Below are 250,675 nucleotides of genomic sequence, written 5' to 3' on the forward strand. Positions count from 1 at the left end.
GGATCCCATGTGCCTTTACCTTATGAACCAGCCTATCTTCTAAGTCCTTGTCCAATACATTACTGAAGTACTTCAAGGCATAATTGATTACTTTCCCTTCATTAACTTTCTTAATTACCTTCTCAAAACACTCAATCAAATTTATGAGACAGTATATTCTCCACGCAAAGCCTCACAGACCATCTCGGATCAGTCCAATCGTACATTAATCCTATCCCTTCAGGTATTGTCAAATAATTTCCCTACCATTGACACAAGTGTCTTACTGGCTTGTAGTTACCTGTACATCCCTCCTGTGCTTCTTAAATAAAGGAACATTAGCTACCCTCCATCTTTCTGTACATCAGCTGTGGCTAATGAAGATACAAAAATCTGATTCAGCTCCCTAGCGATCTCCTCCCCCATTTGGCCCTATGTGTCTCATACATCTAACACTTCCTCCTCCTTAATTCTGACCTGTTCCAAATTAGTTATGTACCCCCTTCTTGAATTCACATGTCTCTTGTCCCTCTTGCTGGTGAATACAGACGAAAAGTATTTCCTTTGGAGGTCACCCGCATCACCTGGCTCTGTACACAGAGGAACCAAAGGGTTAATGGGGCCCCAATCTTTCCCTGGCTGCACACTGGGTCCTGAGATTCTCCTTCTTATTTGCCAAGGATGTTCCATGGCCCTGTTTTACCCTATTAACTGTTTTAAGTTCTTTTCTACACATTATATTCCTCAAGAGACTCTCTCAATCACCTTTTTTTTTATTTAACCTGTAATTTTCTTCAGCATCCAAAGTGGACTATACTTGCCATCTTTTCCTTTCACACTTTTCTGATTACACTGGCCATGAACTTTTATCAACTCACTTTTGAAAAATTTGTCAAGCTGCTGCTTCATCTGTAAGCATCTGTTCCCAGGTCCTCCCATTAGTCTTCCTCGCAGTTCAAGAACTTAACTTTTCATAATTACCTTGAAACTAATAACTATGGCAGCTCTTCCCAAAATATTTGCCCAGTTTACCACCTGCCCAGTTTCAATGACAAATATAAGGACCGGTACTATGCTTTCTCTAGTAGGACAATTTACATTTTGTCTCAAGATGGACTGATCAAATTCCACCTCATCGAAGCCCCTTGACCTATGGCAATCCAGGTCAATAATGTTAAAGTTAAAACCCCCTATCATTAAAACACTGTTGTTTCTTTCAGTGATTTGGTTTTATATCTGTTCCTCTAATTCACACTTTCTATAGGGAAACTGATAGTATAACCCCAATAAGTTGTTTGCTTCTCTCTTATTCCTAAACTCTACCCATATAATCTCATTGGATCATCCCTGAATATATCTCCTCCCAGTACTGCCACGCTGTTCTCCCTAATCCGTAACTCAACTCCCACCTCTTCTGCATTTTCCCTTGTCACATTGGAAACTTCTAAAGTCCTGAATGTTAAGCTGCAGCTCCTGCCCTTCCCGCAATCATATTTCTGTGATTACACTAATATAATTCCACATGCCAATCCACACTCTCAGCTTATCCTATTTGCCAACGAGGTTCCTTAGGTTAAAGTAAATGCAGTTGAGCCAACCTGCCTTTCTCTGCCCTGCCCACTGGTCAATTTAACCTCGACATTGTTCTTCCTTGATGCTGCACTGGGATTGTGCTTCCCAATCCCTCTGCCAAATTACCCTCCTGAGTAATCTGGGCAAACCTCCTTGCAAGGATTTTAATCTCTCTCCAGTGAGGGTAAAACATGCCCTTCATGTACAGACCCCATCTAAACCAGAAGGTTCAATAGGCTTAACAGGTACATTTAATGTCAGAGAAATGTACACAATTTACATCCTGAGATTCTCTTTCTTCGCAAACATCCATGAAAAACAGAGGAGTGCCCCAAAGAATGAATGACAGTTAAACGTTAGAACCCCAAAGCACCAGCCCCCAGCTCCCCGCTCCACCAGCGAGAAAGCATCGACAGCCTCTGCCAAGCACTCAGGCGTGCAGCAAAGCATTAACAAAGACACAGACTTGCAGTATGCCAAAGACTACTCGTAATCCGACATACCACAGGCTCTCTCTCTCTCCCTAATATGGGGAAAAGAGGTGGCCCCATTTCACAGTGAGAGGGGAGACATAACAAATAACTCACTGATTTATGATGTTAAAAATCTATTGTGTTGCTTTTTCTGAGCTCTGTGCGCAGAGAGCTTAGGTCTCTGGACATACAGACAGCTGCTCCCAATGTTCTGTATTCTCCTGCAATGCCTCAGTCGGGGCACCGGCCTTGAATCAGCCCATCTCCAGAGCCATGAAGATCTGGCACCCTGAAGGCGGGCTCGTCTTCCAGTCCACATCCTTGGGATACAAGGATGCCCAAAGATCCAAGTACCTCAAGTCCTTTCTCCTGCACTAATCACAATTCACCTCTCCTATTTCTATCCTCAACCATCATGTGGTACAGGGAGTAATTCTAAGATCATGGCTCTACAGTGCAAATATTTTCCTCTTACATCTCATCATTATACTGGCCCTTATATTTCAGTTATTGACAACTTATTTAATATTTATGTATCTGTGCTATCAGCACTGGAAATGAATCCAGTGGTACCATGGAGGAAAATATTCCCCGTTGTCTGATTCTATTGCTCACCGGCTTCCGCAGCTTTTTCCTGAAGTAATCATACTTCTGTTTGTAATCTCTCGAGTAAGGCACAGCCTATAATTCAAAACGAGATAAAGATCACCATTTGTATCAATAACATCTTCATATACTATTTCATCACAGTCCTCAAAACACTGTAACATGGTTCTTCCAAGGCTAAATACAAAGACAGAAATGAAAATTCATCTTCCGATTGCAGATATTTACTCACAGGTCCAGTAATGGCTACATTCTGGAAACGAGGGTCCTCCCACTGGGTAGCTTTGGTATCTGTCCAAAAACAATTGACACGTTTCCTATATTTATGGCTATGAAACCCAATGTAGGGAACAGTAACAGGTAATGTTTATAATTGAGGAGATTCTAATAAAATTGTTCCTGGCTGTATAAAATGTGATACTCACTGTGGTCTATGTAGAAAACTCGACCGTCGGAGTGGACACGTTCCTCCCAACCAGGCTGTAATAAAAAGGTAATTTTTTAAAAGCAGCTTTGAGACAAAACTTCTAAATTTTTCTCTCATTTATTTATTTCTCACAACCTGGGCATATATTTCCCATTCCTGGTTCTTCAATGGTTGCACACCTATCGGTGAAAGTACTCCCACAGGAGGAAGTCCCAGGATTTGGACAAAGAGGGATCAGAGGAATTTCTGAAGGAGGTTGGTGTGTAACTTGGAGAGAAAAACAGTTGCTAGTATTTTTGGCACTTCCTGCTCGTCTTTCTTGGTGGTGGAGGCTGCAGGTTTTGGAGGCACTATCAGAGTAGCCTAGGTGAGTAACTCCAGTGCAGGTTGTAGGAGGTACTGGTGCTGGTGGGCATGAATGATTAGGATGGTGGATGGGTATCAGTGAGTGCCTTCAAACTGGGGCTGTGCTCAGCCAGCTGGAAGCTAGTCCATTATATTCCTGACCTTGTCTCTTTCAGATGGCTGAAAGGCTTTGGACTGTGAGGAGGTGAATCACTTGCTGCAGGGTACCCAGCTTCTGGCCTCTTGCAGTCATAGCTTTCATGTAACTTGTTGGGTTTCTGGTCAAGAGTGCCCCCACACTATTGATTTTGGGGGATTAGTTGGTTGTATTGAATGTCAAGAACAGGAGCTTCTATTCTTATTGGAGATCATCATTGCCTGTATATTTTATAGCACAAGTCCATGCCTAAGTCACATCTTTTTATGCAAGCATTTTGCTCCATTTTTCTAAGTGGCAGTTAGTGCTCTCAGCTCTGAACATGGAAGGAAAACAATCAATGATGCAATTGAAGATGGTAGGGATAAGGACATGGCCCTAAGGAATTCTTTCAGTGTTCTCTAGTGCTGAGGTGATTAACTCCCAACTATTAAAACCTACTTCCTTTCTGTGAGGTATGATGGCAATCATTGTACAAAGTCTTCCCTTTGATACCTACTGAACTCCCAGACCACACTGAATGACATTAAGGGTAGCCTAGTCACTCAGGCTACACCCCTTTGGTCTGTGGTTGGCCCAAAATCACCTTGCTGAGTTCTCCCAGCAAAACCCAGACTCAGCATCAGTGAGCAAGTTATTGGCAAATAAGCACTAATTGATAGCACTGTTGATAGACAATAGACAATAGGTGCAGAAGTAGACCATTCGGCCCTTTGAGCCTGCACCGCCATTTTGAGATCATGGCTGATCAATTCCTATCAATACCCGGTTCCTGCCTTGTCCCCATATCCCTTGATTCCCCTATCCATAAGATACCTATCTAGCTCCTACATGAAAGCATCCAGAGAATTGGCCTCCACTGCCTTCGAGGCAGTGCATTCCAGACCCCCACAACTCTCTGGGAGAAGAAGTTTTTTCTTAACTCTGTCCTAAATGACCTACCCCTTATTCTCAAACCATGCCCTCTGGTACTGGACTCTCCCAGCATCTGGAACATATTTCCTGCCTCTATCTTGTCCAATCCCTTAATAATCTTATATGTTTCAATCAGATCCCCTCTCAATCTCTTTAATTCCAGCATGTACAAGCCCAGTCTCTCTAACCTCTCTGTGTAAGACAGTCCAGACATCCCAGGAATTAACCTCGTGAATCTACGCTGCACTTCCTCTACAGCCAGGATGTCCTTCCTTAACCCTGGAGACCAAAACTGTACACAATACTCCAGGTGTGGTCTCACCAGGGCTCTGTACAAATGCAAGAGGATTTCCTTGCTCTTGTACTCAATTCCATTTGTAATAAAGGCCAACATTCCATTAGCCTTCTTCACTGCCTGCTGCACTTGCTCATTCACCTTCAGTGACTGATGAACAAGGACTCCTAGATCTCTTTGTATTACTCCCTTACCCAACTCTATACCGTTCAGATAATAATCTGCCTTCCTGTTCTTACTCCCAAAGTGGATAACCTCACACTTATTCACATTAAACGCCATCTGCCAAGTATCTGCCCACTCACCCAGCCTATCCAAGTCACCCTGAATTCTCCTAACATCCTCATCACATGTCACACTGCCACCCAGCTTAGTATCATCAGCAAATTTGCTGATGTTATTTTCTATGCCTTCATCCAAATCGTTAACGTAAATGGTAAACAACTGTGGTCCCAATACCGAGCCCTGTGGCACCCCACTAGTCACCACCTGCCATTCCGAGAAACACCCATTCACCGCTACCCTTTGCTTTCTATCTGCCAACCAGTTTTCTATCCATGTCAATGCCTTCCCCCCGATGCCCTGAGCTTTGATTTTACCCACCAATCTTCTATGTGGGACCTTATGAAAACCTCTATCATTTTGCTGGTGGTTGGTCCATAATCAGCTGGATTGCAATTTTGAGATCTGTTTATGTGCACTATGCATCGATCAAAACATCTTTCAGAAAACCTCAGAAGAAAAATTGTAGAGATGCATGAAGCTGGAAAAGGCTACAAAAGCATTCCTAAAGACTTGAATGTTTATTAGACCACAGTAAGAGAAATTGTCTACAAATGGATGGAATTCAGTACCACTGCTGCTCTCCCTAGGAGTGGGCATCTTGCAAAGATCACACCAAGAGCACAATGTGCAATGCGAAAGGAAGTGACAGAGAACCCAAGGGTAACAGCAAAAGACCTGCAGGAATCTCTTTGTTGCTGCTCAGTCATTAAGTTGAGTCCGACTCTTCGTTACCTCAAGCCTTCTTATTGGAAACTGCCTCTCTAAGATCCCCCAAGGTCACACACATTGTCTGAGTAATATTATCTACCCATCGTAGCCTCTGTCACCCTCTCCTTCTTTTACCTTCTGTGTTACCTAACATGAGATTCTGCCCAAGGAATCCTGACTTCTCATGATGTGGCCAAAATATTTGAGCTTTTGTCTCATAATCAAGCCTCCTAGTGAGCAGCCTGATTGTATTTCTTCAAGTATTGACTTGTTGAAACTTCTTGCTGTCCAATGAACACTTCCTTCAGCATCCAAGTTCAAAGGCTTCGATTCTTTTGTATTCTGCCTTATTAGTAGTCCAGCGCTCACAGCCGTACATCACAACTAGAAATACCATAGACTTGACTATAAGGATCTACATAGACAATATTATCTCTCTGTTCTTCAGTATTTTATCTATATTTGCCATTGCTGCCCTCCCCAGAAGTAAGCGCCGTTTAATTTCATGGCTGCAGTTACCATCTACAGAAATCTTTGAACCGAGGAAGACAAAGTCCATCACTGCTTCCACTTCCTTTCCATTTATTACCATGGAGTCAATAGGGCTGGTCAACATAATCTTGCTTTTTTAAATATTGAGCAACAAGCCAGCTTTTGCACTTTCTTTCACTTTGATTAGGAGCTTCCTCAGACGCTCCTCACTTTCCACCACTAGAGTAGTATCATCTGCATAGCTGTGGTTGTTAATATTTCGTCCAGCAATTTTGATTCCAACATTTGAGTCATCTAGACCAGCATTCCTCATGATGTGTTCAGCATATAGATTAAATAAGTAGGGTGACAGTATGCAGCCTTGTCGTACCTCTTTCCCAATCTTGAACCAGTTTGTTGTTCCGTGTTCAGTTCTAACTGTTGTGTCCTGATCTTCGTACAAGTTTCTCATAAGGCAGATCAGATGTCCAAGTATCCCCATTTCTTTAAGGATTTGCCATAGTGTATTATCGTCCAACTGTCGAAGGCTTTAGAGCAGTCAACAAAACATAGATAAACACTTTTCAGCAATTCCCTCGATTTCTGCATTATCCAGCATTGGTCAGCAATTTGGCCTCTGGTGCCTCTGCCTCTTCTAAAACCAGCTTGTACATCTAGCAGTTCTCGTTCCATATATTGCTGGAGCCTTGCTTGCATGATCTTTAACATTACTTTGCTAGCAGGTGAAATTAGTGAAATTGTTTGGTAATTTGAATATTCCTTTAGATTTCCCTTCTTGGGAATTGGGATATAAACTGATCTTTTCCAGTCTAAAGGCCATTATTGGGTTTTCCAGATCTGCTGGCAAATTGCATGCAACATTTTTACAGCATCACCTTTTTAAGTTTTAAACAATTCAACTGTAATCCTGTCACATCCTGCAGCCTTATTAATGGCAATGTTGTCTATTGCCTATTCGACTTCACTTTCCAGAATGTCCGGCTCTAGATCGATGAGGGAGTCACTGCAGGTGCCTTTGCTGTTGGGTCTTTCCTATACAATTCTTCTATGCCATCTCTTTTTGATGTCGTCTGCTTCTGTAAGGTCCTTCCCTTCTTTGCCTTTTACTATACTCATTTTTGAATGAAATGTTCCTTTGATTTTTCTAATCTTCTTGAATAGATCTCTTGTTTTTCCAATTCTGTAAGCTTCTTCAGCTTCTTTGCATTGCTTTTTAAGTAAGTTTCCTTGTCTTTCCTTGCTATCTTCTTGAACTTTGCGTTCAGTTGGAGGAATTTGCTAAAGTCTCTGTTCATGTGTCCATTATAAGAAAAACACTGAACAAGAATGGTGTTCATGGAAGGACATCATGGAGGAAACCACTGATCTCCCGAAAAAAATCATTGCTGCACACCTTAAGTTTGCAAAAGACCACCTGGATGTTCCACAATGCTCTTGGGACCAGGTTCTATGGATAGATGAGACAAAAGTTGAACTTTTTGGCAGAAATGTACGCCACTATGTTTGGAGGAAAAAGGGCATTGCACACCATTATCAAAACTTCATCCCAACTGTGAAGTATGGTGGAAGGAGCACAATGTTTTGGGGCTGCTTTGCTACCTCAGGGCCTGGACAGCTTGCAATCACTGATGGAACAACAAATATAAAATTGTATGACATTTTACAGGAGAATGTCAAGATAGGAGTCCATCACCTGAAACTTAATAGAAGTTGGATGATACAACAAGACAATGATCTAAAACACAAGAGTAAATCAACAATAGAAATGGTTTAAAAAGAAGAAAATCCGTGTTTTGGAGTGACCAAGTCACAGTATCCCAGTTGAGATGCTGTGGCATGACCTGAAGAGGGCTGTTCGTGCAGGGAACTCAGGAAACACTGATGAACTGAAACAGTTTTGTACGGAGGATTGGTCTAGGATTCCTCCTTGCCATTGTGCAAGTCTGATCAGCAACTATAGGAAATGTTCGATGGAGGTTATTGCTGCAAAAGGAAGTTCTACCAGTCATTAAATACAAGGGTTCACACACTTTTTCCAACCTGGAATGGGAATGACTAAACAATGTGTTCAATAAAAACACGAAAAGTACAATTATTTGTGTGTTAGTTTAGGCAGATTGTGTTTGTCTATTATTGTGACTTAGATGAACATCAGATCACATTTTATGTGATTAATGTGAAGAAAGAACATTGCTTCCAAAAGAACAAGGAGTGGCTACTTCTATAGTGGAAGAGTACATCTGTTACAGATAAAATGATGAGGATGAGGTCACGTAGATTTAGCCTTACTATGGGTTCACTCACTATCTCATGCATATAGGTCTGGCAGCTGTGTCCTTCAGCACGTGGCCAGCTTGGTCAGTGGTCATGCTTTCAAGTCACTCTGAGCAAGGGTCATTGGAATCCCCACCAGTGGCCATCCTGAGCCTTTCCTGCTTTCACTACTATTCGACATGGTGTAGGACAGATTCATCAGCTGAGCGAGCACAGTACATAATAATTAGGAGGAGTTTCTTTAAATATACCAAGGGAAAACAGGAGTTATTTACCCCCTAAGACATTGAACTGCCAAAGAATGAGGAGGTTAACTTACGGGAAGTGGACCAAGATCTGAAGGATCTAATGGTGGTCGTTGCCTCATATGAACGGGAATCTTCAATCTTGGGTCTTCCTGGTTATAAAATTAAAGGACAGAATCGCTAAACAACACTCTACTAAATTAGAAGTTGTAAGAAATAGTTCCTTCACAAGTCTCACTTAAATCACATTTCTAACTTTAGTGCTTTTATTATACTTATTTGAGGAATTAATACATGCCTGATCTGGAGCATTTAAAAGGAACATATTTTTTTAAAGAGGACCTACCCTCAAGTTCAAGATCATCCTTCAAGTCATCCTCTTTGACTAAGCTGTTAGTAATCCCTCAGCTCCTCCGGTTCCCTAATTCAGTTCTCCCTATCACAGCTCATTAGGAAAGCCCATGTTGCTTTGATCAGATTTTGTCATTTATTTCTTCACTTTACATACTAATTTGGTAAAGCAGCCCATTTCCTTGTCAGAAGTGTGTTTAAATTGGAGCAACAAATGGAATGCTGGAGGAATTCAGTGAGCCAGGCAACAAAGACAAGTCTTCTCATTCTATGGTCAGTAGAAGCTGGTTTACATGCAAAGATTTGAACCAGTGTAGATGTTAAGAACTGAGATTCAAATATCCTGTTGTAAGATGGCCATTAAAGCATACACAAATCCTAAAGTCTGGAACTATGGGGATGAGAAACTGTAGGGTCTTTGTATCCTGAAGCAGCTCCAGTATATCACATTCCTGCTATATTCAGATACAGATTTAATGCACATCTGTAAGGGAAGTTGTGGTGACACTGCTTACAGTCAACTTGTATATGAAGGTCTTTCAATATATGGATTATTAAACACACATTATCCTCGACCCCAACAAGAGCCATAACTTACTCTTGACACACAAAAAAAGTTTCCTTACCCACGTTGTAGTTTTAGTGTTATGATCAATGAAGAATGGTCTACCATTGGCACCAGATCGGATTTCCCATCCAGGAGGCAGAAAGCCCACCTCATTTTTTCGCTGATGGCCTGGAGAATTTTCTGGAGAATCCTGAGGGGATGCTGAGTGAGGAACGTAAACAGTGGGGTTTCGACTGGGCTTTGGCTGCACTGCCTCTCTGGTGGTCTGCACAGAAAGCACACAAAGATACTTACTGCAGTTAAATGGGGAGACGAGGCAAATTATTTCATCAGAAACCCATGAAAAAGTAAAAGGGAAGAAATGCAGTTTCTTCAGTTTTTAGGCTTTCGCCTATTTTTGTAGAAAACACAAAATTGTGAGGTTTATAGGTATAAAAGAAAAGTTCTATCATCTGTATCAAATATAGCTCTCTGAATCAATTCAAGTCTGATTCAAACCTTCAATCTACATCTAAATATTACACAAAAACTGGATGATATTGTCTTGGCCGATATGTACAAAAAGTTAGTAAAAAAGTGAGTAGTGGCAAAACAATTTTATTTGCTTATACACTGAGCACTCGGGTATGATAAACTAATATAAGTGAAGGAAGGTTGAAGCAATTCATTATGTCAGGCACTATTTAATTATATACCAGATTGAACAATGACACTCTGGAAAAAAATCTAGAAGCTATGGCACTCACCTTTTGATGAAACAAACAAGCAATCTCATCATGTGTTTTCTGCCATTTGGAATACAAGCGACAAAATTAGATAAAATGTCTGTTGGAACTGGACTGTTGAGCTAGTAACTCTAGTCTCTTGCTCCACATATTTGTTTATAGTAGTTTCTGCAAACAGAAAACCCTAAAGGCACCTGTTCAAGCTTCACCCTGCATGTAGAGAGTCCGAATTCAATGAACCCGGTAATCTGTGAGCTAGCATTGGAAAACAAAATGAAGAAAGCAGCCAGATTGCTTTTAGAATTAATGTTTTAACTAATGATATTCAAGGAATGGAATCTGCCAACTTTCTACCTTTGATTGGCATGTAATTCAGATCCATAAAACAGGCCATTCTCAGATGGTCCTTGCAAGTGCTCAAATCATCCATAAAGGTACAGACCAGGAGTTCCCAACCTGGGGTCCCTGCTTAATGGTGTATGTCCTAGCATAAAAAAGGTAGGAAACCCCTGTACAGGAAATTAGGGAAATGATCTTGCCAACATCACTCAAATCCTGGAAGAGGATTTCTTAACTGAGGTTCCGCAGAACCCTAGGGTTCTGTGAGAGGTCGCTAGGGGTTCCACAAGAGATCACGATAAAAAAAATTGTCTTTGAACTTTGCGCTAGCACTCGCAGTAGTCAACAGTGACTGAGCAGCCCTGTTAGCAATCTCATCAGAGGTCTCTCTGCCCAATATAGCAGTGCGCAGTAGGACCATGTTCATTTGGTTGAGCCCATTCTCAGTTTTTGATGCGAGATAAGGGAGGCTGTTGATAATTGGTGAGCACTGTACTGCACGGAGGGGACGATGGTAGGCTGATGAGGAGTGTTAATTGCATTTTCCAAGCATTGAATGGACTCGCCTAACTTGGGCCGTGACGTCAGCCTCACCACCCCCACCAAAGTTTTTGTATTTTTTGCTGTTTTCTCAATTAGTCATTTATTATGCCATTCATTTTATATTTATTGACTCCTGTGTTTTACAGACGTGTCTGATGGGCCAAATGTGGTGATTTTTGAAGAGGAGGTGTGAGATGGAAGAGGATTCCAGACCTAGGCCAATTCTGATAAGGTTACTGAATAAGAATTACAATCTTCAAAAGTCATTTCACTGCACTAGTGCAAGAACGGACACAAAAATGTCTGTCTTTAAAATGAAAGTTACTTATCAATGGGTTTTATAAGGACTGGTGATCCAAGTTGTCCTATTCCGTTGTGTCTAATCTGTGGCAAACAAATTACAGATGTAGCAATGGCTCCAGCAAAATTGAAAAGGTACCTAACTAAAAATCACAGCTATATGACACATAAAAGTGCTGATTATTTTAAATGGCTATTGGAATCTCAAAGCAGAGTAAAGCTTTTGTTAATAAAGTCACAGTCAGTAAAAGAATCAGGAAACAAGTTGTTTAGTAGCAGAATTTGTTACCGAGAAAAGGAAACGTTACACAATTGGTGACAACCTAATAATACCAGCATGTTAAATTATAGTGGATAAAATACTAGGACAAGATGCACTATGATAAATTGAAAAGGTTTCACTCTCAAACAGTATGATAAGTCAAAGTATTGATGTCATGTCACATGATGCTGAAGAGTTTTTCTGTAATAAACTAAAAAACTAATGGCTTCTTGACCCAGGTTGTTGAGTCAACAGATTTCACCAATGAATACCACTGTTGTTGCATTTGTAAGATTTGTAAATGATGGTGAAATTCAAGTAGACTTTTTCTGTTACAAAGAGCTGCCCAAAACAAGCAAAGGACAAGAGTTATTTAAGAACATGAGAAATAGGAGCAGGAGTCGGCCATCTGGCCCATCGAGCCTGCTCCACCTTTCAATAAGATCATAGCTGATCTGATCATCACCACCTACCTGCCTTTTCGCCATAACCCTCAATTCCCCTACTGTGCAAAAATCTATCCAACCTTGTCTTAAATTTATTTACCGAGGTAGCCTCCACTGCTTCATTGGGCAGAGAATTCCAGAGATTCTCCACTCTTTGAGAAAAGTATTTCCTTCTCATCTCCGTCCTAAATCTACTCCCCCGAATCTTCAGGCTATGTTCCTTAGTTCTAGACTCAACTAGCTGTGGAAACAACTTTCCTGCCGCTATCTTATCTATCCCTTTCATAGTTTCATATATTTCTATAAGATCTCCTCTCATTCTTCTGAATTCCAGTGAGTACAGTCCCAGGTGATTCAATCTCTCCTCATAGCCTAATGCCCTCACTTCTGGAATCAACCTGGTGAACCTCCTCTGCACCACCTCAAAATCCAGTACATACTTCCTCAAGTAAGGAGACCAGAACTGTGTGCACTACTCCAGGTGTGGCCTTACCAGTACCCTCTAAAGTTGCAGCATAACCTCCCTGTTCTTAAATTCAATCCCTCTAGCAATGAAGGACATCATTCCATCTGCATTCTTGATAGCCTGCTGCACTTACAAACCAACCTTTTGTCATTTATGCACAAGCACTCCCAAGTCCCCCTGCACAGCAGCATGGTGCAATTTTTTACCACTTAAATAATTGTCATCTCTTCCACTTTTCCTTCCAAAGTGGATGACCTCGCATTTGCTAACATTGTACTCTATCTGCCAGAACCTTGCCCATTCATTTAACCTATCTATATCTCTCTGCAGTCTCTCCGTATCTTCCAATCATTAGCAAACTTAGATACACTACACTCGGTCCCCTCTTCCAGATCGTTAATGTATATCGTGAACAGTTGTGGGCCCAGCAATGACCCTGCAGCACACCACTCACCACTAATTAACAACCAGAGTAACACCATATACCCCAACTCTCTGCTTTCTATTAGCTAACCAAACCTCTATCCATGTTAATACATCACCCCCAACTCTATGCATCCTTATCTTATGGATAAGTGTTTTATGCGACACCTTATCTCAAATTCCAAGTAAACAATGCCCATCTGTTCCCCTTTATCCACTGTGCTCATTAAATCCTCAAAGAACTCCAGTAAGTTTGTCAAACAGGACCTGCCTTTGCTGAATCCATGCTGCATCTGCCTGATGGATCCATTTCTTTCCAGGTGCCTCACTATGTTTAATGTTTTGTCTTCGTATCTGGAAACAAAAGGTCTGTCTTGGATGAACAGTGTTGCCATCGGTACTGATGGTGCCCTATCGATGGTTGGCTCCATGAGAGGTTTTGTCACAACACCCTGTTTACTTCAGTGAGGTGCTAATGTCAAAAACGCTTGGAGGTGAAATGAAAAAAGTTCTGGATGATGTTAAAAAAAGGGTTAACTTTATAAAAAAAACAAGTTCACTCAAGAATGTTTAAAAAACTATGTGACCTAGAATTTTAAAACCATAATCTAAATCTAATTCTAGAATTTTAGATAATGTGATTAAGATGCTTAATATTTTTGCTTATTCTGTTGAAAAATTACAATGCTAAATCATTTAAGAACTCTTTGTCAGACTTCCTTCTGAGGCTGTGATTAACCTCAATGCACAGCCCAGGTTCAAATAACAATTGTTTTTACTGCAGCTCTCAAAAATGATTAAGTAACTAAATCTTTTAGTTTGCATGAGTGTGCTGTATTTAATTATAAATACAACTTACTTGCATAACAGGTCTTGTCCAACTGGTGGTTCTGTTATTGTGGTTGACGTAGTAAGTTCTACCTTTGTCATCTTTCTTTTCTTCCCAGCCTGGTGGTAACCCAACTGAAGTAGGTAAAATCTACCGGATGCAGCAGATCAAACACAATGGGTTAATGAAGACTACCAGAAAGGAAGTCATCAATAGAGATAAAAAGTTCTGTTAAACTTAGTCACATAACAAAAATCTTGATGCCTTGATTTGAACACATGCTTTAAAATATCAGTGTCTGAAAACAATCTTGTTTAAAAAAGTTTGACAGGACTACTTAACTGCTATGATACAATTGTACAAAGAATGAGCAGAATGGAGAATGGAGCCTAACTACCTGACTAGGCCTCCAGCACAGGTTACAACTTTGGGCTTGAAGACATTGTAAGCCCCTCACAGTTGGGTTGGGCCAGCTCTGCATCTTAATGCAGGTAATTGTGGTGATAGTGAACATATGCTGTGCACCCAGGGTCATCCCCTGGACAATAACATTTAGGGTGATTGTCAGAACAGCTCAGGTATTGAGAGAATTACATATGATCGGGCTTGAGTAAGTTTTGGATTGGCTTCGGTTCATTAAGAGAAGTTTCTGTAGAGTGGTGGTTCCGAAAGTGGGCAATATGCCCCCCCCCCCGGGGCAGTGGTTTTCTAAGTGAGCGGTAAAGATAAAAGGGGTGGTGGGGGGCGCTTGGTAGCAACGGGGTAGCTGAGAGAGATTACACACTTAATTCAGGAAATGAATTACTTATCGTAAGTATTTGATCCTCAGTGCCTCATAATTAATTACAATGATTACATAATCACCTTGTCTCTTGCTAATCCACCATTCTCTTAGACTTTGTTCAAAGTGCATTACAGTTGTACAAAAGGAATGTGATATACTTTTGTATTTGGCAGATCTAGACTGAAGCAACACACACAAAATGCTGGAAGAACTCAGCAGGCCAGGCAGCATCTATGGAAAAGAGCAAACAGTTGACGTTTTGGGCCGAGACCCTTCATCAGGACTGGGAAAAAGATGAGACGTCAGAGTAAGAAGGTGCGGGGAGGGGACGAAGAAATACAGGGTATTAGGTGATAGGTGAAATGGGGAGGGGGTGAGGGGTGAAGTAAAGGGCTGGGAAGTCGATTGGTGAAAGAGATAAAGAGCCATTGAAGGGGGAATCTGATAGGAGAGGACAGAAGACCATGGAAGAAAGGGAAGGGAAAGAAGCACCAGGGAAAAGGGTAGGGAGATCAGCTGAGAGGGAAATGGGAATGGGGAATGGCGAAGGGAAAGGCATTAGCAGAAGCTGAGAAACTGATGTTCATGCCAGCAGGTTGGAGGCTACCCAGACAGAATACAAGTCGTTGCTCCTCCAACCAGATTGTGGCTCATCATGGCACGAGAGGAGGCCATGAAGTGACATGTGTTTCATTCAATAGACTGAAGAAATGGTGCTTTTTTTTCTGGGCCCAGTCTGTGCATATTGCCGTTCACTACTGTAGTACAGTGATAGTACTATTCCCATGCTCTAATCACACAGTCATATAGTTTCTGAGAATTAGGGTATGGTATTCAATAGGGTAAAGTTCAGAATTTGCCCTTTCTAATGATCTTGACTGTATTTCTCCAGCCCATGGCCCAACTGATTTATTGCTGCCCCACTTTATGTACCTTCAGGTTTTTGCCTGAGCTATTATGACATCATACTTTTTCCTTTATTGATTGTAACACTTGAGTTTGGATTTAAACAATTGACTATTGTAATTATTTGTCACTGTTTTGAATTTGCAGTTCCTATTTTCTTTTGCTGTGCATTGTAAATCAAAATACTTTATAGTTTTTATGTAATGGCTGGAAAGGGAGAGTGGAGTGCTGGAGATGACATCCCACCCTTTCTGTTGCTTTTCATTCACTGCAAGCAGAAACTCAATTCAAAGATCTCACCTCTCCAACCCTGTCCTATTCACCCATCACCCTTGAGCACACGCAACCTATACTGGATCCCACTCCAGCCCGACCCCAACCTGCTGTTCAAAGTCCTTTTGTGTCCTCACCCTTCCCGTATGTAATCTCCTCCTGCTTAGAATTTTTTGAACTTTTCAAGAACTGACCTCCTATGCAGCTTTAACTTCCACACACATTCAACCAAGTTCTAAATTCTAGAAGTCTTCCCTAAATCTAGTCAGAGTTGTACAGCACAAAAACAGACCCTACAGCCCAACACATCTGCTGCTTGTTTTACCTATCTACACTAATCCCATTTGCCCGTGGCCTCCTGTGCCTCTGCGTCTCAAGCATTTGTCTAAAGGTTTAGAAGCTGCTTAGTAGCTTATTGCTTTAAGGCTGCGTTGAATACTTACAACAGGCAGCACGGGCTGTTCTTCTAGAGCAGTCTGTGAACTCCCACGTCTACTGGAATGACTCTTAAGAAAGAAGAGCAAACATGTTACATTTCTAATGAGTTTAGAACTTTAGCAAGGGCATTACTTAGCACAACAGAATCTCAGACGGTCCAAAACAGAAGTGAAGATGAGAGTGAACAAATGTCTTTTCGAAGAGATCAATTCAAACCCTACCAATATGGCACTAAATGAGTGTGGCTAAATTAATGCCTAATCATGCTGATTTTGTCTCAGCCATGGAACATCTAGCAGTCAAATGTCCCCCATTTTGTCTGCCACCATCCTGGTAGCAGTGTACGTTCCACCTCGGGCCACCAGAGGAGCTGAGCACCATGATCAGCAATCACAAAACAACGCCCTTGATCCCTTTTCACTCACTGCAGGGGATTTCAACCAGGCCAACTGAATAGTTTTAACAACTATCCCCAAGGTGCCAACACACTTGACCGCTGTTATACGAGCATCAAGAATGCCTACCATGCCAACCTGTGCCGAAGTTTGGAAAATTCGACCATCTGACTGTACTTCCACTGGCAGAGACTGAAGACCGCACGACAAGTGGTGAGGACCAAGAAGAGGTCAAGAAAGGTGGAAGAGTGCTTACAGGACTGCTTTTAGTTGAACGACTGGACAATATTCACGGATTCATCTTCAAGTCTGAATCAGTACTCCATAGTTGGCGCCGGCTACATCAAGACCTGTGTGGATGAGTGTGTGCCTTCAAGAGTATACAGGACATACCCAAACCAGAAGCTGTGGGTATGATGAACCAGGATATTCATAGCCTGCTGAGGGCTAGATCAAGCTCAAGTTCAATTGTCATTCAACCATACACAAATATAACCGAGCAAAACAGTGTTACTCCGAGGCTGAGGTGTAAAACACAGTACCAAGAGTCATTCATAGCACAAGGCACACAGCACATACAAGACAGCAGTAAAATACTTAAAAATATAAATTTTTGAGTCCATGAATGTTGCAGCAGTCTGCAAACACCATGCGGCTTGTCTTCTGCAAAGCGAACACTGGAAGGCAGTACCGAACCCATCATGGATGCTGCACCACACCTCATCCGGTGTAGTGCACCGGCTCCTATGCCTCTCCTCTGGGCAGCTGTGAACTGGTAGCAGCGTGGTCTGAGGCCTAGTCCTTGGTACGACCGAGGCCACGCGGCTCCACTGTCGTCCGCCAATAGAACAGTGAATCAGACTTGCAGCATTCCACATTACCAACAGGATCTTGTGAACAAAGAAAAGCGACCAAGACAATCACTTTCTGTTAGGCCGCACACTGCCTTTGCACACCAACACCATCTGATACAGACAGCAGCACAATCTGCATCCTTTTTTGGCACCAAGGCATTTGTGGCATTCAAGATCGGTGACACAGAAGTCCAAGAAGTCCAGAAGTACAGGTATGACTTACAGAGGCTATTTTAAGAGTGAAAAAACAATTCCAATTGAAGTTAAAGGTGGAATCGGATGCACGTCAGCTCTGGCAGCGTTTACAGGCTGTTACTTCCTACTAGGCAAAATCTAACATCCTGAATGGCTATGATGCTTCACTCCCAGATGAGCTGAATGTATTTTATGCACGCTTTGAAAGGGAGAATAAAACTACACCTGTGCAAATCCCTGCTGCATCTAGTGACCCTGTGATCTTTGTCTCGAACCATTTTCAAGAGGGTGAACCCTCACAAGGCGTCATGCCTTGATGGTGTACCTGGTAGGACACTGGAAACCTGTGTCAACAAACTGGCGGGAGTGCTCAAACACATCTTCAATCTCTCACTGTTGCTGTCAGAGGTTCCCACCAGCTTCAACAGAGCTCCAATCATACCAGTGCCCAAGAAGTGCAGAGTGAGCTGCCTCCCAGTTGCACTCACATCTACTCTGATGAAGTGCTGTGAGAGGTCGGTCATGGCCAAAACCATTGCCTTCCTAAGCAAGGACCTGGACAGCTGCATTGCCTATTGCCACACTAGGTCAACAGAAGATGCAATCTCACTGGTCTCCACTCAGCCGTGGATCACCTGGATAATACCAATAACTACGTCAGACTGCTGTTATTTGACAAACAGGAAATATTCATTTAATTCAGCTAAGACAACCCTATTATACAGGAAAACATCAAGGATTCCAAGCACTTGAAATTTCTACAAAGCTGAAACAAAACATTAAATCACAATGATATTTTTTAAAAAATCACTACTCTTCTCACCGAGCTGGTACTGCGATGGTCCACAGCTGTACACCCAGACGCCTGAAATCGCTGATTAAGTTCTTCTGCAAGTTGACTTTGCAGGTCAAAGGTTGAATTTTGTCCAATAGGTGTATGAGGTGGTGGGGGTGAATTGGGATTGCAGCTGTTAAATGCAGTTTCGTCTTCAGTAATCAATTCCCAGCCCTGCAAAAAAAATATTTAAACAAAACACTAACCAAATATTACTTTAGTGCAGGGATCGTTAAGAGCACCAAATTTCTTAGTGTTCACCTGGCAGAGGATCTCACCTGGTCCCTCAACACCAGCTCCATAGCCAAGAAAGCGAAGCAGCGTCTCTACTTTCTGCAAAGGCTGAGGAAAGTCCATCTCCCACCCCCCCCCATCCTCATCACATTCTACAGGGGTTGTATTGAGAGCATCCTGAGCAGCTGCATCACTGCCTGGTTCGGAAATTGCACCATCTCGGATCACAAGACCCTGCAGCAGATAGTGAGGTCAGCTGAGAAGATCATCGAGGTCTCTCTTCCCGCCATTACAGATATTTATACCACATGCTGCATCCACAAAGCAAATAGCATTATGAAGGACCCCACATACCCCTCATACAAACTCTTCTCCCTCCTGCCATCTGGGAAGAAGCATTCGGGCTCTCACAACCAGACTATGTAACAGTTTCTTCCCCCAAGCTATCAGACTCCTCAATACCCAGAGCCTGGACTGACACCAACTTACTGCCCTATTGTCTTGTTTATTATTTATTGTAATGCCTGCACTGTTTTGAGCACTTTATGCAATCCTCAGTAGGTCTGTCTCATTTTTACTGTGTACTGTACCAGCAGTTGTAGTCAAAATGACAGTAAAAAGTGACTTGACTTGGTAACATTGCAATGTTAAAATCACTTTGCTTGAGATCTTTGAGAGGCATAGAATACTACAGCGCAGAAACAAGCCCTTTGGCCCATCAAGTCTGTGCTGAGCCATTAATCTGCATATCCCATCAACCTGCAATCAGACCATACCCCTCCATTTCAAGTACCTATCCAAATTTCTCTTATATGTTGTAATTAACCCTGCATCCATCACATGGACTGGGAGCTTATCCCATTCTTGCCAAACTCTGAGTGAAGAAGATCCCCCTCATGTTCCTCTTAAACATTTCAATTATACAGTTATAATCGCATCCATGTCCCTAAAATATCATACAGCATGGCAAGTTCTTTATAAATAGACTTTACCTTTTATAAAGGTTAAAGTATTAAACTTACATCTGGAGAATCTCTATTTTCAGGAGTGTCTGTTTCTTCTGAAATCTGTCTACGTGTACTATATATACGCTGTGCCTCCAGCTGAATGTTAGTTCGACAATGATTCGTGTCGGATGCATAATCCCTGTTGAGGAATAATGATTAGTAGTTCTGTCAGGCAACTGATGTACTTTCTTCCTACGTACATTAGCCTTTTTAATTCTAAAACTTTCAGGAACTTACCTTTTAATACCTTGTCTGTGTGTAAAAGATGAAATATAACTTTAAAAATTAAGAGTGCTAAAGATTCTTCTATCATTGGAAAACATCCTCTCCTTTAATTTGAAAGTCAGACCAAATGCCATTTAACTTTCTGTCTGCTAATGTCAGTGAGTGGCAGATATCTCTATGCAAACAATGCTTGTATCAGCTGGCCGCAAAATGCACTGTCCTTTTGCAGGTTTGATCTTGTCATCTGATCTCTCATCCTCCCCTGCCAAATCTCAATGCAATATTTAGATTTATCAAGTAATACAACATGGCCCAAGCACTCCATGCTGAAGAGCTACAGAGATCATTTATCAAGTTACCTCGAAGATTTTCTTTATTCCATCCTTTGTAGTTACTTCATGTAAGATGCACAATAAGATCTAGACTTACTGGGAAGTTGGTCGAATCCATTGTGTTGTTCTTGTTTCATGATTGACATAGTAAGTTCTCCCCAGATTATCCTGCTTCTCTTCCCAGCCACTAGGCAATGCAGGTGGTGGTTGATTATGGACAGTCATGTCCTGTTGGTCCAGAATTTCCCAGCCAGGCTAAAGGAGAAGCAACATTTAACCATTAGAAAGACTTTCTTCACAGACCAGATTCCTATGTTGTTTCTTTTTCAAGATTCTGAATATGTGCACTAATTAATTGCAGGATTTAGGATTGTGATAAATCTGATCTTTTTGGATATGTTGTACATTTTAAAATAGTAATAAATTGCATAATTTTAAGTGTTTACAATTAGTAAACCTCTCGTTGCTAGGTCCTAAAAGCACACAAAGAACTTGCCATCTCATTTGCACAAAGTATTCAGAAGACAAAGTGCATAACGTCAAGTCATTCTAATGCAATCTGTATCCTGTGCTGGTTCATTTTGCTTACTTTCATTTGAGACTGTTTGACAGAGTGGCAAGATTTCTCTACACAGTAGGGTTGTCTGTTGTATATTTAATATTTAAGTAATATTGGAGTAATCTTGTATATATATAGGTTGATTAAGCATTCTTGTTCATTTAAATAATTCTTTGAGTTATATCTATAAATACTTTAATTGAATACATCATCACACTGCCATATGATACGTGTATGCCTCACTTAAAGTAAACAAGTTATGCCACATTTGCGGATTCCCATGTCTTTCTTCGAGTTAATTTAATGTTCTGAAGTTACAAAACGTAACAATGGTGACAAGGTATTTTTAAAACTTACTGGAGGTCCTTAAAACTAAACTGGAGGTCCATTATTAAGGACCTCCAGCACCCAGGGCATGCCCTTTTCTCACTGTTACATTAGGTAGGAGGTACAGAAGCCTGAAGGCACACACTCAGCGATTCAGGAACAGCTTCTTCCCCTCCACCGTCCGATTCCTAAATGGAAATTGAAGCCTTGGACACTACCTCACTTTTTTTTTTAAATACAGAGTATTTCTGTCTTTGCACTTTTAAAAAATCTATTCAATACATGTAATTGATTTACTTGTTTATTTATTATTATGTCTTATTTTATTTATTATTTTTTTCTCTCTCTGCTAGATTATGTATTGCATTGAACTGCTGCTGCTAAGTTAACAAATTTCACGTCACATGCCGGTGATAATAAACCTGATTCCAATTCTGAGACAGTGGCTGGCCTGTTCAAGTGCACAAGTGCAGCAAGGAATGCCAAAACAGAGCAGCACATGTTCTTCATAAGGGAGGACATGATCAAGTTATTTAAAAAAGGCAGAAATCAGGAGAATTCACAGGTTCATAAAGAATAAGTAGCACAGGGTGAAAATAATCACAGAAAAGCAGAAATGGCTAGCTATATAGGAAAGATAGACAAAAGATAGCTAGAATATGTATACTGAGCTAACTTAACGATATTTTGAAGCAAATGAAATAGACAATGAGAAATAAGTATCAATTTTGCTGAGTGCATTCGGCTTAAAGGCATAAGGTTTGCTTTGAAGTTTAACTGCTTCAGCCAAGCCAACAGAAATTAGCTTTCCTGATATTGATAATGCAGGAATACTTAACAACCAAAATTATTGTTGATTGCAGAATGTGTTAGGTTTCATAAGCGGAATCAAAATGAGGGGGAGTCCATTTCAGTGTATATGGCTGAATTGAAGAGATTGTCTAGGCATTGTCAGTTCAGTAATGGGATTTATAATGCACTGAAAGGTTATTTAGTTTGTGGAATCTTACAAGAAAGCATTCAAAAACTGCTCCTAACTGAAGCACAACTTACATTTAAAAGAACAGTTGAAATCACTGTTTCAATGGAAACTGCAGACAGAGATGAAACTGAGTGTGAACAAAATTGTGAAGTCTAAACAAAAACTGGCCAGGCCAAACAAATTGTGTTACTGTTGTGACAGGGACTCACATTCACCAAATAAATGTGGGGTTATAGGCAAAACATGCAGACAAGGTGACAAAGAAAGACACTTACAAAGAGAATGCTGGGTAGATAAAAAATAAATTAACTGCTCTGGTAAGAGAAAAAGCTAAAATATCAAGTTGCCGCTTCAAAAAGAGCACTAATCTACAGCGTTGATGAAAAATCTGGTAATGATGAGTGAGACACAGGATTGTGTAGCCTTGAGATTTACAGTGTGAAAATTAACAATAGAGAAGCAATATTGCATTACACCAGAAGGGAATGACAAATTAGTTAAAATGGAATTAGACACTGGCTCAGCTCTTTCAGTCATTCCACAAAATGAGTTTGAGGGCATTTCAAAGATACTAAACTGAAGCCCGAAGATATCCAACTAAGAACTTGTACTAAATAACTCCTGTGGAAATGAAATGTGTAACAGTAAAATACAACAATCAAATCACATTGAGTTTGTATGTGGTAAAAACAGGAGGACCAGCATTGTGGGAGCATGATTTGCTGAGACTACAACCTGATTGGAGATCTTTCCGCCATTTGCACATCGCATCCCCTGCAATGAAGCCAATATGAAAGCAATTTAAGAAAAATACTGCATGATGCCACACTCACAAAGGGTTTTCAAGGATGGCATTGGAAAACTCAAACATATCAAGGGTAACATAGTGTTAAATGAAAATGCCATGCCCAAAGCCCATCTGGCTCCTTATGCCATCCATGATAAGGTAGCCAGTAGGCTCGAATGCATGGAGGCTGAAGGAATTCTTTCCAACACCAGTGGACCCAGGAGCCAAGAAGAATGGGTCAAGGAAAGTAGATCAACACCCTCTGCCCAGGACAGAGGATATCTCTGCAAACCTTTCTGGAGGAAAACACTTTAGCAAAGTGGATTTACCTGAGGGCTACTTGCAGATGGAAGTGGAAGAAGGGTCCAAAGTGTTCCTCACCACTAACACTCACAAAGGGCTTTATTGCTATAATAGGCTTATTTTTGGAGTAGCATCTGCACCTGCTCTCCGACAGAAAGCTATGGCCCAGGTGCTGCAAGGATGCCCAGGCTCTCAGTGTTACCTGATGACATCATTGTTATCAGTGAGGATGACAAGGGACATCTCCAAAATCTCAAGACAATGTTAAAAGGATTAGAAAGTTATGGGTTCAGAGCATGATGCTACAAGTGTGAATTCTTTAAACTAAGCATCACTTACTGTGGTCACACGATTGATGCACAAGCATTACACAAGTGTGCTGAGAAAATTCAAGGAGTGATGGATGTCCCAAGGCCAAGGGACATGTCACAGTTGTTATCTAATATTACAGACTCCTGCCAAACCTGGCTACTGTGCCCTATCCTTTGAACTCATTACTTCCGATCAGGAAGAAATGACAATGGACAAAGCAGTGTGAGGTGGCTTTCCAAAAGGCAAAGGAAATGGTGATATCAGACACTGTACTCACACATTGTGATCCACATCATCCAGTGAAGTTTGCCTGTGATGCCTTGCCTCATGGCAAAAGTGCAGTCATATCACAAGTGATGGAAGTGAATGCCCCATAGCTTTTACATCACAGTCTCTTAACACTGAAGAAAAAAACTATGCAGAGATTGACAGAGAGGCTTTGAGTCTGGTTTGCAGCATAAAATGTTTCAACCAGTACTTGTACGGGTGAGTTTACCATCATTACTGATCAACAACCACTGGTGTCCATTTTCAATCCACAGAAGGGTGTTCCACTAACAGCAAAAGCACAAATTCAGAGATGGCTCTGTTTCTTGGAGGACACAATTATAAGATTGAAATACAAAGGACAATTAGTTATGGAAATGATGATGGATTGTCCCACTTACCCTTGGAAAAGGAAGTCTGCGAAAATTTACACAAAACTATTTTCCTCTTGACATATTCTCCCTAACGCAAATCAAAAGTCAAAGATGATCCAAAGGGAAAGCAGAAAAGACCCCACAATGTCTCAGGTCTAAATGGCCATCCAAAATGGCAGGAATAAGCAGCAGAAACTCCAGCTCCCCCATTATTACCGGCACCAAGATAAAATTGCTCTTGACGTAGGTTGCCATTATGGGGATTGAGAGTTGTTGTACCATCCAAGCTGAGAGCTGAAGTGTTGGAGGAGCTGCATGCTGGTTATGTAGGAATGATTAAAATGAAAGCATTGGCTCAAAGCTTGGTCTGGTGGCCTGGGATAGATCAGCAGGTCAAGCAGTTTGCTATGCAGTTACAAAGTGGCCAGAAGTGTTTCCAATAGCCTCCCCTATGGCTTCGCACATTGTTGATATATCGAGAAGCCTCCTCACAAGGACTGGTGTCCCAGAACTCTTAGTCGGTGCCAATGGACCACAGTTTGTGGGGAACAGTTTCAGTCATCCCAAAAAATGAATGGAATAAGACACATTACATCTGCACCGTACCACCCAGCTACAAATGGCTTGGCAGAAATGTTTGTCCAGAGTCTAAAGAATGCACTGCAAGCAATGTCAGCAGAATAGTTTACACTAACACTGAACCACAAGCTCACCAATTTCCACCTTGCTTATCTCAATGCAGCACGCTCAACAACTCACACGCTGTGCTGTTCCTGGGTCAACCCTTGTGCTCACACTTGGATCTCCTCAAACCCACTCTCAGAAGGAATATTATGCAAGACAAACAACTGAGACAAATTGAGGGCTCCTCAAACAAGGACGTTTGGTGTTTCATTCCTGGACAAGCAGTCCTGGCAAGGGACTATAGAGGTGATCAAAAGTGGGTACTCAGAACTGGGCCATTCTCTGCACATCTGCAGATGACAACATCAATCAGTTGATGAAAGCAGAGTTAATTGTTAAAGAAGGAATTTGGCAAGTGCTATCAGAACCACTTCCTGCAATAGAGCTCTTAAAGATAGCAGAGTCAACGGATATGGGGAGAAGGCAGGAACGGGGTACTGATTGTGGACGATCAGCCATGATCACATTGAATGGCGGTGCTGGCTCGAAGGGCCAAATGGCCTACTCCTGCACCTGTTGTCTATTATTGTCTATTGTCAATCTCAGAGTTAACTCCTACAACCACCATGGAGGAGGCCCCAAAACCTGAGATTGTCTCACAGCCACAAGTTTCACCTGCCAAAGACAGTGACCCCTTTGTCAGGCAAGATATTTTCCCACAGTGATTAAATCTTCAGGCCTGAATGGGACATTTTAAAATTTAATGTGCTGTGGATGTCTGTATATCGTTGCTGCTGAGGCCTACCTCAGTCAGACTTGACAGTGTCCTGGCTGTCTAAATACACAAGCCTGGTCACTACGATATGGAGAGCAACGGGTTACCCATGCAACAAGCTCCCCTTCTTCACGCATCTGATGAATCCAGAGAAACCGCAGATCGACCAATACCGTTTGGTACCAGTAGCTCACAGGAGTTGCCAGTTAACATTGAACTCCATGTAGGGCTGCCCTAGTGAATCCAGCTCCAGATTCTTCCCACAGGGTTTACACCTGAAGCCTTCCCCGTGAGTGGGTATAGCCACAAGGCAGTGGGGGGGGGGGGGGGCCTTTGAAATCAGTTTTCCTTCTCCTATCTGAACTGCCAACCACGGTTGACAAGCCTCATCTGTCTGCGCATCTGGACACTGAAATTTTTCCCCATTTTTCTTTACAGAACTGCTCAAGAAATGTCAGATTGCATCGGGGTTGTGAGTGAACAGCACTTTTCAAACCCAGCCACAAATTCTCAATTGGATTGAGGTCTGGACTCTGACTTAGCCACTCCAGGACATTAACCTTGATTTTTTTAAGCCATTCCTGTGTAGCTTTGGCTTTATGCTTGGGGCCATTGTCTTGCTGGAAAACAGATCTTCTCCCAAGTCGGAGTCCTCTTGAAGACTGAATCAGGGTTTCCTCCAGGATTTCCCTGTATTTTGCTGCATTCATATTACGCTCTACCTTCACAAGCCTTCCAGGGCCTGCTGCAGTGAAACATCCCCACAGCATGATGCAGCCACCACCATGCATGTGCAGAGTTTGGCCTTCACAAAACATAGCAATAGTCTGATGGCCAAAATGTTCAATTTTGCTTTCATCAGAACATAAAACCTTCTTTCAGCTGACTTCAGAGACTCCCATATGCTTTCTGGCAAACACAATGTGAGATTTCATGAGAGTTTTTTTCAACAATGGCTTTCTCTTAGCCACTCTCCCATAAAGCTGCGACTGGTGAAGCACCAGAACAATAGTTGTCATATGTGCAGTCTCTCCCAACTTAGCCACCAAAACTTGTAACTCCTCCAGAGCTGTCATAGGTCTCTTGGTGGCCTCCCTCACTAGTCCCCTTCTTGCACGGTCACTCGGTTTTTGAGGACGGCCTGTTCTAGGCAGATTTACAGCTGTGCCATATTCTTTCCATTTCTTGATGATTGACTTTACAGTACTCCAAGGAATATTCAGCGACTTTGTGAACTTTCTTGTATTCATCTTCTGACTTGTGTTTTTCAATAACTTTTTTTGCGTAGTTGCTTGGAGTGTTCTTTTGTCTTCATGGTGTAGTTTTTGCCAGGATACTGACTCACCAGCAGTTGGACCTTCCAAATACAGGTGTATCAAGCACCTTGACTGCACACAGATCTCCAGAAACAGATCTCCATTTAACTAATTATGTGACTTCTAAAGCCAAATGGTTGCACTAGTGATGGTTTGGTGTGTCATATTAAGGGGGAGTGGGTGAATACTTATGCAATCAATTATTTTGTTATATTTGTTACATTATATTTATATTATATTATATTTGTAATTAATTTAGATCACTTTGTGGAGATCTTTTATTCACTTTTCTGTTGCAAAGTATCTTTTTCTGTTGATCAGTGTCAAAAAAGCCAAATTAAATCCTCTATGATTCAACGTCGTAAAATAACAAAACATGAAAACCTCTGGGGGGAGTGGGTGAATACTTTTTTTTAAATCAGCACTGTAATATACTGTGTATATAATTGAGATGCATTCTCGATTGAGTTGGAGTTCACAGCTAAGCAGGGACGAGTGTAATGTGTTTAATATCAAAGGTTCATTTATTATCTAAGTATACAACTCTGAAATTCTTCTTTGGGTAGGCATGAAACCAAAAACAAAAGGCAGCATGTTCAACAGAATGCTGGTGGAACGCAGCAGGCCAGGCAGCATCTATAGGGAGAAGCGCTGTCGACGTTTCGAGCCGAGACCCTTCGTCAGGACTAACTAATTATGTGACTTCTAAAACCAAATGGTTGCAGCAGTGATGGTTTGGTGTGTCATATTAAGGGGGAGGGGGCAAAAGGCAACATGTTCAACAAACCCCAAATCCCACCTCCCACACACTTAAGTAATATTTGAGTAATCTTGTGTGCATATATAGAGGTTGATTAAACCTTCTGATTCATTTAAATAATTCCTTGCAGGTTATATGCATAAATAAACAAATTGCATATGTCAACACACTACCACATGATACGTGTGCCTCGCTTAAGGTAAACCCAAAGCTAGACCCGCATTCCTGGACTCCCGTGTCTTCCACTGAATTGGTTTAATGTTTTGAAGTTACAAAGGGTAACACAGTAACTCCAACAAAGGGAAGAGATTCGAGTGATACAGCTTCCAAACAAGTTCTTTGAACCACCAAGTCCGAGCTAACTATCAAACACTAATTCAGAAATATCTTTTATATTCCCATCTACTTTCCCTCCAAAACCCGACTGTTTACTCAGATCAACTTACAGTTCTCAAATAATTTATTAATTTACACATCTTAGGGACACATAAGGATTTACCAGTATGCTGTCTAGATTAGAGAGCATGTCTTAAAGGTTAATGGTTAAGTGAGCTAGGGCTCACTTTGAAGCAAAGGATGAGAGGTGACTTGATAGAAGTGTGCAAGATGATAAGAGGTAGAGATAGAGTGGACAGCCAGAAACTTTCTCCCAGGTCATAAATGACTAATACAGGGGGACACAATTTTAAGGTGATTGGAGGGAAGTATTGCAGGAAGGGGGTATGTCAGAGGTAGTTTTTATTTTACACAGGCAGTGGTGTATGTGTGTATCCACCAGGGAGGAAGATACATAATGGATATTTAAGAAATTCTTAGGTAGGCACATGGCTGAAAGAAAGATGGAGGACTATGTAGGAGGAAAGGGTTAGATTGATCTAAGTGTAGGTTGAAAGTTTGGCACAACACTGTGGGCTGAAGGGTCTGTACTGTGCGGCAGTTAGGTTTTACGAAACCAGAGCACCCACAGAAACCCACCGTCACCGGGAGAACATGCAAAGTTCACCAGAGCTCAGGACTGAACCTGGTTTCTGGAGTTAAAGAGGCGGCAGCTCTACTAGCTGTGCCACTGTGCTGGTCCAAACACAAGATGTGTCAAAATGGGCCTCAATAGAAGAAGTTTGCAGATGTCTCGCATTTTGAGGGACAAAATAGAATGCATAAAAATGTAGAAGTGGGGATAATGCAAAGACCAGTTCATTCCAAGCTTTGGCACTGCTCAAGCATATGCTGTTCAGCTCTAGGCTTTTATTCTCAAACATGAATGAAAAAAAGGACTATGTCTTAAATAGCTTTCAGTGATAAAACATAAGCACTCCTTTATATCTATGCACAAATTTAATGTTCTATTTTCAAAAAGAAAATTGTCAAAAATAATCCATACTGCAACCAAAAACTTACTTATTACTTATAATAAACAATGTATTATCCTTACCTCCATTTCATCAGTTTGCTCTGTAACATCATCCTCGGAGGTATTACTTTTAGGCAGATAAGTCATCTTTAATCGAAGATGACCTTTAACCCTGGATTTATGGCTGGGGAAAACACAGTGATTAAAAGTAATGCAAGATACTAAGATCTGCTATATTTTCACCCCTCTTTTTTACAATTAATTAAATAAATCAAAATAGAAGTATACGTGGTAACAAATTTTAGTGACTAGAGTTACAATAGTGATTACAAACCATTGTAGGCAAGCACTGGTGCAAAAGATGGGAAGGAAGAAAAACAAACTAGAAGTTAACTGTAAGCTGACATCAATGTGATCATTTCTGCAAAGGAACCAAGCCACTCTAGCTCAATGCCACATACAACCAGAAGAATGAAAGTTATTTTGTAGTGTAAGACCTTTTCACAAAGGCCACAGATATCCAATGGAACAGCCTGCATGGAGTCAGATTATCACACAGGAGGCGGTGCATGAAGCTGTCATTGGGTTGAGAGAACAAGCCTGGTTCCCACTTACACTGTTACACAGCAACTTCTACTGAATGAGGGATACAAACATAATGCAAGCTAAAGTTCAGCTGCAATTTCACTCAAAGGAAATATAATCGCAGGATCCAATCAATAACATTCATGAGTTTGCACTATTCAATTTAGTAACTAACCTTTACCCCCTCAATATGGGTTTTTATACTAAAACCCCTGAATATTTTGATTAGCATTATTACCCTTATAATTTAAACATTAAAAACTTACTTAACATCAGCTAGAATTTAAGGAAGAGTTTCAAACTTCCAAAAATCTCTGTTATATATGGATTTCCAAACTTCACTCATGAAAGACTTACATCAACATTTTCAAACCCACAGAAATGGTGTTTTTCCATTCTATTAGTCATAAAATGGTTTCAATAACTAACATTGAATGACACATACACTTTTAAATTTGAGGCAACACTTGTTTAGTCTGAGTAATTTCTTCCAAGGTTGCATAACCGGAATACCTCAGAGTGCTCCAGTTGTGATCTAACCAGGACTGAGCATGACCGAGGCATAACTTCCATTTTCTTATACCCTTAATATTTAAATAGTAATATTTCATTGGATTGGGGATTTCAATGATCTCAGCCCATGTTATTCGGCATTTCAACAATCTCAGTCCATGGTATTGGGGATTTCAACAGTCTCAGTCCATGGTATTGGAGATCTCAATGATCTCAGTACATGGTATTGGGGATTTCAATGATCTCAGTCAATGGTTTTGGGGATTTCAATGATTTCAATCCATGGTATTGGGGATTTCAATGATCTCAGCCCATGGTATTGGGGATTTCAATGATCTCAGCCCATGGTATTGGGGATATCAATGATCTCAGTCCATGGTATTGGGGATTTCAATGATTTCAATCCATGGTATTGGGGATTTCAATGATCTCAGCCCATGATATTGGGGATTTCAATGATCTCAGCCCATGGTATTGGGGATTTCAATGATTTCAGTCCATGGTATTGGGGATTTCAATGATCTCAGTCCATGTTATTCGGCATTTCAACGATCTCAGTCCATGGAATTGAGGATTTCAACAGTCTCAGTCCATGGTATTGGAGATCTCAATAATCTCAGTCCATGGTATTGGGGATTTCAATGATCTCAGTCAATGGTTTTGGGGATTTCAACAATCTCAGTGCATGGTATTGGGGATTTCAATGATCTCAGTCCATGGTATTGGGGATTTCAATCATCTCAGTCCATGGTATTGGGGATTTCAATGATCTCAGTCCATGGTATTGGGGATTTCAATGATCTCAGTCCATGGTTTTGGGGATTTCAATGATTTCAGTCCATGGTTTTGGGGATTTTAATGATTTCAGTCCATGGTATTGGGGATTTCAATGATCTCAGTCCATGTTATTCGGCATTTCAATGATCTCAGTCCATGGTATTGAGGATTTCAATGATCTCAGTCCATGGTATTGGGGATTTCAATGATCTTAGTCCATGGTATTGGGGATTTCAATGATTTCAATCCATGGTTTTGGGGATTTCAATGATATCAGTCCATGGTTTTGGGAATTTCAACAATCTCAGTCCATTACTTTGGGGATTTCAATAATTTCAATCCATGGTTTTGGGGATTTCAATGATTTCAATCCATGGTTTTGGGGATTTCAAATATCTCAATCCATGATACGGGGATTTCAATTATCTCAGTCCATAGTATTGGGGAATTTCAACGATCTCAGTCCATGGTTTTCGGGATTTCAATGATTTCAGTCCATGGTTTTGGGGATTTCAATGATCTCAGTGAATGGTATTGGGAATTTCAACAATCTCAATCCATTGCTTTGGGGATTTCAATGATTTCAATGCATGGTTTTGGGGATTTCAATGATTTCAATCCATGGTATTGGGGATTTCAATGATTTCAGTCCATGGTATTGGGGATTTCAATGATTTCAATCCATGGTTTTGGGGATTGCAATGATCTCAGTTGATGGTATTGGGAATTTCAACAATCTCAATCCACGGGCTCCCCATCCCCAATGGCAGCCTCCACTAGTTCCAACTTACTAAGAATTAGAAACTCTTTTGGTCTATCTGTACTAAATCAGAACGACCTAACATTTTGATTCACTAAAGTCCATTTGCCATCCTTTTGTCATTTCACTTAATCTATTAGATTTTCTTCATAACTTAGTCTTTCCTGCTTCATTGCTCCATACTTCCCAACACTTATAATGCCACTTATCTTAGTGTTAAACTTGGATGTGTGCCCTCCTACCCCATCATCCATCATTAAAAAATTATACTAATATTTCACTCTACTAGTTAGAGAACTATCCATTATTCCTAATCTCCAACTCCTGTTGGTCATCAATTTTCCAACCAAGTCAAAAATATACCTTGGATTTCATGATCTTTAATTTCAACTAACACTGGTTTTTGGCCCTTTGGGAAATTCCACAGACTGCATTTTGAAAACCCATACAAAAAAAAACATCCATAGGTATTTGATACAGCTGACCAGCTTGCTGTTACCACAGTAACCCACTTCATGAAAAATAACCGGTTAAGTGAAGTATAAGTGGGTGTCTGGTATCTCAAGGGGCACACGTCTGAAATAAGATCATCTTTCAGGTTGAGAGCAGAGGAAGTGCCAGATTTCAAGTTTCTCATTGAAAGCCATTTAATTCAAGTTATCCAACATTTCATACTTCTGGCCATTAAAAGATCTCCATGTTTAATGTTGAACTGGTCATTAGGTCACTCAAATGTTTCAGAGCAAAAAGAGGAATTGAAATTAATTTTTTTAGCATTACACAGTTTAAAACTCTGAAATACATTTTCCAGTTGACTATGAAGAGGGATCATATTTTCTGTTCTACTGATGAAAAGCTGTTTAATGGTTAAGCATCAAGTATTCTTTAACCTCTCTGGCTAGACTATATACTTGTGAAATTCAAATTGATTTGATTCAGCACTGAACACTGCGAACCCAATGATCCAAATCAATTGAATTTCTATAGATCAGCCTTTCATAATAGACTTCAATACATTTGATGATGAGGGGCAAAACAGAAGAAATTAAAAATATACAAACAGGGATAATGGAAACAGCAGTTCATTCCCAACAACACTACTTGAGACACTTTTTAATGCTGTGGTATAACAAACTTTACAGAGAACCCAGTGAGTTTCAGAGAAGCCACATGCTGAAACATTGTTATTTACCAAAGTTTTACTGTATCTAGATAAATTGCTAGGCCCATGTGAAATTTATTTTAGAAATGAAGTGAGGAGGATATGCATTTAAGGTTAGAGGGGTTAATTTTGAAGTTGATATGAGGGGCACTATTTTTACACAGAGCCTGGTGGGTACCTGCAATGTGCTCTCTGGGATGGTTGGAAGGGCAGATACATTAGAGACTTTTAAACTTTACATAAGAGAGGTACATGGAAGGATTGGGACATTGTCTTGGCAGAAGAGATTAATTTAGTTGGCCATTTGATTACTAATTTAAGTGGTTTGGCACAACAGCGTGGGCCACGGGACCTGTTCTTGTGCTGTACTGTTCTATGCCCTATGAATGGTGAAGAGTCTGATGACCATTTTTCAATCCTTCGTGAGTACGGACATGGTGCCAGAGGAACACATGATCACTAATTTTTACCAAAGTTTCAAAGGGGAGAAGGAAAAGAATCTAATAATTATCTATCAGTCAATTGTAAGAAAATTCCTCTGAAGAATTGAGATGCAGTATAAATCCTCATTTAGAAAGGCACTCGTTGGAAGGAGAGTATTCACGTATAAAATAATCGATGCAAAAATAATTTTTGAGGAGGTAATAAAGTGGGTACCTATTTGATACATAGACTTTAAGAATGAGTTTGCCTAAGTCCCACATAGCAGATTAATCCAAAAATTTCAGCCCTCATGGGAAATGTGCAAGTGTCCAAAATTGTCTTAATGGCATGTAGCGAAGGGCAGTGGTGATTTGTGATTGGATGGCTGTTACAGTGGGGTTTCATAAGGCTTAGTACTCGATTCCTTGCTCTTGAGATTTAAATATTAATGGGCATTAGCAGATGACAAAAAAGCTTGCAGTTGATAGCAAGGAAACTAAACAGGTCAGGCAGGCAGAAAAAATGCAAATTGTCAGAAGTGTAATGAAACACGAGTGAATGTGCAGATGCTGGAAATAAATAAAAACACAAAAAGCTGGCAGAACTCAGCAGGCCAGACAGCATCAATGGGAGGAGGTAGTGACGAGGTTTTGGGCCGAAACCCTTCATCAGGAGTCAATGAAACACCTTTTGGGAGGGAAACTATGGAGGGGAAGCCATATCAAATGGTTGGATACTGCGATGTACATCCACACTTTCTTAAAAGGCACCAGGAGAGGGGGATAAGGCAGCACAAGGAATATTGATACAAAAAAGAATGAGAGAAGAGATAATACTCAACTACATGCAAGACTATTTACGCTACAGATAGAGTACTGTGTGCAGTTCTGGCCTCTGCATGACAAGATGGATGTGATTGCTAAAGGGAACAGTTTCAGAACACGGGAATCTTAGGAAGACTGGCTAGGCTGAGGCTATTTTCCTTGGAACAGTGAGGAATGATTTTTTTTTCACCCAAGAGTTTGAAACTGCTTTCCTGAAATGGAGAAGTTGCAAAAACAGTCAGTGAAATGAAACAGTATTTAGATGAACACTCATGTGCCAAAACTTACAAAACAACAGACCAAGTGAACTTAGTTTGGATAGTACTTTGTCGGTCAGCATGAAGATGATGATCCAAACAGCCTCCTTCCTGTGCTGTACAGTTCTTTAATCCATTTGACCATATTTTCATAAACTTCCTATTCTTACTGAGTAGATAAATATACACACAGATAGACGCTTTTCAATATCTTCCTTAATGTTGTTGCACATGCACTAATTGTTTCCAACAACTTAGAACGAAAGCACTGAAATGAAGAATAGCACAGCGGGTTTGATCCGGTACAAAAAGATAAATTGTGAGGCACTATTGTTATTGCCCCAGGAACCTGGTGGAAAAAAAATCCAAATAGAAGATAGGCATTCACATCAACTCCAGAGGAGAATCATAAACACAGGAGATGAAGGAAATCTGGAGAAACACACACAAAATGCTGAAGGAACTAATGGAGGAGGTCCGATGAAGGGCTTCAGAACAAAAAGTTGACTCTTTACTCCCCTCCATAGATGCTGTCTGATTTACACAAGTTCCTCCAGAATTTTGTGCATGTAACTCCAGAAGAGAAAATGGCTACAACCCTCTGTACTTGTTCACCTGGATAGTTTCAATTACCTTCTAGGATGGAGAATAAAATCCTTGAATGTATAAGGTCTGTCTAAGTTTGGATTTTCCGTCTGCAATTAAAAAAATAGCCATTAATTCCAATATATTTACTTATATGTCAATTACATTATTTTACTATAGGCTTTAATTATTTTTCCACCAGTTATCTATTTACACACACATTTTTTTCCAGTCAAGAAAGACTTGCTTGCTTCCACACAATATAGGCCAATGTGTTTACAACTATGAGTTATTTTCTTTGTAAATTACTGCTTTATTTGTACCTCAGCTGAGAACAATTAAACAGAGTTAACATCAGCTTATGTGGAATTATGTTGCAAAACATCTTCATTCAGTCCAAAAGGATGTCCTTCATTCAGTCGAAAAGGATGTCTCCACCCTTGTCACATTGGTTCTCAGCCCACTCTAATCTCTACTCCCGGGTTCAATAAGATCCCCTCATTTTCTAAACCAGCTTATTGCAGACTTCCAGACACAACATCAACTCCAATGATTTCAGGAAATCAGTTATCCCATTCTTAAAATATTCCATCATTCAGGTTCTCTTTCCTCTTCTTATGGCATTTCAGATTTTATTCATCTCTTCCAATGTACACCTCAAAGCAGAATCAATGTTAATTACAGACCAGCCTTTATCACCCCACTTTCAACAGTCACCATGTGTCAATAATTATCTCCAACCATTCCCTGCAACAGAGACTGCTACATTTTAAATTTTGCTTAATAAAAGGTCACTGATCTGAAAGAGTCTCTCTCTCTCTCTCCCCACAGATGCAACATGACATGCTGCGTATTTGACAGCATTTTACCTCAGACATTTTGCTTGTCTGAACAGTGACAAATCACCTTAAGCAGCTGCAAGGATTTTCCCTGTGGAATAAATGGGTGCATGGTAAAGGAGAAAGGTAAGCCTCTCTCACTAAATTCAAAATGTTTTGTGTTTATTTCAGATAAAAGTTAGAACACAGAGTGATTGGTTTACATTTCACCAATCCTCCAGTTATGAAACTGAAAAAAGATTTTGTACTTCATCAGTTTCCAAGCTTGCAACTGCAGACCAGCTCTCAGACCCGAGAACTTCTCTCCATCACATATCAAATGTGGTTGGAAGCAGCTCAATTTTGAGAGTAAAGAACTAAGAATTGGAAAGTTGTCATCACAGGTCTTGTTGACGTGTTCCTTTCACACAATCCAGACAGAATCTGCTGTACTCAGAAAAGCACTTCATGTGACAGCACTGGGTTTTCTGCTAAATTAACAAGAAAATTTCTTTGAAATAATGATCTGAGCAACTTCTGTGAAGAAGCAGTGCTCTATCGAGTCTCCCAGTCGCCCATTCTTGTCGAACATGTTCAGATGATTCCCCAGGTTTCATTATGTCTCTCCTAATCCTAAACATAACCCAACCAAGGGTTTCCTACCGGAGTCAGAGTCAACTGTTCCATTTCCTGTGTTTCTGGCAAAACTAAACCTTTCCTCCTACAGACCTAATTGTAGACTCAAATCCACATTCCCTTCAGTAACCTTGTTTCAGAAACATTCCATCTACATCAGTATTAAGATTATAAAAATATATTTTTTCATACACTCTACCAATGTATCAAAAATTCTCACCCTCAGGGTACAAAATATCACATCATTTGTCTTAATTTAGCATGTTACCCCCCTCCCCCACTGTGAAACAGACCTACTTCTAAGTATTCTAACAGATAGAAACATTCTTTCCACATCTGCCATTGGGATCTTATTTGTTTCAATTAAGTTATCTCTTGCCCTTCTAGACACCAGAAGATACAAGCATGGCTTGTCCAACTTTCCCTGATAGAACAACCTACCCATTTCAAATATTCACTCTAGAAAATCCTCTCTGTACCACTTCCAATGCACCCTTCCATAAATAAAATCAATGCAGTACTGTGTACTCACCAATGCCAATTATAATTGAAACATAACCTCCCTAGTTTTATATTCAATTGCCTTCATAATAAAGGGCAACAACCGAATAATTTTCCTTGTTACTTGCTTTACCTGCATACTAGCAGTTAGCATATCATTTATTAGGGCACCCAGATAGATCTGCATTTCAGAGCTGTGAAATCTCTCATTGTAAATACACTCCGTTTATTCAGTAAATATACTTCAATGTTTTGATTTTTCTGTCAAAACAGACAAATTTCCCACTATTTTGCCCACTCACTTAACCTACTGATATCCCTTTGCAGCATCTTTAAAGGCTTTTTCACAACTTGCTTTCCTACCCGTGTAATATCAACAAAATGTCAATGTCACATCCATGGTGCATCCATCCAAGTATTCCATATAAATTATGAAATTGTTTGGGCCCCAGCACTGATCCCTGTGTTCCCTTGTTAACCCCTGCCTTTTCCAATGCTTCTAGACTCACTTATACTTTTCTCCCAATGTGCTGAAGCAACTTTATTTCACAAGAAGAAGAACTTCTCACAAGTGGCAGAGAACAGTGAACAGTCATATCCACAGCAGAAATACTGGAGTCAGGGTGACAAAATATTGAGCTATCAGAAGGATGTTAATAGAAGTAGTAACATGAACACCACCAATATAACCCTAAATAAATGTGCAATGGTCTCTCGGGTGCAATTACAACTTACCGGGATATGATGAAGAGGAATATCCACCAGGCCCAGAAAATCATCCCTGGTCTAAGAAAAGCAGAGAGAAAGGAGAGTGAAGAGGATGGGTGGGAATTGGGGATGTCAGGGAAAGGAACAAAAACAAAGAAATTAGTCATTTGGTTTAAAGTAGGATCATACACAACTTTATTATTAATATAACTCTGTTTATTTTTAAGTTCTTTGAGAAGTGGGCATTACTAGTAAAGCAGGTACTTGTTGCCCAATTCTTGATTGCTCTCAAGGACACGTCAACAAACATAATGAACTTCTGCCATCCTCGTGATAAAAGTTTTCCCAGTGTGATCACGCAGCATTCACTACATTGACCTGGCAACTATAAAGGGTTGATGGCAAAAAGGCTTGGGGAATCAGGAGGCAAATCATGAAGTTTGAGACGCAGAGCGCCTGACCGTTCATAGGCGTACACAATTGCTCGAGTTTAGATTCTGGACAAGGATTACCTGAAGATTTAGCACTGTGGATTTGTCAATAATAAAGCCTTTGAAACAGACTATGCCCTCTCTTTTAGAGATTGCAATTGTATGGCATTTGTGTAGTACAATTACTTGCCTATACCTGTCCTTTGGCCAAATATTGCTGCATGCAGGCAGGGAACTCTTTGAGGAGTTAGGAGTAGTATTCTGTGGAAGATTCACAATCATTAGCAGATGCTTTCTGACAGGCTAGTCATCGGTGGGGCACTACAGTACGGTTCTTAGTGCATGGAGACAATCCTGATGCATCATCCTGAGGCAGAGATGAACTGCCATCATTGAATGAACCCATCATGGGGAACTTTGTCAAACCCTTTACTAAAATCCATATATACCACATCTATTACTCTACCTTCATAATGTTTCACATGAATCAGAATCAGAATCAGATTTAATATCACTGGCAAGTTGTGAAATACGTTGTTTTTCAGTAGCAGTACATTGCAATACAAAATAATTTTTAAAAACTGCAACTTACCATTGAAATAAATATAATTAAGTAGTGCAAAAAGAGAGCAAAAAAATAGGGAGATAGTGTACAATACTTCGTTGTCCATTCAGAAATCTGATAGTGGATGGGAAGCAGCTGTTCCTGAAATGTTGAGTGTATGTCTTCAGGTTCTCGTACTTCCTGCTTGATGGCAGCAATGAGAAGAAACATCACCATTTGAAGGTGTCCTGGATGCTGGGAAGGATGGTGCCCATGATGGAGCTGACTGAGTTTACAACTTTCTGCAGTTTTTTTGGACCCTGTACAATGGCCCCTCCATAGAGTGCGCTCCACGGTACATCTGTAGAAACTTGTAACAATCTTCGATGACATACCAATTCTCGTCAAATTCCTAATGAAATCGAACTGCTGCTGTGCCGTCTTTATAATTGTATCAATATGTTGAGCCCAGTATAGATCCCCAGAGATGCTGACACCCAGGAACTTGAAAATGCTCACCCTTTCCACTTCTGATCCCTCGATGAGGACTGGTATGTGTTCCTTTGACTTCCTCCTTCCTGAAGTCCACAATCAACTCCGTGGTCTTACTGACATTGAGTGTAAGGCTGTTGTTGCAATAGCACTCAACTAGCTGATCTACCTCACTCCTGTACACCTCCTCATCACCATTTCAAATTCTGCTAACAGTGTCATGAGCAAATTTATAGATGGCATTTGAGCTGTGCCTAGCCACACAGTCATGGGTGTAGAGAGAGTAAAGCAGTGGTCTAAGCACTCAACCTTGACATGCACCAGCATTGATTGCCAGCGAGGAGACATTATTTCTGATCTACACTGAACGTGGTCTCACGATAAAAAAGTCAAGGATCCAGTTGCAGCCGGAGATGCAGAGGCTCAGGTTCTCTAAACATCAATGACAGTCATCTCCTCTCTGGAATTCAGCTCTGATGTTATTGGTTAGACCACAGTTGTTCTAGAGCCAACAGACAAACCTCAAACTGAACATCAGTAAATTGGTGATTTAAAAGTGTCACATGCATTGACCAGAAAGAACTCAAATCTTACAAATCAACAAATAAAAATGAGGCAAGGTCAGTGGAAACAGACAAATCTAAAGATTTTGTTCTGGACATGTGGTTGCAGAAAAGGAGCTGCCATTTGGAGAGACTGTTCTTGTAGCCGCCATTTTGTGAAAAGCTTGTGAGTTGGTTCTTGTTCAGGGATATCTTAATTAGAGCAACTGAACATGGACACAATGAGTTTTCTGTTGATGATCTGTTAAATCTGAGACCATTTTCAGATGACAAGCCATTTATTATGCAAAATGGCAGTTTGGAAAAAGACATTACCTCGGGCACAAGGCTGGGGGAATGAGTCATGAAGCAATATTGCTCGGAGCCTTGGGCTACATCCAATGAGAAGCTGACACAGGTCAGTCAGATGAGGTTGAGCCGATGAAATTGAAACTTAAACACAAGAGATTCTGCAGATGCTGGAAATCCAGAGTAATACACACACAAAATGCTGGAGAAAAGCATCAGGTCAGGCAGCATCTAGGGAGAGGAGAAAACAGTTGACATTTCAGGCCAAGACCCTTCATCAGGACTGAAAATGAAGGGGAAAGATACCAGAATAAGAAGGTGTGGGGAGGGGGATGAAGTAAAAAGCTGGGAGGTGGTAGGTGGAAAAGGAGATAGGAAAAGAGAGTGGATCATGGGAGAAAGGGAAAGAGTAGGGGCTCCAATTGAAGGTGAAAGGCAAGTGAGAAGAAGAGGAAAGAAAGAGGTAAATGTTGGCAACTGAAATAGAGGGAAAACGGAGGTGGAAAAATTACTGGAATTGGAGAAATCGATGTTCATGCCATCAGGTTGCAGACTTCCTAGATGGAATATGAGCTATTGTTCCTAAGAGTTTCCTCACCACGGCAGAAGAGGAGATCATGGACCAACAGGACAGAAGAGGAGATCATGGACCAACAAGACAGAAGAGGAGATCATGGACCAACAAGACAGAAGAGGAGATCATGGACCAACAAGACTGAAGAGGAGATCATGGACCAACAGGACGTAAGAGGAGATCATGGACCAACAAGTCAGAAGAGGAGATCATGGACCAACAAGACAGAAGAGGAGATCATGGACCAACAAGACTGAAGAGGAGATCATGGACCAACAGGACAGAAGAGGAGATCATGGACCAACAAGTCAGAAGAGGAGATCATGGACCAACAGGACAGAAGAGGAGATCATGGACCAACAGGACAGAAGAGGAGATCATGGACCAACAAGACTGAAGAGGAGATCATGGACCAACAGGACATAAGAGGAGATCATGGACCAACAAGTCAGAAGAGGAGATCATGGACCAACAAGACAGAAGAGGAGATCATGGACCAACAAGACAGAAGAGGAGATCATGGACCAACAAGACTGAAGAGGAGATCATGGACCAACAGGACAGAAGAGGAGATCATGGACCAACAGGACAGAAGAGGAGATCATGGACCAACAAGACTGAAGAGGAGATCATGGACCAACAGGACATAAGAGGAGATCATGGACCAACAAGTCAGAAGAGGAGATCATGGACCAACAAGACAGAAGAGGAGATCATGGACCAACAAGACAGAAGAGGAGATCATGGACCAACAAGTCAGAAGAGGAGATCATGGACCAACAAGACAGAAGAGGAGATCACGGACCAACAAGACAGAAGAGGAGATCACGGACCAACAAGACTGAAGAGGAGATCATGGACCAACAAGTCAGAAGAGGAGATCATGGACCAACAGGACAGAAGAGGAGATCATGGACCAACAGGACAGAAGAGGAGATCATGGACCAACAAGTAAGAAAAGGAATGGGGATACAGTAGATGACCCCAACAGATTTTCAGGTGAAGTGTTGCCTCAGCTGGAAGGACTGTTTGGGGCCAGGAGGGAGATTAGTGGACAGGGATGAATGGACAAGGGAATTACAAAGGGAGCAATCCCTGCATAAAGTGGAGAGTGGGGAGTGGAGCGCAGGTAAAGATGTGTTTGGTGGTAAGGTCTGGTTGAAGATGGCAGAAGTTGTGGAGAATGATGCGTTGGATGTGGAGGCTCATATGGTGGTAGGTGAAGAGGAACTCTGTCTCTGTTAAGGTAGCAGGAAGATGGGGAAAGTGCAGATGTCCGGGAAATGAAGAAGATGTGGGTGAGGGCAGCATCAATGGTGGAGGAGGGGAAACTCTGTTTTTGAAGGAGGACATCCCTGATGCCCTGGAAAGGAAAGGCCCATCTTGAGAGTCAATCTGGCAGAGACAAAGAAATGAGAAAAGGGAATGGCATTTTAACAGGAGAAAGGATGGGAAGAGGTGTAGACAAGGTAGCCCTAGGAATAGGTAGGTTTATAAAAGATATCGGTAGAGAGTTTGCCTCCAGAGCTGGAAACAAAGCAATCGAGAAAGGGGAGGGATGTGTCAGAAATGGACCAAGTGAATTTAATCATTGTGTGGAAGTTGGAGACAAAGCTGATGAAACTGACAAGCTCAGCATGGGTGCATGAAGCAGCACCAATGCATTTGTTAATGTGGTGCAGAAATAATGGGCTTACATGGACAGGTTTGTGGATCTTGGGTAGGAGGTAGAAACGAGCAGTGTGGGGAAATGGAACTATCACATATTGATTTGATAAGGAAAAAGATAAGAATGGAGGATTTCAGGTGTACAGGCAGTGACAACTCTGGTGAAGACCAACCATCGCATAAGTGTATGACCCCACGTCAAAAGTGTGGAGATTACATCAGGATCAAGAGGAATACCTGGCTAGTGTAGACTCCTTTTCCAGGGTACTACTTGTTCAATTCTTTGACTGTACATGGAAGTCAGGGAAACCAGAGTGTTCATCCAGATATTTAGTTATGTAAATTCACATATTTGTTAACTGAGGTACTTGTCAGCAAATACGTAATCTCACTGTTCCTAACAGATAATTACTGTGGAGGGTTAAAACTTGTAGCAGAATTGGCATCCCTTTTGGGGCTCAAGGATAAATCTCTCTGTAGAGTCAGCGGGTGACTGGAGTCAGACCATGTTGGTAAAGTACAGAGAGATCTGCCGCTGGGTAGTTAGCTGTTGCTAATCCAGGATGAAGAATTCAGGGAACTCTGCAAGTCTGGAGGACTTGAGCTGTTTTGATTGGCAGGGACTCCTCTAGAAATTCATAATGGGGAAATGGCCAAAATACAGAGAGTATACTGATCACACTGGCAGTGAAGAGAAAACCGCTGGGGCAACTCTTTGGTAGATAACTCAAGGGAAATTGTCAGACAAGGGATTTAAACTATTACTGAAGCCAGTAGCTTTTGGCTGTCTAATTGAGAATTGGATAGAATGTTAGCAGGAGCTAAAATAGAGAGGGACAGATGAGAAGAAGAAAACATAGACTATTGGCAGAGAACTGAAGTAGAGCGGGACAGAATAGAACAGGAAATCGAAAGGCTGCACAACGAGGTAGAATACCTTAAAGAGAAGTTTACTGACTTACAGGAGCAGAGGAATGTAGATATGATGCATATATACCAGTTTCAGTTTGTGCGAATAACTGGTTAAAGAAAAGAGTAAATAGGAAGAAGCAGCGAAGAATGCATGGAGGGATTGAGGAAGCAATGCCGTGATTTAAAGGCGGCTTTGAATGTGATACAGAAATCAACTTAATATAAAGGAACCCTTAGGAGGCAGAGATCACAATACGATTGAATTCATACAGCAATTTGAGAGTGAGAAGCATAACTGACATGTAACTGTATCACAATGGAATAAAGGGAATTACAGAGGTATGAGAGAGGAGCTTGCCCAGGTGGATTGTTGGAGGATACAGGCGGGGATGACAGCAGAGAGAGATGGCTAAAGTTTCTGGGAATAGTTCACATGGTGCAGGATAGAAGAAGTAGTTCTCAAATGACAGGGGTAGGCAACTGTGGTTGACAAAGGAAGTTAAGGACTGCTTAAAGCCAAGGGTATATAAGGTAGCAAAAGTGAGTGGGAAGTTGGATGATTGCAAAGCTTTTAAAATCCAGCAAAAGGCAACTAAAAAAAACTATAAGAAGAGTAAAGATGAACTATGAGGGCAAACTAGCCAATGCAGGATACTAAAAGCTATATAAAGAGTAAAAGGGAGGTGAGAGTTGATATTGGACCACTGGAAAATTATGCTAGTGAGGTAGTAAAGGGGAAACAAAGAAATAGCAGATGAACGTAATGAGTACTTTGCATCTGTCTTCACTGCGGAAGACACTAGCAGTGTGCCAGAGGTCCGTGAGAGTCAGGGAGCAGGAGTGAGTGCCACTGCTATTACCAAGGAAAAGGCGCTAGGCAAACTCAAAGGTCTTAAGATGAATAAGTCACATGGACCAGATGGACTACATCCCAGAGTCCTGAGAGAGGGTGCTTAAGAATAATGGATGCATTGGTCATGATCTTTCAAGCATCACTTGATTCTGGTATGATCCCAGAGCAGTGGAAGATTGCAAATGTCACTCCACTCTTTAACAAGGGAGGAAGGCAAAAGAAAGGAAATTATAGGCCAGTTAGCCTAACTTCAGTGGTTGGGAAAGTGTTGAAGTCTATTATTGAGGATGAGGTTTCAGGGTACTTGGAGACTAATGATAAAATAAGTCAAAGTCAGCATGGCTTCTGTAAAGGGAAATCTTGCCTGACAGATCTGTTAGAGTTCTTTGAGGAGGTAGCAAGCAGGGTAGAGACAAAGGAGAGGCAGTGGAAGTCATTTACTTGGATTTTCAGGAGGCATTTGATAAGGTGCCACATGTGAGATGCTTAACAAGATAAAATCCTATGGCGTTCCAGGAAAGATACTAGCATTAATAGAGGAATGGCTGACAGGCAGGAGGCAGTGAGTGGGAATAAAGGGGTCTTTTCTGGTTGGCTGCCAGTGTCTAGTGGTGTTCCTTAGGGGTCAGTATTGGGACCACTATTTTTCACATTTCTTGTTAATGATTTGGATAATGGAATTGATGGCTTTGTGGCAAAGTTTGCAGATGATATGAAGATAAGTGGAGGGTAGGTAGTACTGAGGAAGCAATGTGATTGCAGCAGGACTTAGAAAAATTGGAAAAATGGGCAAAAAAAGTGGCAGATTGGAATACAGTGTTGGGAAATGTATGATAATGCATTTTGATAAAAGGAACTATAATGCGAACTATTATTTAAATAGAGAGAAGGTTCAAACATCAGAGGTGTAGAGGGACTTAGGAGTCCTCGTGCAAGACTCCTAGAAGGTTAATTTACAGTGAGTCTGTGGTAAAGAAGACAAATGCAATGTTGGCATTTATTTCAAGGGGAATCGAATATAAAAGCAAGGAGATAATGCTGAGCCTTTATAAGACACTGGTCAGGCCGTACTTGGAGTATTGTCAACAGTTTTGGGTCCCACATCTCTGAAAGGATGTGTTGTCATTGGAGAGATTCCAGAGGAGGCTCACGAGGGTGATTCCAGGAATGAAGGGGTTAACATTTGAGGAGCGTTTGGCAGCTTTGGCCCTGTACTCACTGGAATTTAGAAGTATGAGGGGGGAGAGATCTCATTGAAACCTAGCAAATGTTGAAAGGTGGATGTGGAGAGGATGTTTCCTATGCTGGGAGTATTCAGAACTAAAGGCCACAGCCTCAAAACTGAGGGCCGACCCCTTAGAACAGAGGTAAGAAGGAATTTTTTTAGCCAGAAAGCAGTGAATCGGTGGAATGCTCTTTCACAGACTGCAGTGGAGGCCAAGTCCGTGGGTATATTTAATGCGGAAGTTGATCATTTCCTGATCGGTCAGGCATCAAAGGATATGGTGAGAAGGCAGGTGTATGGGGGTGAGTGAGATCTGGGATTGGTCATGATGCAATGGTGGAGCAGACTCCATGGGCAGAATGGCCTAATTCTGCTCCTATCTCTTATGGTCTCATACATGGAATAGAGAAGCAACACTGGAGATCATACAAACTGTTTTAAATCAGATACAAAAGCTACAGTGCCAGCTTGCTGCTCTGAAAGGAATAATGTGTGCTTTTGAATCTGAAAGAGGGGAGGAAAGTGAATAAGCAGAGACAGATTGGAGTGTTTTCGCAGATAAGGTGACCAGATATGTTTACGATGAGCAGCCCCCACAAACGTACATCCAAAAGGAGCAGGTGCTACATCAGCACAACAGGATCCCCAGCTACTATCAGAGAGGGGGAAGCCGGATACCCTGTTCGGGGTAGAGCAGCTGAGGAATAATGTTAAGGTTATAGAACATACCTGCCATAGGAAGCTGTTCAGGTAATTAGTCACCAGACAGTAATACACAGTCTAGATTATGCCAAGGAAAGGAGAGTAGTTATAATGTACCTGCATCTGAATATACCCTGCGATTTGCCAGAAGCACAGCAACATGCTGGGGGAACAAATGAGGGGTTAAAGATGCGATACTGATTGTTATGAATGGTAACAGAGGGGACCCAGTAGATGAGCTAAGCAAATATTACCGGAGGAAAGAAGAAACCCGAATGCATTTGTGATCTGTCTATTGATGGTGATTCAAGGGTATATGGATTAACCTTAGATCAAGATAAGTTAGAACCAGAATCTACAACTAGATGGTTAAGAACATTAGTGTCTCATAGCACTGACAAACCTAGAAAGATGTTGGAACTGTTCAACCAATGACTTTACACACCCTGAGGCACGATACTTAGGAAAATGTTTAGAGCATGGGCGAAGAAGTGCAGGAGTTAGATTTTAACTTTAGGAATACAATGGATTCCAGTTAATTGGGACACATTGAGACTAGTACATTTTGGCTCAGTTATGTGGCTGCCCCAATTAACCAAAGTTTCATGGAAATAATTACAAAGGTATAAAAAGGGCAAACTGAGTAGCAAATTACGTATTTAAAAGATATTATACAGAACAAATTATAACCCTACCAATACGACTACAGTACTATAAAACTGAAATAATTCCCAATACTTATCAACACCATCCGCATCGTGTTCTTTTGACGGTAATTGAACAAAATCAGCACAGTGCAGATAAATGGACTGTCTTTATACAATGCTTTTGACAATCGCATCCTCCAAATCCTCATTTTCATTGTAACATTCAAGATGATTGTTGACACCTTCAAATTCTTTGTAGTTCTTAATTAGTTGAAGTAGTGAAATTGTTTCATTTTCACTCCTGGCTGTGTCTGGCATCTTTAAGGCTCAACGCTTGAAATTGTAATAAGCAAAACAGTACTGAATTGTCTTACTGTTTATTTCTTGTCAACTATTAGTATCAAAAATCAGTACTATTTGAAGACAAACACACGCAGCCGATGCTATTTAAAACCTGTTCACTCAAAGCAAAGTGTAGCGTCTAAAAGTCATGCATCTGACGCAAGTTAGAACCTGCTCGGTAACAGTCTTTTGCCCCAATTAAGCAGCACAGTGGCCCAAATAAACAAAGGAAATCCTGACTATTTTCCCAAATTGCAAACACGAGGAAATCTGCAGATGCTGGAAATTCAAACAACAACACACACAAAATGCTGGTGGAACACAGCAGGCCAGGCAGCATCTATAGGGAGAAGCACTGTTGACATTTCGGGCCCTGATGAAGGGTCTCAGCCCGAAACGTTGACAGCGCTTCTCCCTATAGATGCTGTCTGGCCTGCTGTGTTCCACCAGCATTTTGTGTGTGTTGTTGTTTTTATTTTCCCAAATTGTTCTCTTTCCTTTAAGATTTGTCCCAAATAAGCAGCTGCCTCAACTAACTGATGGACCAATTAACTGGAATCTACTGCACTTCAGAAGCAGCTAAAACACTTTACTTTGAAGAAAATACTCAGGGCATCATACAGAGAAATGCAGGACAGGGTAGAAACCGACAGAGATTGTAAAAGCAAAGCAACACAGTGCTGGAGTGCACCTTCACCCAGTCAGGGAAGCTGGGTAAACATCCCAGCTGTGCTCAGATTTGCTGTTTCATCTGTGCTAATGTGGGTCATTATGCCCGGAACTGTATAGCAAAAGGCGAATTCTAATGATGATCAGAGACTGGAGTCACAGGAAGGTGAGAAGATGTCGAAATTTTGGTTGATGTGGGGACATCATGCTTTAAACTAGTTGAGTGTTTACTTGTGCCTGATGAGTAACTTCCAATTTGTTAAAATGTCTTAAAATAACACATATTTCCCCATTTTTGTCTGATTGTAACTTAGTATTTTGTTAATGGTTTAAGCCTTAAGAGCAAGTCAATTTCTGAGGTGGTTTTAAGTGTGAATGGTTTGTATTTTTCAAATGTTCCGTGAGGTGGGGCAAAATGTGCATTAGAGAGATAGAGATAGACAGAGAGAGAGGCAGAGAAAGAGAGAAACAAATAGAGATACAGAGAGGGGAAGAGAGACAGAAAGAGAAACAGAGAGAGAGAGAGAGAGAGAGAGAGAGATGCTGTAGAGAGGAAGACAAACAGAGACAGAGACAGCATCAGAGACATCGAGAGATGGAGAGATACGGAGTGAGGAGGAGAGAGACAGAGATAATACCTTTCCTGTTCTTTGTCATTCATGGAGGGTCAGGGATACCTACTGGCTATACACAGGTATCTTTGAAAATATTTAGGTAAATTGATGCATTTGTAAACTGAGCCAATAAAGGTACATGTCAGTAAATATAGATTCTCTCTGTGCCTAACTGATCATTATTGTTGAGGGTTAAAACACATGGATTAGTAATTTGATTTGTGCTGCTTTCTACCAACAGAGAGAACCTCGGCTGTATTCCACACTCTGAACCAGTGATCCAGAGCCAGTTAATTTGCCCTGAGTGAGACGCTTCTGGACACACTTACAAAGCTCCCTTCCCCCTTAGACAGGGTTACCTCAGCCCCCAGATGCTGCTGTGCACAGTGGTGATTTAAAGAGTTGCATTGCAATAGGTGGAGTTCACAAAGTGATTAACGTTCTTCTTGATAGTGAATTATCTTGTCATCTACCCACTAACACCAAGGATGCAATCTGGCCCCCATCCTGTGCAGCAAATGGTGAATTGCTGGAAAAGCAGAACATTGGACTACCAATGCTTGGCAGCACACATTAGAGGAACACGTTATCAGGTCCATTTGTATCGTTTCTAATGTAAACAAATATTCAACTTTAAAGAAAGTGAAGAGCTTTGAAAATAACTAGTTGTTTGTTTGCTGTCCACTCTCTGTACTGACCCTAGTCAAAAAAAATGGCTTTCTTTTCTGCATTCATTTGTTAACCAGAAAGTCTTGTGATGCCTCTCAATGGATTCCCAGTCATTGCATGGCTATGTTCCAGTATGTATAGAATAGAAGGCTAAAGAGTTTCTCAAAGAAATCTCGAGCAGCAACTAACTGCTGCATCCTTGCAATCCTGGTCACAATTCCAACAACATATCACACCTAGTCAGAATACTGACTGGTTCCGGGGTCTTTAGTGAAACTTTTGGGGAGTCCTCGTACTTTCTACAGATTAAAAGTGATTCTAACACTGAACCACCCCTGAAAGGATACAGACTGCTCCTCTATTCCAGTAGCTTGCTGTATACATTAGATAGTATGCTAAAAACACAAGAGGCAATGTTTACTTGCAATCCTGTCACTAACCAACAGATGGTGCTAGTGCACTTCAAAAATTAATATTGGAAAATAATGACAAAAATAAATAATTGTGCCAGTAAAATACTGGATAAACAACAATTCCAATATTTTATAGATCTAACCTAATCAAGAACAAAATAACTGAGATTGTGGGAATGATTCCTGGATTGTGATAGGCAATTGCCATGCCGTGCCAAAGTATCAGTGTGATAAGCCTTGGCTTAGAACATATTCACAATTCATTCTAGCATAAAAGTCACATCTTAGCCAACATTTCCTTGCTTTATGCATTCTTACATTTTTGGAAGGTGAACAAAAGAAATGCCTGTCATCAACTCAGGAATATTTCTGAGCTGTGTGAGTGTAGGCCAGTGCCTTCACTCTGCGGGCACAGGGTTACATAGAGTACACAGCAGAGAAACAAGCCATGCCCACTCAGTCCTGCTCTACCTGGACTCTTGTGCATGATGCTGGGTTCTCACCTAAACTTTGACAATTCCTCCCCCACCCACAAATGCCTCTTGACCCTCAAATTCCTCCAGCAAATTGTTTCTCACTCCAATATCCAACATCTGCAGACCCTGGTCTGATTATCAATACAGTGCCCATTCACGTCTTGCTCCTTCAGATGCTCATGTGCCTTCTTCTTACATACATCAATGCATTTGTCGTAATTGTAAATTGTGATATCATGCCCTACACTCTCATTACCCTCAGTTTGTTCATACTAACCTCAGAATAAAGAAGCACTTTAGAATTCATTGGGTTCATTTATTAGTGAATTTCTTATTTTGACTGCCTCTAGTTTTAGTCTCCGTTAAAAATGAAAACTCCTGGTAAGTCTAAAAAGAACCATCGATAAATATTGAAACCTTGAATTTGTCATCTCAGTCTTCTCTTTACAAGAGATAAAAGACCCAGCTGTTTATAACATAAGTAATTCTTGTAAAGATTCTTCTACCCTCTTCAGAAACTCAATCATTTTTATCTCCAATGTGACAACTAGAACTGCACCTGCTTCTATTTAATACCTATTGTGATCTGATTCGCTCTCCAAAACTCCATCTGCTTTCTCAGCTGGATGCAAAAGATCCAATGGAATTATTTTCAAAGAAAACCAGAAGGTTTATCCGCAGTGTCTTGTCTAAGCTCGTCAGGTCAACATTAAACCAGAGTTTACCATACCTAATCCTGTATTTTACAATTCCACTCATTATGGTCTTATTTTAATAATTTGCTTTTTTTGGTGAAATTTCAGATTGCTTTGCTTGATCCCAATTTAGTTTCCCATTTTCCAAGCTGCTTTATTGTCATCAACAATCATGCCGTGCCAGGGTTTTTAGTCACACTTAAGAAACTGTGCATTGGATGGTACAGGGAAGCACTTATTGTGATGTATCTTATACAATAATCTTTTCATATATTAATACATTCCTGGTACATCGCACTGCTGACATATGGAAGCAAGTTATTTTAAAAAATGAGCAAACAATTTGCTCCTTGGTTGCCAACAAAAATACATTAAACTTATCAGAATAAAATGGCCCTTTCTTGGTGCATTTTACTTGTTTCAAATTTTGTGTGGAATTCCCACTAGTATAGGATTTGGCAAGCACCCTACACAAACTTAGTGCTGAATTAACATGGTCACTATCCCCAATTTATGAAATATTTTCAAATGATTTTCTTTTGTAACTTGCCAGTTTCAACTTGACAAAACTGACAAAGAGCACCAGTAAAGTCCCCCCAAAAAGCTAATAATATCTTGAAAGAAAATTAAAGATGTATGATCAAAGACAGTGCTCTAACATGGCTAAATTAAGTTGTTGTTTACCAGATTTCAAGATGGGTATTAACATTTTAAAGATCAAACTCTAAAATCAAACCAGAGGTTCGTTCAATGGATGTCCCACAGGACATGAATGTTACTTTTTAAAATCCTGTTTGGTGCATCGAAGGGAACATGTAACTTCAAATTGCAATTTCAGAGTTTTAAAAACATCAACGAGCACTGAGGCTCTCAACCATCTTTGTAGCAAAATCATGCCCCTAACTTCTCCTGGGGAAGAGTTTGATTTTTTTAAAATATAATGGTACATTACAAAAGTATGCATAAACTCTTCTCAGGTTTCCAGCTGAGCCTAGGTGTCAATTTTAACCAACATTTCAATGACAAAGTCCACAGTCTTCATCAGGGATGGTGCCTAGGCATGGTATAGTCTTTGAATTACTGTGCCACGCGTCAATGGCTTTTGGGACCGCCTAGTGAAGGAAACTACTGAAATAAGACTAGAGAATAAGAATTTCAAAGATGAAGGTATTGCTCTAAGTAAGAACTAGAATATGATTTTAAAAAAGGTAGGACAGCAGAAACCTGATTGGTTGAGGATTAACCAATCAGGAGGGATGGATGACAAGAGCTGAGTATATACACCACCAGACTGACATGCATCATCTCTGATAAGGATGCCAGAGATTGTCATCGAAACGACAGTTAAAATCAACACCTGGACCCAACTGGTAACTGAATGTACTTTTAATTACACGAGTTATTCAAACAGAAATAACAATACCAAGTCATAGACATGAGAAGGTATGCAGATACTGGAAATCCAAAACAACACACACAGAATGCTAGAGGAACTCAGCAGGTCTGGCAGCATCTATGGAAATGAATAGATAGTCAATATTTTGGGCTGAGAAGGGGGAAGATGCCAGAATAAAAATGTGGGGGGAGGGGAAGGAGGTTAGCTGGAAGATGATAGGTGAAGCCGGTTGGGTGGGAAAGCTCGAGGGCTGGAGAAGAAGGGCTGGTAAGTAGTTTTTGTGTAGATATGTACTCAACGGTTGACTTGAACGTAGCAGGCTAAAGAGTTATGCGAGTTTCTCTGTTACCACTAAAAGCTTTCATGCAAAATTCCAATAGTCTTAAGAAAGGTGACTCAGAGGATGTAAGTTGAGCAGAAAAACAGTATCAATTAATTGAAATCAGGAGTAGTAAATAATGCTTCTGTAAACATTCCCCTTTGCACTTGATCACTGAAGTCCTTTAATAACCATCCCACACCCCCAACCCACCTCCGGCTCAGTGTTTGCTCCAAGTATCCACACATTATACAAAAGCTTCTTAACCAATTCTTGTTTAATTTTGCCATTTTCTCCTCATCAGTTTAAGGGGGACTGTCCTCCTTTTCGAATCTCTTCTTTTCTGTCTGATACAAACTGGTCTTCTCTCCCTCACTCACTCTCAAGTACTAGTAGGCTGGAGTTTTACCCTTCATCCCCACATGTGTGCATTCTTTCCTTCATCATAAAAGATTAATAACCTTTTCAGCTTTCTCTTTAACCACCTTACCTTCACTCCCCAACCCACCAAGCCCTTCTGACAAACACACCATCTTATTTCAACAGCCAAGTTACTACTTGCTCAAGTGGATTTGCAGGGCGCACAGTAGAGCAACGCTATTACAACACCAGAGACCCGGATTCAATATCCGTAATTGTCTGTAAGGAGTTTGTACGTTCTCCCCGTGACCACATAGGTTTTCTCCAGTGCTCCTGTTTCCCAAAGAGCGTGAGCTTATTGGGCTGGAAGGGCCTGTTACGATGCTTTAAAGAACACAGGAGACTATTAATTATACTACGACCAAGATTACCTTGTTATTCTCAGGTTGTGGGATGTCGCCATGAACAGATGGATTACTGCATTTCCTGCTTTACAACTGTGTAAAACGTATCATTAACTGTAAAATATCTTGGGAACATCCTGAGAATTAAATTGAATATCTGTGAATTGAAGAACTACTGTAAATGAAAATCTTCCTTCTAAATACTTCCTTCATTCTTTTGTCACACTGTGCTGTATATCAGAATTCTACTGTGAAGCAATCCATAGGCATGCTGTGTGGAGTTATTCTTACACGAATTGCTTTGCACGCAGCAGGAAGCAGAATTATTTTCATTTGCAACAGGGAGGGGTCGCACTGAGAAGTGAGATTTGGCTCCTGCTAGGCATAAATCTGTTAAAGCTTAAGTGGAATAAAACTATCTAAAGATTAAAGTCTGATAACTGGTTATACAAACAGACAGACTTGAATTAACACAGAACGTTATCGCACCCCAGAATGATGTGAATGCACAGATGAGGTATTGGGAAGAGAACAATCAATTCAATATTATAGGCAAACGAGAACACCCAGAGTACAAAGAAAAGGTTATTTAATAAGTGAACTGATTTTGGGTTGCCTTAGTAGCTGTAATATTGGATTCAGCATAAATCAGGAAATTAGGAGACCTGATGGATAAAAGCAATAAACAGGGCAATTTAACTTGCACATGGATGTGACATAGGAATTACCAGTAATAACGTGGGAGGACAAACTCAGAAGATAGACTCAAGGTTGATATATTGAAGAACCAAATAGGGAAAAAGTGATTTTAAATCTCAATTTGTGCCATGGGAAAGGGACCTTTAGGGATATGATAGAATTTTATACTGAGTTTGAAAATGATCAGTTCAATTAGAAACTAGGATATTAAATCAAAACTGAACAGAAAGTGTTGGTTACAGTCAAAACAGGTTGAAAGATATGATGCAGGAAAAAGAATCTCAGGGTTATATGTGGTGACATATGTGTACTCCGTTCATAAATTTTACTTTGACTTTGGCAGATAAACAATGGCTATCATTTAAAGAAATATGGCCCAATTTACAGAAAAGTGCATTCTTTTAAGGCACACAAGTCCAACAAGAGAAATGCACCATTCTTGGGTGACTGGAGAAATTAAAGAAAATGTGAAATCAATGGATGACGCATGTAACGCTGTCAGAAATAACTGTAGGTCTGAACATCGAGACCTTTTAGAACTCAATAGAGGAAGACTAGGAAATTGACAAAGAAAGGCAGAATAAAGTGAGTGTAAATGGAAAGAAGCATGAAGAAGGATTGTAGGAGCTTTTAGATGGATGTAAAAAAAAAATCTTGCATTAAGAGTTGGAGGAATTTAAAATAAGGAATGAAAAAATGACAGAAGAATTGAATAACTTAATGATGTACTTTGTGTTTGTACAGAAGCTGAAGGGACCAAAAGCCAATAAATGCCAAATGGTATGATAAGCTACATCCCTGAGTGGGCCACAGAGAGAGTGAACACACTGGTGATCACCTTCTAAAGTTCATTAGATTCTGGGATGGTTCTTGAGGATTGGAAAATAAAAGTTGAGTCCTCACTCTTTGAGAAAGGATGGAGAGAAGAAACAGCAATTATGAGCCGGACATCAGCAGTTGATGAAAAACCTACAATCTGTAACAAAGGACATTTTACCAGTTCTCTAAAAAATTAATATGATTGAACAGATTCAACTTGAATTCATGGAAGGAAAATTATATTCATCTATTCTACTGAAACTCATTGAGGATGAAACTAGTAAATAGATCAAGATGTCTGGAGACTTTCAAGGCAATTAATTGACCAATAGGTTAGAGTTCAAAGTAAAGAAGGTTTATAAATGGGTCTTTCTTGGGCTGGGAAGCTGTACTTGGTAGGTATCAGAGGGATGTGTCCCAACTACTCATGTCTATATCAACAATTTGGTTGGTAGTACCAACTGGTGTATTTCCAATTTCCAAATTTGTTAATGACAATAAAGCAGGTGGAACTGTAAGCAGAGTGAGGATGTACAAAGGGACATAGAAATGCTGAGGGAGGGTAAGCTTGAAGCTTATACAACTTAATGTGAAAAACATTTGAAGCAGTTGGATAACGTTACTGAATGCCTTGGTATCCTTATGCACATCACTGAACAACAACTGCAGCAAGCAATTAGAAAGACAAATGACCTGTTGGACCTATTTATGAGAGGATTTGAGTGCAGCAGAAAGGATGTTTTATGCCAATTATATTTGGCCAGTTGAGGTCACCACTGGAGTACTGTGTTAAGTTTTGGTTCTCATTCTTAAAAAAAACAGTCCATACTTACAGGGGACAAAGTGTAGTAAAGGCTGACTAGACTGTTACCAAGGATAATATATTTGCTGTTTGTTGAAAGATTGAATACACCAAGAATCTAAACTTGAGATCAGAAGAACGAGAGAAGATCCCTTACATGTAACAAACAAGGAAAAAGCTGCAGGTGCTGGAGATTGAAATAAAAACAGAAAATTCTGGAAACGCCAGTTGGTCAGACAGCACACATGGAAAGAGAGACAGCTACAGTTTTAGATTGAAAACTGTTCATCAGAACTGAGGTGTTAATTGTTTCTGCAGATGCTATCCCACTTGCCAAAGGTTTGCAAATTCTTACAGAGTTTGAAAGACTGAAATCAGGAAGTATGTAACCTTGGCTAAGGGTGTCTACAGAAAGAAACATAGAAAACCTACAGCACAACTCAGGCCCTTCGGCCCACAAAGCTGTGCTATTTTACTAAGATCCATGTACCTATCTTAAAAGACCCTATCGCATCCGCCTCCACCACTGTTGCCGGCAACCCATTCCATGCACTCACCACTCTCTGAGTAAAAACTTACCCGATATCTCCTCTGTACTTACTCCCCAGCACCTTAAACCTGTGTCCTCTTTTGGCAACCATTTCAGCCCTGGGAAAAAGACTCTGACTATCCACACAATCAATGCCTCTCATCATCTTGTACACCTCTATCAGGTCACCTCTCATCCTCCGTCACTCCAAGGAGAAAAGACCGAGTTCACTCAACCTATTCTCATAAGGCATGCTCCCCAATCCAGGCAACGTCCTTGTAAATCTCCTCTGCACCCTTTCTATGGCTTCCACATCCTTCCTGTAGCGAGGCGACCAGAACTGAGCACAGTACTCCAAGTGGGGTCTGACCAGGGTCCTAAATAGCTGCAACATTACCTCTCAATTCCACAACTGATGAAGGCCAATACACCGTACACCTTCTTAACCACAGAGTCAACCTGTGCAGCTGCTTTGAGTGTCCTATGGACTCAGACCCCAAGATCCCTCTGATCCTCCACACTGCCAAGAGTCTTACCATTAATACTATATTCTGTCATCATATTTGACCTACCAAAATGAACCACCTCACACTCACCTGGGTTGAACTCCATCTGCCACTTTTCAGCCCAGTTTTTCATCCTATCAATGTCCCACTGTAACCTCTGACAGCCCTCCGCATTATCCACAACACCTCCAACCTTTGTGTCATTAGCAAACTTACTAACCCATCCCTCCACTTCCTCATCAAGGTCATTTATAAAAATCACAAACAGTAAGGGTCCCAGAATAGATCCCTGAGGCACTCCACTGGTCACCGACCTCCATGCAGAATATGACCAGTCTACAACCACTCTTTGCCTTCTGTGGGCAAGCCAGTTCTGGATCCACAAAGCAATGTCCCCTTGGGTCCCATGCCTCCTTACTTTCTCAATAAGCCTTGCAGGGAATATCTTATCAAATGCCTTGCTGAAATCCATATACACTACATCTACTGCTCTTCCTTCATTTATGTGTTTAGTCACATCCTCAAAAAATTCAATCAAGCTCATAAGGCACAACCTGCCCTTCACAAAGCTGTGCTGACTACTCCTAATCATATTATGCCTCTCCAAATGTTCATAAATCCTGCCTCTCAGGATCTTCTCCATCAACTTACCAACCACTGAGGTAAGAGTCATTGGTCTATAAAATCCTGGCCTATCTCTTCTCCCTTTCTTGAATAAAGGAACACATTCGCATCTCTCCAATCCTCCAGAACCTCTCCCATCCTCATTGATGATGCAAAGATCATCGCCAGAGGCTCAGCAATCTCCTCCCTCGCCTCCCGCAGTAGCCTGGGGTACATCTCATCTGGTCTCAGTGACTTATCCAACTTGAAGCTTTCCAAAAGCTCCAGCACATCCTCTTTCTTAATATTTACATGCTCAAGCTTTTCAATCTGCTGCAAGTCATCACTACAATCACCAAGATCCTTTTCCATAGTGAATACTGAAGCAAAGTATTCATTAAGTACCTCTGCTATCTCCTCCGGTTCCATACACACTTTCCCACTGTCACACTTGATTGGTCCTATTCTTTCACATCTTATTCTCCTGCCCTTCACATACTTGTTGAATGCCTTTGGATTTTCCTTAATCCTGCCCACCAAGGCCTTCTCATGGCCCCTTCTGGCTCTCCTAATTTCCTTCTTAAGCTCCTTCCTATTAGCCTTATAATCTTCTAGATCTCTAATATTGCCTAGCTCTCTGAACCTTTTGTAAGTTTTTTCTTTTCTTCTGGACTAGATTTCAACAGCCTTTGTACACCACGGTTTCTGTACCCTACCATAACTTCCCTGTCTCATCGGAATGTATCTACGCAGAACGCTATGCAAATATCCCCTGCATATTTGCCACATTTCTGCCGTACATTTCCCTGAGAACATCTATTCTAAATTTATGCTTCCAAGTTCCTGCTTGATGGCTTCATAATTCCCCTTACTCCAATTAAATGCTTTTCTAACTTGTCTGTTCCTATCTCTCTCCAATGTCATTGTAAAGGATACAGAATTATGATCAGTATCTCCAAAATGCTCTCCCACTGAGAGATCTAACACCTGACCAGGTTCATTTCCCAATACCAAATCAGGAACAGCCTCTCCTCTTGTAGGCTTATCTACATATTGTGTCAAGAAACTTTCCTGAACACACCTAACAAACTCCACCCCATCTAAACCCCTTGCTCTAGGGAGATGCCAATTGATATTTGGGAAATTAAAATCTCCCATCACAACAACTCTGTTAATATTACACCTTTCCAGGATCTGTTTCCCTATCTGCTCCTCGATATCCCTGTTACTATTGGGCGGCCTATAAAAAACATCCAGTAAAGTTATTGACTCCTTCCTGTTCCTAACCTCCACCCACAGAGATTCCGAAGACAATCTGTCCATGGCGTCCACCTTTTCTGCAGCCGTGACACTATCTCTGATCAACAGTGCCACGCCCCCACCTCTTTTGCCTCCCTCCCTGTCCTTTCTGAAACATCTAAAACCCGGCACTTGAAGTAACCATTCTTGTCCCTGAGCCATCCAAGTCTCTGTAATGGCCACCACATCATATCTCCAAGTACTGATCCATGCTCTAAGCTCATCCGCTTTATTCACAACACTCCTTGCATTAAAATAGACACATCTCAAACCTTCGGTCTGAGTGCGTCCCTTCTCTATCACCTGCCTATCCTCCCTCTTACACTGTTTACAAGCTTTCTCTATTTCCAAGCCAACCTCCTCTTCCCCAGTCTCTTCAGTTTGGTTCCCACCCCCCAACAATTCTAGTTTAAACTCTCCCCAGTAGCCTTAGCAAACCTGCCCGCCAGGATATTGGTCCCCCTGGGATTCAAGTGCAACCTGTCCTTTTTGTACAGGTCACATCTGCCCCAAAAGAGGTCCCAATGATCCAGAAATCCGAATCCCTACCTTTTGTTCCAATCCCTCAGCCACGCATTTATCCTCCACCTCATCCTATTCCTATTCTCACTGTCACATGGCACAGGCAGTAATCCCGAGGTTAGAAAGGGAGGCACAATGTCAGAATAATGGGTGGGTTTTCGAGGCCAGAGATGAGGATGGTTCTTCCAGCAGTGAAAGCAAACCTTTGCCATTCCCTACCCCATAGGCTCAGTCATCGTTCAGTCAAAACAGATAGTGCCAGACTTCTAAATCTATGGGGATATGGGGATAATCAGAGGGATGTCAAGGCATTATAAATTATTACAAATTACTATGATTGCACATTGCACGTTTAGACAGAGACATAATGTAAAGATTTTTACTCCTCATGTACGTGAAGGATGTAAGAAATAAAGTCAATTCAATTCAATTCATTGAAGTCAATCAGTCACAATCCTGTAGAATTGCAAAGCATGCCCAAAGAACAATGATCTACCACTACTCTTCATTGTCTTAGCCCTTACATTGACAAGAGATGTCATCTTGTGTCAGCACATCAGAAGAAGCAGAGTTCAAAGTTCAAAGTAAAATTTATTATCAGAGTACATACATGTCACCACATACAACCCTGAGATTCCTTTGCTGTGGGCATACTTAGCAAATCTATTGAACAGTAACTGTAAACATCAGGAACCGTTAACGGTAAACAAACAATGCAAAAGCATATATAAATAAAAAAACAATAAATAACAAGCCTGGAATAACAATATAACAGAGCCCTGAAATAAGTGTAGCTATCCCCTTTTGTTCAAGAGCCTGATGGTTGAGGAGTAGTAACTGTTCTTGAACCTGGTGGTGCGAGTCCTGAGGCACCCGTACCTTCTACCTGATGGCGACAGCGAGAAAAGAGCACGGGCTGGGTGGTGAGGATCTTTGCTGATGGATGCTGCTTTTTTATGGCAACATTTCATGTCGATGTGCTCAATAGTTGGGAAGGTTTTACCCGTGGCCAAATCCACTACCTTTTGTAGGATTATCCACTCAAAGGCATTGGTGTTCCCATACCAGGCCATAATGCAGCCAGTCAGCACACTTCCCACCACACATCTATAGAGGTTTTCCAAGGTTTTCGATAACATGCCGAATCTCTGCAGACTCCTGAGGAAGCAGAGGCACTGTTGTACTTTCTTCACAATAACATTTATATGATAAGTCCAGGACAGTCCTCTGAGGTAGTGACACTCAGGAATTTAAAGTTACTGACCCTCTCCACCTTTGATTCTCTGATGATTACTGCCTCATGGACTTCTGTTTTCCCTCTCCTGAAGTTTACAATCAGTTCCTTGGTCTTATCGACATTCAGAGGTTGTTACTACGCCAAGTTTTCAATTTCCCTCCTGTATGCTGATTCATCATCCCCTTTGACACAGGCCACAATAGTGATGTCGTCAGCAAACTTGTCTATGATGTAGGAGCTGTACTTAGCCACATCCCAGCGGTGCTCTTGTGCTGATGGAGATTGTGGAGGAGATGTTTTTGCCAATATGAACTGACTGGGTTTACAAGTGAGGAAATCCAGGATCCAATTGCAGAAAGGGGTATTGAGGCCCAGGTCTGGAGTTCACTGATTAGTTTTGAGGGGATGATGGTGTTAAATGTTGAGCTGTAATCAATAAAGATCACCCTGATATATGCATCTTTCCTGTCCAGATGTTCCAGGGTTGTGTGAAGAGCCAATGAGATGGCAACCATTGTAGGCATGTTGTTTTCAGTAAGCAAATTGGAGAGGATCCAAGTCACCATTCAGACAGGAGCTGATATATTTCAACACCAGCCTTTCGAAACACCTCATTACCGTGGATGTAAGTGCCACTGGGCGATAGTCATTTAGACAGGTTACCATGCTCTTCTTGGGCACTGGTACGATTGAAGCCTGCTTGAAACAGGTGGGTGACACACACTGCTGGAGCAAGAGGGTGAAGATATCCATGAATACACCAGCCAGTTGGTCAGCACAGGCCTTCAGTACTTGCCCAGGTACTCCATCCAGACCAGATGCTTTCCTTGGATTCACTCTCCTGAAGGCAGCCCACACATCATCTTCAGATACTGAGACCAAAGGATCACTGGGAGACATGGGGGTGCAGAATGGTTCCTCTCTGTTCTAGTGGTCAAAGCAGGCATAGAAGGCACTGAGCTCATCCAGAAGTGAAGCTCTGCTGTCCCCTATGTCGCAAGATTTAGCTTTATAGGAGGTGATGGCATTCAAACTCTGCCACAGCTGTCGAGCATCTCTCTTTCTTCTCTGCTTATATTTCTCAGTGCCTCAGTGAACCAGCCTGCACAGTCAAAGATCCCACCCACACCAACATTCCAACAGGCTCGATAAACTGATTAGAAAAGCTAGTTCTGTTATAGGACTCAAACTGGACACACTGGAGGCTGTGGTAGAACAAAGGACCCGAGGGAAAATCCTGGCAATTCTGAACAATGTTTCTCACCCTCTGCATGCCACCTTGGCTGAACAGAGGAGCACTTTTAGGAACAGACTAAGACAACTACACTGCTGCAAAGAGTGCTATATGAGGTCATTCTTACCCTCGGCCATTAGAATCTATAATGAGTCAACCTATAACTGGGGAAGTGATAAACCCCTCCTGTTAAACTGTTGGTGGTAACTTATTTTTTTATTCCTTTTACCTCTCTTCTAATATTTCTATCTGTACAGTTGCAATGCCACGGTGGCACTGTAATTTCCTCTAGGAACAATAAAGTATCTTTCTATCTTCTCCCCTCTCTCATCAGGCAGAAATTACAAAAGCCTGAAAAAGCACATACTACCAGGAGCAAGGGCAGCTTTTGTTCTATGTTACCAGTCTCTTGACCAGATCTCTTGTCCGATAAGATGAACTCTTAGCCTCAGAATCTACCTTGTTATGATCTTGCACTTGCTCGTTCACCTGCACTGCATTCTTTCAGTAGATTTTACACTTTATTCTGCATTGTTATTGTTTTACCTTATTCTAGCTCAATGCACTGGGTAATGAATTGATCTGTATGAACAGTGTGCTAGACAAAGTTTTCACTCTATCTTGGTACATGTGATAATAATAATAATAATAAACAAATAAAAAATCAAAACTAAAAGCAATCTTCTTCTTAGGCTGCCCTTCTTCAACAGCAGTTTTGTGGGTTCTGAAATTAGTAACGTGACCAAGACAGGAACACAGACTGTTTCACAGACAGGCGTGTGGTGGACGTTTGCTACTTCCACTAGGTTTCTGTGAGCTCTCAGTCACACAGAGCGAGATTCTCAACACTTTCCTGAGTGCTGCTTCTTCAGTCTGAGCAGCAAAGGGCCGGCAGGTTGAAGGATCAGTGAAAATGCTGCTTCTGAAGCTACTCTGAGCCCATCACAGTCCCCCTGGCAATCTCCAAACAGAGCATGTTTCAGGAATCTGGTGCCGGGCTTGCCTCCCTGATGGATTGGACGCCACTTGTACCTCAGTGCTGGGAATACCGTCCCGGGAAGAGGCCGTGGTGCTGGTTCACTCAGTAGATTTAGGGGGGTTTGGTAGTGACAGCTTGGAGGCACTTTTTCCAGAGTGTTGAGATACCTGCTATAGGTATGGTTACGTAGGGTGAGGGTTTTTGCACCTCATCAAGGCACTGCCTAGCAGACTGTGTCATGTGTACAATCTTAATCTTCAAGCACTACTGTCCTCAGTTGCTGTGCTGGCTCTTACTGTATACAGCAAGAAGGGAAAGCAGGTGATATCAGTTATGGGATGTGTGCATCACTAGCAAGGCAAGAATTCATTACCCATTCTCAGTTGCCATCTAAAAAAGTGCAGTGAGCCAAAACTGGTACAGTTTGTGTTGATATCCATCCCCGTGCTTGTTGGTAAGTAACTGCAGAGTATTGACCCAACAAAGCTGAAGGAGCAGTAAGAGGATAGCATACAAAGTGCAGGCGCTGGTATACCACACCCCAAATGTCCTCATCCTCCTGATGGTAGAGGTTATAGCTGTTATGTATGCACGGAGCAAGGACTACGGGAACAGTGTATCTAAACATTTTTTTGCCGGGTCATGTTTGTAATAGTACATCCTGGGCAACTTAGAATGTGGAAGCCTGTAGATGTTACAGTGAGCAGTTATGGCACTCAATGGTTTAGGCAGTGGAATGGCTACCAACAAAGTGGGCCTTCTTGTATTGAACTGAAGCATCACTGAAGCCTCACTCAGCCAAGCAAACAAAGAACATATCCTCAACCTCCTGACTTGTCCTGTTGGCTTTCTATTGCACCTTTGTGCCACTCAGTGTGTCCAAACTTCTCACACCTCCACATGAATAGACAATCCTAGAATGCTGTGCATCACAACAAGATCAAGTAGATTACAGACGTTTATAGCTTGCTCAAGAGACCTTTAATAAAGCCAGCAATCACTATCAAAACTTCCTTACCAGATCTATGCACTCAGTATCACAGAATACTACAGTTAGTGAAATCATCATCAAGGACGTTGATTGTGAGGAAATAACATCAGCCTGAGGGTTCTCTGAGTTTAAATTAGCTGGCTGAGTCGATCATTTAGTGATCACAAGACACAAGAGTGGGATAGTACTCAGCTCCAGACAGGATGCAAGTCACAGTCTCATTTCTGCCAGCAGGGAGATTCCAAGAAAAGTACAAAGAACTTCTCATACACAAGGACCAAATAAGTGATCTTGGCTGCACGCCATGCAATGCTGTACTTGTACGTGCTGCTCACGGGTCCACTAACAATACAATTCAGATTGAACACAGAACAGTTCAGCACAGGAACAGGCCATTCAACCCACAATGTTGTGCTGAACTCCAGTCAGGCTGCATCTGCAGGACCGCATTCAATTCTGGTCATCTCATCATAAGAAGGAAGGATGTGGAGGAGAAGGTGCAGAAGAGGTTTACCAGGATGCTGTCTGGATTAGATGGCATGAGTTATAATAAATTAGTAATTAAATGGCCAACTAAACTAATCCCTTATGCCTACACTATGTCCATATTCTTCCAGTGTCCTCATTTTCATATGCCTACCTAAATACCTCTTAAAAGTCCCTAATATTTCTGCTTCTACACTCCAGGCACCTACCAGCCTCTGTGTAAAAAAACTTGCCCGTCACATTTATTCTGAAATTACTTCCTCTCACCTTAAGTGCATGCTTTCTGGTATTAGACATTTTAACCCTGGAAAATAAGATACCATCTGTCTATTCCATCAATGCTCTTATAATCTTATAAACCTCTGTCAGATCTCCCCTCAGTCTCCACTGCCCCAGAGGAAACAACCTCTCATTATACCTCATTCCCACTAATCTACAAATTCTGCCACATCTAAATCTTTTGCACTAAGGAAGTCCCAGTCTGCATTAGGGAAGTTAAATGTGCTGAAAGAATAAGTAAATTTAGGAAGGACAACAAAATTCAAGGGGCATATAGCCCGATGGGAGTTCGGGAAGCTGGGTTAAGCACAATAGGCAGCAATTTAAACAGAGAGAGGAGAAATGGGCTAAAAATTCTATATCTGAATGCACGAAGTGTCAGAAATAAGGCGGATGAGCTTGAAGCCCAGGTGCAAATGGGTAACTATGATGTTGTTGGGATAACGGAGACATGGCTGCAGGGAGATCAGACCTGGGAAATGAATGTACAAGGGTATACGTGCTATCGTAGGGACAGAAATGTGGGCAGAGGGGGTGGGGTGGCCCTGTTGGTGAGGAATGAGATTCAGTCCTTTGCAAGGGGGGACATAGGATCAGAAGAAGTAGAGTCTGTGTGGATAGAACTGAGGAACAGTAAGGGCAAAAAGACCCTAATGGGTGTTGTCTACAGGCCTCCAAACAGTAGCATGGATATTGGGTGCAAGTTGAATAGGGAGTTAACATTGGCATGTGGCAAAGGTAATGTCGCAGTAGTTATGGGGGATTTCAACACGCAGGTGAACTGGGAGAATCAGATTGGTGCTGGACCCCAGGATAGGGAGTTTGTAGAGTGCCTACGGGATGCATTCTTGGAACAGCTTGTACGAGAGCCGACCAGGGACAAGGCTATTCTGGATTTAGTTTTGTGTAATGAACAGGATTTGATAAGCGATCTTGCAGTAAAGGAGCCATTAGGAGGTAGTGACCATAATATGATAAGTTTTTATCTGCAATTTGAGAAGGATAAGGGCAGATCGGAGGTGTCAGTGTTGCAGCTGAACAAAGGAGACTATGGAGCCATGAGGGAGGAGCTGGCCAAAGTTAACTGGACGGATATCCTAGCAGAAAAGACAGTGGAACAGCAATGGCAGGTATTCTTGGGAATAATGCACAAGGTGCAAAATCAGTTCATCCCCCGGAGAAGGAAGGATTCAAAGGGGGGAAAGGGGCCACAGTGGTTGACAAAGGAAGTCAGTCATTGCATAGCATTAAAAAAAAAGGAAATATGACAGAGCTAAGGTGAGTGGAAGGACAGATGATTGGGAAATTTTTAAGGAACAACAGAACTTAACTAAAAAGGCAATATGGGGAGAAAAAATGAAGTACAAACGCATGCTAGCCAGGAATATAAAGGAGGATAGCAAAAGCTTTTTTAGGTATGTGAAGAGAAAGAAGATAGTTAAGAACAATGTTGGGCCCTTGAAGAATGAATTGGGTGAAATTGTTATGGGAAACAGAGAAATGGCAAAGAATTTAATAAGTACTTTAGATCTGTTTTCACTAGGGAAGACACAAGCAATCTCCCAGATGTATGGATGAGCCAAGGACATAGGGTAACAGAGGAAATGAAACAGATTGACATTAGGAAGGAAACGGTGATGAGTAGACTGATGGGACTGAAGGCTAACAAATCCCTAGGTCCAGATGGTCTGCATCCTAGGGTACTAAAGGAGGTGGCTCTGGAAATTACGGATGCATTGGTAATCATTTTCCAATGTTCCTTAGATTCAGGATCAGTTCCTGAGGATTGGAGAATGGCTAATGTTATCCCACTTTTTAAGAAAGGAGGGAGGGAGAAAACAGAGAACTATCGTCCTGTCAGCCTAACATCAGTAGTGGAGAAGATGCTAGAGTCCATTATTAAAGATGAAATAGTGGCATATCTAGATAGCAGTGATAGGATTGGGCTGAGCCAGCATGGATTTACCAAGGGCAAATCATGCTTGACTAATCTATTGGAGTTTTTCGAGGATGTAACCAGGAAGTTAGACAAGGGAGATCTAGTGGATGTAGTGTACCTCGATTTTCAGACGGCATTTGATAAGGTCCCATATAGGAGATTGGTGGGTAAAATCAGAGCTCATGGCATTGGGGGGAAGATATTGACATGGATAGAAAACTGGTTGGCAGATAGAAAGCAAAGGGTAGCGGTGAATGGGTGTTTCTCGGAATAGCAGGTGGTGACTAGTGGGGTGCCACAGGGCTCGGTATTGGGACCACAGCTGTTTACGATTTACATCAACGATTTAGATGAAGGCATTGAGAATAACATCAGCAAGTTTGCTGATGATACTAAGCTGGGTGGCAATGTGACATGTGATGAGGATGTTAGGAGAATTCAGGGTGACTTGGATAGGCTGGGTGAATGGGCAGATACTTGTCAGATGACGTTTAATGTGAATATGTGTGAGGTTATCCACTTTTGGAGTAAGAACAGGTAGGCAGATTATTATCTGAACGGTGTAGAGTTAGGTAAGGGAGAAATACAAAGAGATCTAGGAGTCCTTGTTCATCAGTCACTGAAGGTGAATGAGCAAGTGCAGCAGGCAGTGAAGAAGGCTAATGGAATGTTGGCCTTTATTACAAAGGTAATTGAGTACAAGAGCAAGGAAATCCTTTTGTATTTGTACAGGGCCCTAGTGAGACCACACCTGGAGTATTGTGTACAGTTTTGGTCTCCAGGGTTAAGGAAGGACATCCTGGCTGTAGAGGAAGTGCAGTGTAGATTCACGAGGTTAATTCCTGGGATGTCCGGACTGTCTTACGCAGAGAGGTTAGAGAGACTGGGCTTGTACACGCTGGAATTAAGGAGATTGAAAGGGGATCTGATTGCAACACATAAGATTATTAAGGGATTGGACAAGATAGAGGCAGGAAATATGTTCCAGATGCTGGGAGAGTCCAGTACAAGAGGGCATGTTTTAAGAATAAGGGGTAGGTCATTTAGGACAGAGTTAAGGAAAAACTTCTTCTCCCAGAGAGTTGTGGGGGTGTGGAATGCACTGCGTCAGAAGGCAGTGGAGGCCAATTCTCTGGATGCTTTCAAGAAGGAGCTAGATAGGTATCTTATGGATAAGGGAATCAAGGGATATGGGGTCAAGGCAGGAACCGGGTATTGATAGTAGATAATCAGCCATGATCTCAGAATGGCGGTGCAGGCTCGAAGGGCCGAATGGTCTACTTCTGCACCTATTGTCTATTGTCTATTAAAGTCCCCACATGACAATAACCCTATTGCTTTTGCACCTTTCCTTAATCTGCCTGCATATCTGTCCCTCAATATTCCAGTGGCTTTTGGAGGGTCTGTAGTACGATCCCGTCAGGGTGATTGTACGCTTCATTCCTGAGTTTATTGATTGATTGAGATACAGGGCAGAATAGGTCCTTCAAGCCACACCGTCTTGCAATCCCCGAATTTAATCTGAGCCTAATCATGGGACAATTAACCTACCAATCAGTACGCCTTTAGACTGTGGGAGGAAACCAGAGCACCCGGAGGAAACCCACACAGTCGCAGGGAGAACATACAAACTCCTTACAAGCAGCAGCGAGAATTGAACCCGGTTCATCTGTACTGTAAAGCGTTGTACTAACCACTACACTACCATGCCGCCCAGCAATCCCCATTCTACCCAGATAGACTCAGTGGATGAGCCCTTCAATACGTCCACTCTGAGTACATCTGAAACCTTCCTGGCTGTTCAAGGGACAGACTGTATGTACATTACAACGAAGCTCTAGAAAGCTGCGTGTCATTCTATCAGTACAAGGCTGGCAAATAAGCAAAGGAAAAGTTTAAAATGGTAAAAATTGGGAGAAAAATCGTCTATCAACATCAAGGTGCTAAGTACACCAGTGAATGCTCTCCTCCCTCCCCCTGCTTCCCATTTCACCTCTTACTAAATTCGCAATCACGTACAAGATGCTGGTAAACTACACTAAGAGAACATCTTGGTGACCTGGAGATGTGTTCTACTGTTCCTTTAGATCACAGACTTCAGACTTAACTGCTGGAATGATAGACCAGCTCTTTAACAAAACAGAAAAATTCCAAGTGCCAACGTCCAAAGTAGAAAGGTACAATATTTTAAAAACTCACATTCTTCAGCTGAACTGAGGCAGCCAACTCTTGTGCATAATTTCTATTCAGCATAAAGGGCGTATTGTCTTCCCGACAGAGTTTGGCACACGTCTCATCACAAAGTGTTGACAGTTTTGTAACTCATTATATCCTGAGAAACTTTACTGTGGAAAATGTGGTGTACTGGTCCTCTCTGACACTGAGTCAAGTGACTTACAAGTTTAAAGTATTTTAGAGCTGACTATTTGCATTTGAGGTGCAACTGACAAAATTTTCACCGTGACAATGGCCAGGCCATCTGTGCAGCAACATTTGTGAGGGAGCAAGCATCCCCTGCTCTCCTTGGAGTGTGTGGTGGTGTGTGTTCACGTAGCTCCAGCTGAAGGGAGCAGCAGTTTTTGGGTTTGATGCCTTCACTACAATTCACTCAAAATCCTAGACTGAGTGGACGTGGAGAGGACAGTTTCATTAGTACAAGAGTCTGGGATTGGAGGGCATAGCCTCAGAATAGAAGGATGGCCATTTGGAACAGAGATGAAGAGTTCTTTCTTTAGCCAGAGGTTAGTGAATGTGTGGGATTTATTGCCATGGACGGCCATGGAGGCCAAGTTATTTAGTATATTTCAAGCAGTGGTTGATAGTTTTTTTATTAGTGAGAGCATATAAAGGTACGGGGAAAAGGCAGGAGAATGGGATTGAGAGGGAAAAGGCAGGAGATTGGGATTGAGAGGGAAAAGCAGGAGAATGGGATTGAGAGGGAAAAAGCAGGAGATTGGGATTGAGAGGGAAAAGGCAGGAGATTGGGATTGAGAGGGAAAAAGCAGGAGATTGGGATTGAGAGGGAAAAGGCGGGAGATTGGAATTGAGAGGAAAAAGCAGGAGATTGGGATTGAGAGGGAAAAGGCAGGAGATTGGGATTGAGAGGGAAAAAGCAGGAGATTGGGATTGAGAGGGAAAAGCAGGAGAATGGGATTGAGAGGGAAAAACAGGAGATTGGGATTGAGAGGGAAAAGGCGGGAGAATGGGATTGAGAGGGAAAGGCAGGAGATTGGGATTGAGAGGGAAAAGCAGGAGAATGGGATTGAGAGGGAAAAGCAGGAGATTGGGATTGAGAGGGAAAAGGCAGGAGAATGGGATTGAGAGGGAAAAGCAGGAGATTGGGATTGAGAGGGAAAAGCAGGAGAATGGGATTGAGAGGGAAAAGCAGGAGATTGGGATTGAGAGGGAAAAGCAGGAGAATGGGATTGAGAGGGAAAAGGCAGGAGATTGGGATTGAGAGGGAAAAGGCAGGAGATTGGGATTGAGAGGGAAAAGCAGGAGAATGGGATTGAGAGGGAAAAGCAGGAGAATGGGATTGAGAGGGAAAAAGCAGGAGATTGGGATTGAGAGGGAAAAGGCAGGAGATTGGGATTGAGAGGAAAAGGCAGGAAATTGGAATTGAGAGGGAAAAGCAGGAGAATGGGATTGAGAGGGAAAAGGCAGGAGATTGGGATTGAGAGGGAAAAGGCAGGAGAATGGGATTGAGAGGGAAAAGCAGGAGATTGGGATTGAGAGGGAAAAGGCAGGAGATTGGGATTGAGAGGGAAAAGCAGGAGAATGGGATTGAGAGGGAAAAGCAGGAGATTGGGATTGAGAGGGAAAAGGCAGGAGAATGGGATTGAGAGGGAAAAGCAGGAGATTGGGATTGAGAGGGAAAAGCAGGAGAATGGGATTGAGAGGGAAAAGCAGGAGATTGGGATTGAGAGGGAAAAGCAGGAGAATGGGATTGAGAGGGAAAAGGCAGGAGATTGGGATTGAGAGGGAAAAGGCAGGAGATTGGGATTGAGAGGGAAAAGCAGGAGAATGGGATTGAGAGGGAAAAGCAGGAGAATGGGATTGAGAGGGAAAAAGCAGGAGATTGGGATTGAGAGGGAAAAGGCAGGAGATTGGGATTGAGAGGAAAAGGCAGGAAATTGGAATTGAGAGGGAAAAGCAGGAGAATGGGATTGAGAGGGAAAAGGCAGGAGATTGGGATTGAGAGGGAAAAGGCAGGAGAATGGGATTGAGAGGGAAAAGCAGGAGATTGGGATTGAGAGGGAAAAGGTGGGAGATTGGGATTGAGAGGGAAAATAAATGGGCCATAATCAAATGAAAGAGCAGACTCTATGATCTGAATTGCCTAATTCTGTTGCTGTGTCTTATTGTCTTAATATCCAAGTGTAGGTATGAATAACTATCCAATTAATTGGCTTTGATAAATCAAACTCCATAACAAATGAACTGTGGAGGAACTTCTGATGTTCTGGTATCCATCTAGTTGTCCAAGGCATGTTCTTTCAAAGTAGCAATATGGAAAACCTCCTTTCTCGCTTGTATTTGTCCGAAGCCACAATTTACCCAACACAAAATCCCAAGTGTCCTTGTCTAGAGCACAGAAAGCGCACTGTCATCTTAAGAGTCCGGCAGGAGAACCTGACTTAGAAATGTAGTCTAGTGCCAACTGGTAGAGCCAGACAGCCCAGCACACTGGACCTGAAGTCGACAATTTAGTCCCATGTGCCTATTCATGAGACCGTGGCCTATTCGTGACCTACGGTAATTTCCTACCTCCGCATTTGCCTAATAAGCATAAAAAGTCTGCTTAAAAATTAACATCTACTACTTAATATCAACAATTGACCTTGTAGGATCTGCCATTTGTGGAAGGTTTCCAAATCTCTATCACCCTCTGGAAGTGTTTCCTAATTCCCAAGATGCTTGATATTAATTCTAGGCCAGATGCCCTACTCCTAGAATTTTCAAAAATGAAATACTTTAACTCTATCTATCCTGTCAGTTACTGCTGATGCATCGAAAGCTTCAAAACAAGACATCTCTTAATCTTCTAACTTCTTAGGGATTGCATCCCTATTCTCAACTCATTATTTAAATACTGGACAACTTGATCATATTGTCATACCCCCGCCAAGATTGATATCTCCTATTTAAGATGGGGTATAGAGAACTGGTTCCTTAAGGTTGTCATAGCTGGGGGTGGTAATGGGAACAAACCCCACTACCTATTAAATGCTCCCAATGATGTGCACCCGAAATAGCCTCTGACAAACAAGTCTACCTCCTGGTCTTCACCCTTGGCTGACCAGTAAGCCTGATGGAACCGCTTCTACTGACAGGAGGAGGGGCAAAAGCGGGTTGCAGACACCTTAAAATCAATTGCTTCAGGCAAATGGGGCTCATCAGCCATAGTTGGCATCTGACCTAGGAGAAGGAGAACTCCGATCTGAAACCTCCACTGCCTTGTGGCTGTACCCACCTCATGGGGAAGGATTCAGGAGTAAACCAGAGAGAGAAATCTAGAGCTGGAGTCCTATGGCAGTCCTACATAGAATTCAACACTGACTGGCCACACTTGTGATGCTGCTGGTGCCAAACTGTAGCAGTTGCTGCCGTTTCTTTGGGTTCATTAGATGCATGGAGAGGGGGAGCTTGCTACATGGGCAACAGCCTGCTCTCCACATTGGCTTTGCATAGACAGCTAGGACGCAACATCCATTGCTGATCCTGACTGATGAAGGCCTCAGAGAGATATAGAACTGCTACCTCTTTTTGAACTGTAGTCTAAATGCAACTTTGTACAGTAATAACCAAGCTTCTACAATTTGGGATTCTTTCTCTTCCTCATCTGTTCCACTTCTTTCTTCAACTAAACTTAGGAGCTGAATTCTCCATTTGAAAGATAAATCCAACGTCACAGTTTGCTAGCAATAACCTGACTCAAATTTCATCCTGCTCCTAAATGGAGAGGACTGACACTGCAGGGCACCAAGTGATGCAGTATTGGCAAGTGGACAGATAAGATTAAGTCCTGCCACAAAATAGCTGTAAAATCCCTGACCACTGATTGCCACACAAATAGTTTAGCACTGAACGACTTTGAACTTCAGCAAAACAATCACAAGTAAATGAATCAGCTAAATGTTGAAGAAATAAATTCTTTACACCACCTTTGAACAATTAAAATGTTGAAATGAACATCATTAAATAAATACAAAGGACTGATAAGCTTTCTCTCTTGCTGCTGATCCTCTCCACTGGGATAAATTAATTCACAGCTCCTCTTCCAGCAACTTTGCATTCCACCACTGAACTTCACAAATTGTGCAACTTCAGAGCACAGACAAGTCATCACAAGCAAAAGGAGGCTTCTAGTTTACTTTTAAATCATATTTAAATTAACTGTATCTGGATGTCAAAATACCTGCAAAAGAAAAACATTCCCTTTTCACTCTCTATGCCTGGTAACACAAATGCTGCTCAGCTCTTCCATCATAGTGGACAGACACGTCACTACATCAAATATCACCCCTTCTCTTCCTAGACAGAAATTTCTCAGCCTTTATCTTCCAGCCCTCTAGCTTGTGCTCAACAGATCATCTTTCAGAATTTGCACCAGTTCCAGCAAGATTTCACCACCAGATACAGATTCCATTTGCTCTCCTTTCATTACTTCAGCGATTGCTCCCCTTGCAGCCCCCAGGTCCTCTTTTGCACCCCCAACTACCACTCACCATCTGTTCACTTTTCCCGTTCCCACCATCCAGGAACTGCAGAGTCTTTACTGGTCAATACACTAATCTTTCTATATAGCGTATGCATTTAGTTTTCACTATGTGGCCTCCTATACACTGGAGATACCAAAAGCAAATTAGTTGATCACTTTGTACTTAATCCCAGCTGAGTTGACAGAAGCAACTGAGCTTTTGATACCTGATACCCCAATTTACTATCCCATCCCCATTCTGATCTTCTGCACTATTGCAAGGCTTAGGGGTCAAAGCCTCATCCTCTCTCTGGGCACGTTGCAGTCTGAACAACCTGGTACTAAACTCTCCAGCTTCACACAACTCACTCTGCCCTTCTCTTTCAATAAGATTGGCCATTTTTGTCTACCATAACTTTGGCTCTGCTTTTCCTGTTTTTGTGATCTGTATTCTGTTCTACTGCACGTGTCCCATAGCCTTACTATTAACAACACACAAACACACACCAAAGCTTAATCTAATTTTAACTGCCATATTAAGTCATTCAGTCTCAGCCTATCAGTGAATTTCTCCTTTGCACCACCCCTATCCCTATGCTCTAAAGCAGGGGTGTCAAACTCAAATGCAGCTTCATGCGGGCCGGATCAGTCGGACGCGTGCGAACGCAGCTTTGACACATGCTCTAAAGAGATCGTTTCTGAGAGCGTGTTCCCAAATTCCCACAACCTATGGCAGGGGTGTCAAACTCATTTTAGGTCACGGGCCGGAGTTTGACATATATGCTCTAAAGAGAGGGGTGGCGATCGTTTCTGAGAGCGTGTTCCCAAATTCATGATAATCTTCTAAAAAAATACTCTTGTGTGCCATGGTTATTTTGAGCCGAGATTATCACTGATAATGAATTATAGATTTCTTAAAGGAAAAATGATGAGTTCTGTTGCTTAATTTTGTTTCATTAATCATTGTTTTACTATTAATAAAAGTGCATCACAGTTTGAAATAAAGGAAGCATTTTAGAAAGCACGCTCAGAAATATAATAGTAACCTTTTAAAAAGACAATTTAAAAATAACACAACAGTATTGTTATTGTAACTGTTTACAATCCAAATACTGATGTGTACACAAAGTCTATGAGAATTTTAAAATGTATCATCCAACATCACATGCTCTCTCCTCTACGGCCACAATGAAACAAAACTCAGGTTGGAGGAGCAAAACCTTATTTTCTGTCTGGGTAGCCTCCAATCTGATGGCATCAACATCGATTTCTCGAAGTTCCAGTAATTCCCCCTTCCCCCATCCCATTCACATTTCCCTTTTTCCACCCTATCTCCTTACCTGCCCATCACATCCCTCTGGTGCTCCTCCCCCTTCCCTTTCTTCCATGGTCTTCTACCTACTATCAGATTCCCCCTTCTCCAGCCCGTTATCTCTTTCAACAATCAACTTCCCAGCTCTTTACTTCACCCCCTTCCCCTCTCCCAGTTTCATCCATCACCTTGTACTTCTTCCCCCCACCCCCCCCCCCCCCACCTTCGTACTCCAACTTCTCATTTTCTTTTCCAGTCCTGATGAAGGGTCTCGGCCCGAAATGTCAACTATACTCTTCTCCGTAGGTGCTGCCTGGCCTGCAGAGTTCCTCCAGCATCTTGTGTGTGTTCCTTGGATTTCCAGCACCTGCAGATTTTACTGTCCCGTGTTCTCACAGTTGTCTAGCAGGAGTTAAGCTGGCATGAGGCATTTCCTGTGAAAACATTTCATTGCTCTTGGGCTGTAAATAGTCATTTGCTGCTTCATTAGGGAGCAAAGGTAATTATTATGCATCTTTCTATTACAGGTGGGGTTTAAAGAATCAAGGAGTGGCGCTGTATGATGCGTGCCAACAGAACTTTTTGCGTACCATCTTGGGCACCTATGCTGTAGGTTTGCCATCCCTAATTTGCCTAGACTAAATTGCTTCACTCTTTCCCAGTTCTGACGAAGGGTCCCAGAGCCAATAGATCACATGCTTTCTTTTCCATAGATGCGGCCTGACCCTGGGTGTTTCCAGCATTTTCTGTTTTGATTTCAGATTTCCAATATCTGCAGTGCTATGGTTGTCATGTGTCACCCCTTCTGTCCCTGAAGACAGGGAATCACACTGTGCTGTATCTCTAGGGGCATCGACAATCTCCCATTGTCTCATTATTCATGCAAGTCCAAACACCAAGTACTAGCAGAAATTCAATCCTCGACCGCTCCATATCCCAAGTCTCTTTCTATGCTTGCCTACAGTGGTTTACTTTCTTTATAGATCCATCGAAATTCATGAAAAATGTCAGCTACCCAAAGGAAACAATTGCTACTGTTGCAGAGAAGATCTTAATCAATGAAAATGAGATCTTCTGCAATTTATAAAACTACAGTAGTATCTAAAAATATGGACTCTCTGCTCTCCATTCAAGAATAGATCAGAGAACAGATTGAACATAATGTCCTGTAGCATTCATGACCTGGTGATCAGAAGTGGGAACCTTTACAGTTTAAGGTCGCCTCCCTCCCGTTGTGCTTCCCGGACATTATCCAGTTAACTCTGCAGAGTATGTGGACCAGAACCTCCAGATCTGTACAACTCTTACCAGGCCAGGTGATATATTCACTAACTCAGGTCCTAAAGAATAGGTGGAGAAAGAGTGCTTTGTTTATAGGAATAACAATTTACAAGGATTTATTGCCTGTGCCAGCTTTTCGTCACTATACCACTAGCTTAATTTTCAAAAACATACACAGTACTCTATGTAATTTTCAATATTGACACCATTACCCAATTTGTCTCAAATGAAACCTATTAAAACACTAAGCCCCCTTTCAGTTTATCCACATATTATTCAGGTTTTTTGGCATTAATGAAAAGAACCTTCATGCTGCGAGAAACATTTTTAAAATATTTCTTTAAATTCTCAGAAATACGCATTAGTAACATCCAGGTGGCACAAGAGTTAGCTAACATAATTGAAAAATGCAACATTTAATTATTCCATCACGTGCTCAATCTACAAAACTTTGCATGGTACAGTGGATACCAGTTAATTGGGACACACTGGGACCAGTACATTTTGGCCCAATTAAGCAGCTGACCCAATTAGCCACGGTTTTATGGAAATAATTAAAAAAGGTTTAAAAAAGACAAACTGATGAACAAATTATGTACTTAAATAAAATACAGAGCAAATGGGAACACTACCAACACTACTACAGTATAATAAAACTTTGTATTTAAACCTTGTATAATAAAACTTGTCTTAATAGTTATCAACGGATGCATTCATCTGTGACAGTCAAACATTCATTTGTTTGACTGTAAATAAACAAAATCAGTATAGACACCTAGAGCAGATGATGGACTACCTTCATACAATGCTTTGATGATTGCATCCTCCAAATCTTCATTTTCATTGTAACATTCATTGATGGCTGATACTTTCAAATTCTTTGAAGTTCTTAACTTGTTGAAGTAGTGAAATCATTTCATATTTCCTCTGGCATCTCCAAGCCTGAATGCTTGAAGGCAAAATAGTTGCCTTACTGCTTATTTTTCTCAACTATTAGTGACAGAGATCACTGCTTTTTGAAGACAAACACTCGCAACTGAAGCTATTTAAAATCTTCACTCAAAGCACCATGTCGTGTCTAATGGCTACGCAAGTGCACATGACTGATTCTAATTAGAAACTGTTCGGCAACAGTCTCCTGACCTAATTAAGTTGCATTGTATTCCAAACAAAGGCAACCCCAGCTATTTGCTTGATTATTTTTTGTTCTTTAAGAGTTGTTCCAATTAACTGATGGCCTAATTAACCGGAATTCACTGTATTCAGTGCACACAGTAAAAATTTTAAAATAATGAAGTAGTTGAGCACATTAAAGTCAAGCTTTTTTTTCCTATGGTCTCAATGAGAAAGAGGGTAGAAAGACCAAATCAGACTGAAAAATGAAATTCCTTCAGAAAGTGAAGCCTGTTTGCTTCATTACAACAAACAACTTTAAAAAATACAACATTTTTGCTCTGAAACCAAAACCAAACTGAGGATTTTGTTATGGGTCTGACGTGGCAAAACACAGCAGAGAAACAATCTGTACTTTCTGCTCTCTTTTTCTTCCCACTATTCCCTTCATCCACAAGGGTGCGCTGTTTGAGGCGACCATTTGTATTCCTCCTGTCACTCCCATGCTATAATTAGAAACCAGGAGATACAGAGGCAATGTCAACATTCTTCCAAGCCCTCCTAAAAGTGAGTAAACACTACATATGGAAAGACATACTGTTGACAGGTTTGCAGGACAAACATCTCTGGCATTCCAACCTGCAACTCTTGGGTAGAGTTAGCTCTCTGATTGAACTGCAAGGCAGCAGCCTCTCTCACCTTTGCATTACGCAAATACTATCTGCTGCCAATTCCAAAAAACTACTCCAAGATTATCACTCATTTTCCTCTGGCAAAATTCATAGTTTATCCATGTTTTTTCAAAATATTGTCTAGACTATGTGTTTTGTTTACTAAAGTTACAGAATGTAAGCTTATTTACAGCTTGTTAAAGTATTTTAGAAAGTTGTCAAATTCATTATTAAAGATGATGAGAAAATCTCTAATCACTGGAATTAAACACAGTATGTGACAATGCTAAGTTGGAACCAACAGTGACACTTGGTGACCAGCAGAGTCAAGAGTACTTCAAAGAAGGAATTAATCTAAATGGCTAAAAGTCTTCCATTATTTTCAAAATTTCAATTATTTATATCAAATATTCCTGCACAGTATAAAGTTACCCTTTCAAAACATTAATATGCTACTACCATATAATTTTTTTCCAAATATTAAAATTTAGGCTAAGAGCAGCTTTCAAACATTTGGCCATATCAATCACTGTATCACGAACTCTATGACAGCATTCCCACTAGAAATGTTTAGCATGAATAAAGACCATTTCACAGCAAAGCAAATCAATTGTACAGCAGATGCAAGGTCTCACCATCGAAAAGGTTTGCATCCACACTGCAACCTGCTCTTACACTTGCAATAATGCATCAAACTTTGACAAACCATTCTTTCATAACTGACCACCTGTAGCCTTAAGAAAAATAAATCTGTACTCATATTGCATTCCAATTCAACCACTTAAAGGAAGCCAGTAATATAAAAAACAAACAGTACTTTTCTTCAGTGGTACAATGGACTACTTTGTGGTTTCCACAAGTATGGGTAGAAATTTTACAAGCATGCTTGGCAGACGTTGTTACTTATTCCTCAACACCTCATTGTTGGTTTTGAGGGAACTGAAGAACAGTCACTGAAATGTCAAGTATGGTCTTGACATTCCACTGATCTTTGACAGAAAAGCATGGTGTGTGCTACATGATTGAAAGAAAACACATTATCCATTCAACACTGGACCCTCAATGCATGAGCTGTATCACACTTGACAAACTAGAGCCCTGAGGTAATCTCCCATCTTACTGCATTCTTCTGGGTTACACTGTTATTTTAGTTGATGTGTACCCTATCATTTCTCCAAACCGTGAACAAGCTTTCAATGAAAAAGATGCAAAAGCATGGGAGAACACAGTAAAAATATCCAAACTTAACGGTTGGTTTCTGTGCTATACCCAACTTTTAAGACATAGATGAACTCAATATTTCTTCGATGGTCTTCAGTTCTCTCCTATCGAATTCTCCCTTCTCCAGCCCTTTATCTATTTCACAAATCAACCTCCCAGCTCTTTATTTCACCTGCTCCCCTTCTCCTGGTCTCACCTGCCACCTTGTACTTCTTCCTCCCTTCTCCCCACCTTCTTACGCTGACTTCTCCCTTTCCTTTCCAGTCCTGAAGAAGGGTCTCAGCCCGAAACGTCAACTGTTTATTCTTTTCCATGGATGCTGCCTGACTTGCTGAATTCCTCCAGCATTTTGTGTGTGTGTGTGTGTGTGTGTGTGTGTGTGTGTGTGTGTGTGTGTGTGTGTGTGTGTGTGTGTGTGTGTGTGTGTGTCTGTGCGTGTTGCTTTGAATTTTTCATCCAAGCTGGATTCAGAGATGCTATTCAGAATCTGAAAAACAATTCTCAGCCCAAGTAAAATCTGTGCAAAACGGGATTCTCCTCTGTAGTTGCCCATCCCTTTTTCATTCAACCTGTACAAGAAACATCTTAGTAAAGTTGAACAAGCTTCCCCTACATAAGCTATATTACAATACATTATCATTACTGAAACCCATGAGCAAAATCTTGGTCAACATCCTGATAATAATCACCATAAATGGCCATTTTACAACTCCATTTCTTAAACGAGCTCAGGTTTGCTCATTAATGTTATCTACTCTTGGTATGGTAGAGTTTGGAAGAATCATTGAGATTATTTTCTGCTCTAATTAGTTGCTAACGGTACAAACAAAATCAAAAGATGGAGACACAATATTAAGTTCAAGCAGTGACAAGAATTTGGGAGAAAACATAAGTGTGTACTATCCTAAAATACTGTATTAAGATAGATTATTTGTTGAAACTTTTCTATCATTCTGCTTCACTGCATATCTTAATTTGATCGTTTGATTTCTGCAAGTATTCCCCTGTTTAACCAAGGATGATGAGGTGGTGTTATGGAGAGAGCAACTTTATGTTTCTAAAATATTTTAACAGCTGTTGGTTCTTGTAAGGTGCTAAGTTTCAGGCCACCATCATTACTAAAGATCCTACGTTAGAATGATAGAGTCCTACAGCACAGGAACCGGCCCTTCAGACGTCGGATGTCAGGACAATCAGAAACACAGGTGCCAGAAACCTTCACAATCCTAACAAGAATGCTGAGCTGTTTGATCTACTTCACTTTGCAAAAGAATGTTACTGAACTGAATTGACTTCATTTCTTGCAACACACGCAAAATGCTGGTGCAACGCAGCAGGCCAGGCAGCATCTATAGGAAGAAGCACTGTTGACGTTTCGGGCCGAGACCCTTCATCAGGACTAACTGAAAGGAAAGATAGTACGAGATTTGAAAGTAGGAGGGGGAGGGGGAAATCCAAAATGATAGGAGAAGACAAGAGGGGGTGGGATGAAGCTAAGAGCTGGAAAGGTGATTGGTAAAAGGGATACAGAGCTGGAGAAGGGAAAGAATCATGGGACAGGAGGCTTAGGGAGAAAGAACAGGGGAGGGGAGCACCAGAGGGAGATGGAGAACAGGCAAATAGTGATGGGCAGAGAGAGAAAAACAAAAGGGGGGGGAAATAAATAAATCAGGGATGGGGTAAGAAGGGGAGGGGGGCATTAACAGAAGCTAGAGAAGTCAATGTTCATGCCATCAGGTTGGAGGCTACCCAAACGGTATATAAGGTGTTGTTCCTCCAACCTGACTGTGGCTTCATCTTGACAGTAGAGGAGGCCATGGATAGACATTTTAGAATGGGAATGGGACGTGGAATTAAAATGTGTGGCCACTAGGAGATCCTGCTTTCTCTGGCGGACAGAGCATAGGTGTTCAGCGAAACGGTCTCCCTGTCTGCATCAGGTCTCACCAATATATAAAAGGCCACACCGGGAGCACCGGACGCAGTACACCACACCAGCCGACTCACAGGTGAAGTGTCGCCTCACCTGGAAGGACTGTCTGGGGCGGGGCCTTGAATGGTGGTGAGGGAGGAAGTGTAAGGGCAGGTGTAGCACTTATTCCGCTTACAAGGATAGGTGCCAGGAGGGAGATCGATGGGAAGGGATGGGGAGGACAAGTGGACAAGGGAGTCGCGTAGGGAGCGATCCCTGCAGAAAGCAGAAAGGTGGGGGGAGGGAAAGATGTGCTAGGTAGTGGGATCCTGTTGGAGGTGGCGGAAGTTACAGAGAATTATACATTGTACCCAGAGGCTGGTGGGGTGGTAGGTGAGGACAAGGGGAACCCTATCCCGAGTGGAGTGGTGGGCAGATGGGGTGAGGGCAGATGTACGCGAAATGGGGGAGATGGGTTAGAGAGCAGAGAGATGACAATGTTGAAGTAACTCAGACAACCATAAGACATACAAGCAGAATTGGGCTCTTCCGCCCACAGAGTCTGCTCTGCCATTCCATCACGGTTAATTTATTTTTCCTCTCAACACAATTCTATTGCTTTTGTCCCATTACCTTTGACACCCTTCCTAATCAAGAACATGTAAACCTCCACTTTAAACATACCCAGTGATTTGCTCCATTTTGTACTAAGATCCAAAATATTCAGCAGTTGGTTTGAAATGTTTGCATCCTCAGTAGAATGCGAGATCTACAGTATGTTGTATTTTGAAGCTTTGGCCCATGGTTTACATTTCACCTGAACAACAATAATTACATGGATACAAATGAAACTTCTGAACTCATTATTTCATCAGTTAATGATTCAAAGTAAATTCTTATGAGCAGGTTTAGTATTTTATTCTCTTTTAAGTAGCACAGGTATTGGCCAAAAGGAAACTTCAGATAACCAACTCCAAGGCTTGGTTTGATGTTTGATTTTTGATTTTTAATAAGAGCACACGTTTATTTTTACTTTGATGAAGCCATTAGATCTAAAGGGAGCTCTGTACTCTGTGTATTTGGTTTCAAACACCAAAGGCTGCTTGGAATGCTTCACTTTTCCAAGTTGGCAAACCACCTTTGTGCTTTGCACAACAATTGCCAATTCTTGCATCGTGTACGCAACAACAAATGCAGCAATCCAGAGAGTGCCATCGATGGTGATACTACAGGAAACCTGCAACTTCCTGTCACATAATACATTACATGAAAAGTATGTCTAATGAAGCTGGCATTAGGACAAATTCTGTTGTTATGTACATGCAAATCACTGATAGCATTCCACCTTAGTTACAGTGTGAAATATCTGGAGAGGGGGTTACATATTAATAGTTCTTGTGTGCAGTTCAAGAGCTTGACTTGCACTCACTGACCACAAATAACCTTTAGCACACCTTTTATGTCAACTCTACTCTCAATGTTTACAAGTCATCTACGAGCCTGTACCTCCCACTTGCTTCGAGCATTTATTTGTTATAGTTCCAGTCAAGTACCGTTCTCTAACTAACTCCAGCAAAGTAACGCAACTTCCAGTAACCTGGTCCACCTTACAAGCTGCACACTGAAAGATTGTATTCCTTGAAACAGACCTGATTATAATAATTTTTATATCTTGGGAAATTTTAAAGCTAATTGCCAAATCAAACATTTATCTACATTCTTGCCTTAATGGAGCATGAGTTTGGAGAGAAAATAATGTGGAAATTTTAATCAGTTTTCACTGCTTGGGATCAGAAAACACAAGAATGTTAGGGTAGGCAAAAGAACAGCCCTACATTCCTAGTCCTAAAGGCCCTACGCTCCTCTCCTCCTCCTCTGAACAGCCCTATACTCCTCCTAAAGGCCCTACGCTCCTCTCCTCCTCCACTGAACAGCCCTATACTCCTCCTCCTAAAGGCCCTACGCTCCTCTCCTCCTCAGAATGGCCCTACATTCCTCCTCTGAACAGCCCTATACTCATCCTCCTAAAGGCCCTACGCTCCCCTCCTCCTCCTCTGAACAGCCCTATACTCCTCCTCCTAAAGGCCCTACGCTCCCCTCCTCCTCCTCTGAACAGCCCTATACTCCTCCTCCTAAAGGCCCTACGCTCCTCTCCTCCTCCTCTGAACAGCCCTATACTCCTCCTCCTAAAGGCCCTACCACTCTCCTCCTCAGAATGGCCCTACATTCCTCCTCTGAACAGCCCTATACTCATCCTCCTAAAGGCCCTACGCTCCTCTCCTCCTCCTCTGAACAGCCCTATACTCCTCCTCCTAAAGGCCCTACGCTCCCCTCCTCCTCCTCTGAACAGCCCTATACTCCTCCTCCTAAAGGCCCTACGCTCCCCTCCTCCTCCTCTGAACAGCCCTATACTCCTCCTCCTAAAGGCCCTACACTCCCCTCCTCCTCCTCTGAACAGCCCTATAACTCCTCCTCCTAAAGGCCCTACGCTCCCCTCCTCCTCCTCTGAACAGCCCTATACTCCTCCTCCTAAAGGCCCTACGCTCCCCTCCTCCTCCTCTGAACAGCCCTATAACTCCTCCTCCTAAAGGCCCTACGCTCCCCTCCTCCTCCTCTGAACAGCCCTATACTCCTCCTCCTAAAGGCCCTACCACTCTCCTCCTCAGAATGGCCCTACATTCCTCCTCCTAAAGGCCCTACGCTCCCCTCCTCCTCCTCTGAACAGCCCTACACTCCTCCTCCTAAAGGCCCTACGCTCCCCTCCTCCTCCTCTGAACAGCCCTATACTCCTCCTCCTAAAGGCCCTACACTCCTACTTACAGCCCTACACTCCTCCTCCTACTTACAGCCCTACACTCCTCCTCCTCCTAAAGGCCCTAAACTCCTCCTCCTCCTAATGGCCCTAAACTCCTCCTCCTCCTAAAGGCCCTAAACTCCTCCTCCTCCTAATGGCCCTAAACTCCTCCTCCTCCTAATGGCCCTAAACTCCTCCTCCTCCTAATGGCCCTACACTCCGCCTCCTACTACTAACAGCACATGCTCCTGACTAGATGAACAGTGACGAAGTCAAGAGTTCCTAGGAGTGAATCTCACCGATAGCCTGTCCTACTCCAGCCACGTGGATGCATGGCAAAGAAAGCTCAGCAACATCTCCACTCTCTCAGGATGCTGAAGTATTTAGCATGTCGCCTTTGACCTTCACCAGTTTCTCCTGATGGCCCAGAGAAAGCTGGGTCTGGATGCATCAATGCTTGGTGTGGCTACTGCTCTGCCTGTGACTTCGGGGAACTGCAGAGTACTGTGGACACAGGTCAGCATATCATGGAAACCAGCTCTCCTCTGTCTACACTTCCTGTGGCTGTAGTAGTCTTTTAACGGGAATATTTGATGATTCCCATCAGAGCCGCAAGCAAAGCAATGCCACTATTGGCACCATCTTGATCAGTTGCCTATAATTATAATAAAATCAACATGATCACAGTCATTGTGTCCTACCACATACATACACACACACACACACTTTAACACATCCATGCCAACCATCATACACCTAAATACATTAATCCCATCTTTCCTCTCACACCCACATGAACTCACTCCCTTTCCCCATTCTGATGCCACCAGAATCGTGGGAAGCAGTGGCCTTCAAACCCTGCCAGAGCTGGTGTGCATCCAATTCTGTCTCTAACCTCAATTGGGCTCTTAAAATACCCTTCCATAAGCTGTATTTCTTTGTATAGAAGTACACCGAGGCTGTGTACGAGAAGGGCCAGAGTCACCTCTACTTCCTGAGGAGACTGAGGTCCTTTGGAGTATGCAGGCCTCTCCTTCACATGTTCTACCAGTCTGTTGTCACCAGTACAATCTTCTATGCAGTGGTGTGCTGGGCCAATGGCATCAACACGGGTGATGCCAACAGGCTCAATGAACTGATTAGAAAGGCTGGCTCTGTTAGAAGAGTCAAACTGGCTGGAGGCAGTGGTAGAACAAAGGACCCAACAGAAAATCCTGACAATGGTGGACAATGTTTCTCACCCTTTGCATGCCGCCTTGGCTGAACAGAGGGGCACTTTCAGTAATAGACTGAGACAACTGCGCTGCTCCAAAGAGCACTCTATGAGGTCATTCTTACCCTCGGCCATTAGGATCTATAATGAGTCAACCTATAGCCAAGGAAGTGATGACCCCCCTCCTGTTAGACTGTTTGAGGTAACTTATTTTTTGTTCTTTCTTACATCTCTTCTAATATTGGTATATTTGAAAATCTGTGCATTTGTAATGCTACTGTGACACTGTAACTTCCTTTGTGATCAATAAAATATCTTTCTATAGTTCTGCATCACTGATTTTGAATGCCATAGATCTAACAGATTACAAATCCTCCGGTTCATCCATGGGTTGCATATGCCTGGTTTGTTCTCGCAGGCATCCACACTTCACATCATGTCGCTCTTCGCGGAAGTACCGAGCCCGTGCAGCTGCTCTCTTCGTATACTGGCAGAAGGATGTTTTCAAAATCCTGAGATTTATGTGATTGTTGGACTGCTCTTTATATTGGCTACCTTCAGGTTTTTGGCATTTTCTTTCTTGTGGCCAATCGGTGGGTGGGTGATCGGTTAGTTTATTGTGTGTGGGGGTTTTGATGCTACTGTTGCTGTTCTTATTTGCGAGGGGGTCGAGGATTGTTATTGTCACTGTCTTATTTCTGTGGGGGAGAGGTTGGGGATCTGTTGCTATTGTCACTTTTTTATCCTGTGGGGGAGGGGTGGGGCATTTTGGAGTTTGCAAGTTTTGTTTGTTTTTCTTTTGGGGTTCGGGGAGTTGATGCCTTCTCTTTCATCAGCTCCTATGGTCTTCCTGTATTTCATGGCTACCTGGAGATGACAAATACCAGAACTGTATTGTACATACATATTTCAACAATAAAATGAACCTTTGAACGCAGGTCTTAATGAAGTCAGTGACAACTCAGAAACACTCATTCAGATTCAAAGATCCTGAAGAAGGGTCTTGGCCCGAAATGTCAGCTGTTTATTCTTTTCCATAGATGCTGCCTGGCCTGATGAGATCCTCCAGTGTGTGTGTGTGTGTGTGTTGCTTTGAATTCCTGAATATTGTCCAGTCCAGTGACTCAAAGCAGTCCTGTAAATGCTCTTAGGGCATCCCTTGACCACATGCTTTGGTGCTCAGCACTGGTGCTGAGGTCCTCAGTCTCTGCCTATACACAGAGAGTAGAGGTATTGCCAGGTGATCAGACATTCTAAGTGATGGTGGTGCAACAGTGATCGGGTGCATTGGCTCCTCTGGTTCCACAGGCGATACGTTGATGGTAGTTGGTCGGAGGTTTCTTCACCTGGCTTGGTTAGTGACTGGGAAGGCATCAGTAGTGGCTGTTTTGTGACTGCCGATTACAGTGCTCAGCTCCTCCAGTGTCTGCCTGACCTCGGCCAGGGGTGGAACATACACTTGAGTATTACATGTTCCAGGTCATGTGAGCAGGACTGAGAGAGAACCGCCACGTCTGTACACCATGGTGAGTTCATCATGAACCACACTCTGCCTCTCTACCTTTAAAAGACTAGCTGTGTTGTCTTTGTGATGGATGATGAAGACCTTGGGCTGCAGCACTGGGTTTGAAATGGTGGGGGTGAGCCACGTTTCTATGAAGCTTGGTGCAGAGCAGTTTCTGATGTCCCTCTGGTACAGCAATCTTGCTCTGAGGTCTTCAATTTCATTTTCCAGACACTGTATATTCAGCAGCAGGATAACAGGGAGTGGGGGTGGAGGGGGGGGTCAAAGAGTTCTGCATTTCAATCTTATCTGCAGCCCAGCACACATTCCTCACTTCCCTTTCCTTAAAGGGGAACTGCACTCGTGACCGGAATCTGCAATTTTCATGGTTGATAGATTTTTTTAAACATCTTAAAGCAATGCTGTTTACTGAAGCCATGCAATCATGGAAATATAGAGAATTAGGGGGCTGAGGGTGCAGTCTTGTGGGTCACTAGTGTGGAGAATAATTGTGGCAAAGGAGCAGATAGATGTGTTATGACTAATCTTATAAGAACGTGAGAAATAGGAGCAGGAGTTGTCCTGTCAAGCCTGCTCTGCCATAACATATGTTCATGGCTGTTCTGACCATGGACTAAGCTCCATCTACCTACCTTTTCCACGTAACCCTTACTCCTCCTTCTATGAAAGGTAGGTGTCTTAAATATATTTAATGAGGTAGCCTCTACTGCTTCCCTGGGATTCACTACTCTCTGGGACAAAGCAGTTTCTCCTCATCTCCATCCTACACCTGTTCCCCCAAAATCTTGAGACTATATCCCCTAGTTCTAGTCCCTAGCTCTGTGATTTTAATATGTGAGCAGTGAACACTGAGACAAGAGTTTCCCACCTGCCGAACTAAGCACTAGGAGAACTCAAAATCCCCCCAAGGAGCAGTAACAAAAAATCCAAATCAGCTCCTTCAGTGGCAGACAAGCTTGAAGAAGTAGCACATTACTGCAATGATTTAAAGTAATTAGGTTAATATTTCACTGGACAATACAAAACACCACTGATAACAGACCTACATGCAGTGCTACCGACTACCTGGATTTGAATGCAGAGAAATTTAGTTTCTCATACTTTGAGGAATACAGTATACAGAATACAGACTCAAATACAGTAGCAAGAGGCACAAAAAGCTGGAACTCCACGCTACTAAAATTTTGAAAATTTGATTTGAAGTCTTTACCTGACCAAGAGAGTACATACTGAGTCACATTTCCCTTTTAAAGCAACTTGCTACGATAGCACACCTTGAATTTGTGTTAGTGTAGACTTGGAGATACAATGGCCTACGTCACACCACAGTACTTTACCACATTGACGCTGCACCAATAGCTGAAAAAGGGAAGTTATAACTGTTTAAGCCCCTTCTTTGTATCTTACAGTTAAATCTGAAACTCTATTTATAAAAATACTTTCTCAGGCAAATTATATTTTGTGTCCATGGTTTATTTTCTTGATCTGTTAGAGAAATGAGTTAATCCCACAAGAAGCCCAAATGCTCTCTTGAGAAAGGATTACATGACAAGGAATGCAGTATAAATCCACCTTCAAATCCACTGTTTTTATTTTAAAATATAAAACATATGTATACTGTCATTATTTGTATTACATAATATAAATGGCAACCTAAAGCAATTTGCAGTATGGAGACTAGAGTTACTACAACACCATGGTGGAGAATGGACTGGAAAGCTGACAAGCTAAGATGGTTGTGGACAGTGGACATTTTGGTCTAACTGCAACCAGCAAATGGAGAGAAATTTTTTTGACATATTTCAGATCAAGTACTGATTATTCCCTGTTCATTCAGGGGATCTAAGCATCATCGTCAGTTTAGTATTTCTGTCTGAAGGGTCCACTCAGCCTACTCAAAAGGAACTGAAGAATCAGCACCATTCTTTTGAAAAAGAGCGAGAGATGGGCCAGAGCAGGGGGAAAGAAAACATACTGGCTTTTTACTGATTTTTAAATCCAGATTTATTTAATTAGCTGAATTTAAAATTCCCAGCGGCTACAATGATTTAACTCATCATTCTGGGCCTCTGGATTACCAGACCAATCACATACATGTTATGCTACCTTACTTGAGAATACCTACAAACATATCAATGGGACAAATTAATACATATCTGCTACCATGATCAATGTGTTGGACTAATTAGAATGTGTATTACAGCCATATATTCCAAAAACAGATTATAACCCACTGTTTATCAATGGTACATAGAAGCTCAGATATAGCACAACAGCAGATTTTTACCCCAGCCCTTAAACAGAAAACAAATGGTTAAAACTTTGTCATCAAACTGATGAAATATGAAGGAAAAAAGATGTGCTGGCATAACTGGGGTATTTAGAAAAAGAATGAATTAAGTTTAAATCATTGCAAATAAAAAACAGCAGTTAATTTGAATGAAAATAATCTATTCTTTTATATTATACAGATGTTCAAATTTCTCAGTTCATTTATGATCTTTCCATACAGGACAGTGAACCAAAATTTAAAGGTATTGGATTCTGACAAGGATTAGATCGCCCCAAATAGCCTTAAATGTAATAAAACAGACAAAGATACTTGACATAAACATTCAGATATTATGTGTGCTGGGTTCAGGAACAGGTGACCAAGAGCTTGATTGAAGAGGTAGGTTTAAAGATGAGAAAGGTAGAGACCGGAAGAAGATTATAGAGCTTGGTCATCTGTTGTAGAATGGTGAAAAATTGCAGTGAACAAGCCTCCAAGAAAAAAGACACATTAAGAGCAGCAAGGACTTGAAAGGACTCGAATGTGATGATGAACTTAATTCTAAAGATCGAGTCTTCTCCAATGCAAGCAAACAAGCCCAAGTAAGAAGTTTCTGGGACCAAGTTTGAGATAAGCTACAGGCAGCAGAGTTTACAAATGAAGGGAGAACAGGTGGGAGAGCACTGGAGGAAGGCAATATGCAGGAGTTAACAAAAGCCTGCTTAGATGCTTCTGTAAAATATGATTAATTGTTCACTCCTACAATTTTTGATTACACTTCATGTTTTCAATAAGTAAAATAGAGCACCCAGAGTACCAAAAATAACAACATGATGCAATGATAACCTACAAAGAACAGTGTTTCCAGTTCAAGAATTAAATACTATTGCCAATTTTAAGTGGATAAAAAAATACAATTTATGAACGTGCAACTTTCATACAAGCATGTACTTGAGATTACTTTTGCAAATTCAGAACCTTTTTCTCATCACAGATGTTTATGATGCGTACCACTGTAAACATAATAAATGTTCAAAGAAGCCTAAATTGTTAATGATTCCATAACTATTTTCAAAATCATGGGCTTCACTGCAATGTCATAATATCTCAGATATCTCAATAGCTCCGTTTTTGAGGGGGGCCTAGAAACCCTACAAGTTAGACAGTTAATTATGGATTAAGATAATATTCTCTCAGCCAGTAGTGTATTATAATTGACAATCAATTAGTATTGGGAAACATAGGAACAGCAGTCACTTCCACTGATGGGGCAGGTTGCAACAAGCCATTTCTTGTGTTTATAATGGGAGACCTGGGTGGGTAGCATGGCAAGTGAGCTTGACTTCGAAGCTCTGAATATGCTCCCTTTCACCCTAAGCCACCACTGTCTGGAGACACCCAAGATTCAGTGAGTGTGTTGCATTTTAAGTGTGCTTTGAATATTTTCCTCTATCCAGCTGGTAATTCTCATCTTTAAAGTTAGGAACAGAACAGTCTGATATTTGGGCAACCAGGGCCTCAGTACTGGAGACACTCGCCTCAGGGAAAGGACTAATGTTCACTTATCCCTCCAGGATTTAATTGCCACCTTCCACACAGCATCAACTACAGAATTCAACACCAAAACACTACCAAGCTGTCTTTTATGTTTCCAAGTCTTCAACTAAGCCAGAATTTAAACTCTAGAGTCAGTGGCAAGTAATACCACACAAATCATTGCACATGCAGGAAGGGAGCCTAAACAGTTTTATTTTTGCATGACAAGTTCATGTTATTTACTGATGTAATTTACATACCTGGCTGATATCCATACCTTCAAATCTCCTTAAATTTTACTGGTTATTCCAACCTCTGACTCAATTTTCAGGTTCTATATAACTGCTGAAGACAGAATCACAGCAACTTACAGAACTGGAGAAGGCCATTTTCTCCATCATGCCGATGCTGGCTAAGTACGTTGCAGCATTCCATTTACTTCTAAGATTAACTCTGCCTCATCCCACTTTTCACCTGGCTGCTAGCACTTCTTTTAAAATGGAAATTACCTGTCTGACCTGTCTACTTATTGATGAGAGAGCCCTGTACATTCTATATCATGGAAGTTACACTCTGGAATTATGTGGAAAACTCTTCAGAACACAAAGTACAGATTCGATGTGATTAACTCTCCTTTACAGTTCCGCAGATCAGAGACAAGAAGTTAAGAGAATGAATGTTAATGGCCGAATCTGAAAGCAATGACTTGAAAATGGTGAATTGAACAGGTAAGTTAGGTGTGGTTTGGTCAGAGGAGATTCCAACTACAGCTTTATAGGACACATGACTTTTCTTGGGGAAAAATAAACTTTTAAAAGACTGAACAAATAAGACCAACGAGAATGAATATGAAAACAGAAAATGCTCGAAGTACTCAGCAGGTCAGGTCCATGTATGAAAAGAGAAAGAGAATTAACGTTTCAGGTCAAAGACACTTTCCATTAGAGAAATACCTCAGAGACGCATGCTTAGCCCACGGCTCTACTCTCTCTACACCCATGACTGTGTGGCCAGGCGCAGCTCAAAAGCCATCTATCAATTTGCCAATGACACAACTATTGTAGGCAGAATTTCAGATGGTGACAAGAAAGAGCAGGAGAGATATACCAGCTGATTGAGTGGGGTCGCAATAACAACCTTGCACTCAACGTCAGTAAGACCAAGGAATTGATTGTAGACTTCAAGAAAGCGAAGTTGAGGGAAGACACACCAGTCTTCATCAAGGGATCAGCAGTGAAAAGGGTGAGCAGTTTCAAGTTCCTGAATAACAACATCTCTGAAGATCTATCCTGGGTTCAATATATTGATGCAGTTATAAAGAAGGCACGCCAGTGGCTCTACTTCTAATATAGAGAATTCTCTCCATAATAATTACCATCCAGGATTGGAAAAAGCTGCAGAATGCTGTAAACTTAGCCAGCTCCATCATGGGCACTAGCCTCACCAGCATCGAGAACACCTTCAAAAGGTGATGCCTCAAAAAGGAAGCATCCATCATTAAGGACTCCCATCACCCAAGACGTGCCCTCTTCTCATTGCTACCATCAAGGAGATGGTACAGGAGCTTCCTCCCTTCCACCATTAGATTTCTGAAAGGACAATAAACCTATGTACACTATGTCAGTATTTCCCCCTTCTTGCACTACTTATTTAATTCCATTTCATGTTGTACTTCATAGTTTTCTATTATGTATCACAATGTACTGTTGCAGCAAAGCACCAAATTTCATGACACATGCTTGTGTTATTAATCTGGATTTGGATTCTCATTCAGGTCTTCACAAAAGCCAGGCTTCAGTCGTTTTCAAGTCACAGAAGATCTTTGCATGGCCAAACTGCATTAAAAAGTATCAGGTTTCTTATCCCTGAGGTGGCAAAGATAATGTTATAATGTTAAACAATTTCTTAGTTAAGACTTTGCTGCTAATTTTATACTTAGTAATATAAAACCAACAGCAGAATGTTTTCCTACTTACACACATTGTCAAGCTTGAGAAAAAATAAAAACCATAAGACATCAGAGCAGAATTAGGCCATTTGGCCCATTAAGCCTGCTCCACCATTTCATCATGGCCGATTCATTTTTTCTCTCAATCTCATTCCCCTGCCTTCTCTCCGAAACCTTTGACATCATTACTATCCAGAAATATATGTCCAGTAGGTGTGTTTTCTTTATTTATAGAGGTTCACAGTAAAAAGAGCAAACAATTACAGACCAGTGAAAGGAAAAATGCCAGAGTTGATTAAGGAGGTGGAAACAAGGTATTTGAAAGTGATCAATAGGATTGGGCAGAGAGAATATGGATAAATGAAAGGAAAATGATATATGACATACCTGTAAGAGGTTCTTTCCAGGTTGAAAAAGGTAAAAGGGAACAAGCACACTATCATTGACTCTTTGTACTGAGATACAGTGGAAACCATTCTGCCTACATACGAAAGCACATCATGGCATATACTGAGGGAGTAAAACAAAGCAGGTGCTGAATGTAGTGGGCAGCTATAGAGAGAGCAGTGCAGCTAAATGAATAAAGTGCACAGGCCACAGCAAGGTAGAATGGGAGAGCAATGAATTCATCTTTAGCATATGAGAGCTTTGTCAAGCAGAAGTGAAACTGTCCGAGTCTGACGGTATACGTATTCATGCTTTTCTATCCTCTGCCGAACACAGGAGAGGCTAGAAGTGGCACATTCGAACTCTGAGGGCCTTTGATCTAGAGATCCACAACTGACTGAGATACAGCTCAGAAACACAGGGAATGTGTTGACCATCAAGCTCCTACTCAGAGGTCAAAGTATATTTATCATGAAATTTATTCAATAATAACCTACATTAACCCAAATGTCTCCTTCTCCCCAGACTCTGCATTCACCCCCACAGCTTGTTAAACTGAAGCACATGAAATTAGGGGAAATACACGGAACTGTGGATTAGAAAACAGATGAGGAACAAGCAAGCCCATTTTCAAGTTGAGAGGGTATCACCAGCGTTCACAGTTTAAACTGGGGACCAAGTTTAAAGGGGACCAAGTGTAATATATTCAAGATTGCTGAGTGAGAAAATACAGAGTCCGCTAGAGAAAATAGTGAATGGACAAAAACGTGGTTTAAAAAATAGCAAAAGCAGAATATCAGAATCAGAATCAGGTTTAGGTGGTTCATAGGGCCCATATGACCAAGGATAAGTTGTCTCGTTTTTATTTAGATATATCTCTGTATTGTGGTAAATGTAATAATGGAGAAGCTTCATTCATTCATATGTTTTGGACATGTCCGAGTCTTGGAAAATATTGGAAAGAAGTATTTCAAACTTTCTAGATACTTTTCAAAGTAAACTTTAAGCCTAATCCTTTGACCGCTTTATTTGGTATTGTTGGAGGAAAGGATATTATTTTGGAGTCATCTGACCTGCACATTTGGCTTTTATTTCTCTTACGGCCAGAAGGATGTTTTTGCTTAAATGGAAAGATGCAGCCCCTCCTACTCACGCCCAATGGTTACGTGATGTGATGTCACGTTTAAAATTTAGAGAAGATTCAATGTTCAATCCCTGAATCTGGTCAAGACTTTCAAACATTGTGGGGACCTTTTCTGAATTATTTTCAAAACCTTTGATTTGCTGTTAAAGCACAGAAGATGTTTAATTTTTTTTCCTTTTTTTTAAACTAATCAGCTTCGGTCTTGGTAGTGGGTTAGATTTTTTTATATAATAAAATTACTGTATTTCAATGTTATGAATTAATCAATCTGTATGAATATAGGGTAATGAGTCTTTATATGCGATTTAGTATAATGTACTGATATATTTTTTTTCTTGTACTCTGTATTCTTATATGTAAATTAATAAAATATTAGAAAAGAAAAGAAACAGGTTTAATATCACCAATATATGTTGTTTAATTTGTTGTCTTTGCGGCACCAGTACAATACCTAATAATAGAGAAAAACGTGAATTAAATAAGTAGTGCAAAAATAGAAATTTTTAAAAACAGTGAGGTGGAGTTCGATGTCCATTCAGGAATCTCCACTGGGATACCACCAACAAACACATCTTTCCTTCCCCCCACTTTCTGCATTTCACAGGGATCTTCCCCACGTGGCTCACTTGTCCATTCGTCCTCCAGACACTTATCCTTGCAAGTGGTACAGGTGCCACACCTGCCCCTACACCTCCTCCCTCACTACCATTCAGGGCCCCAAACAGTCCTTCCAGGTGAGGCAACACTTCACCTCTGAGCCTGCTGGGGTCATCTACTGTGTCCAGTGCTCCCGGTATGGCCTCCTGTATATTTGCCAAACACCTACGCTCTATCCACCAGAAGATGCGGGATCTCCCAGTGCCATTCATTTTAATTCCAGTTCCCATTCCTATATATCAATCCATGACCTCCTGTTGTGATGAGGCCACACTCAGGTTGGAGGAACACCACCTTGTATATTCCACCTTCATCCTGATGGCATGAACATCAATTTCTCAGACTTCTGGTAATTGCCCCCCCACCTCTCCATCACCATTCCCTCTCTCACCTGATCTCCTTGCCTGCCCAAACAAGAGAAAATCTGCAGATGCTGGAAATCCAAGCAACACACACAAAATATGGGAGGAACTCAGCTGGCCAGGCAGCATCTATGGAAAAGACTACAGTCAACATTTTTCCATCACCTCCCCCCTTTTCTTTCTCCCATAGCCTTCTGTCCTCTCCTGTCAGGCTCCCCCTTCTCCAGCCCTGTATCTCTTTCACCAATCAACTTCCCATCTCTTCGCTTCATCCCTCCCCCTTCAGGTTTCACCTATCACCTTCTGTTTCTCTCTCCCCTCCCCCCCACCTTTTAAATATACTCATCTTTTTTTCCTCCAGTCCTGCTGAAGGGTCTGAGTCCAAAACATCAACTGTTCTTTTTTCCATAGATGCTGCGTGTGTGTGTGTGTGTGTGTGTGTGTGTGTGTGTGTGTGTGTGTGTGTGTGTGTGTGTGTGTGTGTGTGTGTGTGTGTGTGTGTGTGTGTGTGTGTGTGTGTGTGTGTGTGTGTGTGTGTTGCTCGGATTTCCAGCATCTGCAGATTTCCTCATGTTTCTGATTCCAGTTCCCATTGGTAGGGGGGAAGAACCTGTTCCTGAATCATTCAGTGTATGTCTTCAGTCTTCTGTACCTCTTTCCTAATGGTAGCAATGAGAACAGGGCATAATCTGGGTGATGAGGGTCCTCAATGATAGATGCCACCTCTTTGAGGCGTCATGCCTTGAAAATGTCCTGGGCACTGTGGAGGCAAGTGCCCACGATGGAGCTGACTAAGTTTACAACCCCCTGCAGCTTACTTCTATCCTTTTTCAGTAGCTATCCCACCCCCCACCCATGATACAGTGATGCAGTTCATCAGAATGGTTCCACAGCACATCGGTAGGAATTTGAGAGTCCTTGGTGACACACTAAATCTCCTCAAACTCCTAATGAAATATAGCCACTATCATGTCTTTTTTGTAGCTGCCTCGATTTGTTGGACCCAGAATAGATCCTCAGAAGTATTGACACCCAAGAACTTGAAATTGCTCGCTCTTTCCACTTCTGATCCCTCTATGATGATTGGTGTGTGTTCCCTCATCTTACTCTTCCTGAAGTCCACAATCAGTTCTTTGATCTTACTGACGTTGAGTGCAAGGTTGCTGCTGCAACACCACTCAACCAGCTGACATACCTCACTCCTGTGCACCCTCTCGTCACCATCTGAAATTCTGCCAACGATACAGCAGTTGTAAACACAAAGTACACTGCAGATGCTGTGGTCAAATCAAATACAGTTGTTGTATCGTCAGCAAATTTATAGATGGCATTTGAGCTGTGTATCTAGCCACATAGTCTAGAGGTGCAGTGGGCTAAGCAGGCACCCCTGTGGTTCACCAGTGTTGATTATCAGCAAGGTGGCAATGTTACTTCCCATCCACACAGATTGTGTTCTTCCAGTTAGGAGGTCGAGGATCTGGTTGCAGAGGGAGGTACAGAGGTCCAGGTTCTGGAGCTTTTTGATCAGAACTGTAGGAATTATTGTGTTAAACGCTGAGCTGTGGTCAATAAAGAGCATCCTGACATGGGTACTATTGTTGTCCAGGTGATCCAAGGCTGCATGAAGAGCCAATGGGATCACATCTGCAGCAGACCTACTGTGGTGATAAGCAAATTGAGTGGGTCCAGGTCCTTGCTGAGACAGCAGTTAGTTCTAGCCATAAACTGCCTCTCAAAGCATTTAATCACCATTTGTTTTTAAACAAGCGATTGACAAATACTGGTGCTGAGAAGCAGCTGGATATCCCTGAATATGAGTCACTGAGAGTTGGTATAGCAAGGCATTAGGATGGTAAATAATCCAACAGCTTCTTTTGCAAGAAAGTTTGAGTACATTTGTCATACTACAATTATACAGAGCATTGGGGAAATCAGACCTACACTAATTCTGGACTGACCTGGGCTCTCTACCAAAGAAAGAACATGAATGCAGTCACACTGCCACAAATGTTCTACAAATCGATACCTGGGGCAACGTGGGAGAGATTAAGCCTATGTACTCTAGTATGCAGAAGGGTGAAAAGTAACCTAATAAAACGTAACAATTATTGTGGTGCTTCTCAGGGGAGTTGTTTTCACCTGCCCGGAGTTATCATTTCATACTATGGGTTGCCCAGTTAGGGTGGAAATGAAGAGATTTCTTCACCAGAGTGTGGTAAATCTTTGTAATTCTCCTCCTTCCCCCTCTCCCAAGAGGGCTTAGTCATTGAGTGCTTTCAGCGCAAGGATCAGTAGATTTTTGGATACCAAGAGAATCAAAGGATGCGTGTTGATACTGGCAAACGCTGCTGAGGAAATAATCAGCCATGATCTTATTGAATGTGCAGCAACTGCAAGGGGCCAAAGGAGCAAACAAAGCTTGTGTCTTTGATGTTCTTGTAACTTTGTTCAAGTTGCTGATAAGTAATCAAGGACTGCAGCCTTTCTTCATTCAACAGTGGTTACCTTTTATTTATTAAATCTGATTATACTCAAAACAGCAGTGAAGAAGGCAGCATTCAAAAGCATTCCTTATCCACTGGAAACAAATGATTCACACATCATTATCAAAAAGAAAAAAGTTATTTTGTCCATGAATCTGTTTTGCTTTTAGCAGAGCCTGAAATGTTTCTAATATTCCCAGATCTCTCTAATCATTTCATTGCTCACTTGGGGTTTGATTTGCTAAATATCAGTTTAGAAGAGCTAATTGATGCTCTTTAGATACTAACTAGATCTTCTGTAATGAGCAATAGCTTAACTTTTTAAGAAAGAAAATTTTAAACAGATGTTGTTTGTATTTTTTTAGAATTGCTGCTACTGTATTGGTTTTGTATATTTTGTTTTACTCATTTTCATACTGCAAAGCTGACAGGGTGTGGACCGAAATTAGGCTGAGATTGTAACAGCAGGAACTGTATTTTTTAAAAATTCATTTTGTCAGTTTTGATACCCTCTTTCTGCATTAAAATATCTAAAACAGATAAAAGAATTAAAGACCAAAAAAAGTATTTGTTGTCCTGCGTGTGTATTTTTCCCCAAGCTACAAAATAATAATTTACAAGAATGATGCTTTTAGTTGTTTATTAATGTTGCTTACAGTGAAAACTACAGAAGGAAAATCATATCCTGAGCAAAAACTGGAACAACATCACATCATGTACTGGTGCTGAAAGTGCAGAAAAACTGTTGCTATTGGAGATTACAAGCACGGTACATACAATTTATATTCTGCACCAATGGTGATCTAAAAGTACACCATTTTTTCAAAAGCCATTTATTAACTCTATTACCAGGACCTTAAATCTAATCTAGTAAAATCCTCTATCCTACCTGCAGACAAAGTAATGAGTGTAATAAGTAACACTCATCGCCAAAGGACTGAAGCACCAGAAGGTGCACACACATTTAAAGTGCGAGGCTTACCATGTCAAAGTGAAGCTCATTGAGATCCAAAAGGTTTAAAGAAAATAATAATTCACACTGGAAAAAACCTGAACAAACAGCCATCTTATCACACTATTTCTGACAGGTTGAATACAACTGAAGCAATCTGTAATGTACATGATGGGCTGCAAACTTAGGTGCCCCATAACACACAGACTCAAAAGGATGTTCTGCAATCTATTCTTTGCTCCTCCTTTGAGATGGAATGCCAGAACTCTGTAGTAATAATAACCCAAAGACAATGCCAGGTATTGCCCTTTCTCATCTCTGTCACCCTTCACACGACTTTTCATCTGGCCTATTTATACAAAGCCTACACAAGAGTATTGTAGATCAGTTGCAGGCATATCTTATAAACAGAAATCTAATGTCAGCCAACAACCAATGAAGAGAGGAAACACCTAATGGAGAAATTGCAGAAAGCTACTAAACATAGTTTGCACAATGCAACATGACAACTCCACCTTCATTACATGGACCCTCAAACAAAAGGAAATTCCTGTGATCAACATCTTAGGTAAACACTCAAATTTTAACAAAAGTGAAAATATTTTGCTGATACTGGATAAATTTCCCAAAGATCCATGATAAGATCCAAGAGCATTGTAGCAGAAGATGACAAAGGAACCACATTTTTTTTGCCTTGGGTGAAGGCCACTTGTCACGGAGGCTTTCCTGCATATTGATGACAATATAGACTTATCTGCAGAGTTTGAAGGGTTAAAGTTACACTGTCAACCTTCAAAAAGTTTTATCTTTGAAATTTAAAAAATTAACCGTGCTGCAAATCTCTTCAGAATTTCATCATTTTTGTTACTGTTTTAGAAGTGCTTTTGGATATCCATAATAATTAACAGTGTCTCAATGTAATAACCTGTCACAGAACAGTAGTCAAACCTTTCTGCCTAGATTTGAAAAATAGCCTTTAACAAGCTGTTAATTATAGACAGCAGGTCATCTGATAGTTTGTTGCTGAAATCTATTGCCCAAGTGATAGAGCAGTGTGTGGACATTTTACGTCTGTAAGCACAACAGAACTCTACCATGGTGCTGATCCAATTTCATGGCTGCCCTGTACAGATGGCTGACAGTGACCACCGCTACTCCAATATCAAGTTGTTATATTTGAACTCAGACCTTCCATATAAGTGTGCTAGGCCAGACTATCTGGAGTCTGAGAAATATTCTGGCAGCAATATTTTTAAATCAGGTCTATGCTCGGCTATATTTAGCAAATCTAATATTGATTCAGTTTATAAAACAAAGGGATAACCTAACTGTCTATTTATTTTAGAAACCCTAATAATCTCTTCAATGCAAAGCCGACACATACAGATTTGATTCAGGAGGATAAATTTATGCTGAACTTAATAAGTGAAATAGAAAAGGTGAAATATATACTGGGTTTTAAAAGAGATACATTCTAGAAATAAAGGTCTGTTTATCCAAATAGGCACAAGTCCACAGCTAATTAAAGATTGTATGTTAGGAGGAGGGAACCAAGTTGCTCAATGGGAAATCATTAATATATGGTACTAAGATTAACTAAACTACAAGTAGAAATATTTTAAATAATAGGAAGTGGATTTTCATATCCAAATTTAACTTGCAAGACTCATCTTTACTACCTAAAACTTGAATTGCACACTTACTTACTCAAAGCAAAAAAGGTATTTAAAATTTGTGAAAGAGCAGATTGTTCAGAGAACATCAATGGTGCAAATTCAAAGACTGCAATATGATGTTCTTTGTCAAGCATAATGAGATGTTTACAATACTGGATTAAGACAGCAGCATTAGTTGCTAGTTCATGATAAGCTGTTCTGTCAAAGGGCTTTCATGTATGCTGTTCTGCGAGTGCCAAAGCCAGAATACCGTATTTTTAATTTGCTTGTGCTTTTCTGGATAAGTAACAACTTCTTCTTCTAGGATGAAGCTTATCGGCAGAAAGCAGAATTCTGACTGATTGTAGACATTTAGTAGCAATTTATTTTGTGGATAATTAATAGTGCAGAACATTAACTTAGAGTTCACTTCACACATTTAATTTAAATTAATTTCCTAACAGGGAGATCCATTAAAAACTTTCCTCGAGAACTCAAATAATTGATTAATTATCAGTGTAACAACTGGCCTAAAGACTATTTTAAATGAGAATATCTACACAATGAACAATGTGCTTTGACAATTCTTTTAACATCCATACAGTCTACATCAACAAATATAACCGGAATACTGACACCATTACAACAAATCAATACAAGACCTGAGTCTATCATCATTATGATAAATGTTAATATTATTGAACTAAAGAGTTTGATGATTTTAATATCAGAATCACCTATATTTGCCATTCTCCACAAACGGCTTAAAACAATACAAATTAACACCACCCACATTATGATATGAATAGTAAGAAAATACTTTTCTTCTAATTTAAAATTTGTCTCTGAGGCACATTTACATACTCTAGCATAACCTGCATTTTAGTAAGCCTGACATTATAATTTCTTTGACCAACTTATTTAATTAGCTTACCTTATACTCTTGTCCCCAAACATTTGCACTGGGTTCTTTTTTGTAGCTTCCAGTTATTTTCTCCTCTGAAACAAAGATTTTGTGTTCCGATCTTGGGGCTACATGAATTTGTAGTTGAGGGTTCACAACTCTTGAACAGTAATGTCTCAGCCTCAAGTGATTACTAGAGACCATCTGGCAGGGAACCTCAAGTGAGTGGCTTCTTTGAAAGATGGGGCGTCTGCTTTGACCATGTACATTTTCCCTCTCGATAACTCCATTATCATTTATTTGGCACTCAGAGTGTTTAAATGAAGGCAAACATACTGACGTGCTCCTTATTAATTTGATATCTTGATATCGTGTACACCCAGTATTTAAAGAGCTCTGCTTAAATTCCTTTACAAATGATTCATGGTATATTTGTCCTTCCTTGGTCTCTGTTCCCAATACAAGAGATTTTTGGCAATTCAAATGCAGAATGTGATTCAAAGGTCTGTGCAGCTTCTTCATTTTACCCTGGCACTCAGAATCTTCTTCACCACAATCTAGTGCTCGACTTTTACCAGACTGGTGCCCGTTGCAGTAAAGTGGTTTAATATCTCTAACTTCGCTAGAAGAATAGGTTGGATTTGACAATCGCAGCCCATTAACTGCTGTTGCAACACAACAGGTACTTGTTTCTTTGGATTTTGAAACAATCCGATCTTCACTTTGAACTGGTTCCTGGGAGCAAGGAAGGAATCTACCTAGTGTGGAGCTGCCACTTGGACCTGTGAAAGGATCTGGGCTGGTCAGCGTGGCTGGAGGAGTGCTGCAAGGACTCTGCGGAAATATCACCAGTGATGAACAGCGCCTCAGCGGCACCTTCGATTTCCTCAACTTCGCTGATGATTTGGCAGGCAGCCCCGTATGATCTAAGAGTTCTTGGTGAAAAGGTATATTGGTGTTAAACAAAGCACGTTCACAGCTGCCCCTGTTACCAGACTCACAGTGCCTACTCGACTGTTTGGACTGTAGTGATATCTGCAAAGTGGAACTCTTTTTGCGGAGTTGATCATTGTTACTAACCTGCGGTATGAACAATGAAGAGCTGCGTTGCAGGATGCGTTCACTCTGTGATACTGTTGGCATCAGTACAGACTCAGGCGTAGTCAATTGATTAACATTCTTTCTTGACAGAGTCTCAACCGTCATACAAATGTTACTCTCCAAGCTCTCCCCTGAAACTTCAGACAGTGGGTCCGTGTTGCTCCTCCTGGTCGCAAAATGCAATCGCAAGTGGCGGGCCATTTTTTAAAAAAATGTAAAACAAATGTGGTCCTAGTTTGGAATGGATCCGAGCTGGTTAAAATCTCCTACTTTGCAGGAAAAGCTGAAGGCAAACATAGCAAGCAGCACAACTTGGGATACAGTCACCATCAGTAGCTGTAGATAGGCAGAAATAGCTGATGTGACAAGCAGCATTCCAATCATTATTGAACCATAACTAGTAAGCCCAGGAAGTTAGAAATATAAAACAACAAAATCCTTGATCGTAGGAATACCTCCAAGAAGTCTGAAAATCCATGAATGTCTGCAAAGTGCAAGGACAGTCCCTTCCACAGCGCTGAAAACTCAGCAACCTTTACAAGGAGCCCAGCTGCTGCAGAGCTTGAATTCCAGCCAACCTTGCTTCAATTAACTTGCATGAATGACTGAATCTGACCCAAAATAAACAATCTTCTTGCATGTCTGTCTCACATATTATATCTCATCCTCACCAAGCAGGGCAAGAATGTGGCACCACTCTAGACACTGTAGCTTTTACTGTTTCCCTTGCACTGAACCAACATCATATTTTTACCCCATAGTATTGCATTACAGGAAATTTCAGAGCGACATCCAGCACACTTCAGTACTGAAGGGGTTTCTGAGCACTACCACAATATTAAACTGCAGGGATATGGTAAATACGCTGGAAACCTCTACTAACAACTGCGAGAGACTCCATAGCTATGCACTAATAGTTGAACACAGTTTGCTTCTGTCAGTTCTTCAGTGCAAGAATTGGCTCGTGATAGATAATAATATTAGACTCACATTTTCAGTTCTGTTAAAGGAGGACACACTGAAACCCAACCATCAAGAATAGACACGATTTTAAGTAAATCTTGTCAGGAAAAAAAAAACAAAAACAGAACTATTATTAGAATCCCTCTGGAGTGAAATGCTGCTGATAGTGGACTGCGAGTACTTTTCAAGCCTGTTCGGTGCAGCTAACTATGAAAAACCTTTCTCTTCACACACAGAAATGCCACATCCTGACATTTGAAACTCATGGCTGTGCCAAAAGAACTACATTCTTTTCTTCCTGTAGCTTTCTGATCAGCTGCAGAGATTCGAAAGCACTGAATAAGTAATTTATTTTTATGTAGAAGCATTTTTCAAATGCTCTACCCTACATGTAATAATCATGAAAAATAAGAACAATTGTAACCCCAGAAATTATTCCTTTGGCACATATTCTTTATATGAACACTTCAGGCGAAGACCACAAATAGTTTGCAATAGGAATCTACAGCACAATTCTAAGATCAAAGTTTTACAAGAAAAAATAAATATTGAATGAGAAAGTTATCTTGGGTTTAATGCGTGCAATTAGAATATAAATTTAGACAGTTTCCACGTTCTTAACTTAATACCTTATTAACAGTATACCAAAGCCTGTAAGTTGCTATACAAAAATAATAGTTTATTCAGCAAAGTTGTTGAAATAAAATGTCAAACTTTTTTCAAAAAACAAACAAAGTGTTTGGTAATTCTATAATGACTATCCGAATGTCCTTTGGGGATAAAAGTGGCTACAGAAAGGAAAATGTGCTGCTTATAATCAAGCTGTAACAACTGCACCATTTTAAACAGATGCCGTTTTATAAAAATATTCTACTACTACACTGAAGTAGAACAGCCTGAATTGCACATAAAAGTTAAAGTGGTCCTGTGAGCTTTTTATTTTGTGCTCAGTCAGAAGGCAACCAATACTGCCAGCCTGACTAAATACAGCATCTGCTGCAGACAGAGGTTATTTCTTTGAAGGAAGGAATACATGCTTAAATACTATTTTTTAATAGAAATATTCTGGCTGCAAAAAATATAGATGTTTGGAAAGAGCAAAACCTTCCCTAGAAAAGGATCTACAAATCCAGAATAATCTCAGGTTTATTTTCCTGGAATTCTAGCCAGCCAAGCAGACTCAAATTTCTACGACAGACTAGCACAATTGTCTGATCATCAGACTGACAAAAAATATGAACTGCTTTTCTGTATTGCTTAACGTTGCACTGTCCGCAGCAAAACATGCCTTTTTAAAAATGCCAACATGATTATTCATTAATATCCTTATTTAAGTACCAATTGCTAAAATTAAAAGTGATTCAAATGGAACAGCACTCCTATGATTATTGCCACCATTTTGAGAACTGACAGCCGAACAACTGTTTTTGAAAGCAACAGAAATCCTAGAAACAGGCAATTTTCAATTTCTAACAAGCTCACAGACACTGATAAGCACAAAACTCACATAAAATTCAACATTGATAGTTGAATAATCGACGAGAATGTCTCAATTGTGATGTACTTCCAAACCGAGGAAGGGAAAATAGATCTAATATTTCATTTATTTAAAAAAAACTGGAGTTCAAGCCACCCAGTCCAATCGGCATCTCACTCAGCAAGCATAGGTGAAGATCTTCAGAAACACTTTCTACCTGCGCAGGTAACCAGCACAGGAACACTGACTGAAACTTAAACTATACAATGGGTTAGCATTGACTGTATCACTAACCAAAGGTATTTAACTATAAAAATAGAAAGTGCTGGAAACACTTAGTAGAGCGGGGACATCTCTGGAAGAGAAATGAAATGAATATTTCATTAGATCTGAGCTAAGGAGTGTTTCCAGCATTTTTAGTTCATGTTCAGCAACAACAGAGAACTGGAGAAACCATCTTCTCTGCAGCAAACCTACCACTATGAGACAAAGCAGGACTGACAATGTTCCATTCCATTTTAAAGCAAACTACCATTATGGCTTATACTCATAGTAATAGACACCATAGCAAACTTTCGTATTTGACTCAAGCCTGAAAAGAGATCTTTTATTGCTTCTTTTTCCAAACATTTCATGCAAAAAATGAAACAAGATTTTCTTCAGACATGAACTGCATTGGAATTGGTGTATTATTTTCACATGTACCAAGATACAGTGAAAAGCTTGTCTTGCAAAATACTTATACAGATGAAATCATTACACGGTGATTGAGCTAGAATAAGGTAAAACAATAACAATGCAGAATGAAGTATAAAAACCACCAAAACAGAGCAGCATAGTAAACAATGAAGTACAAGATCATAACAAGGTAGAGACCAAGAATCCATCTTATCGTACAAGAGATCCACTCAAGGCAACATTGAAAATGAAAGCAGGTTTTATCTACGTTACATATGGCAACATTTATGTTACTGTGGAGTGATTATTCTTGGTCGATACAGATTATACGAACTCACCAAGCGGTTTTCATCAAACACTTCAAAGAGAATCCGATGCTGCCTTGGCTGAACCTAGCAAAAGGTACAAGTATAAAAAATACACTCATTAAAAAGTACAGGAGTTTTTTTAAATATCATTGACAGTTTAACAGCATAAAATAAACACAATGGGTTCTCGGGTTTTAACCTTGCTACCCAAAACAGCGTTCATGAGCTTTCTCTATTATTCAAAAAGTATATACAGCAAAAAGAGTGCTCTACCTCCCCCAATAACCACCAACGCAGCCCGCCAGGCACCCCTGTCCCATATGTGGGGGGGAGAGGGAAGTCTGAAGATCTGACATTGGCCTGGTCAGACACCTCAAAACTTACAGCGTTGAGCAGTCATCTCAATCCTGAGGGGATATGAAGAAGCAGAAGGTGACAACAACGACCTTCTCAATTTCTGCCTCATGCCAAACTAATGCAATATCATGAGAACATTGCTAAAAATACTTCATCTATTCCTCAGAAAGTAGAAGGGCTCAATAAATTAAATTATTACAAGGCATTTTCAGTAACCAATTGATCTGAAGCAAAGCAACAGTAACACCAATAAGAAAACAAATATCTTCAACCACATCAGACATAATGTGCTCTTGACATCATTCTCAGAAAGGTTGGAGATGACAACAGATTCATAAGATCATCCAAAAGTATCAAACACTTAAGCAATTAAATACGAAAGGAACAGCAATTGTACTTGACTATTGGTAGTCTTAACAAACTCTTCTCAAATTGTCAGTCATAACTTTTAATTGGAAATCTGTTCTTCAAGCTTCCATGTACTCTTCCCCGAAATACAGACTTCCTCATAATAAACTTCGCAGTTATGTTGGTACCAAAAATGGGTGGCAACACTTATGGGCTTTTATTTTTAATGTTGCCTCGAATGGACCCCAGCACATCTTCAAATTGTGTTGGTTGTTAACACAAACGACACATTTTACGGTATGTTTCATTCCACATCTGTAGTAAGTGTCCATCTTACCTATTCATAGAAAGCCGCTCCCCTGTGCTAACTAGGGATTGCAGACTCCCGCTGGCTGCTGTTTGATGCTTGCACCAGCAGATGCCATTGTGGCACAGGTAGAGTATAAATCTTAACACAAAGTACACTGCAGACACTGTGGTCAAATCAACACGTACAAACAAGCTGGATGAACTCAGCAGGTTGGGCAGCATCCGTTGAAACAAGTTGAGTTTCCTGTTGACCTGTTGAAACAAGTCAACGGATGCTGCCTGACCTGTTGAGTTCATCCAGCTTGTTTGTACGTGTAGAGTATAAAAATAGTGCGCTGAAAACACCTGGTCTCTTTTATTGTGGACCAGGTCAGGGATGGTGCCATGGAAACAGCAGAAGTGTGCTACAGTAAGAGGGAGCCTGAGCACACACTTCAGTAAGTGTTTGCAACTGAGTGCAAGCTGAATGGTTTACTTAACGTTTAGTGTTTGTCTTGTTCTATAAATAAATGGGTAACTTACTTGTAGTGAGTGTCTTCTATCCCCACCCACTGAACCCCCGAACCTGACTTCACACAATTGGTGTTACGAGCAAGGTTCAGTGATTGAACAGAAGATTAACATGTGTAAAAGGAAAAATAAGAGCGGGAACCCCTAAGTGAGAAGTTTCGGGGTGGACCGACAACAGTGTAGGATTTAGGAGTCTTACCAATCTACTGGCGGGCCATGGGATGCTGGTAGACTGGTCAGACAAGCTAGGCTCCCATGGGACAGCATACTGAGTCTATACTTAATGAAGTAGGGTTTCCCGAGAGAAAGGGAAGCCAGGGGGATGCTTTCTGGTTGCCTGGCAGCCACAGCAAAGCAGAAGTACAAGACAATCTCACAGAAGAATAAAGAGATATACAAATTGAGAAACCAAGTGGAACTGCGATACCAACATTGTGTGATCATGGGGGAGGCTGCCCAGTCAGCTTAGACTCAGGCTACAGAGATGGCCTGTTGGCTAGTAAAGGTGCAGAAGTTAGCGGGTGCCCACAGGGATAAATGGCGACCGGAACCTGTTAAGGACCAAGCCCGGACGTTGAGCGGAGGTGACCCCAGCGTTGATGGGGGGATGGAGACAATTGGTGAGATAGTAAGGATGGGGAAGAGAGGTTAGAAGAAGGCCAGGGGCTTCCCCCTCCAACTGAGTGCCTTTCCGCCTGTGCAGCCATGCCAGTACCTTTGGTCACACAGTCCCAGAGCTGACAAACCCCTCCAGCCTCCGTGGAACAGGAGGCTGGGGGAGAGGAGCCACATGAGGGAGTGGGACCTGGGGAGGATTACGCAATGTATCTCACTGAAACAACCATCATCAGACTGTTCCCTGCTAAGGAAGAAGGGGAACCTCTGCCCATGTGGTTGCTGAGGATCTGGTATATAGGGAGGGGGTGCTAGAGTGAGTTTATCCAGCTGGGAGGTGGGTGTTCATGGGGAAAGGGTGTTCGATTAGCAATGCCCTGATGACGCTGCCCACTTCCCTCAGTGGTGATGAATCGCTGAAGGTATGAACGATAGCCTTGTGAGGAATGGAGCTCAAGGGAGGAAGGGACCAGTCCTTTGCCACTGGACTCTAATCACAGGGATCTATCACAACCCACCGGATAGTCAGAGGTTAACTTTGACCATGGTTAAAGCAGCAGTTCCCCGCTTAAAGGGAATGGTGCTGCCCTTATTGGGACCAGCGACGGGGGGTCCCAAGGACACCACCATCAAACTATTGGGAGGGATTAGAGTACATGGGGGAAGGTTCCCATAAATAGATGCACAAATTAGACAAGCAGGCTGTGGTTGGAGGGCCACGCGTGACCCGTAAGGAAAAGATTTTGGCATTGTTCACAGCCGGAGTCCCGAGCGGGTAGGTAAATGGGGTTCCTGCTCCTCTACGCCACATGAAGGGGACACTACCGGGGTAGAGACACAAGGAAGCCATTAAGGAAGAAGGGTCATTCTCCAAGACCTCCTCAATAAGGGCTCCTTCTGTCCTTCAGAGGATTCCTCACATTCCATTCGGGGTTCCCTATATCCCTCACTGGAAACTCCACAAAACCTACTGGCAGATCTTCAAGAGCAGCAGTGCTTGGGAAGTGGGTGATGCCTTCCACTCCACCCTGTAGGGAGGGGATCATTCACTCTCCACTCCCTATAATAAACTGTGAATGGTTTGAGTTAAAAAGAACGTTACATGAGGTGTGGCCACATATGAATCATTTTGAGTGAGAGTGTATGTGCATGCACTGTATAATGAGCAAGCACAAAGTCTGCCATGTGTTTGTTATGTCTGTAGTGGAAGGGTGCTTGAATTAATCTAAGAGGAAGATTTCCTTACTTGATGTAAAATAAATTTACAGCATGTTGTAGCTTAAGAAGAAGTCTAAGAAATTGTGTAAATGTACCTGTGTGGGGAGCCCCATCCACCCGCCTTTCCTTCCCTTCTTTTCTGTGGAACAAATTTATTGCGTATTAAATATTTGTTCCAAGTATTTTTCAGTTTATTTGTGAAGTATCAGAAGGAAGAAGGGAGCAAGCATAGATTATTGTTTTGTCTTATCTGTGTTTTCAGTTTGTGTATTCTTATTTCTTTGCTTTGGAATGGGTATTGGAGAGAGAGAAACCCAGATTCCACACTAGCCACGTGGAATCCAGGTTAACATGATGGAAATATGAATGTCTCTACTCCAGATATAAGATTCCCAAAGAAATTGGCATTTTGGGAAATTGTGATTTGTTTATACTCAAATTAAGCATTTGAAATATATATTTTTGGAGGGAGATTGGAACACTTGGGGAGTGAACTGAAACATTTCTTTTCTTAAGAATAATGTTCCATAGGATAAAATATATATTGGGTATTGTCAATGCACTGATTAAGTTTTAGTTTCTGGGAGCAATTTGAAGGGTGCAGTATTGGTTCATCCCAATGAAGAAGCATTGAAAAAGCAAAAGAGAGGGCATACAATATAGCAAACGTTAGTGGGGACTAGTGAATTGGGAAGCTTTTAAAAACCATAGAAGTAAACTAAAAAAGCAATGAGGAGGGTAAGATGAAATATGAAGGTAAGTTAGCCAATAATACAAAAGAAGGCACCAAAATTTTTTCCAGATAGAGAAAGAGAGGCAAGAGTGTATATCTGACAATTGGAAAATGGCACTGGAGGGGTAGGAATGGGAGACAAAGAAACGAAAGACAAACTCAATAAGCATTTTGTGTCAACCTTCATTGTGGAAGACACCAGCAGTATGCCAGAAATTCGAGAGTATCAGGGGACAGAAGTTAGTTCAGTCACTATTACTAGGGAGAAAGTATTTGGAAATCTGAAAGGTCAGAAGGTAGAAAATTCACTTGGACCAGCTGGACTACACAGCAGGGATCTGAAAGAGATATTAGTAGTGAACTTTCAAGAAGCAGTAGATTCCAGAGGAATGGAAAATCACAAATGATACTCGACACTTTATGAAGGGAGGGAGGCAGAAGAAAGGAAATTATAGGCCAGTTAGCCTGACTTCAGTGGTTGTGAAGATGTTGGAGTCCATTATTAAGGATGAGGTTTTGTGATACATTGATAAAGTAGGTTGAAATCAGCATGGTTTCCTTAAAGGGGATATCTTGCCTGACAAATCTGTTGGAATTCTTTGAGGAAACAACAGGCATGATAGACAAAGGACAGGCAGTGGAGATTGTTACTTAGATTTTCAGAAGGCTTATAATAAAGTGCCACTCATGATGCAGCTAAACATAACAAAATTGCAGGATAGATACTAGCACAGACAAAAGATTGGCTGACTGGTAGGAGGCAAAGTGTGGGAAAAAAGGATGTCGCTTCTGGTTGACTGTCAGTGACCAGTGGTTCTAACTTATGAGTGTTTGAGGGCTCTAGGCTTGTACTCACTGGAGTTTAGAAGAATAAAGGGGGATCTCATTGAAACCTATCAAATAGTGAAAGCCTAGATAGAGTGAATGTGGAAAGGATGTTTCCAATAGTGGGAGAATCTGAGACCAGAGGGCACAGCCTCAAAGTACAAGACATCGATTTAGAACAGAGATGAGGTGGAATTTCTTTAGCCAGAGGGTGGTAAATATGTGAAATTCACTGCTACAGGCATCTGTGGAGACTAAGTTACTAAATATATTTAAAGCAGAAGTTGATAAGATTACTAATAGGTAAGGGTGTCAAAGATTAGAGGAGAAGGCAGAAGAATGGGGTTGGGAGAGGAAATAAGTCAACCATGATCAAATGGCTGAGCAGACTCAATGACATCATTCTGCCCCTGTGTCACATGGTCCATCTCCTCTGATTCCAGGCATATGAAGTGAGATGTAAGAAGAGTGGCCATTGTGAGAGAAGTGGGTAACCCTGGTTAGAGTGGTCCAGCATTGGCTCCACATGCGTAGGTGAGAATAGGCTTGAGCAAGCACAGGCGGAGGTTCTAAATCAGTTTCTAGTAATTTTACTTTCCTGTTAGTACAGAGTTAGTATGCTGAAAATGTGTCCGGAGGTAGTGGTATGTTCTTTGTGTAAGATGTGGGAACTTTGGGAGACCTCCAGTCTCCCTCAAAACTATATTGGCATGAAGTGCATCAAGCTGAAGCTCTTTAGAGATCATATTAAGGAACTGGAGCTGCAGCTTGGGTAATCATTAGCTCGTACAGGAAACTGAGGAGATGAAAGACAGGAGCTGCAGGGACTTAGTCACCTCTAAGTTGTAGGAGGCAAGTATCTGGGTGAGAGGGAAAGGGAATAGGCTGCATGTGCAGAGCATTACTGTGGCATACTGCTGGGTGGATAACCTACCAGGAGGAAGCCACAGTGTCCAGGTCTCTGGCACTGAGTCTGGCTCTGTGGCTCAGAAGGGAAGGGGGGAGGAGTGCAAAGGTGATAGGGCAGCAGAAAGAAGATTCTGTGGATGTGAACGAGAAACCCAGATGGCATGTTGTCTCCCAGGTGCCAGGGTCAGGGATGTCTTGAATTGGGTCAATACATTCTAGAGGGGGGAGGGTGAACAGCCAGAAGCATGGTACATATTGGTACCGATGATATAGGGAGATCTTTTCGGGAGAAGATCGTGAGGGAGTTAGGCAGAAAGCTGAAAAGTAGGATCTACAGGGTAGTAATCTCTGGATTGCTACCTGTGCCACATGTCAAAGAGGACAAGATTAGGACGATTTGGCAAATGGATGTGTGGCTGAAGAAATGGTGCAGGATGCAGGGTTTCAGATTTCGGGATCTCTTCTGCAGAACGTATGACCTGCACAAAAAGGACAGGTTTCAGCTGAACCTGAAGGAAACCAATATCCTTGCAGGCAGGTTTGATAGAGTTGTTGGGGAGTGTTTAATCTAATTTGACAGGGGATGGGAACCACTGTGATAGGGCTGAGGATAGGGCAGTTGGTTTACAAATAGGTGCAGTGTTTAGTGAGCCTGGGGGAAGGGACAGGCAGATAGGCAGAGGGGTTGGTGTGGCTCAGTTGGTAAAAAATGAAATCAAGTCCTTAGAAAGAAATGACATAGGATCAGAAGATGTAGAATCATTTTGGGTGGAGTTAAGAAATTGCAAAGCTGCAAAAAAACCCTGTTGGGAGTTAATGCAGGCCTCTAAACAGTAGGCAAGATGTGGACTACAAATTACAACAGGAGATAAAAAAGGCATGTCAAAGGGCAATGCTGTGATAATCATGGGGGACTTCGATATGCAGGTAGATTGAGAAAATCAGCCAGTGTCCACATTTCCTCTGTGCATATTCCCTGAGGGGATCCAATCCATGCATCATTAAAAGGAAGACACCAACTGCAGATAGTGAAACCTGAAGCAAAAATGAGCTGCTGGAGGAACTTAGTGGTTCAGGTTGCATTGGTGGAGGAAATCTGACCAGTCAACTACTCAGGTCGAAACCCTTCAAATGGACTGAAAGAACAGATGCGAGATCGCCAATATAACGATATGAGAGCGCAGACTGGGGCAAGAAATTTTAAGTAATAGGTGGATTCAGGTGAGGAGGGATTGTCTGGCACAAGTCAGGCAGAAATAGTGATAGGTGATGGATGGAGTCAATGAGCTATAAATGATGGAATCTGACAGAAAAGGAAGGTGGAACATGGAACCAGACAAGTGAGTTAGATAAATATCTGACAGGACAGAGGTGTGTACTAACTAAGTCGTATAAAACTTGAGTTGTTAAGAATTCAAAAGCTAAATAACCTCTTTGTCAGCTGAAACCATTCTGCAAAAAGGTAGTCAGTCATAACCTCCAAAAATACTTTCCACTTTGCATACATCACAACATTTCTCTGTCAAATACCCTCCCTGGGCCCTAGCAACAACCTTTTCTCTAGGAAGCATTTCTTATCATGTCAGAATCCCCTGACATCTTTGGAGCTTGACAGTGTATCCAACATCCATTACCAGTCAGCATCACTGTTCTACTTAGACAATCCTGCCCACTATTTCACTCCTCAGATAGCAACATCCCAAACTTGATGCTTATTTAGTATTTGTGAGTTATTTAGTGAAGTCACTTTTACTGAAAGCAGCAACTAAACTGAAGTTTCTCTTCACCAATGTGTCAAAGTCATACTTCATGGTGCATACTCCATAAAGGTTCCTTCTCACTGATCTAATTGTTCTATGAGCTAACTAGCTTATGAAAGGTTAAAAAAACGAGGTAATTATTTGAATCTAGAAGATTATAAGGCTAGCAGGAAGAAGCTTAAGAATGAAATTAGGAGAGCCAGAAGGGGCCATGAAAAGCCCTTGGCGGACAGGATTATGGAAAACCCCAAGGCATTCTACAATATGTGAAGAGTAAGAGGATAAAATGTGAGAGCATAGGACCAATCAAGTGTGACAGTGGAAGTGTATGGAACCGGAGGAAATATCAGAGGTACTTAATGAGTACTTTGCTTCAGTATTCACTACGGAAAAGGATCTTGGCAATTGTAGGGAAGACTAGCAGTGGACTGAAAAGCTTGAGAATGTAGATATTAAGAAAGAGGATGTGCTGAAGATTTTGGAAAGCTTCAAGTTGGATAGGTCACTGGGACCGAATGGGAGGTACTCCAGGCTACTGTGGGAGGCAAGGGAGGAGATTGCTGAGCCTCTGATGGTGATCTTTGCATCATCAATGAGGATGAGAGAGGTTCCGGAAGACTGGAGGGTTGCAGATGTTGTTCCTTTATTCAAGAAAGGGAGTAGGGATAGCCCAGGAAATTATAGACCAGTGAGTCTTACTTCAGTGGTTGGTAAGTTGATGGAGAAGATCCTGAGAGGCAGGATTTATGAAAATTTGGAGAAGCATAATATGATTAGGAATAGTCAGCATGGCTTTGTCAAAGGCAGGTCGTGCCTTACGAGCCTGATTGAATTTTTTGAGGATGTGACTAAGCACATTGATGAAGGTAGAGCAGTAGATGTAGTGTGTATGGATTTTAGCAAGGCATTTGATAAGGTACACCATGCAAGGCTTATTGAGAAAGTAAGGAGGCATGGGATCCAAGGGGACATTGCTTTGTGGATCCAGAAATGGCTTGGCCACAGAAGGCAAAGAGTGGTTGTATCAAAACGTACAAAAAAGCTGGGTGAACTCAGCAGGTCGGGCAGCATCCGTTGAAAGAAACAGTCAACGGATGCTGCCCGACCTGCTGAGTTCATCCAGCATTTTTGTACGTCTTGATTTGACCACAGCATCTGCAGTGCACTTTGTGTTTGTTAAAGAGTGGTTGTAGATGGGTCATATTCTGCATGGAGGCCGATGACCAGTGGTGTGCCTCACGGATCTGCTCTGGGTCCCTTACTCTTTGTGATTTTTATAAATGACCTGAATGAGGAAGTGGAGGGATGGGTTAGTAAATTTGTTGATGACACAAAGGTTGGGGGTGTTGTGGATAGTGTGGAGGGCTGTCAGAAGTTACAACGGAACATTGATAGGATGCAAAACTGGGCTGAGAAGTGGCAGATGGAGTTCAACCCAGATAAGTGTGAGGTGGTCCATTTTGGTAGGTTGAATATGATGGCAGAATATAGTATTAATGGTAAGACTCTTGGCAGTGTGGATTGAGATTAAGAGCCAAGAGGTAATGTAACAGCTATATAGGATTCTGGTCAGACACTATTTGGAGTACTCTACTCAGTTCTGGTCACCTCACTACAGCAAGGATGTGGAAACCATAGAAAGGGTGCACAGGAGATTTACAAGGATGTTGCCTGGATTGGGGAGCATGCCTTATGAGAATAGGTTGAGTGAACTTGGCCTTTTCTCCTTGGAGCGACGGAGGATGAGAGGTGACCTGATAGAGGTGTACAAGATGATGAGAGGCATTGATCATGTGGATAGTCAGAGGATTTTCCCAAGGGCTGAAATGGCTAGCACAAGAGGGCATAGTTTTAAGGTGCTTGGAAGTAGGTACAGAGGTGGGCTGCTGGCAACGGTGGTGGAGGTGGAAACGATAGGGTCTTTTAAGAGGCTCCTGGATGGCCACATGTAGCTTAGAAAAATAGAGGGCTATGGGTAAAGCCTAGGTTGTTCTAAGGTAGGGACATGTTCAGCACAGCTTTGTGGGCCGAAGGGCTTGTATTGTGCTGTAGGTTTTCTATGTTTTCATGTTTCTGTGGTAGTCAACAAAATTCTCACTGCATTTGTCTTACCAAGAGCCCTCAGAATCTTAATTGCTTCATTGCAATCAGACTTCATTCTTACAAAACCCTGTACTATCTTTCTCCCTGCATCCAAGCAACTTTCATTGCATCGTTTGGGTTTTCTTCCTAAAATATAGACCACCACCTCCCAAATGTAATCACACCAAAATTTCCTCCAGTTCTCCCTCCACATTGCAGAAAAGGAAACATTCCACCACTCCTGCTATTTACATGATGGACCCCCGTGCTCCCACTGCTGCCCGTAAGGAGTTTGTGCTTTCTGCCCATGACCGCGTGGGTTTTCTCCGGGTGCTCCGGTTTCCACCCACAGCCCAAAGCTGTACCAGTTGGTAGGTTAATTGGTCATTGTACGTTGTCCTGTGATTAGTCTAGCACTAAATTGGGAGCTTGCTGGGCAGCGTAGCTCGAAGGCTAGAAGACCTACTCTGCGTTGTAGCTCAATGAATTAAATAAATAAATAAATAAATAGTTCTTCAACTGCAATACATATATAAGATTTTGGTTTTCTATTCTTCTTACTAAAGTGGATACCTTCCCATTCTCCTTGTTACATCCCAATCACCATCTTTTTTGTACATTCACAAGCAGTTGAATCTCCTTGAAGGACTGTGTACAGACTACTTTCACACTCACCGTTGCCTTTAAACTGTCTATCATTGATCTTTTCCAATTGTCATGCTTAACTTTTAAGTGTTCTGCTGGAATTACTTTCATATACTTCTAGCAAGTCAGTGTGGTTATATTATCACAACACAGAAAACACAAATCTCTATGGCTTTTGCTCTGCAGTCAGAAGATCCAGATAGCCATTAAACGGCATTCCTTGTAATATCTTTGCTAGGTCCCTACAATCTCATTCGCCAGAACTGGCACAAATATTCCAAGTATGATCGTTCTGAATTGAACTTCCCACAATCTACAATCTGACCAAATAACTCAGTGGACTTAAACTTAACATTTCTCTTTGAAAGTGATGTGTAAATATTATGCACATATTTTTCAATAATAGATATTGAAGTAGCTGAAAATTGCAACCCTAACATCTTTGATATTCCTCTGCCGTTCTCCTTATATCAACTTTCAGTTCATTAGCCTGAAACTGCCAATGTCTCACTATCTTCTCACAGTTGATAGAGAGGTATTGAGGATAACTCTGTACTTATACTTCCCCCATCTGGCAATGCCTGTAACTTCTATTTTGGACACATAACCTGCTGCTGCTAGAGCAAAGGAACCCAGCAGATCAGGAGACATCTGTAGAGGGAAATGGACAGCTAATGTTTTGGAATAGAAAACAGAGCGGAGGAGGTCAGTATAAAGAGGTGATGGGAAGATGGTGCTGGTGAACCACAGTGATGTTCTGCAGGCTATGTACAATATTTCTAAATATACCTCTTTTAAATTACTCCCCCTGCAATCTGCAGCATACTATGTCCCTTTAGCAATGTACTTTTAAATCGACTTAATGCGCTACAAATATCACACTCTTCTGAAGGGCTTTGCGGACCAAGCAAGTAAAGCACCTTTAAGTGGATGAAAGTTCATTGCCATGGCTGGAAGCATGGCAGGAGTGGGGAGGAACTCCAAACCAGGATGAAACACAGAGGGATGAGGCCCTCTCCACACAGCATCTTGTTAGCAGATGTGCAGTCGCTGGAGAACAAAACCAATGACCTGAGGGCAAGATTGCTACATCAGAGGGAAATGAGAGATTGTTGTGTTCTACGGCTGAGCGAGATGTGGCTTTCTACAGCATACCAGATACAGCAATCAGACCCAAAGGGCTCTTAAGTTACAGAATGGACTGAACTGCTGAATTGGAAAAGGCAAAAGATGGCAGAGTGTGATCCATGTAAAACTCTCAGTGGTGCTCCGATGTGGTGGCTTTGTCAAACTTGTGTTCCCCTGACCTTGAACACCTAACGATCAAACTCCTTTACCTAGGGAGTTCTCCTCACTGCAGTTTATATACCTCCAAAAGCCAACTATAATCAAGCACTTCGAATACTTCAAGATGCTGTCTTCAAACAAGAAATATTCCATCCTGACGCATTTCAAATCATAGTCGGTGACTTCAACTAAGCATTTTTGAAGAAAGCCCTGCCCAATTACCATCAGCATATAACCTGTAGCACCAGAGGTCGCAGCATACTAGACCACAGTTACACTAAGATAAGGAGTGCCATGCAGGCTTCAATTATAACGGTGCTGAGGAAGAACGTGGTAACCTGCCTCAATGACTATCATCCAGTAGCACTTACATCCACAGTGATGAAATGTTTTTAGGGGCTGGCAATGAGGCGCATCAACTCCTGCCTGAGAAACGACTTGGACCCACTTCAATTTGCCTAGTGGAGCAACAGGTCCACAGCAGATGCCATTTCATTGGCTCCTCATTCAACCCTGGAACATCTGGACAACAAAGATGCATACATCAGGATGCTCTTTATCAACTACAGCTCACATTCAATACCATCATCCCATCAAAAGTAACCAGTAAGTTTCAAGACATTGGCCTCAGTACCTCTTGTGCAACTGGATCCTTGATTTCCTCACTTGCAAACCCCAGTCAGTTTGGATTGGCAGCAACATCTCCTCCACAATCACCATCAGAACAGATGCACCACAAGGCTGTGTGCTTAGCCCCCTGTTCTACTTGCACACCACTGTCATAGGTCGAATCAAAGGTGGTGATGAATCAGCATATAGGAGGGAGATTGAAAATCTGGTTGAGTGATGGCACAACAACCTCTTACTCAATGTCAGCAAGACCACAGAGATGATTATTGACTTTAGGAGAAGGAAACTCATGGTCATGAGTCATTCCTCATCAGAGGATTGGAGGTGGAGAGGGTCAGCAACTTTAAGTTCCTCATATTATCTTGGGGGACCTGTCCAGAGCCCAGCATGTAAGTGGAATCATGAAGAAAGCATTGCAGTGCCCCTACTTCCTGAGGAGTTTCTGCAGATTTGGCATGACATCTACAACTTTGATAAACTTCTATAGATGTGTAGTGAAGAGTTTATTGACTAGCTGCATCACAGCCTGGTGAGGAAACACTAATGCCCTTGAATGGAAAATTCTACAAAAAATAGTGGATACGTCCCAGCCCATCACGGGTATAAACTATCCCCACCATTGAGCACTTCTACACAAAATATCGCAAAAAAGCAGCATCTATCATCAGGAATCCCCACCACCCAGGACATGCTCTCTTCTCGCTGCTGCCACTAGGAAGGAGGTATAGGAGCTTCAGAACTCACACCACCTGGCTCAGGAATAGTTATTATCCCTCAATCATTAGGATCTTGATTTAAATGGGGTAACTTTACTCAACTTCACTTGCCCCATCATTGAACCATTCCCACAACTTATGAACTCACATTTAAAGGACTCTTCACCTCATGTGCTCCATATGTATTTCTTATTTATTTATTATTTCTTCCTTTTTGTATTTTGCAGTTTGTTGTCTTTGCACACCGGCTGAATCCCAGGTTGGTGCGTTCTTTCATTGAATCTATTATGGTTATTTTTCTATTAAGGATTCATTGAGTATGCCCATAACAAAATGAATCCCAGGGCTGTATATGGTGATATATATGTACTTTGATAACAATTTTAGTTTGGAAGGCGCAGAACAAGAGCTGCTGGCGGCAGGTGAGCCCAGGTGATGATGAAGTGGGAAGCAATTTTGGACAATGGTGGACTGGAATCTGATGAGGGGAAGGTGAAGCAGGGAACCAAGTAAGGGAGGTGAGGTAGGCAGGTAGGGATAATAGTGGGACTCGGTTTGATCTTTGTGTATGATTCTAAGCTAAAATTATGTTTCTCACAAATAACCTTCCATAATTAGTGCTACATTTTGCAATGATTTTACAGAAATCACTGACTTTTATTCGGTTCAGTCAGTTCTATAAAAGTATTCATAAATCTGAACTTAGTTATTTAAATAATTCTCCTCCTGATCATTGTTTTGATGCATTTACAACAAGGGGAACATCAACAAGTTTAAAGCTGCTTTTGTATCTGGTTAAATGTCATCAGCTACCAACAAGTGGGATTCAAATCAGATAGCCACAAGCTGACAGAAATTGAGCCCAAATTGCCCAATCAGCCAGTCAGAGGTACGCCTACCTTTCAAACAAGCCCCCTTTGGCAGTTTGCCAAATCTGATATATTCCTTAAGATTACTGCCACCTGGGAAAAGCGAACAGAACTAGGCTTATCTATAATACTTTCCTGCACTCAAATAATTGACTGATGCTTACTTCAGAGTTCACATAAGAACAACATTTCATGAAACCATATTCCATGAGTACTGATTGCCATCTACAGAAGAGATAAAAATTTACACAGGAGCACACAGAGAAAAATGGAGGCTCTCCAAGAGAAACTCGAAGAGGCACCCTCTTCAATTTCAAAGTTCTGCATTAATTGATCATAAAATAATGCCTGATCTTCACCTAAGTCACAATAATAGACAAACACAATCTGCCTGAACTAATAACACTTAAGCAATTGTACTTTTCATGTCTTTATTGAACATATTGCTGATCATACACAGTCCAGGCTGGAAAATGCATATGAACCCTTGTATTTAATATCTGGTAGAACCTCCTTTAGCAGCAATAACCTCTACCAAATGTTTCCTGTAGCTGCTGCTCAGATTCCACAATAGTGAGGAATTTTAGACCATTCCTCCATGCAAAACTGTTTCAGTTCATCAATATTTCTGGGGTACCTTACACGAACAGCCTTTTTCAGGTCATGCCACAGCATTTCAATTGGCTCTGGACTCTGACTCAGCCATTCCAAAACACAATCTTTTTTCCTTTTAAACCATTCTGTTGTTGATTTACTCTTGTGTTTCAAGCCATTGTCTTGATGCATCTTCTATTAAGCTTCAGGTGACTGACCACAACCTTGGAATTCTCCTGTAAAGTGGCTTGATAGTATTTTGAATTCATTGATCCCTGCAAGCTGACCAGGCCCTGAGGCAAAGCAGCAGGCCCAAACCATGTTGTTCCTTCTACCATGCTTCACAGTTGGCATGAGGTTTTGGTGTTGGTGTGCAGTGCCCTTTTTCCTCCAAAAATCTTTTCCAAGATGGTGGAGCAACACAGCTTGCAGCAGCCACTCCAGAGCTGATTATCTGTTATTTGTGAAGTGGGGTGCCATGCGCAATCATAATCAATTGAAAACGGATGTGGGAGCACGGAGGAACATCGGGAAATCTCCAGGAAGACCTTCTTCGTTGCTGCTGCTGCTGTGAGGTCCAGGACTCTGCTGGGAACAACAGGCCCCCAGTTCTCGGGGTCGCGTTGCTGATGGCCGTCTTAATACACTCAGCAGAGGATGGTGCTCGGAGAAGCTGTGCCGGAGGGGATGGTCGTCGGCTCGGAGGTTCGACGGACTCGGAGTCCGCTGCAGTCAGGTCGCTTTTGGTGTGTTGCTGCGTCTGCGAGGCTGGTTTCGACGGAGCTTTTGTTGTGTGCTGTGTCTGTGAGGCTGAGTCAGGAGGCGCCGTGGAAATCCATAGCGGGAGTATTGCTTTCTGCCGCCGGCGTGGGATGGCGAGTCTGTCGGGACCCTGGGGACTTGTGGAAACTGTGTGGTAATTTCTTTTGAACTTATAGCCCTTTAACATCCTTGGACTATTTTTGCTGTGCCCATAGTCGTTTTTTTTTTATCAATTATGCTACTGTTTGCACTGTTGTAACTATATGTTGTAACTATGTGGTTTTGTGTAGGTCTTGTAGCTTTAGTTTTTGGTCTTGTTTGTCTGGTGGATTTGGAGCTCCTTTCCGGGGAACATGCTAAGACGGTAGCGCGATATTAATACGCAGCAGCATCTCCGGACTCTGGATTGGGGATTACCAAATGTTATGTGGATTTTCTGGAGTAGTCTGTTTTGTCATATGCTTTTGTGATATCATTCTGGAGGAACGTTGTCTCATTTTTTAACTGCATTGCATTTGTGGTTTCTAAATGACAATAAACTGAATCTAAATCTGAACATAGCAGTGCGTATTTCTACCAAAAGATACATTTCATCTGTCCACAGAACATTGTCCCAGAAGCATTCTGGAACATCCAGGTGGTCTTTTGCAAACTTAAGATGTTCAACAATAATTTTTTGGTGAGCAGCGGTTTCCTCCATGGTGTTCTTCCATGAACACCATCCATTTTCAGTGTTTTTCTTATGGTGGACACATGAACAAAGACTTTGGCAAGTTCTAGAGATTTCTGCAGGGTTTTTGCTGTTACCCTTGGGTCCTTTTTCACTTCCTTCGGCATTGCACATTGTGCTGTTGATGTGATCTTTGCAGAATGCCCATACCTAAGGAGAGTAGCAACAGTACTGAGTTTCCTCCATTTGTAGACAATTGTTTCTCTTACTACAGTTTCTCACTGTGGACTGATGAACATTCAGGTCTTTAAAATGCTTTTGTAGTCTTTTCCAGCTTCGTGCATACCTACAATTCTTCCTCTAACATCCTCTGAAAGTTGATTTGATTGAGGAATGGTGCACATAAAGAGATCTTTCTCGAGAAGAGCAGGCTCTCTCAGTGACCTGACTGTGTGTCTTTTTTATAGGGCAGGACACCTCTACAACCCACACATCCAATCTCATTTCATTGATTGGAACACCTGACTCCAAATAGCTTTTGCAGAAGGAATTACCCCAGAGGTTCACATACTTTTTTGAACCTAGACTGTGACTGTTTACATGGTGTACTCAATATTGATGTGAGGAAGAACAAATGTTTGTGTTTTATTATTTTAGGCAGATTGTATTTGTCTATTATTGTGACTTAGATGAAGATCAGACCACATTTTATGAATAATTAATACAGAAAACCAGGTAATTGCAAAGGGTTCACAAACTTTTTCTTGCACCTGTTGCAAAAGGCTTCATTCACAAAGGAAAACCATTCTTTAATTCACGTCTACGCTCAGAATTGGGTTCAACATTTTATCAGAAGGGAGTAAGCTCTAATGTATAAATTGTCCAATGAATGAAAATGCAGGTACCAAAATACAAAAAGACTTGACCCTATTATCACTTTAGCAGTAATAAAATTCACGTTGGTCTTCAATTTCAGAATTCTCCCAGCCCCAAAGCTCCCAGAAGATTCAAAATTAGCTTTCCCAATGAAGCATGTTTCTCAACATGAATATTCATTAATCTTAACTCACTGAATCCTTTTGGAGGCCTAGGAGTCAAAAGATGGAACACTGACAAATACCAAAATGGCCTTAGTCATCAGGATCTTTGTGATCTGACCTATCACTGACTGTATTGACTGGGGGACTGCCTTCTTTTCCTTTAGTGTGAAACATTTCCCAACAACGAGCACCCCTCACGAAACACCATGCAAATGGAAGGATTCATTCTACAGAGACAAGTTTATTTGGATAGATGGTGGAACCCCAATATTTGTGTTGTGCCACTTGAAAAGACTTTAATTCTTGTTGACACTTTACACAAGAATAAACACAAGAAAAAGGAGCTTTCCAGTTTTCTTCACATACAGTGGCATGCAGAAGTTTGGGCACTGCACTCCTGGTCAAAATTTCTGTTACTGTGAATAGCTGAGTGAGTAAGAGATGACCTGATTTCCAAAAGGCATAAAGTTAAACGATGCATTTCTTTAATATTTTAAGCAAGGTTACTTTTTTATTTCCATCTTTTACAGTTCCAAAATAACAAAAAAGGAAAAGGGCCCGAAGCAAAAGTTTAGGCACCCTGCATGGTCGGTACTTCGTAACACCCCCTTTGGCAAGTATCACAGCTTGTAAACACTTTCTGTAGCCAGCTAAGAGTCTTTCAATTCTTGGTTGGGGGATTTTCACCCATTCTTCCTTTCCAAAGGCTTCTAGTTCTGGGCCGTCTTGCACGCACTGCTCTTTTGTAGTCTATCCACAGATTTTCGATAATGTTTAGCTCAGCGGACTGTGAGGGCCATGGCAAAACATTCAGCTTGCACCTCTTGAGGTAGTCCATTGTGGATTTGGAGGTGTGTTTAGGATCATTATCCTGTTGTAGAAGCCATCCTCTTTTCATCTTCAGCTTTTTTTTTTACAGACGGTGTGATGCTTGCTTCCAGAATTTGCTGGTATTTAATTGAATTCATTCTTCCCTCTACAAGTGAAATGTTCCCTGTGCCACTGGCTGCAACACAAGCACAAAACATGGTTGATCCACTCCCGTGCTTAACAGTTGAAGAGGTGTTCTTTTCATGAAATTCTTCACCCATTTTTCTCCAAACATACCTTTGCTCATTGTGGCCAAAAAGTTCTATTTTAACTTCATCAGTCCACAGGACTTGTTTCCAAATTGCATCAGGCTTGTTTAAATGTTCCTTTGAAAACTTCTGACACTGAGTTTTGTGGTGAGGATGCAGGAAAGGTTTTCTTCTGATGACTCTTCCATGAAGGTCATATTTGTGCAGGTGTCACTGCACAGTAGAACAGTGCACTACCACTCTAGAGTCTGCTAAATCTTCCTGAAGGTCTTTTGCAGTCAAATGGGGGTTTTGATTTGCTTTTCTAGCAATCCTACGAACAGTTCTCTCAGAAAGTTTCCTTGGTCTTCCAGACCTCAACTTGACCTCCACCATTCCTGTTAACTGTCATTTCTTAATTACATTATGAACTGAGGAAACAGCTACCTGAAAATGCTTTGCTATCTTCTTATAGCCTTCTCCTGCTTTGGGGGTATCATTTATTTTAATTTTCAGAGTGCTTGGCAGCTGCTTAGAGGAGCCCATGGCTGCTGATTGTTGGGACAAGGTTTGAGGAGTCAGGGTATTTATAAAGCTTTGAAATTTGCATCACCTGGCCTTTCCTAATGATGACTGTGAACAAGCCATGGCCCTAACAAGCTAATTAAGGTCTGAGACCTTGGTAAAAGTTATCTGAGAGCTCAAATCTCTTCGGGTGCCCAAACTTTTGCATGCTGCTCCTTTCCTTTTTTTCACTCTAAAATTGTACAAACAAAAATAATACACTAATCTTGCTTAAAATGTTGAAAAGAATGTTTCATCTTTAACTTTATGACTTTTGGAGATCAGTTCATCTTCTACTCACTTACTATTCACAGTAACAGAAATTTTGACCAGGGGTGCCCAAACTTTTGCATGCCACTGGACCTCTTAATTCCTGTTAAACGTCTATCAATTGTTACAATTGCTAATTTGATGGGTTTCACTGTATATTCAATGCCTCCACTGCTTCCTGGGGTCAGAAGATATACAATATGAAAATGTCCCTCTCTGTTTAGATATCACCTGATCCATGCAAACATATTACCCACATCCTATCGTGCCATACCTTTCTGCGGGTATCTCAGCAAAGGCTACCAGGAAACACAAATGTCTAATATCTCAGACTCCAGTAAATTTGTCAAATACTATTTCCTTTTCATAAAGATCACATCAACTCTGCTTCATTGATTTTTTAAATGGCCTGCTATTAGCTCCTTAATAATGGATTCCAGCATAATCCCAATGATAGATGTAATGTATAGTATTCACCAGTTATTAAATTGGAAGTAGATTAAATGCAACCTTTCTCCCCAGGATGAGGAATCAAGAACCAGAGGGCAAAGGTTTAAGATGAGAAAGGAAAGCTCTAATGGGAACTTAAGGGGCAACTTTGTCTCACAGAGAGTGGCATATATATGGAATAAGCTGCCAGAGGAAGTGGCTGAGACAGGTACATTAACAACATTTAAAAGGCAGTTGGAGCGGTATGTACATAGGAAAGGATCAGGATCAGGTTTAATATCACTAGCATATATTGTGAAATATGTTGTTATGCTGCAGCAGTACATGCAATACATAATAATAAAAACTGAGAATTATAGTAAGTATACATCTAATTTTGTAATTAAATCAGTAGTGAGGTAGTCTTCATGGGTTCAACGTCCATTCAGAAATCTAATGGCAAAGGGGAAGAAGCTGCTCCTGAATCGTTCAGTGTGTGCCTTCAGGCTCCTGTACCTCCTTCGTGATGGTAGCAATGAAAAGAGGGCACGTCCTGGGTGATAGGGGTTTTTAATGATTGATGTTGCCTTTTTGAGGCATCACTCATTGAAGGTGCCCTGGATGCTGGGGAGGCTGGTGCCCACGATGGAGCTGACTGAGCTTATTTCAATCTTGTGCAGTACCCCCCCCCCCACTTACCACACAGTGATACAGCCAGTTATAATGCTCTCCATGGCAGATCTGTAAAAATCAGTGAGTATCTGTGGTGACATACAAAATCTCAAACTCCTAATGAAATATAGCTGCTGTTGTGCCTTCTTTGTAACTGCATCAATATGATGGGTCCAGGTTTGATCCTCAGAGACGCTGACACCCAGAAACTTGAAATTGCTCACTCTTACACAGCAGCCTCTCCGGACTCTGGATTGAGGATTGCTAAACGTTATGTGGATTTTCTGGTGTAGTGTTTTGTCATATGCTTTTGTGATATCATTCTGGAGGAACGTTGTCTCATTTTTTTAACTGCATTGCATTTGTGGTTTCTAAATGACAATAAACTGAATCTGAATCTTTCCACTTCTGACCCTCTATGAAGACTGGTATGTGTTCTCTCATCTTACCCTTTTTTCAGTCTACAATCAACTCTGGGATCTTACTGACGTTAAGTGTAAGGTTGTTGCTGCAACACCACTCCACTAGCTGACGTAGCTCGCTCTTGTACACCCTCTCGTCACCATCTGAAATTCTGCCAACAATAGTTGCTTCACTCATGGATAGTCAACATGGCTTTGTGAAGGGAAGATCATGCCTCACGAGCCTGATTGAGTTTTTTGAAGAGGTAACAAAAGAAATTGATGAGGGTAGGGCAGTGGATGTGGTCTACACGGACTTTAGCAAAGCATTTGACAAGGTCTCTCATGAGAGACTCATCCAGAAAGTCATGAGGCATGGGATATGTGGAACCTTGGCTGTTTGGATAAAAAATTGGCTTAAAGGAAGAAAGCAGAGGGTAGTTGTGGAAGGAAAGTACTCTGCCTGGAGGTCGGTGACTAGTGGAGTGCTGCAGGGATCTGTCCTGGGACCCCTGCTATTTGTGATTTTTATAGATGACCTGGATGTAGAGGCAGAAGGATGGGTGAGTAAGTGTGCGGATGACACGAAGATAGGAAGAGTTGTGGATGGAGCTGTAGGTTGTCGAAGGTTACAAGAGGATATAGACAGGCTGCAGAGTTGGGCAGAAAAATGGCAGATGGGAGTTCAATCCGGACAAGTGTGAGGTGATGCATTTTGGAAGGACAAACCAGAAGACTGAGTACAGGATTAATGGTCAGTTACTTAAGAGTGTGGATGAACAAAGGGACCTTGGGGTTCAAATCCATACATCCCTCAAGGTCGCTGCACAGGTTGATAGGGTAGTTAAGAAGGCCTATGGGATGCTAGGCTTCATTAACAGGGGGATTGAGTTCAAGAGTAGAGAGGTCATGTTGCAACTCTACAAATCTCTGGTGAGACTGCACTTAGAGTATTGTGTTCAATTCTGGTCACCTCATTATAGGAAGGATGTGGAAGCTATGGAGAGGGTGCAGAGGAGATTTACCAGGATGTTGCCTGGTTTGGAAAACAAGTCTTATGAGGCAAGGTTAGCAGAACTGGGACTTTTGTCTTTGGAGCATAGAAGGATGAGAGGGGACTTGATAGAGGTCTGCAAGATTATGAGAGGCATAGATAGGGTGTATAGCCAGTACCTGTTTCCCAGGGCAAGAATAGCAAACACCAGAGGGCATATGTACGATGTTAAGGGAGGGAAGTTTAGGAGAGACATCAGGGGTAAGATTTTTACACAGAGGGTTGTGCATGCCTGGAATGACTTGCCAGGGATGGTGGTGGAGGCTAAAACTCTAGGGATATTTAAGAGCCTCTTGGACAGGCACATGGATGAAAGAAAAATGGAGGGTTTATGGGGTAGTGTGGGTTTAGTTTTTTTTTAAGGATTATATGGGTCAGCACAACATGGAGGGCTGAAGGGCCTGTATTGTGCTGTAGTATTCTATGGTTCTATGGTCACCAGATAGAGGCTGAGCATGGACAAATGGAACTAGCTTTGATAGGCATTTTGGTTGATGTGAACCAGTTGGGCAAATGGCCTGTTTCTGTGCTGTACAGCTCTCTGACTGTACAGAACAGACCAGTTAACATTGGTTGAATTAAAATTAGCGCAAACAATTAGCATTGGGAATAATTCATTCACAAGATGAAACTCCTGTTACAATATGCAGTATGTCCTGGTTCTGCGGAAGCTGGATTCTGGAGATAAAACTGAATACAACATGGCCAAAATTAAAATCTTGCATTAAGTTATCAAAATAGCAACCTTAACACACAAAAGAAAATGAAAGCAACACACACAAAATGCTGGAGGAACTCAGAAGGCTAGGCCGCATTGATGGAAATGAGTAAAGAGTTGAAGTTTCAGTCCAAAGCTTTCATGAGGACTGGAAATAAAGATTAGAAGTTAAGAGTAAGAAGGTGGGGGAAGGAGAGGAGGAAGAAGTACTAGGCCATCAGAGATGGGTGAAACTGGGAGAGGAGGAGGGGTGGAGTAAAGAGCTGGGACACCGATTGGTGAAACAGATAAAGGGCTGGAGAAGGGGTGTTCTGACAGGACAGGACAGAAGGTCATGGAAGAAATGGAAGGGGGGGACACCAAAGGGAAGTGATGGGTAGGTAAGGAGATAACATGAGAGAGGGAAATGGGAATGGGAAATTAGGGGGTGGGGGGAGCAATACCATAAGTTCAAGAAATCAGGTTAGAGGCTACCCAGACAGAATACAGGGTGTTGCTCCTCCAACCTGAGCATGGCCTCATCATGGCAGTAGAGGAGGCCATGGGTCGACATGTTGTAATGGGAATGGGAAGAATTGAAATGGGTGGCCACTGGGAGATCCCACTTTTTCCAGCAGATGGAACGTATGTGCTCAGCGATGCTATCTCCCAATCTACGTCAGGTCTCACAGGAGGCCAAACTGGGAGTGTCAGATAGAGTAGATGACCCCAACAGACTCACAGGTGAAGTGTTGCCTCACCTGGAAGGACTGTTTGGGGCCCTGAATGGTGGTGAGGGATGAGGTGTGGCACTTGTTCCACATGCAAGGATAAGTACCAGGAGCGAGATCAGTGGGGAGGGTCAAATGGACAAGAGAGTCGCATAGGGAGAGGTCCCTGCAGAAAGTGTGGGGTGGGGGGTGGGGGGATCCTGCTGGGGATGGCAGAAGTTATGGAGAATTACATGCTGGACACACAGGCGGATGGGTGATTTGTGAGGAATGCCCAGTTGGTATTTTGTTTCCACAAAAACTCTGGTAAACAATAGCTTTGGATGTATTCAAAGTGAAAAGTTTTGGGATCTTATTAACAATGACAAGCTTTCCTGAATTTCTCATGGTACCAACTGTACAAAATAGTCTCATTGTTTTAGGTTACAGTATTTTTTCATAAGGTTTTCCATGAGACAGTTAATTTATTCCCCAGTCTATAACAAACCACTTACTACTTTTTATTTGTATGCCGCAATTCTCTTTCAGGGACTTTGTTGTGGAAATGTTTCCTCTTTTCACAAAAACCCTTCAACAAAATTAAGAAGAAGGGACCTGTATGTACTAACTACAGCCCTTTATGGACAATCATACCAGAGGGCATTTTTGGAACATGCTTGGTCAGAGAATTCCTTCCTCGCAGTGCTGCAGGACTGCCTTGGCAAAGGATTAATTTTAAATGGTGAAGCAGAATCTTTTAACACTATATAGAATACACCATTAATTTGTACTTTAGTACAATCCAGCCTCAGAATGTACTGTTGTTCACGTATGACTACTTAAATTTCATTAACTTTGTTTACTGCACTTTCACTGAACAACAATATAGCCATATTATGGGGTTTTATATGAACCTTGGTCTATTAAGCACACACAACTAATTTCCCTCATCTCATTATTTTTTGCTAATTAATTTTAAATAAAATGCAAGCAGTCAACTAAGTCACTGATTTGGAAACACACACACAAAATTCAATATCCATCTGCTTTGAGCCGCTATGCAAGTTATTTACTATACATCAGGCCAACCCATCTCATTCCAATATGGTGCATTATTTTCTAGCTCAGTTTACACAAGTTCAAATTTATACAGTGGAAAGTCTACTGACAGTCTTCAGAAAAATAGAAGGCCAGATAGTTAGAAGATCCACTTAAGGAAAAGCTTGCCAACTCAGTGAAATACGAGTCTGAATCCCCACTAACTAGAGCTAAAAACAACACATCACCACCCAAAAGCAAAATATTGCAGATGCTGAAATCTAAAATTAAAATAAAATACTAGGAATACTCTACAGGCATGGAGAGAGGCAGAGCCAGTTTGGAGAGAAGGAGAGTTAGTTCTTCGATGAAGAGACACTGATATGAAACTCAAATATCTTTGAGGCAAAAATTACTGATGGTCAGAAGCAGGGGTGAGAAGGGAAGTCAAGAATTCATAAAAATCTGACATTTATTTCAAACACTCCTGATGAAGGGTTTTGGCCTGAAATGTCATCACTACCTCCTCCCATAGATGCTGTGTGGCCTGCTGAGTTCTGCCAGCTTTTTGTGTTTTTATTTATTTCAAATGTTCTGTTCAAAGACAAGGGATGAGGATCCTTTTGGGCAACAGCCAAATAATGTCACTCAAATTAACCTCAGGAAGCACTTCTTTTGTATTAGAGCAAAACATTATTTGTTAAATTACATTTAATCTCATTTACATTCCTCTCTTCCAACCCTCAAAAAAAATCAATTAGATTCTTTTATAACTTTTGTTATTTTCAATGAACATTTGCATTAATGCTACTAAAGGGATAATACTCAATACCTTCAAAATAATTGAATGAAATCTCTCTACACAAATCAATTATCTAATGTTTAGTAAAAGAATCTTTTATCTATTTGTCTGTCAATGGAGAACCAGCTGCAGCCAATTGTTGAGGCATCTTGAAATAAGCACAAGAACGAAGCATACTCTACAGAATTGCAAGGATATCTCAAACAGAGATATTTTATATAAACACTTTTCATTCATTTTCTAAGCCAAGAAAGGCTTTTAAACCTAATTATTTCAGCTACTTACTTACAGCAAAATGGATTCATTTTTAAATATGAAATTACAGACATTCAGCTATCCATTAACTTGACCTCAGTTAATTAGACCATCAAATTTTAAAACCCTTTACACATTTTAGAATTTCTGTGTTTTAACTTAAGGATTTTATTTTTATGATTTATTTAAAACAGATTTTCAATGTTGCTAATGATCATAGACATCAGAGAAAAAGAACAACAGTGGATTTTACATATATATATATAAAATGAGTCCAAGGATGGAAGATTGGTTTGTGTGATGTGCTGGGCTAGGTTCACGATCTTCTGCAGCTTCTTCCGGTCTTGGACAGGACAACTTCCATACCAGGTTGTGATGCACCCTAGAAGAATGCTTTCTATGGTGCACCTATAAAAATTAGTGAGGGTTTTAGGGGACAGGCCATATATATATATATATATATATATATATATATACCTCGACCCCATCTACATCGGTGGTGCGCAGGTGGAACAGGTCAAAAGCTTTAAGTTCCTCGGGGTGAATATCACAAATGACCTGACTTGGTCTAACCAAACAGAGTCCACTGACAAGAAGGCCCACCAGCACCTTTACTTCTTGAGAAAGCTGAAGAAATTTGGCCTGTCCCCTAAAACCCTCACTAATTTTTATAGGTGCACCGTAGAAAGCATTCTTCTAGGGTGCATCACAACCTGGTATGGAAGTTGTCCTGTCCAAGACCGGAAGAAGCTGCAGAAGATCGTGAACCTAGCCCAGCACATCACACAAACCAATCTTCCATCCTTGGACTCACTTTACACCACACGCTGTCGGAGCAGTGCTGCCAGGATAATCAAGGATAAGTCCCACCCAGCCAACACACTTTTTGTCCCACTTCGCTCCGGGAGAAGGTTCAGGAGCATGAAGATATATATGGCCAGATTTGGGAACAGCTTCTTTCCAACTGTGATAAGACTGCTGAACAGATCCTGACCCGGATCTGGGCTGTACCTTCCAAATATCTGGACCTGACTTGCACTACCGTACTTTCCGTTTTCTATTTTCTAATTATGATTTATAATTTAAATTTTTATTATATTTACTTTGATTTGTACTTCAGGGAGCGCGAAGCGCAGAAACAAATATCACTGTGATGATTGTACGCTCTAGTATCAATTGTTTGGTAACAATAAAGTACTCGTATTCGTATAAAGTAACTTCAGATGCTGGGATCTAGACCGAAACTCGACCTACTAGAGAAACTCGGCAGATCAAGCAGTAGCTGTGAAGGGAAATGGACAGTTCAGATGAAGGGTCTCAACCTGAAACATTGACCATCCATCTCAGGAATGAGAAATAACCCATGCTTTTTCATAACTAGTTCTAACAGTCAGCTGAGTAGGGCAAACATAGTTCAACCAATGATAATTGTCTTACAGCATTTCTAGAATGCTGTAAAAGAGAGGTGAGAGTGGATATTGGCCCACTGGAAAACGATGCTGGAGAGGTAGTAACTGAGGACACGGAAATGGCAGATGAACTGAATAAGTATTTTGCATCAGTGTTCACTGTGGAAGACACTAGCAGTATGGTGGAAGTTCCAGGTGTCAGGGGTCATGAAGTGTATGAAGTTAACATTAACTAACATGTGATAGAAAAGTATAGTGATTATACTCAGATTCATACAGATGGTGCTAAGGAATCTGAAACAGGAATGACAGGGCTTGGGGTGGCTATACCAGCAAAAGAAATTGGAATCAGCAGAAGAACATCTAATAATTTAGGGGTGTGTACAGTGGAGATGTTGGTTGCGTTGCAATGGGTGGATAAAACTAGACAAGTCAAAGTGTCAGTATGCTCAGATTCATCCCCATTCTAGCAAATTTAAGGTCTTTTCACTCAAACAGCTGGCAAGATGTACTTTCTGAAGTCCTTCAGTCAGTCACAAGAGCTGCAAATCAGGGAGGTCAGGTAAAATCTCTATGGGTTCCAGTTCATGTAGGAGTGAAGGGGAATGAGGGTGGATGAGTTGACAAAGAGGGCATTCAAGAAAGAAAATATAGAAATGCACATTAGTGTCATTAAAGCAGAGGCTAAGTGTGTAATCTGGGAAAAAATCATCCAAATTGGCAAGAAAGATGGGACAGAGAGGGGAAAGGGAGGCATTTATATCAAATACAAAAGAGTGTTACAGGTACTAGGGTAGACAGCGGTACAGAAGAGAGGAAACTGTGTGGACTAGGTTAAGGCTGGGGCACCGTGCACTAAACAAAACATTGAAAATGATAAGGAAACACCAGACAGGTTTGTATGAGGAATGTCAGGAAGAGGAGTCAGTAGAACATGTAATTCTGAGTTGCAGGAAGTATGGGATACAGAGAGACATGATGAGAATTAATCTAAGGGAATTGGGGGTGCAGGAATTCACATTAAAAGGGTTACTGGGCATGGGCGAGAGAGCACAGAGGTCAGGGTGCTTTTATCTTTCTTAAGGGATACAGGGTTTTTTTAAAAATAGGATATGGTGGATAAGCAGGAATAGGGTACTAGGATGGCCAAAGAAGGATAAAATATAGATTAGGGAGGAGAGGGAGAGGGGGGAGAGAGCAGGAGGTAGAGGGAGAAGGAGAGGGGGGAGGGAGAGGATGAGAATGGGTGAAGGGATTTAGAATGTAAGTCTATCATCTGATCCACACTCTGGAGCAGAAGGTGGCGGTAATGCACCATTAAGCTGGGTGCCAACTGCCGTAAAATAAGAAGAAGATTACTAGGGAGAAGGTTCTTGAGAAACTGAAAGGTCTGAAGGTAGACAGTGTGGAGGCATTAGAAATGATCTTTCAAGAATCACTAGATTCTGGAATGGTTCTAGAAGACTGGAAAACTAAAACATGTCACTGCATTCTTCAAAAAGGGAAAGAGGCAGAAGACAGGAAACTATAGGCCAGTTAGTCTGAAGAGTCTTACTGGTCGGGAAGAGGTTGGTGTCAATTGTTAAGGATGAGGCCTCAGGATTCTTGAAGGCTCATGATAAAAATAGGCCAAAGTTAGTGCGGTTTTCCTAAGGGAAAATCTTGCCTGACAAATCTGTTGGAATTCTTTAAAGAAATAACAAGTAGGATAGAAAAAGGAAAATTGGTTGACGTGTGTACTTGGATTTTCTGAAGGCCTTTGACAAGGTGCCACACATAAGGCTGCTTAACAAGTTAACAGCCTGTGGTAGAGTCTGTGTTGGGTCTGATTTTTTTTACGTTATATGTTAATTACTTGGATTATGGAATTGATGGCTTTGTTGCAATGTTGAGACAATATGAAAATAAGCTAAGGGGCAGGTTGTTTTGAGGAAATAGAGAGGCTACAGAAGGACTTAGAAAGATTAAAAGAATGGGCAAAGAAGTGGCAGATGGAATGCAGTGTCAGGAAGTGTATGGTCATGCACTTTGGTAAAAAAAAATTAAAGGGTTGACTATTTTCTAAATGGAGAGAAAATACAAAAAAAAACTGAGGTATAAGAGGACTTGGGAATGCTTGCACAGGATTCCCTAAAGGTTAATTTGCAGGTCGAGTCTGCGGTGAGGAAAGCAAATGCAATGTTTGCATTCATTTCAAGAGGGCTAGGATATAAAAACAAGGATGTAACTTTGAGACTTTATAAAGCACTGGTGAGGCATCACTTGGAGTATTATGAGCAGGTCTGGACCCCTTATCTTAGAAAGGATGTGCTGACACTGGAAAGGGTTCAAAGGATGTTCACGAAAATGATTCCAGGTGTGAATGGCTTGTCACATGAAGAGCTTTTGATGGCTCAGGGCCTGAATTAACTGGAATTCAGAAGAATGAGGGGGTAACCTCATTGAAATGTATCAAATGGTGAAAGGCCTTGATAGAGTGGTTGTGGAGAGAAAGTTTCCTATGGTGAGGGAGTCTAGGACCAAAGGACTTAGAGGAGTGTCCTTTTTAGAATGGAGATGAAGAGGAATTTCTTTAGCCAGGCAGTGGTGAATCTATGGAATTTGTTGCCATTTTTTGTGGAGGCAGAGGTTGATAGATTCTTGATTGGTCAGGGCATGAAGGGCAGGAGAGAAGGTAGGAGATTGGGGCTGTGAAGAAAAACAGATCAGCAATGATAAAATGGCAGAGCAGACCGATGGGCCAAATGGCCTAATTCTACTCCTACATCTTATGCTCTTATTTCTGTAGACGGGTGTACACTGGTCTGTCAGATCATAGAACTTGCAACCTGGAAGGTCCTCTGTTAACCAGGACTCCAGTCATGATAATCAAGATATCGTCAGCAAAGAAATTCTTGGTAGAGTAAGGTAAACATGGATTTAGCAATTATATGTGTGGTGAGCAGTTTAACATTCCCTCCCAATGCCAACTAATTCTGAGATTTTAAAGTTTTTGACAAGGATCTGCATTATTAATATATATCCACAAAATACTGAGAAATACCCAGGATGGAGACTGATCATGGATCAGAATACATATAATCCAAACCTGCTATATCAGCATTTTTTACCTTTGTCTCAAGAACTTTGTCTTAATCCTAAGGACTTTCTACAGGGGCACAATTGAGAGCATCCTGACTGGCTGCATCATTGCTTGGTTTGGGAACTGTACCTCCCTTAATCACAGGACTTTGCAGAGAGTGGTGCAGACAGCCCAGTGCATCTGTAGTTGTGAACTTCCCATGATTCAGGACATTTACAAAGACAGGTGTGTAGAAAGGGGATGAAGGATCATTAGAGACCTGAGCTGCCCCAACCACAATCTATTCCAGCTGCTACCATCCGGGAAATGGTACCACAGCATAAAAGCCAGGACCCACAGGCTCTGGAACAGCTTCTTCCACCAGACCACTAGACTGATGAACTCCCGCTGATTTGAGTGTACTTCTATGTTACATTATCTGTTCTATTTATTATGAATGATTATAAATTACTATGATGGCACATTGCATACTTAGACAGAGACATACATAAAGATTTTTACTCCTCATGTATGTGAAGGATACAAGAAATAAAGTCAATTCAATTCAATACAATACAATATATTTAACTGCTTCAAAAGGGCAGCAAGTTATAACAGTGCCCAAGAAGAGCAGAATGAGCTGCCCTGTTGACCATCATCCAGTAGCACTCACAACTATGGTGACAAAGTACTTTTTGAGGTTGGGTATAGCTTGAATTAACTCCAGTCTCAGCAAAGACCTGGACCCACTGCAATTTGCTACAATAAGTCTAAGGCGATCGCAATTTCATTGGCCTTGGTTTACCTGGACAACGCAAATACCCACGTCAGGATGCTGTTTATTGACTATAGCTCAGCATTTAACACTATCTATACAGTTCTGATCAAAAAGCTCCACAACCTGGGCCTCTAACTGGTAGAGCAGAATCTGTGCGGATCAGAAACAACATCACCACCTCGCTGACCATCAACATTAGCACATCTCAGCCCATGCGCGTAATCAGCCCACGGCTCTACTCTCTCTACACCCATGACTGTGTGGCTAGGCACAGCTCAAATGCCATCTATAAATTTACTGATGATACAACCATTGTTGGCAGAATTTCAGATGGTAAGGAATGAGATATATCAGCTAGTTGAGTGGTGTTGCAGCAACAATCTTGCATTCAACATCTGTAAAACCAAAGGACTGATTGTGGACTTCAGAAAGGGTAAGACAAAGGAAGTCTGGGTTCTGATGAAGGGTCTTGGCCCGAAACATCAACTGTTTACTCTTTTCCATAGATGCTGCCTGGCCTGCTGAGTTCCTCCAGCATTTTGTGTGTGTTACTTTGATTTCCAGCATCTGCAGATTTTCATTTGTTTGAAATACTTGATGCTATTAACTTAGAAGTTACGAATCTCAACTGGATTTTCACATCCAAGATAAAGCATTAATAATTTACAGAGCCTGTATGGTACACTCCTTTCATTCAACTTGGCAAACTTAATAACATGCCAAACTGTAAAGATCGGGTGGGGTGGGGGGGGTTCAGGGCCAGAGGCGAGGGGGACAGGCCAGTTCAGCTCGCTGCTCAGCGATCTGTGACCTGCAACAATAGACTCCTGAACTGGCTGCAGTGATCCCTCGCTTCGTGTCTGCAACTCACTTTCACGGATTTCAGTTCTGAATACTATTTGCTTACTTTTATTGTTAGTGCGATTTGTTCTTTTTCTGCACATTGGGTGTTTTAACAGTCTTCTCTTTTAATGGTTTCTATTGGGTTTCTTTGTTTTGTGGCTGTCTGTAAGGAGGCAAATCTCAAGGTTGTATAAAGTACACAAACTTTGATAATAAATGTACTTTGAACTTTGATGAAATTCAAGACAGCACCAGTTAAAGAAATTACATTAAATTAATTTTATTTTTCAAAACATTTAATCCAGTCATATTTTAAAGGTATTAAAAACTCACCAGAACAAAATGGTGTTTTTAATTGATGGAAACTCCAGGAAATATATATTGCTTGCTGCTCATATACCAAAATGCTCAAAGGTTACACCACTTAAGATTTTCCCAAGATAATATCAATGTATTAACACTAGATGAAAAAGTAGACCAGAGAATTGTTATATTGTATAGAACGGGAAGGTAGAAATTGCCCACAATGCTCTTGCATTCTAACTGAAAAATGCATTCTTTTAGTTGAACTCACTATGTATTTTGTTTCCTAATGCTCCAACAGAACCACATTGTTTAAGTAATTAAAAAAAACCACAGGTTGTGAAGAGCTTTGCTATTTCCTGAGGTTACCGAAAGAACAATTTTCCCTCCCTTTTCAGCCCACCCTTTGTTTCTTCGTACAAGTTTCTCATGGATGGATTTGACAGGAACAGCTCTATGTTCAGAGTGAAATCACAGTGTCTTGTGTTAGAGGTTAATATAGAATCACTGTTGACCCAAAGTGAGTATATGGACCATCACAGACTGAAGTGGCATTACATGTTATGACATAGAATTGATTCAATGGCATTGAACTAGATTCTCCTTTAAATTGTTCTTACAGTTGTAGTTCATCAGCTTGGTCAGGCTTTTGCTCCCACTGTAAAAGCAGCACGAAAACTAAAACACAGTTCAAAGTTCTGCTCTTTGCACTCAAAATCTGAATGCATTTTCAAAAATTATGTTTCACAACTTGCAGCAATTCGTCATACCACCATCAGTTATGTGTTTTATAAAACAGACCCCAAACTGGTGAAAGTGTGCATTGCCAAGGACAAAACCTAATTGTAATCATTGGTACCAGGCACGCATCACTTTGAGAAGCGTTCTGAAGATTACTTCCCTGATATCAAATACAGTCCTATTAGTTATTAGTTCACCAAATACCTTTCAATAAATCAGTAACTAAGCGCTTTACATTTGCTAGCAAATAACAGCTCATTTCCAGTATGCTATTCTTGGCCCTTATTCAAGTTTATGACCTTAGTCTGTTCAACTTTGCAATATTCCCTTTGAGCATCAGTGCCAAGATTTGTAACATCTTTAAAACTTTAGAAAAACCAGACTGATATCCCCTTTATCAGGGAGTTAATGAATAACATTAAGGGTGGCACAGTAGCGTAGTGGTTAGCACAACACTTTACTGTTCAGGTGACCTGGGTTCAATTCCCGCCCCTGCCTGTAGGGGAATTTATACGTTCTCCCTGTGACCGCAAGCATTTCCTCTGGGTGCTCCACATTCTAAAGACATACCAGTTGGTAGGTTCATTGGTCATTGTAAATTGTCCCATGATTAGGTCAGAATTAAAAATAGGGGAAATTGCTGGGCAGCAAGAGCCTAGTCTGCACTGTATCCCAAAACCTCCATTCTTAATAATGAACTCCAACATCTTCCCAACCACTGAAGTTAGGCTAAAATTTCTATTCTCCTGCTTCCCTCCCTTCTTATTGAATAGAATGACATTTGCAAATTTTCATTCTTCCTGAACCATTCCAGAATCTAGTGTTTCTTAAAAAAGATATTTCTCATGCCTCTACATTTCCTTCAGCCACTTCTTTTAGAACCCTGGGGTGTAGTCCATCAGGTCCAGGTGACCTATCTACCTTCAGACCTTCCAGCTTCCCCAGCACCTTCTCCTTAGTAAAAGCACTACACTCACTTTTTGAAACTCTTAAAATCCTGGCATTTGCTGGTGCCTTCTACAATGATGCAAAATACTGATTAAGTTTGTCTGCCATTTCTCTGTCCCCTTACTACCTCTCCAGCATCATTTTCCAGTGGTCCAATATCCACTCTCACCTCTCTTTTACCCTTTATTTATCTGATAAAACTATTTGTATCCTTTTTTATATAGTTTACCTTCACATTTCATCTTTTCTCTCCTAAAGGCTTTTTAGTTGCCTTCTGTTGGCTTTTAAAAGCTTCCCAAGTCCTCTAACTTCCCACTAATTTTTGCTCTATTATACGTCGCCTGCTATTACACTGCCTTTGACTTCACTTGCCATTCTGCCTGAAGCACTGTGCAGTCCTGGTCACCACACACAACAGGAATGATGTGACTGTGCTGTCGATGGTACAAAGGAGATTCACCAGGATGCTTCCTGGACAAATACAAAACTGCATAGGCTGGATTTGTTTTTCTTGGAGTGGAGGAGCTGGAGGGATCACCTGATAGATGAATATAAAATTACCTGAGGGATTCATAGGGGAGACAATAAAAATATTTCCCCCGATGGAGGTGCCCAAAACAAGAGGGGACGGTTTTAAGCTGAAAGGTAGAGACACCAAAGGGAACATTTCCCACACAAGAGGGTAGTTTTAGTCTGAAGTATGTTATCTGAAGGCGGTCGAGGCAGCAAGTCACAGATTTATTAAGTACCTAGCCAAATACTCAAAGGCTAAGGGCCTAGTACAGCAAAGTTCCCTTTAATTTGTAAAGACCAGTGTGCAAAAATCTGTGCTGTGCAATTTTTTTGCCTAGTGACAAGAAGATGTGTGCACTGAATAATTTCTTCAATAAAAATGGTATAAATAAGGCAGTCCTAAAATCTGCAGGCAAATCTTTGCAAAAGTCCATGGTGCCAACACCATCCACATCAGAAACTGGAAAAGGAAACATGACTGTGTATAATCATGAACTATAATTAACGTGCCGATGAGGTAAAGGGTGACAACCTTTAGTGCACAGCTTAAATTCCTTTGTGTGCGAGTAACAAAAGATGTGTGCATCCACACATGTACACACCTTAGAGGGAACATTGTGATGCAGGTAAATAGGATTAGTGCAGGTAGGTAGCATAGAAATCAACATGGCTTCCATTGCTATATTTCCAAATCTGATTATTCATCTGAAAAAGTATACGCATCTAAAAACAAGCTCTATTCAGCAACGTACTCAGTCTTTCCACTGATGAAAGCTCACCTACAAATGCCTTTTCAAAAAAAGTTTTATAATTAATAGACATATAAAAGGACAGTGGGAGAACAATGAAAATTCACCCATAATTCTAAAAGATTCTGCTGTCCAAATATCAAAATGCTACTGGTGAGGTCAGAGACCTTTCCACTGCCAATGAAACAAAAGGTCACCCACTCCTCAAAATCCCAAATCCAAAACAAATGGCAGCCCCAAAAATTAATCACACCAGAGGGAAGTCTTGCAAGGACAATCACGATGCGAGTGAAGAGCAAAATGTCACTCACATTACTTTCAGGACTTAACCTGGCATTGCTTTATTACACAGAGTCTACAGGTCTTTCATAACCACCAGTTTAAATCTACAGTACTGTGCAAAAGTCTTGGGCTCATATATATCGCTCGGGCGCCTAAGACTTTTGCACAGTACTGTAGTAATTTTATGTATTGCTCTGTACTACCGCCACAAAATAAAATAATTTCGTGACATATGTGGGTGATGATAAACCTGATTCTGATACGAGTCTCTATTGTGGACTGAGAGTGGAAAGGGGAAGGGAGAGGGGAGAGAGCAGGAAGCACCAGAGAGACATTCTATAATGATCATTAACCAATTGTTTGGAATCTAATGACCTTGCCTGGTGTCTCAGGGCTGGGTGTGTCAGCAGCCAGGCCACTTCCAGCCCCGGCACTCCTCTGATACCTGTCCTACAACTCTCCTCCGCCCTCACCACGCCAAACATCCTTTGCTCATGCCAGATTTACAAACTTGCTCTCTGCTCTACGTTGACAAATACAGTATCATGCAAACGTCGTAGGCATTCTAGCTATATATACCTACCTAGGACATATGCACAGTCTGCACGCTTTTAAGCCTGGAGTGAATTATTTGTTTCTTGATGGGCTCATTGCCTCCAGTGTCAAAAAACCAGATGCATTTCTATTTCTAGACTACCTTCAATATTAATGTTTCCATTACAAGTTTCTCCATTGATGAACCTGTGAATAGCATCGCAAGTTAACAAGCGATTGGGATTAACTGTCCTCTCTTTGATTGTAATCAGTCAGGAATCATTCAAAACAGTATGTTTAATAATCATTAATTTAATCCTAACTTAATTCAGTTTATAATGAGGGGCCAATGGGAGGCCAAATAGAATGAAAACATGAAATGCTTTGCTTCTGGAAATCTATAATTAAATACTGCTAGACAGAAGCAGACGGCACTCAGTATTGGAGTAATGTATAGTGCAGAAATTACAATGTAACATCAAACAACCGGTTTATGAAAACATTCCTGTTCAGCTGCAGAGTCAAAAATAATCCAATGTTGTGATTGGGGAACTGATGTTTTTTATTTCTGGCTACAAGCGTGTATGGCTCTGCAGAAATAAACAGGTTATTTTATGGTGAAACTGCAAGAACTCCCAGTGGACATGTAATCAATTGCAAGTGTAACCCCTTCACATTTAATGGAGCAGCAACCCAATAATCTTAAGTAAATAACTTTAACCTTCCTACATACAAGCATCTTCCTTTTGCTCTCTCCACTGCAAAGAGAATGTGTGCTCTTTGATGTCTTAAATTTCTAATCCACAAAAGTGAAACAAATAAATATACTCACTCTGAAATAAAATTCTTCATTCCACTTGGGATCTAAAGTCTGAAAGAAGAAAGCATTTGGTATGTGAGTATGATGATTTTCTATTCCCCCCCCCCAAAAAAAGCACAGCATTTCCCAAACAATACAAAAATAGTGTGGTTTCCAAAAGTCAGAGAAGCAGAAAATATCAAAAGCATTCAGGCAGGTCAAGCAGCATCCCTGGACAGAGGAAACATTTCAGATTAAAGAACTTGATGGTGCTTTATTACAGTGGTTCTCATTGTGGGCCATATGACCCTCCCCCGACGGGCCAAGAAACTTGGGGCCATAGGAGCTTCTGAATAGGCCTGATAAGTTTCCTGTTTTAAGGAAATATTACTAAATTATACAAAATGAGATAGAAATAACATGTGTAATTTAATTAGAACCCTAAATGAAATGAATTGAAAAATAAGCTAAATGAGGCAGCAAAACAGCTTAGCGTGTGTGTGTGTATGTCAGGCCGGGGGTGCGGGGGGCACATCTGTCGTCATCTCTGCTCCTGCTATCTGAACCCCGCAGCACACCTACCCCCAAATCACTTATTGTACAGTGAGCAGGTGGGCGTGACCCAGCAGGATACACTGCAATATGCAATAAGCACGCATACAAAATGCTGGAGGAACTTAACAGACCAGGCAGAATCTATGGAAAAAATTACAGTCGGCAGGACCAAAGGGTCTCTGCCCAACAAATCAACTGTTTACTCTTTTCCACAGATGTTGCCTGGCCTGCTGACTCCTCCAGCATTTTGTGTGTGTTGCTTTGGATTTCCAGCAACTGAAGATTTTCTCTTGCTTGCCACCAGCTGTAACTCACTTTGTTATAATTACTTGTTAATCAGGAACGATCCGCATCTAATTCCAACTCAAAGACTGTCAGAAGTTACCTCATTTTCCAAATCAAAACCCTTATCAGAAGTGGGTTAACATGAGGAGCCTGTGTTCTAGTAATCTAATTAAACTGGTTAGGAGTATCCCAAACAAACTGGAGATTGGGCAGGAAGGTCAATCAGCAAGCAGGAAGCTGGTTCTGTATTCAAGCCATCCCCTGAGCAACTCATCAGTATCAATTAATAATGATAAATTTCTGATGACTCAGAATCAGGTTTAATATTGTGAAATTTGTTAACTTTGCAGCAGCAGTACAATGGAATACACGATAGAGAGAAAAAGAGAGCTGAATTACATTCAGTATATACATATATTAAATAGTTAAACAACTAGTGCAAAAAATAGGAAATTAAAAAATTAGTGAGGTAGTTTTCATGGATTCAATATCCATTCAGAAGTTGATGGCAGAGAGGAGGAAGCTGTTCCTAAATCGTTGAATGTGTGTCTTCAGGTTTCTGTACCTCCTTCCTCATAGTTGCAATGAGAACAGGGCATGTCCTGGGTGGTGAAGGTCCTTGATGATAGAAGCCACCTCTCTGAGGTGCTGCTCCTCAGTGATGACCTGGAAACTACAGAGGCTAGTACCCATGATGGAGCTGGCTAATTTTACATCTCTCAGCAGTTTACTTCAACGCTGTGCAGTAGCCCACCAACCTCTCCCACCCCACCCCATACCAGATGGTGATGCAGCCAATAAGAATGCTCTCCATGGTATATCTGTAGAAATTTGCAAGTGTTTTTGGAGACATACTAAATCTCAAACTCCCAATGAAATATAGCCACTATCATGCCTTCTTCATTCATAGCTTAATCGATATGTTGGGTCCAGGTTACGTCCTCAGAGATATTGATACGCGAGATCTTGAAATTGCTCACTTGTGATCCCTCTATAAGGACTGTTCTCTATAAGGGTGTCTGTTCTTTCATCTTACCCTTTCTGAAGTCCACAATTAATTCTTTGATCTTACTGACATTGAGTGCAAGGTTGCTGCTGCAACACCACTCAACCAGCTGATATACCTCACTCCTGTGCACCCTCTCGTCACCATCTGAAATTCTGCTAACTACAGTTGCATCATCAGCAAATTTACAGATGTCAATTGAGCTGTGCCTAGGCACATAGTTGTGGATATAGAGGTAGAGCAACAGGCTAAGCACACATCCCTGAGGTGCGTCAATGTTGATAGTCAGCGAGATGGAGAAGTTATTTCCAATCTGCACTGGTTGTGGTCTTCCAGTTAGGAAGCTGAGGGTCCACTTGCAGAGGGTGGTACAGAGGCCCAGTGTTTGGAACTTTTTGATCAGAATTGGAGGAGTGATGCTGTTAAGTGCTCAGCTGTAGTCAATGAACAGCTTCCTAACATGGGCATGTGGAAAATCAATGAGTTGCACAACTGCATGTTAAGAAGTTTGCTCTGTAAATCGATGAAAGCACATTATGAAATTGAAACCCTTCTGATGACATACAATTGCAAGAAAAATTTTGTGAACCCTTTGCAATTACCTGGTTTTCTGCACTAATTACTCATAAAATGTGGTCTAATCTTCATCTTAGTCACAATAATAGACAAACACAATCTGCCTGAACTAATAAAACACAAACGATTTTTTTTAATGTCTTTATTATTAAAAAAATTTTAATTGAATTTTCAAATGGTTACAGAGGGAAAAAGAAATTATCAACCCTTCCCCCCTCCCCTTAACCCCTCCCCCCTAACATATCCCTGTAGAAAGAGAGAAAAAAAGAAAGAATGCCTGGATATCGGAAGATCCCCACATGCTCCATGGAGTTCATAATAGCTTTAGTATATATATTTATTTCTTTCCCCAAATAACCAATAATTTTATCTTCGGAGCACCTATATATTTAATCCTATCTTTTGTAAATAAGGGCACCAAATTTTCAGAAATATTTTGTATTTATCTCTTAAATTATAAGTAATTTTTTTCAAATGGAATGCAGCTAAAAGCTATATCTATTTTCATTTTCTTAATGTATGTTAAAATTCTTTTTCTTTTCACCGGTCCATTAAGCCCATTAACATTAAAACTTTAAAAATTCAGTAAATTAGTCATTATTTTTAACAGGGTTACTCCAGTCTATAGTAATACCTAACTTTTCAACTTTGATAGTACCTTGGGGAATCTTTTTAAAATTCTCCGTGTTGCTATGTGTCTCCCCCCCCCCCCCCCCCCGATTGTCCAGGCAAAGAAAGAAAGATTAAAGAAAAATAGATTATAAAGAAAAAAATAACAAAATACCCCCCTACTAATGTTGTGAATTAAAAAAGCACAACATTAACCCCCTCCATTGTATGGGTCATGGCAATCGCCATGATTACACACATGAATCCCGTAGCAATCGATCCGAAGTTCCCCCAGCTCCCCCGTAACATAAAAATGTATATATAAGAGAAGAAAAAATAATATCACTACTCTCGATTAATATTTCTCAAATTTTTATCTTTCTCCCCCTGTATCATATAATTAAGAATATATTTAAATATTCTTCTGTCCTTAAACATCCATTAACTCCATTCACTGTCCCTGTCTTCATCTTTAATCTGTTTCACTTTTAAATCTTTGGCTGTGGTTAGCGAATATTTGGGAGTTCTTGTGTAAATTCTTCTGCATCCCGATAATCAGTAAAAGATCTTCTTTTTCCGTCATCCAAAAAAATTATCAGGGTTGCCGGGTGGCGCAATATAAATTTATAACCCTTTTCCCATAAAACTTTTTTCGCTGGGTTAAATTCCTTCTTTCTCTTCAAAAGGTCATAACTTATATCAGGGTAGAAAAGAACTGTTTTCCCTTCTATCATCAATGGCCCATTTCTCTTTCTGGCACGTTGGGCAGCCGGCTTCAGGATCTTTTCTTTATCTTGATATCTTAAGCATTTTATCAAGATTGATCGTGGGTTTTGATCAACTTGAAGTCTTGATCTTAAGGCTCTGTGAGCCCTTTCAATTTCAATTAACTGGGTTCCTTCTATTTCCAAAATTTCCGGAATCCATTTTTGAAAAAAATTTATTGGATCCTCTCCCTCTATACCTTCTTTAAGTCCAACAATCTTAATATTATTTTGTCTGTTAAAATTTTCAAGTACATCCACTTTTTCCAACAACTGTTTTATTTCTGATGTCCAGGCAGGAATATTATCTTCCATTTTATTCACTCTATCAATGGTGTCTCTCGTTATTTCTTCCAAGTTTTTAATTTTCTTGTCCATTTTGTCCTGTCTTTTCATCATTTTATCAAACATAATCTTCATATTTTAATATCTTTTTTATTACTTTTAATGCTTTTGATTCATGCATTATTTGCACCAAAGATTTTTTATGTCTCCAATATCACCTCCAACTTCTTCCTGTTGCTCTTCTTTATTTGTCTCTTCATCTTCGTCTGATTTATCCAGAGAATCTGATTCCACCTCATATTCACTTTCATTTTCAGTTCCGATCATAGCTGGGATTTGTAGTTTGGGTTGCTCGTGTTTGCGCATGCCCCTTCCTTCACGCATGCGCAATTCCTGTTGCTCTTTTTTTTTGGAAACGGTTGACGTTGCCGCAGTTTCCTGTTCTGTATCGCCGGAGGTAAAATGCACTTGAGCCTGAGGCTCTTTCATGGCTGCCAGCCTTGGTTCTTTTCCAACTTGTGTTGTCTTCAAAGTAATAGTTTTCTTCTGCTTCTGTTTAGGAGACATATCTTAAGACAATCCCAAGTAGTTTATAAGTAATTTTTTAAAAGTATTTACTAACTTTTCTTCACTTAAACATTATTTTACTGGTTTTTTACGGGAGAGCTGGATTTCCACATCTCAATCCTAAGTCATCACGTGACGTCTCCCTTTTTATGTCTTTATTAAACACATTGTTTAATCATTCACAGTCCAGGCTGGGAAAAGTACGTGAACCCTTGTATTTAACCACCAGGTAGAATCTCCTTTTGAGGTAGTGATCTCTTTAATCTCACCCGGCAGCGGGCAAAGGTAAACCATTGCTGTAACTTGCCACAAACATGACTTCCCAATATGTCAGAGCGGTGTGGAGGGAAATAGTCCGCCAACTAGAAATTCCAGATGCGCCCTAACGACAAAGATGACGAGAACCTCCTTTAGCCTCCACAAAACGTTTCCTGTAGCTGTTGATCAGACTTGCACAACACTGAGGAGGAATTGTAGACCATTCCTCCATGCAAAACTGCTTCAGTTCATCAATATTTCTGGGATACCCTGCATGAACAATCTTCTGCAGGTCATGCCACAACATCTAAATTGGGTTAATGTCAGGACTCTGACTTGGCCATTCCAAAACACAGATTTTATTCTTTTTAAACCATTCTGTGCTAGTTTACTCTTGTGTTTCAGATCATTGTCTTGTTGCATCATCCAACATCTACTAAACTTCAGGTGATGGTCCGCTTCCCTGACATTCTCCTGTAAAATATCTTGATACAGTTTTGAATTCATTGTTCCCTCAATGATTGCAAGCTGTCCAGACCCTGAGGCAGCAAAGCAGCCCCAGACCATGATGCTCTTTCCACCATGCTTCTCAATTTGGGTTGAGGTTTTGGTATGCTGTATCACTTTTCCTCCAAACATAGTAGTGTGCATTTCCGCCAAAAAGTTCAATTTTTGCCTCATCTGTCCACAGAACATTGTCGTGGAAGTGTTGTGGAACATCCAGCTGGTCTTTTGCAAACTTGAGACGTGCCGCATTTTTGTTTTTTGGGAAGCAGCGATTTCTTCCATGGTATCCTTCCATGAACACTATTCTTGTTCAGAGTTTTTCATATAGTGGATACATGAACAAAGACTTTGGCAAGCTGAAAGATTTCTTCAGGTCTTTTGCTGTTACCCTTGGGTTCTTTTTCACCTCCTTCAGCATTGCACAAAGTGCTCTTGGTGTGATCTTTGCAGGACGCCCACTCCAAGGGAGAGTAGCAACAGTACGGAGTTTCCACCATTTGTAGATAATTTCTCTTTCTGTGGACTGATGAACACTCAAGTCTTCAGAAATGCTTTTGTAGCTTTTTCCAGCTTCGTGCATCTCCACAATTCTTCTTCTAAGGTCCTCTGAAAGTTGTTTTGATTGAGGCATGCTGCACATAAACAGACCTTTCTTGAAAAGAGCAGGCTCTGAAAGTAACCTGACTTTGTGTGTCTTTTTTGTAGGGCAGAGCCCTTCTACAACCCACACCTCCAATCTCACCCCATTGATTGGAACACCTGACTCTAAATTGCTTTTGTAGAAGGAATTACCCCAGAGGTTCACATACTTTTTTTGAACATAGACTGTGATTGTTTAAGTGTAGTTCTCCGTACTGATGAGAAGAAGTACAATTGTTTTTGTGTTAATAGTTTAGGCAGATTGTGTTATTATTGTGACTTAGATGAAGATCAGACATTATATGAATAATTAATTCAGAAAAACAGGTAGCATTCACAAACTTCTTCTTGCAACTGCATGTTAGGTTTTTGAATGATGAACAGGCCAGAGAGGAAATGCTTTTTGCCCAAAAGCTTAGGACAAATAAGAAATGTGAAACTATTTTTTGAAGAAATCAAGTCCCATTTCTTGGACAACAATATTCCAGTGGAAAATATAATGGCTTGTGCAAACGATGGTGCTGCTTTGATGGTAGGAAGATAGGGGATTCATTGCTCGTTTAAATAATCATGCGCCTGGTATTCTTTGCACTCAACGTGTCATCCACCATCAACATTTGGTTGCAAAAAATTTGGGAGGATATTTGCATGACACCTTCCTGCTGTAATAATGGCTGTCAACTTTATCAAATTAAAAGCACTTCAAGATAGTCTTTTTCAATAACTTTGTGCGGAAAACAAAGAAGATGACACAGAGGTCTGATGGTTATCAAAGATAATTGTTTCATCGCTTTGCTGCACTTTGGGATAGCATTTTTAAATGATAAGCAGCTTGGAGAGCAAATTGCCACTGCTAAGTCTGATATATTTTACCTGTCAGATATATTTGAGAAACTCAATTTATTAAACAACCTGTTACAAGGAAAAAGCCTGCAATCTCACATCATGCAAAAAGAGCTATTTCCACTTCCCTTAGAAAAGTCAAACTTTTCAGCAGCAATATTGGCCATTGTGAGTTTATGCAGTTACCTCCAGAATCAGAATTGGATTTATGTTTCTGCAAATTACTTCAATTTAGTGCAGGAGACCCCCATACCAGATGGTGATGCAGGCAGTCAGAATGCTCTCCACGGTACATTTGCTGAAGTTTTTGAATGTTTTAATTGAAAAATCGAGTCTTCTCAATCTCCAATTGAAATGTTGCCACTGCCTTCCCTTCTTTACAGCTGCGTCGATATGTTGTGTCCAGGTTAGGCCCTCAGAGATACTGACACCTGCTCGCTCTCTCCACTTCTGATCCCTCTAGGAGGATTGGTTTGTGTTCCCTCGTCTTACCCTTCCTGAAGTCCACAATCAGCTCTTTCGTCTTACTGACGTTGAGTGGAAAGTTGCTGTTGTAACACCATAGAACATTACAGCACAGAAACAGGCCTTTTGGCCCTTCTTAGCTGTGCCGAACCATTTTTCTGCCTAGTCCCACTGACCTGCACCTGGCCCATATCCCTCCATACACCTCTCATCCACGTACCTGTCCAAGTTTTTCTTAAATGTTAAAAGTGAGCCCATATTTACCACTTCATCTGGCAGCTTATTCCACACTCCCACCATTCTCTGTGTGAAGAAGTTCCCCCTAATGTTCCCTTTAAACTTTTCCCCCTTCACCCTTAACCCACGTCCTCTGGCTTTTTTCTTCCCTGGCCTCAGTGGAAAAAGCCTGCTTGCATTCACTCTATCTATATCCATCATAATTTTATATAACTTTATCAAATCTCCCCTCATTCTTCTACACTCCAGGAAATAAAGTCCTAACCTATTCAACCTTTCTCAGTAACTCAGTTTCTCAAGTCCCGACAACATCCTTGTAAACCTTCTCTGCACTCTTTCAACCTTATTAATATCCTTCCTGTAATTCGGTGACCAAAACTGCACACAATACTCCAAATTCAGCCTTAACAATGCCTTATACAACCTCACCATAACATTCCAACTCTTATACTTAATACTTTGATTTATAAAGGCCAATGTACCAAAAGCTCTCTTTACTACCCTATCTACCTGTGACACCACTTTTAGGGAATTTTGTATCTGTATTCCTAGATCCCTCTGTTCCACTGCACTCCTCAGTGCCCTACCATTTACCTTGTATGTTCTACTTTGGTTTTTCCTTCCAAAGTGCAATACCTCACACTTGTCTGTATTAAACTCCATCTGCCATTTTTCAGCCCATTTTTCCAGCTGGTCCAGATCCCTCTGCAAGCTTTGAAAACCTTCCTCACTGTCCACTACACCTCCAATCTTTGTATCATCAGCAAATTTGCTGATCCAATTTACCACATTATCATCCAGATCATTGATATAGATGACAAAGAACAATGTACAATATCTTATTGAGCGGCAGAATGATATAACAGGCTCAAGCAAAATTGAAACAGAGCAGGCAAAATTTCTTGATAAATAGTGATATTCAAAATAAGTTTCTCCATCTCAAAGAAATTGAATTGTTTTCAATTGCATTTCCCACCTCTTAAATAATTGAATGTGGTTTTAGTCAAGCTCGTCACCTCCTATCAAAAGTTTGTAACCATCTTGATCTGTGAAAAAAGCTGATCTTTGATTATCTTTAACCAAGTTGCAACCAGATACTCAAAAACTTACTAGTTTTCATCAGTCACAAGGATTTCGCTAAATACCCAAATTAAAATACATTAAGTGCTTTTTTGTTTCTGGTTGGAAGAATATTAGATATATTGTAAATAAAATATCCAATTCAGAGCTTAGAAATAGTTTTTATATTCACCTGTAACATTATAACTTAACATATAATATCTATAACCCATTAAATGCATAAATATTGACTGTATATTAGAATGATTAGTACAGTTGACCGAAATAAACCTTGACAACAAACAGATCCTATAGAGGGTGGGGACCAGAGGTAAATAAAAGTCAGAAGTGAGATATGAGCAGAGAAAGGTTGAGAACCACTGTTTTATTACAACCAGGAAATCATCATTTTCTCTTTTAATTTCAGGTAATCATCATACCCAAAGTCAGAGCTTGGTCTAGTGAACAGAACATAATTTTCCAAATTTTTCAAGAAATTGAATCTTATCTTCATCTTATCTCATCTTCATGTTCAATAGTAAAGTCCCATAGTCAATTGGAATGCAGATTAGTTGTTTGGAGTTCCTCTATCCAAGCTGGGAGGTGTTAAAATTAGGTTTTTTCATGGAAAGATAAATTATACCATGGTTTGTGTATAGTTTGTGTAGACTGTTACCATTGTAATGTGCTCACAGGAAAATTTAGGGGAAAATGAAAAAGGCAAGTATACACAAATATAAAATAAATACGTATAAAACAATCATTAATTTCCAATAATCAAAAATTTTTAGTCAAATACCTTCCCTTATGTTCACAAAGTATACTTGACCACAAAGCCATCAATTCCATCATCTAAATCATTGGCATATAATGTGAAAAGAACGAGTTCCAACACTGACCCCTGCAGACCACCACCAGTCAACAGCATCCAACCTTTATTCCCACTCTCTGCCTCCTACCTGTCAGCTAAACTTTTATCCATGCTAGTACCTCTCCTGTAATACTAAGGGCCTCTTAACTTGTTAAGCAGGTCAAGTGTGGCACCTCGTCAAAGATCTTCTGAAATTCCAAGTAAACAACATCCACTGACTCTTCTTAGTCTTGCCTGCTTGTTACTTTCTCAAAGAATTCCAAAAGATTTGTCAGGCAAAATTTCCTCTTAAGGAAACCATGCTGACTTCAGCCTATTTTACCATGTGCCTCCAAATACCTCAAAACCTCATCCTTAATGGACTGCAACATCTTCCCAACCACTAAGGTCCTTTCCTTCCCCCCACTGATGCTATTCAGTGTGCTCAGCTCCTCAGACAGATTGTTGATCCACAAACATCTAAAGTAACAGATCAAAAGAATTGGGATGCTGGTCAGGAATGAGGAAGCTGACAAACCTCCCCCATCTTGAGTGAGGAACGTTAGAACCTCAACACATCTTAAACAGTCAGATCACTTTTGGGAAATCGAAGTCCAGGGAAGATTATGGATCACCCTCACTTCAACAGGAACTTTAAGCATGTTAGATCTTTATTTTGCACATGCGTAAAGACATTCTGCACATACAGTACACACCAGGAACAGAGCACAACTGTCCTTAAGTGTTTGATCCACTAGGCAACGTTATCAGATGCATACTTAGCTAATTTTACTCGCACTATCTTTTTTTGGTAGCTATTTTAAACATTACATTTTGCACCCACTCACCTTCTTTATGGTTTTGGTTTGGAGACTGTTGAGTTCTCCTTTTATTGGATCATACAGAGTCACTTTAGCATAAGGATCACTGCAAGAAAGTGAAAAAGGTGAATATTTCTCATGCACTAGCAACAGATTACATAGTTCTTTGTGCTGCAGATAATCAATTTCTGCTCTATACTAAAGTACCAGCTCTAGGGTGATCTTAGCCAAAGCATGCTGAATGTTTTGTACAGATAATTACAGTGACATGGAGAATTCAATACACAGAGTGCAATAAACATTCATTCTTCCATGCTGTAAATGGTGGACATGCTGTAAATAATACTGTTCTCCATCACACTATAAACACATCAATTACTTAACTGTATCATATAATTAAACTCTTATGTGTCCTAATTATACAAGAAAAACATACAGGATTAAACCATTTGGCCAGTTAGGCCTGCTCTAATACTCAGTGAGATCATGACTGATCTGACCATGAACTCAGCTCCATTTACTAGCCTTTTCCTCGTCACCCTTCATGGACCTATTATGTGACAATTGTGTCATGGAGTCCTAGAGCACTACAGCATACAAACAGGCTCTTTGGCCTTTCTAGTCTGTGCCAAAATGTTTGTCTGTTTAGTCCCATTGACGTGCACCAGGAAAATAGCCCTGCACACCCTTCCCATCCTTGAACTTACCCAAACAACTCGTAAGCATTTAAATCAAACCCACTTCCACCATTTCTGCTGGCTACTTATCACGTACTTGCACCACCCTCTGAGTAAAGAGATATCTCCTCAGGTTCTCCTTAAATATTCCAGCTTTTACCCTTAACCTATAACCTCTAATTCTACTCTCACCCAACTTCAGTGGAAAAGTCTGCTGCCTTCGTGACCTTCATAATTTTGTACACTTCTGTTAAATCTCCCCTCATTCTCCTACACTCCAGGGAATAAATTACTAACCTATTCAATCTTAGTGAGGAAGCTTCTACTGCTTCCTGGCAGAGAACTCCACAGAAATATAAATGTTTCTACAAGATCCGCTCTCATTCTTTTAAATTTCAGTGAGTATAATCCAAGGCAACTCAATCTCTCCTCACAGGCTAATATCCTCTTGCCTGAAAATGACCTGGTAAACCTCCCCTACACCACCTCTAAAATTAGTATGACTTATCTTAAGTAAGAACCTTCTAGAACTGCACTCACTACTTCAGGTGCAGCCTCACCAGTACTGTCTACATTTGAAGTATATCCTCCCTGCTCTTAAATTTAATTGCTCTAGCAGTTAAGACCAGTATCGATAAGATGCAAAACTGGGCTGAGAAGTGGCAGATGCAGTTCAACCCAGATGAACTGGTTCATTTTGGTAGGTCAAATATGATGACAGAATATAGTATTAATGGTAAGACTCTTGGCAGTGTGGAGGATCAGAGGGATCTTGGGGTCCGAGTCCATAGGACACTCAAAGCTGCTGCGCAGGTTGACTCTATGGTTAAGAAAGCATACAATGCATTGGCCTTCATCAATCATGGGATTGAATTTAGGAGCCGAGAGGTAATGTTGCAGCTATATCGGACCCTGGTCTGACCCCACTTGGAGTACTGTGCTCAGTTCTGGTTGCCTCACTACAGGAAGGATGTGGGAACCATAGGAAGGGTGCAGAGGAGATTTACAAGGATGTTGCTTGGATTGGGGAGCATGCCTTATGAGAATAGGTTGAGTGAACTTGGCCTTTTTCCTTGGAGCGACGGAGGATGAGAGGTAACCTGATAGAGGTGTATAAGATGATGAGAGACACTGATCATGTGGATAGTCAGAGGTTTTTTTCCCAGGGCTGAAATGGCTAGCACAAGCGGGCACAGGTTTAAGGTGCTTGGGAGCAGGTACAGAGATGTCAGGGGTACGTTTTTTTTAACATGGAGAGTGTGAGTGTGTGGAATGGGCTGCTGGCGGCGGTGGTGAAGGTGAATATGATAGGGTCTTTTAAGAGACTCCTGGACAGGGACATGGAGCTTAGAAAAGTAGAGGGCTATGGGTAACCCTAGGTAATTTCTAAGGTAAGGACATGTTCGGCACAGTTTTGTGGGCTGAAAGGCCTGTATTGTGCTGTAGGTTTTCTGTTCCTATTCCACTTGCCTCCTTGATAACCGGTTGCTCCTCTAAACCAACCCCTTGCAATTCACACACTAACACAAGTCCCTCTGCACAAAAGCATGCTGCATCATTTAAATAATTTGGTGCTCTACTTTTCCTTCCTAAGTGGATGATCTTGCATATATTGTGATATATCGTAAGTATATTGTGAACACTTTTGGAGCTCTCCTCTCTGTCTGCCAACTACAGAAAGAAATTTATTCCAACTCTCTGCCTTCTATTGGTTAACTAATCTTCTATCCATGCCAATACATACCCCCAAATCAATGCATCCTTACTTCATGGATAAGCCTTCTATGCACCATAGTATCGAACACCTTCTGGAAATCCAAGTATAAAACATGACCTGTTCCACTTATTATATTCTCAAAGAACTCCAATATCTTTGTGAAACAGGACCTGCCCTTCCTGAATCCCTGATTTCCTGACAGCATAAACATCAATTCTCAAACTTCCATTAATTGCTCCCCTCCCCCACCATTCCCATTTCTCTCTCTTACCTCATCACCTGCCATCACCTCTCTCTGGTGCTCCTCCCCTTTCCCTTTCTCCCGTGGTCTTTTACCCTCTCCTATCAGATTCACCCATCTCCAGCCTTTTACCTCTTTCAGCTCTTTACTTCACCCCTCCCCCCTCCCAGTTTCACCTACCACCTTGCTTGGATTTCCAGCATCTCCCTGCTGTGTCTGCCTGATTCAATCATTTCCATCCAGATATCTCACTATTTCTTCATTAATGATTTAAGAATATTCCTAACTACAGACATTAAGCTAACTGGTCTTAGTTACCTATCTCCAACTTACATCAATTTTTTTTAAAGTGGTGCAACATTTGCAGTCTTCTAATCGGCTGGGATCTGCCCAGAGTCTGGAGAATTTTGGGAAATTATCTCAAAATGTCTTATTATTAGCTTCCTACATGGCAAAATGCCTCATCGCCAGACCTCACCAACAGGCACCAAGACCTCGCCTGGCTGGCGGTGAGAACGGCCCTCCCAGTCCGATCCCTCCTGTACGCCCGGAACGTCGTCTCCACACCCCTCTGCCCACGGGAGGACTGCAGAGAGGAGGAGTCGGTGACCCACCTCTTTGCACACTGTGGGTTCGTGGAGAAGGCGTGGAGGAGGATGGAAGGGGCTATGTCGAGGTTCATCCCCAGCAGCTGCGTAACAGAGGACTCTCTGATCTACGGGCTGTTCCCGGGGACACACACCGAGACCAACATCCGGTGCTGCTGGCAGGTCATCAACTCGGTCAAAGACGCTCTTTGGTCAGCCCGAAACTTGATGGTCTACCAGCACACGGAGATGTCCATGGGGGAATGCTGCCGACTGGCACATTCTCGGCTGCAAGAGTACGTGCTGAGGGATGCACTCAAACTCGGTGCAGCCACCGCAAGGGCCCGGTGGGGAAGGACCACAGTCTAGGGTTCTTCTCCTGCGGGAGTTGAGGTGTGAGGGGTTGGGGGTATAACCCCTGAATGTAAATATGAAAGAATAAAGTGCCACGTGGGTGGCAAAACATTAGAACTTTGAAAATGTAAAGACAGTAATGGTACCAACTGTAAAGAATTGAAAGTCTTTGAATGGTTATTGTATATACCGTAGATTCCGGACTACAGAGCGCAGCTGATTAAAAGCCGCTGGCTCTAATTTTAGAAATAAAATCAATTTTTTAATTGTAAAGGCCGCACCGGATTTTAGGCCGCACCGGATTTTCGGCCGCAGGTGTCCCACGTTGTAATATGAGATATTTACACAGAAAGATATTACACGTGAGGATTTTTTAACTTTTAATTAAATCCATATGGTAACAAACAAATATATATTGCAAATGCTTTTTTTCGAACCGTGCCTGTAATACGGCTACTTTTAAATATACATACGTATTGGTAACACAAATTACGTTGCATATACTTTTTTACTGAACAGCACGAACAACATTCCAATATCTCCTAGCGACTGGTAAAAATATATATACTGCAGCCTACCAGGAAAAGTTATTGATCGCCTTTAACTTAAAAGCAGCGTTTTCGCTCGGGTCTGATGAGCTCGCGTAACGTGATCAGGTCTAATCGGGTCTGATGTGCTCGGGTCTGATGCGCTCGGGTCTGATGCGCTCGGGTCTGATGCGTTCGGGTCTGATGCGCTCGGGTCTGATGCACTCGGGTCTGATGTGCTCGCGTAATGCCCCCACCTTCCCGTATATCGCAAACCGGTATCCCACAAGACGCGGCGAAACCGGGTGTGACGTCATAGCATCCCGGGATGTAGTACAGAAAACAAATATAGTTAAAACACTTCTAACTTTAACTAACAAATGAATTACTAAGCGAAAATATTATAAACTAAATAACTGCCATAAAGGCAGCACAATGCTTTTCTTCGAGTGTTTTCCATGTTGATGAGGGTGAGTACAAATGACTGATTTACAATAATTTAATTGTGAAAGTGCGCTTGATTTATCGTACAATTTCATTGGACCTCTGTGAACTACTCATCAATTTTATTGGTCTACTGTTACGAGGCAAAATGTTTACGAGGCGGCATGAAAAAAAACCATGTATTAGCCGCTCTGGATTAAAGGCCGCAGAGTTCAAAGCTGTTCAAAATGTGGGAAAAAAGTAGCGGCTTATAATCCGGAATCTACGGTAATTTTATTTTGGAATAAAGTATATTTTGTTTAATAAAAAAAAAATTAGCTTCCTACATGGCATTCAAAACCTTGGAATGCATTCCATCAGGAGCAGGGGACTTATCTACCTCTAGTTTGGTCATCACTGCATCCTTAGTGACAGCGATTGTATCAAGGTCCTCACCTGTGCCACCCCCTCCCACCACATCCAAAACATTTCTCTTTGGCGTGTTAGATGTGTCTCCACCATGAAAAACAACACAAAATGTTATGATAGTCTTGGAAGATTTCAACATGCAGGATGATTAGGAAAATCAGGCTAATAACGGATCTCAACAGGGTGAATCAGCTGAACGCCTGAAAGATGCCTTTTTAGAGCAGGTTGTCATTGAGCCTACCAGGGGATCAACTATACTGGATTGGGTGTCGTGTAATGAACCGGAGGTGATTAAGGAGCTTAAGGTAAAAGAACCCTTAGGAGACAGTGACTACAAAATGATTAAGTTTAACTTGAAATTTGATAAGGAGAAGGTAAAGTCTGATCCAGCAGTTTTTCAATGGAGTAAAGGAAATCACAATGATATAAGAGAGAAACACACATGAAATGCAGGAGGAACTTGGCAGGCTAGGCAGCATCAATGGAAAGAAGTACAATCGACACTTCGGGCCAAGATCCTTCAGCAGGACCTGCCCAAGGACCTCGACCCAAAACATCGACTGTATTTTTTTCCACAGATGCTGCCTGGCCTGCTGAGTACCTCCAGCATTTTGTGTGTCTTGCTGTGATTTCCAGCATCTGTGGATTTTCTCTTGTTTGTTGTATGAGAGAGGAGCTGGCCAAAGTAAACTGGAAGGAGATGTTGGCAGGGATGACAGGACAGTAGCAATGGAGTGAGTTACTGGGAAAAATGAGGAAGGTGCAGGATAGATGTATCCCAAAAACACAGAAATATTCAAATGGCAAAACAGTACAACCATGGCTGACAAGGGAAGTCAAACTAATGTAAAAGCAAAAGGGAGAGCATACAACAAAGCAAAAATTAGTGGGAAGATAGAGGATTGGGAAGCTTTTAAAAACATATAGACAGCAGCTAAAAGAATCATTAGGAGCAAAAAGATGAAATATGAAAGCAAGCTAGTGAACAATATCAAAGTGGTTATTAAAAGCTTTTTCAAGTATGTAAAAAATAACAAGAGATGAGAGTGGATATAAGACCGCTGGAAAAATGAGGCTGGAGAAATAACAACGGGTGCCAAGGAGATGGCAAATGAACTAAGTGATTATTTTGCATCAGCCTTTACTGTGGAAGACACTAGCAGTATGCCAGATGTTGAAGGGCGTGGGGGGGAAGAGAAGTGAGTGCAGTTAATATTACAAGGGAGAAGGTGCTCAAAAAGCTGAGACACCCAAGGGTCAGGTGAACAGGGTTCTGAAAGAGGTAGCAGTCGAGTTTGTGGAGGCATCTGTAAACGTCTTTCAAAAATCGTTGGACTCTGGCATAGTGCCAGAGGACTGGAAAATTGCAAATGTCACTCCACTCGTTAAGAAAGGAGGAAAGCAGCAGAAAGAAAATCAATAGACCAATTAGTCGGACATCAGAAGATGTTGGAGTCCATTGTTAAGGATGACGTTAAGGTATACTTGGTGACACAGGACAAGACAGGACAAAGTCAGCATGGTTTCCTTCGGGGAAAAACCTGCCTGACAAACCTGTCTGAGGAGATTACAAGTAGGATGGATAAAGGGGATGCAGTGGACGTTGTATATTTGGACTTCCAGAAGGCCTTTGACAAGATGTAACTGATGAGGCTGCTTACCAAGGTAAGAGCCCATGGTATTACAGGAAAGTTACTAATGTGGTTAGAGCATTGGCTGAATGGTAAGAGGCAGCAAGTGGGAATAAAAGGATCCTTTTCTGGGTGGCTGCCAGTGACTAGTGGTGTTCCACAGGGGATGGTGTTGGGGCCATCTCTTTTTATGCCGTATATCAATGATTTGGGTGATGGGATAGATGGCTTTGTTGCCAAGTTTGCAGATGATACAAAGATTGGTGGACCGGCAGGTAGTGTTGAGGAAACAGATTGGCTGCAGAAGGATTTAGACAGATTAGGAGAATGGGCAAGAAAGTGGCAAATGAAATACAATGTTGGAAAATGCATGGTAGTAAAAATCATTGGACTATTTTCTAAATGGGGAGAAACCCCAAAACTCTGAGATGCAAAGGGATTTGGGAGTTCTTGTGCAGAACAGCCTGAAGGTTAACTTGCAGGTTGAGTTGGTGGTGAGGTAGGCAAATGCAGTTTAGCATTCACTTCAAGAGATTTAGAATATAAGAGCAGGGCTTTATAAGGCACTGATGAGGCCTCACCTTGAGTATTGTGAACAGTTTTGGGCTCCTCATCTGAGAAAAGATGTGCTGGCGCTGGAGGGTTCAGAGGAGGTTCACAAGGAGGAGTCCAAGAATGTAGGGATTATCATAGAAGGAACGTTTGATGGCTCTGGATCTGTACTCACTGAGATTTAGATGGATAAGTAGGGATCTCATTGAAACCTTTCGAATGTTGAAAGGCCTGGACAGAGTAGATGTGGAAAGGATGTTTCCCATGGTGGGGGAGTCTAGGACAAGAGGGCACAGCCTCAGGATAGGGGGGACATCCATTTAAAACAAAAATGCAGAGAAATTATTTTAGCCAGAGGGTGGTGAATTAGTGAAATATGTTGCCATAGGCAGCTCTGGAGGCCAGGTCGTAGGGTGTGTTTGAGGCAGAGATTGATTGGTTCCTGACTGGACATGGCATCAAAGGTTATGGGGAGAAGGCAGGGAAGTGAGGCTGTGGAAGGAAAAGAAGGATCAGTCATGATAGAATGGTGGAACAGACCCAATGGACCAAATGGGCTAATTCTGCTCCTAGCTTTTATGGTCTTATTATGGTCTAAAATAGTCCATCAAAGCCTTGGCTATTTCTGTATTTCCCAATATCAATACCCATTTGTCATCTTCCATGGGAACTAATATTTACTTTAACCATATTTTTCTGCTTTATATAAAAACCTTTACCATGGGTTTACTCTCAATCTACCTCCCCAGTTTTTACTTCTTGCTTAGTGTTTTCCCTTCTGCTTTTCCAGTTTTCCCAAGCTTCCAGTTTCCTGGTATTTGGGTGAGTTTTTTTGCATGTACTTTTAGTTTGATGCTTCCTTTGTTATCGAAGGCTGGATCTCCCCACTTATACTGTCCATGCTTTTAACGTTTGTTGAGCACTGTGAAAAATCTCTTTGGAAGTCTTCTATCGCTCCTTAACTGTCCCACCATGGAACCCGTGATCCCAGTCTATGCTAGCCAGCTCCTCCTTCATCCCGTTGTAGTCTCCCTTGTTTATGCATAATAGTCTTAGATTGAACTGTTGTACCATCCATTTGTTTGAGAAATTCAATCATCCTCTAACCACTCTTTCCAAGAGGATCTCTAACTACCAGATGGTTAATTTTACTTGTCCCTTTGCACAAGATCGGATCTAAGATAGCATACTCCCTCATAGACTCAGTAACGTGCTATCTAAGAAAACTATCATGGATACATTCTCTGAAGTCCCCTTTGAGAGGGCCTTGACCATTTTAATTTGGCCAATCTATGTGCAAGTTAAAGTCCTCCATGACAGCTGCCATTCCATCCTTATATGCATCAGATATTTCTTGGTTTAATGCCTGTGCTATAACATTTAGTAACCTATGGACAACTTACATTACTGATTTATTTTCCTTTGACTATTCCTATATTCTTCCCAGATGGAATCAACACTCTGCTCTTTAGATATTATACCATCCCTTTCTTCCGCCTTGCTCTCATCCTTAGCTAGTACTAGTCCCTCTCCCTTACCTTCCAACCTATCCTTCCTTATCCTCTGATCATACAAATAATTATTCACAATCACCTGCACCCTGCACCCACGTTTCTGTAACAGCCACTAAATCATACCCACCTGTACTGACCTGTGCCACAGGTTCACTGACCTTGTTTTGAGCACTACAGGCACTGAGATAGAGTGCCCTTAAATTCATTGTTCCTTTAGAATCTAGTAATCTTTGTATCCTTTGCATTTGACTAACTCCACACTTACTTCTTTCTAACTTTTGCTTGGGTGTCCACATTGCTTCCCCCGGTCTTTCTTCATGGACTCCCAAACCAGTGCCATAAGCAATTCACTGACTGCATTGAAGTACAATGCACAGTTTTGGCCACCCTGTTACAGAAAGGATGTGGTTAAACTACAGAGAGCAGAAAGGATTTGTGAGGATGTGGCCAGAATTCCAGAGTACGAGTTATAGGGCAAGATTGGCAAAGCTAGGTCTTACTTCCTTGGAACATAAGAGAATGTGGGACAACCTTAGAGAAAGGTTTATTAGAGGCATAGATAAAGTGGATGGAAACAATCTTTTCTCCAGGGTAGAGGACACCAAAACGAGGGCACAAAGGGAAAGATTTAAAAGGAATCTGAGGGACAAGTTTTTCCATGCAGAGGGTGGTGAGTATATGAAGCAAGCTGCCAGAGGAAGTGGCTGAAGAAGGTGCAGAAGTATCATTTAAGAAGCACTTGGTTATGTACAGGGAGGGGAGGGATAAGAACTGAATGTAAGAAATGGACAATCAGTGGGCAACGTGGTCAGTAGGGAATAACTGGGCCGAAGAGCCTGTAACCATGCTGCATTGCTCCCTTACTCTATAGTATAAGCAAGGGAACAGATTATCATTCAGCAGTTCCATAGGAAACTGCCAGTGAACACCTGTCAGTGCCAGCTACAGGACTGGCACATTGCATTTATTTTGGACTTGTGCGCTCTCGACTGAACACAGATATCCAAAGCAACTCGAAGAGTAGATACCAGCTCATCAAACAGCAGTTCTGTCGAAGATCTCAACATTGTGGCAGCTGTGAAGCACTAGTACACAAAGAGAATATACCATGTGCAATAGGCAGATGGTACTTAACCTTACTGCAGGTCTGGCTAAGGGAAAAAGCTAAGTGTGTGTTTTTTAATTAAAAGTTAATTTAGAAACCACTCAGAAGCCTCTGACACCAATGAGCTTTCACAGAACAGAACCTCAACAGTACATCAGCTGGAATCTACATGCCTCTCAGAACAACACCCCCCACAATTCAATTCAATGCAAGTTTAATTGTCAACCATACATGAATACCCACAAGTACAACCAAATGAGACAGTGTTACTCCAGGGCCAAGGTACAAAACATGGTGCCAACAGTCACACACAGCACAAAGCATACACAACACATACAAGATAGCAAACACATGCAAGGTATCAGTAAAATACAGCCTTTAAAAAAAAGTCCAGACTCTGAGTCAATAAATGCCACAGAAATCTGCAGCAGTTGACCACAATCCACAATGTGTGAACACAGGGGCAACACAGACGCCTGCCTGGACTCCGCACCACATCGCCCCCTGGTGGAGCGCACCAGCTTCAACACCTCTCTCCTAATGGCTACATAGGGACACTGCACCTTGAGGCCTAGTCGTCACCACGCCCGAGACCTCGCAGCTCCCCCACCGTCTGCCCCTGCTGTCTATCAATAAATCAGTCAATTGGACTTACAGCATTCCACATTAACAATGTCCAAAAAGGGTCTTGTGATCACAAGAAAAGTGACCGAGACAGTCACTCGGTATAGACTGCATGCCTCCTTCGCGCACCTTCTCCTCCGGAGCCTCTCTGACGCAGGCAGCAGCACGATCTTCACCAAGTCCAGCTCCTTCAGTTTCCTCGCCAATGAGCAGCTCACTGACGGGGTGGTCCTGCAGTACTTTAAGTTCTTAATGTCCAGCAGCATCTTGCGATCATAAAAATTACAAATACAGGTTGTGTGCTCAATTGACCTCCTGCATTCACAAAATGCAAGTGCTAGCAGGCAGACAGCCTGAGTGGTCAGACCAATGTGATCTAACCCCATGCATCGGGAAAGCTTCCCATTTTTGGGAAACAGGATACATTAACGAAGGGTCTCGGCCCGAAACGTCGACAGCGCTTCTCCCTATAGATGCTGCCTGGCCTGCTGCATTCCACCAGCATTTTGTGTGTGTTGCTTGAATTTCCAGCATCTGCAGATTTCCTCGTGTTTACATTAAGGCCCTCTTCATTACCGCAGGTGACTTCAACCAGGCCAACTTCAAGAGTGTGTTACCAAAATACCACCAGCAGGTCTCGTGTTCCATCAGGGCTCAAACACTCTTGACTATGGCTATACAGCCAACGATGCCTTCTGAGCCATCCTCACATTCACAATTCAGTAAATCAGATACCTGGGCTGTGCTCCTTCTCCCCTGCATAGAAACAGAAACTGAAACGAAAGATCAAGTACAGAAAGTCGCACAGGGCTGGTCTGAGGAAATAGGTGAGCAACTGTTCCAGATTCAAACACTCTGTACAGCTATTAGAGATGCCAAGAGACAATACCAGTCCAAAATAGAGTCCCAGAATAGCTGTCTGCCATGGCACGGCTTACAAAGTACATTTATTATCGAAGTATGTATACAATATGCAATGTCCATAAAAAGTATTCACCCACCTTGGAAGTTTTCATGTTTTATTGTTTTACCACATTGAATCACAGTGGATTTAAATTGGCTTTTTTTTTAAACACTAATCAACAGAAAAAGACTCTTCTATGTCAAAGTGAAAACAGATTTCTACAAAGTGATCTAAATTAATTACAAAATAATTGATTGCGTAAGTACTTACAACCCCCCCCCCCATTTAATATGATACAAAGCATCATATTTTGGACACACAAAAAAACTGGTGCAGCCAATTGGTTTTACAAGTCACATAATCAGTTAAATGGAGATCTCCTTTTTGAGACCTGTGTGCAGTCCAGATGCTTCAATTGATTGTAGTAAATACACCTGTATCTGGAAGGTCCGACTGCTGGTGAGTCAGTATCCTGGCAAAAACTACACCATGAAGACAAAAGAACATTCCAAGTAACTCCATGAAAAAGGTTATTGAAAAGCACAAGTCAGGAGATGGATACCAGAAAATTTCCAAGTCACTGAATATCCCTCGGAGGAAGTTAATCATCAAGAAATGGAAAGAATATAGCACAGCTGTAAATCTGCCTAGAGCAGGCCATCCTCAAACACTGAGTGACTGTGCAAGAAGGGGACAAGTGAGGGAGGCCGCCAAAAGACCTACTACAATTCTGGAGGAGTTACAAGCTTCAGTGGCAGAGATGGCAGAGATGAGCATACAACAACTGTTGCCCGAAAACTTCACCAGTTGCAACTTTATGAGGAAGTGGTAAAGAGAAAACCACTGTTGAAACAAACTCTCATGAAATTTTGGCTAGAGTTTGCCAGAAGGCATATGGGAGACTCTGAAGTCAGCTTGAAGAAGGTTCTATGGTCTGATGAAAACAAAATTGAGCATTTTTTGCCATCAGACTAAACGCTATGTACAAACGTTTGTACATCATCAAAATCACACCATCCCTACCGTGAAGCTGGTGGTGGCTGCATCATGCTGTGGGGATGCTTCACTGCATCAGGCCCTGGAAGTCTTGGGAATGTTGAGAGTAAATACAGGGAAATCCTGGAGGAAATCCTGATGTACTCTACAAGAGAACTGTGACTTTGGAGAAGGTTTGTTTCAAGCAAGACAATGACCCCAAGCATTAGCAAAAGCTACACAGGAATGGCTTAAAAAGAACAAAGTTAATGTTGTGGAGCAGCCAAGTCAGAGTCCAGATCTGAATCCAATCGAGAATTTGTGGCTGGACTTGTGGCTGTTGACTCATGATCTTCCTGTAATCTGACAGAGCTTGAGCAGTTTTCTAAAGAATGGGGAAAAACTGCAGTGTCCAGATACGCAAAGCTGATAGAGACCCGTCCACACAGACTCAAGACTGTAATTTCTGCCAAAGGTGCATCTACTAAATGCTGATTTGAGGGGGTGAATACTTACGCAATCAATTATTTTATGTTTTATATTTGTAATTAATTTAGATCTCTTTGTAGAGATCTGTTTTCACTTTGACATGAAATGCTCTTTTTCTGTTGATCAGTGTCAAAAAAATCAAATTAAATCCACTGTAATTCAATGTTGTGAAACAATAAAGCAGGAGGTCAGAAGGGGGCTGAATACTTTTTATAAGCACTGTACAACCTTGAGAACTGTCACGTTGCAGGCAGCCACAAAACAAAGAAACCCAATGGTTTAAAGAAGTCTGAACACTGGGTGTTTGACTGAAAAAAAAACCATGCCAGCAATAAAACGTAAGCAAATATAATTCAGAGCTGAAATTTACAAAAGTGAGTTCACAGCTACGAGGCGTCATTACTGCAGCTGATCCAGGAGCCCACTAGTTGCAGGCCATCGCCTCGGTTCAGTGCAGAGACAGGTATAGCTTGCCAAGAAGCAAGCTGAACACCGGCCCATCTCTTGCCTCCAGCCCTGACCTCCTAAATATGGCCCGGTGCTTAAGTCAGCCAAACATGGGCTTGCTCCTCGCTCTCGGATTCTGACCTGGCCCCTCTGCCTTGCCCCAGTTCCACCGCTTCGAATCGGCTCCAAGTCCAATCCAGAAATGGCCAAACATTGGCTTGTTCCCTGCTCCCGGGGGGTGGGGTGGGGCACAGGACCCACCACCTCGATTCGGTCTGCACCTGCATGCTGCGACCATCCTGCACCGTCAACACCAGTTCACGCTGGAAAAATGCCAGGTCAAAAGCTCAACTCTGAAACAGTTACATGCTGTAATGGGTTACAAAATGAAATTGTGCAGCATCACCAACAATAGCACATCATTTCTCAGTGAGCTTTATGGACTCTATGCATGCTTTGAACAGAAGAGGTTTGGAATATCATCACCCACCCCAGAGCCTCCAGTGCCCCTAAACCACTGTCACCATTGCGGATGCAAGATCAGCCTTCCGGAGAGCGAGCCCACAGGAAGCATCTGGCCAGACAGTCTCCTTGGCTGTGTCATTAGGTCCTGTGCAGAGCAACAGGCAGGGTAATTTGCAGATATTTGTAACCTCTCCCTGCTTCAGTCTGAGGTTCCCTTGGGCTTGATGAAGACCACCTCAAGGTAATGTACTTTAATGATTATGGCCCAGTGGCTCTGACATCCATCATCATGAAGTGCTTTGAGGGGCTGGTCATGGCTTGCATTAACTCCAGCCTCCCAGAAAACCACAATCTACTGCAATTCACCAACCACCAAAGCCTGTCTAAGGCAGATGCCACTTCCTTGGCCCTCAACTCACCTCTGAACATCTGGACAGTAGATGCACCTATATTAAACCACTATTTAATATTACAACTCCAAGCCAACTTAAAACCAAACACTGCCACCTGGGATTCACCAACTCCCACTGCAACTGGATCCTCAACTTCCTGACCAGCAGTAGATACCACCGTAGAGGGCCACATCTCAAACAAAGGCTTGGAGAGAGAGATCACCGACAACAGGAAGTGAGGAGGTGCACATGCTCCTGTCTTCAGCAACAGTAACAAGGCTGACAGGATTGAGAGCTTTAAGTTCCCGGGAGCGAACATCACCAAAAGCCTGTCCAATCGACGCTCACCAATTTTTAATCGATGCACCATCGACAAGAATTGTTTTATCGACAACATCCTATCTCATCCTAAATCACAGCACGGTACGGCAATTGTTCTGCCTGTGATCCCAAGACTCTGCAGTCAGCTGTGGATACAGATCAGTACATCATGGAAGCCAGCCTCTGTGTCATAGTCTCTGTTTACACTGCTCACTGCCTCAGTAAAACAGCCAACATGATCAAAGGCCCCGCCCTCATCTCCCCCCTTCCACTGGGCAGAAGATACAAAAGCCTGAAACCGTGTACCGCCAGACTCGAAGACAACTTCTGCTCACAATTATAAGACTATTGAATGGCTCTCTAATACGAGAATCTGCAGTTTTGACCTCCCAATCTACCTTACCACGATCTTTCATCTTATTGTTTACTTGCACTGCACTTTGTAGCTGTTACACTTTATTCTATATTGTTATTCTTTTACTTGGCTGCCACATATGGTACATGTACCACATGAGACCAGGCGAAATAATATACTCGTAAACCCAGTGGCATTCCCATTAAACTAATAGGAATTGAAATAATCCCCATCTCACCGAACTGTCACACTATTAAAACCAACTGGCTCATTGTTCAAAGGTTTTACGCAAGTTGCAAAATCAGACTAATTCTTACCACTACAGTATGAACACAGTACTTCACAATCTAAATCATTTATAAAGAAACATTGTGACATTCCAGAATTAATGAGCAACCACAGAATATTCACAGGAAGAGAAAAATGGTAGCTTGATGCCTTACAGGAGGATAAGGCATTCAACCAGTCAACACCAAACCCTGGAAGACCCTCTTGATTCTAATTTTGCACAATAAAATCGGTCATAGATTCGGTTAGCTAACTTATTTTGCTCATGGCTACTTATTTTGCCAGGTTTGTGGTCTGCAGAGATTGATTTCATTGTATAGCAGTTTGGCAGTCATTGTTGGTAAACAAGCTCCAGCCAACACAAGGTTTCATCATCTTCCTGTGCTTCAAAATTCTATAATAATGAGCTCAATGGCTGAAAGAAAACATTTGCCAAAAAAACTGCTTAACTTTAAATGAGAATGCACTATTGTAATTATGTTTGTGTACTAAGAAGGAGTGGCTTATGGTGACCATGACACTGGGGAGTGCTGTTATACAAGTCTGAAACAGAATACCATTGTGTTCATTAGATTCAGGATCAGTTCCTGAGGATTGAAGAATGGCTAATATTATCCCACTTTTTAAGAAAGGAGGGAGGGAGAAAACAGAGAACTATCGTCCTGTCAACCTAACATCAGTAGTGGAGAAGATGCTAGAGTCCATTATTAAAGATGAAATAGTGGCATATCTAGATAGCGGTGATAGGATTGGGCCGAGCCAGCATGGATTTACCAAGGGCAAATCATGCTTGACTAATCTATTGGAGTTTTTCGAGGATGTAACCAGGAAGTTAGACAAGGGAGATCCAGTGGATGTAGTGTACCTCGATTTTCAGAAGGCATTTGATAAGGTCCCACATAGGAGACTGGTGGGTAAAATCAGAGCTCATGGCACTGGGGGGAAGATATTGACATGGATAGAAAACTGGTTGGCAGACAGAAAGCAAAGGGTAGCGGTGAATGGGTGTTTCTCGGAATGGCAGGTGGTGACTAGTGGGGTGCCACAGGGCTCGGTATTGGGACCACAGCTGTTTACGATTTACATCAACGATTTAGATGAAGGCATTGAGAATAACATCAGCAAGTTTGCTGATGATACTAAGCTGGGTGGCAGTGTGACATGTGATGAGGATGTTAGGAGAATTCAGGGTGACTTGGATAGGCTGGGTGAGTGGGCAGATACTTGGCAGATGACGTTTAATGTGAATTAAGTGTGAGGTTATCCACTTTGGGAGTAAGAACAGGTAGGCAGATTATTATCTGAACGGTGTAGAGTTAGGTAAGGGAGAAATACAAAGAGATCTAGGAGTCCTTGTTCATCAGTCACTGAAGGTGAATGAGCAAGTGCAGCAGGCAGTGAAGAAGGCTAATGGAATGTTGATCTTTATTACAAAGGGAATTGAGTACAAGAGCAAGGAAATCCTTTTGCATTTGTACAGGGCCCTAGTGAGACCACACCTGGAGTATTGTGTACAGTTTTGGTCTCCAGGGTTAAGGAAGGACATCCTGGCTGTAGAGGAAATGCAGCGTAGATTCACAAGGTTAATTCCTGGGATGTCCGGACTGTCTTACGCAGAGAGGTTAGAGAGACTGGGCTTGTACACGCTGGAATTAAGGAGATTGAGAGGGGATCTGATTGCAACATATAAGATTATTAAGGGATTGGACAAGATAGAGGCAGGAAATATGTTCCAGATGCTGGGAGAATCCAGTACCAGAGGGCATGGTTTAAGAATAAGGGGTAGGTCATTTAGGACAGAGTTAAGGAAAAACTTCTTCTCCCAGAGAGTAGTGGGGGTGTGGAATGCACTGCCTCAGAAGGCAGTGGAGGCCAATTCTCGGGATGCTTTCAAGAAGGAGCTAGATAGGTATCTTATGGATAGGGGAATCAAGGGATATGGGGACAAGGCAGGAACCGGGTATTGATAGTAGATGATCAGCCATGATCTCAGAATGGCGGTGCAGGCTCGAAGGGCCGAATGGTCTACTTCTGCACCTATTGTCTATTGTCATTAATTGCTTATGACTCTTTTAAGCCCTGAATGAGTAGAAACACAAGTAAATAAATAGCAACTAGTATGGCAACTTCCAGATTTATGCTCCTCACTCAGGATCACTCACATTGATGTTGTTTGTGACTTACTCCATGAATCCAAACTAGATCCCAGATCACATTTACAATTATATCCAGAAACCCCAAACAGTGGAGTGGGAGCGAGGATGGAATGCAAAATCAGACAAGTGGCAAGTATTGAATTTTGGCATTTTAACCCAGGGCAGACTTTGCACATTACGTCGCAGTTGTAGAACAGACACTTGAAAGTTGCGACACAGGTAGACGTGATGGTGAAGGCTGCGGATGCCAGGGGAAGAGTTGGGATGCCATGTTACAAGGCATTGGTGAGATGGCACTTGGGGTACTTTGTGTAGTTCTGGTCGAATTGCTCTCAGAAAGAACGTTATGATTAAGGTGGAAAGAGTGCAGAAAACATTTGCAACGATATTATTAGGACTGGAGGTTTTCAGCTCTAAGGAGAGGCAGAAAAGCTTATCCCCCTCCCCCCCGCCCCGGACCAAGGAGACTGGGACTGGGAGTATACTTATAGAGATATACAGCATCGTGAGGAGTACAGACAAGATAAATGATCATAGTCTTTTTCCCCAGGGTGCAGAGTCTTTGACAGGAGGACATATGGTAAAGGTAAGAGGGGATTGAGAAGCAACCTTTTCCATACAGAGAGTGATGTGTATGTGGAAAAAGCTGATGGAGGAGCGGTGGAGGCAGGTACAATTACAATATTTAAAAGATGTTTAGACATGTAATGTACAGGAAAGGTTGAGTCAGATTCAGTTTATTGTCATTTAAAAACCACAAATGCAATGCAGTTAAAAAATGAGACAACGTTCCTCCAGAATGATATCACAAAAGCACATGACAAAATAGACTACACCAGAAAATCCACATAACGTTTGGCAATCCCCAATCTGCGGAATAATGCAGATAAATGCGTCTAGCTCAGGTAAGCAACTCAGTCGGTATTAGCAATCGGTATTAGCCTCTTTCTGTGTTGTATAACTCTATAACTTTGACCACTTAGTCTCCCATTTGCCAGTCAGGTTGTGATAGAACCATGATATTGAATTCCGCACTGCTACATCTACAATGGTAACAAGGGACGTTATTTAAATCAGGGGCATCCAACAATATCTGAACAGATATATCTGGAACTCTTAAATGATTGGAAGGGTTAGTGGACTAAAACTGAGCAACACAGTCAGATCAGGAACAGGCAGCTGGAGAGAAAGCAGCATTACTTCAACCTCCAGTGATAACATACCTGAGTCAGCCCTGTGTTTTCATGTAAGCTTGCCATCTTTAACTGCTGAAGCAGTTTATCCTGCTGGCTGCTTTAAGGTCTCATTCAAGACCCATGGCTAGATATTCCACAAGATCAATTAACTGCTGCTAATCAGAAAACTCGGACAACTATCTGTAAATTTCCACTTCCACCGTTTGGGAAGAAGCCAAGATTACACAATTGGAAGGCAGTCATTGTCTTTCTTCATTTTAAAAAAAATTATGCAATTACATGTTGCAATCTGGTGATGAATTTCTTCTCTCAGAGGTTAGTGAAACTCTGGAGTTTTCTACCCCAAGGGGGAGGGCTGAAGGCCACAGAATCAGATATATGTAAGGTGTAGAAAGATTTAAAAATATATTGGTGAATTGCTGGTTTTGGGGAACTGCCACAGATAAGGAGTCGAGGGAAGTGCTGATCAAACAGAACAGAGCCAGGCGGGGATTGGGGCTTATGGGGCCTATTCCTGCTCCCATTTTCTTGTGAAGGTCAGAATTCCTGAAGCAGGAAGTTTTATCCCAAAGCACTCAAGGGTATCAGTGTTTATATTCCAACACCGTATGCCTTTTAACCAAGTGATTCATAGGAACTTTAATCTGAACTCCCAAGATAAGGAGCAAATCCTGAAAATAATATTCCCTAAATGCAGAATATAGGAAAGAAACTGTACACAAATCCACTGGAAACACGAATGAGACGCTGAACAGAGTTTGTTCAGCTTCCACAAGTTTGATTCACTAAAAGAAAAAGCCCAGATAGGATGAGTCAGGCAGAAGAAACCCTTTTTGTTTAGCAAGCAGGGAAAGGCAAAATAAATGAAGATTCAAGTGTTCATCAGATGCCCAAAAGAAACCTGGTGAGTTCAAATGCCCAGCTACAGATTTCAGGAGCTTGGGAAGAAACAGTGTGCAGTTTGAGGTTCTGCAGAGTTGACAAATGGGCCCTTTGCCCACCTCAGTGTCAGTCTATGTTAATCTGCATAGACCAATGCCCTCCACATACATCCTAAGTGCCTGTCCAAATGCATTTTAAACTTTGTAATTGTATCCGCTTTTACCATCTCTTCTGGCAACTCATTTCACATCACCATCATCACCCTGTGTGAAAAACCTCCCCATCAAATCTTCTTTAAATTTCTCCCCTCTGACCTTGAACCCTCACTCTCTTGTTCTGGACTCCCCTGCCCAATGGGAAAAGATTCTGATTTTTGCTGCTATCTATCCACTACATAATTTTATAAACCTCCAAGGCTACCCTCAACTTGCTGAGAATAAATCCAGTCTATCCAACCTCTTCTTATTCCAGTTAACATCTTCGTGAAACTTTCCTGCATTCTCTTGATAGGCATCCATTTTCTAGATGGTAACCAGAAACGTACACAATTACATCAAATGCAATCTAAAACATGTCACGTACAGCTGCAATAGAACATTCTAACTCAACGCCTTGGCATTGCAAATGCCTTTTCACTACCCTAAACACCTGTGTCGCCACTTTCAGAGAGTTATGGACTTGCACCCAAAGATCTCGCAAGGTCCTTGGTATTTAACAGAATCTGACTTCCACAAGTTAAAAATAAAGTAGCTGGTTCACTGTCACGTTGATCCCCAAGTTTTCACTCCAACTGCAGAACGGAAACCAGTTTACCCATTATGACATTTCTGTCAAACTTCTGGAATGGACTGACAGAGAAAGATCACTTCCAGCTTCTCTCATGGTCCCAAATTACAAACTGAATTTAGACAAGAATCTCATGGTCAGTACAATAAGCCAATGCACAGACTCAGATTCCTAAACATCCTTTCGTAACACAGTGAATGAGCAAGTCTACAGCTCCCCACACAGGGGTTCCCTGGAATCGAGACACAGAACATTTCCAAAAAACTCTGCAAATTGCAGATTTAAGCTGCAAGTCAGAAATGGGTCAGTCACAGTTCTCTACAAAATATTTACTTTTATATCAGTAATTAATGCAGAGCATGATTTTAATTATTTACCACCACTTCAAGAAAGAAAATGTTTTTAGTGATGGTCAAAGCACGTTTTATTTTAACAGAGGTTCTATGCACCTCCTTGCACTGGATTAATTGATAGAAATCAGGAACTATATTTAAATCAGTCAAAAAAGAGCTATACCAATACAACTTTACATTTTCTATTCAAATATATGGAAGGGGAAATGTGGCTTTTGCCCCAATGGATACATTGCCAAACCAAGAATCAATATTAAATTTCTCCAGAAAATAACTTCATTCAAGTATAATGTTTTGATCTGGAGAAAATTGTAACAATGGAAAATTAAACAACCATTACCATCAAAGTACAACTAAGTAGTTTTTCTTCATAAACATTAGCATTAATAAACTATTTTCATCACGAGTGGTTTATTTCTATGCTATTTTACCAACAGATGCACTCATTTACTGCAATCATCCACTTAACCAATTATAGGCAAATTATTTACAAACTTGGTTTCATCCTTAAACATCTGCACAATTTGAGCTTTGTAGTGGAGAGATCACATGGGGATGTAGACAGAGGCAGCTCTCATCCGAATCTGACATCATTGTCAGAACCTGATTTCCCCCCTCCCCCACCAGAGTGTCCCAGTCACATCAGCTGATTTTGTATCTACTGGCTTTATGTCAACTCAAAACATTCAACATTAGAATCTAAATTTTGCTTCATACATGAATTTTGATTTCCATACAAATTTCCTGGCGATCTTCATTGTTTATTGTGGCAACTGATGCCCCGCTGAAATCTGGACAACAACTGACATGAGCACATCAATAATGCGACACATCCCATTCAAATACCATTCACTTTATTGAGTTCAGTTAAATTTAATGCATTAGTCAACCTCCTACAGCTTCACAAACGGAGGAGGAGTGTTGTCAAGTTTTAGCTGGATGTTGGTTTCAGGATGTGCTTTATCTCAGATTTTGTCAGAGTTTAATGTTTGAAAGGGTTTTGCCTTTTTCTGGTGGTTCAGAAGAGAACTTGTGGGGCCCTCTTCAGAGGTCAGCACATTCCTGACTTTTAACGCCCAGGTGTTGTGGTGCAGAAGTCTTGAACACACTGGAGGTTACACGCCAGGACATCCAACCTTTCTCTCTGCTCCTCTCAAGTCCAGCTAAGGGTTTGGATTCACTTTGTGTCTGGGATCTCAGTTATATGGCCTCACCCCCATTTAACTGGTTTAACAAGGTAAATAGATTAGACACTAGACACTAGAATACTATAGCACAATACAGGCCCTTCGGCCCTCGATGTTGTGCCAACCCATATATTCCTTAAAAAACCCATACTACCCCGTAACCCTCTATTTTTCTTTCATCCATGTGCCTGTCCAAGAGGCTCTTAAATAACCCTAATGTTTTAGCCTCCACCACCATCCCTGGCAAGTCATTCCAGCACCCGCAACCCTCTGTGTAAAAAACTTACCCCTGATGTCTCCCCTAAACTTCCCTCCCTTAACTTTGTACATATGCCCTCTGGTGTTTGCTATTCTTGCCCTGGGAAACAGACACTGACTATCCACCCTATCTATGCCTCTCATAATCTTGTAGACCTCTATCAAGTCCCCTCTCATTCTTCTACGCTCCAAAGACAAAAGTCCCAGCTCTGCTAACCTTGCCTCATAAGTCTTGTTTTCTAATCCAGGCAACATCCTGGTAAATCTCCTCTGCACCTTCTCCATAGTTTCCATATCCTTCCTATAATGAGGTGTCTAGAACCGAACGCAATACTTTAAGTGTGGTCTCACCAGAGATTTGTAGAGTTGCAACATGACCTCTCTACTCTTGAACTCAATCCCCCTGTTAATGAAGCCTAGCATCCCATAGGCCTTCTTAACTACCCTATCAACCTGTGCAGTGACCTTGAGGGATGTATGGATTTGAACCCCAAGGTCCCTCTGTTCATCCACAATCTTAAGTGATTACACTTTACATAGAGCAGTACAGTATAGGCACTTTGGCCCACAATGTTGTGCTAACCTATGTGAACCTGTTCCATGATCAATCTAACGCCTCCCTCCTACACAGTTCCTGAAATCAATCCCCGATAATGAAGAACAGCACACCATATACCAACCTTTTCAAGTTGCACAGCAACTCTGAAGGATCCATGCAGTGGACCTCAAGACCAAAATTCCTGCTGATAACCTAGTACTCAGCCTTCAAGTTCAATCTTCCAAAATGTATCACTTCACTCTGGATGGAACTCCATCTGCTACTTCACTTGCCAGCTCTACATCCTGTCTATGCCACGTTATAACCACCAACAACAACCTCCTACAAAACCTCCAACCCTCCTGTCATATTCCAACGTACTAACACAACCCTACACTTCCTCATCCAACTCATTTATAAAAATCACAAAGAGACAAGGTCGCAGAACTCATCCCTGAAGGGCACTCTTAGTCGCAACCTCTAGCCAGAACATGCTCCACCTGCAACCAGGCTCTCTGCCTTCTGTGGACAAGTCAATTCTAATCCACACAGCCTGAATCCCATGCCTCCTGACTTTCTGGACCAGCCTTCTGTTAGGAACCTTGTTAAATGAAAAGGGTGGTCACACCAAATATTAATTGATTTTGTTTTTTTATTGTTTACTATTTTTCATAGTAAATTTTCTGATATTTAGAAATGTTTCATTATTTTTGAAAGCGTCTTCATTTTACAGAATTTTTTAACATGTGCCCAAGAATTTTGCGCAGTACTGTATCTCACTCCTATATACCTCCTTGTCAACATCAGAAAATCTGCCAATAGTAGCTGAATCATCGGCAAATTTATAGATGGCATTTGAGCTGTGCCTAGCCAGAGAGCTGTGGGTGTAGAAAGAGTGGCGCAGTGGGTTAAGCATGTATTTTTGAGGAGCACCAGCATTAATTTCAGTGAGGAGGAGGTGTTATTTCCGATCTGCACTGACTATGGGCTCCCAATAAGGAAGGATCCAATTGCCGAGGGAAGTACACTGCTTCTTCCTTAACTTCAACATTATCCTGTTGTACACTCACCCACAACCAAAGTCTTTTTCCCTGATGAACACTGATGAAGGGTCTCAGCCAGAAATGTCCTACCCTTTATTACTTTCCGTAAGTGTTGCCAGACCTGCTGAGTTCCTCTAGCATTTTGTATGTGTTAATCCACACTTCTCTATGCATTTCCCTAAGAACTTCTATTCCCAATTTACATTCCCAAGTTCCTGCCTAATGCCATCATAATTAATGTATTTGCCATATCATTGCTCCTATTCTTGACCCCTGCTATGTTATAGGTCAGGGAGTTATGGTCACAATCTCTGAAATGCTCTCCCATAGATCTGTCACTTACCCAGGTTCATTACCTAGTACAAGTTTCAGTACGGCCCCTCCTCGAGTCAGCTTGTCCACATATTGGGAATCCTTTCTGGATGCACCTGAGAAATTCTGCCCTTTCAAAATGTTTTGCTCCAAGAATTTCAACAAGTTCTTGAATATTGGTACTAATTAGATGAGTTGGAAGAATGAAATCTTCCAACATGAGTTTAGCAAGTAGGTAGCCATTTAAAGAGTAGAACCTCACTGGCTGTTTCTATAGAGTCATAGAAAAGTACAGGCCCTTCAGTCCATCTAGTCCACGTCAAGCCATTTAAACTGCCTACTCCCATCTACCTCCACCAGGAACATAGCCCTCCATAACACTACCATGTATGTACCTATCCAAACTCCTCAAACATTGAAATTAAGTTCACATGCACCACTTGTGCTGGCAGCTCATTCCACACTCTCACAACACTCTGAGTGAAGAAGTTTCCCCTCATGTTCCCCTTAAACATGTCACCTTTCACCCTTAACCCATGACCTCTAATTGTAGGCCCACCAAATCTCAGTAGAAAAAGCCTGCTTGCATTTACCTTATCCATACCACTCACAATTTTGTACACCTCTATCAAACCTCCTCTCAACTGTCTATGTTCCAAGGAATAAAGTCTTACTCTATTCCTCACAACTCAGGTCCTCTGGACTCAGCAATGCCCTTGTAATTTTTCTCTGTACTCTTTCAATCTTTCCTGTTGGTAGGTAATCAAAACTGCAGACAATACTCCAAACGAAGCCTCACCAAAGTCTTACACAACTTCAGCATCTCCTACAATCAGTACAGTGATTTATGAAGGCCAATGTGCCAAGAGCTTTCTTTACGACCCGATTTTCCTGTGATGCCACTTACAATTAATGATGGACCCTCGGCAGGATTCAGCCCGAAACCATCATGTTCTTGTGAGGATGAAAGCTGAGCGTAACAAGAAACTACCTCCAGTAAGATGCCGGCACGCTTGGTGACAGAGGCCTCTCTGGGTCCAACCAATTGTTTAATTGTTCATCCTTTATGTCTTTCGTATGATCACAAGACACCGCTGGATATCAAGAACACCAAACACTGTGGGTCGACCTCACCAGCGAGTTGCTGGATAATGATGGAGCTTTGCAACATGGGCTTGTTGAGTACTGTGTCATCACCTACTTCAGCCTCCTGGGAAGAAGGCAACAGAGACAGTGTGCAGTCGAACACACGGTGCCAATGATGTTGTACTTGTGATTGCAAGACTCTGTTGGGCATTGGTAATGTAGAATACTGCAAGTCCAGTTCACTGGTGAGACCGACAGCGAGGGAGCTGCATGGCCTCGACTGTTGCCCTAATGTCCCACCGTCTTCTACAGCAGGCACCCAGGGGAGGAGATAGCAATGACAGTGTGGGAGGGAGCACAGACAAGGTGGGCACACGGGAATCTGTGCTGTGGGCTGCCCCTCCCGTCTGTGCTGCCCTCCAGTGAAAGACAAGCCGGACTGTGTTCATCTGGGAGCACGAGCGTGTGAGGAGGAACTGCTGTGTACTTGTTCTAGCAGAAACCCAGCTCCTGGATGACATCCCAGGCACCATCAATCTTCAGGCCATCCCACTCAGGGACCTGGTCTAATATTATTATCATTTATGTTTTATGGCTATAAAGATAGATAGATAGATAGATACATTATTGATCCCAAAGGAAATCACAGTGTTACAACAGCATTACAAGTGCACAGATATACAAATATCAGAACATAAGTAATAAAAAAAAAGTTACCTCAAACAATCTAACAGGAGGGGGTCATCACTTCCCTGTCTATAGGTTGACTCATTATAAAGTCTAATGGCCGAGGGTAAAAGTGACCTCATATAGCCTCTTTGGAACAGTGTAGTTGTCTCAGTCTATTACTGAAAGTGCTCCTCTGTTCAGCCAAGGTGGCATGCAGAGGGTGAGAAACATTGTCCAGAATTGCCAGAATTTTCCGTAGATACCTTTGTTCTACCACAGCCTCCAGTGTGTCCAGTTTGACTCCAATAACAGAGCCAGCCTTTCTAATCATTTTATTGAGCCTGTTGGCATCACCCGTGTTGATGCCATTGCCCCAGCACACCACCGTATAGAAAATTGTACTGGTGACAACAGACTGGTGGAACAAGTGAGAGGCCTGTATACTATAAAGGACCTCAGTCTCCTCAGGAGGTAAAGGTGACTCTGGCCCTTCTTGTACACAGCCTCTGAGTTGGTGCTCCACTAAAGTCTGTCATTCAGGTGCATCTGCTGGCAGAGAATCTCACCTGGTCCCTCAACACCAGCTCCATAGCCAAGAAAGCCCAGCAGCATCTCTACTTTCTGCAAAGGCTGAGAAAAGTCCATCTCCCACCCCCCATCCTCATCACATTCTACAGGGGTTGTATTAAGAGTATCCTGAGCAGCTGCATCACTGCCTGGTTCAGGAATTGCACTGTCTCCGATCGCAAGACCCTGCAGTAGATAGTGAGGTCAGCTGAGAAGATCATCGGGGTCTCTCTTCCCGCCATTACAGACATTTACACCATACGCTGCATCTTCAAAGGAAACAGCATTGCGAAGGACACCATGCACCCCTCATACAAACTCTTCTCCCTCCTGGCAAAAGCTACCAAAGCATTCAGGCTCTCACGACCAGACTGTGCAACAGTTTCTTCCCCCAAGCCATCAGACTCCTCAATACTCAAGAGTCTAGACTGACATCTACATCATTTATTATTATATTGAAGTTTGTCCTCTACTGTGCGTATTGTCTTGTTATTTACTTATTGTACTGGCCTGCACAGTTTTGTGCACTTTATGAAGTCCTGTGTAGGTCTGTAGTCTAGTATAATTTTTGTGTTGTTTTACATAGTCTAGTGTAGCCTTGAGTTGTCTCACATAGTCTAGTGTAGTTTTGTGCACCATGGTCCCAGAGGAACATTGTTTCGTTTTTACTGTGTACTGTTCCAGCAGTTTATGGTCGAAATGACAATAAAAAGTGACTTAACTTGTAGGTCCTCACCATCAACAATAACGGTATGTTCTCTGTTTTGCACTTTGGCCCCGGAGCAACACTGATTTGTTTAGCTGTAACATTAATGCAAATAACCCTGAATGCAAAACCATTCAACGGCTGGGTAACGAGCAAAGGAGAAGTATACAAGACCATTAAATATAGGAGCAGAATTAGGGCATCAGTCTGCTCTGCCACTCAATTATGGCTGATTTATTATCCCTTTCAACCCCATTCTGCGCCTTCTCCTCAATAATCTTTGAAGCCCTTACTAATCAACAATCTATCAAACTCCACTTCACATATATGCAATAACTTGACTTTGACAGCAGCCAGTGACAATAAATTCCACAGGATCACCACCCTCTGGATAAAGAAATTCCTCCTCATCTCTGGTCCAAAGGGGCGTCTCTCTATTCTGAGGCTGATCCTAGACTCCCCCACTATAGGAAACATCCTCTTGACACCCATTCTGTCTAGGCCTTTCAATACTTGATAGGTTTCAATGAGATCACCCTGATTCTTCTAAACTCCAGTGAGTACAAGCCCAGAGCCATCAAATACCCCTCATATGTTAACCTTTTCATTCCTAGAACAGTTCTCGTGAGACTCCTCTGGTCCCTCTCCAATGCCAGCACATCTTTTCTTAGATGAGGGGCCCAAAACTGCTCACAATAGTACAATTGTAAATTGTAATTAGGAAAATTCTCAATTCTCCCAATTACATTCTTGCTATTACAGTGCCTTGAAAAAGTATTCAGCCCCCACAACTATTTTCACATTTTACTGTCTTGTTTTCTAAATGTAAAACATATTGAAGTTTCAGCAGCAGCAACTGGAAATCTGGTCACGAATGATGGGAAGACGAATGCTGCTAAATACGCAGAGATCTTGGATAAAAACCCGCTAGCCTCTGCCAGAAAGCTTAAACGGGGGAGGAAGTTCATCTTTCAGCAGGACAACGACCCAAAGCACACGGCCAGAGCAACCATTCAAATGAAGGAAGTTGATGTGCTTAAGTGGCCCAGTCAGAGTCCTGACCTTAACCTAATTAAACATCTCTGGCAAGATCTCAAGTTTGCTCTCCATTGCCACTCCCCAACTAACCTGGCACAGCTTGAGCAATTTTGTAAAGAGGAATGGGCAAATCTTACTCCATCACGTTATCCAAAACTAATGAAAACTTATCAAAAAAAGATTACCAACTGTAATAGCTGCAAGAGGTGGTTCAACAAAGTACTGAACAAAGAGGGATGAACCCTTTTGAACCGTTGACATCTCATAGAAAACACAGAATCATAGAAAATCTAGAGCACATTACAGGCCCTTCGGCCCACAACATTGTGCCAATCACGTAACCTACTATAGAAACTGCCGAGAATTTCCCTACCACATAGCCCTCTATTTTTCTGTGCTCCAAGTACCTATCTAAGAGTCTTAAAATACCCTATTGCATCTGCCTCCACCACCGTCAACAGTCACCCACCACACAGCTTTATCAATTTTCAGATTTTCATCCTTTACAATTTTCTCTATTTTTTGGGGGTGCTCTACAGTGATTAAAAGAGCATGTGATTCACAAATACAAATTCTCAGTTGTACTGATCAAAATCCCTGGCTGTAATGCTCATTTATATGAACAAAGGGTTGGGGGCTGAATACTTCTTCAAGACCTGTATATTCTAGCCCTCATAAAATGAATTATAACATTGTACTTGCTTTTCTTGCCACTGACTCAATCTGCAGAGTACCCATCCTGCACAAGGGCTCCCAAGTTCAAAGTACGTTTATTTTCAAAGTAGGTATACATTATACAACCTTGTGATGCACATCCTTATAGGCCACCACAAAACAAAGAAACCCAAAAGAATCCTTTTAAAAAGATGGTCAGACACACAATCTGCAGAGAAGGAGAGAAAAAACATGTAAACGATAAAAGTAAGCAAATAGCATTCAGAACAAAAACACAGACACGATGCCTAGAGCCAGCCGAAGCAGGCCACAGCGCAGAACCGAGTAAACATCACAGAGCCCTCGGACACAGAGCCCGGAGCAGGCCACAGCGCAGAACCGAGTAAACATCACAGAGCCCTCGGACACAGAGCCCGGAGCAGGCCACAGCGCAGAACCGAGTAAACATCACAGAGCCCTCGGACACAGAGCCCGGAGCAGGCCACAGCGCAGAACCGAGTAAACATCACAGAGCTCGGAGCAGGCCACAGCGCAGAACCAAGTAAACATCACAGAGCCCTCGGACACAGAGCCCGGAGCAGGCCACAGCGCAGAACCGAGTAAACATCACAGAGCCCTCGGACACAGAGCCCGGAGCAGGCCACAGCGCAGAACCGAGTAAACATCACAGAGCCCGAAGCAGGCCACAGCACAGAACCGAGTAAACATCACAGAGCCCTCGGACACAGAGCCCGGAGCAGGCCACAGCGCAGAACCGAGTAAACATCACAGAGCCCTCGGACACAGAGCCCGGAGCAGGCCACAGCGCAGAACCGAGTAAACATCACAGAGCCCTCGGACACAGAGCCCGGAGCAGGCCACAGCGCAGAACCGAGTAAACATCACAGAGCCCGAAGCAGGCCACAGCACAGAACCGAGTAAACATCACAGAGCCGGAGCAGGCCACAGCGCAGAACCGAGTAAACATCACAGAGCCCTCGGACACAGAGCCGGAGCAGGTCACAGCGCAGAACCGAGTAAACATCACAGAGCCGGAGCAGGTCACAGCGCAGAACCGAGTAAACATCACAGAGCCCAAAGCAGGCCACAGCGCAGAACCGAGTAAACATCACAGAGCCGGAGCAGGCCACAGCACAGAACCGAGTAAACATCACAGAGCCCAAAGCAGGCCACAGCGCAGAACCGAGTAAACATCACAGAGCTCGGGGCAGGCCACAGCGCAGAACCAAGTAAACATCACAGAGCTCGGAGCAGACCACAGCGCAGAACCAAGTAAACATCACAGAGCCCTCGGACACAGAGCCCGGAGCAGGCCACAGCGCAGAACCGAGTAAACATCACAGAGCCCAAAGCAGGCCACAGCGCAGAACCGAGTAAACATCACAGAGCTCGGAGCAGACCACAGCGCAGAACCAAGTAAACATCACAGAGCCCTCGGACACAGAGCCCGGAGCAGGCCACAGCGCAGAACCGAGTAAACATCACAGAGCCCTCGGACACAGAGCCCGGAGCAGGCCACAGCGCAGAACCGAGTAAACATCACAGAGCCCGAAGCAGGCCACAGCACAGAACCGAGTAAACATCACAGAGCCGGAGCAGGCCACAGCGCAGAACCGAGTAAACATCACAGAGCCCTCGGACACAGAGCCGGAGCAGGTCACAGCGCAGAACCGAGTAAACATCACAGAGCCGGAGCAGGTCACAGCGCAGAACCGAGTAAACATCACAGAGCCCAAAGCAGGCCACAGCGCAGAACCGAGTAAACATCACAGAGCCGGAGCAGGCCACAGCGCAGAACCGAGTAAACATCACAGAGCCCAAAGCAGGCCACAGCGCAGAACCGAGTAAACATCACAGAGCCCGGAGCAGGCCACAGCGCAGAACCGAGTAAACATCACAGAGCCCGGAGCAGGCCACAGCGCAGAACCGAGTAAACATCACAGAGCCCGGAGCAGGCCACAGCGCAGAACCGAGTAAACATCACAGAGCCCGGAGCAGGCCACAGCGCAGAACCGAGTAAACATCACAGAGCCGGAGCAGGCCACAGCGCAGAACCAAGTAAACATCACAGAGCCGGAGCAGGCCACAGCGCAGAACCGAGGAAACATCACAGAGCCCTCGGAAACAGAGCCCGGAGCAGGCCAAAGCACAGAACCGAGTAAACATCACAGAGCCCTCGGACACAGAGCCCGGAGCAGGCCACAGCGCAGAACCGAGTAAACATCACAGAGCACTCGGACACAGAGCCGGAGCAGGTCACAGCGCAGAACCGAGTAAACATCACTGAGCCAGAAGAGGCCACAGCGCAGAACCGAGTAAACGTCACAGAGCCCGAATCAGGTCACAGCGCAGAACCAAGTAAACATCACTGAGCCCTCGGACACAGAGCCGAAGCAGGTCACAGCGCAGAACCGAGTAAACATCACAGAGCCCTCGGACACAGAGCCCGGAGCAGGCCACAGCGCAGAACCGAGTAAACATCACAGAGCCCGAAGCAGGCCACAGCACAGAACCGAGTAAACATCACAGAGCCGGACCAGGCCACAGCGCAGAACCGAGTAATCATCACAGAGCCCTCGGACACAGAGCCCGGACCAGGCCACAGGGCAGAACTGAGTAAACATCACAGAGCCAGAGCAGGCCACAGCGCAGAACCGAGTAAACACACAGAGCCCGAAGCAGGCCACAGCGCAGAACCGAGTAAACATCACAGAGCCGGACCAGGCCACAGCGCAGAACCGAGTAAACATCACAGAGCCCTCGGACACAGAGCCCGGAGCAGGCCACAGCGCAGAACCGAGTAAACATCACAGAGCCCGAAGCAGGCCACAGCACAGAACCGAGTAAACATCACAGAGCCGGAGCAGGCCACAGCGCAGAACCGAGTAAACATCACAGAGCCCTCGGACACAGAGCCGGAGCAGGTCACAGCGCAGAACCGAGTAAACATCACAGAGCCGGAGCAGGTCACAGCACAGAACCGAGTAAACATCACAGAGCCCTCCGACACAGAGCCGGAGCAGGCCACAGCGCAGAACCGAGTAAACATCACAGAGCCCGAAGCAGGCCACAGCGCAGAACCAAGTAAACATCACAGAGCCGGAGCAGGCCACAGCGCAGAACCGAGTAAACATCACAGAGCCCTCGGACACAGAGCCCGGAGCAGGCCACAGCGCAGAACCGAGTAAACATCACAGAGCCGGAGCAGGCCACAGCACAGAACTGAATAAACATCACAGAGCCCGAAGCAGGTCACAGCGCAGAACCGAGTAAACATCACAGAGCCCTCGGACACAGAGCCCGGAGCAGGCCACAGCGCAGAACCGAGTAAACATCACAGAGCCGGAGCAGGCCACAGCACAGAACCGAGTAAACATCACAGAGCCCTCCGACACAGAGCCCGGAGCAGGTCACAGCGCAGAACCGAGTAAACATCACAGAGCCCGAAGCAGGCCACAGCACAGAACCGAGTAAACATCACAGAGCCCGAAGCAGGCCACAGCACAGAACCGAGTAAACATCACAGAGCCCTCGGACACAGAGCCCGGAGCAGGCCACAGCACAGAACCGAGTAAACATCACAGAGCCCGAAGCAGGCCACAGCGCAGAACCGAGTAAACATCACAGAGCCCTGAGCAGGTCACAGCGCAGAACCGAGTAAACATCGCAGAGCCGGAGCAGGCCACAGCGCAGAACCGAGTAAACATCACAGAGCCAGAGCAGGCCACAGCGCAGAACCGAGGAAACATCACAGAGCCCTCGGACACAGAGCCGGAGCAGGCCACAGCGCAGAACCGAGTAAACATCACAGAGCCCGGAGCAGGCCACAGCGCAGAACCGAGGAAACATCACAGAGCCCTCGGACACAGAGCCGGAGCAGGCCACATCGCAGAACCGAGTAAACATCACAGAGCCCTCGGACACAGAGCCAGAGCAGGTCACAGCGCAGAACCGAGTAAACATCACAGAGCCCGGAGCAGGCAACAGCGCAGAACCGAGTAAACATCACACAGCCCTCGGACACAGAGCCGGAGCAGGCCACAGCGCAGAACCGAGTAAACATCACAGAGCCCGAAGCAGGCCACAGCGCAGAACCGAGTAAACATCACAGAGCCCTCGGACACAGAGCCCGGAGCAGGCCACAGCGCAGAACCGAGTAAACATCACAGAGCCCGAAGCAGGCCACAGCGCAGAACCGAGTAAACATCACAGAGCCCTCGGACACAGAGCCCGGAGCAGGCCACAGCGCAGAACCGAGTAAACGTCACAGAGCCCGAAGCAGGCCACAGCGCAGAACCGAGTAAACATCACAGAGCCCTCGGACACAGAGCCCGGAGCAGGCCACAGCGCAGAACCGAGTAAACGTCACAGAGCCCGAAGCAGGCCACAGCGCAGAACCGAGTAAACATCACAGAGCCCTCGGACACAGAGCCCGGAGCAGGCCACAGCGCAGAACCGAGTAAACATCACAGAGCCCGGAGCAGGCCACAGCGCAGAACCAAGTAAACATCACAGAGCCCTCGGACACAGAGCCCGGAGCAGGCCACAGCGCAGAACTGAGTAAACATCACAGAGCCCTCGGACACAGAGCCCGGAGCAGGCCACAGCGCAGAACCGAGTAAACATCACAGAGCTCGGAGCAGGCCACAGCGCAGAACCGAGTAAACATCACAGAGCCCGGAGCAGGCCACAGCGCAGAACCGAGTAAACATCACAGAGCCCTCGGACACAGAGCCCGGAGCAGGCCACAGGGCAGAACCGAGTAAACATCACAGAGCCCGGAGCAGGCCACAGCGCAGAACCGAGTAAACATCACAGAGCCCTCGGACACAGAGCCCGGAGCAGGCCACAGGGCAGAACCGAGTAAACATCACAGAGCCCTCGGACACAGAGCCCGGAGCAGGCCACAGGGCAGAACCGAGTAAACATCACAGAGCCCGGAGCAGGCCACAGCGCAGAACCGAGTAAACATCACAGAGCCCGGAGCAGGCCACAGCGCAGAACCGAGTAAACATCACAGAGCCCGGAGCAGGCCACAGCGCAGAACCGAGTAAACATCACAGAGCCCGGAGCAGGCCACAGCGCAGAACCAAGTAAACATCACAGAGCCCGGAGCAGGCCACAGCGCAGAACCGAGTAAACATCACAGAGCCGGAGCAGGCCACAGCGCAGAACCGAGTAAACATCACAGAGCCCTCGGACACAGAGCCCGAAGCAGGCCACAGCGCAGAACCGAGTAAACATCACAGAGCCCGGAGCAGGCCACAGTGCAGAACCGAGTAAACATCACAGAGCCCTCGGACACAGAGCCCGAAGCAGGCCACAGCGCAGAACCGAGTAAACATCACAGAGCCCGGAGCAGGCCACAGCGCAGAACTGAGTAAACATCACAGAGCCCTCGGACACAGAGCCCGGAGCAGGCCACAGGGCAGAACTGAGTAAACATCACAGAGCCCGAAGCAGGCCACAGCGCAGAACTGAGTAAACATCACAGAGCCCGGAGCAGGCCACAGCGCAGAACCGAGTAAACATCACAGAGCCCTCGGACACAGAGCCCGGAGCAGGCCACAGCGCAGAACCGAGTAAACATCACAGAGCCCGGAGCAGGCCACAGCGCAGAACCGAGTAAACATCACAGAGCCGGACCAGGCCACAGCGCAGAACCGAGTAAACATCACAGAGCCCGGAGCAGGCCACAGCGCAGAACCGAGTAAACATCACAGAGCCCGAATCAGGCCACAGCGCAGAACCGAGTAAACATCACAGAGCCCTCGGACACAGAGCCCGGAGCAGGCCACAGCACAGAACCGAGTAAACATCACAGAGCCAGAGCAGGCCACAGCGCAGAACCGAGTAAACATCACAGAGCCCGGAGCAGGTCACAGCGCAGAACTGAGTAAACATCACAGAGCCCTCGGACACAGAGCCCGGAGCAGGCCACAGCGCAGAACCGAGTAAACATCGCAGAGCCTGGAACAGGCCACAGCGCATGTAAGAGGTGATTAAGCTGTTAAGATGTGCATTAACACAAAGGAGTTAAAATTTTAAGTTTCTGCTAAACTGTTAATGCGTACTTGACTAATTGCTTGTAGCCAAAATGCTGAATTCCAGACATGTAACCACAAAGATGGTGAAGTAAGTTACTGATAATAAAATAGAGGATGTAACGGTTGATCATGGGTCCTAACAAAAGACAACCCTAAGTATGGAATGGAAAAGTACTGAGTACTTAGCTCAAGATTGTGCACCTCCTAGCTCTTCTGAGCCGGGAGGGGAGGAGTTAAGAAAGACATATAAACATCGGAACTGTGTAAGGCTCAGGGTTCCTTTTTTTAAGGCACCCAGCTCTGCAGACCTGTTCTAATAAACTTTGTTTCCTTGAATTTGTCCTTGGCCATTATTCGGGGGCAGGACGTTTCTGACAACTTGGGGGCTCGTCCGGGATCCACACTCCGGCCGTGAGGGGGGCAAGGAAGGACATCGGAGAAGGTGCACCCTGCCGAGTTCGGCAGTCCCTGATTCCTTGCTCGTTGCCCCGCGCGGCTTGAGCGAGTGATATCCGGCGGACTCAAGGAAACAAAGAGGGGTTGTTGAGGCAGTCGAGACAATGTGCGATCGAGTAATTCCTGTGCACAGGACCCAGGTAAGAAATTAAATTCCTGTAGAGACGTAGTACACAAGAATCGTGGAGCTGCAGGGTTCCTGCAGGTAATTTCTCCTGCAGAGACGTAGTGCGCGAGAATTGTGGAGCTGTGGGGTTCCTGCGGGTGATCCTCCTGTAGAGACGTAGTGCACGAGAATTGTGGAATTACGGGGTGCCTGCAGGTGGATTCCTGGGCGATCGCGGGAATACAGGTTCCGGAATTGGACAGGAGTGACCGAGCTAGGTGGGTCACATTCAAATTAAATTCCTGCAGAGACGTAGTGCACGAGAATTGTGGAATTACGGGGTGCCTGCGGGTGGATTGGAACCGGGCAAGTCCTCGAGATGGGGAATAAGGGGTCTAAACGAGAAAAGGGTAAAGGAAATCCAGGCGCCAACTATGAAAAATACCCCGGGGTACCCCCTGATAGTCCGTTGGGACGGATGTTAGAAAATTGGGATTACGGGAGGCGAAAAGGGAAGTCAAAGAAAAAGATGATACAGTACTGTGAATTCTGGTCCCGCCAGCCGATCCAAGGGTCGGCTGTGTGATGGCCTAAGTTCGGGTCTAGCGAGGATTGGGTACAACAAGCCCTTAATCTGTACGTGAATTCAAAACCCAACGTTAAACCCGAAGAAAGTGATTACGCTCTATGCTGGTTACCCACGTCAAATAGTTATAAGTTGAAAATGATAAAGGAAGGGGAACAGAAAAAGAATGCATGGGAGGTGCTCGACCATCTGCCGCCCCCCTATGTGCCCCCTACCGCTCCAGAAATCGAGGACCTCGAGGAAAGGGGAAGTGAAAATGAGACGGCAGCTGCAGCTGGAGGAGATGCAGACCAGGGTGAAGAGTAAACGGAGCGTGCAAACCTGCAGGTTACAGGAGCTAGGAGGGTGCAAACCAGGTCACAGACAGCTGAAACTAACAAAGAGGAAGTCGGACAGACCAGCAAACTATTTCCTCTGAGAGAAGTGCCCATGGGGGGAGAAGTTGGAGGGACGGGGTATGTTAATGTTCCCCTGACTAGTACTGAAGTACGGAATTTTAAAAAGGAAATGAAAGGCCTATTTGAAGACCCCATGGGCCTGGATCAATTTCTAGGACCCAACACATATACCTGGGATGAAATGCACTCAATTATGGGAACCTTGTTTTCCACCCAAGAAAGACAAATGATAAGACAGGCGGCCATGGTAATGTAGGAAAGGGAACAGCCAGGCCAAGCAGAGCCACAACAGAAATTCCCTCTTGTGGACCCAGGCTGGGATAAGCAAGGAGGAGGGCTAAGGAAGGCTTTAAGATGTTTTCACTGCAACGAAGAGGGACACTTCAGGCGCGAGTGCCCCAGATACCGACGGGAAGTGCGCTCGTACGCCATGATGGAAGATGAAGACTAGGGAGGTCGGGGGTTCCACCCCTTCGGGATGAATCATCGGCAGGAACCCCTGGTAAACTTGAAATTAGGTCCCCAAGGGTGTGACACAACCTTCATGGTCGACTCAGGAGCTGAAAGATCGAGTATAATAGAGATACCATCAGGGACCCAGACCAGAGCAAAATTGATGGGAGTATCCGGTATTGGAGGCAAAATAATACAAGTACCGGTTATAGAAAACGTGAAAATTGAACATGAGGATAGGGTAACGGGACAGGACCTACTTTTGTTACCCTCTGCGAGATTCAACCTGCTCGGGCGGGATCTGCAAGTCAGGCTAGGCATCGGGACTGTGCCCAGGAACGGGAAGATAATGGTACAGCTGTTTGCCCTCAGGGAAAAGACGATAGGAAAATAAGCCCTGAGGTATGGTACCAGGAAGGGAACCGGGGGGGGTTTGAATGTCCCCCTTGCAAATCTCACTATTACCTAACAGTTTGCCAGTACGGAGAAAACAGTACCCTATTTCAATGGAAGGGAGGAAAGGCCTGCAACCGGTAATAGAAGGACTGATCGCAGATGGACTTCTGGAAGAGTGTATGTCACCATAACACCCCAATCCTCCCGGTGAAGAAGCCGGACGGAAGTTACAGGATGGTCCAAGACTTGAGGGGCTTAAACGCGGTGGTACAGACTCGGTACCCTGTAGTCCCCAATCCCTACACAATGATGAGTAAGATCTCCCCTGACCATGAATGGTTCAGTGTAATAGATCTAAAAGACGCCTTCTGGAGTTGCCCGCTAGAAGAGAGCAGTCGTGACATGTTTGTGTTCGAATGTAAGTACCATACCCCGTGGCATCCCCAGAGTTCGGGAAGAGTAGAACGAATGAACAGCACCCTGAAGGCACAGCTAACCAAGTTGATGTTGGAAACCAAGCTACCATGGACCAAGTGTTTGCCGATCGCTCTCCTGAGAATACGTACAGCGCCCCGGAAGGACATAGGAGTATCTCCTTATGAGATGCTCTTTGGACTGCCATATTGGAATAAAATAGAGGGGTATCCCACACTACAGGGGGGTGATTTATTTGTAAAGAACAATTTACTGGCCTTGTCCCGTTCCTTTGCAGAACTGCGGAAAAAGGGTCTCTTGGCCCAGACTCCGCCGCTCGACTTTGCTTTACATCAGATCGTGCCTGGAGATTGGGTTCTGGTAAGGACCTGGAAGCCAGAGAAGTTACAGCCACAGTGGGAAGGTCCTTTCCAGGTCCTGCTAACAACAGAGGCGGCTGTACGGACAAAAGAAAAAGGGTGGACACACGCGTCAAGAATAAAGGGGCCCGTGAAGCCTGAGAGCGGTGACGAGTGGACCTGTGAGCCAGGAGAAAAACCGCTGGTGGTGAAATTGAAGAGGCGGCAAAAATGAACTCTATGTGGACTGTAACATTATTGACTGTAATATATTTGATTCTATATGTCGGGGAAATTGAAGGGAACTGTGACAAGTGCAGAACCGTGGTACGAGTGGGGCAGATGGTGTTCCCAGGATCATTTGTGTCCCACTCGCATGTGAATGATCGATGCTATGATCTAAGCAAGAGAGAAACATGTTGGGAGAATAGTAAACCTTATTACCAAGTCTATAATAAAGGATACGTGGGACAGGGGGGACCATGAGAAGTCTCAGCTGTCCCAGGAAAGACCGGTGGTTGTGTATAAACAAGGGAGGGCAGTGGGACATCCCATCTACACTGGTTAAGGAACATGTAGATAAGGTAAAGGAGATTATAATACAGGATGAGAAGAAAAAGGAGGTGGAAGAGCGCAAGCAAAGGAAGGCGGCAGTGGTCTCCACGGACCCGTCTATATATCAGGAGATAGAGAAAGATATAGTCCTCCCCGATGTTAAAGAGAACCTCTTTATAGACCTAGCGACTCGGATTGCCACGAGCCTAAATGTGAGTGGTTGTTGGGTCTGTGGAGGACCGCACATGAGTGAACAGGCTGGCCGTGGACTATCTACTGGCCTCTGAAGGTGGAGTATGTGGGAAGTTCAATCTTACGAACTGTTGCCTCAAGATAGATGACCATGGTAAGGCTGTGCTAAAAATATCCGACAAGATCAGGAAACTGGCCCAAGTGCCAGTACAAACCTGGAAATCCCTGGGGAACATGAGTACCGCTCTCCTCGTAGCAGGCGGGGGTCTAATGATTCTCTTGATCCTGCCGTGCTTGATTCCTTGTATGCAGGCACTGGTCAGGCGTAACGTGTCCCAGCTCCAGGCAGTAGCGATACCCCAACATGGGACGAATGAGCTAAAGGCTATGCTATTAAGGAAGAAAGTTGACCCTCACGAGGGGGCGGAGGAAGGGCGGTGGGCCCCCTGGGAGTGAGAGAAATGCTAGCTGTTACGCACATCTTAAAAGAAAAAGGGTGGATTTGTAAGAGGTGATTAAGCTGCTAAGATGTGCATTAACACAAAGGAGTTAAAATTTTAAGCTTCTGCTAACCTGTTAATGCGTACTTGACTAACTGCTTGTAGCCAAAATGCTGAATTCCAGACATGTAACCGCAAAGATGGTGAAGTAAGTTACTGATAATAAAATAGAGGATGTAACGGTTGATCATGGGTCCTAACAAAAGACAACCCTAAGTATGGAATGGAAAAGTACTGAGTACTTAGCTCAAGATTGTGCACCTCCTAGCTCTTCTGAGCCGGGAGGGGAGGAGTTAAGAAAGACATATAAACATCGGAACTGTGTAAGGCTCGGAGCAGGCCACAGCGCAGAACCGAGTAAACATCACAGAGCCCGGAGCAGGCCACAGCGCAGAACCGAGTAAACATCACAGAGCCGGAGCAGGCCACAGCGCAGAACCGAGTAAACATCACAGAGCCCGGAGCAGGCCACAGCGCAGAACCGAGTAAACATCACAGAGCCCGGAGCAGGCCACAGCGCAGAACCGAGTAAACATCACAGAGCCCGGAGCAGGCCACAGCGCAGAACCGAGTAAACATCACAGAGCCCGGAGCAGGCCACAGCGCAGAACCAAGTAAACATCACAGAGCCCGGAGCAGGCCACAGCGCAGAACCGAGTAAACATCACAGAGCCCTCGGACACAGAGCCGGAGCAGGCCACAGCGCAGAACCAAGTAAACATCACAGAGCCCGGAGCAGGCCACAGCGCAGAACCAAGTAAACATCACAGAGCCCTCGGACACAGAGCCGGAGCAGGCCACAGCGCAGAACCGAGTAAACATCACAGAGCCGGAGCAGGTCACAGCGCAGAACCGAGTAAACATCACAGAGCCCGAAGCAGGCCACAGCGCAGAACCGAGTAAACATCACAGAGCCGGAGCAGGTCACAGCACAGAACCAAGTAAACATCACAGAGCCCGAAGCAGGCAACAGCGCAGAACCGAGTAAACATCACAGAGCCCGAAGCAGGCCACAGCGCAGAACCGAGTAAACATCACAGAGCCCGAAGCAGGCCACAGCGCAGAACCGAGTAAACATCACAGAGCCGGAGCAGGCCACAGCGCAGAACCGAGTAAACATCACAGAGCCCGAAGCAGGCAACAGCGCAGAACCGAGTAAACATCACAGAGCCCGAAGCAGGCCACAGCGCAGAACCGAGTAAACATCACATGGCAGCGAGCAGACCCAGCCCAACCCTCACCTCTTGTCCCAACACCCTGTCTTTTCAATTCATCTGGCCTGGCATTTAATTTGCCCAAATATGGGGTCATTCCTTGCACTGGGACCCAGGCCCCATCATATCAATACGCTCTGGGCCCTTTGCATCTCTGATTTTTTTACCCATTTTGAAAATAATCTATACCTTTATTCCTTCTACTAACGTGTTTGACCATTCACTTCTCTACATTACATGGCACACATAAGGAACTCAGCATACGGAAGACCTTCATGAGTATAAAAAATGTAAGGAGACACAGAAAGGAAGTTAGGAAGACAAAGTGGGGTCACAAAATAACTTGGGTCGGCAGGATTAAATCAAAGATCTCACATACATGTTAAAATCAAAATCAGGAATAAGGCCATTAGGAGCATCAGGGACAAACTGAGGGTACAGTTGAGGTTCTAAATGAACACTTCTCTATTGGGATTCACAAAGAAAACTGATTTTGTAGTTGGAGAATTCACACGAGGGAAGGAAATTTTAGTACAAGTTTTCATAAATAAGAAGCACTCAATACCTTTGCTGACTTGCAGGTGGATAAATCCTTGGGGCCAGATGGGATTTAGGAGAGGCTGTGGTTCTGGCTGAGGCTTTTAAATCTTCACTGGCCACAAGTCAGATATCAGATATTAAGAGAACGGTAAATGTGGACTCCTGATTAAAGAATGGCAAGAATGTCAGAGAAAAGCTTGGCATTATTGACCTGTGAGCCCCATATCTGCAATGGGGAAGTTATTGGAACCAATTCTGGAGGGACAGGCCTAATAATCTGGAAAGGCAGTCAGCATGGCAAACTGTTTCCAGTCGGAGACAGAGGGTAACGGAGGTGGGTCGTTTGGGTGATTGATGTTCCTCAGGGATCAGTGCTGCGACTCTCACTGTTTGTAATAAATGCAAACAACGCGGATGTAGAAAGCACAATTAGCAAGTTCACAAGTGATACAAAGGTTGATCAAATTGTTGAGCGTGAAGGGTAGTCTTGGTCTATAATGTGATATCAATGTGTTGAAGTGGACTGAGAAGTAGTAGATGAAGTTTAATCCAGATAATTGTGAGGTGACAAACTACAACATACACCATGAATGGTAAATTTCTGCCAAGTGTTGAGGAGCAGAGGGACCTTAGTGTGCAGTCTAAGCATCCTGCAAGGTGACAATGCAGCTGATAATGTGGTTAAGAATGTCTATACGATACTGGCCTTCAGTATTCAGGATACTGAACCCAAAGGCAGAGATGTTATAAAACATTGTTCAGACCAACGCTGGAGTACTGCATGCAGTTCGAGTCAGCACATGGTAGGAAAGATATGATAGTGCAGGGGAGGGTGCAGAAGAAATTCACCAGGATGGTGCCTGGGATGGAGCTGTTCAGTTAAGAGGAGAGACTGGCTCTGTTTTCACTTAAGTTGAAAAGGTTAAGAGTTCACATGACTGCGGTATATAAAATTATGGGGGTATAAATCAAATAAACCACAGCAAACCTTTCCCCTTATCAGAAGTGAATAAAACTAGAAGACTTGTGTCAAAGGCACAAGATGTAGAGGGTATCGGTTGGGGATTCTTTTCACCCAGAGAGTGGCAAATACCTGTCGGAGAGAGTAGTGGAAGCAAAGTCACTGACAGCATTTTAGAAGTGCCGAGACAAGCACAGAAATCACTTCGGAATTGTATGCTAAGGACGAAGTGCTGGAACATAGGGTAAATACAAAGGATGGCCATGGGTTGGTATGGAAATGATGGCCCAAATGGCCTCTTCCCATGACCTATGACTCTAACTTTCTACAATACAGGAAAGAGGAAATTCACCAAACAGATCTGCCTGTGGTGTCACAACTCTATGAAATTCTGGTTCAATCACAGAAATGTTTCATGGCATCTTCTGGTTTCTTTGTGCTCCCTGTCACAGGATTTTGCTGCATGTGATATTTTTTATAAGCACCCCCAAGGCATCAAATGGTACAGATGCAATATACACACTCAGAGAATCAGACAGATGTTGGCATCTGATGAAAACGCTGTTAGCAAGCTCCTGGATAACTAGCTGCAACTTGCACGACTCACCCTAAAGTGTGATAGAGGTCAAACTGAGTGACTTGTCTGTCTCTCATGAACACAGATGAAATAGGAAGAGTAAGAAGGTAGAAGCAATCCCTTAAGCAAACTATCAATACAATCAGGGCGGGTTCCGTAATGTTGTTTACCGAAAGTTCACTTTCCCAGTCAACACACATTTTCTTCATTCCTTTAATGTCCAAAATTCTAAAAAAAAGTTCACAGAACAAAAAAAAATTGAGAAAGAAATGTACTGATTAATTTATATAATCCCTTGGAACTTTTTAAAATGTGTTTAGCCAAATCCATTTCTCGTTGAAATATTTAACTAATTTCTACTATGAAATATTCCACGTTTAAAAATCATTAGAAACCTCTGAATGCCAGAAAGATTTAGAGATCTATTCAAACATTAATGTTTGCCAAAACTGAGAGAGTCCTGCCAGTTCTGGGTAGGGCTGCTTCAGCCACACCAAGGTCTCACCGGCAGAGCCCGAGAAGACTAGCTAGACTGAGCTTGTGCCATGATATCTTTTTTTTACATTCTAGGGCCATGCACAACACTGTCCAGCATGTATCACCAAGTCCAAACCACTCCTGATGCACTTCAATGGGCATTTACCTGTTATCTACATTATCACAGATTTCAAAACACATTTAGGCGAGTCTTCAGGTAGGACACTGAGTTTTCATGACATGTCAGCTTTATAGCTACAATTACCAATACAAGTATTTTATTCCAGATCTATGTAATTGCTTCATATTAAATTGCCCAGTCATCGTGCCAGGATTACCACCTGTATTTCATGCATCTCAACAATAGCGTCTGTAACCACCGACCCACTGCACCCTATTGTGGCTTTGATCCTACTGTGATATTAGAAGCTGTTTTTCATTTGTAACTTGGTATCAGACAAGCAGTAGCGGTAAATCAGGAGGATCAGAAGTTCCAAGGACATAGTAGTAAGGACAGCAGAGGTGGAATACTGTATTATTGTGCTGAATAGGAGGGAAACCTATGAAACATGGTTTAACTCTGCACTTGTTAATATGTTTGTTTTCTCGTTGGTTAGAAGCAAATCCAACTCATATAAATGACAAACACGAGGAAATCTGCAGATGCTGGAAATTCAAGCCACACACACAAAATGCTGGTGGAACACAGCAGGCCAGGCAGCATCTATAAGGAGAAGCACTGTCGACGTTTCTGGCGAAGCACAGTCCTGACAAAGGGTCTCGGCCCGAAACGTTGACAGTGCTTCTCCTTATAGATGCTGCCTGGCCTGCTGCGTTTCACCAGCATTTTGTGTGTGTTGCTCATATAAATGACGCTATAATAGTTCCTGAACTTTTACTATGAAATTTTTTTCTAGGTTGGAATCTCTAAGAAGATCTCATACGATGATGGTCCTCACTTTATGGGTAAAGTGATAGAAGAGTTAACAAACGCCTTACGATATAAGCATCAATTACCCTGCCCGTAGTTACTCCTCGCCTTTTGGTTAAATAAACAGATATCCATGAGTGAAAGCATGCTAAAGTATTGCGAAGTGCTAACACAACTGTTAAACATTTCCAGCAACATTTCAAGTTTGAAGTCCAAGAAGATCATTACGACTCCGGAGTGCCATACTTTCTAGTGGGAAATTGGGTATTCGTAAAATCCTACTAATAGAGAAATTGCTCAGTGTGCTGGTGGGAAGGTTCACACCGAGTGTTACTGACTACACATACCGCATTGAAGGTCCAGGAGGAGCTGCCTTGGATACATGCATCACATGTCAAACCTGCCATGCCTCCAGACCAGGGAATTGGCAAAGAAGATCTTGGAGATAAAGATTAACTCACTGTCTTTGAAGCCTTAAGCAGTTATAATGCATTTTAGATTGTGGATACACCGTGTGATTTTCCTTCACTCAAATGCACCATTACAACACCTTTTACATCTTAGTTATGGATATGCTCTGCATTCCAATGAATCAAGTTGTCAGGTATGTTCCTGCTGACTCACACGTTCAGGAGGAAGTGTTCACTTAGTTCCAACCCTTTAGCTTTCTCGGCAAAGGAATCTTGCAGCACTTCAACAACAAGACTAAAACAGCACTAAACTAAGTAGTGGTCGGGAGGGAAATAAAGTGATGCCTAAAACTGATGGTTTTAGAGAGCAAGGTAAGGGGACTGAATTACATATTGAAGGGGGATATAACACCATCTCTGAGCATGTTGGCAGTGGCTTCAATGGATGGTATTTCCCTTCATACAACTGCATTTTGTTACCACCCCCCCTATCTTTGATAGGGTGAAGGAGTGGTGAAGACAGTATCTTCCGACAGAAAGGTACCATTTGTTTGTTATGTGCTGTGTTGTATGACGAAGGCAACCACAGTCTTTCCACGACCATGATTGTTCTTTGCAAACTTATCTACAGAACTGTTTTGCCATTGCCTTCTTCTGGGCGGTGTCTTTACAAGATGGGTGACACAGCCATTATCAATACTCTTCAGAAACTGTTTGCCTGGTATCAATGATCATATAACCAGGACTTATGAGATGCACCACCTGTTCATACGACCATCCACCACCTGCTCCCATGGCTTCATGCGACCCAGATTAGAGGGCTAAGCAGATGCTACACTTTGCTAAAGAGCGACCTGTAGGAAAGGAGGGAAGGAGTCCCTTTCACCTCCTTTGGTAGAGATGCATCTCACCCGCCAACCCCAGAAAGATACCACCTTGGGGAAACAGCACAGTAGATTTAATAACACAAAAACTACCACACCATCCCTTACAGTTACTGGGACGTAGTGTGCAGAATCAAGGAATCAAGGTTGCCTACAGAATGGAAAGTTGTTGCTATTTGGCCTGTGTAATACCACATATGCACCACCTATGGTCAATTTCTCTGCCCAACTGAAGGGCTATTACAGAGGCTGAAAGCTTTTGGAGACTTGCAAGAAAGTATTAATATGGCTTCTGCCACGGAAAGATTGAACAATGAGATGGCCCAGGCATTACATGAAATAAGCCAGGCCATTGAGAGTATAACAGCTGAGATGGAGACAATTTGTACTGTGGCACTTCGGAGCTAGTTGGCATTGGACTAAGGAAGTTGGTACTTGCGCTATCAGCCGGGAGTGTTGGACCCAAATCCCTGATCCAGCTGGAAGCCAATAAGGTCAAAAAGATTGTGCAGGAGTTGGATCTGGTCACCGCCTGGCTCTATTCCCTTATGGGAGGTTGGGGTAGTTCCATTGTACAGTGGGTAATGGCGAGGGGGAGGGGGGCTATGTTCTTGCTAATTGTGATATTCATTTTAGTCTATTGCCTGAGATCACTTTGTGGTGTGGACATGGAATAAAGAGAAGGAGGTGAGGAACCAGAGGGAGCTGAAAGGCAGGTCATGAGGATGGGGGAAGGGATGAGAGGACTACCAGAACGAGGGAAAACAAGGGAGTGGGGAGAATAGAGGGAAGTGGTTGCCAGAAGCCAGAGAAATCAATGTTCATTGCATCAGGTTGGAGATCACACAGACAGAATAGGTTGCCCCTCCAACCTGCATTTAGCCATGAACAGACATGTCGGTGTGGCAATGGGAAGTTGAATGGCCCTAAACAGTCCTTCCAGGTGAGATGGTGTATACGCTGCAGGTCTGTCAGGGACATTTCCTGTATCCGGCACTGCAGGTGCAGCCTCCTCTATAATCGGTGAGATCTGACATGGATGGGGAAACTACTTTGTCCAGTACCTTTGCTCTATCTGCACAGCAGTCAGGGTCTCCCAGCGGCCACCCACTTCATCCAACTTCCCATTCCTCTACTCCAGCATCTGCGGAATCTCTTGTAACTCCAGGATGGAACTGGATGATCCAAAGTCTGTGTTCGTCTTAAGTGGTCAGATCTGATAGAAGCATATTCAGCTTACAATTTATTCTGCATCAAGACACAGAGAATGACCAGCCAATATTGGTTCACGTATTAAGATTAGCTAAGAAACGGAACCAGCCCGCCATTTCCAGTGCAGTAGAACTCCAATACTCTGGTGTCAGTCCGACAGGTTTTCCATATGATTGGTTATTATTCACCCATGCCAACACACTTTCAATTCACTTTTTTTTTTAAATCTATGAGTTACACAGCAGAATAACAAATTGTCCATGTAGCCAGGCACATTGAAAGAGTCACACACAAAATGCTGGAGGAACTCAGCAGCAACTATATGGAAAAGAGCAAACAGTTGAAAGAGTCTGCTGGAATTAGCACCTGGTGAACCAAATGCCAAATCATCAGCATTTCTGAACAGTTGGATAGTGGATATCAGCACCTTAATGTTAATGTTTATAAGGATAAAATGACAAAGGAGTCAATGAAAGAATTTTTTTTTTAAATCAAATTCAAACATACAATGCGGTAATTTCTTTACCTGGAATGTAGAGAACGGAAAGCCTTTCTCAATAAATATAAAAGGAACAGTTCAGATGTTTGCTTCCAATTTAATAACAAACCATTCAATTATTACTGCACTGAATCAGAGCAATCAGGTTTATACCAGTTCCTCTCTAACATCAAGCAGGCTATATCCACGAACAACCCTGTAATACGGGAACAGGCAATGTGGAGTGGCATTTCAATCCCAGGTCTCTGCCATGCATCATGTAGTCTAGTCCCTTTGATTGAAAAACATATCTGAAGCTTCACTGCACAATGCCAGTCTAGAATGAGTTTAACAAAGCATCGGTATCTATCTATAGCATCTGGAATAACTTAAAATATAATGAGTTGTTGTTTTCTTTAACATTTCCTGCAAACTTGCCAGTAAAGGGTGGCTCACAATGACTAATCAAACAAACTGGCTCACCCACATATTTAAAAAATGTTGTGCCTCAGATTCTCACAGAATAGGAAGGGACATATCATGACAATGCTTTGATATTAATGTGTTATCAAAACATTGTGGAACAATAACTTTTATAGCTAATTCTCATAATTATAGTACTCAAAGGGCAACAATCAAAAATGGCCCAAAATTTTTATCCTTTAAAAAACCTTTTTCAGGGTCTGGTTGTTGCTGGCAAAGCCAGAATTATTTGCCTAGCATTTACTTAAGAAAGTAGTGTTTTCATATGTACTGGTTTTGTCCTAGCTTGGAGAAATTTTGGAAAGATGTCTTCATAACGTTATCGTATATTCTGAATCACCACCTAGAACCTAACCTTTTAATTGCTTTGTTCGGTTTCTGGGGTGAGACAGATTTATGTCTGAGTTCGACTAAGTGTCGAATATTATCATTTGCCTCTCTCCTGGCTAGATGTTTAATCCTCCTTAGATGGAGAGATGTTGCCCCGCCCACACATGCTCAATGGCTTAAGGATATTATGGCCTGCTTAGACCTTGAAAAAATTCATTATTCAGTCCTTAATTCGGATTTAAAGTTCCATAAGGTCTGGGGACCTTTTATTGAGTACTTTCATAACCTTCCTCTTAACTAAGGTTTTTTTTTTCGGTCCCTTGCTTTCAGCTCCTTTTTTTTTGTAGTAGGCATTAATATCTTCTGTTGCTAAGTGTATTTACAGTTTTGGGGGTTTGATTGTCCTGATTTATATTCTCTATAGTGTGTTGTGGTTGGTCTGGAGTTTTTTTTGTTGCGGGGCTTGGGGAGGATACTAATTTTACATGTCTTCAATTTGGGTGCTTTCTCAATTATCTTTCTTTGTATCATATTATTATTGTATGTTTATTTTTGCACTGTATCAACATTCTTCATTTTGATCCGGGGTTTTTTTTATCTGTAGCTATGTAGAAAATGTATTTTAAAAAACTAATTTTAAAAAAAGAAAGTAGTGTTGAGCTGTTTTGTTGAATTACCATAGCTCTAGTGAAGATACAGTGTTGTGAAGCGTATGGAATGCCAGGATTAAGATTGGCCAATGACAAGGAACTGCTAATACTTGATGGAAGGAAAGCTGATGAAGAAACAGCTGAAGAGAGTCAAGCCAGACAGTGAAACTGGTAACTCCAAAGTCAAAGTGGAGTTTATTGTCACTGGCACAAGCACACGTGCACACCAGTGCAACGAAAAGCTTACTTACAGCAGCATCACCGGCACAGAGCTTCAGATAAGCAGCATTCACAAGAAAAACAAGTTATACCCAGTTTTTCCAAGAAAGAACAATTAGAACAAAAAAAATGCTAAGATTGGGTGATTAACATCTAGATCATATTATTTTGTCCAGAGTATTATTCCAGACATTAGCGTGGTCTCCATTTAATACAGATTTACTTTTATTCCACAAGGCAGCTTTGTGCCACATTGTGTAATCTTGATGTTTAGGATGGTAACTCTCACCTCATCTACAATATTCAACTCTTGCTCTATGTATGGTTGAACCAAAGTTTGATGAGATCTGGAACCAAGCAGTTCCAGCAAAGCACAAATTGGGCATCAGTGAAGAAGTTACTGGTGAGCAAGTGACACTTACTGCACGGCTGAAGAAACATTCCCCAATTTTTCTGATGAGTAAGTGTGGACTGACTGGGTAATAATCACCTGGAATAGATTTGCCCTGCATTTTGTAGGGCACACCTAGGTATTTTTCACACTGCCAGTGTTCTAACTGTACTGGATTAGATTCAAAAGCACAGCTGGTTAAGGAGCTTTCTGCATAACAACAGGACACTGTCTGTACCTTTGCTGTATACATTTCTTTCATCTTAATATCATCTGCTGAGAATCACATTAGATAGAGACTGGTTTCTGTGATAGTGAGGATATTTAGGAGGGTACTGAGGTCCTCAGCACAACTGGCTAAACATGGCTACAAATTCGACATTTAGCATTCCTGCTCTGGTCCCTGCCATTGTTAGGATGGGGAAAAATCAAATCCTCCTCCTCTTCCCATTAGTTGTTTAATTGTCCATCATTATTCATGATTGGATGAGGTAAGACTGCACAATTTCAATTTGTGTCATTAGTTGTAAAATCACTCTACTCTAGCACACTCAGAACTCTACTGCAGCTTCTCTAGACTGGCCTACCCATCACTGGGTATGCCTGGCACTGTTTCACTAGACTGGCCCACCCATCACTGGGTATGTCTGGTACTATTTCACTAGACTGACCCACCCATCACTGGGTATGCCTGGCACTGTTTCACTAAGCTGGCCCACCCATACCTGGGTATGCCTGGCACTGTTTCACTAGACTGGCCCACCCATCACTGGGTATGCCTGGCACTGTTTCACTAGACTGGCACCCATCACTGGGTATGTCTGGCACTGTTTCACTAGACTGGCCCACCCATCACTGGGTATGCCTGGCACTGTTTCACTAGACTAGCCCACCCATCACTGGGTATGCCTGGCACTGTTTCACTAGACTGGCACCCATCACTGGGTATGCCTGGCACTGTTTCACTAGACTGGCCCACCCATCACTGGGTATGTCTGGCACTGTTTCACTAGACTGGCACCCATCACTGGGTATGCCTGGCACTGTTTCACTAGACTGGCCCACCCATCACTGGGTATGTCTAGCACTGTTTCACTAGACTGGCACCCATCACTAGGTATGTCTGGCACTGTTTCACTAGACTGGTACCCATCACTGGGTATGTCTAGCACTGTTTCACTAGACTGGCACCCATCACTGGGTATGCCTGGCACTGTTTCACTAGACTGGCCCACCCATCACTGGGTATGCCTGGCACTGTTTCACTAGACTGGCCCACCCATCACTGGGTATGTCTGGTACTGTTTCACTAGACTGGCACCCATCACTGGGTATGTCTGGTACTGTTTCACTAGACTGGTACCCATCACTGGGTATGCCTGGCACTGTTTCACTAGACTGGCCCACCCATCACTGGGTATGTCTGGAACTGTTTCACTAGACTGGCACCCATCACTGGGTATGTCTGGTACTGTTTCACTAGACTGGCCCACCCATCACTGGGTATGTCTGGTACTGTTTCACTAGACTGGCACCCATCACTGGGTATGTCTGGTACTGTTTCACTAGACTGGTACCCATCACTGGGTATGCCTGGCACTGTTTCACTAGACTGGCCCACCCATCACTGGGTATGTCTGGAACTGTTTCACTAGACTGGCCCACCCATCACTGGGTATGTCTGGCACTGTTTCACTAGACTGGCACCCATCACTGGGTATGCCTGGCACTGTTTCACTAGACTGGCACCCATCACTGGGTATGCCTGGCACTGTTTCACTAGACTGGCCCACCCATCACTGGTTATGCCTGGTACTGTTTCACTAGACTGGCACCCATCACTGGGTATGTCTGGCACTGTTTCACTAGACTGGCACCCATCACTGGGTATGTCTGGCACTGTTTCACTAGACTGGCACCCATCACTGGTTATGTCTAGCACTGTTTCACTAGACTGGCACCCATCACTGGGTATGTCTGGCACTGTTTCACTAGACTGGCACCCATCACTGGGTATGTCTGGCACTGTTTCACTAGACTGGTACCCATCACTGGGTATGCCTGGCACTGTTTCACTAGACTGGTACCCATCACTGGGTATGCCTGGCACTGTTTCACTAGACTGGTACCCATCACTGGGTATGCCTGGCACTGTTTCACTAGACTGGTACCCATCACTGGGTATGCCTGGCACTGTTTCACTAGACTGGCACACATCACTGGGTATGTCTGGCACTGTTTCACTAGACTGGCACCCATCACTGGTTATGTCTAGCACTGTTTCACTAGACTGGCCCACCCATCACTGGGTATGCCTGGCACTGTCTCACTAGACTGGTACCCATCACTGGGTATGTCTGGCACTGTTTCACTAGACTGGCACCCATCACTGGTTATGTCTAGCACTGTTTCACTAGACTGGCCCACCCATCTCTGGGTATGCCTGGCACTGTTTCACTAGACTGGCACCCATCACTGGTTATGTCTAGCACTGTTTCACTAGACTGGCACCCATCACTGGTTATGTCTAGCACTGTTTCACTAGACTGGCCCACCCATCTCTGGGTATGCCTGGCACTGTTTCACTAGACTGGCACCTATCACTGGGTATGTCTGGCACTGTTTCACTAGACTGGCACCCATCACTGGTTATGTCTAGCACTGTTTCACTAGACTGGCCCACCCATCTCTGGGTATGCCTGGCACTGTTTCACTAGACTGGTACCCATCACTGGGTATGCCTGGCACTGTTTCACTAGACTGGCACACATCACTGGGTATGTCTGGCACTGGTTCACTAGACTGGCACCCATCACTGGTTATGTCTAGCACTGTTTCACTAGACTGGCACACATCACTGGGTATGCCTGGCACTGTTTCACTAGACTGGCACCCATCACTGGTTATGTCTGGCACTGTTTCACTAGACTGGCACCCATCACTGGTTATGTCTGGCACTGTTTCACTAGACTGGCACCCATCACTGGTTATGTCTGGCACTGTTTCACTAGACTGGCACCCATCACTGGTTATGTCTAGCACTGTTTCACTAGACTGGCACCCATCACTGGTTATGTCTGGCACTGTTTCACTAGACTGGCACCCATCACTGGGTATGTCTGGCACTGTTTCACTAGACTGGCACCCATCACTGGTTATGTCTGGCACTGTTTCACTAGACTGGCACCCATCACTGGTTATGTCTGGCACTGTTTCACTAGACTGGCACCCATCACTGGTTATGTCTGGCACTGTTTCATTAGACTGGCACCCATCACTGGTTATGTCTGGCACTGTTTCACTAGACTGGCACCCATCACTGGTTATGTCTAGCACTGTTTCACTAGACTGGCACCCATCACTGGTTATGTCTGGCACTGTTTCACTAGACTGGCACCCATCACTGGGTATGCCTGGCACTGTTTCACTAGACTGGCACCCATCACTGGGTATGCCTGGTACTGTTTCACTAGACTGGCACCCATCACTGGGTATGCCTGGCACTGTTTCACTAGACTGGCACCCATCACTGGGTATGTCTGGCACTGTTTCACTAGACTGGCCCACCCATCACTGGGTATGTCTGGCACTGTTTCACTAGACTGGCACCCATCACTGGGTATGCCTGGTACTGTTTCACTAGACTGGCACCCATCACTGGGTATGCCTGGCACTGTTTCACTAGACTGGCCCACCCATCACTGGGTATGCCTGGTACTGTTTCACTAGACTGGCACCCATCACTGGGTATGCCTGGCACTGTTTCACTAGACTGGCACCCATCACTGGGTATGTCTGGCACTGTTTCACTAGACTGGCCCACCCATCACTGGGTATGCCTGGTACTGTTTCACTAGACTGGCACCCATCACTGGTTATGCCTGGCACTGTTTCACTAGACTGGCACACCCATCACTGGTTATGCCTGGTACTGTTTCACTAGACTGGCACCCATCACTGGGTATGCCTGGTACTGTTTCACTAGACTGGCCCACCCATCACTGGTTATGCCTGGCACTGTTTCACTAGACTGGTACCCATCACTGGGTATGCCTGGTACTGTTTCACTAGACTGGCACCCATCACTGGTTATGTCTGGCACTGTTTCACTAGACTGTCACCCATCACTGGGTATGCCTGGCACTGTTTCACTAGACTGGCACCCATCACTGGGTATGCCTGGTACTGTTTCACTAGACTGGCACCCATCACTGGTTATGTCTGGCACTGTTTCACTAGACTGGCACCCATCACTGGGTATGTCTGGCACTGTTTCACTAGACTGGCCCACCCATCACTGGGTATGCCTGGTACTGTTTCACTAGACTGGCCCACCCATCACTGGGTATGCCTGGCACTGTTTCACTAGACTGGCACCCATCACTGGGTATGCCTGGTACTGTTTCACTAGACTGGCACCCATCACTGGGTATGCCTGGCACTGTTTCACTAGACTGGCACCCCCATCACTGGTTATGCCTGGCACTGTTTCACTAGACAGGCACCCATCACTGGGTATGTCTGGCACTGTTTCACTAGACTGGTACCCATCACTGGGTATGCCTGGCACTGTTTCACTAGACTGACCCACCCATCACTGGGTATGCCTGGCACTGTTTCACTAGACTGGCCCACCCATCACTGGGTATGTCTGGCACTGTTTCACTAGACTGGCCCACCCATCACTGGGTATGTCTGGCACTGTTTCACTAGACTGGCCCACCCATCACTGGGTATGCCTGGCACTGTTTCACTAGACTGGTACCCATCACTGGGTATGCCTGGCACTGTTTCACTAGACTGGCCCACCCATACCTGGGTATGTCTGGTACTGTTTCACTAGACTGGCACCCATCACTGGGTATGTCTGGCACTGTTTCACTAGACTGGCCCACCCATCACTGGGTATGTCTGGCACTGTTTCACTAGACTGGCACCCATCACTGGGTATGTCTGGCACTGTTTCACTAGACTGGCACCCATCACTGGGTATGTCTGGTACTGTTTCACTAGACTGGCACCCATCACTGGGTATGTCTGGCACTGTTTCACTAGACTGGCACCCATCACTGGGTATGCCTGGCACTGTTTCACTAGACTGGCACCCATCACTGGGTATGTCTGGCACTGTTTCACTAGACTGGCCCTCCCATCACTGGGTATGTCTGGCACTGTTTCACTAGACTGGCCCACCCATACCTGGGTATGTCTGGTACTGTTTCACTAGACTGGCACCCATCACTGGGTATGTCTGGCACTGTTTCACTAGACTGGCCCACCCATCACTGGGTATGTCTGGCACTGTTTCACTAGACTGGCACCCATCACTGGGTATGTCTGGCACTGTTTCACTAGACTGGCACCCATCACTGGGTATGTCTGGTACTGTTTCACTAGACTGGCACCCATCACTGGGTATGTCTGGCACTGTTTCACTAGACTGGCACCCATCACTGGGTATGTCTGGCACTGTTTCACTAGACTGGCACCCACCACTGGGTATGTCTGGCACTGTTTCACTAGACTGGCACCCATCACTGGGTATGTCTGGCACTGTTTCACTAGACTGGTACCCATCACTGGGTATGCCTGGCACTGTTTCACTAGACTGGCCCACCCATACCTGGGTATGTCTGGTACTGTTTCACTAGACTGGCACCCATCACTGGGTATGTCTGGCACTGTTTCACTAGACTGGCCCAACCATCACTGGGTATGTCTGGCACTGTTTCACTAGACTGGCACCCATCACTGGGTATGTCTGGCACTGTTTCACTAGACTGGCACCCATCACTGGGTATGTCTGGTACTGTTTCACTAGACTGGCACCCATCACTGGGTATGTCTGGTACTGTTTCACTAGACTGGCACCCATCACTGGGTATGTCTGGCACTGTTTCACTAGACTGGCACCCATCACTGGGTATGTCTGGTACTGTTTCACTAGACTGGCACCCATCACTGGGTATGTCTGGCACTGTTTCACTAGACTGGCCCACCCATCACTGGGTATGTCTGGCACTGTTTCACTAGACTGGCACCCATCACTGGGTATGTCTGGCACTGTTTCACTAGACTGGCACCCATCACTGGGTATGCCTGGCACTGTTTCACTAGACTGGCACCCATCACTGGGTATGCCTGGCACTGTTTCACTAGACTGGCCCACCCATCACTGGTTATGCCTGGCACTGTTTCACTAGACTGGCCCACCCATCTCTGGTTATGCCTGGCACTGTTTCACTAGACTGGCACCCATCACTGGTTATGCCTGGCACTGTTTCACTAGACTGGCCCACCCATACCTGGGTATGTCTGGTACTGTTTCACTAGACTGGCACCCCCATCACTGGGTATGCCTGGTACTGTTTCACTAGACTGGCCCACCCATCACTGGGTATGCCTGGTACTGTTTCACTAGACTGGCACACATCACTGGGTATGCCTGGCACTGTTTCACTAGACTGGCACCCATCACTGGTTATGTCTGGCACTGTTTCACTAGACTGGCACCCATCACTGGTTATGTCTGGCACTGTTTCACTAGACTGGCACCCATCACTGGTTATGTCTGCAACTGTTTCACTAGACTGGCACCCATCACTGGTTATGTCTAGCACTGTTTCACTAGACTGGCACCCATCACTGGTTATGTCTGGCACTGTTTCACTAGACTGGCACCCATCACTGGTTATGTCTGGCACTGTTTCACTAGACTGGCACCCATCACTGGTTATGTCTGGCACTGTTTCACTAGACTGGCACCCATCACTGGTTATGTCTGGCACTGTTTCACTAGACTGGCACCCATCACTGGTTATGTCTGGCACTGTTTCACTAGACTGGCACCCATCACTGGTTATGTCTAGCACTGTTTCACTAGACTGGCACCCATCACTGGTTATGTCTGGCACTGTTTCACTAGACTGGCACCCATCACTGGGTATGCCTGGCACTGTTTCACTAGACTGGCACCCATCACTGGGTATGCCTGGTACTGTTTCACTAGACTGGCACCCATCACTGGGTATGCCTGGCACTGTTTCACTAGACTGGCACCCATCACTGGGTATGTCTGGCACTGTTTCACTAGACTGGCCCACCCATCACTGGGTATGTCTGGCACTGTTTCACTAGACTGGCACCCATCACTGGGTATGCCTGGTACTGTTTCACTAGACTGGCACCCATCACTGGGTATGCCTGGCACTGTTTCACTAGACTGGCCCACCCATCACTGGGTATGCCTGGTACTGTTTCACTAGACTGGCACCCATCACTGGGTATGCCTGGCACTGTTTCACTAGACTGGCACCCATCACTGGGTATGTCTGGCACTGTTTCACTAGACTGGCCCACCCATCACTGGGTATGCCTGGTACTGTTTCACTAGACTGGCACCCATCACTGGTTATGCCTGGCACTGTTTCACTAGACTGGCACACCCATCACTGGTTATGCCTGGTACTGTTTCACTAGACTGGCACCCATCACTGGGTATGCCTGGTACTGTTTCACTAGACTGGCCCACCCATCACTGGTTATGCCTGGCACTGTTTCACTAGACTGGTACCCATCACTGGGTATGCCTGGTACTGTTTCACTAGACTGGCACCCATCACTGGTTATGTCTGGCACTGTTTCACTAGACTGTCACCCATCACTGGGTATGCCTGGCACTGTTTCACTAGACTGGCACCCATCACTGGGTATGCCTGGTACTGTTTCACTAGACTGGCACCCATCACTGGTTATGTCTGGCACTGTTTCACTAGACTGGCACCCATCACTGGGTATGTCTGGCACTGTTTCACTAGACTGGCCCACCCATCACTGGGTATGCCTGGTACTGTTTCACTAGACTGGCCCACCCATCACTGGGTATGCCTGGCACTGTTTCACTAGACTGGCACCCATCACTGGGTATGCCTGGTACTGTTTCACTAGACTGGCACCCATCACTGGGTATGCCTGGCACTGTTTCACTAGACTGGCACCCCCATCACTGGTTATGCCTGGCACTGTTTCACTAGACTGGCACCCATCACTGGGTATGTCTGGCACTGTTTCACTAGACTGGTACCCATCACTGGGTATGCCTGGCACTGTTTCACTAGACTGACCCACCCATCACTGGGTATGCCTGGCACTGTTTCACTAGACTGGCCCACCCATCACTGGGTATGTCTGGCACTGTTTCACTAGACTGGCCCACCCATCACTGGGTATGTCTGGCACTGTTTCACTAGACTGGCCCACCCATCACTGGGTATGCCTGGCACTGTTTCACTAGACTGGTACCCATCACTGGGTATGCCTGGCACTGTTTCACTAGACTGGCCCACCCATACCTGGGTATGTCTGGTACTGTTTCACTAGACTGGCACCCATCACTGGGTATGTCTGGCACTGTTTCACTAGACTGGCCCACCCATCACTGGGTATGTCTGGCACTGTTTCACTAGACTGGCACCCATCACTGGGTATGTCTGGCACTGTTTCACTAGACTGGCACCCATCACTGGGTATGTCTGGTACTGTTTCACTAGACTGGCACCATCACTGGGTATGTCTGGCACTGTTTCACTAGACTGGCACCCATCACTGGGTATGCCTGGCACTGTTTCACTAGACTGGCACCCATCACTGGGTATGTCTGGCACTGTTTCACTAGACTGGCCCTCCCATCACTGGGTATGTCTGGCACTGTTTCACTAGACTGGCCCACCCATACCTGGGTATGTCTGGTACTGTTTCACTAGACTGGCACCCATCACTGGGTATGTCTGGCACTGTTTCACTAGACTGGCCCACCCATCACTGGGTATGTCTGGCACTGTTTCACTAGACTGGCACCCATCACTGGGTATGTCTGGCACTGTTTCACTAGACTGGCACCCATCACTGGGTATGTCTGGTACTGTTTCACTAGACTGGCACCCATCACTGGGTATGTCTGGCACTGTTTCACTAGACTGGCACCCATCACTGGGTATGTCTGGCACTGTTTCACTAGACTGGCACCCACCACTGGGTATGTCTGGCACTGTTTCACTAGACTGGCACCCATCACTGGGTATGTCTGGCACTGTTTAACTAGACTGGTACCCATCACTGGGTATGCCTGGCACTGTTTCACTAGACTGGCCCACCCATACCTGGGTATGTCTGGTACTGTTTCACTAGACTGGCACCCATCACTGGGTATGTCTGGCACTGTTTCACTAGACTGGCCCAACCATCACTGGGTATGTCTGGCACTGTTTCACTAGACTGGCACCCATCACTGGGTATGTCTGGCACTGTTTCACTAGACTGGCACCCATCACTGGGTATGTCTGGTACTGTTTCACTAGACTGGCACCCATCACTGGGTATGTCTGGTACTGTTTCACTAGACTGGCACCCATCACTGGGTATGTCTGGCACTGTTTCACTAGACTGGCACCCATCACTGGGTATGTCTGGTACTGTTTCACTAGACTGGCACCCATCACTGGGTATGTCTGGCACTGTTTCACTAGACTGGCCCACCCATCACTGGGTATGTCTGGCACTGTTTCACTAGACTGGCACCCATCACTGGGTATGTCTGGCACTGTTTCACTAGACTGGCACCCATCACTGGGTATGCCTGGCACTGTTTCACTAGACTGGCACCCATCACTGGGTATGCCTGGCACTGTTTCACTAGACTGGCCCACCCATCACTGGTTATGCCTGGCACTGTTTCACTAGACTGGCCCACCCATCTCTGGTTATGCCTGGCACTGTTTCACTAGACTGGCACCCATCACTGGTTATGCCTGGCACTGTTTCACTAGACTGGCCCACCCATACCTGGGTATGTCTGGTACTGTTTCACTAGACTGGCACCCCCATCACTGGGTATGCCTGGTACTGTTTCACTAGACTGGCCCACCCATCACTGGGTATGCCTGGTACTGTTTCACTAGACTGGCCCACCCATCACTGGTTATGTCTAGCACTGTTTCACTAGACTGGCCCACCCATCACTGGGTATGCCTGGCACTGTTTCACTAGACTGGCACCCATCACTGGGTATGCCTGGTACTGTTTCACTAGACTGGCACCCATCACTGGTTATGCCTGGCACTGTTTCACTAGACTGGCACACCCATCACTGGTTATGCCTGGTACTGTTTCACTAGACTGGCACCCATCACTGGGTATGCCTGGTACTGTTTCACTAGACTGGCACCCATCACTGGTTATGTCTGGCACTGTTTCACTAGACTGTCACCCATCACTGGGTATGCCTGGTACTGTTTCACTAGACTGGCACCCATCACTGGTTATGTCTGGCACTGTTTCACTAGACTGTCACCCATCACTGGGTATGTCTGGCACTGTTTCACTAGACTGGCACCCATCACTGGGTATGCCTGGTACTGTTTCACTAGACTGGCACCCATCACTGGTTATGTCTGGCACTGTTTCACTAGACTGGCACCCATCACTGGGTATGTCTGGCACTGTTTCAATAGACTGGCCCACCCATCACTGGGTATGCCTGGTACTGTTTCACTAGACTGGCCCACCCATCACTGGGTTTGCCTGGCACTGTTTCACTAGACTGGCCCACCCATCACTGGGTATGCCTGGTACTGTTTCACTAGACTGGCACCCATCACTGGGTATGCCTGGCACTGTTTCACTAGACTGGCCCACCCATCACTGGTTATGCCTGGCACTGTTTCACTAGACTGGCACCCATCACTGGGTATGTCTGGCACTGTTTCACTAGACTGGTACCCATCACTGGGTATGCCTGGCACTGTTTCACTAGACTGACCCACCCATCACTGGGTATGCCTGGCACTGTTTCACTAGACTGGCCCACCCATCACTGGGTATGTCTGGCACTGTTTCACTAGACTGGCCCACCCATCACTGGGTATGTCTGGCACTGTTTCACTAGACTGGCCCACCCATCACTGGGTATGCCTGGCACTGTTTCACTAGACTGGTACCCATCACTGGGTATGCCTGGCACTGTTTCACTAGACTGGCCCACCCATACCTGGGTATGTCTGGTACTGTTTCACTAGACTGGCACCCATCACTGGGTATGTCTGGCACTGTTTCACTAGACTGGCCCACCCATCACTGGGTATGTCTGGCACTGTTTCACTAGACTGGCACCCATCACTGGGTATGTCTGGCACTGTTTCACTAGACTGGCACCCATCACTGGGTATGTCTGGTACTGTTTCACTAGACTGGCACCCATCACTGGGTATGTCTGGCACTGTTTCACTAGACTGGCACCCATCACTGGGTATGCCTGGCACTGTTTCACTAGACTGGCACCCATCACTGGGTATGTCTGGCACTGTTTCACTAGACTGGCCCTCCCATCACTGGGTATGTCTGGCACTGTTTCACTAGACTGGCCCACCCATACCTGGGTATGTCTGGTACTGTTTCACTAGACTGGCACCCATCACTGGGTATGTCTGGCACTGTTTCACTAGACTGGCCCACCCATCACTGGGTATGTCTGGCACTGTTTCACTAGACTGGCACCCATCACTGGGTATGTCTGGCACTGTTTCACTAGACTGGCACCCATCACTGGGTATGTCTGGTACTGTTTCACTAGACTGGCACCCATCACTGGGTATGTCTGGCACTGTTTCACTAGACTGGCACCCATCACTGGGTATGTCTGGCACTGTTTCACTAGACTGGCACCCATCACTGGGTATGTCTGGCACTGTTTCACTAGACTGGCACCCATCACTGGGTATGTCTGGCACTGTTTCACTAGACTGGTACCCATCACTGGGTATGCCTGGCACTGTTTCACTAGTCTGGCCCACCCATACCTGGGTATGTCTGGTACTGTTTCACTAGACTGGCACCCATCACTGGGTATGTCTGGCACTGTTTCACTAGACTGGCCCACCCATCACTGGGTATGTCTGGCACTGTTTCACTAGACTGGCACCCATCACTGGGTATGTCTGGCACTGTTTCACTAGACTGGCACCCATCACTGGGTATGTCTGGTACTGTTTCACTAGACTGGCACCCATCACTGGGTATGTCTGGTACTGTTTCACTAGACTGGCACCCATCACTGGGTATGTCTGGCACTGTTTCACTAGACTGGCACCCATCACTGGGTATGTCTGGTACTGTTTCACTAGACTGGCACCCATCACTGGGTATGTCTGGCACTGTTTCACTAGACTGGCCCACCCATCACTGGGTATGTCTGGCACTGTTTCACTAGACTGGCACCCATCACTGGGTATGTCTGGCACTGTTTCACTAGACTGGCACCCATCACTGGGTATGCCTGGCACTGTTTCACTAGACTGGCACCCATCACTGGGTATGCCTGGCACTGTTTCACTAGACTGGCCCACCCATCACTGGTTATGCCTGGCACTGTTTCACTAGACTGGCCCACCCATCACTGGTTATGCCTGGCACTGTTTCACTAGACTGGCACCCATCACTGGTTATGCCTGGCACTGTTTCACTAGACTGGCCCACCCATCACTGGGTATGTCTGGCACTGTTTCACTAGACTGGTACCCATCACTGGGTATGCCTGGCACTGTTTCACTAGACTGGCCCACCCATCACTGGGTATGTCTGGCACTGTTTCACTAGACTGGCACCCATCACTGGGTATGTCTGGCACTGTTTCACTAGACTGGCACCCATCACTGGGTATGCCTGGCACTGTTTCACTAGACTGGCACCCATCACTGGGTATGCCTGGCACTGTTTCACTAGACTGGCCCACCCATCACTGGTTATGCCTGGCACTGTTTCACTAGACTGGCCCACCCATCTCTGGTTATGCCTGGCACTGTTTCACTAGACTGGCACCCATCACTGGTTATGCCTGGCACTGTTTCACTAGACTGGCCCACCCATACCTGGGTATGTCTGGTACTGTTTCACTAGACTGGCACCCCCATCACTGGGTATGCCTGGTACTGTTTCACTAGACTGGCCCACCCATCACTGGGTATGCCTGGTACTGTTTCACTAGACTGGCCCACCCATCACTGGTTATGTCTAGCACTGTTTCACTAGACTGGCCCACCCATCACTGGGTATGCCTGGCACTGTTTCACTAGACTGGCACCCATCACTGGGTATGCCTGGTACTGTTTCACTAGACTGGCACCCATCACTGGTTATGCCTGGCACTGTTTCACTAGACTGGCACACCCATCACTGGTTATGCCTGGTACTGTTTCACTAGACTGGCACCCATCACTGGGTATGCCTGGTACTGTTTCACTAGACTGGCACCCATCACTGGTTATGTCTGGCACTGTTTCACTAGACTGTCACCCATCACTGGGTATGCCTGGTACTGTTTCACTAGACTGGCACCCATCACTGGTTATGTCTGGCACTGTTTCACTAGACTGTCACCCATCACTGGGTATGTCTGGCACTGTTTCACTAGACTGGCACCCATCACTGGGTATGCCTGGTACTGTTTCACTAGACTGGCACCCATCACTGGTTATGTCTGGCACTGTTTCACTAGACTGGCACCCATCACTGGGTATGTCTGGCACTGTTTCAATAGACTGGCCCACCCATCACTGGGTATGCCTGGTACTGTTTCACTAGACTGGCCCACCCATCACTGGGTTTGCCTGGCACTGTTTCACTAGACTGGCCCACCCATCACTGGGTATGCCTGGTACTGTTTCACTAGACTGGCACCCATCACTGGGTATGCCTGGCACTGTTTCACTAGACTGGCCCACCCATCACTGGTTATGCCTGGCACTGTTTCACTAGACTGGCACCCATCACTGGGTATGTCTGGCACTGTTTCACTAGACTGGTACCCATCACTGGGTATGCCTGGCACTGTTTCACTAGACTGACCCACCCATCACTGGGTATGCCTGGCACTGTTTCACTAGACTGGCCCACCCATCACTGGGTATGTCTGGCACTGTTTCACTAGACTGGCCCACCCATCACTGGGTATGTCTGGCACTGTTTCACTAGACTGGCCCACCCATCACTGGGTATGCCTGGCACTGTTTCACTAGACTGGTACCCATCACTGGGTATGCCTGGCACTGTTTCACTAGACTGGCCCACCCATACCTGGGTATGTCTGGTACTGTTTCACTAGACTGGCACCCATCACTGGGTATGTCTGGCACTGTTTCACTAGACTGGCCCACCCATCACTGGGTATGTCTGGCACTGTTTCACTAGACTGGCACCCATCACTGGGTATGTCTGGCACTGTTTCACTAGACTGGCACCCATCACTGGGTATGTCTGGTACTGTTTCACTAGACTGGCACCCATCACTGGGTATGTCTGGCACTGTTTCACTAGACTGGCACCCATCACTGGGTATGCCTGGCACTGTTTCACTAGACTGGCACCCATCACTGGGTATGTCTGGCACTGTTTCACTAGACTGGCCCTCCCATCACTGGGTATGTCTGGCACTGTTTCACTAGACTGGCCCACCCATACCTGGGTATGTCTGGTACTGTTTCACTAGACTGGCACCCATCACTGGGTATGTCTGGCACTGTTTCACTAGACTGGCCCACCCATCACTGGGTATGTCTGGCACTGTTTCACTAGACTGGCACCCATCACTGGGTATGTCTGGCACTGTTTCACTAGACTGGCACCCATCACTGGGTATGTCTGGTACTGTTTCACTAGACTGGCACCCATCACTGGGTATGTCTGGCACTGTTTCACTAGACTGGCACCCATCACTGGGTATGTCTGGCACTGTTTCACTAGACTGGCACCCATCACTGGGTATGTCTGGCACTGTTTCACTAGACTGGCACCCATCACTGGGTATGTCTGGCACTGTTTCACTAGACTGGTACCCATCACTGGGTATGCCTGGCACTGTTTCACTAGTCTGGCCCACCCATACCTGGGTATGTCTGGTACTGTTTCACTAGACTGGCACCCATCACTGGGTATGTCTGGCACTGTTTCACTAGACTGGCCCACCCATCACTGGGTATGTCTGGCACTGTTTCACTAGACTGGCACCCATCACTGGGTATGTCTGGCACTGTTTCACTAGACTGGCACCCATCACTGGGTATGTCTGGTACTGTTTCACTAGACTGGCACCCATCACTGGGTATGTCTGGTACTGTTTCACTAGACTGGCACCCATCACTGGGTATGTCTGGCACTGTTTCACTAGACTGGCACCCATCACTGGGTATGTCTGGTACTGTTTCACTAGACTGGCACCCATCACTGGGTATGTCTGGCACTGTTTCACTAGACTGGCCCACCCATCACTGGGTATGTCTGGCACTGTTTCACTAGACTGGCACCCATCACTGGGTATGTCTGGCACTGTTTCACTAGACTGGCACCCATCACTGGGTATGCCTGGCACTGTTTCACTAGACTGGCACCCATCACTGGGTATGCCTGGCACTGTTTCACTAGACTGGCCCACCCATCACTGGTTATGCCTGGCACTGTTTCACTAGACTGGCCCACCCATCACTGGTTATGCCTGGCACTGTTTCACTAGACTGGCACCCATCACTGGTTATGCCTGGCACTGTTTCACTAGACTGGCCCACCCATCACTGGGTATGTCTGGCACTGTTTCACTAGACTGGTACCCATCACTGGGTATGCCTGGCACTGTTTCACTAGACTGGCCCACCCATCACTGGGTATGTCTGGCACTGTTTCACTAGACTGGCACCCATCACTGGGTATGTCTGGCACTGTTTCACTAGACTGGCCCACCCATCACTGGGTATGTCTGACACTGTTTCACTAGACTGGCCCACCCATCACTGGGTATGTCTGACACTGTTTCACTAGACTGGCCCACCCATCACTGGGTATGTCTGGCACTGTTTCACTAGACTGGCCCACCCATCACTGGGTATGTCTGGCACTGTTTCACTAGACTGGTACCCATCACTGGGTATGTCTGGCACTGTTTCACTAGACTGGCCCACCCATCACTGGGTATGTCTGGCACTGTTTCACTAGACTGGCACCCATCACTGGGTATGTCTGGCACTGTTTCACTAGACTGGCACCCATCACTGGGTATGTCTGGTACTGTTTCACTAGACTGGCACCATCACTGGGTATGTCTGGCACTGTTTCACTAGACTGGCACCCATCACTGGGTATGCCTGGCACTGTTTCACTAGACTGGCACCCATCACTGGGTATGTCTGGCACTGTTTCACTAGACTGGCCCTCCCATCACTGGGTATGTCTGGCACTGTTTCACTAGACTGGCCCACCCATACCTGGGTATGTCTGGTACTGTTTCACTAGACTGGCACCCATCACTGGGTATGTCTGGCACTGTTTCACTAGACTGGCCCACCCATCACTGGGTATGTCTGGCACTGTTTCACTAGACTGGCACCCATCACTGGGTATGTCTGGCACTGTTTCACTAGACTGGCACCCATCACTGGGTATGTCTGGTACTGTTTCACTAGACTGGCACCCATCACTGGGTATGTCTGGCACTGTTTCACTAGACTGGCACCCATCACTGGGTATGTCTGGCACTGTTTCACTAGACTGGCACCCACCACTGGGTATGTCTGGCACTGTTTCACTAGACTGGCACCCATCACTGGGTATGTCTGGCACTGTTTAACTAGACTGGTACCCATCACTGGGTATGCCTGGCACTGTTTCACTAGACTGGCCCACCCATACCTGGGTATGTCTGGTACTGTTTCACTAGACTGGCACCCATCACTGGGTATGTCTGGCACTGTTTCACTAGACTGGCCCAACCATCACTGGGTATGTCTGGCACTGTTTCACTAGACTGGCACCCATCACTGGGTATGTCTGGCACTGTTTCACTAGACTGGCACCCATCACTGGGTATGTCTGGTACTGTTTCACTAGACTGGCACCCATCACTGGGTATGTCTGGTACTGTTTCACTAGACTGGCACCCATCACTGGGTATGTCTGGCACTGTTTCACTAGACTGGCACCCATCACTGGGTATGTCTGGTACTGTTTCACTAGACTGGCACCCATCACTGGGTATGTCTGGCACTGTTTCACTAGACTGGCCCACCCATCACTGGGTATGTCTGGCACTGTTTCACTAGACTGGCACCCATCACTGGGTATGTCTGGCACTGTTTCACTAGACTGGCACCCATCACTGGGTATGCCTGGCACTGTTTCACTAGACTGGCACCCATCACTGGGTATGCCTGGCACTGTTTCACTAGACTGGCCCACCCATCACTGGTTATGCCTGGCACTGTTTCACTAGACTGGCCCACCCATCTCTGGTTATGCCTGGCACTGTTTCACTAGACTGGCACCCATCACTGGTTATGCCTGGCACTGTTTCACTAGACTGGCCCACCCATACCTGGGTATGTCTGGTACTGTTTCACTAGACTGGCACCCCCATCACTGGGTATGCCTGGTACTGTTTCACTAGACTGGCCCACCCATCACTGGGTATGCCTGGTACTGTTTCACTAGACTGGCCCACCCATCACTGGTTATGTCTAGCACTGTTTCACTAGACTGGCCCACCCATCACTGGGTATGCCTGGCACTGTTTCACTAGACTGGCACCCATCACTGGGTATGCCTGGTACTGTTTCACTAGACTGGCACCCATCACTGGTTATGCCTGGCACTGTTTCACTAGACTGGCACACCCATCACTGGTTATGCCTGGTACTGTTTCACTAGACTGGCACCCATCACTGGGTATGCCTGGTACTGTTTCACTAGACTGGCACCCATCACTGGTTATGTCTGGCACTGTTTCACTAGACTGTCACCCATCACTGGGTATGCCTGGTACTGTTTCACTAGACTGGCACCCATCACTGGTTATGTCTGGCACTGTTTCACTAGACTGTCACCCATCACTGGGTATGCCTGGCACTGTTTCACTAGACTGGCACCCATCACTGGGTATGCCTGGTACTGTTTCACTAGACTGGCACCCATCACTGGTTATGTCTGGCACTGTTTCACTAGACTGGCACCCATCACTGGGTATGTCTGGCACTGTTTCAATAGACTGGCCCACCCATCACTGGGTATGCCTGGTACTGTTTCACTAGACTGGCCCACCCATCACTGGGTTTGCCTGGCACTGTTTCACTAGACTGGCCCACCCATCACTGGGTATGCCTGGTACTGTTTCACTAGACTGGCACCCATCACTGGGTATGCCTGGCACTGTTTCACTAGACTGGCCCACCCATCACTGGTTATGCCTGGCACTGTTTCACTAGACTGGCACCCATCACTGGGTATGTCTGGCACTGTTTCACTAGACTGGTACCCATCACTGGGTATGCCTGGCACTGTTTCACTAGACTGACCCACCCATCACTGGGTATGCCTGGCACTGTTTCACTAGACTGGCCCACCCATCACTGGGTATGTCTGGCACTGTTTCACTAGACTGGCCCACCCATCACTGGGTATGTCTGGCACTGTTTCACTAGACTGGCCCACCCATCACTGGGTATGCCTGGCACTGTTTCACTAGACTGGTACCCATCACTGGGTATGCCTGGCACTGTTTCACTAGACTGGCCCACCCATACCTGGGTATGTCTGGTACTGTTTCACTAGACTGGCACCCATCACTGGGTATGTCTGGCACTGTTTCACTAGACTGGCCCACCCATCACTGGGTATGTCTGGCACTGTTTCACTAGACTGGCACCCATCACTGGGTATGTCTGGCACTGTTTCACTAGACTGGCACCCATCACTGGGTATGTCTGGTACTGTTTCACTAGACTGGCACCCATCACTGCGTATGTCTGGCACTGTTTCACTAGACTGGCACCCATCACTGGGTATGCCTGGCACTGTTTCACTAGACTGGCACCCATCACTGGGTATGTCTGGCACTGTTTCACTAGACTGGCCCTCCCATCACTGGGTATGTCTGGCACTGTTTCACTAGACTGGCCCACCCATACCTGGGTATGTCTGGTACTGTTTCACTAGACTGGCACCCATCACTGGGTATGTCTGGCACTGTTTCACTAGACTGGCCCACCCATCACTGGGTATGTCTGGCACTGTTTCACTAGACTGGCACCCATCACTGGGTATGTCTGGCACTGTTTCACTAGACTGGCACCCATCACTGGGTATGTCTGGTACTGTTTCACTAGACTGGCACCCATCACTGGGTATGTCTGGCACTGTTTCACTAGACTGGCACCCATCACTGGGTATGTCTGGCACTGTTTCACTAGACTGGCACCCATCACTGGGTATGTCTGGCACTGTTTCACTAGACTGGCACCCATCACTGGGTATGTCTGGCACTGTTTCACTAGACTGGTACCCATCACTGGGTATGCCTGGCACTGTTTCACTAGTCTGGCCCACCCATACCTGGGTATGTCTGGTACTGTTTCACTAGACTGGCACCCATCACTGGGTATGTCTGGCACTGTTTCACTAGACTGGCCCACCCATCACTGGGTATGTCTGGCACTGTTTCACTAGACTGGCACCCATCACTGGGTATGTCTGGCACTGTTTCACTAGACTGGCACCCATCACTGGGTATGTCTGGTACTGTTTCACTAGACTGGCACCCATCACTGGGTATGTCTGGTACTGTTTCACTAGACTGGCACCCATCACTGGGTATGTCTGGCACTGTTTCACTAGACTGGCACCCATCACTGGGTATGTCTGGTACTGTTTCACTAGACTGGCACCCATCACTGGGTATGTCTGGCACTGTTTCACTAGACTGGCCCACCCATCACTGGGTATGTCTGGCACTGTTTCACTAGACTGGCACCCATCACTGGGTATGTCTGGCACTGTTTCACTAGACTGGCACCCATCACTGGGTATGCCTGGCACTGTTTCACTAGACTGGCACCCATCACTGGGTATGCCTGGCACTGTTTCACTAGACTGGCCCACCCATCACTGGTTATGCCTGGCACTGTTTCACTAGACTGGCCCACCCATCACTGGTTATGCCTGGCACTGTTTCACTAGACTGGCACCCATCACTGGTTATGCCTGGCACTGTTTCACTAGACTGGCCCACCCATCACTGGGTATGTCTGGCACTGTTTCACTAGACTGGTACCCATCACTGGGTATGCCTGGCACTGTTTCACTAGACTGGCCCACCCATCACTGGGTATGTCTGGCACTGTTTCACTAGACTGGCACCCATCACTGGGTATGTCTGGCACTGTTTCACTAGACTGGCCCACCCATCACTGGGTATGTCTGACACTGTTTCACTAGACTGGCCCACCCATCACTGGGTATGTCTGACACTGTTTCACTAGACTGGCCCACCCATCACTGGGTATGTCTGGCACTGTTTCACTAGACTGGCCCACCCATCACTGGGTATGTCTGGCACTGTTTCACTAGACTGGTACCCATCACTGGGTATGTCTGGCACTGTTTCACTAGACTGGCCCACCCATCACTGGGTATGTCTGGCACTGTTTCACTAGACTGGTACCCATCACTGGGTATGCCTGGCACTGTTTCACTAGACTGGCCCACCCATCACTGGGTATGCCTGGTACTGTTTCACTAGACTGGCACCCATCACTGGTTATGTCTGGCACTGTTTCACTAGACTGGCACCCATCACTGGGTATGTCTGGCACTGTTTCACTAGACTGGCCCACCCATCACTGGGTATGTCTGGCACTGTTTCACTAGACTGGTACCCATCACTGGGTATGCCTGGCACTGTTTCACTAGACTGGCACCCCCATCACTGGGTATGTCTGGCACTGTTTCACTAGACTGGCCCACCCATCACTGGGTATGTCTGGCACTGTTTCACTAGACTGGTACCCATCACTGGGTATGCCTGGCACTGTTTCACTAGACTGGCCCACCCATCACTGGGTATGTCTGGCACTGTTTCACTAGACTGGTACCCATCACTGGGTATGTCTAGCACTGTTTCACTAGACTGGCCCACCCATCACTGGGTATGCCTGGTACTGTTTCACTAGACTGGCCCACCCATCACTGGGTATGTCTGGCACTGTTTCACTAGACTGGCCCACCCATCACTGGGTATGCCTGGCACTGTTTCACTAGACTGGCACCCATCACTGGGTATGCCTGGTACTGTTTCACTAGACTGGCACCCATCACTGGTTATGTCTGGCACTGTTTCACTAGACTGGCACCCATCACTGGGTATGTCTGGCACTGTTTCACTAGACTGGCACCCATCACTGGTTATGTCTGGCACTGTTTCACTAGACTGGCACCCATCACTGGGTATGCCTGGCACTGTTTCACTAGACTGGCACCCATCACTGGGTATGCCTGGCACTGTTTCACTAGACTGGCCCACCCATCACTGGGTATGTCTGGCACTGTTTCACTAGACTGGCACCCATCACTGGTTATGCCTGGCACTGTTTCACTAGACTGGCACCCATCACTGGGTATGTCTAGCACTGTTTCACTAGACTGGCACCCATCACTGGGTATGCCTGGCACTGTTTCACTAGACTGGCACCCATCACTGGGTATGTCTAGCACTGTTTCACTAGACTGGCACCCATCACTGGGTATGTCTGGCACTGTTTCACTAGACTGGCACCCATCACTGGGTATGTCTGGTACTGTTTCACTAGACTGGCACCCATCACTGGGTATGTCTGGTACTGTTTCACTAGACTGGCCCACCCATCACTGGGTATGTCTGGCACTGTTTCACTAGACTGGCACCCATCACTGGGTATGCCTGGCACTGTTTCACTAGACTGGCACCCATCACTGGGTATGCCTGGCACTGTTTCACTAGACTGGCACCCATCACTGGGTATGCCTGGTACTGTTTCACTAGACTGGCCCACCCATCACTGGGTATGTCTGGCACTGTTTCACTAGACTGGCACCCATCACTGGGTATGCCTGGTACTGTTTCACTAGACTGGCCCACCCATCACTGGGTATGCCTGGCACTGTTTCACTAGACTGGCACCCATCACTGGGTATGCCTGGTACTGTTTCACTAGACTGGCCTACCCATCACTGGGTATGCCTGGTACTGTTTCACTAGACTGGCCCACCCATCACCGGTTATGTCTGGTACTGTTTCACTAGACTGGCACCCATCACTGGGTATGTCTGGTACTGTTTCACTAGACTGGCACCCATCACTGGGTATGTCTGGCACTGTTTCACTAGACTGGCCCACCCATCACTGGGTATGTCTGGCACTGTTTCACTAGACTGGCACCCATCACTGGGTATGTCTGGCACTGTTTCACTAGACTGGTACCCATCACTGGGTATGTCTGGCACTGTTTCACTAGACTGGCCCACCCATCACTGGGTGTGTCTGACACTGTTTCACTAGACTGGCACTCATCACTGGGTATGTCTGGTACTGTTTCACTAGACTGGCACCCATCACTGGGTATGTCTGGCACTGTTTCACTAGACTGGCCCACCCATCACTGGGTATGTCTGGTACTGTTTCACTAGACTGGCCCACCCATCACTGGGTATGCCTGGCACTGTTTCACTAAGCTGGCCTACCCATCACTGGGTATGTCTGGCACTGGTTCACTAGACTGGCCCACCCATCACTGGGTATGTCTGACACTGTTTCACTAGACTGGCCCACCCATCACTGGGTATGTCTGGCACTGTTTCACTAGACTGGCACCCATCACTGGGTATGTCTGGCACTGGTTCACTAGACTGGCCCACCCATCACTGGGTATGTCTGACACTGTTTCACTAGACTGGCCCACCCATCACTGGGTATGTCTGGTACTGTTTCACTAGACTGGCACCCATCACTGGGTATGTCTGGCACTGTTTCACTAGACTGGCACCCATCACTGGGTATGACTGGCACTGGTTCACTAGACTGGCCCACCCATCACTGGGTATGTCTGACACTGTTTCACTAGACTGGCACCCATCACTGGGTATGTCTGGTACTATTTCACTAGACTGGCACCCATCACTGGGTATGTCTGGCACTGTTTCACTAGACTGGCCCACCCATCACTGGGTATGTCTGACACTGTTTCACTAGACTGGCCCACCCATCACTGGGTATGTCTGGTACTGTTTCACTAGACTGGCACCCATCACTGGGTATGCCTGGCACTGTCTCACTAGACTGGCCCACCCATCACTGGGTATGCCTGGCACTGTTTCACTAGACTGGCACCCATCACTGAGTATGCCTGGCACTGGTTCACTAGACTGGCACCCATCACTGGGTATGTCTGGCACTGTTTCACTAGACTGGCACCCATCACTGGGTATGCCTGGCATTGTTTCACTAGACTGGCACCCATCACTGGTTATGTCTGGCACTGTTTCACTAGACTGGCCCACCCATCACTGGGTATGTCTGGCACTGTTTCACTAGACTGGCCCACCCATCACTGGGTATGTCTGGCACTGTTTCACTAGACTGGCCCACCCATCACTGGGTATGCCTGGTACTGTTTCACTAGACTGGCACCCATCTCTGGGTATGTCTGGTACTGTTTCACTAGACTGGCCCACCCATCACTGGGTATGTCTGGCACTGTTTCACTAGACTGGCCTACCCATCACTGGGTATGTCTGGCACTGTTTCACTAGACTGGCACCCATCACTGGTTATGTCTGGTACTGTTTCACTAGACTGGCACCCATCACTGGGTATGTCTGGCACTGTTTCACTAGACTGGCCCACCCATCACTGGGTATGCCTGGCACTGTTTCACTAGACTGGCACCCATCACTGGGTATGTCTGGCACTGTTTCACTAGACTGGCACCCATCACTGGTTATGTCTAGCACTGTTTCACTAGACTGGCCCACCCATCACTGGTTATGTCTAGCACTGTTTCACTAGACTGGCACCCATCACTGGTTATGCCTGGCACTGTTTCACTAAGCTGGCCCACCCATCACTGGTTATGCCTGGCACTGTTTCACTAGACTGGCACCCATCACTGGGTATGTCTGGCACTGTTTCACTAGACTGGCCCACCCATCACTGGGTATGTCTGGCACTGGTTCACTAGACTGGCCCACCCATCACTGGGTATGTCTGGCACTGGTTCACTAGACTGGCCCACCCATCACTGGGTATGTCTGGCACTGGTTCACTAGACTGGCCCACCCATCACTGGGTATGTCTGGCACTGGTTCACTAGACTGGCCCACCCATCACTGGGTATGTCTGGCACTGGTTCACTAGACTGGCCCACCCATCACTGGGTATGTCTGGCACTGGTTCACTAGACTGGCCCACCCATCACTGGGTATGTCTGGCACTGGTTCACTAGACTGGCCCACCCATCACTGGGTATGTCTGACACTGTTTCACTAGACTGGCCCACCCATCACTGGGTATGTCTGGCACTGTTTCACTAGACTGGCACCCATCACTGGGTATGTCTGGCACTGTTTCACTAGACTGGTACCCATCACTGGGTATGTCTGGTACTGTTTCACTAAACTGGCCCACCCATCACTGGGTATGTCTGGCACTGGTTCACTAGACTGGTACCCATCACTGGGTATGTCTGGTACTGTTTCACTAGACTGGCCCACCCATCACTGGGTATGTCTGGCACTGGTTCACTAGACTGGCCCACCCATCACTGGGTATGCCTGGCACTGTTTCACTAGACTGGCACCCATCACTGGTTATGTCTGGCACTGTTTCACTAGACTGGCCCACCCATCACTGGGTATGCCTGGCACTGTTTCACTAGACTGGCCCACCCATCACTGGTTATGTCTGACACTGTTTCACTAGACTGGCACCCATCACTGGGTATGTCTGGCACTGTTTCACTAGACTGGCACCCATCACTGGTTATGTCTGGCACTGTTTCACTAGACTGGCCCACCCATCACTGGTTATGTCTGACACTGTTTCACTAGACTGGCACCCATCACTGGGTATGTCTGGCACTGTTTCACTAGACTGGTACCCATCACTGGTTATGCCTGGCACTGTTTCACTAGACTGGCACCCATCACTGGTTATGCCTGGCACTGCTCCCAATATGCATTCTAATGTGTTAATTTCATTGAATTCATATTGATTCTATGGCTTAAGAATAGAGTGAGAGAAGAGTCTGGTACATTGTCTAACAATAACCACGTCAGGATGTTATTGATGAGTTCAAGGCAGAGCTCTTCCATTTTAGACACCAGCCCCTAGGCGTTCGCAAGACAGAACAGGCTAGCAGGAATATAGTCCAGCTGAATTCAATGGCTGTGTCGATGCCAGATGGTCCATCAAGTTTAACATCAATAGTAATGATGCAACTGAGTGGATTACTGGGCCACTTCGGACAGCACTTGGAGTAAACCACATGGGAGGAGTCTGGAGTCATACATCAGCTGGTATTCGATTTCCTCCTGAGGACATTAGCAAAGCAGAGGAGGCTTTACCACAATCCAAAGGTTTTTATCATCACCATTTCTGACAGAATCACGCCACCCCAACGCCCCCCCCCCCCCCCATACACACACACTCACTCAACATTATCAACTGAATGCAAGTCCCATAACTGTTATTGTAGGATTTAAACCAGGGACTCTGGACCATCAATTAGAAATGGGAACAACTTCTCTCTCAGCCCTCTTCTCTAATCTCGGCATGTTTCCCTTGTTTTAAAATGACAAGGGCTTACTAGTTCTATGTATTATCAGAAACAACTCGCCCAGTCATAAAACGGGTTCCAGTGCCCTCAATACACCCACCTGGCTCCCAAAATATCCTTCTTCGCCAGGCCAATTCCAGCCAAAATCTTCACTCGTAGAATCCGAGATCCGTCCTGCAAAGCACAATCACGCGGGTTAGAAAGCGAATGTGAGGGAGGTGGGAGGCGGCGGTGGGGCGTTCGCTGTGGGTCTAGAACTGTCAAACCTCAGTACGGTGGAGGTGATAAACATCTAATCTCGTGTAGGCCTAAACCCGGGAAGTCCGCTGTCCCTCCCATCTCCACAGGAAAGAGAGTGTGGGCGATCGGGCTCCGGCCCCTGTCGCCACACTGACCCCAGAACAAGCAGTTCCCACGGGGGCAGCCAAGGGCTTCCACTCTCCCGGCGTGGCCGGCTCCCCGACAAACTTACCACCATCCCCCGGTTCTGTGTGGTAAATGGTGGCGTTAACTAACAGAAGGTGGGATTACCTCATCGGTGGGTAGACCTCGTACTTCAGGAAACGCTGCCATCCGAGCGGTGGGTAAAATCAGCGGGGGGGAAGGGGGAGTGGCTGTACCAGTGACAGCTCCCGGGGGCAAGACCCGAGCTCAGACACCCTCCTCGGTAGGCGACCCGCCGCAGTGCCACATCCCACCCGGATCCCGGATCCCGGATCCCGGCCTCAGCTCCGCTCCGCTCCGCTCTCCGCTCACCGAAAACTTCCCGAGTGGAGCCCACCCAGGCAGAAGCTGCGCTGACGTCGTGCCCCTCCAGCCACTCAGAAGGCTCGCCCAAATCACGTGGCGCTCACTTTGATCAGAGCGAATCTGAAGTAACCAAAATAAGCGAGTCGGTCCTGTATCCAGAACGGGAGTGTCCAGTCCGCGGGTGACACAGTGTAGCCCGTCCGGTAAGACCCAGTGAGTAGCGGTCTGAAGTGGGATTCGAGAAGAATCTTCCCAATGCAGCCACAAGTTCCGAGTGCCAACTGCGGGAAACAGCGAGCGCCAAGTTCGGTTGCAACATTTACTAAATCAAAATCTGATGAACTCGCTTGCTTGAAATATTATTCTTATATTTTACATTTTAAAATTTTAATCCGGAACCCGCGTGAAGCTGGGCGCTGTTCTGTTGTGTGTGTGTGTGTGTGTGTGTATGTGTGTATGTGTGTGTGTGTGTGTGTGTGTGTGTGTGTGTGTGTGTGTGTGTGTGTGTGTGTGTGTGTGTGTGTGTGAGAGTGTGTGTGTGTGTGTGTGTGTGTGTGTGTGTGTGAGAGTGTGTGTGTGTGTGTGTGTGTGTGTGTGTGTGTGTGTGTGTGTGTGTGTGTGAGAGTGTGTGTGTGTGTGGATTGTTCTGATTACAGCAGGGTCGGTGTGAGCAACCTCCAGCGCAGGAAAGGAAGCAACCGGTCTCAGCGAGTCCCAGACAGGTGCTGAGAAAAATCCAGGTCAGCGCAGTGAGAGTCTGCTGAGACCCATCGGTCCCCCATGCGAGGGCAGGGGCGCTCTGAAGCCCGGGGAAAGGACCGCAGCCCACGGACGCTGAGTCGCACTCTCAAACACTTCACTAACGCTAAGACTAAGCAGGAAATATTAGTCATCTCTATGTATTGAACTCTTTGGCATAGTGGTTTTGTGTCAGTATGTATATTTTAATTGCTGAATTTATTATTAATCAAGTATATTTTGGGGGGTGTCTCGGATATTTTTCATCTAAATGGGAAAATGTGGCTGGTGAAAGCGAATCACAAACAAAAGAAAATCTGCAGATGCTGGAAATCCAAGCTACACACATCTGATCAAATACAGCAAAAATAAACAATAATTAAAAAGCACAATAACTATAAACAGGTACAATCACTTACATACATAAACATGAGAAAGTCTGTAGATGCGGAAAATCCAAAACGACACAGTGCAGGAACTCCTCTTTCCCTTCTCCATCCAACGGCCCACTCTCCTCTCCCATCAGATTCCATCTTCTCCAGCCCTTGACCTTTCCCACCCACCTGGCTTCACCTTCCAGCCGGCCTCTTTCCACTCCCCCACCTTCTCATTCTGGCATCTCCCCCACCTTCCTTCTCGGTCCAGAGGGGTCTCCGCCCGAAACGTCAATGGACTCTTCTCCATAGATGCTGCCCGACCTGCTGAATCCCTCCAGGATTTTGTGTGTGTTGCTTATATATTAGACTGATTGTATGCCCATAAAGTGACTCTAGGCATAGGAGTCTCAAAAGAAATGATAAAGTAGTGTTGGTGGGGTGGGGTGGGGGGGAGGGGAGAGGTGTGGAAGGGTGAGTTCGTGGGTGGAGGGATTCATCAGCCTCACTGCTTGGGGAAAGTAATTGTTTTTGAGTCAGGAGGGCCTGGTGTGGATGTTACATAGCCTCCTCCCTGATGGGAGTGGGACAAACACTCCATGGGGGGGGGGGGTCCTTCATGATGTTACTGATCCTTTTTTGGCACCTTTCTACTTGGCAGGTGAGCTGATGCCTGTGATGCATTGGGCTGCCCATTGTAGAGCCTTCTTGTCTCTGCAGTGCCTAAAACTGTTCACAACCAATACTGCATATGGCACGTTACCCGTCACTAAATGTATGCTATTCTTCATCTTGTCTTCAATAGGTTCAATCATGTAGCCTGTCATAGTTCAGCGTTTACCTGAGCCTTCTGGTGCTTCACAAACATATACTGGAGAATCTCAACATATGTCACACAAAAACAAGAACAATTCCCTCTGGAGTTTTGGGTTTTCTATTTTATTATTATTCAAAATCTTATCTGAAAAAGAACGTGCTGGAATTGGAGAGGATCCCAAGGAGGGTCACAAGAATGATCACGGGAATGAAAGGGTTAACGAATGATGAGTATTTGATGGCTCCAGGCCTGTACTTGCTTGAATTTAGAAGAATGGGGGGGGGATCTCATTGAAACCTATGGAATATTGAAAGGCTTAGACAGGGTGAATGGGGAGAGGATGTTTCCTTTAGTGGGGGAGTCGAGGACCAGAGGGCACAGACTCTGAATAGAGGGATGCCCGTTTGGAATGAAGATGAGGAGGAATTTCCTTAGCTAGAGGGTGTCACCAAAGGCTGTGGAGGTCAAGTCACTGAGTTTATTTAAAGTGGAGGTTGATAGGTTCTTGATTAGTCAGCGCATCAAAGGTTACAGGAAGAAGGCAAAAAATGGGTTTGAGAGGGGTAATTAATCAGCCAAGATAAAATGATAGAGCAGGTTCTCTCCAAATCCGACACTTTACTGCTCCTTTAATTCCTAACTTTCCTGAAATGCCTGCAAAAAATGCTATGGACCTATTTCTTTCCATGAATCCACTAGGTAAAGGTTTAATTTCAATTGTCCGAGATAAACTAGCAGCCTTACGATGGGCCCCTGTGGATAAAATTTAAATGGCCTGGGAGCAGGATTTAAATATCTCCTTATCCGAGGAGAGCTGGGACTCAGTTCTCAAATCGGTCAACTCAACCTCCCTTTGTGCTCACCATTGCCTCTTACAGTTTAAGATTGTTCATAGAGCCCATATGTCTAAATCTAAACTATCTCGATTCTACCCTGGCATTAGTCCGCTCTGTGATAAATGCAAGAGGGGCGTGGCCTCTCTCATCCATATGTACTGGCTCTGTCCTAGCCTGGAGAAATTCTGGAAAGATGTCTTCTCTTCGTTTGTAGCATATTGTTATTGTATGCTTAATCTTGCACTGTATTAATGCTCCCCACTGGGATTTGGGGTTTTTAATTTTGTAAAATGTTTTGAAAAACTAATTAAAACAAATTTTTTTTTAAATGATAGAGACGGTTCAATGGGCTGGATGGCCTGATTCTTCTCCTATGTCTTATGGCCTTAAAAGTATCAAATCTGGTTTGAATTTAAATACAAATGAGAAGAGTTTCTTTCTGTTTTTCTGAGAAGTGAAATATGAAGTGTGGACAGCTGAGAGAGGGTGAGAACCCTGGGCACATACACCGGGCATAGTCTTACTCATGAAAACAAGACTGAAGGTGCACACAGACATGCTGGGAAGGAGTGACTGGAAAAACAAATTCTCAAAAATGATAAGGACATATCATGTTTTTAATAAGTTTAAATTTTACACTAAATATATACTGATATTTTGATATCTTGAAAGAAATTTCTTCTTGTATATACCCTGCTTTACCATGGTGTTTCCTCTCAACGATCAATGTTTCCATTGTAACCGAATTCCATTTTTGTTTTGTCAGGAAAGGACGTTAATGAGGAAAATGGCCAGGTTTGTCCCCACACAAGTAAAAATCAAATAAGGTCAATAATATTAGGATGGATTCTGTGAAACAGCAGCACCATGAACAAACACACCACACCACTTTGTTTACATCACATTGCTCCAAAGTTTTGCAGTTGGACATTGTGATACTTTATTTTAGAAACCTTTGCTCCTCTTGCAGGATGTGGGATGGCAGGGAGACCCCCAGTGTCCTGACGACTACACCTCCGGGAGGTACATCCAGCTGCAGCTTCCAACACTCCGCGTTAAGGAGTTGGAGCTGGAACTGGATGGACTCTGGATCATTCGGGAGGCTGAGGGGGTGATAGATAGGACTGTAGAGAGGTAGTTAAACACAAGGTGCAGGACACAGGAAACTGGGTGACAGTCAGGAAAGGGAAAGGGGTTAAGGAGCCACTGCAGGCTACCTCAACAACTGGTTTATCATTTCAGATACTGTTGGGGCAAATGGCCTAGCAGAGGAAAGTCACAACGGTCAGGTCTCTGGCACTGAGTGACTCTGTGACTCGGAAGGGAAGGAGGAAGAAGATGTGAGTTGTGGTGCTAGGGGATTTGATAGTTAGGGGACCAGAAAGGAGGTTCTGTGGATGAGACCGAGATTCCAGGATGGTATGTTACCCCCCAGGTGCCTGGGCCTGGGACATCTCTGATCAAGTCCTTAGAATTCTTAAGTGGGAGGGTAAACAGCCAGAAGTCATGGTCCATGTGGGTACCAATGACATGGGTAGGAAGAGTGACAAGGTTCTGCAAAGTGAGTTCAAGGCGTTGGGTGCTAAATTAAAAGACAGGAGCTCCAGGGCAGAGTCCTGAGGATTGCTATCCGTGCAATGTGCTAGTGAGGCCAGAACTAGGAAGCTTTTATGGTTTAATACGTGGCTAAGGAGTTGGTGTAGGAGGGAGGGTATCCGACTGGTCGATCATTGGGCTCTCTTCTAGGGAAGGTGGGATCTGTGCAGAAGGGATGGTTTGCACCCTAACTGGAGGGGGACTAATATCTTAGAGGGAAGACTTGCTAGTGCTGCACAGTGCGGTTTAAACTAGAGCTGCAGGGGGATGGGAACCAGAATGGCAGAACAGATAGTGCAGAGGTTGTGGAGACAGACAAAGACAGACTTTTAGAGTCCTGACGAAGGATCTCGGCCCGAAACGTCGACAGTGCTTCTTCCTATAGATGCTGCCTGGCCTGCTGCGTTCCACCAGCATTTTGTGCGTGTTGCTTGAATTTCCAGCATCTGCAGATTTCCTCGTGGAGACAGACAAAGTCAGGAATCAAACAGTTGAGCATGGTGCGACTAACATCCTGAGCTGTGTATATTTTGATGTAAAAAGTATCGTTGGAAAGGCAGTTGGGCCCTTGTCATGGATCAACACATGGAATTGTGATATTGTAACCATTAGGGACACTTGGTTGCAGGAGGGGTTGGATTAATATTCCAGGGTTTTGTTGTTTTAGATGCGACAGAGCAGGTTGGATTAAAGGGGCATCACTAGTCAGGGAAAATGTCACAGCAGTGCTTGGTCACGACAGACTGGAAAACTCATCCAGTGAGGCTCCATGGGTGGAACTGAATAGTAAGAAAGGTATGACCACGTTAATGGGGCTATATTATAGACCACCCAACAGTACGAGGGATTTAGAGGATCAAGTTTGTAGAGAGACTGCAGACTGTTGCAAGAAACATAAGTTTGTGATAGTAGGTGATTTTAATTTTCCACATATTGACTGGGACTAGATGGATATCATTTGTCAAATGTGTCCAGGAAAGTTTTCTTAACCAATACTAGTGGAGTGCCTCAGGGATCTGTCCTGGGACCCCTGCTATTTGTGATTTTTATAAATGACCTGGATTTAGAGGCAGAAGGAAGGGTGAGTAAGTTTGAGATGTTAAGTTTAAGTTGTGTTTAATTTTAATTTTAAGTTGTGGATGGAGCTGTAGGTGTAGTGTGGGTTTAGTACTTTTTTTAAGGATTATATGGGTCAGCACAACATGGAGGGCTGAAGGGCCTGTATTCTGCTGTAGTGTTCTATGGTTCTATAGTACATAGAAATTCCAGCTAAAGAGTGTGCGACATCTGATATGATATTACAGAATGAGACGGCATGTGACAGAAATTTGTTTAGGGGAATACTTTGCATCAAATGATCACAATGCCATTACTTTCAAAGTAACTATGCAAAAAGATAGGTCTGGTGCACAATTCTAAACTGGAGAAAGCCCAGTGTTGATGGTATCAGAAAGAATTCGGCAAGTGTGAACTGGGACACGCTGCTTTCTGACAAAGGTATACTTGATAAGTGGCAAGCCTTCAAGAGTGAAATTTTGAGAGTACAAAGAGTACAATGTGCCTATCAGAATAAAAGATAAAGTTTACAGGTTTTGGGAACTTTGGTTTTCAAGAAATCAGGAAAGCAGAGGCCCTGGTTAAGAAAGAAAAGAAGGTGCATTGTAAGTATAGGCAGGCAGGGACACATGAGGGGCTTATGGAGTATAAGAAATGTAAGAGATCACTTAGGAAAAAATCAGGAGGGCTAAAAAGAAGGCCTTAACAGACAAGGTGAAGGAGAATCCTAAAGGATTATGCAGATATGTTAACAGCAAAAGGATAGAAGGGACAAAATTAGTCCTCTGGAAGATCAGAAAAGTAATCTATACATGGTGCCGAAGGAGATGGGGAAGATCTTAAATGGAATTTTTGCATCTGTATCTACTCAGCAGACACTGAGACTATAGAAGTGAGGCAAAGTGGCACCAACTTCATGGACCCTGTACAGACTGCAGAGGAGGAGGTGTTTGCTTTCTTAAGGCAGTTAGGGTGGATAAATTCCCAGAGCCTGTCAAAGTGATCTCTCAGACCCCATGGGAGGCAAGGGCAGGTACCCTAGCAGAGATATTTCAATCATCTTAAGCAACAGATGAAATTCCAGAGGATTGGAGGATAGCCAATATTGTTCTGCTATTTAAGAAAGACTCTGAAAATAAACCAGGAAATTACAGGCCGATGAGCCTGACATCAGATCTGGGCAAGTTATTAGAAGATAATCTATGGGACCAGATATATGAATATTTGCATAGACATGCACTGATTAAGGATAGTCAGCTTGGTAGGTCATGTCTAACCAATTTTTATATAGTTTTTTTGAGGAAGTTACCAGGAAAGTGGATGAAGGCAAGGCAGTGGATGTTATGAACATGGACTTTAGCAAGGTATTTCACAAGGTCGCACATAAGAAGTTGGTCAAGAAGAGTCAATCGCTCAGCATTCAAGATGAGGTAGCTGGCCTGTCCCCTAAAGCCCTCACTAATTTTTATAGGTGCACCGTAGAAAGCATTCTTCTAGGGTGCATCACAACCTGGTATGGAAGTTGTCCTGTCCAAGACCGGAAGAAGCTGCAGAAGATCGTGAACCTAGCCCAACACATCACACAAACTGATCTTCCATCCTTGGACTCACTTTACACCACACTCTGTCAGAGCAGTGCTGCCAGGATAATCAAGGATAAGTCCCACCCAGCCAACACACTTTTTGTCCCACTTCCCTCCGGGAGAAGGTTCAGGAGCATGAAGATATATATGGCCAGATTTGGGAACAGCTTCTTTCCAACTGTGATAAGATTGCTGAACAGATCCTGACCCGGATCTGGGCTGTACCTTCCAAATATCTGGACCTGACTTGCACTACCGTACTTCTCCTTTTCTATTTTCTAATTATGCTTTATAATTTAAAATTTTATTATATTTACTTCGATTTGTACTTCAGGGAGCGCAAAGCGCAGTATCAAATATCACTGTAATGATTGTACGCTCTAGTATCAATTGTTTGGTGACAATAAAGTAAAGTAAATTGGATTAGACATTGGCTTTGTAGGAGAGGCCAGAGAGTGGTAGTAGATGGTTGCTTCTCTGACTGGAGGCTTGTGACTAGTGGAGTGCCACAGGGATTGGTGCTGGGTCCATTGTTGTTTGTCACCTATATCAATGTGGATGATAATGTGGCTAACGTGATCAGCAAATTTGCGGATGACACCACGATTGGGGGTGTATTGGACGATGAGGAAGGCCATCATGGTTTTCAGTGGGATCTGGACCAGCTGGAAAAATGGACTGGAAATGGCAGGTGGAAATTAATGCAGACAAGCACGAGGGTTTGCACAGTGAATGGTAGGGCACTGAGGAGTGCAGTGGAACAAAGAGATCTGGGAATACAAGACCATAATTCATTGAAAGTGGTGTCACAGGTAGATAGGCTCATAAGAAAGCTTTTGGCACATTAGCCTTCATAAATCAATATATTGAGTACAGGAGATAGGGTGTTATGTTGAAGTTGTATAAGATATAGGTGAGGCCTGATTTGGAGTACTGTGTGCAGTTTTGGTCACCTACCTACAGGGGAGATGTAAATAAGGTTGAAAGAGTACAGAGGAAATTTACAAGATGTTGCTGGGTCTGGAGGACCAGAGTTATAAGGAAAAATTGAATAGGTTAAGACTTTATTCATTGGAATATAGAAGATTGAGAGGAGATTTGATAGAGGTTTACAGAATTATGAGGGGTATAGACAGGGTAAATGTATACAGGCTTTTTCCACTGAGTTTGGGTGGGACTACAAGCAGAGGTCATGGCTTAAGGGTGAAAGGTGAAAAGTTTAAGTGGAAACTTCTTCACTCAGAGGAGAGTGGAATGGCTCAGCTCACATTATTGTGCTGAAGGGCCTGTACTTTTATATGACTTCATATACGTTTTCATGCATCTTTATCAAGCCTTTTAGGCTTGCCGAAGAATGGTGGGTCCTTTCTTAAATTGAACAATCCATGTAAAGTTCGAATTACAATTCTTTGTAATGTCTCATGTCAAGGAAGACAGTTGCAGCCTACTTTGCTGGTGGGGTTACCATAGTGCAAGTTTTGGTTTGGTTCCTTAATAGACCTTCATTTGGCAATTAGGTTGACAACAACCCAGTTTCTGCTATATCTACTATGAGTTTTCTTGAAGACAAACTCAGCTTCTCAAAATGCTATAGGTTGAGGCTTCCATCCACTCAATTAATTCCAGACTCTGCAAACAGTCACTGTGTTGTATTATGAGCAGGTTCTGGCAAACTCTGTAATGATCCTGAGAGTGAGTTTTATTTATGCACTGTAAAGGAAAATTGAGCCTGCACACCCTCCATGATTGATGAGAGCAACAGTTACACAGGCAGATCATAACATTTACAGATAAATAGCCAATGACTGCCTACCAACTAATTCCTGCTTTGTCAACACAATGCCCAGCTCACTAGGCAAAACTAGACCCAGAGAAAATACTGTACTTCCTGGAGACTTACCAGGTGCACAAGACTTTTTTTTTGTATCAACATTACTTTAATCCATAAATTTCAATCAGAGTAGGTACATGGTGGTTCAAATCTATCACAGCATTTGTGAAATGATTTGGTGGTTCAAAGTTTCTTTCTCAAAAAATAATACACAGCCTTCTGGTTTCCTCAATGGTTCCTCTAAGAATCGTACCTCCGCTGATAGCTCTGCTAATGGTATACATTAAGAAGTCTTGTAAACCCAAATGCTGAACACAAAGTGAAAGGCAATAAGGAAGTGACATCCAATGGCTTCAGGAATGTCGGTAAATGAATCTGCTAAGTTGAATATGATTCAGAAGTGTTCAACCAGGGCTGGAAAGAAATTTGAACAGTAAATTCTATCTTAGAAGCGTACCTGTGAAGTGATTTTGTTGCCCATCTAGGAAACAGGAAAGCAGAAGAATATAAATATAAAAGATTCCGTAGATCCAGAGCAACTCACACAAAATGCTGGAGGGACTCAGCATCAATGGAAATAAACAGCTGATATTTCAGGCAAGTGATGCCTTATCTGGAAGGACTGTTTGGGGCCCCAAATGGAGGTGAGGGAGGAGGTAAATTGGCAGGCGCAGCACTTCAGCCACTTTCAGGGATAAGTGCCCGGAGGGAGATTAGTCGGCAGGGACAAATAGGCAAGGGAATCACAGAGGGAGTGATCCCTGTGGAAAGTGGAGAGTTGGAGGGAGGTAAAGATGTATTTGGTGGTGGTGTCCCTTTGAAGATGGCAGCAATTGCAGAGAATGACTTGTCAAATGTGGAGGCTTATGGGATGGTGGGTGAGGACAAGAGGAACTCTATCACTATTAAGGCAGTGGGAAGATGGGTGAGTGCGATATTCAGGAAATGGAGGCGATGCTGATGAGGGCAGCATGGTGGAGAAATGGTGCAGAAAGGGAAATCCCATTCTTGGAGGAAGGAGGACCCCTCTGATGCCCTGGAGTGGAAGGTCTCATCCTGGGAATGGATGTGGCAGAGATGAAGGAACAGAGAAAAGGGAATGGCATTTTTACAGATGACATGGTGGAAAGATATATCCCTAAAATGGCAATGTAGGATAGATTCCTTCAATAAATCCTTCTCCTTTCTAATCACTGTGACCATTCACCAGCCAGAGTAACTGCCTGGCTGTGACCTGTGATAAGGGCTAGCAATCCATGGAGACTTCAACTCACTTTTCATTTCCCATTGTGAAGGACCTGAACTTCTGCAGCCAGTGCGCAAATCAAAATGTTTGTTAAACAGAAATAACTACTTGTCCAGAAAGGTACTGTTTAACGGACTGGTCAAAGTTCAAATCCAGTTTCATTCAGAATAGATCTGGGCAGAGTAAAGATGTGTATGTAATTATTCATTTTCTAGAACCTTCAGTATGGAGAATTTAACATTTTCCATTTAAGGAATCAGATGATGGGATTTCCCATGTTAGAGAGTCTTCATGGACTTTAATTGCCCATTCCACTGATCGCCATCTATAAAGAAATATAGAATTACGCTCTAGTTGTCGATGGATGTAATTGGCCTCAGGTTTCACCTATTTGCAGTAGTATAGTATCCTCATAAATTAATTCTCCATGCTACTGAACATGAATAAATGTATTGTATGAAATAACTTTCCCTTCATAGAACATAACAGCACAGTACAGGCCCTTCAGGGTACAATGTTGAACTGACCTTATAACCTACTTTAAGATTAATCTAACCCTTTCCCTTTCCTCCTACTTGGACCTCCATTTTTCTATCAAATATGCACCTATCCAAGAAATTCTTAAATGCCCCTAATTTATCTGCCTCTGCCACCACCCCTGGCAAGGTGTTCCACACACCCACCAATCTTTGTGTAAAAATAACCTCTGACATCCACCCTATTCTTTCCTCCTTAAAATTATGCCTCTCTTATTAGCCATTTCTGCACTGGAAAAATGTTTGGCTATCCACTCAGTCTATGCCTTTTACCATCTTGTACATCTCTATCAACTCAGCTCTCATCCTCTTTTGAAAAGCCCTCACAGAAAGTGGAAAGTGGGAGGTTGGAAAGATGTCTTTGGTAGTGGGATCACATTGGAGATGGTGGCTATTATGGATAATTTTTTGCTGGACATGGAGGCTAGTGGAGCAGCAGGTGAGGACAAGAGGAACCCTATCCCTGAGGAACAGGGTATAAGACATGGGAGAAGAAATTGAGAATGAAATAAATGATAACATTGCATTTGCTTTCCTTACCACCGACTCAACCTGCAAATTAACCTTTAGGGAATCCAGCACAAGGACTCCCAAGTCCCTTTGCACCTCTGATTTCAAATTTGGAAAATAGTCTTTTATTCCTTCTGCAAAGGTGCATGACCATACTTTTCCCTACACTGTTTTCCATCTGCCAATTCTTTGCCCATTCTCCTAATCTATCTATGTCCTTCTGTAGACTCTCTGCTTTCTCAACACTACCTGCACCTCCACCTATCCTTATATCATTCACAAACTTGGCCACAAAGCTTTCAGTGCTGTCATCCAAATCATTGACATAAAACTTGAAAAGAAGCAGTTCCAACACTGTGAAACATCACTAGTCAGCCACAGCCAACCAGAAAAGGCCTCCATTACTCTCACTCTTTGCCTTTTGCCAGTCAGCCAATCTTCTATCCATGCTAGCATCTTTCCTATCATACCGTGGTCTCTCATCTTGTTTAGCAGCCTCACATGTAGCGCCTTGTCAGCGGCCTTTTGAAAATCAAAAAAGACTACAGAGACGATTGTGCGTTGTCAACCACGCTCTATTGCACATCAATGGCTCTGCTGTGGAGAGAGTGAAGAGCACATTGTTCCTTGGTGAGCATATAATGGATGATCTAACCTGGACCTACAACACCTCCTCACTAGTCAAGAAGGCACAGCAGTGTCTACTTTCTGAGGAGATTAAGGCATGCAAGGTCCCCACACCTTTCCAACAACTTTGTACAGGAGCGCCATTAAGAGTGTACTGGCTGGATGCATCATTGTGTGAATAGGAAACTCAAGGCATTAGACCTCCACACCCTACAGTAAAGCCCTCTGAGAGGATCACTGGGGTCACCCCCCCCCCCCCACCTATTTTTGACATTTATCAGGAGTGTTGCAGACGAAGAGCCCAATGCTTTGTTGAGGATCTCTACCAACCATCTCACAATCTCTTTGACCCACTACTGTCAGGAATGAGGTACAGGAGCTTCAGGACTGGGACTGCCAGACTGGGTAACAGCTTCTTCCCTCAGGCTGTGAGACCAATGAATACCCTGCCACCACTGAGGACTTGTCACTAGGACATGGAACTATCTACTGTTTACCTGTGCACTGCATGCATTTTGAATTATATATATATTTTAACTTATTTATGGTAATATTTTGATTTACGTGTTGTGGCAGCATCTATGGGAAAGAGTAAAGAGTCGACATTTTGGGCAAAGACTCTTCATCAGGACTGGGAAAAAAAATGAGAAGTTAGAGCAAGAAGGTGAGAGAAGACAGTAGACAATAGGTGCAGGAGTAGGCCATTCAGCCCTTCGAGCCAGCACCGCCATTCAATGTGATCATGGCTGATCATCCACAATCAGTACCCTGTTCCTGCCTTCTCCCCATATCCCTTGACTCTGCTATCTTTAAGAGCTTTATCTAACTCTATCAGAGAATTGGCCTCCACTGCCTTCTGAGGGAGAGCATTCCATAGATCCACAACTCTCTGGGTGAAAATGTTTTTCCTCAACTCCGTTCTAAATGGCCTACCCCTTATTCTTAAACTGTGGCCTTTGGTTCTGGACTCCCCCAACATCGGGAACATGTTTCCTGCCTCTAGCATGTCCAATCCCTTAATAATCTTATATGTTTCAATCAGATCCCCTCTCATCCTTCTAACTTCCAGTGTATACAAGCCCAGTTGCTCCAATCTTTCAACATATGACAGTCCCGCCATCCTGGGAATTAACCTTGTGAACCTACACTGCACTCCCTCAATAGCAAGAATGTCCTTCCTCAAATTTGGAGACCAAAACTGAACACAATACTCCAGGAGACAAGGAAGAAGTACAAGGTGGTAGGTGAAAGCAGGAGAGGGGTGGGGTGAGGTAAAGGGCTGGGAAGCTGATAAGTGAGAGAAATAAAGGGCTAGAGGAGGGCAATCTGACAGGAGATGGTGGAAGACATTGGAAGAAAGGGAAGGGGAGGAGCCCCAGAGGGAGGTGATGGGCAGGTACGGAAATGAGAGGAGAGAGGTAATGAGAATGATGAAGGGGGGAAAATACTGGAAGATCAAGAAATCAAAATTCATGCCATCAGGTTGGAGATTACCCAGATGGAATATAAGGTGTTGCTCCTCCAACCCAAGTGAGGCCTTGTCGCTGCAGTAGAGGATCCATTGACTGACATGTTGGAATGGGTGACCACTAGGAAATCCCGTTTTTTGCGGCAGATGGAGCGACGGTGCTTGATGAAGCGGTCTCATCAATATACAGGAGGCCCAGACCCAGTAGATGACCCCAGCAGGCTCAGAGGTGAAGTGTTGCCTCACCTGGAAGGACTGTTTGGGGCCCTGAATGGCAGTGAGGGAGGAGGTGTAGGAGAAGGTATGGCACTTGTTCCTCAGGGATAGCGTTCCTCTTGTCCTCACCTACCATTTCACTAGCCTCCATGTCCACCAAATAATTCTCCATAATAGCCACCATCTCCAATGTGATCCCACTGCCAAACACATCTTTCCCACCTCCCACTTTCTGCAGGGATCACTCCTTACGTGACTCCCTTGTCCATTCATTCCCCCGGCACTTCAAGTGCCATCCCTGCCCCTACACCTGCTCTCTCACTATTCAGGGCTCTAAACAGTCCTGCCAGGTGAGGCGACACTTCACCTGTGAGTCTATTGGAGTCATCTACTGTATCTGGTGCTCCCAGTGCAGCTCCTGTATATTGGTGAGACCCGACATACAGTAGATTGGGAGACCACTTCGATAAGCACCTATGCTCCTTCGGCCAGAAAAAGCGAGATATCCCGGTGGCCACCAACCTCAGTTCTACTTCCGATTCTTATTCTGACATGTCAGTCTGTGGCCTCCTCTACTGTCGTGATGAGACCACACTCAAGTTGGAGGAACAACCTTCATATTCCATCCGGGTAGCCTCCAACCTGATGGCATGAACATCGATTTCTCAAACTTCCAGTAATGCCCCCCCCCCCACCCTTCACCTTTTGTGTTTCTGTTTTCCTCTCTCACCTCATTGCCTTACCGGCCCATCACCTCTCTCTGGTGCTCTTTCCCTTTCCCTTTCCTCCATGGTCTTCTGCCCTCTCCTAGCAGATTCCCCCTTCTCCAGCCCTTTATCTCTCTTAACTATTAGCTTGCCAGCTCTTTACTTCACCCCTCCCCCTCTCCCAGTTTCACCCATCACCTACCACCTTTGTACTTCTTTCTTCCCTCCTCCACCATCTTGCTCTAACTTCTCATCTTTTTTCTAGTTCTGAAGAAGGATCTCAGCCCGAAACATCAACTGATTACTCTTTTCCATAGATGCTGCCTGGCCTGCTGAGTTGTATGTATGTACAGCCAGATGACCACAAACATGAACTTGAACATCAAAAAATCCAGCTAAACAGCATCTACTGACACTCCTTTGTCTATTCTGTCTGTTATTTCCTTATAGAATTCCAACAGTTTGGCCAAGTAAAGTTTTCCCTTAAGGAAACTATGCTGATGTCAGCCTATTTTATCATGTCCCTCCAAGTACCCTTAAAACAGATCCTTAATGATGAACACAGATAGCTTACCAATCACTGAGGTCAGACTAACTGGCCAATAATTTCTTGTCTTCTGCCTCCCTCCCTTCTTGAAGAGTGGAGTGACATTCACAAATTTCCTGTCCTCTGGCACCGTTCCAGAAACTAGTGACACTTGAAAAGTTACTACTAATGCCTCCATAATCTCTTTGGGTACCTCTTTCAGAACCCTAGGATGCAGTCCATCTTCCAATTCCTCATCTAAGTCATTTATAAAATCACAGAGAGTAGGGGTCCCAGAATAGATCCCTGCAGAACACCAGTGGTTATCAACCACCAGATAGAATATGCTCCTTTTACTGCCTTCTATGGGCAAGCCAATTCTGTATCAACACAGCCAAATTTCCCTCAGTCTCATGTCTCCTGACTTTCTGAATGTGTCTACCATGAGGAAACTTATCAAACACCTTACTAAAATCCATATACATCTTATCCACAATTCTGCTTTCATCATGTGCTTTGTCACATCTTCAAAGAATACAATCAGACTCAAGGGACATGACCTGCTCCTGACAAAGCCATGCTGACTATTTCTAATCAAGCTATGCTTCTCCAAATGCTCATAAACCCTGTCTTTTAAGGATCTTCTCCAAGACTTTGCTCTCCTCTGAAGTAAGACTCACTGGTCTATAATTCCCTACTCCCTTTCTTGAACAAAGCAATAACATCTGCCACCTTCCAATCACCTGGTACTCCTCCTGTGACCGGTGAGGACATAAAGATCATCGCTAAAGGGTGCAGTAATCTCTTTGCTCATTTCCCATAGTAACCCATGTCCTGCCCTGAGAACTTCTTTATCCTAATGTTTTTCAAAAAGATCAGTACATCTTTTACAACATTGGCATGTTTGATCATATCAGACTGATTTTCCTTATAAAAGGCCATATCATTCAATTTGCATGAAAGAATTGTAACATTTGTCAAAAATTTTATTTTGTAAACTAAGGCAATTTGTGCCAAAGCTATTATTTTTACAGCATTAGTGTAACAAAATCATTGGTTTTATAAGATACTCAGAGCAACAGAGGCTTTGCATATTTTTAATGCTTCCCTATAGTTAGAGCTGATTGAATTTTGAATTTCTACAGCTGTACAGTCATGGCATTCACTCCCTATCTTGGTGAATATTTTCTTTGCAGTATAATGTAATTGTATTTCAGCTCCACTTATCATTTCACTGATATTACTGTAATCCATTCAATAGGATCACAATAGTGCTTTTGACAATTGGACTGCAGTGCAGACACAAACTGAATGATTAGGTACTAGGCTGGTATTCATTTTAAAAATCCAGAGATGGGAGCCTCAAGTTTAGATAGCACATAAGATTGGCTTGCCCATTTGTGGTTATAGATTTAAAAGCTTGTTTCTAGTCATGTAAATAGATTTAGGGCTTTAAAAACTCCAAATTATCTGGGCATCAAAGGTAGTGCCCTTCTCATAACTTTACAGGAAATTTTGGACAGGAAGGCTTTCTCTTGCACCTGCTTTCTTTGTCCTTTGCTGTAGAGGTAGCAGGTTTTGGAATTGCCTTGACAAGGAATCAGCAGTGTAACCCGAGTTCTATCAGCATTGCTTAACAAAGTAGAACTGTTCTAAGTCCACAGTATCTTGCAAAATATTTCTTTACTGTTAGCTTATTATAGACAATAGACAATAGATAATAGACAATAGGTGCAGAAGTAGACCATTCGGCCCTTCGAGCCTGCACCGCCATTTTGAGATCATGGCTGATCAATTACTATCAGTACCCTGTTCCTGCCTTGTCCCCATATCCCTTGATTCCCCTATCCATAAGATACCTATCTAGCTCCTTCTTGAAAGCATCCAGAGAATTGGCCTCCACTACCTTCCGAGGCAGTGCATTCCAGACCCCCACAACTCTCTGGGAGAAGAAGTTTTTCCTTAACTCTGTCCTAAATGACCTACCCCTTATTCTTAAACCATGCCCTCTGGTACTGGACTCTCCCAGCATCTGGAACATATTTCCTGCCTCTATCTTGTCCAATCCCTTAATAATCTTATATGTTTCAATCAGATCCCCTCTCAATCTCCTTAATTCCAGCGTGTACAAGCCCAGTCTCTCTAACCTCTCTGCGTAAGACAGTCCTGACATCCCAGGAATTAACCTCGTGAATCTACGCTGCACTTCCTCTACAGCCAGGATGTCCTTCCTTAACCCTGGAGACCAAAACTGTACACAATACTCCAGGTGTGGTCTATTGGGAATGAAGGAACCGTTGTTTCTATGGAGAGAATGAAAGAGGGTAAATAGCGTTGCACTTGAACTTTGGAGTTGAGTTACAAAGTGTCCAGAACAAAGCAGCGGCCAGGAAATATCATTGTGGACACTACCTGCCCAGCAAGCTGCTTTTTCCAGAAGCTCCCTTCTGGTAAGCCATTAAAACAAAAACTTCATGCCATCTTAAAATGTTCTTCCCCAAGCAGTTAATCTGTTCAATCCCACCCCTTCTACTTTCTCACCCACTGCACGGTGAGCTTTTTAAACCACGTTTTATGAAGCTGTGTACGATGTAAATACATGCTGCACATTTTATTCCAAATCTATGCTTTGTTTGTCTTTTATATAATTCTTTATAATAGTTGAATCCTGTTTTTAGTTGCATGTCACACCAACACCCCACAGCAAATTCCTAATATGTGTAAATAAAGGAATCTTTCAGTAAGATGGTGGCACTCTTGGGACACAATGGCTTCCATGGGGTCAAGCTAAGGTGTTACTTTATATTTTTAATGTATTTTTTTACGATCAGAAGACCCCACTGGACATTAAGAACTGCAAGGGGAATTCAGGGAGTTGGGTGCAAAGTTAAAGGGAAGGGCCTCCAGGGCTGTGATCTCAGGATTGCTATCTGCACCATGTGCTAATGAGGCTAGAACTAGGAAGATTATACAGTTTAATACTGTACGTGGCTAAGGAGTTGGTGTAGGAGGGAGGACATAGGAGTTTTGGATCATTAGGCTCTCTTCCAGGTAAGGTGGGATCTGTACAGAAGGGGTGGCTTGCACCTGAACTAGAGGGAGACGAATATCCTTGTGGGAAGATTTGTTCATGCTTCACGGTGGGGTTTAAATTAGAGTTGCAGGGAGATGGGAACTTGATTGCCAGAACAGTTAGTGGAGACGTTGTGGAGGCTGATGTTGGTAAGGCCTCAGACAAAGTTAGTAATCAAAAGGTTGAGCATGGTGTGACAAAATCGAAATGTGTGAGTACAGGAACCAAAGGTGCTGCATCTGAATGTGTGCAGTATATGGAATAAGGAATATGAACTGGCGGCACAGTTGCAGACTGGCAGGTGTGATGTTGTCAACATCACTGAATCACGGCTGAAATATTATAGCTGCAGCTTAATGCCAAGGATATAGACATTGTACTGAAAGGATAGGCAGGAAGGCAGAGGGGGTGGTGTTGCTCTGATTGGAAAAAATGAAATCAAATCATTAGAAAGAGGTGACAATTTGGAAGGTGTTGAATCATTGTGGATAGAGCTAAGGATCTGCACGGGTAAAAAGATGCTGATGGGAGTTATATACAGACCCCCAAACAGTAGTAAGGATGTGGCCCACAAATTACAACAGGTGATAGAAAATTCATGCCAAAAGTACAGTGTTACAGTAGTCATGGGGAACTTCAGTATGCAGGTAGACTGAGAAAATCAGGTTGGTGCTGGATTATGGGTGGGAAATGCCTCCACGATGGCTTTTTTGAGCCCACTAGAGGACCAGTTATTCTGGATTGGGTGTTGTGCAATGAACCAGAATTAAAGATCTCAAGGTAAAGGAATCCTTAGGGTAAGAGATCATAATATAATCAAATTCACTCTGAAATTTGAGAAGGAAAAACTGAAGTCAGATGTATCAGTATTACAGAGGCATGAGAGAGGAGTTGGCCAGAATTGATTGGAAAAGAACACTGGCAGGGATGATGGCAGAGCAGCAATGGCTGGAATTTCTGGAAGCAATTCAGAAGGCACAGGATATATACATCCCGAAGAGGAAGACGTATTCCAAAGGATACATGACACCACCATGGCTAACAAGAGAAGTCAGAGTCAGCATAAAAAACAGAGAGGGCATACGATCGAGCAAAACTTAGTGGGAAGTTAAAGATTCTGAAGATTCTGAAGCTTTTAAAAACCAACAGAAGGGAATGAAAGTAAAGATAGAATACAAAAACAAGCTAGACAATAATGAAAGAGGATAGTTACCAAAAGTTTCTTCATATACATAAAGTATAAAAGAGAAGTGAGAGCAGATATTGGTCTGCAGGAAAACGATGTAGTAATGGGGACAAGGAAATAACAAATAAACTGAATAAGTATTTTGCATCAGTCTTGTCTATGGAAGACACTAACAGTATGGTAGAAGTTCCAGGAATCAGAGGTCATGAAGTGTGTGAAATTACCATTACTAGACAGAAGGTTCTTGGGAAACTGAAAGGTCTGAAGACACCTGGCAGATGTAATGCACCCCAGAGTTCTGAAAAAGGCGGCTGAAGAGATTGTGGGGGCATTACTAATGATCCTTCAAGAATAATTTGATTCTGGAATGGTTCCAGAAGACTGGAAAATTGCAAATGTCACTGCACTCTTCAAGAAGGGTGAAAGGCAAAAGGCAGGATACTACAGACCCGTTAGTCTGACCTCTGGTTGGGAAAATGTTGGGAGTCGATTACTAAGAATGAGTTCTCAGGGTATTTCAGATTCAATTTATTGTCATTTAGAAACCACAAATACAATGCAGTTAAAAAATGAGACAATGTTCCCCCAGAATGATATCACAAAAGCACATGACAAAACAGACTACACCAGAAAATCCACATAACGTTTGGCAATCCCCAATCCAGAGTCCGGAGAGGCTGCTGCGTATTAATATTGCGCTACCATTTTAGCGCGTTCCCTGGAAAGGAGCTCCAAATCCACCAGACAAACAAGACCAAAAACAAAAGCTACAAGACCTGCACAAAACCACATAGTTACAACATATAGTTACAACAGTGCAAACAATAGCATAATTGATTAAAAAAAAGACTATAGGCACAGTAAAAATAGTCCGAAGATGTTAAAGGGCTATAAGTTCAAAAGAAATCACCACAGTTTCCACAAGTCCCCAGGGTCCCGACAGACTTGCCATCCCACGCCGGCGGCAGAAGGGAATACCCCCACTATGGACTTCCATGACTCAGCCTCGCAGACGCAGCACACAATGAAAGCGCTCCGACCGCAGCGGACTCCAAGTCCATTGAACCTCCGAGCCTCCGACCATCCCCTCCGGCACAGCTTCTCCGAGCACCATCCTCTGCTGAGCGTATTAAGACACCTCCACCAACGCAACCCCGAGGACTGATCATTCGGGAGGCAGAGGCAGAGACAGATAAGAGTTATCGGGAGGTAGTCACACCGAAAAGTCAGGAGGTAGACAAATGGGTGACAGCCAAGAGAGGCAGGGGAAGCAGACAGAGAGAGCAGAGCACCCCTATGGCCGTTCCCATCAAAAATAAGTATACCATTTTGGATACTGTTGGTGGGGATGACCTACCAGGAATAAGTTGCAGTGGTCCTGTCTCTGGCACCCTCGACTAGGAAGGGGAGGAGAGAGGAGAAGAGAGCGGTAGTGATAGGGGATTCTATAGTCAGGGGAGTGGATAGGAGATTTTGTGGGCAAGATCGGGAGTCTCGGATGGTATGTTGCCTCCCTGGTGCCGGGGTCCAGGACATCTCAGATCGGGTGCAGGTTATTCTTGAGAGGGAGGGCAAGAACCCAGATGTTGTGGTCCATGTAGGGAGTGATGAGTGAGGGGGTCCTGCGTAGTGAGTTCAGGGAGTTAGGTGTGAAGCTGAAGGGCAGGACCTCCAGGGTAACAATCTCAGGATTGCTACCTGTGCCACGTGCGAGTGAGGCAAGGAACAGAAGGATTATACAGATTAATACATGGCTGAGAGGATAGTGCAGGAGGGAGGGCTTCAGGTTTTTAGATAATTGGGCTTTGTTCCAGGGAAGGTGGGATCTGTTCCGACAGGACGGTTTACACCTGAACTGGAGCGATACAAACATTCTTGCAGGAAAGTTTGCTAGTGTTTCTCGGGGGGGGGGGGGTTTAAACTAAATTCGCAGGGGGCATGGATCCAGAATGCGAGAGAGGATAGCGAGATGAAGAATAAAGGACAGGTGGGGACTACACGGTTCCGGAATATTAAGTGTGTAGTAGAGGAAGGTGGGGCGGAACAAGTGATAAGGAAGACACATGTACAGAGGGATGGTCTGACGGAACATGGAGTTAAATGTGCTGAAAGAATAAGTAAATTTAGAAAGGACAACAAAATTCAAGGGGCGTATAGCCCGATGGGAGTTCGGGGTGCTGGGTTAAGCATAATAGGCAGCAATTTAAACAGAGAGAGGAGAAATGGGCTAAAAATTCTATATCTGAATGCAAGAAGTGTCAGAAATAAGGCGGATGAGCTTGAAGCCCAGGTGCGAATGGGTAACTATGATGTTGTTGGGATAACGGAGACATGGCTGCAGGGAGATCAGACCTGGGAAATGAATGTACAAGGGTATACGTGCTATCGTAGGGACAGAAATGTGGGCAGAGGCGGTGGGGTGGTCCTGTTGGTGAGGAAAGAGATTCAGTCCTTTGCAAGGGGGGACATAGGATCAGGAGAAGTAGAGTCTGTGTGGATAGAACTGAGGAACAGTAAGGGCAAAAGGACCCAAATGGGTGTTGTCTACAGGCCACCAAACAGTAGCATGGATATTGGGTGCAAGTTGAATAGGGAGTTAACATTGGAATGTGGCAAAGGTAATGTCCCAGTAGTTATGGGGGATTTCAACATGTAGGTAAACTGGGAGAATCAGGTTGGTGCTGGACCCCAGGATAGGGAGTTTGTAGAGTGCTTACGGGATGCATTCTTGGAACAGCTTGTATGAGAGCCGACCAGGGACAAGGCTATTCTGGATTTAGTCTTGTGTAATGAACAGGATTTGATAAGCAATCTTGAAGTAAAGGAGCCATTTGGAGGTAGTGACCATAATATGATAAGTTTTTATCTGCAATTTGAGAAGGATAAGGGCAGATCGGAGGTGTCAGTGTTGCAGTTGAACAAAGGAGACTATGGAGCCGTGAGGGAGGAGCTGGCCAAAGTTAACTGAACGGATATCCTAGCAGAAAAGACAGTGGAACAGCAATGGCAGGTATTCTTGGGAATAATGCACAAGGTGCAAAATCAGTTCATCCCCCGGAGAAGGAAGGATTCAAAGGGGGGAAAGGGGCCACAGTGGTTGACAAAGGAAGTCACAGATTGCATAGCATTAAAAAAAAGGAAATATGACAAAGCTAAGGTGAGTGGGAGGACAGATGATTGGGAAATTTTTAAGGAACAACAGAACTTAACTAAAAAGGCAATACGGGGAGAAAAAAATGAGGTACGAACGCAAGCTAGCCAGGAATATAAAGGAGGATAGCAAAAGCTTTTTTAGGTATGTGAAGAGAAAGAAGATAGTTAAGAACAATGTTGGGCCCTTGAAGAATGAATTGGGTGAAATTGTTATGGGAAACAGAGAAATGGCAGAAGAATTTAATAAGTACTTTAGATCTGTCTTCACTAGGGAAGACACAAGCAATCTCCCAGATGTATTGATGGGCCAAGGGCATAGGGTAACAGAGGAAATGAAACAGATTGACATTAGGAAGGAAACAGTGAGGAGTAGACTGATGGGACTGAAGGCTGACAAATAACCAGGTCCAGAAGGTCTGCATCCTAGGGTACTAAAGGAGGTGGCCCTGGAAATTGCGGATGCATTGGTAATCATTTTCCAATGTTCCTTAGATTCAGGATCAGTTCCTGAGGATTGGAGAATGGCTAATGTTATCCCACTTTTTAAGAAAGGAGGGAGGGAGAAAACAGAGAACTATCGTCCTGTCAGCCTAACATCAGTAGTGGGGAAGATGCTAGAGTCCATTATTAAAGATGAAATAGTGGCATATCTAGATAGCAGTAATAGGATTGGGCCGAGCCAGCATGGATTTACCAAGGGCAAATCATGCTTGACTAATCTATTGGAGTTTTTCGAGGATGTAACCAGGAAGTTAGACAAGGGAGATCCAGTGGATGTGGTGTGCCTCGATTTTCAGAAGGCATTTGATAAGGTCCCACATAGGAGATTGGTGGGTAAAATCAGAGCTCATGGCATTGGGGGAAAGATATTGACATGGATAGAAAACTGGTTGGCAGATAGAAAGCAAAGGGTAACGGTGAATGGGTGTTTCTCGGAATGGCAGGTGGTGACTAGTGGGGTGCCACAGGGCTCGGTATTGGGACCACAGCTGTTTACGATTTACATCAACAATTTAGATGAAGGCATTGAGAATAACATTAGCAAGTTTGCTGATGATACTAAGCTGGGTGGCAGTGTGACATGTGATGAGGATGTTAGGAGAATTCAGGGTGACTTGGATAGACTGAGTGAGTGGGCAGATACTTGGCAGATGACGTTTAATGTGAATAAGTGTGAGGTTATCCACTTTCGGAGTAAGAACAGGAAGGCAGATTATTATCTGAACGGTGTAGAGTTAGGTAAGGGAGAAATACAAAGAGATCTAGGAGTCCTTGTTCATCAGTCACTGAAGGTGAATGAGCAAGTGCAGCAGGCAGTGAAGAAGGCTAATGGAATGTTGGCCTTTATTTCAAAGGGAATTGAGTACAAGAGCAAGGAAATCCTTTTGCATTTGTACAGGGCCCTGGTGAGACCACACCTGGAGTGTTGTGTACAGTTTTGGTCTCCAGGGTTAAGGAAGGACATCCTGGCTGTAGAGGCAGTTCAGCGTAGATTCACGAGGTTAATTCCTGGGATGTCCGGACTGTCTTACGCAGAGAGGTTAGAGAGACTGGGCTTGTACACACTGGAATTAAGGAGATTGAGAGGGGATCTGATTGCAACATATAAGATTATTAAGGGATTGGACAAGATAGAGGCAAGAAATATGTTCCAGATGCTGGGAGAGTTCAGTACCAGAGGGTATGGTTTGAGAATAAGGGGTAGGTCATTTAGGACAGAGTTAAGGAAAAACTTCTTCTCTCTGAGAGTTGTGGGGGTCTGGAATGCACTGCCTCGGAAGGCAGTGGAGGCCAATTCTCTGGATGCTTTCAAGAAGGAGCTAGATAGGGATCTTATCGATAGGGGAATCAAGAGATATGGGGACAAGGCAGGAACAGGGTATTGATAGTAGATGATCAGCCATGATCTCAGAATGGCGGTGCAGGCTCAAAGGGCCGAATGGTCTACTTCTGCACCTATTGTCTATTGACTGGGGGCCTGTTCTTCCCAGCAGAGACCCGGACCTCACAGCAGCAGCAGCAACGAAGAAGGTCTTCCTGGAGATTTCCAGATGTTCCTCCGTGCTCCCACATCCGTTTTTCATCCAATTATGATTGTGCACGGCACCCCGCTTCACAAATAACAGATAATCAGCTCTGGAGTGGCCACTGCAAGCTGCGTTGCGTCACCATCTTGGAAATATGGATGCACATGATAAAGCAGGCCATAGTTAGCATGATTTCCTCAAGGGAAAATCTTGCCTGACAAATCTTTTGGAATTCTTTGAAGAAATAACAAGCAGGATGGACAAAGGAGAATCCCTTGATGTTGATTTTCAGGCGGCCTTTGACAAGGTACCACAGATGGGGCTGCTTAACAAGCTACAAGCCCATGGTATTACAGGAAAGCAGTGGTTGATTGGCAGGAGGCAAAGAGTGGGAATAAAGGGAGCCTTTTCTGACTGGCTGCCAGTGACTAGTGGTGTCTGTATAGGGACTGATGCTTTCAACATTATATATCAATAATTTGGATGATGGAATTGATGCCTTTGTTGCAAAGCTTGAAGACGATATGAAGATAGGTGGAGGGGCAGGTGGTTTTGAGGAAGTACTGAGGCTACAGAAGGACTTAGACGGATAAGGAGAAAGGACAAAGAAATGGTAGATGGAAAAGTGTTGGGAAGTGTATGGTCATGAATTTTGGTAGAAGAAATGAAAGGATTGACTGTTTTCTAAATGGAGAGAAAATATAGAAACTGAGGTGCAAAGGGACTTCGGAGTCCTTATGCAGGATTTCCTAAAGGTTAATTTGCAGGTTGAGTCTATGGTGAGGAAGGTAAATGCAATGTTAGC

General features: G+C 43.5%; 1 protein-coding gene across 1 annotated transcript; it reads right to left on the bottom strand.

The window, feature by feature from the left end:
* Window positions 1–491: 491 nt before the first annotated feature.
* Window positions 492–225,807, bottom strand: LOC140718660 (E3 ubiquitin-protein ligase NEDD4-like). The gene is made up of 19 exons (XM_073032690.1): window positions 225,546–225,807; window positions 225,115–225,188; window positions 150,681–150,759; window positions 140,361–140,399; window positions 104,569–104,622; window positions 37,817–37,867; window positions 35,175–35,236; window positions 29,322–29,424; window positions 20,601–20,758; window positions 19,962–20,085; window positions 18,694–18,879; window positions 16,432–16,494; window positions 14,056–14,175; window positions 9,751–9,957; window positions 8,848–8,925; window positions 3,056–3,110; window positions 2,863–2,921; window positions 2,640–2,705; window positions 492–569 (listed from the first exon to the last, which is right to left on the bottom strand). The coding sequence occupies exons 1-19, from the start codon at window positions 225,585–225,587 to the stop codon at window positions 492–494; spliced, it is 1,698 nt and encodes a 565-aa protein (XP_072888791.1). The 5' UTR covers window positions 225,588–225,807.
* Between the last annotated feature and the right edge of the window lie 24,868 nt (window positions 225,808–250,675).

Source organism: Hemitrygon akajei, chromosome 30 (assembly GCF_048418815.1).
Source record: "Hemitrygon akajei chromosome 30, sHemAka1.3, whole genome shotgun sequence".
NCBI classification, from domain to species: Eukaryota; Metazoa; Chordata; class Chondrichthyes; order Myliobatiformes; family Dasyatidae; genus Hemitrygon; species Hemitrygon akajei.

Bases quoted from the DNA above. Each gene is read 5' to 3' on its own strand.
- LOC140718660 (XM_073032690.1), bottom strand. From the start codon at position 225,587: ATGGCAGCGTTTCCTGAAGTACGAGGTCTACCCACCGATGAG. The intron at 37,868-104,568 runs GTGAGTTCGTAT...TGCTTTTCTTAG, and splicing joins TGTTTGATGAAAACCGCTTG to ACCAGGGATGATTTTCTGGG. The intron at 20,086-20,600 runs GTAAGTCTAGAT...ATTCCTCAACAG, and splicing joins TGGATTCGACCAACTTCCCA to GGATTATGCATCCGACACGA.